Source organism: Dendropsophus ebraccatus, chromosome 4, assembly GCF_027789765.1.
Source record: "Dendropsophus ebraccatus isolate aDenEbr1 chromosome 4, aDenEbr1.pat, whole genome shotgun sequence".
NCBI classification, from domain to species: domain Eukaryota; kingdom Metazoa; phylum Chordata; class Amphibia; order Anura; family Hylidae; genus Dendropsophus; species Dendropsophus ebraccatus.
This window is the reverse complement of record NC_091457.1, coordinates 65,144,618-65,408,859: the sequence shown is the minus strand read 5'-3', so window position 1 is coordinate 65,408,859 and position 264,242 is coordinate 65,144,618. Positions and strand designations below refer to the sequence as shown.

At 45.2% G+C, this 264,242-nt stretch overlaps 6 protein-coding genes across 15 annotated transcripts; 2 read left to right on the top strand and 4 right to left on the bottom strand.

Moving 5' to 3' along the window:
• Window positions 1–13,268: 13,268 nt before the first annotated feature.
• On the bottom strand, window positions 13,269–35,198 carry AMFR (autocrine motility factor receptor). The gene is made up of 14 exons (XM_069965969.1): window positions 34,673–35,198; window positions 28,350–28,442; window positions 27,619–27,783; window positions 27,388–27,540; window positions 26,285–26,325; window positions 24,914–25,046; window positions 24,666–24,799; window positions 19,262–19,372; window positions 18,931–19,121; window positions 17,104–17,207; window positions 16,224–16,358; window positions 16,045–16,116; window positions 15,739–15,923; window positions 13,269–15,194 (listed from the first exon to the last, which is right to left on the bottom strand). Exons 1-14 carry the CDS (start codon window positions 34,913–34,915, stop codon window positions 15,056–15,058), a joined length of 1,899 nt encoding a protein of 632 aa, XP_069822070.1. The 5' UTR covers window positions 34,916–35,198; the 3' UTR covers window positions 13,269–15,055.
• Window positions 35,199–50,478: 15,280 nt separating this feature from the next.
• On the bottom strand, window positions 50,479–62,862 carry NUDT21 (nudix hydrolase 21). Its single transcript, XM_069965967.1, has 7 exons — window positions 62,621–62,862; window positions 59,631–59,831; window positions 57,450–57,513; window positions 55,092–55,181; window positions 54,933–55,008; window positions 53,073–53,187; window positions 50,479–50,739 (listed from the first exon to the last, which is right to left on the bottom strand). The coding sequence occupies exons 1-7, from the start codon at window positions 62,734–62,736 to the stop codon at window positions 50,718–50,720; spliced, it is 684 nt and encodes a 227-aa protein (XP_069822068.1). The 5' UTR covers window positions 62,737–62,862; the 3' UTR covers window positions 50,479–50,717.
• Window positions 62,856–72,069, top strand: OGFOD1 (2-oxoglutarate and iron dependent oxygenase domain containing 1). The gene is made up of 13 exons (XM_069965968.1): window positions 62,856–63,109; window positions 63,866–64,011; window positions 64,545–64,591; window positions 65,436–65,536; window positions 66,010–66,126; window positions 67,123–67,214; window positions 68,078–68,206; window positions 68,281–68,394; window positions 69,134–69,213; window positions 69,288–69,520; window positions 70,393–70,521; window positions 70,725–70,783; window positions 71,678–72,069. The coding sequence occupies exons 1-13, from the start codon at window positions 62,956–62,958 to the stop codon at window positions 71,837–71,839; spliced, it is 1,563 nt and encodes a 520-aa protein (XP_069822069.1). The 5' UTR covers window positions 62,856–62,955; the 3' UTR covers window positions 71,840–72,069.
• A 785-nt stretch (window positions 72,070–72,854) lies between these two features.
• BBS2 (Bardet-Biedl syndrome 2) lies at window positions 72,855–178,074 on the bottom strand. 10 transcript variants are annotated; one of them, XM_069965957.1, is made up of 21 exons: window positions 177,746–178,074; window positions 176,843–177,021; window positions 176,180–176,226; window positions 175,837–175,902; window positions 106,465–106,589; window positions 104,599–104,826; window positions 103,804–103,929; window positions 101,011–101,073; window positions 100,512–100,589; window positions 97,966–98,070; window positions 97,177–97,263; window positions 96,533–96,668; window positions 93,765–93,904; window positions 93,536–93,683; window positions 87,823–87,994; window positions 87,056–87,185; window positions 80,670–80,801; window positions 79,426–79,563; window positions 77,040–77,152; window positions 75,308–75,456; window positions 72,855–74,955 (listed from the first exon to the last, which is right to left on the bottom strand). In XM_069965957.1, exons 3-21 carry the CDS (start codon window positions 176,208–176,210, stop codon window positions 74,849–74,851), a joined length of 2,274 nt encoding a protein of 757 aa, XP_069822058.1. In that variant the 5' UTR covers window positions 176,211–176,226; window positions 176,843–177,021; window positions 177,746–178,074; the 3' UTR covers window positions 72,855–74,848. The 10 variants fall into 10 exon arrangements, with proteins under 10 accessions (XP_069822058.1, XP_069822059.1, XP_069822061.1 ...); XM_069965958.1 differs by lacking the exon at window positions 177,746–178,074 and adding an exon at window positions 177,111–177,132; XM_069965960.1 differs by lacking the exon at window positions 175,837–175,902.
• A 35,079-nt stretch (window positions 178,075–213,153) lies between these two features.
• Window positions 213,154–215,922, top strand: LOC138789696 (metallothionein-like). Its single transcript, XM_069968469.1, has 3 exons — window positions 213,154–213,261; window positions 213,535–213,600; window positions 215,747–215,922. Exons 1-3 carry the CDS (start codon window positions 213,231–213,233, stop codon window positions 215,836–215,838), a joined length of 189 nt encoding a protein of 62 aa, XP_069824570.1. The 5' UTR covers window positions 213,154–213,230; the 3' UTR covers window positions 215,839–215,922.
• Window positions 215,923–227,305: 11,383 nt separating this feature from the next.
• On the bottom strand, window positions 227,306–255,582 carry LOC138789285 (5-hydroxytryptamine receptor 3A-like). The gene is made up of 11 exons (XM_069967889.1): window positions 255,543–255,582; window positions 249,672–249,820; window positions 248,454–248,498; window positions 247,705–247,814; window positions 244,100–244,275; window positions 240,185–240,345; window positions 231,977–232,184; window positions 229,272–229,496; window positions 228,595–228,658; window positions 228,374–228,546; window positions 227,306–227,648 (listed from the first exon to the last, which is right to left on the bottom strand). The coding sequence occupies exons 1-11, from the start codon at window positions 255,580–255,582 to the stop codon at window positions 227,371–227,373; spliced, it is 1,629 nt and encodes a 542-aa protein (XP_069823990.1). The 3' UTR covers window positions 227,306–227,370.
• Window positions 255,583–264,242: the final 8,660 nt, after the last annotated feature.

The window sequence follows — 264,242 nt, the reverse complement described above, 5'->3', positions numbered from 1 at the left end:
TTCCCTTTCCCTCCTTTTTAGTGAATGGTGTTTTCCTCTCATGTGGGATGTTTGTGCTGCGGAAAAAAAAAGAAAAAAAAAGTGGAAAAAAAAAATAAAAACGAAAAAAACAAAAACAAATTTAATCGAATGTAGTGTTTACATTAAATCCACAGTTTTCATGACCAAACCTTTGTCATTTCTACTTTGATTAGAAGTCAGACTTCTTCACCATTTCACTTGCAAACTGAAGAAGAGCGGTCACAAATGTTAAAGAAAAAAACTATGAAAAAAAAAAACTTAAATAATTCAATAAATGAGCGAGAAATGAAGCTGGAGTGTGTTCTTTGTATTGCCGAGCGCTCAGTTTGGTGCTGCCAGCCACTCTCGTAAACTAATGGAAACTCGTATGTAGCTTAATAAAGAGAATGTTTGTCTGTACACATTTGTCTCCAAAATTCTGCTCTTTTACAAACTTGCGCCATTCATGAACTCAATCATTTTGTAGACGTTCACATATGCACATGGCTGGCAGATCTTACTGGGAGTGAGGCACTTGTACATCCTCACAATGTTCTAGCCAGCGCTATAGAGTATTTTATGGAATTCCCAAATGGCCACTGTCATTACAAAAGTGCAGCAGCATGCATCTGCTTGTTCTCCTGATCAGTCACGGTCTAAATGCTTGGACCCCAACCAATAAAAACTTTTGACATGTCATTGACTGAACAGTCATGGGATTGACCGCAGAGGGTGTATTCTGTTTAAAGGTAAACTAACAGATGGCAGTTGCCGCTGCATGGCATTAAAGGTACAAAAGACCAAAAAGGCGTCGGCTTTGGGAGGCAACAGGGCTGGAACCAGCAGTGTCACAGACGTGCCTCTGACACTGTCAAGGAATAAAAAAAAATTTAAATCACAAACTGGACATATTAAACAAATGTAACTCTTTAATGTACCGTGTTTCTCCAAAAATAAAATAGGGTCTTATATTACTTTTTTTTCAGAAAAAAAGGGATAGGGCTTATTTTCAAAGAAACACAGTATGCCCCTACACTGTAGCCCAACACTGTATACATCCCCTCTCTGCAGTAAGGCCCCTCATACTGTATACCTCTCTGCCCCTTCTGTAGGTGTGCCCCCATACTGTATACATCTCCTCTCTGCAGGTAGTCCCCAAACTATAAACCTCCTCCCCCTCACTTCTCTGTAGTTGACCCATGTACCCTCTGTCCTCCCATATCCAGTGTCCCCATCTTCTTACCATTCCTGCCTCCCCTGCAGCTTTTGTTAAGCAGTGGGGCAGAGCACAAGTCTGGCACTCACTGGCTGATGCTTAGCCACCCAGTGTTTAGGTTCTGGTCAGCTGACTGTACCTACGGCTTATTTCTAGAGTAGGGCCTATATTTCAAGTCTTCTCCAAAAAGCCCACAAAATGAAGCTAGGTTTTATTTTTGTGGTATGCCTTATTTTCAAGAAACACAATATGTCACTTGCACTATTGATGCCTGGCAGCCGTTTAGTGGTGATTGGTTGTCAGTCTGCCAAGTTTAGTGGTGATTGGTTGTCAGTCTGCCAAGTACCAAATGTCCCAGCGCTATTAATACCCTTTCTCTGGATAGCCCCTTTATAAGTCTGGTTTCTATGGGGGCTGTCCAGAAAAACAACACAGACCACTGTAAACCTGGGAGTAAAGCGCAATATTGCCTGCTAGTTCTCATGATCATGTTAGTTTAAAGAGCATAGTGTCCGAATTACACACCTTTTTTATGGTTTCTTGATACGCCTTCTATTTCTCGAGATATGTTGATTTGTAGTTTGTCGGACAATTCACCTAACAGTCAGATGGGCATAAGCTTAATTTTAAGAATGTGAGTGAATATCGGGTAATGTTTGTGCTTACACAGTTGGGGGGGGGGGGGAATGAACGTTCTTTGACATTAAGGGGTATGTGTGCCTAATGCATACTCCCCAACTGTATAATCACACCTTTTATCGGATATTCACGCCTATCATTAAAAGTAAGTTTACACTAGACACGAGCGAACATGCTCGTCCGAGCTTGGTACTCGATCGAGTATTAGGGTACTCGTTACTCGGACGAGCATCTCGCGATACTTGAGAAAATCTCATCATCCGTTTCCTGTAAGTTTGGGCGCTATTTCTCAGCTAATAAACATGCAGGAGACTCTTTGGTACATCCTGTGATCATGTGGGACCCATACATGTCGATAGCAGCGATTGGTTGGCCAGATCAGATGACCCTGCCATATAAAAAGCGCAGCTGGTAGTGCCTGCTTCAGACGTATGCTGTGAGAGATTAGGGACAGAGCTGCTGCTTCTCTGGGAGAGCGTCAGTGTAGGATTTAGCATTCCAGTAGGAAGGGAATACTAGCAATACATATAAACAGCCCTTTTAAGGGCTTCAAATAGTTTTTTAATAGTATTACTACAGACTGCTGGCTGGGACTTGAAGTGCAGCAGCCACGATTTCAGCAGCACACTGTGGTGATCGGCTACTGGCAGAAAGGGGACATTAGGTGTTGCATACAAACCCCCTAAGAAGTGCTCAGTGTACTCTTTTTTTATTTTTTTATTTTGGGGCTGGTGGTGCTGCTGTACTACATTGTATTGCTGGGATTTGTAGTACATCTGCATAGAACTTCACTGCTCATTGGAAGGGGGTATCACAGAGTGTGTATAGGTCCAGCCACTACCAGATTGTATCGCACAGCCCCCCAAAACTAATGGGTACTACATTGTATTGCTGGGATTTGTAGTACACCTGCATAGAACTTCACTGCTTATTGTAAGGGGGTATCACAGAGTGTGTATAGGTGCATCCACTACTGGATTGTATCCCACAGACCCCCAAAACTAGTGGGACCCCAAGTATTTTTCCTGATTTCTGTATTTCATACGCAAGGTCTATCTGAGTTCACAACTGCTTGCACAGAGTAAAGGTGGTTTCACAGAGTGTGTATAGGTGCAGCCACTACTGGATTGTATCGCACAGACCCCCAAAACTAGTGGGACCACAATTATTTTTCCTGATTTCTGTATTTCATACGCAAGGTCTATCTAAGTTCCATACTATGGAGTGTCCATAAAATGGTGAACCCCAGGGGTAAGGGACGAGGGCGTGGTGTTCCAAGCGATGAAGTTGGCAGAGGCTGTGGTTCAGGGCAGTGTGACACAGCAGCACATGTTGAGGAGGGAGCAGTGGCACACCACAGACGTGCACTCCCTAGCTTCTTTTCCCAACTCAGGGGGTCTCATGGTAGACCGATTTTGAAACCACAGCAGTGTGAACAGGTGATCACGTGGATAGCGGATAATTTGTCCAGTAACTTATCCACCACCCAGTCTTCCACGCAGTCCACCCACGTTACCCAAGGGAGTGTAAACCTTGCTCCAGTAGTTCAGCCTCCGTTCCCACAGCCGGGCCCCTCCAGGGAAAGAAGGGATTCAGATCCACCACCATGCTCCCAGGAACTCTTTTCTGGACCCTTCCCTGAGTCTGAGCAACTGGAGCAGTCGATCTGTCCCGATGCCCAAACTATGAATCTCATGCAGTCAGTGGGTGATGAGAGTGGGGACTTGCAAGCGGGGTTGAAAGAGGTGTCTTCTGATGATGATGAGACCCGGTTGTCAGACAGTGAGGTTGTTGTCATGGATGTAACTCAAAGTGAGGAGGAGAGTGAGGAATTGGAGGAAGAGCTGGTGGATGAGGATGAGGTGACTGACCCGAGCTGGGTGGATAAGCCTAGTGAAGACCGTGCTTCTGAGGGAGAGGCAAGTTCACCCGCAGGACCGGTTGGAAGAGGAAGAGGGGTGGGCAGAGGGAGAAGCAGGGCCAGAGCGAGTAGATCAGCAACTGTTTCACGGAGTCAAACTCCCGTGGCCAGGGCTAGATGTTCCCAAGTCTGGAGGTTTTTTTTAAAGAAAGTGCGGATGACCGGCGGACTGTAGTGTGCAACGTGTGCCACGTCAGGATCAGCAGGGGAGCCACCACTACCAGCCTAACCACTACCAGCATGCGCAGGCATATGAGTGCTAAACACCCCACTCAGTGGAACCAAGGCCCTTCAGTGACTGAAAGTCTCACCCCTGCTCCTTCCCCTGTGCCACGTGCTGGCTCTGTCAGTCACCCCGCACGAGCACCTCCCGCCATACACGCACCCCTTTACCTCCACAATGTTCCACACCCTCCAGCAGGGTGTCCAAGCTCAGCGTTCAATTGTCCCTGCAGCAGACCTTTGAACGGAAGCGCAAATACACTGCCACTCACCCGCATGCACAAGCCCTAAATGTGCACATAGGCATACTGCTGAGCTTGGAGATGCTGCCCTATCGGCTGGTAGAGACAGAGACCTTTAGGAACCTCATGGCGGTGGCTGTCCCTCAGTACTCTGTCCCCAGCCGCCACTACTTTTCATGCTTTGCCATCCCAGCCCTATACCAGCACGTGTCGGATAACATCATCCGTGCCCTGACCAACGAGGTCAGCGACAAGGTCCACCTAACCACGGACACGTGGACAAGTGCTGGCGGGCAGGGACACTATATCTCCCTGACGGCACATTGGGTCAACTTGGTAGAGGCTAGGACAGAGTCTGACCCTGGTTCCGCTCATGTGCTGCCCACACAGAGGATTGCGGGGCCTACCTCGGTTGCGGTCTCTCATGAGTTGTCCACCTCTTCTTCCTCCTCCTCCTCTCTATTTCCCTCCACGAGCATGTCGCCTCCAATTCGTAGCATCAGCAGTACGGTGGGTAGGCGCCAACAGGCGGTGTTGAAACTGCTGAGCTTAGGCGACAAGAGGCACGCGGCCCAGGAGCTGTTGCAGGGCATTACGGAGCAGGCAGATTTTTGGCTTGCGCCCAAGAGCCTCAAACCAGGCATGGTTGTGTGTGACAACAGGCAGAACCTGGTGGCGGCTCTGCAACTCGGCAGCCTCACACATGTACCATGCCTGGCCCATGTGTTCAACCTAGTGGTGCAGCGGTTCCTTAAGACCTACCCCAATTTGGCTGACTTGCTCACCAAGGTGCGACGCATCTGTGCGCATTTCCGCAAGTCAACCACGGATGCTGCCACCCTAAGGGCAGTGCAAAGGCGCTTGCAACTGCCGGCTCACAGACTGCTGTGCGACGTGCCCACGAGGTGGAATTCCAGATGGTAGCCAGGGTTTACCAGCAACGCAGAGCCATTCTGGAATGCCAGATGTCAACCTCTGGGCGAAGCCGTAGTCAGGTCAGTCAGCTACCTCAAATCTACAATGAGGAGTGGACGTGGATGTCTGCTATCTGTCAGGTACTGGGCCCCTTTGAGGAGTCAACACAGATGGTCAGCGGCGATGCCGACATCATCAGCCTCACCATCCCGCTGCTGTGTCTGCTTAAATCCTCCCTGCTCAGCCTAAAGTCTGACACTTTGCCTTCGTCTCAGGAGACGGGTGAAGAACAGCCACTGCCAGATAGCCAGACCACCGTGTCCCTGATGTCAGTTTCTCACCACGGAGTAGAGGATGAGGAGGAAGAGGGGCAGACTGCTGCTGCCACTGAAGAGGGTACCCATGCTCAATCCTTAGTTGTTGAGCGTGTATGGACGGAAGAGGAGGATTTGGTGGAGGAGGAGGAAATTGGGGCTAGTGAGGAGAGGCAGATCTTGCGTGTTGGGACGCTGGCGCACATGGCTGACACAGGGTCTTTCCCGTGACCCTCGGGTTAAAAATTTTTTTGACAACACATTACTGGGTGTTCACCCTCCTGGACCCTCGGTACAAACAGAACTTTTCCACTCTCATTCCTGCCGAGGAACGCAGTATGAGAGTGAATCAATATCAACAGGCCCTGGTGCAGAAGCTGAAAATGTACTTCCCATCTGACACCACTAGCGCCAGAGGACGTAGTTCTGTGGGCCAAAGAGCGGGGGAGAGGAGCGGGGGAGCAGGCAGCTTGTCAAGGGGCAGGGGAACACTCTCCAAGGCCTTTGACCGTTTCATGGCACCCCAGCAAGACTATGTCAACCGTCCCCAGTCTAGACAGAGTAGGGGGGAAGCCTTCAGGAAGATGGTGAGGGAGTACCTCGCTGACCATACCAACGTCCTTCCCGATTACTCTGCTACCTACAACTACTGGGTTTCAAAGCTTTACGCCTTGGAGGTGCTGGTCTGCCCTGCCGCTAGCGTGTTGTCAGAGCGGGTCTTCAGTGCAGCTGGTGCCATCATGACTGATAAGCGCACCTGCCTGTCAACTGACAGGCTGACGTTTATAAAAATGAACAAAGCCTGGATTTCACCTGAATTCAACTGTGCACCCGGGGAAAGCAGCTCAACATGAAGATTCTTGGCATCTCCTCCTCTTCCTTCAATTCTCAGCCAACAGCCAAGTCTTCTTCCGCTATGCAGGGTCTGGCCTAATTATTGGGAGACTCAATTGCTTCCTCACTCACTTCTAATTGTTCCCTGTGTCCTCACTGCCATGCTCTGACGTCACACTACGTCTGTGGGACTAGTTGCCGGGGGCCCGCCGATCGCACCCCTGCCAACCAGCCAGCGGTTTTATTTTTTTTTGGCCTAGCTGTGGCCGGGGCCTCACCACCCCCGGTCGAGAGGCATCAGGTGTACCCTTGATGGTGACTGACAGCTGGCCTTCCTTGTCTTCTCCATTTCGAACCATATTATCTGTGGATGTCATCTTATCTTAGGGGTGTCCTCTGCCATTCTTTCACCAGTACCTTCTACCTTTTTTGATGTTGTAGCCGTTTTTAAAGCAGGATTGACCAGAGCAGTAATAGACATCCATGTTGACTACTGCTGGGCCTTTACTGGCATCCATGTTGACTGCTGCTGGGCCTTCACTGGCATCCAGGTTGACTACTGCTGGGCCTTAACTGGCATCCATGGTGACTACTGCAGTGCCTGCTCTTGCCTCCATGTTGGCTACTGCTGGGCCTTAACTGGCATCCATGTTGGCTACTGCTGGGCCTTAACTGGCATCCATGTTGACTACTGCTGTGCCTGCCCTTGCCTCCATGTTGGCTACTGCTGGGCCTTCACTGGCATCCATGTTGACTACTGCTGCTTCCGGGAGTTCTGTGTGCTCAATGCCATGCAGTGTCTGGCCTACTTTTGGGGAGGCTCACTTGCTTCCTCACTCACTTTTAATGGTTCTCTGTGCTCAATGCCATGCTGTGTCTGCCCTAATTTATGGGAGGCTCACTTGCTTCCTCACTCAATTTTAATGGTTCTCTGTGTGCTCACTGCCATGCTAGGTCTGGTATAATTTTTGGAAGGCTGACTGGCTACCTGCAAAAATGCTCGAGTCTCCCATCGACTTCAATGGGGTTCGTTACTCGAAACGAGCACTCGAGTATCAGAAGATATTCGTCTCGAGTAACGAGCACCCGAGCATTTTAGTACTCGCTCATCACTAGTTTACACCCCTCTTATTATTAACCGAATTGTCCAGAAAATTATAAACCCACACAGGAGGAATGAGAGAGCTTTTCAGGAAACTGTAAAATGATGTGTAACCAGAGCTATTTAAAGGGAAACTCATCTACAAAAGACATCCCAAACTGCTTAAATAACTACCTGGCTATATAGGCAGTGAGATCTAAACCTTTATTGTTATGGAAATCTTTCCTTTTATGCATTTCAGTGGAACTGATCTGCAGTATGACACAAACTATGGACAAGAGTTGTGCTGTTTCTGGAAGAAAGCGGCTATGTATTTTCCATTTATGGATAACCCCTTTAAACAGTGATAGCCTATCCTTAGGTTATGTTCGATTTGTAGAAGTTGGACTTCCAAAATCCCTGTCGATCAGAGACCACACATGACTGTTATTTTGCTGATTATTGCAAAACTGTAGCAAAATTACTTTGCTGCCTTGAAACCATAACTTTTTTTTTTTTTTTTTTTTATTTCCTTTGACTTGTTGCATGATTCTGCCTCTAGACCTGCCAGTGGCACTGGCCTTCGTAAGCATCATGAACTAAATACTTGGCATTTCATGCTTTTGCTTCTGATACAAACTGTCTGCTCTATTGTCATTATTAGCCTTACTTCCTGCTTATGTACATTATGTAATGGACTTCTTGTTCCAGCTGGACACTCTAGTAAGGAATGCAGCAAACTCTGTCTTCCTTCCACTACACCTCCTTAAATGGGTTATCCAGCACTTAAAAGCATGGCCACTTTTCCCCCTCTCGTCTCCAGTTCAGGTTTGGTTTGCAATTAAGCTCCATTTACTTCAATGGAACGGTTTGAAACCCCACCCAATCTGGAGACAATAGAGGAGGAAAAGTGGCCATGTTTTTGTAGCACTGGATAACCCTTTTAAGTATAACACCATCAACAGGAGCCTCCCACAAATTGTGAGGGAGATAGTTGGCTGCATTTCTGGCTAGAGTGTTCATGAAGAGCAGTCAGTCCATAATTGGATGTACACTATACCATCTCTGATGAAAGCCAACAAAGTATACTAGTCTGTATCCATTCAGTTGAATGCAATGATAGGTGCAATTTCTAAAAACCTATGCAGCATAAATAGAAGTACACAGAACTGTGTGGCGGGAAAAAAATTGTACTAGTGTATTCTTTCTCTGTTTATGCCTCACACTTTTTTTTTTTAAGCATATGTGGTGTGTAGTGGACACCTTTTGCATTTGTGCTGATAACATTCTCTAAACATACACTATAAGCAGCCTACTTGCAAACCTTCTTCATCATTTTGCAAGTTTTTGGTTGTGGCAACCAAAAAATACAGTATGCCCCAGGAGGGCAGGATTTTCACTTGTACTGTGTTTTGTTCATATACAGTTAGTTCTAGCTTTTTCTGTGCCAGCATATGATTTTATTTTTCTTCAAAGACTAGAGATTATAAAGAGTGCAGAAAGCTTTTAAAGGTTTTGCTTTTTTAGACCATCTACATAGAATCTCCATATAAAAGAATTGTCACTTTTCATGGAATGACTGATAAAAAGTTTGCAAATCTAATATCCATGCCATACTTCAGCATATAATAATACATCTGACTTCCAATGAAAAGCTTAAGCGGCAGCCTTTGTGCCTTAGACTCATAGACATAACATATTAAGGTAAGTTAAAGGGATATATCAGAAACAAAAAAAAAGTCTATATGCTGCTGGGGCTTCAAAGAAAAAAAAAAAAAAAAAATCCCATGCTCGCCTAATACGCCTCTGGGGTGCCCCAATGACAGCTTACCTAGCCATGTGCTTATTTACACCCATGTTTGAATGCTTACAGATCTGCTAATAGTCGGACAGGATTACAAAAAACATGGATTTCTTTTTAATGGTGCGTTCACACCTACAGGATCTGCAGCAGATTTCATTTAAATAACTGAACACAGCATCAAATCTGCTGCAGATCCTGTAGGTGTGAACGCACCCTAAAACAGTATTACACCTTCTCCTGCGTTGTCCTGTGTTACATCTCTGTTCCATTGATGTGAATGTTGCTGAGCTGTAATAGAACCTGTGGACAAGTATGATGCTCTTCTTTAGACACATCCCTTAAAGAGGTTATCCAGGATTAGAAAAACATAGCTACTTTTTTTTTCTTTCTAAAAACTGTGCACCTCTTATCCCCAGTTTGTGTATGGCATTGCAGTTCGGTTCCATTGAAGTACATTAACAGTGTTGTACCAGTATTTTGGTGAAAGCATTGATAATTCCCCCCTTGATCTAATAAATATGGACATCTTGAATATTTCACAAGGACTATTTTCATATAAACGGTAAGTGATTTAGCATCCTCCATCCAAGCAGACTGGGCAAGAGAAGTGGCACTAGGCATTCCTCAAAACATATAACTAGAGTAAAAAAAAAAGAAGGTTCCAGTCAATATCAGGCTTCATCTCACTCTGATTGCTCAAAAGAAACCAAAGGCTTTAGGATTTTAAGCCACATTGATTTATCCATTTTATGAGATCATTAGCTAATAGTTGGTGGACTTTGGTTTGTCCCAGCTCCTCCTTCGGTACAACGGCCAAGAGCGATGTCATGACACAATAATGCAAACCAGCTAAGCGTTAGCCTCTGAAGATATTCAATTCTGGCTTTACATATGTTGACACTTTTTTTAATAAGGTCCTTTTATTTACCTTTTCCCAACATATTAGATAAACACACACCTAATAATCAGGGTTCAGATTGTGTTCTCAACCTAAAGCATAGAGAGCTAAAATCATCACAGATGCCTAAGCGGAAAGAGGCTATTCAGGGTAAGTCACTGAAGTTACAGAAATTGGACCAGTAGCAGAAGAAACCTAGTTCTATTATGCTGACGAACAGGAAAAGTCTCCCAGGGGTAAACAATGTAGGATATGTTGAGATGGCAGACCAGGAGCATCAGACCCAAATGTCCACATTGCTTTTCCTCTGGTATAGACTCCCTTTTCTAAGCCAATGAGAGTATTCCATCTCTGCTATGCCAGGTGGTGTTGACTGTATCCAGTATTTAGAAATCCACTTTCAAGCTTGGTATAGAATCCTGACAGTAGCTATGTTATTACTAGTGAGGAAGACCTTCCAAAAAGTAAGACCAAACAAAGAACTTTTAGGATTCACTGGAACAGTGATACTATAAACACACTCAATAGATGCCAGTACATCGGTCCAAAAGTACATTATGTGCAGGATATGAACATCCTTAGCACCACAATGAGTCTGGTCTCAGACCTATTCTTTATAATGAAAAAAAATAAAAAATAGGAGTCATTTAAACATGATAGAGAAAACTAAATTGGAGCAACCTCTACACCTCAGAAACCAGCAACAGCTCTAGTACTTTTGACCACTGTTGGTCATACCACTTACCTTAGTTCACAATTTTGTATTGATAATTTCTAGATATACTTTTTACATAACTATTGAATGGCTATACTTTTAGTTTTTTGTGTATAGCCATGGAGGGGATACCTGTAGCCACCAATAGATGGAGCTTGCTCTATACTGTCTTATTATTGTGTTCGGTGTATAAACTGTAAGCAGTAATTGCCCCTAGGTTTGGAGAAAAACAGCTTCAACAACCATAAACAGTAAAGACACAAAATCTTCATAGACTTATGGTGTGTTTACACAGAGCGATTTATCTGACAGATTTTTGAAACCAAAGCCAGGAACAGCCTATAAACAGGGTACAGGTCATAAAGGAAAGACTGAGATTTCCTGTCTTTGGCTTCCAAAATTGGTCAGATAAATCTGTCTGTGTAAACGCACCATTAGGGGCACATTTATTATTGTTTTAGCACTATTATGTCGTTTTAGCACTATCATTTAGCATTTTGTTTGCGCAAATTTTGAGCATTTTTCACCAGCTGCGCTTTTTTGAAGTATTTTGCACAGAAGGACATGGTTTAAATGGAATCTGTCAGTACCTGGGCTGGTCCCTGATTGCCGCCTGGCCTACTGCTTACTGGTGATGTTGCTGACAGGGGCCACACACCGGCCAGTTTACGCATGTGCCCTGCATCTGTGGTGTCCTGAGCACTCCTGCGTCCGGAATCACACATGCGGGGCACAACTGTGGGCACTGGCTTCAGGCTGTCAGTGTGCCTACATCGCTCCTCTGCGCAAATTGGCAAGTCGCCGAATGGCCCCTGCCAGCAACGTCACCAGGAAGCCGTGCGGCAAACAGGGAGGAGGAAGAGGTGGTGAGGCGTGCCAAAGTGCGGCACAAACGCCTGACCCTTACTCATCTTTGACACGTGGATCCAAAGTTACGGGCAAGAACGTATAAAATCTACTGCACCGATGGCTACAAGAAAGGTACCACACACAATAAGGGAAATACACCTTCACTATACTGTCAGCACCTCGGGATCAGCCCAGGTGCTGACAGCTTCCCTTTAAGTTATTTTTTTTTTTTTTTTTATTAATCTAGACTTATTATGTGCAATTTTTTTTTTTTTGTTGCAAAAAAATAAAATAAAATTTATAATCTCACGCAGCAGTACTCCAGTCAGAACCTGGCAACGTTTTGTTTTGTTTTTTTTAGCCAAGCACCGAGCTCCTAATGATAAATTTTGTGCATGCACCGGAGATTTTTGTACAGCACGTAAAAGTTTACAAGCGAATAGGCCCTTTGATTAACATTAGATTCATAATACAATATGCAAAGTACATATGTAATGTTTATAAAGGCTGCCTTAGGCTATTTTAAAATGTTTCTAGTGTCCTTTGTAGGTATACATCTGGGCAATCCCCTAATGTATAGCTATGTATACCATTTACCACATGGTATAAAAATGTTTATTGTATCCTGCACTATTCCAACAAATAAAAAATTTGAGGAAAACCACACAGAGGCCAAAATGACACTTTTTGTGGCTTTACACAGTCAAATGGGGGTCTATGCATACATTTACCATATACTCCGTGACATTTCCCTGTACATATGGCAAACAGGCATCCTAAGGCAATGTTCACACACAGTATTTTGGCTCAGTATTTTGCTACCAAAACCAGGATTAGATTAGAAAACACAGAAAGGCTATGTTCACCCACTGTTGAAATTGAGTGGATGTCCGCCATTTAATGGCAAATAATTGCAGTTATTTCAAAATAAAGGCAATTATTTGCCATTAACTGGTGGCCATCCACTCAATTTCAACAGTGGGTGAACACAGCCTTTCTGTGTTTTAATCCACTCCTGGTTTTGGTAGCAAAACACTATGCAAAAATACTGTGTGTGAACATAACCCAAATTTGTAGCAAACTACAATGCGGCTATTTTCACTCCAAAGTATCAGGGAAGGTCTAATCTGGATGGGGGATTTGTGTTGCTGATATATCACAGATAGAGATAAGCATAATTCAAGTCCAGCATTTGAATACCGGTGGCAGAAGTAGTTGGAGTCCCAGCAGCCCCAGGGAGTCTGGGAAACATGGATACAGGCCATAGGCTGTATCCATGTTTTCCCACACCCCCTACTTCAACCACCGGTATTAAAATGCAAAACAATCGGACTGAAGCATGCTCGAGTAGTGCTCATCTCTATCACAGATGATTCCCCAAAGTTTAAAGAACTCTTAGCAATAAGTGGTATTAGGGTAGATGTGTTTTTCCCCCCACTAGTTGCAAAAAAGAATACTCCCATTCAAGCAGACAAAGTTCGAGTTCTATAGAACCTAAGACTTTCCACTGTTCGATCATCTCTACTCATAATATGAAGCTTTACAATGTAGAACTGTGAATAATCTTCTACTGAGGGATTCATGAATTGTAATATAAAAAGCACTGCAAACAAACAAGTAACACTGATTAAAAGTTTATTTTTATAAGAATAAAATCCAGAAATTGCAGTAGCCAAATCACAAGGCATCCTGTGATGGCAAAGGCATCTGAAAACAAAATTAAAAAAAAAAAAAAGTTCCTAGCAGCTAGGCACAGTCTCCAATGCACATCCATAAATGTATGTGAGCGATCACTGTTGCTTGCTTCGGCTATGTGCACATGTGCTTACAGAACTACAGTCCAAGGGATTTTGATGAAGAAAGCTGGTTACAATTCGGTCTCTAATCTGATATCATGCTGAAAGTTAAGTATCTGTATGCCATTTAATTATTTTTTGGTATTATTTTCTTGGTACCCACTGGAAAAAAAAAGGACACAAATGAACTGAGAGAATGTGACCATCTTCTCCTCCCTTATGAGCTTCATTAAAGGGGTTATGCAGCACTACAAAAACATGGCCACTTTCTTCAAAACACAGCACCTCTCGTCTCCAGTTCAGGTGTGGTTTGCAAATAAGCCCCATTCACCAGGACCATGTTTTTGTAGCACTGGATAACCCCTTTAAACGTCTAGTCTATTTCTACATTAGGAGTGCAACATGCGCGATTCTTTGAGATGCCAAAAAAAAAAAGAAACAACAAATACACACGTGGGAACAAAGCCTTAGTCACACAGCATGAGTACAGCACATTAAAGGAAAACTCAGGGCAAAATGGATACCCTGCGTTTGTCCAATAAGGAGGTTGTGCACAACTTGGGTACTGTCCTTTGGTGGTATTTCAGGGTAGATCAGTTCAGTCCAGTTTATATGTTTTAAGACAAAATGTATGTCTTGTGTCTTCTGTAACAGATACTACAATGTATAATACATATTAGGGGAAAAAAATACATTGTTTTGAACAGAATCACACAAATGTATGATAATCTGCAGTAGTCCATGCAGAATAAAGACAAACTGAATGAACAGAAAATAAGAAAAGCAGTAATTCTGTTCATATGACAGAGATTCCCATTCATACTAGAAACATAAAACCATGGCTGAAGAAAGTGACCCCACAAGAGTAGAATCACATTTATCAGCTGCCATGCACAAAAACCAACTCCTTATTACTCACCTGCAATCTGAAACACCTTTTCCATCGCTTTCGTGCCCTAACCCAATATGACAGAAACATTGCACTAGATCTCGCCACAGAGCATAGAAACGCCCCAAACACTTGTAAACACAATTGAATGGCAGAACATGATCCATCAAGACTTCACTATAAAAGTGTTACATCTCCATTATTCCTGTATAGAATTTAATGGGTATGCAAGGTTTTCCTTTCTCACCAAAGCGGACATGCCATTTTATTAAACATATGTAATCTGCAAACAATGTAAACAAATGCTATCAGTATGGGACAGCCATAAGTAAAGATGGCATGATGCTCATCTACAAACACTGCCAAAATGTTAGTTGCTGCTGAGGAAATGCATAAGAAGAGGACGGCGTTGCTTTTTCCTTGAATGTCTCTAGAGTTTCCAGAGACGACTTCCTCTGTCTAAAATACTGTCAGGGTCCCCCCGGAAGGGACCAATCATTGGTTTTCTTGGTTAAGAGTGCTAGCAAACATCAGTCTAATATCAGCTCACTCTTGTTTTAAAAACAAGGCCTGCGAGGAAGAAAAACAATACAGATTACAAAAGTTGATTTCTGTCCAATGAGCCGAAACAGCTCTTGCGGAAGGTGCTGGGTCAGAACATGTCTGTATGTGCATTGTGTGCACAAAGAGCAAGGCCAGGTGATGCGAGTGCTCCAGGCATTACTGAGGTGGCTGCTGCAGCTGAATCCTTCGCTCAGCAGCGGCTGCCAGCATACGCCGGCGGAGGGTGACTGAGTCCGAAACCTCATTTTCTGATGATGTAGAAGAACCATCATCTGACGTTCTGTTCAGATAGCGCCTGGTAGAACATCATCAAAAGAAAGAAACAAAAAGTAAGTGTGTGTATGCACATATTGTAAGTAATAGAAATAGACTGGTTCTTTATAGTCCTCCTTGATCTCATGAATTTGAATGTGCAATGTGTCAACAAGACAAACAACATAAAAGCATGAATTTGTCTGTGTGTCACCTCTAACAAACCCATACATAATCTGGCTACTAGTTGGTACCACTTTGTTTATAAACTAATTATGTCAAGCACAGAACAAACAGTTTCAATGGTACTTAATAACTTGGACTTTGGCCAAGCAGAGAGTGTGGCTGCACAACAGTGCAACATAACCAATGATCATATATCTATAGGATATATAAATGAAAAAGTGGCAGGGCCTAGAACACTTCTTATCTTGTATTGCCCCATCAGTCAGCAGCACTCCTAGAGTTGCCACAGCCCTATGACCCAACACACGTCCATACGTAAACAGCAATATGTAATTAGAAATTAGACCTCGACTTAAAAGAGACAAACAAATATGATGTTAATGCATATGAGTATGTTTTACCTTCTTGCCAACTGCACCATGTCTTCCTTCCTTTGGCTTAACATTCGCTGCCTCTCTTCTGCCGACTTGGAGAACCGACTGCCTCTGGCCTCAAAGTCTTCTTCCTCGGTGGGCTGTGCCTCTGCTTCACTAAAATCTCCATATTCCTCCATACTTGGTGTCAAATTTAATGGCACTCTCTCAGTCTGAGAAAAGGCAAAATATACAGAAATATACACAGGGTAACGTGATTATAACTACTGAAAGAGCTGTGTTCATCACCTGAGTCTGGATAAGGCAGACACCTGCTTACAGCTGAGGACTTACCTGGACATCTCCATTAGTTTCTTGTTGCTCATTACCATCGGGAAAACCATCAGGCCTGGGTTCATCAGACACCTGCATGACAAACAAATGCAGCTTACTTTTTCCCAGCTTTACATTACCATATTGTAGTGTATGATACAGTAGTTTACTTTGCATTTGTGGATTTTAAATTCCCTGACCTGTGTGGGAAAAGGCACTTGAATGCGTCCCTCTAAAATATTGTCTGTAGTGATCTCCACAGAGCGAGTGACCTGCAGATCCTGCAAGACTAGGTGATATGGTACTTGAGGAAACATGTCTAAAACCTGACGAGCCTGTAAAAGATAGGACAATGTATTTTATCTTTCACAACACAACAGGGTATCATTTACACCAGTGCTTCTCAAACTGTGAGGCGCCCCCTAGTTGTTGGTGAGGCCCAACTGGGAGGCAGTTTGCACAAAAGTAACTATAATCTACACAGTCCTTTTGCTGTTTGCAACTATCTCCATTTTAGCAACATTATTACTTGCTTTATTGACATATAGAGCTTGGGAGATAGGTGAAAGGTAGCCCTATCATTATTTTCAGCTTTAAATGAACTTTCACCACAGATGGTGAGGCCCCGGCACCCTCTTGGTCAGTCTGGTGAGGCCTGGGCATTGCCTTGGTCTGTTGGGTGAGGCTCCAGTAGAAAAAGTTTGAGAAGCACTAATTTACACAGTGTACCGCGAGTAGAGATATACCTAAATTATTTTTATAATTAATTATAATTTTTATGTTGATTTGCCACTGTTATACCACTTGTTTGAAACTTTGTTTCATCTGTGTATATATGCACCTCCCCCTCACGTTGTTCCAAGCCCGACGAAGCACCGTAGTAGGCGTGAAACATTCGTTGCTCCTCATGTGAACGCACCTGCTGTACATCTAACCTCTCCCCGCTGAACCTGCTCCGATGTGTCTGCAATAAACCCCCTGCATCTTTCAGCCGGTGAGTGCGAAACTCTGTTCCTTATCTACTTCATACCTAAATTATATTGCAACAAACCAACATGGTAAAGCATCCTCTATACATACCATGGCATTTAGCTGAGAGTTACTCGCTTGTGCAATTCCTAGAATATTTGTTGTGTGCATCACTTCCACAGAGAAACTTGGCAGCCAACTTGCAAACCTTGAACCTGTGTTTGTAAGAGAAGTATCCGATCTTCATTAAAAAGCACTACCATACATATTATTTGTTTACAAGAGATGCATATTACTGGCCAAAAAGTCCTGGCTCTTAAAAGAGCATGGGTCGCCAAGAGTTACCATGACACATATTCTACTTCCTCTAGAGGAGTTTCAGGTCTAATTTCCAAATCTCTGCCACTGGAGGTCATAATTCATTTGCATTTAATGCAATTGCTTATGGACCATATCTCCACTAAATTGTCCGCCTTCCCATTAGTTTCCTTTCTTGTTCATTGGCAATTTTATTACAGTCCCCCACCCAGCAGTGGACAGGACAAGTGAGTCTTACCCTCTTCTCACCAAAGCTGAGGACCTGGAGTGCGGCCCTAAACCTCTCCGATGCTTGGCACTGGAAATTTCCTTACAAACTTAGGTACTCATATTATTCGCATGTTCACACCACTTTTTTACTTTTAGCATTGACCTTGCTTTTCTCTTGCCTGAGCTTCTGCCTCTGACAGGTGATGTTTCTTATTTTCTTATACCAGTAGAGGGATCTCAGACCATTTTGCCTTTACCCTTACTCTGCAGTTGCCCCCCCCCCCTTTCTTTCTAAATTCTGGCACAGGCACCTTGGCTGGAGGCTCCTATATCTTACTGGGAACATAATGCTCCTTTTCCAACCCCTTTGTTAGATGGAATGCCTTTAAAGGGACTCTGTACCCACAATCTGACCCCCTCAAACCACTTGTACCTTCAGTTAGCTTGTTTTAATCCAAGATCTGTCTTGGGGTCCGTTCGGTAGCTGATGCAGTAATTGTCCTAACAACTTTTAAGCTTGCAGCCCTGTGTCAAAGTGGCGTGGCCTAGAGTACCCATGCTCTAGGATTGCGACACCCCTCTGTCGCCCTAGGGTAAAACTGATGTGTTGGATTTACCCATTACAGTACACAATGCCTTGCCTTCGTCACATCCTTTTCCTAGACACGCCCTCTGGCTTAATACTTACCTGCTTAACCTACCTAACTTTGTGGGGAAACATGGAGTCAGATATCTTGCCCACCTATTCTCTGGTGAGCAAGAGTTCCACTCATTCGATCACATTTGTGATCTGTATAATATCCCTTGCCTTTTTTCATTATCTTCAACTGCGGCGTGCTGTTAAGAGCCCAATTTGGTAGCCTCCATGTACCCCTGGACTTTTTTTTGGACTGAGAAGATCTTGGACACCGTAGACCTTCCTAAACCGTTAACTAAAGGTTATTTGCTGTTACAAAAGAAATTAAGTCCCCCCTTCCAAAAAGGCTTTTAAACTATTGGGTGGCAGACGTTCTCTCGCTCACTGCTGAACATTGAAAGGAGGTTGAACGTACATATCACGTCGTTATTGATGAACTTCTCTGAGGCTGCACTTATAAGCTTTACTCCTTGATCTGTCCGATGTTGGACTATTTCATTTTGTGTTAGACCTTTTCTGCTGTGAGTATTAATACTTATGTGAGTAGTTATGTTTTGTTAAATTGAATCCGATTATTAAGGGGGTAATCTTATCTTTTAGATGACATCTCATAATCGCACTATAAGCCAGAAAGGAAGTTACTAACCAGCTTCTGCTTTGGTGGACCTGTGCCTTCCACATACTGCATGGGAAGCAATTTATTTGTATAAATACATGTAATACTGAATTTCTTCTGCAACAAAAAATAGCTACAAATAACAATGTTTCCTTACCATCAAAATGGAAGAAGTGATTGTGGTGATTGAGGCGGGGTCGTCCCTCTGTCACAGTTAGTGGAATCATATTTGGATCTATGTTGTCTCTTGGTTGTTCCCCACGAGGTCTGGTGCCATCGGCCATATTCAGAGACATTCTACACGTTGGACAAGAAGTGTCCTGTTCCAGCCAAGAGCGAAGACATGAGCTGTAAAGAGAGAAACAGACTTTATTTAAGAATTCAAAGCTATTAAAAGAAAAAAATGTTAACAGGTCTAAAAGCATTTTCCTCTTACTAAATAAAGAAAAATGTATGATCTGATAAAGTAATACAGAGTATACACATACTTGTGAAACAGGTGTCCACATGGTAGCTTGCGTGCAGCTTGCATTGAATCCCAGCAGATGGCACAGTCATCATTATTGGCCTCTAGTTCTTCAGCGGTGGCTATAGCAAAGCTATAGAAGTAAAAACATTATGAGGCATTGCTAAGGATTTTAGCATACCCAAAATCTATCTGGCCATATTAAGCTTTTGGCAGCCAGCAGGGGCCAGGGAGAAGTTATTACAGAACTGTAACCTACCTTTCCACGTGCCAGCTCCACAAGCTTTCTTACCTACGCTGGAAGGCATTACCCCCAACACGCACCCAAAGTCCTGATGATGTCAAGACAAGGGGAAAAAGTGCCGGCTCAGCCAATCAGTGACTGCAGCGACGGCCCGCCCCAGTCACCGATTGGCAGAGAGGGCAGTCAATTAACCGGGTAATGACGTTGGCTGGGAGAAGATCCCGGAGCAGCGATCCTATGCTGGAGAGGCACGGGGAGAGGTGAGTTAAGCTGTTTTTTATGTGTCCCCACCCAGGCCCCTGCTTTCACAAAAAAGAAAAATCCCCTCACTGTATTCTATATGTAATCGATTTGAAGGAGAAGTCCATTCAAGCCAGGTTCTGACTGCCTGCAGTTGGACTGAATATGAGCAGTCAATAAAGGGCTGTAAATCATTAAAAAAAATTCTGAAAAACATCACAACAATATCAGCCATAACCATAGTAAGCATTCTTTTACTAAAACAGCTCAACTCTTTATGACATGGGCTTCACACGACCTCTGCAGGGCCTGGTATCTGGCACCAGGATGTTAGCAGCAGATCCTTTATGTTCTGTAAATTGTAAGGTGCGGCCTTTATGGCTTAGACTTGTTTTATCAGCACATCTTATAGATCAATTGGACTGAAAGGTATGAAATTTGAAGACCAAGTTAATAACTTGGACTCTTTGTCATGTTCCTCAACAATTTTTCTATTGTGGCCAGGGCATTATCCTGATGAAAGTAACCACTGCCATTAGGTAAATTGGTCTGCAGCAATATACTGACAGATTGATTTCTCAGATGGTAAAACTCTTAAAATGGAAGCCTTTTGTTCCCATGGGGCATAGCAGATGCTGATAATTTTCTTACCTTCATCCTCAGCACAATTTTAATGAAATCCTCTGTTTTACTGATATGTTATATAGGTAATGTGCCGCACTGGGGTGGGTCTAGAGCAGTGATTTTCAACCTTTTTTGAGCCGCGGCACACTTTTTATACTTAAAAAAATCCCGGGGCACACTACCAACCAAAATGTTACAAAATGACACTAAAACAGTACATAATTTACATATAGTTAATATTATAGATTCTAAATGTATTTATACTCACTCAGTGTGAAACCTGGGCCTGTTTTCTTCTCCCCCCTGTGCTTCTCTCCTGTGCTTCTCTCCACCATACTTCTCCCCCCTGCTTCTCTCCTGTGCTTCTCTCCACCATACTTCTCCCTCCTGCTTCTCTCCTGTGCTTCTCTCCACCATACTTCTCCCCCCTGCTTCTCTTCCCCATACTTCTCCTCCCTGCTTCTCTTCCCCATACTTCTCCTCCCTGCTTCTCTCCACCATACTTCTCCCCCCTGCTTCTCTCCCCCATGCTTCTCTCCACCATACTTATCCCCCTGCTTCTCTCCACCATACTTATCCCCCTGCTTCTCTCCTGTGCTTCTCTCCACCATACTTCTCCCCCCCTGCTTCTCTCCACCATACTTCTCCCCCCTGCTTCTCTCCACCATACTTCTCCCCCCCTGCTTCTCTCCACCATACTTCTCCCCCCCTGCTTCTCTCCTGTGCTTCTCTCCACCATACTTATCCCCCTGCTTCTCTCCTGTGCTTCTCTCCCCCATGCTTCTCCCCCCTGCTTCTCTCCACCATACTTCTCCCCCCTGCTTCTCTCCACCATACTTCTCCCCCCCTGCTTCTCTCCTGTGCTTCTCTCCACCATACTTCTCCCCCCCTGCTTCTCTCCTGTGCTTCTCTCCACCATACTTATCCCCCTGCTTCTCTCCTGTGCTTCTCTCCCCCATGCTTCTCTCCTGTGCTTCTCTCCACCATACTTCTCCCCCCTGCTTCTCTCCCCCCATGCTTCTCCCCCATGCTTCTCTCCACCATCCCCAGGTTTCTCTCCCCCCCTTCCTCCTCACCTCCTCCGAGATGGTCGCCGGTGCTGTCCGCCTCACCTACTGGCCGCCCGTAGGGCCCGGACGTGCTCCTCCAATCAGCGGAGACCGGGAGCGTGGTGCACTGAGGCGGGCCGTAGCGCACACGTTGATTGGATGCGTGCATCACGGCCCGCCGCAGCGCACCACGCAACCGCCCACATTATAATCGGCCACTGATCGCTGCGCATTGCTGGGGAACAAAACACAGAGGCACCATAGTTTGGGGAACTTTCCCCGCAGCACACCCACCATGTGTCGCGGCACACTAGTTGAAAATCACTGGTCTAGAGAATCCTCCTGCCCACTCCTCTTCATGAATATTTATATGGTGCTTTGCAGTGATAAACAGCTGGTGTGTCGTCACTGCAGAGCCCCACCTGAATATTCATAAAGAGGGGTGCGCCAAACCACCTAGTTAACATATTAATAAGACCGAAGACCCCTTCCTGAGTGTCTCCAACCCTACAGGAACATAACAGCAGGTTAAAGTCTTCTGCCGCAGGGTAAGCAGCTGGCAAGGGATAAACTTGGTCTGCCACAATGCTTAGATAAATGCTACTCTAAAAATTAAAGAGGAACTCCGGATAAGAAAAACTTGTTTTCTATTAAAAGTACATTAAAAGTTAAATATATGTATGTGTCTATACAATGTATTACCGTATCTGTACGGTTCTGCCACACTGGTAGCTGATAGAAATCCAAGAAGTGAAGAAAAATGGCATCTGTGCAAATCCACATTGTCTCCTGCTCCTTCTACTCTCCCCCCTTAGGAGACAAATCTTCCATGCCTCTGTCTCATATTGTTTGTGTTTGCTGAGATCAGGCTGATGATGCAGACGGGGGCAGGGCGTGATCTCCCAGGAGGCTTGGCTGCATCCCCCAATCCCCTGAGTGATTCACCATCTCTGACCGGCCAGAAGCAGGTGTTGCACTGATTTCTCTAATTGTGCAGAAGTGTGCAGTGAAATTAGGGCTGTGTTCACACATGATGGAGTGTCATTGCAGTACTGCAGCGTATTCACAAAAATGATGCAGTAACACAAGTAAATGATGCTAAAAAGGCAGAGGGGATCAGGGTAGGGATGGTCCGAACCGAGTCCGGTTCAGGTTCGTACGAACCCGAACCCTCGGTAATGATTCCCGCTGTCTGCCCGTTCCGTGGAGCGGGCGGATCCAGCGGGAGGACCGCCTGGAAAACTGGGATACAGCCACAGCCTGTATCCCAGTTTTCCAGGCGTTACTCCCGCTGTATCCGCCCGCTCCACGGAGCGGGCAGACAGCGGGAATCTGCTGCCGAGCGTTCGGGTTCATACGAACCAGAACCTCGGCAGGTTCGGACCATCCCTTGATCAGAGCCTAATTGTGGGGCTCAACTTTAAAGATCACAGATGCTTGATCATAATATGTGCGTGGAAATGAAAATAAAAAATTCTAAAAGTTCTTTACTTTATTCCAATATCAGTATTACAGGTAGAGAATACAGTGTGCTATGTTGTGTTACAGGTAGAGAATACAGCGTGCTGTGTGGTGTTACAGGTAGAGAATACAGCATGCTGTGTGGTGTTACAGGTAGAGAATACAGCATGCTGTGTGGTGTTACAGGTAGAGAATACAGCATGCTGTGTGGTTACAGGTAGAGAATACAGTGTGCTGTGTGGTGTTACAGGTAGAAAATACAGGTAGAAAATACAGCGTGCTGTGTGGTGTTACAGGTAGAGAATACAGCGTGCTGTGTGGTGTTACAGGTAGAGAATACAGCGTGCTGTGTGGTGTTACAGGTAGAGAATACAGCGTGCTCTGTGTTGTTACAGGTAGAGAATACAGCGTGCTGTGTGGTGTTACAGGTAGAGAATACAGCGTGCTGTGTGGTGTTACTGGTAGAAAATACAGTGTGCTGTGTAGGTGGGACCACAATGAAATCATAAATTACTGCAAATAATTCAGTAACACAATAAAACTGCAATGTGTGAACACAGCCTGGATGCTCTGCAACAGCTTTGGGGGGGAATAGGCAGGGTGGAGGACTGTGATGAACAGCTGAGGGAAAGCATTGCATTCTGGAACCTGTAGTACTGTGTACAACTGATAAACCAGGAAGTGCAGTAACACAAAAAAAACCCCGAAACAAATGGATTTTTCGTAGTTTCAAAAATGGAATAGATAGGTAAGCAATGCTATATGCTTCTGCAGAAGTTAAATTTTTTTACCTCTACCTGGAGTTCCCCTTTATCAGCCTGGTCTGTTTGGACACCTGGCATAAAAGGATTTATTTGAAGCGTAACTGTCATTTTTTTTTTTTTATTGCAGAAATCAGTAGTATAAGCGATTTTAAGAAACTCTGTAATAGGTTTTATCAGCCAAAAAAGCCTCCTTCTGTACTCAAGAAGCAATCTCCCAGCCTCCCCCCCTGACTTCTTATCTGTGCATTATCAGGCAAACACGTCTTCATTACAGAGAAGCTAGTGAAGACGGGCTCTGCTCTCTCCATTCTATCCTTTTGGAGGGGGGAGATGAGGGAGCAGGAAGAGGTGACATGAAGGTCAGCTGTTTGTAGACTCTCTGGGCACCTAAAACGCAGGATTCTGGGGTCAGAAAGGTCAGTGCTTATCTATGAACTTACTGAGAGAAGATTGAAGAGTGTTGTGCTGTGCAGGACTGCTCCGTGCTCAGTCACTCCTCTCAGCCCCTCCCCTCTCCATAGCCACATAATGGACACAGAAATCCTGCAGCTTCTGAAGTGAGGGGGAGGCTGGGAGATTGCTTTTTTAGTCCAGAAGAAAACTCTTTTAGTACATAAAACCTATTACAAAGTTTCTTAAAAAAAAAAAAAAAAAAAAAATCGCTTGAACTGTTGATATTTAATGTTTTCAAAAAAATTACCCTGAAATGACAGTTACGCTTTAAGCTTTATGTGCAAAATTCTGGTGGTGCAACAGAAATCTGGATTCCTTTAACCAGGCAATTTTCACTGCTTAGCAATTTGATTTTAGCCAACTTGATTTCTACCAGTTTGCCTTGGACACTGAAAACTTCCTCCCTTGATTTTATGTTGTACTTTGGGGACACATGTCTAATCCCTATATGGGGAAGATCCAATCAGGAAAGGGCCGGAGCCTCTCCCTCAGAGTGTGAATGGATATCTCACACACACACACACACACACACACTACAGAATCCTAAGGGACATATTCACATGAAATTCCGCATCAATAAACTAAACTCACTGAGCTTCCATGTTTCCAACAACTCGCAAATAATTTTTGTGCCGGCGGAGCCTGCGTTGTAGTTCATGAAAAAGGTGACGCAGTTGCATGAAGATGACCAGGCTTGCCATGGAAAGCCAAATGTTGCCAAATAACTAACAGAAAAAAGAAAGAACACAATCAACTTGCAAGAACCATACGTCCTTCTTTACAGATCAGATTGAATTTTTAGTAAACCTTTTTAAATGAGAGGAATATAAGACACTCACCAACATATGAATATGATGCATGAGGTCCATAGAAAGATGACTGAGCTCCATTACAAAATCTGTGTAATATACATAAGTCCCTTTGCCTTCCCATGTTCCTTCGTGGTTAAGGTCCCAAAGGTGAATCACATAACTGCAAGAAAAATGTAATACTTAGAGATAGCATAATAAGAGCATGCAGAATTGTTTTATATTCACTGAAGAAGACACTGTACATGCCGTAAAAGGATGTGGATTCTGTGGGGCACATTTACAATGGAAATTTTTAAGAATTTTTTGTAAAGTTTTTTCTTTCTAATTTCCCTTTTTACTCTATTATAAAATAATCCTGAAATCTTGCAGTTTTGATTTTCAGTACTGGGGATAAAACGAAGCTGAGACTTCCTGTTGTGTCTGTGGTGAAAAAAGGAGGCTGCAGTAAAGTGATCTGTACAGTATTATAGTGTCAGGTGACATCAGAAGATAGAGGACACAAGGTCAGTAATGTTTCATATTCATCTCAAAGTGACAGACATTTGGCCTTCAGCTTTCAGACTGGTGCTTTTGAATTCTGCTCCGGGTGCCTGGAAAAGCTAGATTCACTCCCAAGACTGCATCCAGCTTTTCCAGGCACCCAGAGTAGAGTTCAAAATCAGCAGCCTGAAATCTGACATCCAAGCATAGCGAAGCACTTCGCTTCATTACTACTGTAGATTTGCTCCCAGCATCATACTGGAGATGCTGCCGTGCGGGGTGGGAGGATTCCACTACAGGCCTTCCACATCTGTGTCGTCTGTAAAACACACAACATGGGAATAAGGCCTAAATGCTGTTAAAAACAGCTCGGGCAAGATGATAAAAAAGGAAAAAAAAATACAACAAAATAACAATGTTTAGTGGGAAATATAGGCAATACACACCCTTTAAAGAGTCTTGCCAAAATTGTCGTGTGACAGCAATGTATACCAACCAATAAAAAAAGAAACAGGAGCTGCCTACTTCTCCATTCCTGCCTGAATAATATGCCACAGGAAGAAGAGGATGGCAGTGCAGACCAGGCAGTGTCAGAATGGCAGCAGCAGCAGATGAGTGAGGCAGGTTGGTATAGCTGCTTTTTTTTATTTTCACAGCACCAGGAGACATTAGCTAAAAAATAGCTCCCAGCCTGGAAAACCCCTTTAACAACCCATAAAATCATAGATGGTTTTCAACTGTTAATCAACATAGCAACACAACCACCAATGTCTGGTTATTTACTATTGTCTATTTAAAAATAAATACTTGAAACACCCATAATGATCATAATATTGTGAGGTGAAAAATGCAATAACAGTATAAACCACGAACCTATGTGATATTAACTATGCATGAGTAGAATATTCATCTACTTACCGTAAGACAACATGGGCTGTTCTTGTTGTCACCAGCATACACTACAAGAGGAAAGCAGGCAGGTGTTAGGAGTATCTTACAGTTCACCCTACTGCATCTGTCTGCCTATTAGATGATGAATGAAAATTAATGTAACATAGTAAGAAACCATAACATCATAATGAGTGCACTAGGTCATTTGGCAGCAATGGAGCAACTAAACGATGGTATCACAATAGATATTACTGTAAACTGAGTGATGTAATTGTCATGACTGATAGACCATCATATTGGGATTGCAAGCCTAATTGTTTTATAATGTTATTACACAAAACACAGGACGCGTAGCAATAAAGACACAATAAATGGAATCATTCATCAACACGGCAATGTGTGAGACATCATGGGCACTAGATCCATGCAGACTGGCAGCAGATGGCACTGTGCATTACAAACTGGTAGAGAATGGATGGTATTGGTATGTGGTGGATAAAAATGACAGGAAAACAACATAATACCACAGAAGATATTTCCTGCAGTTTAGTAAACCTAAAATGCTAATAGAAGACAGGACTTTATCCATAGAAGGCATGAGAGAGTAGGGGCCCAGCTGCCCCCACCAGTCATGGGGATAAGAACACTTAGGGCCCTATTCCACCGGACGATAATCGTTCAGATTATCGTTAAATCGTTCGAATCTAAACGATAATCGTTCGGGTGAAATGCAGTTAACGATTAACGGCCAAACGAGAAATCGTTGATCGCTTTATAAGACCTGGACCTATTTTTATCGTTGCTCGTTCGCAAAACGTTCGCATTGAATAAGACGTCGTTCGGTCGTTCGCAATAGATACGAACGCAATAGCGAATAAATAGTGAAGAAAAACGATCGCAATTACGATCATAAGTAACGATTATCGTTCCATAGAAATGAGTGAACTTTTTCAGGTCTTTCACAATAGCCGTCGTTTGAGATCGTTAATCGTTAACGATTATGCAAACGATAATCGTCTGCTGGAATAGGGCCCTAAATATCAGCAACAAGATATCTAGGAGGAAACAGAAGTCAAACTGCTTGGTAGAGCGGCAAACGGAAAACAAGAACAAATAATCACTATACTTACCTCCGCTGCCATGAATGCCAGTGTGTGCATCCCATGTGCATATCCAGCAAAGCCGCACAGCACAGCCAAGCAACAGCACACCCCAAGCATGGCAGACAGAAGAACTAACACACGAACATGGCAGCTCATTGGAGTGGTGGGTGAGAAGGACAGCTGCAGGAAAAATGGAGAGAGTTAATCCAGAAACAAGTATTCAGCACATATAACAAGCCTTATGTTTTCTGTACGTACATATTCAAATCTGTCTCTGCACAGCTGTACCATGAGATGGAGGAAGACCAGGCCTGCAAACCACAAGAACCACAGGACAACCTCCTCCACAGTCTGCACATTCAAGACTCCAAAGATGAAGATGAACTTGTAAAAGATAAAATTCCAGAACTTGTCCTTCAGATGCTGCAAAAGACAGAAGGAGGCAGTGAGGCCACGTAGAAGTCTACCAACATGGGTACTGCTTTCTGGGAGTAAGCAAGACTGAACAGTGTAACCAAAGGAAAGGCTACAGACCTCACTCAAGAGCCATTGCTCCTTTACACAGTTGGACCTGAACTGACTGAACAATGATAACTTACTCCAAGGATAGGCCATTAACTTTCAAATCCCAGATAACCTCTATATTCTTCAGACATACATGATTAGGGCCTGTGTATGGAAGTTGTGCTAGGGGCCGAAATGTGGAACATGCTGTGTCAGTACAGAAGCTCTAAGATATAAACAGTTTTAGGGTGCCTTCACACACACCGGATCCGCAGCAGATTTAAAACTGTGTTCAGTTATTTAGATCAAATCTAAAATCCGCTGCGATACGGTGTGTGTGAAGCTACCCTTAGAACTCCTAGCATCATAATGAATTATGATGCTGGGGGCTCCACATTCCGGTCCCTAGTACATAAGGCACCAACCATAATCATAATCAGGGAAAGTGTGACTGCCCCTGAATACACAATGTACTCTGCACCTACCTGTCTCTCACTGACACGTAGAGGACCAAACACCACATGTTGAATTAATTTAGCAACAAGCATCAGCAAGCAGCACACAGTATTCACCAAGACCTAAGTAGAGAAAAAAAAATCATCAAGTTTTACCTGAGCAATATTGACTACAGATAAACTCTTTTCATTCTTTTTTTTTTTTTTTTTTTTTTTTTAGCTAAAGCCAGAAGTGGATTCAAAGAAAATGAGAGATATAAAGGAAGGACTCATACTTATCCTACCTGCTAAATCCACTCTTGGCTTTGGCTTAAAAACTGCATCAAAAGTTAGTTTAGTTTTTTTTTCACCACAGATGTAAATGTTTGCTTGTCACATATATTTCTGCAACAAGAAAGACAATATCAATGTTTTGGTTTTTTTTTATCCTGCAACAAGCACATGGATTTCTGTAAGCTCAATAAAGATGAAGAAGGCCAAAATTTCTGAAAGATGCTACATGTGAATTCACATATAAATGCATCGTAAATGTCCGAGTTTGTTCAAGCTTTGTGCTTAAATGTAATCCTAGGGTACATTCACACATGGTGGACTTTCTGTAACTCATCAGCAGCAAATCTGCAGCTTGTGAACATACCCTATTGACTTGTACTACTTAAAAAGTGTAAGTAACAACATAACTGGCATTCCACTTTGATACTTCTGTACATAGAAATGCATTCAGTAGCTTGTTATTCTTTTCATAATCAGTCTTTTTTTTGTGGCAACATGTTGTGACATAGCTGAAGGTCCTGAGTGGCGGGATCCCCTCTATGACACCCATATACCCTAATAGGACACAGAGAGTGAACATCTTTGTGGAACAGCCCTTTTGCCAAAGCTCTATAAAATCAAGCGCTCCTGTAAGGGTGTACACGTCATGTTACAGGTTATATAACCACGTGACTTAGACCAGGATTTGCACTGCTCTTAGCATGAGAGTATTTAGTTATGCAACTCTGAACCCCCAAATCACCATTTAGATTGTGAGTAAAGGGAACCGACATAATATCCTCCCTCTCTTACAGCCATGGCCAGCAGCACAGGCCACATCTTGAACAAGGAAAAGAGAGGGTATTTTTAAGGGACATCATCTTAACATAGTTTACTAAGGCTACATTCACACCAGCGTTTGACCATCTGGCACCATTCCGTCTACCTTTTCCGTTTTGGATCCCTTAAAATCCCCATAGATTCCCATGATACTTTAGTGTGCTCCATTTGCCCTAATTGTGCTCCGTTTGCCCTAATTGTGCTCTGTTTAAAAAAACGGATCATGAACGGAAAGTGCACTTCCGTTTTTTTTTTTACATGGTCGTCAATGAGGACGGATCTAAGACGGAAGGTATTTCCGCTCACATCCGTTTGTTTTCATCCGTTTTTGCACTGAGCAAGCAGAAAAATAAACGGATAGAAAACGGATGCTGACTGATGCAAACTGATGTACAAAAGTCATTTTTTTAAGCCAAAATCCAAAGGACCATTAAAAAAAAGATGAATATTTTACAATCAGTTTGCATCAGTTTATGCTCATCCGTTTAATTAATATGGACGGATCCGTTAGAAAAAAAGAAAACCGCTATTGTGGCTGAGCCCTAAGGCTGCAGCTACTCCACTGAGCCACACGTTGCTTCTTCTGACACGGGATCAGGACACATATTACTGGCTTTCCTTCTATGACCAGACCTTACGGCTACCACATCCTGTCTAATATTGGTGAATGGGGATAGTCAGCTCATGACCTTAACGGGGATGTCAGCTTTAGAACACCCATATTATACCTCATAAGTGAATTTTGAGTATTTCTGCAATGTCTCCTTTGGCTAGCCATGAAAGTTAGAGCGGATTGGTCATACCCCTGATGATTAAGGCACTGTGGGTATCCTGTTCATCTTTTACATGGGCACAGCAGAATGTCCGTATGGCCATTAAGGTGGTGTTCAGAGGACTATTAGTACTTATGCTTCTGCTGGGGTAAAATATTAAAGAAATACCTTTAGCAATCCCTCCAGAGCTCCATCGGTGCCCTCTTCCACTGCTCTGCACCTCCTGGTGTCCCACAATGATTTGCCAGGAAGGTGGCTGGATACCAGGAGGTAGCGAATAGCAGACCCAGACCCCAGCAGAATGACAGGGGATTAGGGAAGCATGTACATAATTACTTATTTCAAGTAGCCCCTGGAATACTCCTTTAATATAGGGATATTCTTTATCCATGACCATCATCAGATGGCGGCTGCAGTCAAACAGCAGCTATAAAGAGTCTTTATATATTTCTCTATTAACAGGCATTACAGGGGCAGCTTATCTAATTTACCCTATGGTTCCTATAGATCATGGCCTCTGTTTTCACAGGCTTTACTAGTGAGAATCTGATGACGTCTGAGCCTTAGCAATGGTTGCAGCCCATGCCAAATTTATCTTATAACTTGTCTCCTGACCCCAGTAGAACATAAAATCATCTCTTCATGGCCAGGTACCATCAGCAGTGATTAAGATTTAGTTCACATTGCATTTCTCTTTTGTTACATGAAAAAAACCACAGCATGTTGATGTTAAATATATATATATATATATATATATATATATATATATATAAAGGTTTACGTGGGTACAGCTTTTTGTTAGAAGCAGTCCTTAAAAACAACATTTTTATAATCTTCTGATACAGATTTTTTTACTGACTTCTAGTATGACATGTCAGAAACCCTCCCAAGCACATAAGAGCAGCAATAACTAGGAGAAACTTGTCTGATCTTTGCTCTAGTTCCCCAGATATCATGTGGCCTGACTGTCAGCACTCCAGACTGAGCGTCCAATGAGAGCGCAGGGCTAAGCTAAAAAGCCTATGGAGCGACAGAACACCAGGACGTGATGTGATAATCTCTCAGGGCTCGGGATAACTCAGGTGCCCTGTACATACAAACACAATGTACTCCACCACACACAAATGACACAGCACAAACAGAGGGGGCTGCACAATAATACGCTGTATTTTAGGCCCTATTCACACGTCTGTAATTCTGTCCTCAATTGCGGATCCGCAATTACAGACAGAAAATAGGATCAATGCATTTCAATGGCCCAATTCACACATCCATAGTTGTATACAGGGCTGTGATCCGTACCGCAAAAAAGGACAGGCCCTAGTGCGGACTAAAATTCCTCCACAGACACACCAATAGAACCCTATGGGATCCGTATTTATGCGGATGTGACTGGATTATTAGTAACCACACTTTTTCATTTTTGCAGATCAGCAAAAAAATATGGATGCAATAAGGATTCAATATGATAGAAATTTGCGGCCTGCTAATGAAAAATAGCGGACTGTCATTTGAGTGAAGAATATACTGAGGTGTGAATAGTCCCTAAACTGCACAGTTCCTCAGTTCATGATCATGAAAGATGCGTGTACATATGTGGGCATCACCATAGCTCTACCCCATGCTCAGAGCTTCAGACACGGCCAGGTAGCTGAGATAAACAATAGCCGGCTCCTAGCTGATGGTTCTTCCCAAAGTTATAAAAAAGGGGCTTCCTTTCAAGCTAAAGTAACACAGAGGCTGTTCTGAGCTGCAGCCTGCAGGGATACTGGGCCGTGTGTGGCCAGGTTAGATCCTTGGTGACATGGGAAGCTACTAAACAGCACTGTATCCACAACTGTCCGTCCTCCCTGTATAGTCATACACCCCTGTCCGCCCTCCCTGTATAGTCATACACCCCTGTCCGCCCTCCCTGTATAGTCATACAACCCTGTCCGCCCTCCCTGTATAGTCATACACCCCTGTCCGCCCTCCCTGTATAGTCGTCCCCCCATATGGTCATACACCCCTATCCCCCCCGTATAGTCATACACCCCTGTATAGTAACACACCCCCATCTGCCCCCCGTATAATCATACACCCCTGTCCGCCCCTATCCCTATGTGCCCCCTGTATAGTCATAGACCCCTATCCCTATGTGCCCCCTGTATAGTCATAGACCCCTTTCCCTATGTACTCCCATGTATAGTCCTGTACCCCCCATCCCTATGTACCTCCTATATAGTAATACACCCCAATCCATCCCCCCCCCCATATAGTCATATCCACCTATCCACCTATACACATGTATTCCTATATGACCCCCTGTGTATACACATCCTGTAGAGGCTGTATACCTGTATATACACATCCAGGTCTCTGCTGAGACCCCTAATAATGACAAATAGTAATAATGATAATAGACTAACCATGGGTTGCTGTTCAGTTCTTTTTTACTTTTTCTAATCAAAATATCGGCAGTTTGGCATAGCAAGTGGGTGTGGTTTGCAAAAAGGGGCATGTCATAATTATCGTTGAATTATCGTTACCACGGCTACATGTGCGATAAACCGCGATATTGATTTAGGCCATTATCGCCCAGCCCTACATTAAAATGTCAACAAGGGAAGCAAAAAGGCTGCATATCAGGAGAAGGAGCCGTTACAACGTATAACTACGTGGGTTGAAATGGGATTACCCCTTTAAGAGGAGGATTTTCATGTTGGAATTCACATCTTAAAGTGAATGTAACATCAGGCCTGGGCTGAAGCACTGGAGGCGGGCCACCCCTAGTGGGAGAACCCCCCCGCCACTCTATAATGTGGCTCCATTAGAATCAATGAAGTCGTATCATAGAGGGGCAGGGATTTCCTCCCACTTGGAGTGGGTCGACCCGCCTCCAGTGCTTCAGCCCAAGCCTGGTGTTACATTCACTTTAATCCCAAATAAAATACAGATTTTTCTATGGATCTGTACACTTACACAGACAGTCCATACCCGTACACTTATACAGACAGGCCGGTCACAACCGTACACTTATACAGACAGGCCAGTCACAACCGTACACTTATACAGACAGGCCGGTCACAACCGTACACTTAGGGTACAAACACACACAGCAGATAGGCAGCAGATTTGATACTGTGTTCAGTTATTTAGATCTAATCTGCTGCGTATCTGCTGAATATCGCAGCAGTAAATACGCAGCGTATATGCCGTGTGTTTGTACCCTTATACAGACAGGCCGGTCACACCTGTACACTTATACAGACAGGCCGGTCACACCTGTACACTTATACAGACAGGCCGGTCACACCTGTACACTTATACAGACAGGCCGGTCACACCTGTACACTTATACAGACAGGCCGGTCACACCTGTACACTTATACAGACAGGCCGGTCACACCTGTACACTTATACAGACAGGCCGGTCACACCTGTACACTTATACAGACAGGCCGGTCACACCTGTACACTTATACAGACAGGCCGGTCACACCTGTACACTTATACAGACAGGCCGGTCACACCTGTACACTTATACAGACAGGCCGGTCACACCTGTACACTTATACAGACAGGCCGGTCACACCTGTACACTTATACAGACAGGCCGGTCACACCTGTACACTTATACAGACAGGCCGGTCACACCTGTACCCTTATACAGACAGGCCGGTCACACCTGTACACTTATACAGACAGGCCGGTCACACCTGTACACTTATACAGACAGGCCGGTCACACCTGTACACTTATACAGACAGGCCGGTCACACCTGTACCCTTATACAGACAGGCCGGTCACACCTGTACACTTATACAGACAGGCCGGTCACACCTGTACACTTATACAGACAGGCCGGTCACACCTGTACACTTATACAGACAGGCCGGTCACACCTGTACCCTTATACAGACAGGCCGGTCACACCTGTACACTTATACAGACAGGCCGGTCACACCTGTACCCTTATACAGACAGGCCGGTCACACCTGTACACTTATACAGACAGGCCGGTCACACCTGTACACTTATACAGACAGGCCGGTCACACCTGTACCCTTATACAGACAGGCCGGTCACACCTGTACACTTATACAGACAGGCCGGTCACACCTGTACCCTTATACAGACAGGCCGGTCACACCTGTACACTTATACAGACAGGCCGGTCACACCTGTACACTTATACAGACAGGCCGGTCACACCTGTACACTTATACAGACAGGCCGGTCACACCTGTACACTTATACAGACAGGCCGGTCACACCTGTACACTTATACAGACAGGCCGGTCACACCTGTACACTTATACAGACAGGCCGGTCACACCTGTACACTTATACAGACAGGCCGGTCACACCTGTACACTTATACAGACAGGCCGGTCACACCTGTACACTTATACAGACAGGCCGGTCACACCTGTACACTTATACAGACAGTCCACACCTGTACATACAGACATTCGGGTGACACCGGTACAGACCGGGCGCACTCACCCACACTCCCAGGCTGTCGGTGACCAGGTAATGTCCGACCTCTCCCGCCACCTCCCAGGCGTCTCCTGACAGCTGCTCCCGGCGCTCCCCCGCATCCCCCGGGCCTGCCTCTCCGTCCTCATCCAGCTCCCCGCTCAGGCTCCGGTAAGCGCTCAGCAGACTGAGGCCCAGCAGTAGGCCGCTCAGGCCGGTGTATGTCCGCAGGCTGGGCCACGGAAAGCGCTCCAGGAATAGCAGAGGCATTTCTAGGAGAGCCCGAGGCCCCCCGTGGGCCTGGTATAGTAAACGGAGCGGGAGACGGCGGCTGTATCGCAGGATACGAGGCCAGGCGGGTCACACGGCGAGCGGGCCGCTCTCTATCTCCCGGGCGGCCTGTTCTCCGGTCTCACAGACTTATCTCCAGCGATGTCTTCCGTATATTCCTCGGTGTGACAGCGCCATCTGCCGGTGACGGGGCGCACTGACGCAGAAACGTCTGGGTTAGAAGTGTCAACAAGCACCTCGGCCGCCTCTCTGCTCTATGTACTGTGTATCCACACCGGGAGGAGGCTCTGCAGCATGAGGAGGCCCTCTCAGGCAGACGCCTTCCATACATGTCCAGCTGTTACAAAACTACAACTCCCATCATGCCTGGACAGTCAAAGATTACCCTAACAGTGTCATCCGGCCACATTACCCCCAGTATTGTCTCACAACCACCTTACCCCCCAGTATTGTCTCACAACCACCTTACCCCCAGTATTGTCTCACAACCACCTTACCCCCCAGTATTGTCTCACAACCACCTTACCCCCCAGTATTGTCTCACAACCACCTTACCCCCAGTATTGTCTCACAACCACCTTACCCCCAGTATTGTCTCACAACCACCTTACCCCCAGAATTGTCTCACAACCACCTTACCCCCAGTATTGTCTCACAACCACCTTACCCCCAGTATTGTCTCACAACCACCTTACCCCCAGTATTGTCTCACAACCACCTTACCCCCAGTATTGTCTCACAACCACCTTACCCCCAGTATTGTCTCACAACCACCTTACCCCCAGTATTGTCTCACAACCACCTTACCCCCAGTATTGTCTCACAACCACCTTACCCCTAGTATTGTCTCACAACCACCTTACCCCCAGTATTGTCTCACAACCACCTTACCCCCAGTATTGTCTCACAACCACCTTACCCCCAGTATTGTCTCACAACCACCTTACCCCTAGTATTGTCTCACAACCACCTTACCCCCAGTATTGTCTCACAACCACCTTACCCCCCAGTATTGTCTCACAACCACCTTACCCCCCAGTATTGTCTCACAACCACCTTACCCCCAGTATTGTCTCACAACCACCTTACCCCCAGTATTGTCTCACAACCACCTTACCCCTAGTATTGTCTCACAACCACCTTACCCCCAGTATTGTCTCACAACCACCTTACCCCCAGTATTGTCTCACAACCACCTTACCCCCCAGTATTGTCTCACAACCACCTTACCCCCCAGTATTGTCTCACAACCACCTTACCCCCCAGTATTGTCTCACAACCACCTTACCCCCAATAGTGCCATGCATCTAACCACACAATCCCCTAATAGTGTCATCCAGTCACATTACCCCCTGAGGGAATGTGCACACTGAGTAAAAAGAACGGAAAGTCCGTCGCGTAATCCGACGCTCACGCCCGCTCACGGACAGCGGCGGGCGCGCGCGTCTCCGCCCGTGCTATAGACTCCATTCTATGCACGGGCGGACTCCTTCCTCTGCCAAAGGGTGGGTTCACATTGAGGAATTCTCCGGATAAACTCTGCGGAATTCCGCCGGCCGTACGTGCTCACGGACGCGCCTTTCCGCCGGCTCCATAGACACCATTCTATGGGCCGTCTGATTCCACATTCCGCCGAAAGTATTGACATGTCAGTTCTTTTGGCGGAATGCGGAATCAGCCGGTCTATGGAGCCGGCAGAAATGCGCGCGTCTGTGAGCACATAAGGCCGGCGGAATTCCGCGGAGTTTATCCACGAGAATTTCTCAATGTGAACCCACCCCAAAGAAGTAATCCGCCCGTGCATAGAATGGAGTCTATGGCACAGGCGGAGATGCGCACGCCCGCCACTGTCCACAAGCGGGCGCGAGCGTCGGATTACGCGACAGACTTTACATCCTATTTACTTAGTGTGCACATACCCTAACAGTGTCCTTCAGCAACATTACCCCATAGCAGTGCAATCCAGCCATATTACCCCTAACAGTGCCATTCCTCATATTACTGCTCAACAGCACTATGCAAAACAGACAAATGTACCTCCAATAGCACAATCCAGCCACATTACAGTATGTACCATATACTCACATTACAGCCTTGGGCTGGGTTCACACTACGTATATTTCAGTCAGAATTGTGGTCCTCATATTGCAACCAAAACCAGGAGTGGATTGAAAACACAGAAAGGATCTGTTCACACAATGTTGAAATTGAGTGGATGGCCGCCATATAACTGTAAATAACTGCCATTATTTCAATATAACAGCTGTTGTTTTAAAATAACAGCAAATATTTGCCATTAAGTGGCGGCCATCCACTCAATTTCACCATTGTGTGAACAGATCCTTTCTGTGTTTTTAATCCACTCCTGGTTTTGGTTGCAATATGAGGACCACAATACTGACTGAAATGTACGTAGTGTGAACCCAACCTTACAGCGATGTCCAGCCACATTACAGTAAGTACCATATACTTACATTACAGCCTTACAGCGATGTCCAGCCACATTACAGTAAGTACCATATGCTCACATTACAGTCTAACAGCGATGTCCAGCCACATTACCCAACAGCATCATACAGCCACATTATACCCTAACAAGAAATTGCAGCCATGTTACAGCCAGTGCCAGCTTCCAGGTCTCCCTATGGGCCTGTTCACACTATGGATAACCTCCAGTGGATTCCGTTTGCTCCCACTTGAACATCTGGCCGTCCTATAGGCTCCATTCTATGCTCAGGCAGATTCCACCGTCCACCTAAAGAATTGTCATGTCAATTTGGACGGACAGCGGAATCTGCCTGAATAAAATGAAGCCTATGGGATGGCCAATCTTCAAGCAGGAGCGCACGGAATTCGCAGGAGGTTATCCGGGCGGATTCCGTGGTGTGATATGGCCCTATTAGTGCAAACCAGCCATATTACCCCCAACAGTGCAATTTAGCCACATTCAATTCCCAGTATCTTCTAACAGTGCCACTGCTTACCAAGAACTCTCAAGGAACCGTCTTAGGCCTCTTTCACACTTTCACACATTTTGCTAATTTTTCTTCATGACCGGGGGAAGGAAATCACCCTTATTTGCATCTGTAATTGCATCCCTTTCCGTATCTATAAAATGTGAACAGTTTGCTTAGATTTGATCCGTATTCTATTGGTAATCTGTACTGCAGTAAAAATCAGCACTAGGACGTGTCCTTTATTTTTACGCAAGCTATGACACCAAGCAATTATTGGCCAAAACAGACGATAATCACTTAGTGTAATAGGGCCTTCAGTCTGTTCTGATATGTTTTATGCCTGGCACTCTCCACTATTTTGTAGCCCGTCTTTGGACCCGATCTATTTTATCAATGTCCCTTCTTAGGTGAGGTCTCCAGAACTGGACACAGTATTTCAGATGTGGTCTCACTAGAGCTCTATACAGCAAGATCACAATCTCCCTCTTCCTACTGGTTATACCTCTAGCTACAGTGTCGGACTGGGATACCTGGGGCCCACCAGAGGAAATGATCCTTGGGGCCCACCAAAGAAGAATCAGTAAAAAGCAACATACTGACTCGGCCCTATTCTGGATTCATCTGGATCTGCAACAGCTCCCTTGTCCCCCAATCAGAGCAGGCTATAGAAATAGCATTCCAATGACTGACTGTACAGTATATACTGGTAGTTTGTGCCCTTATGATGCAGCTGCACCCCATATAATCATTTTATTACCTCCTTCATCCTCCTGCCACCCATCATCATACTACTATCCCTCATCCTCCTGCCCCTCTATCATCGTACTACTTTCCCCTTCATCATTATACTACTACCCCTTCATCCTTCTGCCCTTCATCATCCTCCTGCCCTGCCATCATACTACTCCCCCCTTCATCCTCCTGCCCTCCATCATCCTCCTGCCCTGCCATCATACTACTCCCCCCTTCATCCTCCTGCCCCTCCATCATCATAGTACTACCCCTTCATCCTCCTGCCCTGCCATCATACTACTACTCCCTTCATCCTCCTGCCCTCCATCATCATACTACTACCCCTTCATCCTCCTGCCCTGCCATCATACTACTACCCCTTCATCCTCCTGCCCTTCCATCATCATACTACTACCCCTTCATCCTCCTGCCCTTCCATCATCATAGTACTACCTCTTCATCATCCTCCTGCCCCTCCATCATCATACTACACCCCCCTTCATCCTCCTGCCCTTCCATTATCATACTACTCCCCCTTCATTCTCCTGCACCTCCAAGATCATGCTACTACCCTTTCATCATAATACTACAACCCCCTTTATCATCATACTACTACCCCCTTCATCCTCCTGCCCTTCCATCATCATGGTAGTACCCCTCTCATCCTTTTGCCCCTCATTACCATACTACAGCCTCCTTCATCATTCTCCTGCCCCTCCATCTGAGAGATCAGTCACGCCGACAGGGGGCGGGGCTTCCAGCGGCGGGACGGAGCTTCCCAGATGATACCCGGGACATGGTTTTGCTGGGGCTTGAGTCCAGGTATCCTCGTAGGGCTGCTGAAGACCTGACAGCTGCCGCAGCGTCCAACTGCTGGGCGGTCACTGGGAGTGGTGGAGGGGCCCACCGGAGGATCCTCCGGTGGCCTAGTCCGACACTGTCTAGCTATACAAGCATACAATTTGCTTTCCCCACTGCCTGGTTACACTGGTGACTTATTTTAGGGCTGTCAGAAATCACTTCCCCTAAATCCTTTTCCTCTGAAGTCTTTACCAACACAGAACTGCCAATATGATACTTGGATAGAGCATTCCTCCTCCCCAAGTGCAGTATTTTACATTTGGAACTGCAGTTTCCAGTGTTTGGACCACTTATCTAGCACAGCTAAAGGACACCTGTCACCCCCGTGCCGGGGTGACAGGCTTCCGACACCCTGTTAGGTCCCCCTATACTCACGTGATCCCGCTTCCTGAGCCAGTTGGGTCACGGAGATATCAGCGCCCGACGCACGCGCTGACAGCAGTCAGATGCCCATAGAGAATGAATGGGGAGTCCGATGCTCCGTCATCCTCTATGGGCATAGGACTCATCTCTCAGCGCGCGCCGGGCTTCGGGCGCTGAAATCTCCGTGACCCGACCGGCTCAGGAAGCGGGACCCGGCGGGATCACGTGTGTATAGGGGGATCTAACAGGGGTCGGGAGCCTGTCACCCCGGCACGGGGGGGTGACAGGTCCTCTTAAATCATTTTCCATATTACTGACACCCACAGGAATATCAACCCTATTACACACTTTTGTGTCATCAGCAAACAGACCTAAACCTTACCTACCAAACCTTCTCCTATGTCACAAAGATATTAAAAAGAATAGGACTCAGAACAGACCCTTGTGGCCACCACCGGTCTCTGCTCGGAATATACATAAATTAACAACAACCCTCTGATATCTATTCATTAAGGGGTTGTTGTAAATGGTGTATTTTCCGAGCAGAGACTGGTTACAAGGGTTGTGCCACAAGGGTCTGTTCTGGGTCCTATTCATTTTTCTAAGTTGGAAAGTAGGGAATTGAAAAAAATGGTAGTAAAGAATAATCAATTAGAAAGTTACTATATTTTACAAATGCTGACCGTGTAGCCTATGGTAATAAAGGAATGAAGCATCACATGGACACTGCATTGTTGTTCTACATCTAATGATAATCAGTGTGGATGCAATGCAATGTGTGACTATGTCAGTGATAGGGAACCTTCAGCCCTCCAGCTGTTACAAAACTACAATTTCCTATCATGTCTGGACAGCTTGGCACGATCTGCTCACAGGTCACACATGATTCTTCTTCACAGCAAAGGGCCTTATCTACTTCTGCACTAGCAATAATTTATTTCGATGATATTAGTCTGGAAGTGTCACTGGATATATCTAAGTTGTCATATGTCAGTAATATGAAGAGAGGCATGAGCAATGTCTGGATTTAGGTTACAGAAAATATTCGAGGTAGATAAGATCACGTGTTTCAGAAATGAAACCTACCAACATTTCTACCTCAGCTGTGACACCCTATACTTTATGCTAATTAACTGTAAATGAGACAGACTTCTAATTGACTCCAATGTAAATTATACCTCCACCTCAGAGCCATGATAATCCTCAAAATGTGCCTTAAATGCCCCCTCAAAGTATGCTCCTGTCCTGTACACTGAGCAGCTAGACCGGCTACCCAGAGCTAATGTAGTGAATAGAACTCGTGATGCATATAGTTCTCCAGGCAGCTTAGTGTATGAAACAAATACAACATGAATCACAAAAATATTGGATTCTAATAAATCCCATTTTTTTTATTTGTGCTAAATCTATTCATTCATCTCTGGTTATTACTATTTAATATCTTTCAACAGTGTTTTCCACTTAGAGCTCGCTCTGTAGGGGTGATTGACAGACACAGCACATATGGTAGGGAAGCTGTGTAAAAGCTGTATTTAGTGCAGCTGGGAGCTATATCGGCTCAGTCGTGCTGATTGGTTCCCTTTAAACAAATACTGCTGGCTTAAAGGAGTACTCTGACATCTGGGAGAAAAATAAACATGCTGCAGAAAACTGTAGCAATACTTACCTGTCTATTCTGGTTCTGAAACTACCACAAATCCATTTGTTTTGGGAATTTTACTCACAAATTTCCTTATAATGGATAACCCCTTAAAGGGGTTATCCAGGTTTAGAAAAAAGAGGAAGGGAAAAAAAAAAAAAACAGTACCACACCTGTCGACATTCATTTTGATGGAACCGTGTGGCTATTTCTGGCAACTATGTTTTTCTAAGCCTGCATTATCCCTTTAACCCCTTCGTGCTGCAGCTAGTTTGGGCCTTAATGACCAGGCTAATTTTTCAAAATCTGACTCACTTTATGCTCTTATAGCTCAGTGATGCTTTAACGTATGCTAGCGATTCTGAGATAGTTTTTTCGTCACATATGGCACTTTATGTTAGTGGCAAAATTTGGTCACTACTTTGTGTGTTTTTTGTGAAAAACATCAAAATATCATGAAAAATTTAAAAAATTGGCATTTTATGAACTTTGAAATTCTCTGCTTCTAAAAAAAGAACGTCGTAGCACATAAATTAGTTACTAAGTTACATTACCAATATGTCTTCTTTATTCTGGCATAATTTGGTAAACATATTTTACTGTTTTCGGTTGTTATGGGGCTTAGAAATTTATCAGTAAATTATCACATTTTTGTGAAAATTTCCAAAACTAATTTTTTTAGGGACCAGTTCTTTTTTTAAATGGATTTAGAAGTCTGGTATCCTGAAAACCCCCATAAGTGACCCCATTTTGGAAACTACACACCTTAAAGCATTAATCTAGGGGTATAATGAGCATTTTAACCCTACAGGGGCTGGAGGAAAGTATTCACAATTAGGCAGTAAAAAAATGGAAAATTAAAATTTTCCAATAATATATACTTAGATTAAGTTTCTCATTTTCAAAAGGAACATGAGAGAAAAAGCACCCCAAAATTTGTAACGCAGGTTCTCTTGAGTACAACGGTATCCCATATGTGGGCGTAAACCACTGTATGGGCACACAGCAGGGCTCAGAAGGAAGGGAGCGCCAATTAGCTTTTCCAATGCACATTTTGCTGAAGAAGTTTCTGAGCGCCAGGTGCGTTTGCAGTGCCCCTGTAGTGTCAGCAGAGAGAAAACCCCCCATAAGTCACCCCATTTTGGAAAGTGCACCCCTCAAAGAATTCATCTTGGTGTGTGGTGACCATTTTGACCCCACAGGTATTGGAGGAAAGTATTCAAAAGAAGACAGTAAAAATGAAAAACTCGAATTCTTCCAATAATATGTTCGTTTAGTTTGAAATTTCTCAATTTCACGAGGAACAAGAGGAAAAAAGTACCCCAAAATTTGTAACGCAGGTTCTTCTGAGTACAATGGTACCCCATATGTGGGCGTAAACCACTGTATGGGCACACAGCAGGGCTCAGAAGGGAAGGAGCGCCAATTAGCTTTTTCAATGCAGATTTTGCTGCAGAAGTTTCCAAGCGCCAGGTGCGTTTGCAATGCCCCTGTAGTGTCCGCAGAGTAAAATCTCGCCTTAAGTCACCCCATTTTGGAAAGGGCACCCCTCAAAGAATTCATCTTGGTGTGTGGTGACCATTTTGACCCCACAGGTATTAGAGGAAAGTATTCAAAATTAGACAGTAAAAATGAAAAACTCAAATTTTTTCAATATTATGTTCTTTTAGTTTGAAATTTCTCAATTTTATGAGGAACAAGAGAAAAAAAGTACCCCAAAATTTGTAACGCAGGTTCTCCTGAGTGAAAAGGTACCCCATATGTAGTGTCCGCAGAGTAAAATCTTCCAATAAGTCACTCCATTTTGGAAAGTGCACCCCTCAAAGAATTCATTTTGGGGTGTGGTGAGCATTTTGACCCCACAGGTATTAGAGGAAAGTATTCAAAAGTAGACAGTAAAAATGAAAAACTCGAATTTTTCCAATAATATGTTCCTTTAGTTTGAAATTTCTCAATTTCACGAGGAACAGGAGAGAAATGTCACCCCAATATATGTAAGGCAGGTTCTCCTGAGAACGGTACCCCATATGTGGGCATAAACCACTGCATGGGCACACAGCCGGGCTCAGAAGGGAAGGAGCGCTAATTAGCATTTTCAATGCAGATTTTTCTGAAGAAGTTTCTGAGCGCCAGGTGCGTTTGTAGAGCCCCTGTAGTGTCAGCAGAATAGATTCCCCCCAAAAGTCACCCCATTTTGGAAAGTGCATCCCTCAAAGAATTCATCTTGGGGTGTGGTGACCATTTTTACCCCACAGGTATTAGAGGAAAGTATTCAAAATTGGCCAGTAAAAATGAAAAACTCAAAATTTTTCCAATAATATGTTGGTTTAGTTTGAAATTTCTCAATTTGACGAGGAACAGGAGAGAAAACGTACCCAAAAATCTGTAACGCAGGTTCTTATGAGTACAACGGTACCCCATATGTGGGCATAAACCACTGTATGGGCACACAGCAGGGCTCAGAAGGGAAGGAGCGCCAATTTACTGGAGCAAAACCGCAGCTAGTAATGGTTATTAGAATAGCGCAGTTACTAAAATAAAATAAAAAAAATTAGATTACAGGTAATGTGGGGTGGTTACGGACAGCCTGGGGTGGTATGGGCAACCTGAGGTAGTTACAGGTAATCTGGGGTGGTTACGGACAACATGGGGTGGTCACGGGCAACCTGCTGTGGTTACGGCAACCTGGGGTGGTTACAGGCAACGTGTGGTGGTTACGGGCAACGTGTGGTGGTTATGGGCAACGTGTGGTGGTCACGGGCAACCTGCTGTGGTCACAGGCAACCTGCTGTGGTTACAGGCAACGTGGGGTGGTTACAGGCAACGTGGGGTGGTTACAGGCAACGTGGGGTGGTTACGGGCAACGTGGGCTGGTTACGGGCAACCTGCTGTGCTTACAGACAATCTGGGGTGGTTACGGGCAATGTGGGGTGGTTACGGGCAACCTGCAGTGCTTACAGACAATCTGGGGTGGATACGGGCAACGTGGGGTGGTTACGGGCAACCTGCAGTGCTTACAGACAATCTGGGGTGGATACGGGCAATGTGGGGTGGTTACGGGCAACTTGCAGTGCTTACAGACAATCTGGGGTGGTTACGGGCAACGTGGGGTGGTTACGGGCAATGTGGGGTGGTTACGGATAAACTGAAGTTCTTATAGGCAATCTGGGGTGGGTACCTGTAATCTGGCATGGGCACCGCAATCTGGAGGGGGTCATTGGCAATTTGGGGTGGTCAGAGGCGCCGTGGCGTGGTCAGAGGCGACGTGGCGTGGTCAGAGGCAACGTGCGGTGGTCAGAGGCATTGTGGCGTGGTCAGAGGCGACGTGTGGTGGTCAGAGGCAACGTGCGGTGGTTACGTGCAATCTGGGGGGTTACATGTAATCTGGCGTGATTACGGGGAACCTGGGGGGGTTATGTGTAACCTGGAAGGGTTACAGACAATTTGGGATTGTTACTGATAAACTGAAGTGCTTATAGGTAATCTGGGGTGAGTACATGTAATTTGGGGTGGTTACGGGCAATCTGGAGGGGGTCACTGGCAATTTGGGGTGGTTACGGGCAATGTGCGGTGGTTATGGGTAATGTGTGGTGGTTACGGGCAACGTGCGGTGGTTACGGGCAACGTTCAGTGGTTACGGGTAATCTGGGGGGGGGGGGGGGTTAGGGGTAATTTGGGAGTAAACTGCAATTATTACTATAATAAAAAGTGTGTGTTTTATTTTTTTGTATGTTTGTCACTTTTTGTACTTTACACATTCATTTTCACTGTATTTCTATGATTACTGTGATATTTTCTATCACAGTAATCATAGTTCAGTGACAGAGACCAAATTGGTCTCTGTCACTTTAAATTTTCAGAGTTGGCTGGTTGTGGAGCGCATGCGCACTTCATAACCAGCCAGGACGCCGAAGAGGAAGGAGCTCCAGGATCAGGTAACGTATAAGGGGTAGGGGGGGTGACTGGGGGACGGGGGTGACAGGGGGGGTGGGGGGCGGGGGGACATCACTTTTTATCCCCTGTCACCAATCATTCATGGTGACAGGGGATAAAAAGTGCCGGGACGCACGTGGCACAAGCGATCAGTGGTATATAATATATACCGCTAATCACTTGTACCGGGACCCCACAGGGGGGGGCCCGATGACTGCCCCATGCTCACCGCTACCTCCGGTGGCGGAGAGCATGGGGCTTTCATTCATTTTAACTTTTCCATCGCTGTGAACAGACATTAGTCGGTTCACAGCGATGGCAGCGGCCATCTTGGAAATGATGGCCGCCGGGGGAGAGGGTTAGTGATCGCTCTACTAGGGGGGGGGGGGGCTAATCTGAGGTCTGGGGGACACTTATTCACGGCGGGAGGAGATGAAAGGCGGCGGCACCGGTAATCCCCTTTACCGACGGCCGCCGCTATAACGTTAATAGCGGCGATCGTCGGTAAGGGGGGGGGCGGGACGGACCCCACACACTGCCCCAGCCCCGCAGCCTTATTCTCTGCCATCGCCGTAAAAAGCTGATGGCAGCAGAATAAGGACCCTTAGTGACCCCCGTAAAAAGCCGTATCGGCGGTCACTAAGGGGTTAAATACTACCTCCAAACTTTTTAGCGCCATATGGTTAATTATATTAGAGAACCCACTGTTAACTTCTGATAGCAAATACCAGAAGCACCGGCACTCCGGTCTCATCTGTGGTGCGGTGCACGTAGCAATAATATTGCATCAATGAAGAAATCCCGGAACTCGCAGCTGCAATTTCATAAGTGTAAATCTTTATTGCGTGAAAGCTGCACGCGTTCCGACCGCACAGGTCTTTCACGCGTTCCGACCGCACAGGTCTTTATCAACAGCATACAGATCACTGATTATCGGTACAATTTAAACAGAAAAACTCGCGCCAAATGTGACGTCACTATTACTGGTCTCCATAGTGACAACACCAAACAAAAACAACAACAAAAACAATCCAATCACATGGCTGTGGGAGACATAAACAGAGCGCATACAATGAACGTAATGGTATAGTGCTCCGTGGACTGAGCGGAACTAGCGTTTATCCTATTGTTCCATCTTGGATCTGAAAAGGAAACATAGTAAATAAATGTGTCATATAAATGTATCTAACCCAAATTGCTGATCTCGTAATCTCTGTTTAAACCGTGCGGTTCTAGTGTACGGAGGCGATGGATCCAGTACGCTTCCCTTTTCCTCAATAACTGTTTCACATCGCCTCCTCTTCTCGGCTGTCGTGAGATCTGATGTTTATGTTCATGAAAGTGTGCAGGAACAGGTAATAATAAATTCTGACGCCGAATTGAGGATTTATGTTGGACAATCCTCTCCCTGACTCGCTGTATTGTTTCACCGATATATAGGAAACCACAAGGACATTTCAGACAGTATATGACATTTCTACTGTTACAGGTGATGAGATAAATTGGTTCAAGCTGAAATTGGTTCAAGCTGATCTAGGACAGCCGTCTGACACTTCCAGACAGATGACACTCAGACCCTTGAGAAATGGCATTCCCTTGTCTAAATTGCCAACAATGTTCTAACATTATTAAAGGTGACACCTTCTTTCATCCACACACGGGCAAGACATTCCAGATCAGGGGTCATTTCACCTGTAACAGCAGAAATGTCATATACTGTCTGAAATGTCCTTGTGGTTTCCTATATATCGGTGAAACAATACAGCGAGTCAGGGAGAGGATTGTCCAACATAAATCCTCAATTCAGCGTCAGAATTTATTATTACCTGTTCCTGCACACTTTCATGAACATAAACATCAGATCTCACAACTAAGGTATCAGATTATAGAATAGGTTGAACAGCCGAGAAGAGGAGGCGATGTGAAAGTTATTGAGGAAAAGGGAAGCGTACTGGATCCATCGCCTCCGTACACTAGAACTGCACGGTTTAAACAGAGATTATGAGATCAGCAATTTGGGTTAGATACATTTATATGACACATTTATTTACTATGTTTCCTTTTCAGATCCAAGATGGAACAATAGGATAAACGCTAGTTCCGCTCAGTCCACGGAGCACTATACCATTATGTTCATTGTATGCGCTCTGTTTATGTCTCCCACAGCCATGTGATTGGATTGTTTTTGTTGTTGTTTGGTGTTGTCACTATGGAGACCAGTAATAGTGACGTCACATTTGGCGCAAGTTTTTCTGTTTAAATTGTACTGATAATCAGTGATCTGTATGCTGTTGATAAAGACCTGTTGCGGTCGGAACGTGTGCAGCTTTCACGCAATAAAGATTTACACTTATGAAATTGCAGCTGCGAGTGCCGGGATTTCTTCATTGAGTCAACTTCTCATGGGAGGAATTGACATGTCAATTCTTTGGGTGGATGGCGGAATCTGCCTGAGCATAGAATGGAGCCTATGGGATGGGAGGAACTTGTCATCCCGCGGAATACGCTGGAAGTTATTGGCACAGATTCCGTAGTGTGCACATACCCTAAGGGAGTAAGAAATATAATGCAAGGTGTTATACTCTCCTACTGGATGCACTTCTGGCTTTGGTACACTTCCTGTTGCAAAAAAAACTGCAGCAATTCTGCAACATGCGTTTCTAGCCTTGAGGACTTAAATGGAGCAATAATCTGCCGAATGAGGTCAATTTGGCAGATTATCACTCTGTGTAATAAAAACAATGATCAGCCGAAGAAACAATCATCAACTAAATGTTGGCTTCTAAGCTTATGCTTAGAAGAACTTCAGTGTGATCAATGCTTTCCTGTCAGTCTTTGGAATGTTTATATAGTGTGACTGTAAAATGGAATCACTCACTAAATTCTTAGAATGAAAGACATATTACCATTTGCACCTCTGTGTAATGGTGCGTTTACACAGACAGATTTATCTGACAGATCTTTGAAGCCAAAACCAGGAACAGACTATAAACAGGGATCAGGTCATATAAGAAAGACTGGGATCTATCCTCTTTTCAAATCCATTCCTGGCTTTGGCTTCCAAAGTCTGTCAGATAAATCTTTCTGTGTAAACGCACCCTAAGACACTGCACACAGTCTATGAATATGCTAGATTTATCACAATGGCTCAGGTAGTCAGGGACGTGGCACACTTAGTTGGTCTAAAGTGCAACATAATTTTGCGCATTTTTTTTAATGCAGTGTCAAGTGTCTAAAGTACATTTTTGGACCCAGTGGAAGTCCAAAACACTTTATAAAAGTGGCACAAATAATTTTTTTTTTGTGCAAGATTAATAAATCCAGGTTATTGTGTAAAGTCTTGATATGAAGAGTTTCTCTAGAATCTTGTCATCTGTTTGAATTGTGCGATTAATGACCCCCTTCCCCATTTACAAATCCTCTGTTTACAAGCTGGGTCTACTAATGCACTGAAAGTAAAATAATGCAGATTTGGTTTGATGCCAATGTCAAATACAAAGACTTGAATTGGAGATTCTATAGTATGTGCTATGTATACAATTCATTTCGTTAACACTAAACATTACATGCAACTAGAGATGAGCGAACCGGGTTTGGGTTGGAGTCCATCCGAACTCGATCGTTCGGCGTTTGATTAGCGGGGGCTGCTGAACTTGGATAAAGCTCTAAGGTTCTCTGGAAAACATGGATACAGCCAATGACTATATAATTAGCCTTAGGGTACTATTACACCAACAGATCTGACGACAGATTATCTGCCAAAGATTTGAAGCCAAACCCAGGAGTGGATTTGAAAAGAGGAGAAATCCAGTCTTTCCTTTATGACCTGTTCTCTGTTTATAGTCCGTTCCTGGGTTTGGCTTCAAATCTTTGGCAGATAATCTGTCGTCAGATCTGTTGGTGGAATAGTACCCTTAGGGCTTTATCCAACTTCAGCAGCCGCCGCTAATCAAATGCCGAAAGTTCAGGTTCGGATGGACTCGAGCATGCTCCAGGTTCGCTCATCTCTACATGCAACATAATGATTTATTCTTAGGAGAAAATGGTTAACTTTCTTAGCAAGGTCATGTAAGGAAATCAGTGTCAATTATTTACTGGCTTACAATCCTTACCATCCCATTCTAATGTTAAACTTTATAAATACCATAATACCATCTCAGTACTAATTCTTAGCTCCCAACATCCTGGCGTTGGTTTTTAAATGTAGCCGAGAGGCATTAGTGTCAGCCATAGGTGTGAGGTGCAGCAGCTCCTTTCTCTCTCCATGTCCGTATTTTACTTTTCTTCCTTCCCCCCCCGGTGTCTGTAATAGCACAGGAAGCAAGAGGGGAACAAGGAGAAGGAGGAGGACACAATCCCTGACCTGACAGGTCTGGGCTTGCTTCTTCCTCTTAATCGTGCTGTGTAATATGTCATTTAAGGGGTTGTCCAGCTTTTGAAAAACATGGTGACTTTCTTCCAGAGAAAACACAACTCTTGTCTCTAGTTCAGGTTTGGTTTGCAACTAAGCTCCATTCACTTGTAAGGGAGTTTCAAAATCTGCATGCAAACTGGAGACAAGAGTGGTGCTGTCTGTGGAAAAAAGTGGCCATGTTTTTCTACTGCTAGATAACCCCTTTAAACCCACCCCCCCAAGTCAGGAAAACGCAATTAAAAAGGACTTGAAATCTTTTCCATAGTTTGGAAATGCACTGAAGTGGTTACAGGAAGCGTTCTGTTATACAATACACCTCAGTGGCATCCTTGAGAATATAACATATAATACAAAAACTTTAAGGGTAGCTTTACACATGACAGATCACAGAGGAAATCTTGCTGCAAGTTTTGCAGCGAGATCCGCTACGATCCAAGGTCCTGGCAGTTCCTTGTGAATACATAGGAACTGCCATTATATACTCGCAGCAGTCTGAAAGATCCGCTGTGACTATGTATTCACAAGGAACTGCCAGGACCTTGGATCGTAGCGGATCTCGCTGCGGGTCTTGCGTGTATTTCCGCTGCAATCCGCCCTAAAGGAGCAATTGTTTCTTATCTGACAACAAAGCGACAGGCAGAGGAAAAAAAAAACATGATTTATTTGTGTAAGAAAACAAATTGGTACATGAAAACAAAAATAAAAGCAATAATACATCTTGCTGCTGTGTACATCAGTGTAAAGTCTATCTATTGGGACAGCAACAAGTTAGGTAAACTTCAAACTTCAGAGAAATTGTTATGCCACAGTTCCCACATTATAAAGCTGTTCTCACAGAGACTGGCTTTACCAACACATTGTTAAACCGGATTTCACATGTGATCAGTTGTAGATAAAGTTGAACCTGTGAAAAAGAATAGACATTAATATAGGTCATAAAGCTATGAATTTCTTCCAGAACAGATCATTTGCTTCACGCTATGGAATTTGTTTTCTATCTATCTATAAGAGACCAAATGCAGCATACCCATACAGTATCCTGTCCTATGAGGTGTGGACCCACTGCCTATTATTATGTAAGTCCACTCTGGTGCCACTAGATTTTATACCACTTCTACAGATGCTGACACAGAGATCTGGGATAGTTGAAGGCCAAGTCAATACCTTGCACTCTTTGTCATGTCGCTCCAACTATTCCTGAACAATGCAGTGTACCAGAGCACTTTACCCTGCAGAGCACATTATTCCTGCTGAAAAAGGCCACTGTCATATACTTGTTCTGCATCAATGTTTAGGTTAAGTGGTAAGTAATGCTAGGACCCACTGAAATGATACTCAAATACCCATTGCGAGGTCAGCACAGAAACTGCAATCTCCAACTGTGGATATGTATCGATGGACTGACGCCAGTACCTGGTGAACCTGGGCAAGTGGCGGGAGCTCCTGCTCCTTGGGGGGACCCCTCAGCCAATAAGAACTTAGGCTAGGTTCACACTGCGTTTTTTTGCAATCCGTTTTTTCCATCCGTTTCTTTTTTTTTTTTTTTTTGCAAAAAACGGATGCATTTGCATGCATCCTTTTTGATCCATTTTTCCATTGACTTCCATGGGTAAAAAAAAAAAAAAAAAAATCCTTTTTTTTTTACAATGGAAGTAATGGAAAAACGGATCAAGACGAACGAACACAAATGCAGAAAAATACCGCAGTGTGAACCTAGCCTTACAGGGAAATGTGCTGCTAAGATTGACCCAGCAAAAGGCCAAAAGAGGCAACTCCTTTCCCCTGTTCTGCACCACTCAGGGGATGTCACTCGTGCACCTGTAGCGCGCGTGGGGGGGGGGGGGGGATAGAGAATGTACGGTGGACTGTACGGAATCTAGGGGAGTATGGGTGGGTTTTTTTAGATCACAGATGCCGAATGCCTACATGGGAATACTACCTGTACAGAGATGCCTAACTACTATAAGAAGGTACAAAGGGAACCCAACTATTATCAAGGGGGAATAAAGGGGACCTAACACTATATAATGGCACAGAGGGTTCTAATACTGTATGTGCTGGTGCAAGGAACCTAAAATTTTTCTCTGCCAGATTCTGCAGAGTCATGGCCTGGGACGCACGACAAAGAAAAGTGAACGACTCCAATCAATCATGTCACCTGTGAGTCCCTAGATGCAAGTCATTTGTACAGTATGCAGTAGGGATTTTGACTTTGATACCGATACCTAGTTCAGTACTTGATACAAAAATATCACTTTTTAAAAATATATTAAAAAACCAAACACAAAAAGTTTGTCTATTTTCATGTTCCTTCCTGTGTAGATTTTAAGCCCCTGTGGGGCACTGAGTAGGGTCCTCTGCCTCGTTCAAATGAATCTGTTTGCTGAAATTCACATTCCAAACTGCAGAACCTTAGATAACTGAAAAAGATCATATAATGTGCCCACAGACTAAGCGTATAATGGCCACATATAGTCTGAACATACATTGAGGCTCATGCACTCATATGCTTGGTCTATGGGACATATACTAAACTGAGCTGTCCTTTGGAGCCACCTAACTCTTCTAGTTGCAGACAATAAAGCCCCTGTAACATGGGGCGATTTAGAGGAGCAAACGAGTACCGACCTGTCAGGTCAGCACTCGCTTGCTCCTCATTTTCCGCTCGCTGCCGGCCTTATTCCACGGAGCGACAGCAGCATATCGCTGCTATCTTCATTCTTAAGCTTTCACCATTTTGAAAGACAACTATCAGCCGACGTGCATGTCGGCTGATCATTGTCTTGTATTACACCAAACAATTATCATCTGTAGCGGACAATAATCACTTTTTGCAATAAGGCCTTAAGACACAATCTGTATAGATCGCTGCTTACTGTCAACCACCCCCACTTGATTGAGTGCTGTGTGTCCGTTCAAGAGCCTGGTGTCAGTAATTTCTGCTGTTTTACTTCTGCTTGTGCAAGTTGCAAATCAGAGAGGCCCACTAAGGCTACGTACCCTAAGGGTCTACATAAACATGGAGCCGTCCCTGCGCACACACATTTCTACCATAGCAAACATTACCTGCTAAGCAATTTGTGCTGCAGTTGCTCTTCTATGTGATCAGACAAGACTAGACTTAACGCCCCCACACGCACAATAATGATTGTTGCCACTCAAATTCATATACATACCCGTTTTTCCTCCTTCCACATCAACAAGTAGAGTTACAATTTAGATAGAGTGTTATCTTACCTGCTAAGAAGCTGTGGAAGGCTGGAAATGATGGGTCCGTAACCAGGGGCGTTGTCGTACAATTCAAACAAAGGAGCAGCAACAAGTTTGTAATTTTTTGGAACTGCAAACAGTGCTAAAAGTAACAGAGATGTGATTATAAAATTATTTTCTACTCAAAGTCCCCCCCCCCCAAAAAAAAAACAAAAAAACTAAAAAAAACAGGGGTATGTGGGAAAATAATAAATATTACTTACCCATCCCTGTGCCCCTGTAGTTCTGCCTTACTAGTCTCTAACAGCTGCTGACCTCCTGCAGCTTCAACGGCGTGACTTGGCTGATGGATTGCCTGCTCGGCCAATCACTGACTGGGGCAGGACACTGTTGGAGTAACTGACTGGCTAAGCAGGCAATCCATCTGCTATTTCGTGACGTTGCAGCAGCACAAGCCAGGCTGTAACGCACCAGGAACCTGGGAGAAAAGGACATCTGGCAGCTGTCAGAGAGCAGCGCTATGGGGGCACGGAGATGGGCAAGTATACACTCTTTATTATGTTCCCACACAGCCCTGCTCGTAGATGATTTTTTTATTGTCGCATCACCTCTCCTTTCCAGAAGCTTAACTCAGGGATTTAGAAGACTCCCACACAACTTATAAACATCCTCCTTCCATTTCCTAGTCCAAAGGCAGACCAACTCAGAATTCTGCTCTCCACTCCAAGATTCTGATGGTGGATCTCAGGGAGATCAACCAAAACACTGTGGAGGAACCATTAAGTGTTTCTTAACGTCAGTGACTGTTTTTTTTTTTTAACTGGAGAACCTCCTTGGATTGGTTGTTCCTTCCAGGAGAAAGTTCTGGGTAGCTTACTGATGCTGAGAAACATGTGATGGTGTCTCCACAGTATTTTTGCATATTTTATTTCCCAGGGGGCAATGTTCATAGTCTCACTGACATTAAGAAACATGTGATGGTGTCTCTGGTGTTTTTGTTGATTTCCCTAATGTCAACCATCATTCTTTTGAATGCACTTACTAGGCTTTGCTCCCACTAGCCAGAATCCTACTCCATACTGGCTTCATTGTTCCTTCCCAGACAAAGATATGGCTAGCTCACTGACATTGAGGAACATGTAATGGTGTATCCTGAGTATTTCTGCATACAGACAACGGCTGTCCTAATGGGATACCGCCATTTAAGGTTTTTTTTAAGGTTTTAAGGTTGTCCTATCCTTAAGAAAGGTCAGCAATATAAGACAAGCACCCCACCTATCAGCTGTTTGTGAGCTGTGGTACTGGTATACACAGTGAAACAGAGCTGCAGTAACAGATCTTAACCATTAAACACTGAACAGAGCTGCCTATTTTACTGTGTACACCAGCAGCACAGCTTTTACAAACAGCCTTTTGGTGCCAGACCCTTACCAATCTGATACTGATGACTCTAGGATAAGCCAACAATAAATTTTACCTCAAAATCACTTTTAAGCTGTAGACGGTTTAATGGTTTCGACTTAAGAAATTGAACCTTAAAAAGATGCATCTGAACATAATGACTGTGACTCCCTTACCAGCCAGACGGCTCTTATTTTCATCTTAATCCTAATCATAAAAAGTTAACTTGTATCATACAAACCCTAAACCTCTCAGAGGGCTGCCTATTTACTATATAGTGGGACCCAATCACTCCGCAAAACAGTGGGTATCAGTTTATTTGAATTCACACCAGTATGCCAAAGGTAGAAACCCCTTTAAGACTGTAGTAAGCTGTGCTTGTGAACAAGACATAGCTATCTACTGAAATCATCCAAACTGAATATAAAGTATCAATAAAGAAACGTATCTCTGTGTGATTCAAAGATTGTTAAACTGAGCACTTACCTTTTTCCTGAAGTTGCACTAGGAACAACTTCTTATGTTCTTTTGGGTTTGTAATATGTGCAGGAATATATGGATACTATGAAAACAAGCAGATATAAGTAAAAGAACACAATGTATGCTATATAATTTAGCCTAGTGTTATAACTTTTAGGGACAAACCTGTGGTGGTTCAAAGTTTGGCCTCCACCAGTTACCAATGCAGTCATCAATGACCCAGTCCTGCTGCACCCCATCCTGACGGCCAAGGATCTGAAAAACAAATGATGTCTGCTTAACAACTAACAGATAGGGGGCTTTAACAGTAGTAAAAGAAAGAGAAGTTTGATCCTTTGCCCAGTTTATAAGACAATTCTCACATGCACAATAAAATATGTTGCTTAATACAATTATTTTCCCCTTATTTCATTCCATAGTTGTTCACCTCAGTCCAACATGTCACAGAAACAGAAGACTTGGCTGTTGAGATAACCACTAATCATTAAAACAAAAGGTGCTTAAAGTGTCACTGTTGTTATAACTTTCAAAATTTAAATCAACAGCAGAAGTGATATAAAACAAGTTTGCATCTTACATTCATAATTCTTTTTTGTTATACTGTAAAACAAAGCTATACTTACCTGAAATCCAGGTCCAGTCTCCTGAAGGCAGATTTTTAGTCTTGTTCTGGTTGAGACTGAACACATGGAGTCCCAGCCAGTACACAAACACAAAGTGTCACAGTCAATCACATGACTGCAATTTCCGTGAACACGCAGATGACAAGGAAACACTGGACTTCCTGTTTTCTGACTTTTTTTTATTCAAAAAGGCAGAACACAGGTAGTGCCTTTTTTTCAGCATAAGGATAAAAAAAAAAATCAATGCAAAATGCTGCAAACTTGCTTTATTTCACGTCTACTGTTGATTTAGATTTTGAAATTTATAACAGTGACACTTTAAAGGAGTATTCCCATTTCCGCTTGCTCTTCCCTATCCATAGGATTGAGAAAAATAAGTTGATAACTGAGGGTACGACAGCTGGTACCCCCACGATCCCAAAAACAGAGACAATAGTTCCCGAAATGAATAGAGGGCTAACGGTGCCTGCGTTGCTCACACTAGCTTGCGCTCTGTTCATCCTCTATGGGGCTGACAAACGTTTCTGGGTGCTAAAACATTTAAAAACATTCGGCAGAATCATAGACAATGAATGGAGCAAAGGCATGGTGATCATAACACGTGATCAGCTTGTTATCCCTAATCCTAAGGGTCCATTTACACAGAAAGATTATCTGACAGATTATCTGTCAAAGATTTGAAGCCAAAACCAGGAACAGACTATAAACAGGGAACAGGTTATAAAGGAAAGACTGAGATTTCTCCTCTTTTCAAATCCATTCCTGGCTTTGGATTATCTGTCAGATAATCTTTCTGTGTAAATGGACCCTATGGCTAGGAAATAAGCTGAGATGGGAACAATCTTTTAAGCACTTAAAGTGGTAACTGCTGTGCCTCTTTGCCCTTTTATGGCTCTTTAGTAGACATGAGCGAACCTCGAGCATGCTCAAGTCGATCCGAACGTTCGGCATTTGATTAGCGGTGGCTGCTGAAGTTGGATAAATTCCTAAGGCTATGTGGAAAGCATGGATATAGTTATTGGCTGTATTCATGTTTTCTAGACAACCTTAGAGCTTTATCAAACTTCAGCAGCCCCCGCTAATCAAATGCCTCACGCTCGGGTTCGGATGAACTCGGGCATGCTTGAGGTTCGCTCATCTCTACTCTTTAGCTATATAGATATTTTATATAGATGTTACAGAACATATAAATATAAATTTCAGTAAGCAAAAGAATACACCTTGTTGCAATTAGCTTTGGGTATCTCTGCACCTTGGTGTAATTAAGACATGTCTTTGAACTGCTAATGACTAATATCAACGATCCAGCTCATGTCATTTAACCATTTAAATGCCACAATCAATAGTGATCCCAGCACTTAAATGTCCAAATCACAGGTCCCACATCTGTTGTGTCTGACTGGCAATTCCGCAACTTGATTGTCACTTTTGCAGCCAGAAGCCTTTACTTACCCTCTGTGGCTGCTGAAGTGTCTCTGCTTATGGAGACTGGCTCAGCCAGACTCTGCTAGCAGAGCACCGATCTAACTGATCCATGCAATGCCATACTATTGCATAGAACAGCATTAGCAATATAATGATTGATTCCAAAAGTTCCCTTTAGGGACTTTAAAAGTGTACAAATAAAATGTTAAAAAAAAAAAAAAACACTCCCATAATAAAAGTCATCTATGTGAAATTGTCTGAACTAAGTGTATTGCCCCAAAATTTCCACTGTCAAAGTACAATGTGTCATGAAAACACCATGATAAATATATTGTAACATTATTACCATATAAAGTTACTCACGTCAGTAAAATAGGGCTCTGTTATTTAGTAAAAAAAAAGAAATTAAAAAACAAAATAGTCTGTGCTGGCAAAACCACCCATTCTCCCACAACCCACAATAAGAAATACATACTTCTGTCATGAGCCGCTTTAACCCTTCTACTTCATCTTCTCCAGGGTTCAGTTCTCCCCCAGGCCTGGAAAGAAACACTTCAGTTAATGGCTGATAAAGTAAAGATAGTCATTAAAACTGACTGGGTTAAGATTTAATTTAAATGTGTGTGCAAGAATTATGCACTCTGGTTTTAACAACTCCAAATCTTCCACATGTCTAGTAAAATCCAACAGGTGACTGTGTAGATACAGTGGGGGAAAATAAGTATTTGATACACTGCCAATTTAACACGTTTTCCAACCTACATTGAGAGGTTGGTAATTTTTATCATAGGTCAAAGAGTCTATAAAAATATTTTTAAATAATTTGCATTATGTTGCATGAAACTAATCACCTACCAACCAGCAAGAATTCTGGCTCTCACAGAATTGTTTGCTCTACTCTGCACTCATTACCTGTATTAATTGTTGCCTGTATAAAAAAAAAAAAACACCTGTCCACACACAATATCCAACCTCTCCACCCTGGCCAAGACCAAAGAGCTGTCTAAAGACACCATGGGTAAAAAATGTAGACCTGCATAAGTCTGGGATGGGCTACAAGACACAATTATTACAGCCAATTTACAGTTGCTAGTGGCTGTTGATATTGGACTTAGGATCTTTGATTGCATGATAGGAAGAGAAAAAAGAGGGCCTTCCAAAACATTAGTCAGCTGTAGAGGCCTTTGCTTTAAACTACAAGCAAAAACTTGGATAGGGGAAAGGGAGGGTTGAGACGCACGGATCCTGATGACCATAAAAGTGGTAAAACAAATGGCACATTGGCTTGGAAGAATTTTAGGCTAGACGATCAGTTCAGTGGCTGTACTTCTGATGCGGTCCTTAATGTGTGGTGGGAGTAGCCTAATAATGGGTGACCACAGATCAAAAAATGTTTTAATTCATACTTCCTTTTGTAAAAAATGCCTCTACAGCATTCATTATCAAGAAGTAGGGTAGTTTTTCCACAAAGATGTAAAGAGTAGGCATGTTAGGTGCTAGCCAAGTCTGTAATATTGTCTTCCTCGCCGCTGCAGAGATGAGGAAAAGTAAGCGAAATTGTTTGTGAGGGAGATTTGTATCAGTATCTGGACGCTGCCCAAAGAGGGCCCAAGAGGGTTGTAGGGGAAATGTGTGTGTGTGTGTGTGTGTGTGTGTGGGGGGGGGGGGATGTGTGTTGTGGAAAGACATGTACGCCAGAATGATTTAATTTGGGAACAGTCCCATAGGCAATGGAAGTGGTCTGTGGTGGTCTCCCTACACCTGCAACAGTCCGAAAAGTAAGGGGGGTTATGTAGCCCCTGTGTGAGATTTTCAGCGACATTTCCTAAAAGGATGCTGATGGGATAACTTGTGTTCTGGTCAAGATTTTAAGAAGTTGTAAGGGGGAAAATTGGGGATTATGCATGGACCACTACTTGGTTATACCATAGGTCGAGAGTGTATATTCGACCTAGGCGTGGAGGAACAAATAATTACTAGAAATGTAACAGAACAAGTAGCAAACCAGAAAGCTTTGAGCCTCTAGGAAATAAAACATATGCAGGCACAGAAAATTATATTTCAAGCACGACTGAGTAAATGAGAGAACATTTTTGGTGGCAGGGTTCACAATGTCTGCCAAAAGAGGGGATAGTCGTAAAAAGGTTGGTAGAGCGACCACTGGCCAGACTGTTTTGTCTGTGACATATAGCGCACTACATCAATCTAATATAACTATAAATGTATCTGAAGCAAAAACAAAGTGTGCACTGGACACGCCGGTTCTGCTCATGGACAAATAGTGGCAATCTCGATACCCACCATAGACAACCAAGTACAAGTAGTCACATCGTAGCCAGGAGGCCAAGGATAAAAAGGTATCTTTATTCCACCATCTTCAGATACAACGTTTCCGCTGGTATTACTGCCTTTATTAAGTATGATACCGGCTGAAGATGGTGGAATAAAGTTACCTTATTATCAGTGACTACTTGTACTTATAAATGTATCTGCTCTATAACATGCTGCTGGCAGCTGTGTCTCAAAATCTGCCATGATAATCAATTAGGAGACTTATACTAAGCATAAGCCAAATTGATCTAGATCAACCCCAATTCATGGGAATGTGTGTAGTAAAAGCCACAATAAACTGGAAAGTGATACAGGACAAACTTACAGTTTAAAAAAGGTGGTTCCCAGCTGCAATAAGAGCACATGAGGTAATCTGTGTTCATGGACGATCAGGACGCCCTCGACGGTATGCCTCATCCCAATCTTATCAAATTCCTCCCGCATTCGCTGGAACCGGGCAGCCACAGAGCTGTCCTTCTCATACAGGGGCTCCTTGGTACCAAATGTGTAGTTAGTCAGAGGATACCTGGAAGTAATGAACAAATGTGAGCCTGCAGTGTAAGACAGCCAAGTATATAGCGGAGATATGCGATCAGATGGCAGGAATCACCTCCGTAACTAGACACATTATTAACACACGGCTTTAGTCATCTTGTGCCGATCTTCTATTACAGCTTGTATAATACTGGATTTTCCCAGCATTCCTATCGTCTGCAGAGATCTTAGTCTTATGGTTTGGGTATTCCTTATATTAGCCACTGTACAATTACCTGATGAAGGAAAGCCTAGGGGCTACTTTACACTTTTGTATGAAAGCATGGATGCAAAGTAGAGATCTTTTTTGGTCCAATTTGTTCCACATTTTTGTTTTATATTTTTTAATACATTGTCGATTCTTCATCCTTATTTATTCTATTTACTTCTTACGTGAGTAACTTTTTTCCCTGCTATTTTTGTAATGTGGATAAAATATGGATGTAAAAAACGTAACAGATAAATGTCACCGCTAAATCAGAAGGTGGCTCTTTAAATTTAACAGACTGACCTCAAGTGGTTAAAATGGGACCAATAGAGATCTGTTATATATATTATGCCACATATCAAAAAGAAATACAGAAATGTGAGTAAATGTATAAGCTGTATTCTTGCAATGATAAAGAACCGCCCACTTAGCGATTCATAATATATATATATATATATATATATATATACACACACACAAACTGGTAGCCATGCACATACATACACACTGAAAGCCCTGCACATGCACACACATATACACACTGGCAGCCATGCACATACATACATACACACACACTGACAGACATGCACATACACACACACTGGCAGCCATGTACATATACATATACACACACACTGAAAGCTATGCACATACATACACTGGCAGCCATGTACATACATACATACACACACACTGGCAGCCATGTACATACACATACACACACTGAAAGCTATGCACATACATACATACACTGGCAGCCATGTACATACATACATACACACACACACACACACACAGGCAGCCATGTACATACACACACACACTGAAAGCTATGCACATACATACACTGGCAGCCATGTACATCCATACATACACACTGGCAGCCATGTACATACACACACACACACTGAAAGCTATGCACATACATACATACACTGGCAGCCATGTACATACACATACACACACTGAAAGCTATGCACATACATACATATACACACACACGCTGGCAGCCATGTACATACACACACTGAAAGCTATGCACATACATACATAGGCAGCCATGTACATACATACATAGGCAGCCATGTACATACATACATAGGCAGCCATGTACATACATACATACACACACACGCTGGCAGCCATGTACATACACATACACACACTGAAAGCTATGCACATACATACATACATACATAGGCAGCCATGTACATACATACATACATACATACATATACACACACGCTGGCAGCCATGTACATACACATACACACACTGAAAGCTATGCACATACATACATACATATACACACACACACGCTGGCAGCCATGTACATACACACACTGAAAGCTATGCACATACATACATACATAGGCAGCCATGTACATACATACATACATATACACACACGCTGGCAGCCATGTACATACACATACACACACTGAAAGCTATGCACATACATACATACATATACACACACACACGCTGGCAGCCATGTACATACACATACACACACTGAAAGCTATGCACATACATACATACATACATATACACACACACACGCTGGCAGCCATGTACATACACACACTGAAAGCTATGCACATACATACATACATACATAGGCAGCCATGTACATACATACATACATATACACACACGCTGGCAGCCATGTACATACACATACACACACTGAAAGCTATGCACATACATACATACATATACACACACACACGCTGGCAGCCATGTACATACACACACTGAAAGCTATGCACATACATACATACATAGGCAGCCATGTACATACATACATACATATACACACACGCTGGCAGCCATGTACATACACATACACACACTGAAAGCTATGCACATACATACATACATACATATACACACACACACGCTGGCAGCCATGTACATACACACACTGAAAGCTATGCACATACATACATACATAGGCAGCCATGTACATACATACATACATATACACACACGCTGGCAGCCATGTACATACATACATACATACATATACACACACACTGGCAGCCATGTACATACATACATACATACATATACACACACACTGGCAGCCATGTACATACACATACACACACTGAAAGCTATGCACATACATACATACATACATATACACACACACGCTGGCAGCCATGTACATACACACACTGAAAGCTATGCACATACATACATAGGCAGCCATGTACATACATACATACATACATATACACACACGCTGGCAGCCATGTACATACACATACACACACTGAAAGCTATGCACATACATACATACATAGGCAGCCATGTACATACATACATACATATACACACACACACGCTGGCAGCCATGTACATACACACACTGAAAGCTATGCACATACATACATACATACATAGGCAGCCATGTACATACATACATACATACATATACACACACACACTGGCAGCCATGTACATACACACACTGAAAGCTATGCACATACACACACACGCGCTGGCAGCCATGCTGGTCGGTGTGAATATACAGCAGGTGTCCGGCCCCCGCAGCCCCCGCTCACAGGTTTATGGTCCTCTCCAGGGTCAGGGGTTTGGTTTGCGACAGGTACTTGTTCCCAAACTGATTGACTCCTCTCGGCCACCCGGTCTGAGAGCGATTGGGAGGAATCACCGACATGCTGCCGCTATTCCCCGGTATCAGTGCAGCGTCTACGGGATCTCCCCAAACCGATTCCCGAGCGACAAGGAGTAAGACAACAGGATGGCTAAGGGTGATCGCGTCACTTCCGGTTACGACAGGAAGCTGTGATCATAGCGTTGCGACGCTTTCCTGAAGGATTCTGGGAATTGTAGTTCTGGTGTAGGAAATTAAAGGTACACTTCTGTTACTTTTGAAATGAGCGGAAAGCGGCGGCAGTCGACCGAGAAGAGTGCAGGGAGAAAGAAGGGCAGATGGGAGGTGAAGGCAGAGCTGTCGGCTGTTCTGAGGGAGCAGGCTGGACGTGAGGATGCCAGGAGAGCCTGGGAGAAGAGGGAGGCGGCACAGTGTGGTGAGTGGGAACACGTGTGTGCTGTCAGTCTGGCAAGTTCCTGTTTTCCTGGTCTATTCTGTCTATCTACATAACACAACATTGGACCAGTTATTCAGGATGCTGCACATCCTCTATGTTTAAATGGACCCTTAAAGGGATTTTTCATAACAACAGCTTATCATTTATTGATAGAAAAGGTGCTAAGTGTCAGATTGATAGAAAAGGTGCTAAGTGTCAGATTGATGTGGCCCACAATGCTGGCTCCCCCACTGATCACGAGTTCAGGGGTCCCCAATAACCTAGTGGTGGTGGAGGGTGCTGCTCTTCTCAATGGCACTGACAGAGATAGTGACAGAGTACAGGAAATGGACGCTAATATAAGTCAGTAAGGTCTATCGGAGCCAGACATTGCAAATGTTATAAAATAAGGCACCTCTGCAACATATGCCTTATGGTAAGAATCTATGGTTAAAGGGTTCATTCTAGTTTATAACCAAGACCACATCTACATGATGGACTTAAAGGGGCTCCCAGCAACATGAGCCCACATGGCGGTCACTGACTGTTGTGCCATACATAATCTATCGATAATTATGGATTATGTATAGTTTGCTCCAGGTACACCGGTGTCCTCTTACATACATACAGGTGGGAGAATTTACATTATGAACCCTAATGGGGACAGGGAGCAAATATGACAAACCTATGTAAAGTGCTCAGAATCAGTTGGCGCTATACAAATATATACCTTCCAATCATTCTGTTCTCTCTTAGGCTCTGTTGTCTTGGATTCTGTGCCCTTCCAGCATTGCATTATCAGTTCCTTCATTGAAAACACCAAATTCCTTGATGGGTTAAAAGAAGAATTACTGGCTTTGAGGTTCCATGAAAAATCAAATGATCTGTACAAATTCCAACAGGTACAACAAGTAGCATGTACACAATGGCCACGATGTATCAGCCTGTCCGAGAAAGGAATCGGACACATCTCTTTCGGATAGCAACCAAGCATAGCCCATACTGAGGAATGGAAGCTGAGCTGTGATTGGTTACTATTGGTTGAAGACAAAAATATGTTTAAATTATACTGTGATAGGATATATTTTTTTATAACGGGAATACTGCCATCACATGGCCAAATCTGATATTGAAATAGTGTTTTTTTTTACATGTCTATAAGGGAAACTTTTCCTGGAATATTCCTCTTTACTTTAGTAACAGTGAAAGAGGGAGTGCAATTTTGGTCACTATACAGCTGCTAAATGTAGTAAACACACAAAAACACAGAGAAATGCAACAGCTTACTGCAATGGCAAGATACAGACCCAATACAGATATGAATATGGTAGTAAGGGAACTGATTAATAGATTGCCACTTATGCTAATATAACACTGTGATATATATATATTATATATTCTTTTTATTTTTTTTTTATGCTTTTTTATTTTATAGTCTGAGGATCTGAAGAGCAGGAAGGAGCCACACATCAGTGCACTACGGTGAGATGACTCTACTCTATTGTCTTTAAGATAATGGAATTCCAATATATTACAAGTGACTGTACCACCAGGCCCAGGCTGAAGCACTGGAGGCGGGCCGACCCACCCCCAGTGGGAAGAAACTCCAGCCCCTCCATGATGTGACTCCATTAGAATCAATGGAACCCTATCATAGAGGGGCTGGGGTTTCCTCCCACTAAGGGTGAATCGGCCCGCCTCCAGTGCTTCAGCCTGGGCCTGGTGGTACAGTCACTTTAACAGCTGCATTTTTATTATTATTTTTTTTTTTTTGCCTAAAATGGTATTCTGACTACTGACACTAATGGTGTATCTGCACCCTTGCCCCTCCCACCTGGGTACAGCAGGGGGACTCTTGATTCCCATTTGGCAATCAAAAGTATCCAGTGATGGCCTTGTATGTACATCTCTCTGGTATAGTCTATGGGACGTAGGTAAGCATGATTACACTGGATTTGCACCAATGTTGTCTTCTGTACATTCCAGACACAGATACTGTTCAGTAGACCCCCATTAACTTAATGGGGTTTGTCTGGTGTCTGGCATTTTCAAAAAGTAGTCTATTATGCTGCACTATTTTTGTCCCGTATTTTTGAGGGAGAACCTGCAATGCAGATGCCCACCGGAGCTTCCATGTCGGGGTCAACTCAGTCTTTCGATTGGCTACTTTGAATTGGCCTGCTATCTTGCAAATCAGAGCTAGTATATTCCCTGGATTGGGTATAAATGTACATGGTCAGAACACATCTTTGATCTATGTGTCTCAAGTCGCCATTATTTTTGTTAAACTCTTCTTTGCCTCTTGTTTGGTCTCCCTGTTGTCTAGGAACGTCCTCTTTGAAGATTTTCGGCAATGGCTTTCAGAGGTGACAAGTGTGGAGCTTGAGACAACTGTAGACATATCATGTGCCCAGTACAACTACACAGGTAAGTGGTCCGTGACATCTAGCCTGGCCTATAATGCTATCAATGGGTTATCTGCATATATAAAGTGATTGATATATTGCTTGGGGCTGTTATAAAGATTAAACATAAGCCATATACCGAGGTCAGCTGCAGCTGTCATGTCATCTATTCCTCCATCTCTCACTCACTTTTCTGAGCAGTGATGGCCCACCTAGTCAGGTATGGCCACAGCAGTGTCTTACCCGGTCAGTGATTGGCTGAGCGGGCATCTCACAAGCAGGAAGCAGAGTAAGAAGTGGGAGCTGCAGGGTGCCCAGGTGGCTGAGTATGCTTTTATTATTTTCCTAGTGACCCAAGCAAAATATAAAAAAAAGTTTGATCCAAAACATCTTTAAATTACATTTTGACAAAAATTGTCTCTATGAAAAAGAGGTGTAATATGTATGACCCCTAACCTTTAATGACCCAAAGACATTTTTTGTCACATTACACAGATACTCTGCTGTGCCATGATGATGAACTGGAAGGAAGGAGATTTGCTTTCATCTTGTACCTTGTTCCTGAGTGGTCTGTCGCAGACGGGGGAACTCTTGACCTGTACAATACTGACGGTATGTCTACATGTTGTGAATAGGCATTCTCATTAACAAAACATATCCCCTATCTGCAGGATAGGGGATAACTTGTGAATCAGTGGGGGTCTAACTGCTGAGACCCACTGATTCTGAGAATAAAGGACAAAAGTCCTTCAAATGAATGGAACAGCAGCCTGAATGCTTGGCCAGCACTCCTTTTGTTCTCTATAGGGCTCAGACTTCAGTGCTCAGTGATGTTCCCATATAGAACAAATGGAGCGCTGTCTGTGCTGTTTCCTTTGTTCCGTACAGTGATTTCAGAAAAAACTTTGATATATTATAGAGGTATAATATGTTTGAGATGTCGGGGTCTAAGTTTGTAGAACCTGACTAATCAGAAGAGAGAGCCAGGAGAAGTCCACCCTTAGCATAGTCTTCCCTGGCGTTGTGTCATGTGACCTGGACAGACTTGTAATGTAAGTCTATGGGGCTATCCAGGTCTGATATAAATATAGCTGGGAGCATAGAGAAGGAAGTGACACAGCAGCACTCATCCAAAATCAATATTCACTTACCGTGTGATAGTGGGTAGGATTAACCCACCACACCACCTTGTAGCCACAGTAATCTTATAATCCATTTCATTAATATTGGTCAATATATAAGGAGAAATAACAGCAAAAAGGATTGCGCTCAAATAACCATCCCTAGGTTGAACCTGATGGACTCTTGTCTTCTTTCAACCTTATTTACTATGTTACTATGTAACCATGACCAGCGTGATAATGGTACCTTAACTGGGTATTTATGTGTAAACTTACTCCACGGTGGGACTGGTTTGTCTGTACCTGGTGGGGTACTAATATTACGCTACATGGTGTTCTGAGCGCAATGCTTTTTGCTGTTATTTCTCCTTATATAGCTGGGAGCAGACCTGAACACTCAGACCCCACTCAGTGCCCTTAGATTTTTGATGGGTGCCTCATGGCTGACTGGTATGTATTCTACAAATGTGTCGTATTCTTTTCCCAGACAGGACACAACCTGGATCTGTTGTAAAGTCTCTTGTTCCATGTTGGAATACATTGGTTTTCTTTGAGGTCTCGCCTGTCTCTTTCCATCAGGTAGGAAATCTAGGATGTCAGAGCAAGGAGAGCAAACCTCTGCTTTGGCAACGAGTTAAAGAGATTTTATGGTCTGGGTGGTATTTTTAGCTAATTGCTCCAGTTGAAAAATACCACAGTAGCTATACTCACCTGCCCCAGTTCCTTGCCACTGCTGACCATTTAAACATGCTATACACCTCAGTTTTTAGCCAAGCACAGCCAAAAAATCCAACTTGGCAGATCACATGTTTTTTTGGTGGAGAATAGCAATCGCAAACAATAGTCAATGGGCAAATTAGTCTTTGTGCCATATGTACGGGTAGTGTTAGGCTCCTCTTTACCCTCCCAAGGCCTTATTTACCTTAATGCTGCTGTATGAGATGTAATTCTGTACGTTTTTTCGGCTTGTTCTCATTGCTGATTTTCAGTTTAGGTTGGAGCCTAATTTGTTACAAGTATGTGCCAATTTAGGGCTACCACTTCAAAGGTATTTTCTGGACACAAACTAACAATGGTGTATCCACATGAAAGGCCATCATAGTTGATTGTCAGGTTGCCAACACCATACCCCTGCTGATCAACTGTTCTGTATATTATGTGTGTTGTGCAACTGCACATCAGCCCCTGTTCACTTCAATAGCAGTTACTCTGCAGTTACACAGTGCCACTACAACTAACAGTGGATGGAACATGGGCTTCTGACTCCCTTCTTTCTGGCGCCATGTCTGTGCCAATTGGGGGTACCAGGTGTCTTCATCCTGCTGGTCAACTATTGATGGCCTATACTGTGGATTGTCAATCAATAGTTTTTTGCTCAGAAAAACACTTTTTAAGCACCCACTTCTTGTGTTTAGCATGTATAAACTGTAATTGTTTTGGAGGTTTCAGAAGTGTTATCTGAGGAAAAATGTCGCCTGTCAGTCAGTGGATGGTTTCATGGACGCTCCTTGGCGCGGCCCCCACGATGTCTGGACCCTCCACCTATCCGCAATCCCCATATCCCTTGTGATGTAAGACTGAAAAAATCCTGTGATCTAGTTATTGACTTTTAAATTGTTTGCTGACATATCCGTCTTATCCACAGCATGAAATTCTGTATGAGTGGATAAATCCGGCATACCTGTCGTATGAATATCAGTCACAGATTCAGGAGGAATTTGAAGACTCATCAGAAATTCTTTTGAAAGACTTTCTGAAGGTTTGTTTGAAGCTGTTGGGAAATAACATAACTTAAAAAGGGTGGTGTCACAAGGCAAAGAATATAAAATCAGATGTGTACCGCATACATGTATGTAAAGGAGAACACATGTGCTGTTTTTAGTAAAGTAATGCTGCATTTACACGGAACGTTTATCGTTTGAATTTTTGCAATAACGATCGCATTTGAGCGATAATCGTTCTGTGTAAACACAGCCAACGATCAGTTGACGAGCGAGAAATCGTTAATTTTGATCTTTCAACATGTTCTAAAATCGTTGTTCGCTAAAAATTCGCAGATCGCTTCGTGTAAACAGTCTTTCAAAGATTCACCCTATGCAAAAAGATGGGCTTAGGCGATTTTAAAAACTATCGCAATAACGATTTTTCTTACGAATTTTCTAACAATTTTTCTAACGATTTATTCATCTAAACGTTGATTGTTATAAAAATCAAATCGTTGCTTCAAAATTGTTAAACGATAGATTGGGTGAATATCGCTCCGTGTAAACGCAGCATAACTTCTCCACATTATGATGTCCATTGCACACAGCTGTACACACTCATTCTGCAATATACTATGGGATTTAGCAATGCATACAGAGCCCCTTAGAGCGCCAAATAGTGAGGCCACTGTATAATTAAATTTTGGTGGTGGAAGATTTGCATCTCCTTAGTAGTGAAGGGAAATGTATATTTGTATGTGTTAAAATGTACCAATTTTATTGTTACCTATTCAGGAGGAGAAGTTTAGTGGTGTTTGTGCAGCCCTGGAGAGCCACAACATTGACTGGGAGCTGCTAGGCCCACCCAACAAAAGGTGAAGCTATGGATCATTGGAATCGGTCTGTGTTATATTTTTGTACTTCCTTTAACATTATCTCTGTGATTTAGGTGTTATAAGAGGGCAAAAGGAGAATTGCCGGATGCATTATCTGCCTGTATGGACCTCCTGAAATCTGAAGCCTTTTTCTTGTTGCTTTCGAACCTCACTGGTCTCAAGCTGCATTTCTTAGCTCCAGACAATGAAGATTCTGATGAAGGTGAAGGTTCGTCTGGAGACAATGCAGGATCATCAGCACAAAGAGACAGAGTGGTACAGGCTGGTCCTGCCGCCCAGCCAGAAGGTGAGTAGAGGAAATACTATATAACCTCGCAGAGTTAACTCAATCTCTACAGTCTACCCCTTGCAGAGTTTTACCTGAGCTGTGCACTATGAGCAAAAGAAGCTGCGTATCAGTAGTTTAATAGGACAACTTTTGCTAGGCAACACTGAACAGAAGAGCCATGTGGTAGCGTTTGCATTCTCCACTCCCCCCCCCCATCCCCCCCCATACTGCTCATTCCGGAAAGATCCCAGTTTTGCTATCTGTGAATGCTAACTTTTTTTTTTTTCCGCATTATGGATTTTTATGTTTGGAATAAAAGAAAAAATTTGAACTTGTAGAAAAAATAGACAGCATTGATTTCTGCTTCAACACCCTAAATTTTTAACACCCTTTCCTGAGTAATAAGCTCTTTATAAGTAATATGTCACATTTTCCACTGTGAAATACACTCTCAGTATAAACTATGCAGCGCACTTTGGTGTGAGACGTGACCCCAGGGTGTGGAATGAAATTTTGTGGCTAAAAAGGGTTGGCCATGAAGTAAATTACAGCTAAATACAATGCGGGAGCTCCAACTAAAGTGTGCCAGTGCACAGCTTGTTGTGTCCTTCACATGAGTGGCCTATAGCAGCAGATAACTAGTTTGCTAAGCAGATACTTGTAAAATTGCTAAGGAAAATAAGAGTCCAGTGGGCAAAATAGCACATAAATTGGATCTCTGAGCAGTAACCAATCACAGTGCAGGTTTTATTTTTTTTAGAGCTTATAAGATAGACTGTGATTGGTTGCTCTTGGGGCACAAGACCATTTTGCTGTTTTTATTGATTTCCCCATTGAATCTTGAGGGTCCACTGTATATATAAATTTCTCTGGATATTACTTTGTTAAAGGTGACAAAGTTCCCACTTCCACTGGGGAACTAAGACACTGGGAGCATGGACACTACACCATGATACATGACAATGATCCTGAGCGCCAGGAGTTTGCTCTGGACCTTCTATTGTTTTGTGGATGTGAAGGTCAGTATGTCACAGTGTTTCAGTGATTGCAGCATCATGACTGGGGATACATAGTTAACTGAACTGTTTCTTGGGGGGGGTGGGGGGCGCAAGGAAGCAAGCTTTCAACACATGTAGAAAATGGATAGATTACAGGTCTCCAGTGCAGCGAGGAGACATACTGACTAGTTTTAACACCTTTTTACATTTTTTTTTTTCTCCAGACTGGGAAACAGAGTATGGAGGATTCACATCGTACATTGCTAAGGAGGAAGATGAAGAGGTAAATATGGAAGATTTTGGGGGGTTGAAGTCTGAGCTTAGTTCTTTTGTCTGAAAAAAGAGACAAGGTGGATACAAATTGTTAGAATAATGTATATCCATGTATATCCATGTCATGCTGTCTGGTCTCTGTGTAGGTGATTAGTGTGCATGTATATGTCAAAACAAACTTGTTCCTAGTTAAGTCCTGGATACAATGGCCTCCGGCCTACCATAGAAAAGCCTCGGTGTCCGCGTTACCCATAACACCCATATCACATGACAGTGTCCAGATTGGACCATGCTGAGCACTCGTTCTCCTGATCGGTCAGGGTCTGCACACTCAGTCTAGGGAGATGTGGAAAACATGGTTACAGCCATAGGCTATCTTCAAACCTTGTAAGAGACCGTCCGTCCCGTGGCCTGGCCGGGTCACGGAATGGCCGGTCTCAGAAAAGATCATCCCGGTCAGTACTGCAGTTCTGATGCCGAAGCCACACGCTCCATACTGTGCACTGGCAGAGTTTTCTGCCGCATGTCAGTTTCTCGCAGCACCGCTAGGGATTCCGGCCGGAGTGTATACCATGTGTATACACTGCGGCCGGGATTCCCTCAGCCTGCAGCACAACGTAAGTTCCAGACTAATCGCGGGCGTTGCAACAACAGCTGTGATTACCGCAGAACTTATGTTGTGTGAACATAGCAATATGCTGTATCCTTGTTTTCCTAGCAGCCCTGAGGCTACATCCAACTTTTCCAGGCAGCGGGGGTCAAATGCCAAACGTTCGGCAAGTTTGCTCAACACTAGCTTTCATATATAGCACAGTGTGCAGGAGTAGCACCATGTTATTCCCGCTTAAGTATTTCCAGCTTGGCTTCCAGCTAATCCTACTACTAAGCCCTTGTCTATTTACAGCTCCTTACAGTCTATCCAGAGAACAACTGCCTGGCTTTGGTTTACAGAGACAAAGAAACAATGAGATTTGTGAAACACATCAACCATAGGAGTCTAAAGAGAGATGTCAATCATCGCAGCAGCAGAGGGTTCTGGGACTTTGCTCTTGTGTACTATGAATGATGGCTGTTTTTACCTTATAAGCAAGTCATACTTTCAAGTTTAGAACTGTCTCTTCATGGCTTTGTGTTAGTTAACATTGAGTGGTTGTAACCACACCTCAACAATCATATGGTGCAGTGTTTCTGTTTTATATGGACCCTGCTCCATGTAAATATGAAATCAAGGTTTCCTGATTGAAATTGTATATTACTGAATATGTTTATAGAAAGTAAAGAAATTCTAGAAAACAATTATGGTTTATCTATCACATGTTTGTAATCCATGATAAATCAGCCACACCTTATCCCTGCCTTGCCACACACACCTGCCCGTCCCCCATCAAGCTAGCAGGGTGTAGGATGGGAAAAATCTGAGCCCTTTTCCCCCAATGTATGCCAGGTGCAAGTTTGATAAATTCCCTCCTTGATTTAAATAAAGCAGGACCATTTGGGGTGCGTTTACACAGACAGATTTATCTGACAGATTTTGGAAGCCAAAGCCAGGAATGGATTTGAAGAGAGGAGAAATCCCTGTCTTTCCTTTATGACCTGTTCTCTGTTTATAGTCTGTTCCTGGCTTTAGCTTAAAAAAAATCTGTCAGATAAATCTCTCTGTGTAAACGCACCATTAGTCTTTCAATAAATCTTCATTCATAATGGAAGCCACAACACTATAATGGTTCTCAATGGCACCCAAGAGGTTCCTTGTTACTTATAATGCAGCCACTGATCAAAACTTGTCAGTTTTTTATGATGACAGATAATCTTTTTAAGTTTGTACTTTATTATCCATCCATCCAGGAAAGGCTGTTGGAAAATGGCTTTGCAGATCACTGATCCTTCCTTGAAGAAGGTACTGGAGGATGTCTCAAAGATTATAGATGTATGTAATATATATTTTCCACACACCCACCTTCTGCAAAATGTGGCACATATTTTAATGGGAGTTCTAACATTTTAGAGGGATAAAATAAAGACATATTAGAGCTTTGACTATAAAGAAAAGCAAATCCAAACATCTGTAAAGACTAAATTTTAATGAACAATATGACTATAAAAAGCTATAAATATTCCAAAAATAAATATAGGACATATGTATGTAGAGAACCCAGATAAATGATTGTCTATGTCAGAGGTAATAACTTAAAAGAATGCCACAGCTTAAACTAATACATTGGTGGAGGCTTTTAGGTCTTAGGGCCCTTTTAGCCATTAAGATTTATTGGCGGCAGGGGCCACAAACGAGCACCGATCAGCGTCTCGTTTGCAGTGGCACAGCAAAGCGAGGGGCCCAGGCTGCGTTTTATGCAGCCTGTGAAACTGACAGCTCAGTTATGTATATATTTATGCTGTCAGTTTCCAGATCACTAGCAGTCTATACTTACCATATCCCCAGTGTGCCAGCAGTATCTTCAGGCTCCGCCTCCTTCAACTGTCAATCATTCTAGAGGAATAGCCCGAAGTTACAACGGCGACCAGAGAACCAGATGTTGGATAACAAGCAGCGCGGAAGTAAGACCACATTCACACACCCTTAGTGCAGTCCGTGGCCGCGGACCGCACTACCGTATGTGTATCCGTAGTGCTCCGTGCTTCACGGAGCACTACGTTCACACATCATTATCCCAGCGGTCTGTGCCGCAAAAAAAACAGTCTGCATTACAACATGTCCGTTTTTTTTTGTGGCACTGATCGCGGCCCCGTATACACGTACGGACGTGTGAACGGGGCCATAGGATAACATTGGTTTCATGTTCTGTCCGAAATTGCTGACAGAACAATAGACGTGTGAATTAGCCCTAAGTGTGGACTGCCAAACTGATAAAGGGAAACTGACAGCACAGATATGTTTATCAGCTGCACAAACCCTTGTACACAAAGAAATATGTGCGGCCAAATTAGAATACATTTTAAGGGTAGCTTCACACGTACTGGATCCGCAGTGGATTTCACGCTGCGAGTTTGCAGCGAAATCCGCTGCGGATCCTGGTAGTATGAAGGTCTATGGGGTTACATATTCGCAGCAGAATTTTTATTGCACTGCAGATATGTAAGCCGGCCCCTTTAACCCGCCGCAGCCCCCGGCCCAGATCATACATTACCTGCTCGGCTCTGCGGCTTTGTTATGCTCCCCTTGCTCTCCATCATTGGTTGAGCGGGACCAACGGGAGCCTCGAGCCTCACACACAGCCACGGCACCGAGCAGGTAATGTATGCTCTGGGCTGGGGGCTGCAGGGAGTTAAAGGGGCTGGGTCACATACAGGCAGCGGAATGAAAATTCCGCTGCGAGTATGTGACCATTCAACTTCACACTACCAGGATCCGCAGTGGATTTTGCTGCAAACTTCGCAGCGGATACTGTACGTGTGAAGCTACCCTAAGGGTGTGTTTATACGTACATGATCAGTACAGGATTTGATGGCGCAGATTAGATTCAAAGCAAATCTGCAACTTCAAATCTACACCATAAAATCTGCTGCGGATCCTGTATGTGTGAATGCACCCTAAAGTAGGTTCTCCTCAGATTGCTGTCACTTTTACACAGGCAGATTATCAGCTGCAGGAGCATTTCTGGCAACACTTCTGGCCAATAATCGGCCATGTAAAAGGTTCTTAAGGCTATGTTCTTACCACAAAACTGATAAATATTCCCATTACTATTGCACAAAAGCCGGTGCATGACAAAGGATTTTAAAGTCCACTCAAGACATGTTGTGCACCACACCTTTACCTCCTTCCCTAGGGATCCCAGTGTATTAGTGTTACACAGAGTGTTCCTCATTAAAAAAAAATACTACTCTATTAATACAACACAAATAACATGGAGTGTCTCTTTATCAAGGATCCTCTGACTCCCCGCCTTCTAATCTACACACAGTCTATTCATCTTTTCTGATGCATCCAAATCATCCTACAATCCATCGGTAAGACTTCTTAAGTCAGAACAAAGAGCTTGTAAATGAACCACTCATAATCCTTTGGTCTTCATGTCTGGTGGATCACAGTCATCCTGATTCCTCAAGGCCTCAACTATGATGTAGTAGCACCCACACGCATGATTCTGAACAAGGCATTGATGTTGTTGCTCCGTATTGCGTCCCTGCATGCTGTGATCACCTGGGCTTTGGGTTTACCAACTAGGAAAAAAAAGGACAGGAAATGTATAGGAAAATTTGGATACCACTTCTCAATTTCTATTGTGATCTATAAAATAAAATGTCTAAAATGTTAGGAATTCTAAGATGTCAACTGTATGCCCCAGCTGTAATAAGCATATTCTAGGCCTGGAAATTTCAAGTTTGCTGTAGACACTGTACAGCTCTCAGCCCAAAAAACTTGGAGCTGTAATGCACTAAAGAGCTGTCTCCTGGGCCCCATAGACATTACACAATGTAAGTATATCCTTAAAAGATCAGCAGGAGGGCAGGGTCATCCATTAATAATGTCTATGAGCATTTTACTTTTGCAGCTTGGTTACCTCTCACATACCTCTTAAACGTCCTGCTCTCTGAATAGCCTGGTTTACACACTTTAGATTGTTCAGTAGTTCTGTATGATTGTTGCAACGGATCTTGTATTGATTGATCAGGTCTTTGTTGAGGTCATAGAGTTCTGTGTAACGCTTTTTCATGTTCTTCCTAAATGATTCAAATGAAATTCAGTGATCTTTAAATCAGCACAACCACTGAATGAATGGGACTAAGCTGTAATAATACAATACAATGTGTGGAAAGATACAGCACTGTTTGTAGAAAAAAGCAGCCATTTTTTTTACCCTGGATTAGCAGTTAATATTTAATTCCTATTCATAGGACAGTATATAAGTATCCGATTGTTGGAGGTCTACTAACACAGGTGGAATATAGTCCCAAATAGTAGGACATGGGTGTCCCCCTGTGATGAGAAGAGACATATATTCTGTCAATAGATGATAAACGCCGAAAACCCTTTTTTAAAAGAAGCCTTCACAGAAAAATTTCAATATCCCAGGGGCCTATGTAAAACCTTTTCCTTCAAAGCCCAGTTTTAAGCTACTAACTTAAAACATGACTAGGGATTTAGGCCAAGCCAGCCAGACAACTCTCCAGAAGGAGAGATTAAAGGGGTACTCCAGCAGGGGGCTTTTTTCCGACCTGGCTGGGGAGGAGGTGGCTGAGGGCAACGACGTCCACTCACCTCCCCGGTTCCAGTGGCGGGTCCTGTATCGCGGCGCTCCGGTCCCCGCTGCCCCACCGCTTCCTGGTCTGTGACGCGGCCTCGAGACGTGACATTTCAAGTCTGCTTAGCCAGTCAGTGACGGAGGTGGGATCCCGCCTCCGTCACTGACTGGCTGAGCGGACTTGAAACGTCATGTCTCGAGCCCGCGTCAGAAACCAGGAAGCAGCCGGGCAGCGGGGACCAGAGCGCCGCGATACGATAGAAAACACAGGAACTTTTAGCCGTGCAGAACTTTCATGTATATGGTGAGGACGGTAGAGAACTTATTGAAGGTGTATAGTCACTTTTAGGGCCCTATTCCACCGGACGATTATCGTTCAGATTATCGTTAAATCGTTCGAATCTAAACGATAATCGTTTGGTTGAAATGCAGTTAACGATTTACAACCAAACGAGAAATAGTTGATCGCTTTATAAGACCTGGACCTATTTTTATCGTTGCTCGTTCGCAAATAGTTTGCATTGAATAAGACATCGGTCGGTCGTTCGCAATAGATACGAACGCAATAGCGAATAAATAGCAAAGAAAAAACGATCGCAATTACGATCATAAGTAACGATCATCGTTCCATGGAAATGAGTGAACGTTTTCAGGTCTTTCGCAATAGCGGTCGTTTGAGATCGTTAATCGTTAACGATTATGCAAACGATAATCGTCCGGTGGAATAGGGCCCTTAGTCTCTCTTTCTGGAGGTTTGCTATAGATTAAGGAAATAAGGTTTATTTTTTGTAAATGGAACGTGAAGTTTTGCATAAAGATTTTAAAAATATTTAAATAAAGATTAATGGCAAAAAAGTTGTAGTAAGTTAGTGTACTTTTTCCAAACTAGAGATACTGCTGTGCAACTATCTGGCTCACTTCCTAAACAATAATAATACATCAGTCTGGCTGGTTTTCCTCTCTAACCAAAATCCCATTAGACATATATAGCATTGTCTCTTATAACAATATATAAAAAGCCACATATCTATGAATTTACCAGAGGAAGGAAAAAAGACCTACATGTCCCTCATGAGGCGGGAGTCCTCGGCCTGCACTAGCATGCTGCGGATGAGGTTAGACTGATCTGCCATGTCTGCAGTCAGCTTCTGATGTACAGAGTGGGAGTCATCTACCTGTGATGGAAGACAGGATTTCAAAGATAGATTGATTAAACATTGGGAAGTTATAGCTCCTGATTACAAAGAATAGGGACATGTGAGCAGGCCTCTGCCAGTTTCATCTGCAATGTCTCTTCATGGAAGTGCATCACTTTGAACTTACAGATACTGTTACTGGCCACTACTATAACATAGTTGCATAACGTTAAAAAATGAAATGTCAGTCAATGGTGCATATTATAAGACATGGCAATTGTGTACTGTATGTTGAATATATTTATATAAATACATTCAATTCAAGAAAAAGTAGTTGCCGTGTTGTATTGTGCATCTATTTCTTTTAGTAGTTTTTCTAAAATCATATGAATGAGTACAATGTGTGATATATACCATTAGCATTAGGTTAGCCCCATTCTGCAATCTTCTAAAGATCCAACCCCTTGATTGCCGGCCTATCCGTGCAATACGAAAAATTGTAGTGATGGTTCCAGCACTTCAAAAGTAATTAAAAGGTGATAGCCTTATTTCATAGGCAGAAAAACAAAAACAAACTGATGCTGCTACAAAGGACTTACCCATCTCATGCGCATGTGTGGTTAGTCATGGTCTGACCATAGAGACCATGATTAAAGCGACTCTGTACCCACAATCTGACCCCCCCAAACCGCTTGTACCATCAGATAGCTGCTTTTAATCCAAGATCTGTCCTGGGGTTCATTCGGCAGGTAATGCAGTTATTGTCCTAAAAAACAACTTTTAAACTTGCAGCCCAGTGCCAAACGGGAGTATCTGTGCCCTAACTTTGCACCACTCCTCCGTCCCTCCTCCCCACCCTCATCATTAGGAATGCCACTGGAACATTTTCTCCTGTCTGAACATTGCACAGGTGCTTAACGATCCAGCCCATGTGCTGGGTTGACACAGGTGGGGAATAGGAGACAATCTGCCTCGAGCATTCCTAATGATGAAGAGGGCGGGGAGGAGGGACGGAGAGGTTGTGCCAGCCTAATGCATACACAATCTAAGCCACACCTGTTGGGCACAGGGCTGCCAGTTTAAAAGTTGTTTTTTAGGACACTTGCTGCATCACCTGCCGAACGGACCACGGGACAGATCTTGGATTAAAGCTATCTGAAGCAGCTATCCGATGGTACAAGCTGTTTTGGGGGTCAGATTGTGGGTACAAAGTCGCTTTAAGCGTGCATGCCCGTGAAACATTGTTTGTAGCAACATTTTTTATTATTATATTATTTATTATTTTTGACTATGAAATAAAGCCATCACCTTTTAAGTACTTTTGGAGTGCTGGAATCATTACTACAGTTTTTTTGCTCTACATAGACAGATTGCAACCACATATAGAAGTGAGCTGATGATCTCCGTTTTTATACCTGTTACATGCATGCAATGATCCTTTCCATAAGAAATAAGTGCAGGTGCATGGGGGGGCTAAATGATATATGGTCATAGGGACAGGATCACTGAACTGAAGCTTGCGAGGGAGTGAACTTTCAGAATGCTGCAGAAGAAGGCTGAAGTATATGTATATGTCATCTGGCCAACCCCTTTAATGTCTGTTGTGGGAAAAGAGAGCCCCTCTTTTCCAAGTGTGCATGTGAAAGTGGTAAAGGTTGGACTGTTGGTTACAGCCCAATCCTACTGATAGCACAGTATGCAGCAGTACACAAAGCCACCAAAAACATGCACAGGGACCAGTCCTTCAGCTTGATCATTTATTCATTGTTAGCAGGAAGGGGTTAAATATGATTCATTATGGGTATGACACATACCCATAGTTTGTCCCTATTTTTGTTTAAAACAGAAATGCAAGTCGATATTACGTACCATTTCCAACAAATATTAAAAAATTACAGATTGCATTTAAAGGGGTTATCCAGCGCTATAAAAACATGTCCACTTTTTTTTTCAAAAACCTCACCACTCTGGGATACAAGACTTGTGCTGTTTCTGAAAGAAAGTGACCATGTTTTTCTAATCAAGGATAACCCCCTTTAAAGTATATGTTCACCATGAAAGAGATTGTCCTATTTACCAATACCTTATTAGTGGGGTGATACCTGTAAAGCAGACATGGCCCCTCTATCTTCTCATTTATGTCTAATGCAAACAGTTGTTCCAAAAACTTACTAAAATGACAAATTTGCTGCTATTTTCTAATTCTTGATTGTGCATATGTATTTAAATTTACATGCATCATTGTTGGATGTTGGAACATTTTGTCCCAATGCAATTTGTGATGGCAGCTTCACCTTTACAGCGGAACTCACCTGCACAAGCACTTTCCGTAGCTGATCAAAGTATTTGGGGAAACTGGCCTCTACTGGGAGGTCTTCTATAGCCAGAAAAGCTGCCATAGACTGAATTATATCTCCAGAAAGGTCAATGTCATCTGTCCGTAATGTAATCTGCCAGAACAGGACAACATGTTACACAACAGTGAAACGGGACAAATACCTAATTACATAGATGATAAGACATTACCAGCAGATGTGGTTGGTAAATCTACAATAACTGAATTTAAACATGCCTGGAATAAACATATATCTATCCTAAGATAATAAGAAAGGTAATAACATGAGGGCAGAATAGATGGACCAGGGGCTTTTAAATCTTCTGTGTTTCTATTATAGTGAAAAGTGACACCAGTTTATAGACAACAGTGCTACATATAATAGTTGTTCCACACAACTCAGCGTCCTCCTACCTGTAAAATGACCTGTATAAAGTTTACAATGCAATCCCAGAAGCCTTTCTCATCCATCTGAATGGAACAGGCCTCTGTCTATTGTTGCCTATATCTAAATGCTGTTAAAACAGGTTAGGCAACAAGTTTTGGTACCTGCCTCTGATCAGTAAAAAAAAAATAAAAAAAAAATCTCGGTGATACATTACCTTTAAAGAGGACCTGTCACAAAGACAATGCTATCTAATCCATCATGTTATAGAGCAGGAAGAGCTGCCAAGATTGACATATATATCTTTTATATAAATAATAAATTATAAGTTAGACTGAATTATTTACCATAAAGATATCAATCTGCTCTGCTCCTTCTGCTCTATAACATGATGTCGATAGCTAAAGGCCCTATTCCACCAACAGATCTGACGACAGATTATCTGCCAAAGATTTGAAGCCAAACCCAGGAACAGACTATAAACAGAGATCAGGTCATAAAGGAAAGACTGGATTTCTCCTCTTTTCAAATCCATTCCTGGGGTTGGCTTCAAATCTTTGGCAGATAATCTGTCGTCAGATCTGTTGGTGGAATAGGGCCTTTAGACAGCGTTTTCATGGTGATGGGTTCCCTTTAAGGAAGGTTTTTACATAAAAGCAAAACTCCTCCCCCTTTCTTCTTAACAGACTATAATCCTGCAAATTATCGGCCCAATCATAGCTATCATCCAGCCACGTCTTCCTTACCCTCACTATGCCATATTTTTCTTCCAACATTAGTCCTTATTCCTAAGTCTTAGTTCATGGTCTCGATGTAACATAAAGAACAGCACTCACCTCTCCATTGGGCTTCATGTTGAGGAGGAGGGTTCCTGAGTCACGGAGGGAAGTAAAACAAATCTGAAATGGAGCGCTCTGCACCTCTGTGTCTTCTGGTAAAAGGAAGTTCTGGTTCAACCAAAGAACAACCTACCCAAAAGAAAAAAACATTTACTGACAGGTTAACATTAGTATTTAATCTAACATGTGTAATTAAGACAGCGATCAGCCAAGGAGCCGATCATCGGCTGATTGTTGTCTTACATCAAGATTAAAAATCATTGGCTGCTGACATGCAGCAGACTATGTAGTAAATAATAAAGATATACTTTATACTTATACGTTCCATGGCCCCCCTTCCCTGCATGTGCACGCTTTGCGGGGTTGGCGGTCGCTGACCGACACGGTGTGGAGTTAGCGTAGGGACCCGTGTGGACCAGAGGACCTGCGCGGTGGTACACGGGGCAATATGGCTTGATCAATTCATATACAGACACTCTGGTGTTGATTTTTAATATAGGCCTAGCGGCATTAGTATCAGCCATAGATGGGATGTGCAGCCGTTCCTTTCTCTCCAGTTTCCGCGTCCATACTTTATACTTTACTTCTCCACACTTCCTGGTGTCCTTCTGGCTTCTCTGCAGCCGCTGCTGGCACTTCTGACACATTTCTGAAGTGACAGGCCACTCAGCCAATCACTGACCAAGACAGGACAGCACAGTCACCAGTGATTGGCTGAGTGGCCTGTCACTTCAGAGACGTGTCAAAAAGTGCCAGCAGCGGCTGCAGAGAAGCCAGAAGGACACCAGAAAGTGTGGAGAAGTAAAGTGTAGCTTTGCTATTTAATATATATACACAGCAAGGGCTGCACGGACATAGCTAACAATGCAGCACATTCGATGAGCCATGTAATAGACTCTGAAACCAAGGGCCAATGTAGCAGATTGCCACTCGCTTACACTATGCATTGGGCTATGTAATACAGTCCTAACGCTTTAGAGTTTAAAGGGGAGAAGGGAAGGAAAGAACAAGAAGAGAAAGGCAAAGGGGAGAGAATTGAGAGAAGTAGAAGAGAGAAAGAGAGAGAGAGAAAAAAAAAAAGAGAGAGAGGAAAGAGAAGAAGGAAAAACAAAAGAGAAAGTCATTACTAAAAATCTGAGGAGGTATTTTTAGTAGGCCTTGAAGGAAGTCTCGGAGTGATGGAGAAGGAATAGAACTGGGATCAGTTCCTTGGTGAGGTCTGTGACCTGTCGAATAACACGCTTAAAGCGACTCTGTACCCATAATCTGCCCCCTCCTAACTGCTTGTACCTTCTTATAGCTGCTTTTAATCCAAGATCTGTCCTGGGATCGGTTCGGCAGGTGATGCAGTTATTGTTCTAAAAAAAAACAACTTTTAAACATGCAGCCCTGTGTCAAATTGGCGTGGCCTAGAGTGTGTGTGCTCTAGGCTTGCACCGCCTCTCTGTCCCTCCTCCCCACCATCTTCACCATTAGGAATGCCCCTGGGCAGGTTTTTTTCTATTCATTACCTGTCTGAACACTGCACATGTGCCTTAACGATCCAGCACCTGTGCAGTGTTCAGACAGGTGATGAATAGTAAAAATCTTGCCTGGGGCATTCCTAATGGTAAAGAGGGTGGGGAGGAGGCATGGGGGGCAGTGCAAGCCTAGGGCACACACATTCTAGGCCACGCCAATTTGACACAGGGCTGCAAGTTTAAAAGTTGTTTTTTAGGATAATAACTGCATCATGTGCCCAGTGGACCCATAGACAGATCTTGGATTAACAGCAGCTATCCAAAGGTACAAGCCGTTTGTGGGGGACAGATTGTGGGTACAGAGTCGCTTTAAAGGAGTATTCCACTTAACCCCTTCGTGCTGCAGCTAGTTTGGGCCTTAATGACCAGGCTAATTTTTCAAAATCTGACCTGTCTCACTTTATGCTCTTATAGCTCAGTGATGCTTTAACGTATGCTAGCGATTCTGAGATTGTTTTTTCGTGACATATGGCACTTTATGTTAGTAGCAAAATTTGGTCACTATTTTGTGTGTTTTTTGTGAAAAACATCAAAATATCATGAAAAATTGAAAAAAATTGCATTTTATGAACTTTGAAATTCTCTGCTTCTAAAAAAAAGAAAGTCATAGCACATAAATTAGTTACTAAGTCACATTACCAATATGTCTTCTTTATTCTGGCATAATTTGGTAAACATATTTTACTTTTTTAGGGTGTTATGGGGCTTAGAAATTTATCAGCAAATTATCACATTTTCGTGAAACTGATTTTTTTAGGGACCAGTTCTTTTTTTAAATGGATTTAGAAGTCTGGTATCCTGAAAACCCCCATAAGTGACCCCATTTTGGAAACTACACACCTTAAAGAATTAATCTAGGGGTATAATGAGCATTTTAACCCTACAGGGGCTGGAGGAAAGTATTCACAATTAGGCAGTAAAAAAATAGAAAATTTTAATTTTCCAATAATATATACGTTTAGATTAAAGTTTCTCATTTTCAAAAGGGATATGAGACAAAAAGCACCCCAAAATTTGTAATGCAGGTTCTCTTGAGTACAACGGTACCCCATATGTGGGCGTAAACCACTGTATGGGCACACAGCAGGGCTCAGAAGGAAGGGAGCGCCAATTAGCTTTTCCAATGCAGATTTTGCTGAAGAAGTTTCTGAGCGCCAGGTGCGTTTGTAGTGCCCCTGTAGTGTCAGCAGAGAGAAAAACCCCCATAAGTCACCCCATTTTGGAAAGTACACCCCTCAAAGAATTCATCTTGGTGTGTGGTGACCATTTTGACCCCACAGGTATTACAGGAAAGTATTCAAAAGAAGACAGTAAAAATGAAAAACTTGAATTCTTCCAATAATATGTTCGTTTAGTTTGAAATTTCTCAATTTCACGAGGAACAAGAGGAAAAAAGTACCCCAAAATTTGTAACGCAGGTTCTCCTGAGTACAATGGTACCCCATATGTGGGCATAAACCACTGCATGGGCACACAGGAGGGCTCAGAAGGGAAGGAGCGCCAATTAGCTTTTTCAATGCAGATTTTGCTGCAGAAGTTTCCGAGCGCCAGGTGCGTTTGCAGAGCCCCTGTAGTGCCAGCGGAGTAAAATCTCGCCATAAGTCACTCCATTTTGGAAAGTGCACCCCTCAAAGTATTCAACTTGGTGTGTGGTGACCATTTTGACCCCACAGGTATTAGAGGAAAGTATTCAAAAGTAGACAGTAAAAATGAAAAACTCGAATTTTTCCAATAATATGTTCCTTTAGTTTGAAATTTCTCAATTTCACGAGGAACAGGAGAGAAATGTCACCCCAATATATGTAAAGCAGGTTCTCCTGAGTACAACGGTACCCCATATGTGGGCATAAACCACTGCATGGGCACACAGCCGGGCTCAGAAGGGAAGGAGCGCCAATTAGCATTTTCAGTGCAGATTTTTCTGAAGAAGTTTCTGAGCGCCAGGTGCGTTTGCTGAGCCCCTGTAGTGTCAGCAGAATAGATTCCCCCCAAAAGTCACCACATTTTGGAAAGAGCACCCCTCAAAGAATTCATCTTGGTGTGTGGTGACCATTTTTACCCCACAGGTATTAGAGGAAAGTATTCAAAATTGGCCAGTAAAAATGAAAAACTCGAATTTTTCCAATAATATGTTGGTTTAGTTTGAAATTTCTCAATTTGACGAGGAACAGGAGAGAAAACGTACCCCAAAATCTGTAACGCAGGTTCTCCTGAGTTACAGGCAACGTGGGCTGGTTACAGGCAACGTGGGCTGGTTACAGGCAACGTGGGCTGGTTACAGGCAACCTGCTGTGCTTACAGACAATCTGGGATGGTTACGGGAAACGTGGGGTGGTTACGGGCAACCTGCAGTGCTTACAGACAATCTGGGGTGGATACGGGCAACGTGGGGTGGTTACGGGCAACCTGCAATGCTTACAGACAATCTGGGGTGGTTACAGGCAACGTTGGCTGGTTACGGGCAACCTGCAGTGCTTACAGACAATCTGAGGTGGATACGGGCAACGTGGGGTGGTTACGCGCAACCTGCAGTGCTTACTGACAATCTGGGGTGATTACGGGCAACGTGGGGTGGTTACGGGCAATGTGGGGTGGTTACGGATAAACTGAAGTTCTTATAGGCAATCTGGGGTGGGTACCTGTAATCTGACATGGGCACCGCAATCTGGAGGGGGTCATTGGCAATTTGGGGTGGTCAGAGGCGACGTGTGGTGGTCAGAGGCAACGTGCGGTGGTCAGAGGCGACGTGCGGTGGTCAGAGGCGACGTGCGGTGGTCAGAGGCGACGTGCGGTGGTCAGAGGCATTGTGGCGTGGTCAGAGGCATCGTGGCGTGGTCAGAGGCAACGCGCAGTGGTTACGTGCAATCTGGGGGGGTTACATGTAATCTGGCATGATTACGGGGAACCTGGGGGGGTTATGTGCAACCTGAAAGGGTTACAGACAATCTGGGATTGTTACTGATAAACTGAAGTGCTTATAGGTAATCTGGGGTGGGTACATGTAATTTGGGGTGGTTACGGGCAATCTGGAGGGGGTTACGGGCAACGTGCGGTGGTTACGGGCAACGTGCGGTGGTTACGGGCAACGTGCGGTGGTTACGGGCAACGTGCGGTGGTTACGGGTAATCTGGGGAGGGGTTAGGGGTAATTTGGGAGTAAACTGCAATTATTACTATAATAAAAAGTGTGTGTTTTATTTTTTTGTATGTTTGTCACTTTTTGTACTTTACATATTAATTTTCACTGTATTACTATGATTACTGTGATATTTTCTATCACAGTAATCATAGTTCAGTGACAGAGACCAAATTGGTCTCTGTCACTTTAAATTTTCAGAGTTGGCTGGTTGTGAAGCGCATGCGCACTTCATAACCAGCCAGGACGTCGAGGAGGAAGGAGCTCCGTGGATCCGGTGAGTATATGGGGAAGGGGGGGTGACTGGGGGACGGGGGTGACAGGGGGGGTGGGGGGCGACTTGGGGGGTGGGGGGACATCACTTTTTATCCCCTGTCACCAATCATTTATGGTGACAGGGGATAAAAAGTGCCGGGAGCACATGGTACAAGCGATCAGCGGTATATAGTATATACCGCTGATCGCTTGTACCGGGACCCCACAGGGGGGTCCCCGATGACTGCCCCATGCTCTCCGCTACCTCCGGTGGCGGAGAGCATGGGGCTTTCATTCATTTTAACTTTTTAATCGCTGTGAACCGACGTTAGTCGGTTCACAGCGATGGCGGCGGCCATCTTGGAAATGATGGCCGCCGGGGGAGGGGGGTTAGTTATCGGGGCACTAGGGGGGTCTGATCTGGGGTGTGATATACACTTATTTCATCTCCCCCCGCCGTAGATTCACGGCGGGGGGAGATGAAAGGCGGCGGCGGCACCGGTAATCCCCTTTACCGACGGCCGCCGCTATAACGTTAATAGCGGCGATCGTCGGTAAGGGGGGGGGCCGGGACGGACCTCACACACTGCCCCAACCCCTCAGCTACCTCCGGTAGCCGGGGGGATGGGGTGGGGGCCGTCCCGGCCCCGCAGCCTTATTCTCTGCCATCGCCGTAAAAAGCTGATGGCAGCAGAATAAGGACCATTAGTGACCGCCGTAGAAAGCCGTATCGGCGGTCACTAAGGGGTTAAACATAACTTTTAACATGTTGCTGCCCATGGTAAGACTAACAATTCATTCCAGACTTGTTATTATTTATTCAGTCTCCATCCCCCAGTTTTGAGCTGCTGCTTTCTGCTAAAGACACAAAAAACTGTGTCTGAGCTGTTCAGTCCATTTCTGCTCCCAACCCACTGCTCAGCAGAAAGCAGCAGCTCAGAACTGGGGAGAAGAAGACTAAATAGATAATAACAAATATGGAATAAATTGTTAGTCTCACCATGGACACCAACATATGAAAAGTTATGTTTGAGTGGAATACCCCTTTAACCTTGTCCCAGAAGGGTGTGAGCATTGAGCACTTTCCAAAATATATGCAGTAAGTATATATGCAGGAAATACATGCTGAAGCCACATCTCCAGCAGGAAATATGTGCTGTAAGCCACACTGCGTTAAGGCGGTCGAGTACAATAGTGAGCGTAAAACAGTTTATAATATTTTACACTATGCTCAGATATTACACTATGCTCAGATATTACACTATGCTCAGATATTGCATGACAAAGAATTTTAATGCCCTGGCCACAGCTGCTGAAGGGGCACTGGCAAGAGCTGTCCCCAAATTCCCTGTAATTGTAATTGTAAGTGTCCCTGGCATCAACTCACAACTCTGGTGGTTTAAGATTGGTAACATGCTACAGGTAATATAATAATTCCAACTTTACTGAAAATATAAGACCTATATCACCTACCCTCTGAACACGCTCATTAATAGTGAAGGTGACGTGGCTGGAAGGCTCTGGGGTATTGGATGGGTCACTAAGCACATACATAGAAAAGCGAGGAAGCTGCCTTGTTAGTTCGAAGACATGGAACTGTACACTGTTCACAAGAAAAAAAGGCCAATGGTTAGTGTTAAAAACTGACAATTTTAGAAATGTAATATTACCAATACTTAATTAACTGTATTTTAATATCTATTATTTATTACTTTAATTCACACAGAAATCCCAATGTAAGCTAGATTCTCATTAAAGAACCTAAACAAGTTCTCTGGTTCCATGTTGTGGTACAGCTGTTCTCTCTAGAAAAGAATAGGGAGTACATGACTAAGATGTAACTTGATGTTCATGGGTCCTAATGCAAAGTCTCCACCAACCAAGATCTACAAAAATACTGGAGTTTTCAATATGGAGTAGAGTATTTCAGAGGCAGAGAGGTCTTTAGGCTCTGGGCCCAAGTACAACAGCTACATCGACACCCACTATAGCTGTGCTTTGTCTAAAAGGGGGTAGATAGTGCCCAAATAATACATATCATAAAGAACCAGAGAATACAGTGCTGAAATAACAGCAACAGCTCAACATAAATAACAGTGATTATTCAATAAATGAGGAAATGTAGCTGTATCCTGTGCTACTGTCTTTCCATTGGTTTAAGGGTCTAGGCACCAATGTGTCAGCTGTGCTCAATATATTCTACACTATAATCATCTTGATTCTTGATATAATCTTCTTACCTGCTTTTGTACCCCACAAAAGCTTTTATGTGAAGATCCACAGGGACATCTTTAGGAGGGCAGATTGGAACTCGTATACGACCAGTCAGATGTTGGGTACTGGGGTGTACAACATGGCTCTCGCCCTCAAATATTCCTTCAGCAAAAATAAGTACAGCACGTATAATGGTGTCTATGGAAATACAATTTCTTTGTGAGATTTAAAACAGTAAAAAAATATGTATCATATTTATATTAAAAGTACAAAACAATGCATTGCACACTGCACTTAAAAATGCAATAAAGCCTTGACGTTTTTTTTTTACTACTTTGGATGCTGTCAGACTATATATTTTTTACCGCCCATGACAGCACCCCTGGAGAGCACCTCCCACCGCAGGACAGGAAACCTGAGGATATAAACGTTTGACACCTCTCCACAGACCTCAGTTCAGGTTTCCTGTCCTTGCGGATGGGAGGTCTGGGGACGCTCCATCGGGAGTGGAAGATAGAAGTTGATACCTCCGGGGCCGCAGGTCCTCCGTTTGCGTCAGGCAGAGTGGGGCTCCCTGCAGGTGTAAGGCTCTTCTGGTGATCGGCGGGGGATCTCTCCGGACTCTGGCAGGGCTCCGACTGCAGGTGGTGATCCCCGGCTTGGGGGTTGCGGCCTCCAGGGAACGAGGCATCCGAGTGTGCTGACTTGCCCCAGCGTCTGACGTCAGCACGCGCACGCAGCAGTATGGGAAAAACGCCCGGCAACGTGATGACGTTACTGCCGGCGCGTCACTTCCGGCGCGACGCCGGGGGCCTAGCTTTATTAATCTCTCGGTGCGTCAGTCCAGCGTCTGCTGTCTCCTGCGTCCGGAGCACCGAGACCCCCGCCAGCCGGCCTTACCTAGACCTCGCTGGTACACCTCCTGAACCATGTCTGAACCTGCAGGAGGGGATCGAGGACGCCACGACCGTGGTGAAAGGGACGACAAAAGAGCCTCCAGGACCTCTAGTCCGGTACCAGCTGAAGACCATATATGGGTGAGAGGTCCTCTTTTTATACGTTTTAGTAACGGGGTGTTTATTGTGTTTATGTTTAGAGATCATCCCATAGTCCTAAGGAATCTAGATCTTCTGAAAGACACCGTCACAAGAAATGTGGAGAATGTAGAAGGGAATTAAGTGAGGATTACCATAGGTCTGTGTGCCCTACATGTGTAGATCGTATAATAGCCCAGGAATCCAGGTCTCTGGCTGATAGTCTCAAACAGATGGTCAGAGATGAAATCAGAACTTCCCTCTCCCAGATACAGGCCCCTGCTCAGCAGGAAGTCCCGGGTCCCTCGGGTAGCCTAGTCCAGTCCGTGCCATCCCCAATTATGCAATGGCAGGATGTAGAAGAAGGGGAGATACAGACAGTCTCTGATGTAGAGGAAGAACCGGTCTCCAGTAAAACATGGTTCCCGGCAGAGGATACGGATCAGTTAATAAAAGCTATCCGTTCGTCTATGAACATAGAGGATCCGAAGCCTCCACTATCCGCAGAGGATGCTCTATATCAGGACTTAGCCCCCAAGAAAGGCAAACATTCTCTCTGCATTCAAGTATTAAAACCCTAATTAAAAGAGAATGGGATACCCCAGATAGGAAATTCTTTGTGCCACGTTATTACAATAGAAAATACCCGTTTGAAGAGCAAGATTGTAAACCCTGGGAGAAAGCCCCAGCAGTTGATGTGTCCATAGCCAGGTTGGCAAAAAAGGATAGCCTGCCCTTTGAGGATCTAGGCTCCTTGCCAGATCCTATGGACCGGAAAGCGGATCACTTCAATCGGAAGACCTGGGAAGCCACAACTAGTACACTACGAACCAGTGTGGCGGCTACCTGTGTAGCTAGGTCTTTAAGAGTCTGGTTGAATGACCTAAAGACACAACTAACCAATGATAATGCCTCTGCCAGTATCCTTAATGACTTTCCAGTATTGTCCAAAGCAGCAGATTTTTTGGCTGATGCCTCTGTGGACTCTCTGAGAATGTCAGCAAAAGCAGCAGCGCTTTCAAACTCGGCCAGACGAGCCCTCTGGTTGAAAACATGGAAAGGTGATATTGCAGCCAAAGGAAAATTATGTGCCATCCCGTGTGATGACGAGTCTCTTTTTGGTCCAGTCCTTGACTCCTTGCTGGAGAAGGCCTCGGACAGAAAAAAGGGATTCCCGGTCAGCCTAAATCTCAGGAGAGCCAGGCCAAAAAACAGTATAAGAGGCCCTTCCGTCCTAGACAGGACTCAAATAAGAGGTTTAAAGCCCCGGGTAAAGGTAGAGGGTTTCTTTTTTCCGGGAGGGACAAACCCAAAAACCCACAATAATGTTTGTCCGGTGGGGGGACGTCTGTCCCTTTTTGCCCCAGCCTGGGGGGAAATCTCCTCCAGTCCCTGGGTTCTAAACACTGTGTCTCAGGGTCTTCTGCTGGAATTCAGCAGTGTCCCGAGGGACAGATATCTTCCCACCAGACTTGTCCCAAACAAGGAGAAGCAAGCAGCTATGGAATTAGAGGTGCTCTCCTTGATTCACAAAAATGTAATAGTACCAGTTCCCGAAGACCAGTGGGGAACGGGGTACTATTCTCCCCTCTTTTTAGTAAAGAAGCCGAACGGCTCTTTCAGAGTAATTATAAATCTAAGAGGTCTGAATGTTCATCTAAAATACAAAAAGTTCTGCATGGAAACACTGAAATCTGCTCTGCATCTTTTATTTCCAAACTGCCTGATGGCGTCCATAGATTTAGAAGATGCTTATTACCACGTCCCGATTCATCCATCTCATCAAAAGTTCCTGAGGCTAGCTGTGAATATCAAGGGACAATGGTGCCACTATCAGTACAGGGCACTGCCGTTCGGAATTTCACAAGCACCAAGGGTGTTCACAAAGATTGTAGCAGATATGGCGGCATTTATAAGGATGAAAGATATAGTTCTAGTTCCCTACCTGGATGATTTCCTCCTCATCTCGGATTCAGTTCAGTCTCTCCCCTTCTCCATCTGGACCAAGCTTCACAAATTATAAAGTCTTTGGGTTGGAACATCAACACAAAGAAGTCAAACTTGATTCCATCACCCAAATGCATCTTCCTTGGAGTCCTACTGGACTCTACAGTCCAAATGTCATACCTGCCAGAGGTCAAAAAACAAATAATCAAAGAGAAAGTTCAGAACCTTTTCTTAACCTTCAGACCATCCTTGCGAGAGGCAATGTCTGTCTTAGGTCTTTTGACCTCAACAATCCCAGCAGTAAGATGGGCCCAATTCAGAACAAGACCCTTACAACAGAACATCCTGTTCAATTGGAACGGATCACAGGAGACACTAGACCTACCCTCCCCACTTTCATCCGAGGCAAGACTGTCACTTCGGTGGTGGTTAGATCAGATCAATCTATCTATCAGTGGGCATTCATTGGTCTCCACATCCATTACTGAGAATCACAACGGACGCAAGTCCTTGGGGTTGGGGGGCTCACATAGGCTCCCAGATGAGACAAGGTCAGTGGCCCCTTCAAGTCAAGCACTCATCCTCAAATTACAAAGAGCTGCTGGCTATCCAGATGGCCCTTCAAGCCTTCAAAACTCCGATCCGCCACAATCACATACTGATCTACACGGACAACACAACAGCAGTTGCATACGTAAACCGGCAGGGGGGCACAAGATCACAGACTCTTTTGAATCTGTCATCGCAAATTTTTTTCTTTGCAGAGGAGAATTTAATGTCGCTATCAGCAGTACATCTAAAGGGAAAGCAAAACAGGGTAGCGGACTTTCTAAGCAGAGTACAGCTAAATCAAACAGAATGGTCCCTAAGCAACGAGATCTTCCTCCTCATAACAAAAAGGTTCGGCAACCCGTCCATAGACCTCTTCGCCACGAGACAGAACCGAAAGATACACAAGTTCTGCTCCCTAAATCCTCTGGAACATCCGACGGCAGTAGACGCATTCTCCCTAAATTGGGGGAAAGAAAAAAGGTATGCATTCCCTCCATTCAAACTGATCCCAAGAGTCATCAAAAAAATCAGAGAGGACAAAGCGACCATTCTGCTAGTAGCTCCGTTATGGCCAAGAAGGCCATGGTTCATTTGCCTAAGAAAGATGTCAACAAGTCAGCCATGGGTTCTTCCAGAAATAAAAGATCTCCTGTTGCAGGGCCCAGTAGTGCACCCAGAATCCCGGAGTCTCCATTTGACTGCTTGGATGCTGAGCGGGGCATCCTAAGAAGAAGAGGCTTCTCGGATGGTGTAATAAATACCCTACTTGCTAGTAGGAAGGACGTCACCTCGAACATTTACTTTCGGGTATGGAGGGCCTTCCTTAGTTTCTCGAAGGGTAGCCAGGATCCATTAGATCAGCCTAACATCCCCTTAGTCCTTAGCTTCCTCCAAGCGGGACTAGACATGAACTTGAGTGCAAGTACCTTAAAGGTCCAAATCTCTGCATTGAGCTCATTTCTAAACTATAAATTGGCCGACAACTCTCTTGTTAAAAGATTCATTACTGCCGCCTCCCGTCTAAATCCTCCGAAAAGAGTTACAGTACCTCAGTGGGACTTAAACTTAGTTCTGGATGCTCTAACAGCACCCCCCTTTGAACCATTGCAGGATCTGTCGATAAAAATGTTAACAATCAAGATGTCTTTTCTCCTCGCCATAACTACAGCAAGAAGGGTAGGCGAGCTACAGGCGTTATCTGCTCATCCTCCTTACACTCAGATCTTTGAAGACAGGGTGGTCATGAAGACTCTTCCCACTTTTTTGCCCAAAGTAGTCTCAGAATTTCACAAAAACCAGGACATTATTCTTCCTTCTTTTTGCGATTCTCCAAAAAATCAAAAGGAGGCCACTTTTCACACGTTAGAAGGTGTCTGCTTAAATATCTAGAAGTCACTAAAGAATTCAGGTCCTCAGAGAACCTATTACTGCAGTTTTCAGGCCCAAGTAAGGGGAAAGCGGCCTCTAAAGCTTCAGTTAGTAGATGGATCAAGCAGTGTATCTCACTAGCCTACTCTAGTAAAAAGAAAGATCCTCCTGCATTCTTCATGGCCCACTCAACCAGGTCAGTAGCAACATCTTGGGCAGAGAGAGCAGACGCTTTATTAGATCAAATTTGCAAAGCTGCCACCTGGAGTTCTGTCCATACATTTTTCAAACACTATCGTGTTCAGCTTAGGCCAGTTTCTGACCTAGCTTTTGGCCGAAAAGTCCTTTCGGCCGTAGTCCCCCCCTAGTTAGTTCTATTACAAATCTCCAGGGGTGCTGTCATGGGCGGTAGGGTAAAGACATGATTACTTACGGGTAATCTTGTTTCGGTAGCCCATGACAGCACCCCTCAAATATACCCTGCCCGTTTAAATGTACCTAGAGGTGGCTGGAAAATTGTTTCTTTGTATATTCTGTGTTATATGTTTATCTCCGCTGGAGTACTTGTTAATGAACTGAGGTCTGTGGAGAGGTGTCAAACTTTTATAACCTCAGGTTTCTTGTCCTGCGGTGGAAGGTGCTCTCCAGGGGTGCTGTCATGGGCTACCGAAAACAAGATTACCCGTAAGTAATCGTGTCTATTTGTCTTATGGACATGTTAAAAGTTAAGATGGGGGACGGAGCCAGGAGAAAGGCGTGGTAGCACCTTCTGCTCCCTGCCTATATCCGTAACTTTAAGCCATTATTACTCCACCAATGCACAGGATGTTGTCCTCACCATTTGATGTAGAAATGCTGAGCTCAACATGCGCGGAATGAGTCTCTGAGCCCAGGTTGACAGAAAGAGCAGTCTGTAGCTGTGTGTTGGCTGGAATCACCCCCATTTGACCATCAGGATCGCTGACTTGAACCCGTAATTCTGCCTGCTATAAATAAGAATCAGCCATCAATTCCCTCTACTGTAGTCGCATCATGCACTGAATACATATACACATTTTATGATGAACCTTTGAATTCTCCTGATAGTTCTTTAGTTCCAGCAATAGGTTCTGCTTCTTCTGACTGAGCTCTCTGACAAGTTCCTGCTCCACACTTGTATCCATTAGACTCCCAGCAGTTTCCTGACTAGAAGGAAGGTAGCCTCTCACTGCAGGCAAAGAGACAACTGTAAGTTATTCACCAAATGATAAGGATTTCCATACATCAGGCTAAATCTTGTCTAACTGATAGCTATCTATGCTGGCATTTACATACATATGCAGGTTCAGCGCACCCAAGCATGCATATGTTCTGAAGAAAGAAAGGGGAGCCAGGACCCCATTATATAAGGAGATTATGAGCAGCCTACAAACAAGCAAATGTTCATTTGTTGGCTTATTACTTCTCTTTGACAGGTTAAAAAAAGAAAGAAAGAAAAGAAAATTGGTTGGCAGCTGCTCATCTTCCAGTGTAATAGCAGTCAACAAAGCATGGAAGAAAAGGGGGGCATAAATGGTCGACGAGATTGGCGCTTGTTTACTATGCATTGGTATGGAATGTATACTATGCAGGCCATCTAGTAGACCCCTTAGCCACTGTCAGTCTCCTCTGGTGGTAATAATATGGTGGTCTAATATGTATGGGCTGCTTTACTGTAACCCAATTTTTTTTTTATCAAATAACAGGGATTAGTCTTTAATGGTTCCATAATCTGACCCCAAATTTGGACAGACTGAAGTCCGTTGAAATTTTTTATTAAGGTATTGTATTACCCCCCAAAAGTTATACAAATCACCAATATACACTTATTACGGGAAATGCACATAGAGTGCTTTTTTTCCTGCACTTCCTACTGCATGAAGGCTTCACTTCCTGGATAAAATTGTGATGTCACGACCCGACTCCCAGAGCTGTGCGGGCTGTGGCTGCTGGAGAGGATGATGGCAGGGGGATGCTCAGTGTCCCTCCAGTGCCCCGTGTCCCTCAGTTTCCCCCTGCGATCATCCTCTCCAGCAGACACAGCCCGCACAGCTCTGGGAGTCGGGTCGTGACATCACCATTTTATCCAGGAAGTGAAGCCTTGATGCAGTAGTAAGTGCAGGAAAAAAAAGAACTTTATGTGCATTTCCTGTAATAAAAGTGCATATTGGTAATTTGTACAACTTTTGGGGGGCAATACAATACTTTAATAAAAAATTTCGCCAGACGTCTCCTTTAAGACTTCAGATGGTGCTGTGGTAAACTCACAAGTTACTGCAACTGCTGTGTGACTACAGTATTTACAAGAATTGTGACATGATCTAAAGAAAGAATAAATTACAAAACAGTAAGCAACTTTCTTATTTATTACGTGTGTTTTATTATTATTGCTGAGATCTATTCCATCATAGTGAATCTGAACAGCCAATGGCTGTTGTATCCACTTCAGACAATCATATGGATGCTACGCTGTAGCAAAAAGATTGGGATTGTTGCCCTAATGTATTTACTTCACAAGGAATTGTCTAGACTACATACAACTGTGGCAATATGGGCATAACTGGGCTTTTAGCCCCGGCTGTAAATAAGAAACACTTTCACTTATTGTCAGTAAAAAAGATGCTGAAAAGGTTTAGAAAAATTTAAACACAAAGTATATTGAAAACTCAAAGTACTTTTCACTGCACTCTTTTCAAGAGCCCCTCAAATTATAATCTCACCCTGCCAGAAACTAGATTTTAGTGCATGCTAAGCGATACACTAGCCGAGCAAACCATATAGAGGGTATAATGCACAGGTCCTATTAATTAGAATTAATAGGACCTCTGCATGATACTTAAAGGGGTTGGCCACTTTATAGTAAAATAGGTCAGTACAAAGTATTAGTAAGTGTGCTCACTGTATATACGGACAGCAGCTCCCTGTGTACCTCATAGAGCTAAAATCAGACTCTCCTTCACCAGGCTGTGGTGCCCTGTGCTGTGTTGTTTCTGTCCATAAAATGGCTGACATGGAGGAGCATGTGACCATGCCCTGTCCACTGTGTCCTCCCTAGACATATACAGGCTCAGTGGTGGACACTGGGGGGCGGGGCATGGTCACATGCTCCTCCATGTCAGCAATCTTATGGACCAAAACACCACAGAGCAGGGCAGCACAGCCTGGAGGAGGGGAGTCTGATATAAGCTCTATGAGGTACACAAGGAGCCCCTGTGAGGACATACAGTGAGTACAGTTACTAATACACTGTACTCTGAGCAGTTTTACTATAAAGTGGCCAACCCCTTTAAGGTATCATAGGATTGGGTCAACGAGTGCTCTTGGGTCTTCTCAAGTAAACAAGACACTTTCAAATGGCTTAAAATGTAAAAAGAAAAATTTAACTCAGAAGCGCCTAACCATTCCTGATCACTCACTGGCCAAAGTGGTCCCACATTGCTCATTGTGATATCATAGCTGGGGATGGAGCCACATTTTATTATTTTAGTACATTTAATTTTTTTTATTGCTTTGTTTGTTCTAGGACCTTGCCAAGTACTGTAAATAATTTTTCTTAATCATTTTAGTGACCCATTCATCATTGATCCCTTTATAATCTATAAGGATGTTGACATGACATTTATCCTGCCCACGTGACAGCTTGCCAACTATACAAAGAGATAAAATCTAGCTAAACAATAACAGGGTTTCCTGTTCATGTTATATCTTATCTGAGAGGGTGGTGGGTGGCATAAGGATTCAGAAAGAATCTTCATGTCAGGCACCACCACCCTCTTTTTCAATATTTCTGACAATGTAAATGCCATTATATACTAACCTTCTCCATCTATAGAGCAGCAGATAAGTTGCGTTTTTCCATCCATGCGGTAATCTCCTTCTACCACTCCAGCAATAGATGATGAGAAATTATCTTTAAAAATCACCTCTCCTGTGCGGTCACTGCGGGCATCCACCTTTAAAAAATTCCCACACATAAACAAAAGATTACCAGTGTATCAGCAACATGTAGGCACATAAGGACTAGATAAGACAAGTTTATTAAAGACAAACTAAACTCTATGAACACTTTGACCACTTTAAGACCAGTTTCACAGAGAAACACTTTTTCTAGAAGAATGTAGAAAGGAAACTTGAACAGGTAAGACAAGGAGATGTCATTTTCAATTTGGCATCTCTCAAAAAGAACATAGCAATAGTCACTCTGCTCCTAATGGTGCGTTTACACAGGCAGATTTATCTGACAGACTTTGGAAGCCAAAGCCAGGAATGGATTTGAAAAGAGGAGAAATCTCAGTCTTTCCTTTATGACCTGATCTCTGTTTATAGTCTGTGCCTTGCTTTGGCTTCAAAGATCTGTCAGATAAATCTCTCTGTGTAAACGCACCATTAGTGTAATGCAGAAAACACAGAACACAGGTGAAGTGCGTTAGTGTCATTTTAAGCAGGAAATTTAAGACGTACCTTTCCATTGGACCATCCTGTAATCAACTCACAAACCCCGTCAGAATTAAGGTCGAAGGCATGTATGCTCATGGCAAGGTTTTTAGACTGTGGATGGAAATATGTAGCCACAAAAAATCTGAGTTAATTGCAAAGTTCAGAGAACTGTCTTATTGCACAAAGCAATGCAGACAGATTTTACCTATAGAAAGTCTCTTGTGAGCTCATGTTTATAGCTCAACTGAGTGTTAACACCCTGATGGATCACTAGAATGAGTGGGTAGACAGGTGAGCATTAAGCCCATCTCATTCACATGGCACAGGGCTTGAAGTGAAAGTGTCCATTATAAACTTCTTACAGCTTGTTCTGATGAATCTGAATGAGATCTGAACACCCAGAACCTGACCGGTCTAAACTTTTTACATAACCCTTGAAGGAGGGTTGGGGTTTAAACTTTACAGGTATTCTTTAAAAAAGACCTGCCACCACTTCCAACCAAAATGTTTTTCTCAAGCTTGACAAAAACCTGTTGGTTGAAACATTGATTATCTGAATTGACGTCTTTTTAACTTCACCACCCCGTGGGTGCTGTTGCCTTTGTATTTATTCTGGATTCCTTTTGCCTCATTTGGACACTGGCACTGGTAACTTTGCATTCCCCCGATAAAATTATACCCAGTTGTCAATTTATTTATAAATATTTAGGAGAATTAACAGAGGAATGCCACAAGGCAGAGCTCTAAAAAAAGATGCGCAGACAAGTCAGAAGACTTGACAGATCTCAAAGGCCTGCAGATTAATATACATACCTTTATCCTCCAGTACCGCGAAATTCGTTCATACACTCCAACTGTGCCATTAGAAAGTGCATACCCAAACCGGCTGGAATACATAGGGCACATTGCTGTGATCGTCTGAAAGGAGAATTGTTATTAAATGTCTTTAACCTTTACTCTGACATAAACAGCCTGTGTAAGGGTATATTCACACGGACGGGCTCGCAGCGAGATTCTCGCTGCGAGCCCGGCAGGTCCTGGCAGTTCCCATACACTACATACTTGCTGCGGTCTAAACGACCGCAGCGAGTATGTAATTATACCGCCCTTAACCCCTTCTGCTCCCCCGCTGTAAGCATACATTACCTGTCCTTGCTGCACGGGTCCGGCGTCCTGCTCTCCCGTCCAGCCAATCAGTGGCTGCGGCTGGGCAACACACTGATTGGCCGGACAGGAGAGCAGGACGCCGGACCCATGCAGCAAGGACAGGTAAAGTATGCTTACAGCGGGGGAGCAGAAGGGGTTAAGGGCGGTATAATTACATACTCGCTGCGGTCGTTTAGACCGCAGCAAGTATGTAGTGTATGGGAACTGCCAGGACCTGCCGGGCTCGCAGCGAGAATCTCGCTGCGAGCCCGTCCGTGTGAATATACCCTTAGGGTAAAAAAAAGCTGCCATTATTTGCACCAAAACACTAAAGTAGCTTACATGACTTGCACCACATTTTCAATGTATCTCTGCCATGCTCAGCAAAAAGCGTCAGCCTACTGGAAAGTTGGTGTGGCAAAAAAAAAAACAAAAAAAAAACGGCATGGTTTAAACTAGGGATGGTCTGAACCAGTTCGGAACGGGTTCGTACGAACCCGAACCGCTCCGTGCAGGGGGCGGATCCAGCGGGAGGACCGCCTGGAAAAATGGGATACAGACATAGCCATAGGCTGTATCCCATTTTTCCAGGCGGTCTTCCCGCTGGATCGGCCGAACCCGAACCTCAGCGGGTTCGGACCATCCCTAGTTTAAACCATGCCAAAAATACCCAATATTTTGCCACACACCTTAAAGTGACACTGTCACCTCCTTTGTGCATTTTGACATCTCTACACAGGTGTAAAGGATACATTTTGCGGTTTTCATACCTTATTTCATATCATACGTCATGGTGCTTGTTCAAGTAAAAAGTCATCTTTTATCAACTGCAGATTGTGTTAAGTGGGCAGGCCCTCGTGGCATTAGCACCACTTAGCCCCGCCCACAACGGCACCGTTGGCGCCGGCCAGTGGAACAGGCTGGCCTAAAGGTCTAGGCCCCACCCCCTCTAGGTCGGCCCACCAATGGGCCTCAAGGGATGGGGCCAACAGTGTTGCTGTGGGCGGGGCTAAGTGGTGCTAATTCTGCGAGGCCCCGCCCACTCAACACAGTCTGCAGTTGATAAAAGATCATTTTTTACTTGAACAAGCACCATGACGTATGATATAAAATAAGCTATGAAAACCGCTAAATTTACCCTTTACATCTGTGTAGAGATGTCACAATGCACAAAGGGGCTGACAGTGTCACTTTAAAGTGTACAGCTACACATGCTGTCTATACAGCGACCATCGTTGAGATCTTAGGATTGTCAGCAAAGCCAGAAGGTGATATGGCAGGATGGAGAGGTATAAGTTATTCCTTCACTTTGAACTCTATCTTAGCTCGCAAACTGCCACATGTGATGACAGCCTAAGTGTTAATCCCCTTTAAATCCAACCTAAGGCCTCATGCACACTGAGCAAAAGACAAGGAATCGAAGAGGAAAGATTTCTGCTTGAAATTCCTCTTCTATTTTGCTCTGGCAGAATAGGAGCTGAATTTGAGCGGAAATTGAGCGGAATTGAGGTGGAATTCAAGCAGAATGCAAGCGGAATTCAAGCAGAATTTCATTCAGAATTCAAGCCCCATTGACTTCTATAGGATTCCTCTAGCGGAATCTGCCCAAAGAAGTAACATGTTACTTCTTTGGGCGTAAAGCGGATCCGCAACGAAAATTTACGGACGGAAATTCTGCAGTGTGAAAAGCACAGCGCAAAGCCCATTGGAAACAATGGAAAAGTTCATTGCTCAATTTAAACGGGCGAATTTTTGAGCGGAATTTCGTACGGAATCCGCTCAAAAATCAGCCTCTTTTGCTCAGTGTGCATGAGGCCTTAAGGTGGGTTCACACTGAGGAATTCTCGCTGATAAATTCCGCGGAATTCCGTTGGCTGTATGCGCACACAGCCGACGGAATTCCGCAGAATTTATCTGTGAGAATTCCTCAGTGTGAACCCACCCTAACATTGAAAAGCATTTGAAAGCTGAAGTCTAGTCTTCTGACAGGTGTACGCTTGGATAAAAGTGGACAGGACTTACACATATTCCCTTTATGTGTAATATACCTTATAAGATGGGCTTGTTAAACAGCTAGCAAAGTTCTCATACTTCATTATACTAATCCGTTTCTACACTTTCTTTTCATCTAATGCTTTCTATGAGAGATATAAATGGGCTTTCAGCCATTCAGCATGTACGTTCATGCTTATAGGCAACACAACTACACTTACCTCTGTCTCTGTCATTTCAGCAACAATCTCATCTTCTTTGAACACTCTTATATCAAAGTCTTCAGATCCAACAAGAAGCTGTAATAAGTCAAGAATAAACCTGTATATGCTATAATAAAATGGAAGCACATACAAAATCATCAGGTACCTAAGACCAGCGCCACTTCACTGAAATCAGTCTTTCATCCCACCCCACTAGCAGCACAACAAAGAGTAGTTGTTTCTGCACTGCAATGTTTTTGCATTGTTAGTGCAACTTGGTTATGCATTAGTCTATGTAGTGCACTGCATGATGTTCTGTGTGTTTGTATTTTTTGAATTATAAACAAAACTTTCTGTGCCTTGAGTTACTGGTAGCTCACCAGCAAGGAAATAACACAACCTCAGATTCCCCAGTGGCTGAGGTCCAGGTCACATAAGAAGTATTTTTGGATGTGTCTTTTATTTTTCAACTGAGCAAAGTATAACAGTTACTGCCACCATAGCCTCATGTGCTTACCTCTTTTTTGCCATCTCCATCGAAATCACACAAAGCTAGAGAGCGCACATTGTCCCCTGTAACCTAAAACATATTCATCATGTAATGTTAAAGCAGAAGATGCAAAAGACGATTGATACAGACAGAAAAAGTCAGGACTCCTTTCCCACAGTTCACTGAGTATCAATGAACATATACAGTGCTGCTCCATCAGACCAGATAACCTACCAACTGAAAAAAATCTATGTACTTTATAAAACAACAATAGTTCTATATATGGTCTATAGGCCTGCCTGCAATGAGGAGGTAGCAGGGAGAACAAGCACTTAATTAAAGTGACTGTACCACCAGGCCCAGGCTGAAGCACTGGAGGCGGGCCGACCCACCCCCAGTGGGAAGAAACTCCAGCCCCTCCATGACGTGACTTCATTAGAATCAATGGAACCCTATCATAGAGGGGCGGGGGTTTCCTCCCACTAAGAGTGGGTCGGCCTGCCTCCAGTGCTTTAGCCTGGGCCTGGTGGTACAGTCACTTTAAAGAAGAAGCCTCATGGAAGTACAGAAACTGCAGACAGGCTGGTGGGGGGCAGGGAAATAATAAAGACTTGAACTCACCCGTCCTTGAGCCGCCAATGCGCCGCTCCCGGGCCCCATTTGCAGCAGCCAGTTGTCAACCTCAGCTAGGAACAAGATACGTCACATACCCAGCTTCACCATATGAAATGTCACGGCCCGGCTGAGCGATTGCAGTTCACTGGCTAATGTGAACGGGACCCGGGACCAGCGCATTGGAGGCACAGGGATGGACGAGTTCAGTCCTTATTATTTTCTGAAAAAAAGAAAAAATTGGTCAGCTCTCCTAGAACACCGTTCACACTAGGCAGGAGCATGTTGCCATGGCTGAAATTGCTAACACACAAAAACACAGAAAAATGCAACAGCTCACCGCAACAGCAAGATACAGACCCACCACAGACATGAAAATAGTTAAAAGCAGCCCCCCCAACTGCCAAAAAAAATTCCCACTAAAATAATGAGTCTCTTGGTTACTATTTGCAAACAGCGTAAACTGCCTCACCACGATAAGGTGGACTCATATCGAGGCAGACCCTACACTGTACTATGGCCTCTCCATGGCGTGTAATACGCCTATGCTCTGGGCATGCAAGATCCATCTAATACCTGCAAAAATAATTACACCACCTGGGTGGGATGGGTGGAGTGCACGACCAAATAGAGGCAGCCACTCCCCCAACTGGAACACAGAAAAAAAGAAAGAGGCAGTTTACGCTGTTTGCAAATAGTAACCAAGAGACTCATTATTTTTGTGGGAATTTTTTTTGGCAGTTGGGGGGGCTGCTTTTAACTTATTATTTTCTGCTCCCACCAGCCTGTCTGCAGTTTTTGTTCTTCCATGGGACTTCTCCTTTAAGAGCTTCTTCCCACTTGTTTTATCGATCGGTCGATTTCTCGCTATTCAGACTTCAACCAATTAAAATTTTTGACAGGTCTCTATGACATCACAATTTTTTTATGACAGTAACAGTTTAACATGGTTAAAGGGGTATTCCCCCCCAAATTATTTTTGCATTAATACGTTGCCCACTCGTAGCTTTACATCTTTACATCCAATATCAATTTATTATGGATTCTGCATAGTTTTGCTGTTATCTAGGTGCATTCACCCCACAACAAACGCATAGAATCATCATATCTCAGTCCAACCCGACACGCTCCCTGCTCCTGACCCCCACCCTCTGTTTTCGGCATCACGTGACCTCCGTCTCTTCAATGGGCCGGGTTAACCCAGCCCACTGAAGAGAGGGAGGATAGCTACAGTCTCCCTCAGCTTCCTTCGGGTCCTGCTGTGACCCCCTCCCCACACACACACACACACCCAACCATGCCCGCTCCTGTGATCCCCTGGCCCGCTCCTCCCCCCCAAGTTCCAACCATGCCCGCTTATGTGTTTCCCCAGCCCGCTCCCCCCCAGATCGAAAGATGCCCGCTTCTATGATCCCCGGCCCGCTCCCCCTCCCACATTCAACCATGCCCGCTCCTGTGCTGCGCTGTGACACTTCTCCCTCCACACACACAGCCAACTGTGCCTGCTCTAGCTTTTGTGTTAGCCCGATCCTGTGCTTTGCCCCTGCTGCACAATGTCATGGGTATCACAGCACAGGTGCGGGCTGTGCGGCTGACAGGAGTGGGAACCGTCGGCTGTGTGTGTGTGGAGAGAGAAGTGTCGGCCTCACCCTCGCGGCACAACCCCCCCCCCCTTACTTGTCGTCGGCACCCCCCACACACTCCCGCGGCGCCCGGCAAAGGCCGTTCAACAATGCCCCCCCCCTCCCCCCCCCCCCCCCGCGACTCTCCCGCGGCACCGCAACACCCTTCCCTGCTGCGGCACAACCGCCTCTACAGCCCCCCCATCTCACAACTCACATAACTCTGCTATATCTTGTGGATATGAGCTCAGCTACATCATTTACCAATTAGGCATAAGCAATGCAAGATGGGAGATGTAGTTTTCTGTCCGGCGCCATGTTGGATATAAGCAGGCTTTTTTAAAAAACTTGTAACTATGGAACGGAAGCAGCTCGAAAGACGGGAGATGGCACAAAATTCTCAGGGGGGACTTGGTGAGTAAAACCAGCTAGGTTTGGGAGCATTTTATTTTTTTAGCTCTTGGGGGGGAATACCCCTTTAAGGGAATAACTATCTTTTGATAGCAGTCAGTCAGTGTGCCAGAAAATCCAAGCAGACTCTCCACATTCACCATCTCCGATATCACCCAAGAATATATTATCCTACCGTCCAAAACACGTCACTCCCTCTACTGTCAAATCCTTGCAAGGCACAGTTTCCACCAATAATAGCAAGTGGAGAAGTGATATCGCCTAACGATCCAAGGACAACTGCATTGGCTCCATCCGCAATCTAAACAATTTTAAAAGAAATAAAAAATACAAACGTTATAGTCATACAAATTATACAAAATCTATTCGACAGTTGCAGAGCTTTCCAGTATACAATGATAAACAGCTTTATTTACAGAAGACACCCTTTTTGTAACCCAGTTATTGTAGCCACTTTAAATAATACATATGGAGGCATATATAGCAGGACTTTAAGGTGATCTAACTTTGGGCATGAAATGATGCAATTGCATGCTGGGTGGTACAGCTAGCCATATGGCGCCAAGAAAGTATCATGCATGCATTCTAGTCTATTTAATATGACATGTGTGCGATATATGCTAGACATCACTTGGTTGCCTTTCAGCTGACCCATGCTGTGAGCAGTTGAATCTCTTCACAGTGTCAGATTGAGTGGGAAAGTATGTCCAAAGGGACACTTTAATATTGATATCATCAAAGCAATAAAATAAGTGTTCCTCGCTGGATCTCCTCAGACCACAAACAAGCCTCCCACAGATTAACACAAGTATCTGTATCTATGAAACTCAAGGTACGCTAAATTATTGGACCTACAACCTCCCTTGTCCCATGGATTTGTCCGAAGCAATTAACCCTATGTATTCTATAAGAACTTTAACAGTATGACTAAGACAATCAGCTGCAATTGAAATCAATTTCCTACAGTTACCTCTTTAAAAAACAGGTCAGAATTGTTATGGACATCGTAGGCTAAAAGGTTGGTTTGGGTTCCCACTATAAGCGAGTCACAGCCCAGTTGAGGATCCAGCACTCCAGCAGCTAGACAGCTGACACTTTGGTTAATGTTCAGCAGAGAGATATCGGAGTCTTGCGTGCTCTGCACTAAGCGATTTGCAGGTAGCCGTTGGCTGCGAGCATGAGGATTATGTATAAAAACCTAGAAGAAACACATACAGGGCTCTTACATATACAGAGTACAAAAGAAAAAGCATCAATGCCAGCTCCTGAGAAGAGAGCTGAAGCGGATGGTGTTTTGTAGCTAGTACTTTACTCTGTCTCCCCATCCCCCCCAAGCATGGTTGATCCCAAACATGAAGACAACCCTTGTCCCTTTATAATTGCATTAAAGGGGTTATCCAGCGCTACAAAAACATGGCCACTTTCCCCCTACTGTTTTCTCCAGTTTGGGCGGGGTTTTGAAACTCAGTTCCATTGAAGTAAATGGAGCTTAAAGGACAACTCCCATGAAAAACTTTTTCCCAGTAATTGAAGCACATTACAAAGTTATATAACACTGTAATATACTTCAATCACCTGTCTGTCCTCCTTCCCTGTCTTTTCCCCCCTCAACCCCCCACCAGGAAGTGTAAGAAACTCCTTCATACCTAATTACTGTCGTCACCAGTCTCCTCTATCAGCTCCTTCTAGTGACGATGAGTCATCAGCAGGAGGGCTGCTCTAGCTGCTGTCACACCAGCCTCCCCCTCCCCTGCCTGGTCAGATGACTAGACTTGCTCAGCTCCCATTGGCTGAGCAACTGTAAGCCATCTGTCATTCTGCAACTCAATAATGACTCGTGACTGACTCCCGGCACATAACCAGCTACAGGACCCCCTCCCCCATACTCCCTCCTGCTACCGAGTGGACTCAGTGAGTGAGTGATGTCACTTGATTATCTTTCTCCTCACTCCCGGCATGTCAGCTACACAGACGTCTTATCTCTCCCCTGCTGCCCTGACCTAATCCTGCAGAATGTACACTACAGTGAGGTGACAGTAAGTGTGTGCAGCTTCAGTGTGTGTATATAGCAGCCTGACTGAAGAGAGCCAGAGAGGGGGTCATGTTTAGTGTATGATGGGAGTTGTAGTGAATGGAGGGTCAGGCACTTGCTGTGTCACAGCAGGGGGCTGGCTTGTCACAGCAGCCAAAGTGCATCATGGGAAGCTGAAACCAGGAAGCAAGGAAGAAATGAAGAACAAGACTAGAAATCAGAAGGTACAAAGACGGTGGGAAATTCAAACAGTGACAGCTCAGGAGGGATGATAAGTATAAAAGCTAGGTTTCTGATTGGTTTTTGTTTTTTTTCCTTAGCGCAGGAGTTGTCCTTTAATTGCAAACTGCACCTGAACTGGAGACAACAGAAGGGGGAAAAGTGGCCATCTTTTTGTAGCGCTGGATAACCCCTTTAATGAACTCTCTGAATGAGAGTGGAAAACTGTTCACCTGAATCACTGCCATGTAAAGCTACTGCTGCAGAAAAAGCTGTGTGACCAGACAGGGCTACTCAGGTCATAGTGGTTACTCTACCTGATACAGTACAAAATACACTATAAGCATCTGGTCTGCACTGACTGCAGAAGCATTTGTGCATACCGAAAGGACGTATCTATGGAAGAACATAACACTGTCCTTCCTGGATGGTAGACATGGCAGACATACTGTAGACTGATGCATATAAATACAGCATGACCAGCAAAATAAGCCAAGAAGGTGACATAGTGCCTTATGATGTCACTCATGTCCTGTGACAGATTGACTCATGCCTCATGGATATCATACAGATTTATACTTATACCTTTCCAGCCTGGGTGGCTGCAGTCAAGCATGGGTGCGTCCCATCGTACTTCCCCACGGTAACCATGCGAGGGTTGATTTTGTGATTCAGCTTCAGGGTAAATATTGGAACAAGCATGATGGTTCCTAGTCAAAAGATAAAATATCACAAAAAAGTATTTTAGGATTATTGTGAAACCCTACAAACACACTGGCTGACCAGGAGTCTAGTTAAAGCTAATTAACAGTAGTCATGATAAAGGCAGGGAAATTCTAGGTAAGAAATGAATTCCCTATTATACTTATAAAGATATGTATAAGTGTAAAAAAGGTTATTTGGGGAGGGCTGCATCACAATTGTTTATATGTGATGTCTGGTATTGGAGCTCATACAGGAAACAAATCACTGATCTCAGGGAGCCCAGAAAAAGATAACACTGCTAGTTAAAGCGCCCAATAAAGTAAAATCCTAGGTGCATTGCTCCCTGGGAAAAACAAATATGCAAAAAAGAGCCAGTGGAGCCTCATTTAAGAGTCTAAAATTGGCATTGCTCCCACCTAGCCTGAATCCTGCTCCACACTGCTGAGGGGCAACACCCCAAAACAGCTGTATGTGGATGGTTACCTGGCCTTGGTTTTTCCCTTGTCATTACACTGACTTATAGGGCCACTTAATAATAATAATACTAATAATAATTATTTAATAATAATGGTGGTTTTGGTGGTTTCCTTACAGGAGCCACCCCTTGGCTGGGCCCTTCCCGGAGGGATATCTGGCTAGTCCTGTGTTTCGAGACTATTAAATGAGGCTCCACAGGCTTTTCTTTCTGATTTTGCATTTAATCAGCTAAACAATTTTTACCAGCTTCTGTCTATTTAAGTATATAAAGTATATAGTCTGCATAAACTTTCCGCTGATATCTTATTGTTCACTGGAGGATTTCTGATCAATTCATCAATCTCTCTGATGATTCCATTTGCTGCACTGGGATTACTTCTCCATGATTGAACATTAATGGGTTAGAGAAGAGGAACCGTTTTCTGCCACCAACAAATTGCACCCCTCTTATCGAGAGACCATGTCTGCAACTCACCCCTATGACCACTGCGTTTACACAGAGAGATTTATCTGACAGATTTTTTAAGCCAAAGCCAGGAACAGACTATACACAGGGAACAGGTCATAAAGGAAAGACTGAGATTTCCCTCTTTGCAAACGGATTCCTGGCTTTGGCTTCAAGAATCTGTCAGATAAATCTGTCTGTGTAAATGCACCATAACATGGAAGCATTTCTCACATCATGCATAGCCACGACTATCACATTTCTTTTGGTGGTGGGAGCACTATTTCACACTTCAGATAGAAGTTACAGATGGTATTAAAAGAATAAATGCCTAAGAACAATGCAGCCTTTCTGTATATGCCAAAGAATTCCTGATATTATGCCAGGCATAACAGAGATGTGGGGGTACACATATAATAGAAGCTTTCATGTAAAGGGAATAATAAGCAAGGAGAAAACAATAAGATAAAGGGATAAAAAAAGATATTTGAGACATAAAAGGATTGAATAACAGAGCAGAAGTGCCCTGATAATTCTTGCAAACATTTTTATTGCCTAATTTTTGTCTAAAACAGGTTGGGGGCTGGGGTAAGTCTGGGCTCCACATTAGGGGGAAAGGGGCAGGCCTAGGTTGAGAAGGATATCAGGTGAGTCCGCGATAGGGGCTGGGGTGGGCAGAGCGCCGGTAGGTTCCGCGTTAGGGGGCTACAGCAGGCATGGCCTAGGAAGGTGCATTAGAAGGGTCCACGTAAGGGGGCTTGGTGGGCCTAGGGTTCATATTAGTTGCCCAGGGTGGGCCTGGTTGCCTGGTTCCAGTTAGAAGGCTAGGGTAGGCCTAGGAAACGCTCAGGGAGGCTCCGTGTTAGGGAGTTGTGGTGGGCCTGGGTTGGGAAGAGCGCCGGGAGGTTCTGCGTTAGGGGGCTAGGGTGGGACTGAGCTGGGAAGGTGCATTGGGAGGGTCCACGTTAGGGGGCTTGGTGGGCCTTGGCTGGGAAGGGCGCCAGTAGGGACCGTGTTAGTGCCTGTTTCACGTTAGAAGGTTAGGGTGGGCCTGGGAAGCACGAAGGGAGGATCCGGGGTAAGGGGGTTGGGCGGGCTTGGGCTGGGAAGGGTGTCGGGAGGGTCTGTGTTAGGAGGTTGGGTTTGGCCTCGGCTGGGAAGGGTGCAAAGGGGTCCGCGCTAAGGGCAGGGGCGGGCCTGGACTTGGAAGGGAACCGTGTTAGGGTGTGGTGGCAGGCCTGGGAGTTGGGAGGGTCTGTGGTGTTAGGAGGTTGGGGCAAACCTTGGTTAGGAAGAGTGCTGGGAGAGTCCGGGTAAGTGGGCTGGGGTAGGCCTGGTCAGAGAAGGGCACCAAGAGGGTGTGCATTAAGGGGGCTGGGCAGGCTTGGTTTGGGGTGACAGGAGGGACTACATTAGTGGGCTTAGGCAGGCCTCAGCTGGGAAGGGCATGAAAGGGTCCATGCTAGGGGGCTGCGGTGGGCTCTGGTTGGGAGCGGCGTTAGGCTCAACGTTTTAAGGAGTTCTAGGAAGGTTTTAGTAAAGAAAAAGTAAATTAAGGGCTAGGATGAATAATCAGGTTAAGGGGAAGGGGCTCCCTCATGGTGCCATTACCTTGACATAGTGAGGGAGCTTGCTCGACTTGATGATCCACTGAGTTAAGCTGGTGGGAGTACTACTCCCAGGTTATTTAAGATTGGCATGCTCGTACGTCGGCCTTGATAAATGTCCCCCTTAGTTTTGGATATAGGGTTTGCTACATAAGCAGAGTCTGTTTTTTGATTCCCCCAAGTAGTAACCATTCTTACGGTGGATTTTTCTTTTCCATGTAGTGATGATAATGGCGGTGGGGACTCAAAAATACAACTATGATAAATAGAGATGAGACGACTGAACTAAAACATGAGAGAATTGCGCTCATCGTATAGTAATGTGACCGCACCATCCAATGGCTGCCATGTACTTATGACTCTATGGACACAGTGTACTGTAGCTTACAGGGATTGGGCAGCACACAGTCACGTGACAGGCATGTTCCCCAATTAGCATTAGGATATGTGATTTATATAAACTCTAGTGCTATAGCAGCATATAATCCAGTACAGTTATATACATGTATGTGTGATATAACAGCACTGCTACATGTACAGCTTTCTGCTGCAGGCTTGTGGGGAGCAGCTATTCAGATTGCACAAGAACAGGTGAGCAGCTAAAGCTGAGTCCCTCTGTCTCCATGGCAACCCAATCTGCTGCGCTTTACGTCCCCTGCCGCTGTCAGTATAGCCCCCGTGCTCCGCTCCCTCTCCTCTTATATCACGTCTCATCTGCCCCGGATCGCATTGTGATATTACCTGATACCAAGAAGCTCACCGTAGATAGGTGCCTAGATCTTGGTAGGCTAAAGGACCTTTGATGATGTCATGACCACGTGATTAGTCACATATGGGAGGAGTCAGGTTCTGGACTAAGAAGTGCGAATAGTTGAGTGAAACACAAAGAGGGAAGAGGCTTCTATTCAGTCCTGTGTGTGTGCAGCAGTGCTGTGTGCTTACACCTTATAATCCAGTGCATGCAGCCTCCCTGTGTCTGTAATGTGTGCAGATATGTGTGTAATACCTCCCCCAGTATTGTATGTAGCAGAGCTGTGTGCTTACACTTTATAATCCAGTGCATGCAGCCTCCCTGTGTCTGATGTGTGCAGATATGTGTGTAATACCTCCCCCAGTATTGTATGTAGCAGAGCTGTGTGCTTACACCTTATAATCCAGTGCATGCAGCCTCCCTGTGTCTGTAATGTGTGCAGATATGTGTGTAATACCTCCCCCAGTATTGTATGTAGCAGAGCTGTGTGCTTACACCTTATAATCCAGTGCATGCAGCCTCCATGTGTCTGTAATGTGTGCAGATATGTGTGTAATACCTCCCCCAGTATTGTATGTAGCAGAGCTGTGTGCTTACACCTTATAATCCAGTGCATGCAGCCTCCCTGTGTCTGTAATGTGTGCAGATATGTGTGTAATACCTCCCCCAGTATTGTATGTAGCAGAGCTGTGTGCTTACACTTTAAAATCCAGTGCATGCAGCCTCCCCGTGTCTGTAATGTGTGCAGATATGTGTGTAATACCTCCCCCAGTATTGTATGTAGCAGAGCTGTGTGCTTACACCTTATAATCCAGTGCATGCAGCCTCCCTGTGTCTGTAATGTGTGCAGATATGTGTGTAATACCTCCCCCAGTATTGTATGTAGCAGAGCTGTGTGCTTACACCTTATAATCCAGTGCATGCAGCCTCCCTGTGTCTGTAATGTGTGCAGATATGTGTGTAATACCTCCCCCAGTATTGTATGTAGCAGAGCTGTGTGCTTACACTTTATAATCCAGTGCATGCAGCCTCCCCGTGTCTGTAATGTGTGCAGATATGTGTGTAATACCTCCCCCAGTATTGTATGTAGCAGAGCTGTGTGCTTACACCTTATAATCCAGTGCATGCAGCCTCCCTGTGTCTGTAATGTGTGCAGATGTGTGTAATACCTCCCCCAGTATTGTATGTAGCAGAGCTGTGTGCTTACACTTTATAATCCAGTGCATGCAGCCTCCATGTGTCTGTAATGTGTGCAGATATGTGTGTAATACCTCCCCCAGTATTGTATGTAGCAGAGCTGTGTGCTTACACCTTATAATCCAGTGCATGCAGCCTCCCTGTGTCTGTAATGTGTGCAGATATGTGTGTAATACCTCCCCCAGTATTGTATGTAGCAGAGCTGTGTGCTTACACTTTATAATCCAGTGCATGCAGCCTCCCCGTGTCTGTAATGTGTGCAGATATGTGTGTAATTCCTCCCCCAGTATTGTATGTAGCAGAGCTGTGTGCTTACACCTTATAATCCAGTGCATGCAGTCTCCCTGTGTCTGTAATGTGTGCAGATATGTGTGTAATACCTCCCCCAGTATTGTATGTAGCAGAGCTGTGTGCTTACACTTTATAATCCAGTGCATGCAGCCTCCCTGTGTCTGTGATGTGTGCAGATATGTGTGTAATACCTCCCCCAGTATTGTATGTAGCAGAGCTGTGTGCTTACACCTTATAATCCAGTGCATGCAGCCTCCCTGTGTCTGCGATGTGTGCAAATGTGTGTAATACCTCCCCCAGTATTGTATGTAGCAGAGCTGTGTGCTTACACCTTATAATCCAGTGCATGCAGCCTCCCTGTGTCTGTAATGTGTGCAGATATGTGTGTAATACCTCCCCCAGTATTGTATGTAGCAGAGCTGTGTGCTTACACCTTATAATCCAGTGCATGCAGTCTCCCTGTGTCTGTAATGTGTGCAGATATGTGTGTAATACCTCCCCCAGCATTGTATGTAGCAGAGCTGTGTGCTTACACTTTATAATCCAGTGCATGCAGCCTCCCTGTGTCTGTGATGTGTGCAGATATGTGTGTAATACCTCCCCCAGTATTGTATGTAGCAGAGCTGTGTGCTTACACCTTATAATCCAGTGCATGCAACCTCCCTGTGTCTGTAATGTGTGCAGATATGTGTGTAATACCTCCCCCAGTATTGTATGTAGCAGAGCTGTGTGCTTACACCTTATAATCCAGTGCATGCAGCCTCCCTGTGTCTGTAATGTGTGCAGATGTGTGTAATACCTCCCCCAGTATTGTATGTAGCAGAGCTGTGTGCTTACACTTTATAATCCAGTGCATGCAGCCTCCCTGTGTCTGTGATGTGTGCAGATATGTGTGTAATACCTCCCCCAGTATTGTATGTAGCAGAGCTGTGTGCTTACACCTTATAATCCAGTGCATGCAGCCTCCCCGTGTCTGTAATGTGTGCAGATATGTGTGTAATACCTCCCCCAGTATTGTATGTAGCAGAGCTGTGTGCTTACACTTTATAATCCAGTGCATGCAGCCTCCCTGTGTCTGTAATGTGTGCAGATATGTGTGTAATACCTCCCCCAGTATTGTATGTAGCAGAGCTGTGTGCTTACACCTTATAATCCAGTGCATGCAGCCTCCCTGTGTCTGTAATGTGTGCAGATATGTGTGTAATACCTCCCCCAGTATTGTATGTAGCAGAGCTGTGTGCTTACACCTTATAATCCAGTGCATGCAGCCTCCCTGTGTCTGTAATATGTGCAGATGTGTGTAATACTTCCCCCAGTATTGTATGCAGCAGAGCTGTGTGCTTACACTTTATAATCCAGTGCATGCAGCCTCCCTGTGTCTGTGATGTGTGCAGATATGTGTGTAATACCTCCCCCAGTATTGTATGTAGCAGAGCTGCGTGCTTACACCTTATAATCCAGTGCATGCAGCCTCCCTGTGTCTGTAATGTGTGTAATACCTCCCCCAGTATTGTATGTAGCAGAGCTGTGTGCTTACATCTTATAATCCAGTGCATGCAGCCTCCCTGTGTCTGTAATGTGTGCAGATATGTGTGTAATACCTCCCCCAGTATTGTATGCAGCAGAGCTGTGTGCTTACACTTTATAATCCAGTGCATGCAGCCTCCCTGTGTCTGTAATGTGTGCAGATATGTGTGTAATACCTCCCCCAGTATTGTATGCAGCAGAGCTGTGTGCTTACACTTTATAATCCAGTGCATGCAGCCTCCCTGTGTCTGATGTGTGCAGATATGTGTGTAATACCTCCCCCAGTATTGTATGTAGCAGAGCTGTGTGCTTACACCTTATAATCCAGTGCATGCAGCCTCCCTGTGTCTGTAATGTGTGCAGATATGTGTGTAATACCTCCCCCAGTATTGTATGTAGCAGAGCTGTGTGCTTACACTTTATAATCCAGTGCATGCAGCCTCCCTGTGTCTGTAATGTGTGCAGATATGTGTGTAATACCTCCCCCAGTATTGTATGTAGCAGAGCTGTGTGCTTACACCTTATAATCCAGTGCATGCAGCCTCCCTGTGTCTGTAATGTGTGCAGATATGTGTGTAATACCTCCCCCAGTATTGTATGTAGCAGAGCTGTGTGCTTACACCTTATAATCCAGTGCATGCAGCCTCCCTGTGTCTGTAATATGTGCAGATATGTGTGTAATACTTCCCCCAGTATTGTATGCAGCAGAGCTGTGTGCTTACACCTTATAATCCAGTGCATGCAGCCTCCCTGTGTCTGTGATGTGTGCAGATATGTGTGTAATACCTCCCCCAGTATTGTATGTAGCAGAGCTGTGTGCTTACACCTTATAATCCAGTGCATGCAGCCTCCCTGTGTCTGTAATGTGTGTAATACCTCCCCCAGTATTGTATGTAGCAGAGCTGTGTGCTTACACCTTATAATCCAGTGCATGCAGCCTCCCTGTGTCTGTAATGTGTGCAGATATGTGTGTAATACCTCCCCCAGTATTGTATGCAGCAGAGCTGTGTGCTTACACTTTATAATCCAGTGCATGCAGCCTCCCTGTGTCTGTAATGTGTGCAGATATGTGTGTAATACCTCCCCCAGTATTGTATGCAGCAGAGCTGTGTGCTTACACTTTATAATCCAGTGCATGCAGCCTCCCTGTGTCTGATGTGTGCAGATATGTGTGTAATACCTCCCCCAGTATTGTATGTAGCAGAGCTGTGTGCTTACACTTTATAATCCAGTGCATGCAGCCTCCCTGTGTCTGTAATGTGTGCAGATATGTGTGTAATACCTCCCCCAGTATTGTATGTAGCAGAGCTGTGTGCTTACACCTTATAATCCAGTGCATGCAGCCTCCCTGTGTCTGTAATGTGTGCAGATATGTGTGTAATACCTCCCCCAGTATTGTATGTAGCAGAGCTGTGTGCTTACACCTTATAATCCAGTGCATGCAGCCTCCCTGTGTCTGTAATGTGTGCAGATTTGTGTGTAATACCTCCCCCAGTATTGTATGTAGCAGAGCTGTGTGCTTACACCTTATAATCCAGTGCATGCAGCCTCCCTGTGTCTGTAATGTGTGCAGATATGTGTGTAATACCTCCCCCAGTATTGTATGTAGCAGAGCTGTGTGCTTACACTTTATAATCCAGTGCATGCAGCCTCCCTGTGTCTGTAATGTGTGCAGATATGTGTGTAATACCTCCCCCAGTATTGTATGCAGCAGAGCTGTGTGCTTACACCTTATAATCCAGTGCATGCAGCCTCCCTGTGTCTGTAATGTGTGCAGATATGTGTGTAATACCTCCCCCAGTATTGTATGTAGCAGAGCTGTGTGCTTACACCTTATAATCCAGTGCATGCAGTCTCCCTGTGTCTGTAATGTGTGCAGATATGTGTGTAATACCTCCCCCAGTATTGTGTGCAGCAGAGCTGTGTGCTTACACTTTATAATCCAGTGCATGCAGCCTCCCTGTGTCTGTAATGTGTGCAGATATGTGTGTAATACCTCCCCCAGTATTGTATGTAGCAGAGCTGTGTGCTTACACTTTATAATCCAGTGCATGCAGCCTCCCTGTGTCTGTAATGTGTGCAGATATGTGTGTAATACCTCCCCCAGTATTGTATGTAGCAGAGCTGTGTGCTTACACTTTATAATCCAGTGCATGCAGCCTCCCTGTGTCTGTAATGTGTGCAGATATGTGTGTAATACCTCCCCCAGTATTGTATGTAGCAGAGCTGTGTGCTTACACTTTATAATCCAGTGCATGCAGCCTCCCTGTGTCTGTAATGTGTGCAGATATGTGTGTAATACCTCCCCCAGTATTGTATGCAGCAGAGCTGTGTGCTTACACCTTATAATCCAGTGCATGCAGCCTCCCTGTGTCTGTAATGTGTGCAGATATGTGTGTAATACCTCCCCCAGTATTGTATGTAGCAGAGCTGTGTGCTTACACCTTATAATCCAGTTCATGCAGCCTCCCTGTGTCTGTAATGTGTGCAGATATGTGTGTAATACCTCCCCCAGTATTGTATGCAGCAGAGCTGTGTGCTTACACCTTATAATCCAGTGCATGCAGCCTCCCTGTGTCTGTAATGTGTGCAGATATGTGTGTAATACCTCCCCCAGTATTGTATGTAGCAGAGCTGTGTGTTTACACTTTATAATCCAGTGCATGCAGCCTCTCTGTGTCTGTAATGTGTGCAGATATGTGTGTAATACCTCCCCCAGTATTGTATGCAGCAGAGCTGTGTGCTTACACTTTATAATCCAGTGCATGCAGCCTCCCTGTGTCTGTAATGTGTGCAGATATGTGTGTAATACCTCCCCCAGTATTGTATGTAGCAGAGCTGTGTCTGTAATGTGTGTAGCAGAGCCCTATTATGTGCATACAGCAAGTTGTTCCTGTGTAGCAGCACCTTGTCAGTTATGCACATACAGCAGAGCTGTGCCTGTATTTTGTATGTAGCTGCACTGTCAGTTATGCGCATACAGCAGAGCTGTGCCTGTATTTTGTATGTAGCAGCCCCCTGTCTGTTATGCGCATACAGCAGAGCTGTGCCTGTATTTTGTATGTAGCAGCCCCCTGTCTGTTATGCGCATACAGCAGAGCTGTGCCTGTATTTTGTGTGTAATAGCTTGTCTGTTATGCACATACAGCAGAGCTGTGCCTGCATTTTGTGTGTAGCAGTACCCTGTCTGTTATGTGCATGTAGAAGAGCTGGGTCTTCAAAAATACTGCAGCGGGAGTGAGATATCCCAGAGATATCCAGCTGTGGACAGAGGTTGTTTACACAATCAGGATTTTGCAATCATATTATGAGTAACAAAAGATTATATTGACAGAATGAGTTAATGCAGCAAGTCAATATTTGCAGTGTTTACCCTTCTTCTTCAGGACCTCTGCAATTCTCCCTGGCATGCTCTCAATCAACTTCTGGACCAAATCCTGACTGATAGCAGTCCATTCTTGCACAATCAATGCTTGCATTTTGTCAGAATTTGTTGGTTTTTGTTTGTCCACCCGTCTCTTCATGATTGACCACAAGTTCTCATTGGGATTAAGATCTGGGGAGTTTCCAGGCCATGGACCCCAAATCTCTATTTTTTGTTTCCTGAGCCATTTAGTTATCACCTTTACTTTATGGCAAGGTGCTCCATCATGCTGGAAATGGCATTGTTGATCGCCAAACTGCTCTTGGACAGTTGGGAGAAGTTGCTCTTGGAGGACATTCTGGTACCATTCTTTATTCATGGCTGTGTTTTTAGGCAAGACTGTGAGAGAGCTGATTCCTTTGGCTGAGAAGCAACCCCACACATGAATGATTTCAGGATGCTTTACAGTTGGCATGAGACAAGACTGGTGGTAGCGCTCACCTAGTCTTCTGCAAATAAGCTGTTTTCCAGATGTCCCAAACAATCGGGAAGGGGATTCCTCAGAGAAAATTACTTTATCCCAGTCCTCAGCAGTCCACTCCCTGCACCTTTTGCAGAATATCAGTCTGTCCCTTATGTTTTTTCTGGAGAGAAGTGGCTTCTTTGCTGCCCTCCTTTAGACCAGGCCTTGCTCCAAGAGTCTCCACCTCACAGTGCGTGCAGATACACTCACACCTGCCTGCTGCCATTCCTGAGCAAGCTCTGCACTGCTGGTAGCCCGATCCTGCAGCTGAAACACTTTTAAGAGACGGTCCTGGCACTTGCTGGTCTTTCTTGGGTGCCCTGGAGCCTTTTTGGCAACAATGGAATCTCTCTCCTTGAAGTTCTTGATAATGCGATAGATTATTGACTGAGGTGCAATCTTTCTAGCTGCGATACTCTTCCCTGTTACGCCATTTTTTTGCAGTGCAATGATGATGATGACTTCACGTGTTTCTTTAGAGAGAACCATGGTTAACAGAAGAGAAACAATGATGCCAAGCACCAGCCTCCTTTTAAAGTGTCCAGTGGTGTCATTCTTACTTAATCATGAGAGATTGATCTCCAGCCCTGTCCTCATCAACACCTACACCTGTGTTAATGGAGCAATCACTGAAACGGCATTAGCTGGTCCTTTTAACCCCTCCGGGACCAGGCTAATTTTCATTTTTACGTTTTCGTTTTTTCCTCCTTGTGCTTAAAAGGCCATAGCACTTGCATTTTTACACCTACAGACCCACATGAGCCCTTATTTTTTGCGTCACTAATTGTACTTTGCAATAACAGGCTGAACTTTTGCATAAAATATGCTGCAAAACCAGAAAAAAATTATATGCGCAGTGAAATTGAAAAAAAAAACACAATTCTTTTTCTTTGGGGGGATTGTGTTTTTACACCGTGTGTCCTATGGAAAAACTTGTATAACTTTTCTTTTATCTGATGGCCTGTAAAAAATTCAAACCATTGTTAACAAATATACATTCCTTAAAATCGCTCCATTCCCAGGCTTATAGCGCTTTTATCCTTTGGTCTATGGGGCTGAGTGGGGTGTCATTTTTTGCGCCATGATGTGTTCTTTCTATCGGTACCTTGATTGCGCATATGCGACTTTTTGATCACTTTTTATTACATTTTGTCTGGATTTGATGCCACCAAAAATGCGCAATTTTGCACTTTGGGATATTTTTGCGCTGACGCCATTTACCGTGCGAGATCAGGAATGTGATTAATAGTTTGGGCGATTACGCACGCGGCGATAGCAAACATGTTTGTTTATTTATTTATTTACTTTTATTTATAACCTGGGAAAGGGGGGTGATTCAGACTTTTATTAGGGGAGGGGGCTTTTTATTGACAACAACACTTTATTTTTTTTACACATATACTAGAAGCCTCCATGGGGGACTTCTAGTATATACACTTTGATCTCTCATTGAGATCTTTGCTGTATAGTTATACAGCAAAGATCAATGAGATAGGCACTCCTTTGCTTTCGGCTGCTGCAGCCGAAAACAAACGAGTGCCGAGCCGGGGACGGCGCCATCTTGGAGCGGTCCCGGCCGGCTTCAGTAACGGAGATTGCTTCTCCAGGACAACGTCCCGGAGGAGCAATCTCCCCCACTAGACACCAGGGAATGGCTGAATCCGGTAATCGGAGGCAGCTGTCATCTTTGACAGCTGCCTCCGATTATCTAATTAGCGGGCACGGTGATCGGACCGTGCCCGCTAATAGCCGTGATCCCGGGCTACATGAGGCACCCGGGCGGCGGTTCAGAGCGGGGTCGCCGAGTGGCCCCGCTCTGAACGCCCGCAAGAGGACGTACAGTTACGTCCTCGTGCGGGAAAGGGTTAAGGCAGGGCTGCAATGATGTTGAAATGTGTTTTGGGGGGGAGAGTACTTTTTCTAGGCAAATATTGACTTGCTGTAAGGGTTCATTTACACAGAAATATTATCTGACAGATTATCTGCCAAAGATTTGAAGCCAAAGCCTGGAATGGACTATAAACAGAGATCAGGTCATAAAGAAAAGGCTGAGATTTCTCCTCTTTTCAAATCCATTCCTGGCTTTGGCTTCAAATCTTTGTCAGATAATCTGCCAGATAATCTTTCGGTGTAAATGGACCCTTAAACTGATCACTCTTTGTAACATTCTGGAGTATATGCAAATTGCCATTTTAAAAACTGAAGCAGTAGACTTTGTAAAAAAAACTTTTGGCCATGAGAGTGAGGTTCACTTTACCGATTCCCCTAACAGATGCCATATGGTGTATGTATACAGTATTGCATAGTGGATGATTCTCTATGGAATAGCATTCTCTGATTTGTCATTACATACAGCAAATTAATGTAAACCTAAACATATACCCCCAAAACAAAACAGAATGACACTCATTTTGCCTCCGTGAGGTAATAGGAGGCTATGGAGAAGTTTATCAGGTACCATGGGAGGTTACCTGGAGCAGAAAAAGAGCCCAACATGCAGTTCCTACTATGTGCTGGTTATGTATAACTAGTTGTTTTGCTACTAGTGACAGCAGGATTCTCTATATTATTCTACAGTATATTATTACTCCACACATTGCTCTTCCTTCTTTGTCCCCAGCTTTCCATTCAGCTCTAGAGGGTGAGAAAATGTCAGACATGTGCTGGCCTATTTAGCCTTGTGATTCAGTGTACCATGATCTCAGCACTGGGCATTCTTCCTGCTTCCTCCCCGCTGCCTAGTGACACACAATACAGAGTACAATTCATTTTAGCTGGATCCGTGTGCAGAGCCGAGTGCACAAATGGGTTTCTAATACATCCAATGCAGTAATGATGTCATGTTTTGTATGGTGACTTATACCTCACCTATAAAAGCCAATCTGTGTGCAAAGACTTGTTGTGTTTATGTAGCTGGGTGATCTGGTGGCAATATCATAGGCAAGTTCCACTAATTTTGAGATACCGTATTTTTTGCTTTATAGGATGCGCCTTTTGATAAGACGCACCCCTGATTTTAGGGGAGAAAAATAGAAAAAAAATATTTTGAACCCCCTCCGCTTGCCCAGCCTGCCCCCTCCAGCCCCACATAGTATCCAATCCCCCATTATAGTGCCCCACATAGTAGCCAATGCCCCCATATAGTGCCCCACATAGTAGCCAGTGCCCCACATAGTATCCAATCCCCCATATAGTGCCCCACATAGTAGCCAATGCCCCATATAGTGTGGCCCGACCAGAAAAACAACAAAGCAGAAACTCACCTGTCCGCCAGTCCCAGCAGCTCCTCTCCCAGCAGAGCGCGCACTCCTGTCATCCTCCGGCGCAGGCAGCGGGGTACAGAGACACTCACTGTGCCGGAAGTGTCCTGCAGCCTCTATCATGAATTAGAGGCTGCAGAACACATTCAGCACAGTCTGCGTCTCTGTACCCCACTGTCCACGCCGGAGGATGACGGGAGTGCGCGCTCTGCTGGGAGAGGAGCTGCTGGGACTGGCGGAGAAGTGAGTCCGGGACAGTTGGGAGCGGACAGGGAGCTATACATAGTGGGTGGTCCTGAGCGAGCCGCCCAGCCCGCCCCCTCCTTTGCCGCTTTGCTGACAGCCGATCAGGAGCCCAGGAAAGTGCTGCTCATTGCACTTTCCTGGGCTTCTGATCGGCTGTCAGCTGAGCGGCGATAGATGGGGCGAGCTGGGCGGGTGGAGGGGGCCGCTCAGGGCCGCTTACTATGCATATGCATAGTGAGCGGCAATGAAAGGGGCGGGCTGGGCAGGCAGGACAGCTTCCCTGCACAGCATAGTGGGCGGGACGCGGCGGTGCTCGGCACTGCTTGGAGCCGTCTTCACTTTATAGGACGCACTTAGTTTTTCCTCCCACTTTGGGAGGAAAAAAAGTGCGTCTTATTAAGCGAAAAATACGGTATATTGGCAAGGTGAAATGTATAGCATGGTGTGACCTCACTGGATCCATTGCTGCTTAAGCCTGTGTTCACACACAGTATTTTTGCTCAGTATTTAACAACGACTGTTGTTTTAAAATAACAGCAATTATTTGCCATTAAATGACGGCGATCCCCTCAATTTCAACAGTGTGTTAACAGAGCCTTTCTGTGTTTTCAATCCGCTCCTGGTTTTGGTTGCAAAATACTGTGCAAAAATATACTGTTTTTATTTTTGCTTTTACAACCCACGCAGTTTTTAGTGCACCTCTATGCCTATAATGCGTATTTATCGCATGAAACTCTCACGAAAGTAGCTGCGTTTTTTGTGGTGTTAAACTCTCCAGTGAAAATCATGTGAAAATCAAAACTCGCATTTAAAAATCGCACCAAACACGCAGTGAGAATACACATACATTGACTTTATAGCAATCAGTATCACTGTGGATTTATGTGCGAGAAACTCGCAGCAATAAATACGCAGCGATATGTACGTGTGAAGGCACCCTAAAAATGAGTTTACAGCTCTTTGTTCCTACACAGAGACTGTGACCTCTTCACGATGGATTCGACAAACCACCCAGAAGCTATGCCCTTAAATGTCTCTAAATCTTACTCCGTTAAGCCATAGGCTTAAAGGAGAAGTCCTGCCAAAATTTTTATTAAAGTATTGTATTGCTCCCCAAAAGTTATACAAATCACCAATATACACTTATTAAAGGAAATGCTTATAAAGAGCTTATTCCCTGCACTTACTACTGCATCAAGGCTTTGCTACCTGGATAAAATGGTGATGTCACGACCCAAATCCCAGAGCTGTGACGGCTGTGGGAGGTCCATGGTCATTACTCCATGTAATAGGAGGTGCATGGTCAACGGCTGATGAAAGAGTACAGAAAATAATACAGTTAATACTTACCTCTCCAGGCTCCCCTCATGTTCCCCTGTTTTTCGTTCACCATAGCAGCTGCTGACACTTTCTGTCCCCCGCCTGTGCAGTGACAGCCCACTCTCAGCCAGTCACTGTCCCATTTCGGTCAGTGAGTGGCCTGTAACTGCGGAGATAGCTTCAGAAGTGCCCGCAGCAGCTGCAATGAGCATGGAAAAGGCAGGAGGACAACAGGAAGCATAGTGAGGTAAGTAAAAACTTTATTATATATATATATATATATATATATATATATATATATATATATATATATATGAGAGAGAGAGAGACAGAGAGGGGGGGACTGCTTTGTTGCACAATCATTAAGCCACGTAATAGGCTCCATAAGCAAGCTACGATTGCTAACATAGAAAATGAGCCCTTAGACCTGTACATACAGTAATTGGTTGGTCACTGGTTCACCCACCTTCTTAAAAAATGGTGGGACCATTGTAGCAAACAGCCCCACTACTTTTTATCTCCAACCCTCTTCTCGTAGTCTGGAAGCCCTTGCAGGCCACTATTTGAATTGATGGATACATGTGTATGTCTGTAATGTATGATTTTGTCTATACAGTATCTGTACCCCCAGAATTCTACAGTGCTGTGGAATTTGTTGGTGCTATAAAAATAAATATTATTCAGTTACCTAATTGTTCTGCAACCAAAATTAGATCTGAGAAGTGTCTGAGCCGACTTGTATTATTATAATTGTGCAGTGGAGAAGACAAATACCTGAATTATGGTTAAATATCTGACTAACTTATAGACGTAAGAAATTTCCACAAAAAAATAGAAGCCGGTTATTTTTAGCCGCATAGACTTCTGGGATCTGTGCAGTGCTTGTTTACAGCTTGCTAAGCCGTGTGCAGACAAACGTCTGAAGCTTTGGCTCATTCATTCCTGTTGGCTCGTTCTGTGCAGGAGCCGTGTGCAGACCTTCCCCCGCCTCTTCTCCTCTCTCTTGCTACAAGCTACTGGCCTCATTACTGGGTAAACAAGGATGGCCCATGCATTATAAGTTATGCGCCAATAGTCTTTTAGTTTCCTTATATTCAGTAGTGCTGTTGAATGTGAGAAAAAGCTATAACAAGCTGCAGTATAATAATATAAAGCATCATGATTCTATTATATAGCAGAATGTCCTATATGAAATACAGGTAAATAGACTATAAATTACCAAGACACCAGATCCTCATTGATCATATACTCATCACCTGTCCTCTATTTAGGAGATTAATGTTGTTTAAAGGGTTATTCTCCCCGAAAGCAAAAAAAATGTAATGCCCCTAAACCTAGCTATTCTTACTTACCAAGTCCCCCCGAGTATTTTGAGCCGTCTCCTATATTTCTAGCTATTGCCGTTCCTGAGTTACAAGTTTTTCTAAAACATAGTCTATAATCAAGATAGGAAACTACATTTCCCATCATGCAATGCTTCTGCCTGATGATGAAGTAGCAGAACAGAGATGATGATGGCGGCGTAGCAGAGCTGAGATGGTGATGGTGGCGTAGCAGAGCTGAGATGGTGATGGCATAGCAGACTGAGATGGTGAGACGGTGCAGCAGAGCTGAGATGGTGATGGCATAGCAGAGCTGAGATGGTGAGACGTTGTAGCAGAGCTGAGATGGTGAGACGGTGTAGCCGCGGTGACCGGGGGGAAGTGAGCCGCGGGCGTGCGGATCTGAACAATTGATGGACGGCGGGTGGGTGGAGTCCCACCCAGCAGCCGCGAGTGACGGGGGAAAGTGAGCTGACAGTGAGCGCCGCGGCTCGTAGCAATTGATAGACAGGGGGGGGAGGGTGCGGGCGAGCGGCTCGGAGCAATTGATGGACCGGGGGGGGGGTGCAGGCGAGCGGCTCGGAGCAATTAATGGACCGGAGAGGGGGGGTGCGGGCGAGCGGATCGGAGCAATTGATGGCTCGAGGGGGGGGGGGACTTGCGGGCCAGCGCCCAGGAGCCGCAAGTGACGGGGGCAATTGACAGACGGACGGGGGAGGTGGTGTGCTGCCAGGAAGCACCGCGGGCGAACGGCTCGGAGCAATTGACGGACGGGGGAGAGGGAGGGGTGTCGTGGGTCATGTGGGTGACGGGGGTGGTGAGATGGAGTACATGAAGATGGGGGGTGCCGCGAGTGACGGGTCAGGGTCAGGGGGTGAGCTCTGGGGCTGGGGGGGGCACATGGTACCGGTGACTGGGGTGGATGCTGTTAGAGAAGGAGTCAGTGACAGCTGCACTGATTGATCACTATCTCCCTCTCTAACAGCAGCTGTCCCCGGCAGTGTCCTCTTCACTTCAGATTGGCTGGGTTAGAAGCGCTAACCCGGCCCATTGAAGAGAAGGAGGACACGTGATGCCGTCTTGGAGGGTGCGGGCCAGGAGCAGGGAGCGTGTCGGAGTGGACTGAGAGCTGATGATTTTATGCAGTCCATGGGGGTGGGGGCACCTAGATAACAGCAAAACTGTGCAGAATGCTTAATAACTTTATATTGGAAAGATGGAAAGCTACGGGTGGGCAACGTATTAATGCAAAAATTATTTTGGGGGGAATACCCCTTTAAGTACTAGTCCTTTCTTTTATAGTTTTACATAATATTAACAATTTCCGCTTTCGTTTTTTCCTCCTTGTGCTTAAAAGGCCATAGCAGTTGCATTTCACCTAGAAACCCACATGAGCCCTTATTTTTTGCGTCACTAATTGTACTTTGCAATGACAGGCTGAATTTTTGCATAAAGTACACTGCAAAACCAGAAAAAAAATTAAATGTGTGGTGAAATTGAAAATAAAACCCCCGCTTTTTTTTAACTTGGGGAGGTTTTGTGTTTATGCCGTTTGCCCTAGGGTAAAACTGACTTGTTATATATGTTCCTCAAGTTGTTACTCTTACAACGATATGTAACTTATTTTATTTGATGGCTTTTAAAAAGTTAAAACTTTTTTGAAAAATAAATGTTCCTTAAAATCGCTCTATTACATGCTAATAGCGCTTTTATCCTTTGGTCTATGGGGCTCTGTGAGGTGTCATTTTTTGCGCCATGATCTGTACTTTCTATCGGTACCTTGAATGTGCATATGCGACTTTTTGATCACTTGTTATTGCAATTTTTCTGGATTTGATGCGACCAAAAATGCGCAATTTTGCACTTTGGAACTTTTTTGCGCTTACGTCATTTACCGTATGAGATCCTCTCAAAAGAAAAAACGCATATGCACAAAAAATGGTAGCACATCACAAAAATCTTTATTATAACACTGACATAGATACAAAGTACCACATAAACATATGAATGTACAGGAGTAGTAAAATGAGGGAGACAACACCCCAAATACTGCTCTACATTAAAAACACTAAAATGTCACCATAAGTCCTGCTGGTGTTCCAGCCAGGGCTAATCTACCACTCTGACTCTGGACTGTATGTACAATAACAAAAATCCAACATCTCTACCTATACAGAGACCCAGTAAAACAAAATATAACCACAACTAATGGAGCATAGGGAAAAAAAAATTGGAAAAGATCACCATATACAGTCCAACAGAATGAGAGTCAGATGGGGTAAGAAATCATTTACCGTATGAGATCAGGAATGAAATAAATTAATAGTTCTGGCGATAACCCACGTGGCAATACCAAATATGTTTATTTATTTTTAACACATACTAGAAGTCCCCATAGAAAACCTCTCCTGCTCTGGACAGTTCCTGTCTCAGACAGAGGTGGCAGCAGAAACCACTTTGACAGATTAAAAGATTACACCACTTCCTGCAGGACATACAGCAGCTAATAAGTACTGGAAGACATGAGATTTTCCTATAGAAATAAAGTACAAATCTCTGTATAACTTTTTGAAACCAGTTGATTTGAAATAAAAAGGTTTTCACCAGAGTCCCCCAATATGCCACTGAGACATCTTTAAAAATGCTATTGTGGAGGGTACTGGCCATTCAGCCTTTTGGACAGTGTCTGTTTGCTGTGTAGATGAGAGGAGACCCCCTTACCCTAATTATAATTATATAACAATTATTAACCTCCATAGCTCAAGTGCCAAGTATTAAATGAATGTACAGCTCACACTTTTTGTGGTATACAAAGCAGTGCATTAAAATAAATTACATTTAGAATATACAAAGCTATAGATATATTCCATCAAAAAGTGTCATCATTATAGAGGAGGCTGCAGTTGTACCTGGGTTGTGTTACCTATATGCCTCTTTATAAATGATTGGGCTCAGGCTAAGTTCACATCACATTAGCCCAGTACATCTATATCATAAAAATCAAAGTCTGTCTGTCTGTCTGTCCTTCTGTCTGTCTGTCCTCTATAGACTTCCAAACGCCTGAACCGTTTGACCCCAAATTTGGCACACAGATACATTGGGTGCCCGGGAAGGTTATTGCGAAGGTCCCGTCCCCCCCAGATGTACAGGAGGGGAGGGGGAGGGGAAAGAGAGGCGCCCCATAGAGATGAATGGGAAAATCTCCTCACTGCAAACACAGGTGATATAATTAGCTGCAGCAGACACGGCAGTTGGAGCCTTAGCAACCAATAGGATTACTGCTTTCATTTTCACAGGGAGCAATGGTTGCTAGGGCAGCTGCCTCACAACATCCACAGTAATAACTGGTAGACTCCTACTCCATCTATACAGTAAATGTATATACAGGACCCCCTACTCCATCTATACAGGACATGTATATACAGGTCCCCCTACTCCATCCATACAGTACATGTATATACAGGGCACAACAGGTATACCAAACTCTGACTGGGTAACACTGCTACACCAGACCTGACCAATACCGCCATACTGTGCTGGATAACACTGTCATACCAGACCTGACCAATACCGCCATACTGTGACTGGATAACACTGTCATACCACACCTGACCAATACCGCCATGCTGTGACTGGATAACACCACTATACCAGACCTGACCAATACCACCACACTGTAACTGGAGAACACCGCCAGACCTGACCAATACCGCCATACTGTGACTGGATAACACTGCCATACCAGACATGACCAATACCGACACACTGTGACTGAATAACACTGCCATACCAGACCTGACCAATACCGCCATACTGTGACTGGATAACACCGCTATACAAGACCTGACCAAAGATATTCTGGCAAGTTTGAACGGGAGGGTACTGCCCCTCTGCAAAGTGCTACCCTACGCACCAGACCATGGGTGCCTAATGGTAAATACGACCCTGCAGGTATACAGGACACTACAGGTATACAGGACCCCAAAACTATACACTACAGGTGCACGGGACCTCCACCAACTATATACTACAGGTACACAGGAGCCCAAACTTTACACTACAGGTATACAGGACTTCAAAACTATACACTACAGGTATACAGGACCTCCACCAACTATATACTTCAGGTATACAGGACCTCCACCAACTATATACTACAGGTATACAGAACCTCCACCAACTATATACTACAGGTATACAGGACCCCAAACTATACACTACAGGTATACAGGACCCCAAAACTATACACTACAGGTATACAGGAACTCCACCAACTATATACTACAGGTATATAGGACCCCAAACTATACACTACAGGTATACAGGACCTCAAAACTATACACTACAGGTATACAGGACCTACACCAACTCTATGCTACAGGTATACAGCACCTTCACCAACTCTTTACTACAGGTATACAGGACCTCCACCAACTATATACTACAGGTATACAGGACCCCAAACTATACACTACAGGTATACAGGACCCCAAAACTATACACTACAGGTATACAGGAACTCCACCAACTATATACTACAGGTATATAGGACCCCAAACTATACACTACAGGTATACAGGACCTCAAAACTATACACTACAGGTATACAGGACCTACACCAACTCTATGCTACAGGTATACAGCACCTTCACCAACTCTTTACTACAGGTATACAGGACCCCAAAGCTATATACTACAGGTATACAGGAACTCCACCAACTATATACTACAGGTATACAGGACCCCAAACTATACACTACAGGTATACAGGACCCCAAAGCTATATACTACAGGTATACATGAACTCCACCAACTATATACTACAGGTATATAGGACCCCAAACTATACACTACAGGTATACAGGACCTCCACCAACTCTATACTACAGTTATACAGGACCCTCAAACTATGCACTACAGGTATACAGGACCCCCGAACTATATACTACAGGTATACAAGACCTCCACCAATTATACACTACAGGTATCCAGGACCCTTAAACTATAAACTACAGGTATACAAGACCTCCACCAACTATACATTACAGGTATACAGCACCAACTATATACTACAGGTATTCAGGACCCCCGAACTATACAGTAAAGGGATACAGTACCTTCACCAACTGTACACTGCAGGTATACAGGACCTCCCTCAACTATACACTACAGGTATACAGCCCCCCCAACTACACACTACAGGTATACAGCCCCCCCAACTATGCACTACAGATATGCGAGACCCCTAAAAACTATACATTGTGGGTATACAGAACCCCTTCAACTATGCACTACATGTATACACTAATTCCACTGATTAACTTAGATGAAACAATACCTTTAGCTTGGCCTCCTGGGCACCTTAGAACAAATCTAATTAACACACTGACACTTTATACCCGGGCAGCGCCGGGTACATTTTCTAGTCTATGGGTACAAACCCACTTGACGTATTTGCTGCGTGAATCAGTCTTAAAAATAAGCAGGCAAAACGCAGGTTGGCTTTATACAATTGTTCTGCGTTAAAATACGCAATTGCGTATTTTAACAACTGATGCTTTGCTAACAACAAGCTTCACGCTTCAAAAATACGCAATTGCGTATTTTAATGCAGAACAATCGTATAAAGCCAACCTGCGTTTTGCCTGCTTATTTTTAAGACTGATTCACGCAGCAAATACGTCAAGTGGGTTTGTACCCTATATCATAAAAATCAAAGTCTGTCTGTCCTTCTGTCTGTCTGTCTGTCCTCTATAGACTTCCAAACGCCTACAACGTTTGACCCCAAATTTGGCACACAGATACATTGCGAAGGTCCCGTCCCCGCCAGATGTACAGGAGGGGAGGGGGAAGAGCGGCGCCCCATAGAGATGAATGGGAAAATCTCCTCAATGCAAACACAGGTGATATAATTAGCTGCAGCAGACACGGCAGTTGGAGCCTTAGCAACCAATAGGATTACTGCTTTCATTTTCACAGGGAGCAATGGTTACTAGGGAAGCTGCCTCACAACATCCACAGTAATAACTGGTAGACCCCCTACTCCATCTATACAGTACATGTATATACAGGGCCCCCTACTCCATCTATACAGTACATGTATATACAGGACCCCCTACTCCATCTATACAGTACATGTATATACAGGGCCCCCTACTCCATCTATACAGTACATGTATATACAGGACCCCCTACTCCAACTATACAGTACATGTATATACAGGAGCCCCTACTCCATCTATACAGTACATGTATATACAGGAGCCCCTACTCCATCTATACAGTACATGTATATACAGGAGCCCCTACTCCATCTATACAGTACATGTATATACAGGGCACTACAGGTATAGCAAACTGTGACTGGATAACACTGCCACACCAGACCTGACCAATACCGCCATACTGTGCTGGATAACACTGTCATACCAGACCTGACCAATACCACCATACTGTGACTGGATAACACTGCCATACCACACCTGACCAATACCGCTATACTGTGACTGGATAACACTGTCATACCAGACCCTGACCAATACCACCAAACTGTGACTGGGTAACACCGCCACACCAGACATGACCAATACCGACATGACCAATACCAAACTATACACTACAGGTATACAGGAACTCCACCAACTATATACTACAGGTATATAGGACCCCAAACTATACACTACAGGTATACAGGACCTCAAAACTATACACTACAGGTATACAGGACCTACACCAACTCTATACTACAGGTATACAGCACCTTCACCAACTCTTTACTACAGGTATACAGGACCCCAAAGCTATATACTACAGGTATAAAGGAACTCCATCAACTATATACTACAGGTATACAGGACTCCAAACTATACACTACAGGTATACAGGACCCCAAAGCTATATACTACAGGTTTACAGGAACTCCATCAACTATATACTACAGGTATACAGGACCCCAAACTATACACTACAGGTATACAGGACCTCCACCAACTCTATACTACAGTTATACAGGACCCTCAAACTATGCACTACAGGTATACAGGACCCCCGAACTATATACTACAGGTATACAAGACCTCCACCAATTATACACTACAGGTATCCAGGACCCTTAAACTATAAACTACAGGTATACAAGACCTCCACCAACTATACATTACAGGTATACAGCACCAACTATATACTACAAGTATACAGGACCCCCGAACTATACAGTACAGGTATACAGGACCTTCACCAACTGTACACTACAGGTATACAGCCCCCCCAACTACACACTACAGGTATACAGGACCCCCCAACTATACAGTATAGGTATACAGCCCCCCCAACTATGCACTACAGATATGCAAGACCCCTAAAAACTATACATTGTGGGTATACAGAACCCCTCCAACTATGCACTTCAGGTATACACTAATTCCACTGATTAACTCAGATGAAACAATACCTTTAGCTTGGCCTCCTGGGCACCTTAGAACAAATCTAATTAACACACTGACACTTTATACCCGGGCAGCGCTGGGTACATTTTCTAGTTCTACATATATGTCAGCAACCTGTCAAAAATGGATGCTAATGTATACTGCAGCGGACAGACAATGAGCCAATTTAGGTTAACCCTTTTGTGCCAGCAATATGTATATATAAGGGTACTATTACACGGAACGATAATCGGCCCGATTCGGCCGATTATCGCTCCATGTAATAAATACAACGATCAGCCAATGACAACGATCATCGGCTGATCGTTGATAAAGGTTCTGACCTATTTTCGTCGGCCGCTGACCGCGCACCACTATGTGTAAAAGCGGTGCGCAGCCGACGACTGACGATATACATTACCTATCCATGTTCCAGGGCTGCTGCTGTGGTCTTCTTCTCCCTGGGTCCTGCGCGCTCTAGCTTCAGAGTGGCGGTCCCCGCCTGTGATTGTCAGCTGACAGGCCGCTCAGCCAGGCCACGCTGAAGTTAGAGCGCGCTGGACCCAGGGAGAAGAAGACCGCAGCAGCAGCCCTGGAACGTGGATAGGTAATGTATATAGTTAAGCAAGGGCTGCAAGGACATCGGTAACGATATCCCTGCAGCCATTGTTAAACAATTATCGGGCCGTGTAATAGGTCCAGTAAACGAGCAACGATCTAGCAGATCGCTGCTCGTTTACAGGTATTATCGGGCCCCCATCGGCCCGTGTAATACCAACCTAAGTCTGCTGAGACGTAAAGGGGTGAATTGAGTGCTCAGGAGCTGACACCATGTAATGCAAACACCGCATTGAATTGGATGGGAGATGCCATACCTGTCAGGTGTCCAATCAGCTCAGCCAGACTCTATTAGCAGAGCAACGATCTCACTGATCTTCCCAATGCTATAGCATAATAAAACCATAATAAAATACCACCATGTAATGCAAACACCGCATTGAATTGGATGGGAGATGCCATACCTGTCAGGTGTCCAATCAGCTCAGCCAGACTCTATTAACAGAGCAACGATCTCACTGATCTTCCCAATGCTATAGCATAATAAAACCATAATAAAATTTAAAGTCATCCCACTTTTCAGATAAAAAAAAACATAAATCACAATAAAAAATAAACATATTTGTTATCACTGTATGCGGAATTGTTCTATTGCAATACACTATTCCTAATCCTGCATGGTAAATGGTGTAAAGGAAGAAAAAATTAACCCCAAAATTGCTGATTTTTGGTTGCATCATACATCAGAAAAAAGTTCATAAACAGAGATTGAAAAGTCCCATCAAAACCACAATGGTTGGTACTGTTAAAAACTATGAATCATGGTGCAAAGCAGGGGCATTGCTAGGGTCCTAAAACATTCGGGGCATGGGCCCCCTGAGTTGACTTCTGCAGTGACGTTACACACACACACACACATATATATATATATACACTATATACTATATACTATGTGTCCCCCATAGTAAAAATGCCCCCACTGCTGTGCCCCCAATATAGTAATAAAGTTCCCCCTCTGCCTACAATAAACCTGCCCCCCCACACACTACCCCCACCTGACCACCCCATACATACACTACCCCACCTGACCTCCCCCCTACACACACTACCCCCATTTGACCGCCCTACACACACTACCCCCATCTGACCCCTCCTACACAAACAATGCCCCCATCCTCCCCCCCCCCCCCACACACACACACTACCCCCACATGACCCACACATACACACACAGTACTACCTGGTCACCATACCAACACACTGCCAACCCCCCTGCCCCCTAATACTATTTCCCACACACTCCCCCACCTGATATCACACACTATCCCAGCAGACTGCCACCCCCCGCCCCAAACACGCACAGTAACCCCCCGGGGGTTACCATACTCACCCCCGTTCAGCAGCCTGAGGTGGAGGAGCACGGCTGGGGAGAAGCTTAGCGCTGCTACAGCCGGCTGTGGTGCACTTGTGGACTTGTGACGTCCCTGGAGCACAGGAGAGAGGCGGGGCCGAAGCGTGTGGCCGTCCACTGCGGCCCTCCGTCCAATGAAGAGCGGGGTGATGACGTCACAATGGCGTCCAGACATACGACGGCCATAAGTGGTGCCGGCTGATCCCGCTCCCGCGGCCTGTCAGCACTGAAGTAACAGCAGCCTGCGGCCTCTGATAGTGATCTATCACAGGCCCCCGGCTGCTGTTATTTCGCCACTGGCGCGATCAAATAGAGTTTCAGGGCTGGGCTTGGGCCCCAAATGATTATGCCTAGCGACGTCACTGGTGCAAAGAATAAGCTCTTATACAGCCCTATGCATAAAATAACAATGGTTATAGGAGTTAGAACAGGGGAATGTTAAGCATATTGTAGTTTTGCAACAGCTGGAGGGCCAAAGATTCCCCATCCCTGAGTTCTGGGCTCAGCACTGGTCTTGCCAGTTGCAGCGGGTACCCAGCTATCATTGACAGCTGGCCCCTCTTCACGGATGACACGGGCGCAGTTCCTGCGCCTGTGTCATCCCAGTCACATATCGGCATGTCTATCTGCCGTAACAGCATGCAGAATTGGATGTACCCGTAAATGATTTTAGGGGAAGGGGTTAATATTCAAGAAACTGAATTTTTTAACTGAAGTGCAGGTGCTGGCTGGATCCAGTCCTGGGACACTTCTCCCAGTTTCCCAGGACTGGATCCAACTTGTCCCAGCACCCGGGGAGGCGTGGCAAGGAGCTGCAGTCACTTAAAAGGAAGCCAGCTGATGAGTGGATTGCAGAGATAACAAAGCGCTTCTCATCTCTAGTAATTAGCATACATGTTTTCAGAGGTTAGCAGGCAGGGATGTGACCCTAGCTGTGTATTCGCTGCTATACTTGTTACCATTAGAGTCTATAGCCCTGCATTCTCGCTGTGGATTTTTATTTTATTATCATATTTTTATTGGCCCGGCATAGAAGTAATAAAAGAAAAGTTGCAGCTACATTCTTGCAGCAGAATTAACATCCGCTGCAAGAATACAGGAGTATAGACTCCAATGGTAACAAGTATCGTGGCAGATTAGCTACCATATGCACAGCATCAAATCCGCTGTGAACAGTGGGCGCATCACCCACTGTGGATTCCGCAGCGCATGGCCCTGCGCATCTATGTCTGTGCCATAGACTCCCCTCTGTCCGGACGGCAGAATCTGCCTGACCACAGAATGGAGTCTATGGCACGAGTGGAGATGCACTCGTCCACAAGCAGGGGGCAAGCTGTGGAATCTGCGGCAGGTGATCCATTTGGGTTCCGTAGTGTGCACATACCCTGAGTGTGCATGCTCCCTTTAAAGTGAGTGTACCACCAGTATATTGCTTTTTAGTTTTTTTATACAAATAGGTCGGCCTTGGTCCTTTTTTTTTTTTTAACCGTCACCCGATTCCCACGCATGTGATGGTCTATTACCGAGCACCGGCCAGGCATGAAGCACTGGAGGCAGGCCCGCCGCCCCCCAGTGTGATAAAGCCCCTCCCTTCTGTGACGCGGCTCCATTATAACTAATGGAGCCACCTCACAGGGTGGGGAGAGATCATCACAATGGGGGCCGGCAGGCCTGCCTCCAGTGCTTCATGCCCGTCCGCTGATTGGTAATATACCGGAACTGTGAGTTGGCGGTTTAAAAAAAGTACCGCAGCACCTGCATCCCCGCACTGGCCTCGGTCTATTCATGTAAAAAACATCAGAAGTTTGCAGTTTTGTCAGAAGTTTGCATCGGTCGGGGTTCGGGTGCTGAGACCCCCGCTGATCACTACAATAAAGGGGCATATGCACACAGCAGCGTGCGCTCTGCTCCGTCATCTCTGCTGTAACTGCTAATATGAGTAGTCTACAGAGGTATAATGGAAGCCTATGGAACTTCCGGAAATTCTGTGCATATTGCTTATATTACAAATTACTCAGCACCCAGACCCCAACCGATGCAAACTTCTGATGTTGCTATAACATTTCAAAAGTTTTTTTTAAAAGATTACACTTTAAGGATTTAAAAGATTACTGTGCACTGAGATTATTTTCTGTACATTTACAGAATGGTCAGATATGAGAGGCACAGGGTGGGAAACTTGATCATATAAATGATTATTTGTTGCAGATAGTTATTTGATGGAAATGTGACAGGTTCCTTTTAAACTTCTTTGCAGGTTAAAGAAAAAATGATGCCAAACAGGATGGTTTAACAGGATGCCTATTCTTCAGCATCCTGTTGCCATAGACTTTTTCTGTAGAAAAAAAACACATTCATCAGGAAATAAATCAGGATTAACAGGATAGCTAAACACAATGTGAACTGGTCTTAACCATCTGTGATTCAGCTGTCTAGGTATGATGCAATTAGGGTAGCTTCACCATACTAGATCAGCAGCGGATTTCACGCTGCGAGTTTGCAGCGAAATCCGCTGCAGATCCTGTAGTGTGAAGCTGAATGGGTCCCATACACGCTGCCTGTATGGGACCCGGCCCCTTTACCCCCGCCTGCAGCCCCGGCCCGAGCATACATTACCTGTTCGGCTACGCGTTTGTGTGTGACGCTCCCGGCTCCCCTTGCTCCCCATAAGGCAATTAGTGCGGATCCGCTGCGTGTATGGGACCCATTCAGCTTCACACTACAGGATCCGCAGCTGATTTCGCTGCAAACTCGCAGCGTATGTGTGAAGCTACCCTTAGGGCCCTATTCCACCGGACGATTATCGTTCGCATAATCGTTAACGATTAACGATCTCAAACGACCGCTATTGCGAAAGACCTGAAAATGTTCACTCATTTCCATGGAACGATAATCGTTACTTATGATCGTATTTGCGATAGTTTTTCGTTCGCTATTTCTTGAATATTGCGTTCGTATCTACTCCGAACGACGTCTTATTCAATGCAAACGTTTTGCGAACGTTTTGCGAACGAGTAACGGTAAAAATAGGTCCAGGTCTTATAAAGCGATCAACGATTTCTCGCTCGGTCGTTAATCGTTAACTGCATTTCAACCGAACAATTATCGTTTAGATTCAAACGATTTAACGATAATTTGAACGATAATCGTCTGGTGAAATAGGGCCCTTAGGGTGGGTTTACGCATAACGGAATCACAGCGGATTTCATGCTGCGAGTTTGAAGCAAAATCCGCAGCAATTCCTGTACTGTCAGTCTGAATAGGATCCTATTCAGACTGACAGTATGGGAATTGCAGCAGATTTCGCTGCAAACTCGCAGAGTAAAATCTGCTACAATTCCTTTATTTGTGAACCCACCCTTAGGCCATGTTCACACGGGGTATTAACGTTGAACGTTCTTTGAATGAATAATGTCTGACATGTTCACCCGGCAAGATCATTTGATTTTAATTGGACTATGGGCACATTCAGGTGTGCCAGCACTCCAAATTGCCATAGACCACAGTGGAAAGTAAAGCCGGGAGCCTTAGGCTGCATTCCCACGTTCCGTGATCCTGACGGATCACAGACGTGAAATGCATGTACCGGAGTCCCCCCGCGCCCGGACAGCATCTGCAATTAGATGCTGGGAGCGGGGGAGACTGTATTCATAAGCGCCGCGCTGTAAGGAATCAGTTGCGCGGTGCTGTTACTACAGCGCTACGCTTATGAATACAGTCTCCCCCGCTCCCAGCATCTAATTACAGATGCTGTCCGGGCGCAGGGGGACTCCGGTACATGCATTCCACGTCCGTGATCCGTCAGGATCACGGAACGTGGGAATGCAGCCTAAGGGTATAAACCCACACACGTTAAACGAATGATTGGTCGAATTATCGCTCCATGTAAACGCAGCATTAGGGTGCGTTTACACAGATTTATCTGTCAGATTTTTTTAAACCAAAACCAGGAACGGACTATAAACATAGAACAGGTCATAAAGAAAAGACTGAGATTTTTCCTGTTTTCAAATCCATTCCTGGATTTGGCTTCAAAAATCTGTCAGATAAATCTGCCTGTGTAAACGCACCAGAGAACAACGGCCATGGCCATGGACAGCTAATAACCTGCAGAGCAGAAAGCAAGATAAATGAATGGCCAAATATAGTGCTACTCCTCATCAGTGGCGTAACTAGAAATTGCTGGGCCCCATAGCAAACTTTTGAATTGGCCCCCCCTCCAGTCACGCCAATAATATTAATAGTACTACTTATATACTTACATCCAGCCAGGACAGCAGTGTGTGTGTGTGTTATATACAGCCAGGACAGGGGGGGGGGTGATATATACAGCCAGGACAGGGGGGGGGTGATATATACAGCCAGGACAGGGGGATGATATATACAGTCAGAACAGGGGGGGATGATATATACATCCAGGACAGGGGGGGGATGATATATACAGCCAGGACAGGGGGGATGATATATACAGCCTGGACGGGGGGGTGGGGGGGGGGGGGGGGGGGGGTTATATGCAGCCAGGACAGGGGGGGTTATATGCAGCCAGAACAGGGGGTGGTATATACAGCCAGAACAGGAGGTGGTATATACAGCCAGAACAGGGGGGATGATATATACAGCCAGGACAGGGGGGATGATATATACAGCCAGGACAGGGGGGATGATATATACAGCCAGGACAGGGGGGGGGGGTGATATATACAGCCAGGACAGGGGGGATGATATATACAGCCAGGACAGGGGGTTGATATATACAGCCAGGACAGGGGGGGTATATACAGCCAGGACAGGGGGATGATATATACAGCCAGGACAGGGGGGGGGGGGGGGGGGGTATATACAGCCAGGACAGGGGGATGATATATACAGCCAGGACGGGGGTGGGGGGGTGGGGGGGGGGGGGGGGGGGTATATACAGCCAGGACAGGGGGATGACATATACAGCCAGGACCTGTGTGTGTTTCCTTCCCCTCCTGTCTGTCCCGACACAACACTGCAGCTGTAGCCACAGATCTCAGGCAGGAGATTATGCTAACGAGGCTGCACAGAGCTCCGTAGCCGGGATACTCACGTCCCTGCTGGTCTCCCATCCCCCGAGCTGTCCGATGCCTGTGAGGAGGCCGGGTCCGGAGAAGGAGATTCCTCACTGCTGCTGGCTACTGACACACACTGTAAGTGGGGATCAGTGTGTGTCAGCTATTACCTGCAAATGGTAGCAGCAGGGATTCGGGGCAGGGGGCATAGCCCCAGCACTAGGGCCCAGGGAGGGGATGTAGTTGCACTGCAGGGGGGCACCTACCTACGTACACCTGCTGTGGGGGTGAGTGAAGAGACAGCACCAGCGCCGGAGGAAGTCCCCGCTCTGCTCACCCAGCGGTATCATAGGAGCCAGGAGACAGGAAGTTCGGAACAGGTCGGCCCGGCTTCAGAACACACTATTCTGCCAGGTTAGCTGATGTCAGGACAAAGGTCCTGAACAGCTAACTGGGAACATGACAGCCTGGCCGGGCCTCCTGATGTGCCGGGCCCCGTAGCAGCGGCTACGGCTGCTACTGCGGTAGTTCCGCCCCTGCTCCTCATGTACATACACAGGGCAGCCTATCCTAGAACTTGAGATCTTGTCACTTGAAATGACAGGTACACTTTAAATCAGCACAGATTCGGAATGCCTGTCCTGTTAGGGTATGTTCATATGACGTTTTTGTCCACACGTCGGGAATCAGTGAGAAAAGGATGCTGCCGTGGCCGACGGCCACATTGACTTAAATGAGCTGGACGGAGTCATTATGTGACAACGTTCTGCTCATTTACCGGACGTACACGGCTTTTGAGCAGGACTCAAAAGCGTAGTTGACTACGCATCCTTTTCTTACTGATTCCCGACGTGTGGACAAAAACGTCATATGAACATACCCTTAATCTGTTGTTGTTTGTTTTCCCATATTGTACACATTTGTTGTTCTGGTTACATCTATTACTTGTATATGTGATTAGAGCTCAATGCACCTATTCTGCTGGGGATCTATGAGAACTGTATTGTACTGCTCCCCAATGTGCTGGCACTAGTACTGGCACAGCCTGAGCCTCGGTGACTAGGTAACTGCTTCACACGGCTCATCACTGCACTTTGTTATTACACATGAGGACGTAGGTCACATGGCTGGGGGGGTGTTATGCACTTGTCCGTGTTTTGCACTCAGCTCAGGATGTTGTGTGTATATAAGCCAGTGACCAGAACAGCCTGCATCATACCGCACAACCAACCAGTCTGAACAGCAAGCTACTGCATTCCCTCAGCAAGAACATCAGCGATGGACCCTCAAAGCTGCAACTGTGCTGCAGGTAGGAAGGGGCTCTGGAAGCAGGATCAGGCTATGTCTAGTTGTGGAGGGGGTTGGAGAGGGCACTGAATGAATGGAATAGTATAAGCTCATAGACTGTGTGTGCCTGCTTAGTATATGCTGGTGTATTTTGGCAGTCATGATTTGAATACCAAGAACCCTGTACTATGGTGTGTGTATATGTATATATGCAAAATGCTATATCAGACTATATACAATAATGTATACAGATTTCTGCCATAGGTTTTAACATCTAGGTTAATTTTTTTTTTTTGGAGCCTGATAGTTACTAACATTTTACTATCACCCTCCTAGGTGGTACATGCTCCTGTGGGGATTCCTGCAAATGTAAAGACTGCAAATGCAAGTCATGCAAGAAAAGTAAGTACATGTGGCGAGGTTTGTTCAGATGGGGTGGATATGTGGTGCATGAAAACCCTTTATATCTTTAGGGTACAACCCACACACCGTATACACAGCAGATACGCAGCAGATTTGAAGCAGATTTGGTGGTTCAGATTTGATGCTGTGTCCAGTTATTTAGATCTAATCTGCTGCGTGTTTGTTGCGTATTTGCTGCGTATTTGCTGCGTATCGCAGCAGTAAATAAGCTGCGTATACGGTGTGTGGGTTTATACCCGCTGGTGGGGATTTAGAATACATTGCCAGCTTTAAAATCCACACCTGTGACCTATGCTTTGTAGACCTGTACAGATTTCATCCCGTGACACCTGTAACAGGATCTACATGTAGCAAAACATGTGGATCCATTGCCAGCCACTTGTCTGCTAGGCTGTATTTGCGAAAGCCTCATACATGAGCATGTTGCACTTGTATAATAGTTTTAAGTCCTGGACCAACAGCAGGTGTAATGACCTAATCTAACAGCATCATAGATCAGTAGGATTATAACTATCATATGGACACATCTGCATTAAGCTGGCTGCCCATGCATTCTCCTGGGTGTGTATACTTGTTAACCTGCAGGACTATAGTAACCAGCATAGTGCTATGGTTAAAGTATCTGGGTAGGTAATTGTCTGAAACAGTGTTGACATATAAGTTGGCATTGATTTCTACTTTATATGCAATATCGAATGCCCATTAATAAATGTTAGATCACCAACAATCAATTGGAAACCGCATTATACTCTGTGTGTGAACCTAAGAATACATTTAAAGCAAGCTCTTATATCATAAAATATGAATGCAGTAATTCAATTAGGGGTAGAGTACTGCCCTCTGGTGGTACTGGCTTGTTAGTGCAGTGTTTAGGTTTGTTATAATTTTGAAACTTTGATCTGATTGGTGGAGTAAAGAGAAAATAATTACAGAAACCAGTAAAATAAAGAGGTATAATGACTGCCATGAACCCTGCTATTCTCTCTATACATTAACACTGCCCAATCTGTTGCTCCCAGTAATTTCCTTCTTTTCTTTATATACAGGTTGCTGCTCTTGCTGTCCAGCAGATTGCAGTAAATGCAGCCAAGGCTGTGAATGTGCTAAAGGATGTGATTCCTGCAGCTGCTGCAAGTGACCTGTCCTCGTGAAAAGTCCCACCTGTTACTATGTCCAAATCTAAAGTTATAGATTTTGAGTGCAGTATGTGTATAAAATGCTTGGACCATTTCTATTGAACTTTGTATAATTATTTTGGTAATAAAGAATGATAAATTAACTTTGCCTAGTTTTCAGTTGTCATTTGTTTAAATAAGGACTTCTAAATGAAAGGATGTGATGGTGTTTTTAAGTGTACTGGTGTTGAATGTGTTTTAGTACCCATGAGAATTTTTGTGTTTGTTTTGTGACTTTTCACCTCTGACCAGGGGTGTTACTTGGATTCATGGGGCCCCATAGCAAAACTTTGTATGCCCCCCCCCCCCAATAGTAGCCCTGTATATTACCACACACCATGCTGGGAGATGTAGTCCTGTATATTTACCCCACACACCATGCTGGGAGATGTAGTCTTTTTTTTCTTTTTTTTTTTTTTAATTCTTTATTTTCAAATAAGCATCAAACAAAGCACAGCCGTGCCCAGCCACACATGCCGGAGGCAGAGAATAAAAAAGGAGAAAGGAAGAAATGATCGATAACACTGAATCATCATTAACATACATAGGCCTGTAGCAACAACGGGGTGCCAAATAGTTCCTGAGAATTGTACAGCAAGGCTAGCAAAGTCCTGCATATATGGGGGAGGGCACGCGGTCCGTTCGACGCTTGCATTTTCCAATTTCTCGTTGTACAAGACGTAACAGGTAGAGAGTACATAAAATAGAGACAGTGCGTACAGAAAGGAGAACAGAGAAAGAAAGGGCAGAAAACAGGAGGGTGTGGGGACACGAGAGGGGGGGATTGCAAGGGGGCGGGGGGCTGGTGGCTACCGTCTGAGTCGGGAACCTGCCTCGACGTCAAATCACTTGTCTGGACCCTACCTAGGGGGCGCGTAGCAGTTCCCTGTAGGCATCGGTCTCCTGGAAGCTGATCCACGGTAGCCAGGTGGAATGAAATTTTTTGTTAGTAGAATGTAATTCTGCAGTGAGATCCTCCATCCACATCAGGTCATTCACTTTTGTGACCCATAGTGAGAGAGAAGGAGGAGAACGCTGCTTCCAACAAAGTGGAATACACGCCCTGGCCGCCATCACCAGGTAACTTAGCAATGAGTGTTTGTACGCCTCCTGGGTGATCTCGCTGTGATGAATCAGGAATAGGGCCGGGCCCATGAGCATGGAGAGGCCGGTCACCGCTCTAATGGTCGCTATCACTGCGGACCAAAAGTCACGTAGACGTGGGCAGTCCCAGAACACATGTAAGAATGTCCCCTCGGCCTCTTCGCACCTCCAGCATGCCGGGTCAACCTGAGGGATGATGGAGTGCAGAGTGGCTGGTACCCTGTACCACCGTGAGAGAATTTTATAGTTTGCTTAATGAAATTTGGAACTGATGGAGGACTTGTGCGTCAGGTGGAGGATTTTAGATCTCTGTGCGTCCGTTAGGGCAAGACCCAAATCAGTTTCCCACTTAATGAGGAAGGAGGGTGGGGGCTCATCGGGGGCAGTCTGAAGGAGTTGGTAGGTAATGGATAGGGTGTGCCGCAGTGGTTCCCGCTGATTACATAACTGTTCAAAATCAGTGAGTGCTCGGGTAAATTGAGTCGCCGGTGGCAAAGAAGACAGATAATGCCTTAATTGCATCACCCTCCAGTGCCCTAGGGAGCAAGGGTCAGTCAATGCCAGCAAGTCGGCCGCGGACACCCACGCATTATCCTGTATATAGGACTTGGCCCTAAAGGCTCCGTTCGCTATCCATTCCCGGAACACCTTGTCTGTCAGGCTTGGAGTAAACCCCGGATTTCCCAGAATGGGGGTCATACTGGAGGTGCATGGTAGAAACTTTTGTCTTATCACCTTGTCTGCGCACGCCGTCACGACGGGTCCAATGGTAGGGTGGTATTTCACATCAGTAAGATGGTCTCCCGACAGCCACGCCAACCCACCCAGGGGTATGCCCGTGTACGATTGTTCTATCGCCACCCATGGTTTGCTGCTGCTATTTCTACACCAGTCAACAATGTGTGTGAGCTGAGTGGCCAGGTAATATTTTTTCACGTCAGGGAGCCCGATTCCGCCACGTTCTTTCGGGCAGGTGAGGAACGTTTTACGGATGCGTGCCGGTTTGTCCCTCCAGATGAATTTCGTTTGGATAGACGCCATGGAGTGGAAGAATGCTGTCGGAATGCGGATGGGAAGGCATTGAAAAAGGAATAAAATCCTAGGCAAGATATTCATTTTGTATATGGCGCACCGCCCAAACCAAGTATGGAGACCTTTGACCCATCGCGCGCAGTCTGCTTTCACCGCGTTCAGTAATGGCAAGTAGTTGCGCTGGTAAAGTGTGCTGAGATCGGGCGCTAGGTGGACCCCTAGATATTTAATGGCCTCTGAGGCCCATGTGAAACTAAAAGAGGAACGCAGCTGGGTGGCCATTCCCGTGGGTAAGGAGATGTTCAAGGCCTCCGATTTCTTGAAGTTTATTTTGAAATTTGATAGTCTGGCATAGGTAGTGAATTCGGTCATTAAATTGGGTAAAGCGATGCCGGGGTTGGTGAGGAAAAACAGCAGATCGTCGGCGTAAGCCGCAATTTTGTACTGTGTCCGCTGTGTGTTCATCCCCATGATATTGGGGTTTGCCCTGACGCGGCACAAGAACGGTTCCAGTGTTAAAATAAAAATAAGGGGGGACAGGGGGCAGCCTTGCCTGGTGCCATTACGTATAGGGAAATTGTCCGATAGAATGCCATTCGCTTTGACTTGCGCACTGGGCGAGGAATATAAGGACGTAACCCAAGCCAGGAAAGAGGGGCCCATCCCCAGATGTTTCAGTGTTTCCACCATGAAGGACCAATTAACCCGATCGAAGGCTTTCTCCGCGTCCGTTGAAAGCAACATAAGGGGGGATTCCGACAGATTGGCCTTATGGATCAGGTTAATGGCCTTCATGGTATTGTCCTGGGCTTCCCTGCCGGGCATAAAGCCCACTTGATCTGGGTGGATGATTGGGTCCAATTGGGATACCAAACGTGAGGCCAATATCTTAGCGAACAGTTTTAAATCAACATTGAGCAAAGATATTGGTCTGTAATTAGCACAAAGGGAGCTGTCCTTTCCCGGCTTGGGAATGACCGTAACATGTGCGCGTGTGGCATCAAGTGGCAAGGCGGTCCCCTGGGAGATGGCATTATAAGCAGCCAAGAAATGAGGGGTAAGTTCTTCCCGGCACGCCTTGTAATACGCCAGGCCAAACCCATCTGGGCCGGGGGATTTACCGGTCTGCGCATCCTTAATAGCCGCATTTAGTTCTCCGGCTGAAATAGGTGCTTGTAGAGCCTCTACATCCTCGGCGGTGAGGGTGGGCATGCCTGATTGGGAGATGTAGGTTCGGATTTTGTCCGGGAATGTCGCATCTAGTGTCGCAGGGTTGTCCCAATCTACCGCATACAGTTTGGCGTAGAACTGTTTGAAAGCTTCCGCAATTGCCCTAGGTGTGGTGGCTCGGGTGTTCGGGTTTAATTGCACGAAGGGAATGTAAGACTGTTGTTGCTGCGCGCGGAGGGCCCTAGCCAGGGAGCGTCCGCATTTGTTGCCGTGTTCGTAAAAGTGGCGCCGACACTTGGCCAACTTAGACCTTGCGCACCTAGTAAGGTGGGCCCTCAGGATGTCCCGGGCTTGCAATAGAGTCACCCGTGCATCTTCCGTGGGATTCCTTTTGTGCAAGGATTCCAGCTCTGCCACCTTTCCTAAGAGCTGCAAGGTCTTAGAGGCATGGTCTTTTTTAAGTCTCGCGCCATGTTTTATCAGTAAGCCCCGAGCAAAGCATTTATGTGCCTCCCATAAAATCCCGGGGGAAATCTCGTCAGTAGCGTTGTCTGCGAAATAGTCAGTTAGGGATTTCTTGAGGTCTGTCAGGACTACTGTGTCAGTGAGGAGTTTAATTTCCACTGCCACTGACGGGGCATAGGCTGAGGGAGAGTTAGCATCACCGTAACCATGGCGTGGTCAGAGAAGGTGATAGACCCTATTCGGGCGTCTGTAAGCAAGTGTAGGTCCCGATGTTTGAGAAAGCAGTAATCTAGCCTCGAGTACATGTCCCTGACGGGGGAGTAAAACGTAAAGTCCTTGTCACGGGGGTGCAGCGTCCTCCAAGTGTCTATGAGCTGATGGTCTCTCAATAAAGCAGTGACCCGTCTCACCACCGCAGCCGGTAGGTGGGAGTAGCCCTTAGAAGTATCCGTCCTTGGGTCCATAGCTACGTTAAAGTCGCCTCCCATGATAGTCACCCCCTCAGAAAAGTCCTCCATCAGTCCCAGAAAGCGTTGTAAGGGTGCACCCTGACCTGTGTTGGGGAGGTACACTGCGACTAAGGTAAAGAGCGATGAGGCAATTTTACCTTTAACCATGAGGAACCTGCCTTCGTCATCACAGCGAGAATCAACGAATTCCCAGGGTAGGGAGCGAGACACCAAAATACTCACGCCCCGTGCTTTAGAATCATCGGTGTGACTATGGTATGCGTGTGGGTACCACCTGTTAGAGAGATTAAAGAGGGAGTTAGCTTTGATGTGGGTTTCCTGGAGAAAGGCGACTTGGACCTGCTGCGCCTTCAAGGAGCTAAGCAAGATCGACCGTTTACCTGGATCATTGAGACCTTTTACATTCAGGGTCCCTACAAGAAAGTCCGATTGGGACGTGGCTGCCATGACCGGATCCCGCCCTCTGGTCCACCAGTCCCTGTGAAGAGTTGGGGGGAGGACGGGGAGGGGATCGGGGAGAGAGGGGGGGGACAGAGAAAAGAGGAAGGGGGAGGGGGCACAGGCAGGGAACACACAGCACAAGGAGAAACAAATATGGGTAAGCAAAAGCGAGACAAAGGAGTTAGACACTAAGAAACACGATACTCACAAAACGAACAGAAAAAGGGATGGGAGATGGCACCTAGGCGCGTATGGGACAAGGTGGCCCACTTCAGGAAGGGAAGAATAGAAAGCCATGGAGGGGAGGAGCCCCCCACGGCAGCGCAAGTCCATGTCGTCTGAGAAGGTTATGGTCTGACCCCCCCCCCAAAAAAAGGGGGGGGGGGCGTGGGTTGGATGAGGGGGAAGGGGAGGAAGGAAGGGAGAGGGGAAAGGGGAGGTGGGAGGGATGCCCGCGGGGAGAATAAAGGGAAGGTGGGGAAGGAGGGGGGAAGTTGGGATAGGGCTGAGAGGTTGTAAGAGACCCCCAAGCAATCGGTGAAGGAGTGACACCAAAGGCACTAAAGGCGTCCTGGCCATGTTCTGGTGTCACCCGGGGTGTCCCGGGTATGAGGCCGAACGGCACTGTCCTCATAGCAGACCTCTACAAGTCCAACACAGGGGGTATATAACCCCATCAAAATTCTGGTGCAAAACAAAATAACATTGTAAACAAACAGTGGAGCTGCCGCATGTCCTCTCACTCTGGACACTCATTATCATGGCCCCCTCAAGTCTCGCAGACCAGGAGGCCCATGCTTGAACAAAAAGGAAAGTTAGCGTTCCATAGATCTGGGTCATGCACTCAGGGGTGAATGATCAGAATTCTTTAAGAGGCCCGGGAGGGTGATAGTGATTCTGAGGGCCGTTAAGCTTCCATCGGGAAGGGGTGGGACAAATCTGCCCGTGGCGAGTCCGGCTCGGCCCGTGACCTCCCCTCATTCTGGGCTCTGCGAGAGGGCCTCCTTCTGCGCGTTGGAGCTGATGGTAGGTCCTGTCGACCCAGGGCTAGCCAGTCCGGAATGGGGACCATCGGGATGTTCAGGAAGATGAATAATTCAGGCAGATCGTCCGGGTGACGTAGAGTAAACGTGGAGGAGTCCTTCCTAACAATGACATGGAAGGGGTGACCCCACCTGTAGGAAGCGCCGACCTCCCGGATTTTAGAAAGCAGTGGCTGGAGCAGTCTCCGCATGTAAAGGGTCCGTGCCGAGACATCTGGGTGCAGGTGGACCTCTGTCCCCTCAAAGTCGATCTGCGCCGTGTCTCTCACCGCTTGCAGGATCTCTTCTTTGTCTGTATAATAGTGAAGGCGGCACAGCACATCCCGCGGCGTGGCATTTGCATTTTGGAACATTCTAGAGACTCTATGCACTCTGTCTATCTTAAAGGTGGCCTCTGTCGGCCTATTGGTCAGCATGTTGAATAGAGAGGTCACCCTCAGCACAAGGTTATCAGCGGCAGACAGTTCAGGTAGACCTTTTATACGAATATTATTTCTCCTGCCCCTGTTTTCCTGATCGTCAAGCTGTAGGGCTACCATTTGCAGATGGCGGCGATGCGCTATGGCGTCTCGTTCTAGGATTGCCACCCTGGATTCTAAAGCTGCGGTTGCTGATTCAGTAGCCGATGTTCGGGTGGTCAGTTGTTCTATGTCCCCTTTTACAGAGTCTATTGCTTGCTGCTGTGCAGCCTCAATGTGGTGTATAATGTTGCACATGTCCTCCTTGGTGGGTAGTGCCTGAAGGGGTTCTCTGAGGTTTTGCAGCTCCCCCTGTAATGTGTGAGATGGGTCAGGTCCTGGGGCACACGTGGAGGCAGATTGTGCAGCATCGCTGGTGTGGGTCAGGAGGTCTGCCGCGGCCATTCCCCTCTGGCACGATGGTGTGGGGGAGGCCGCATGGTGCTGGGTGCCCAAGATGGCGGTCCCGCCCGAGGACCGGTACTGTGTGGCCGGGGGGGTGGGGGGGCGCTTGTGCCGCGGGGATACCAGAGGCCTCAAACCCGTCATCCCATGGGAGCAGTGGTGGGGAGACAGGGGCTCGGAGTGGGAAGGCTGACAGGCACCGCTCACCTTGCTTCTCCTCCTGTGCTGCGTGTGGGGAGGAAGTGCGCACGCCTTCCGCCTGCTGGGTCGGCGCCATGACAGTGGCCGGGCCGTGCTGCAAGCCGGGACTGGAGGATCTGCGGAAGCGGACCAGGCTGCTCCGGAGGGAGAGAGGGCGCTGGGACCGGCCAGGTGCTTTGCGGGGGAGTCGTTTGCGGGGTCCGGGAATCCCAGGAGAGGGTGAGGGGTCAGTAGGGGTGCCGAACTGCGCTGCTCTGGACTGAGCTCCTCAGAGCTGCTGCTTCACTCCGCCATCGCTAAGCCACGCCTCCCGGGAGATGTAGTCCTGTATATTACCCCACACACCATGCAGGCAGTTGTCCCAGGGGCAGCAACCCCCAAAATATATATATTAGAAACCCACACTCTTCCACAAAGATCACAGACAATTAGAGATGATTGAATTTACAGTAATGGCAAAGTTTTAAGTTATCTCTGCAATCTGCTCATCAGCCTGCTACTTGCTGACTGCCACTCCTCCCTGGGTGCAGGGAAAAGCTGGATCCAGTCCTGGAAAGGAGGAGCGGCAGTTATTTTACAGAAGGCTGATAAGCTAAGCACTTTGCTTCATTATTACTGGGAATTTACTCATCTCTATAGAAAAGTCTGGACACATGAATACACCAAATATAAAATGACATTTTATTAGTAATCACAGAAAATATAAAAACACAGATATGAAGAATAAAAACTGTATACTATGGAGTAGAGCAAAAGACGATGTAGTAGGGGGAAAATGTAACCTGCAGGACAAGTCTATCAGACAATAGAACCCCACTTCCCTGGTATCCAGCTGCCCACATAACATAAAGCCCACAAATGTGATCAATAATGCTTTCAAAAAATGCTCATGTACACAAATATATTGCTGCATCCGCCTCACCTACTCACCCAAGGCACGCTGTGCGTAGCTTTATCAAGCGTCATGCGTCCTCTCACTGAACGGTGTCTTGTGCGGCTTCTTTTTATTTTTTATGTTTTTATATTTGCAGTCATTACTAATAAAGTACATATTATTTAAATGTGGTCCGCACGATTTATCATTTTTTCTGCACAAAGATACGCCGAAAACCTACTCCACCTTTCAGGTGGCGTAGGTTTTCGGCTGTGCGCACCGACGCGCACGGGATTTATGTAGAGGCAGTCCGCCTCTACATAAATCTCCGTAGCGCCGGAGATGCGGGGACATTTATAAGTCCGGCGTAAAAAACGCCGGACTTAATAAATGTCCCCCTATGAGTTAGTTATAAAGCAATGAAAAAACAACCATAAAGTAGGGAGGGCAAAGTGTGCCGCTGATGGGACTAAGGGAAAACACATTATCAATCAAATGCAATCTTCCCTTACGTCCCTCAGCGGCAGAACAATGAGGGATTTAGCACGACAACTAATCCCTAGGGTGGGATCCAAGAAAGGCTTGACTGACCATCAAATCTTCAGAGGCTGTATAACGAAAATGGTTAAAAAAAGGTTCTTGGATAGACCAGGAGGCTGATTGGCAAATCTGCTCCAGAGGGATAAGAGCCCTTTCAGCCCAAGAAGAGGCGACTTCCCTGGTGGAGTTGGCCTTGGTGAACTTTGGTGGATACTTCTCATTAATCTGATACATTTTGAAATCCATCTAGAGATTGAGGGTTTGGATGCCTTCAGACCCTTGTTCTTTCCTGAAAAGGATATAAACAAGTTCTCAGACTGTCTGAAATCTTGGGTTCTTTGTAGGTATAGATTTAACCCCTTAAAGACAGAGCCAATTAGCATTTTTGCACTTCAGTTTTTTTCCTCCTTGTGCCTAAAAGGCCATAGCACTTGCATTTTTCACCTAGAAACCCATATGAGCCCTTATTTTTGTGCTACTAATTGTACTTTACAATGGCAGGCTTAAAAAAAAAAGGGTGGTGAAATTGTAAATAAAAAAAAAAACAAATTTTGTTTATTTGGGATTGTTTTTACGCTGTTCGCCCTGGGGTAAAACTGACTTGTTATACATGTTCCTCAAGTCGTTACAATTACAACGATATATAACATGTATAACTTTTCTTTTATCTGATGGCTTGTAAAAAAATATATGTTCCTTAAAATCGCTCTATTCCCATGCTTATAACGCTTTTATCCTTTGGTCTATGGGGCTGTCTGATGTGTCATTTTTTGCGGCATGATGTGTACTTTTAATCAGTACCTTGATTGCGCATATACGACTTTTTGATCGCTTTTTATTACAATTTTTCTGAACTTGATGCGACCAAAAATGTGCAATTTTGCACCTTGGAATTTTTTGCGCTTGCGCCGTTTATCGTGCGAGATCAGGAATGTGATAAAAAATAATATGATGGGCGATTAACGTACACAGCAATAAAAAACATGTTTATTTATCTATTTTTATTTATAACATGGGGAAAGGGAGGTGATTCAAACTTAGTAACACTTAGTAACCCTTTTTTTTTAATTTTTTTAAACACATGCTAGAAGCCCCCAGGGGCGTAGCTAATGTCTCCTGGGCCCCCCACCTAGAGCCGGACTGGGGCTGAAAAGCAGCCCTGGCACAAAAACCCCACCAGCCCACGTATATATCACCCCGCCCCCCTCCCCCCACACACACACCCATTGCGCCAACTATGTCGAGCAGAAGAATTTTTAGCTCTACTTAGTCACATCATTATCTTACATATGAGAAGCCCAGAATTATCACAGACGAAAAATAAGTGTACACTACCAATATAATCAATAATACCGCCATACACTGACCATATAGCCACCAGATACCAGGTCTACACAGCTGCTGCAGAGTATTACACCCTGCAGACTATAGAATAGAATAGAATACAGCAGTGATATCACATACCAGGTGTACACAGATGCTGCAGAGTATTACACCCTGCAGACTATAGAAGAGTATACAGCAGTGGACAGGTAGAATACAGAACAATTACCGAGGCTCTGTCTGCTCTCCTGTCATTGTGCTGTTCCCCTATCAGACTCCTAAATAAAGTATCCCAGACTCCTGACTAAATGCTCTTACTCTGCCTCTTACTCACACAGTAAACACTTGATGATATTATTTATGTGTCACACACTATTAGTACTACTATATAGTGTGGGAGCAGCAGGACTGTCCTCATAAGTCCATATAAGTGATTACACTGAAGTTACACCCTGAGACTCACAGGTGACGTCTTCTCTGATCGGAGTCGCTCACTTTCTTGACTTTCTTGGACATCATGACGATTCTCCCGAGTACAATTCGTCTCCACAGAATCTGCCAGACAAACATTTTAGGCTCCTGGCATTAGCACCATCCTCACCTCTATACACAGCCCCCACACTGTAATAGTGCCCACTCTGTGCCCATTTAATAGGCCCTCTCTGCGCCCCCATATAGTATACATAGCCCCCTTTGTGACCTCATATAGTGTATATATACCCACTGTGCAACCATATGTTTATATGCCCCCTCTATGCCCCATATAGTTTTTAAATGCCCCCTTTGTGCCCCATAGTGTTCTATGCCCCCTCTTTGCCCCCTACAATGTATAAAGGACTGCTGTGTGCCCCCTTAGTTTTTATATGCCCCATATGATTTAATATAGTTTTTTGCCCCAAATACTTTTCTATGTCCTCTCTGTGCCCTAATTATGCTATGCCCCCTCTGTGCCCTGTATTTTGTATCCCCTCCGTACCCCAATTAGTTCTTCTATGCCCCCCGGAAAACCCACTCTGCCCCCTAGGTACCCCCCCCCCCAGCAGTGCCCCCACCCGCAGCACCCGTGTTAAGCATGGTGCTTGTGATATTGTCGGTCGCCCGCCGCGCATCGCTATTACATGCAATGATTTTAGGTTTCAACCTAAATAAATGATCAGCTAATGACACGATCATCATCTGATCGCTGTCTCTATTCCAAGGAGCGATAAGTGGCCGAATCGGGCCGATTATCGCTCTGTGGAATAGGACCCTTAGAACCTCTGAGCCATCAAAGTAGTTTGACACATGATCATGGAGTATCAATGGATTGCTATGGCAGGCAAGGACCTAACAATGGCTTTTAAGTCTGCCATGCATGGAAGTCTGAAATTTTACAGTAGCAGGCATAATACACAAGAATACATAAGAATTACTGCTGTGTATTATGTTAGCAATTAGAGCAATACATGGGTTATCCCCTCTCCTATCACAGTGCTAAGAGGGCTGCCAGGTTTGATACGTTCGATGTGTTTGAAGTAGCAGCATCATCTCTGCTTGGCAGTGGAGGTGATGGCAATATTCTTTAGCATTTCCTAGCATAACATCTCTTTTGACATTTACTGAGGTGGACACAGTAAAGCTATTGAAATTAAACAGCAGGTGTCGCTATTCTAACAGTATTCCTTCTGCTAGGGAACCTGTCAGGTCTACTTGTTGCTCTGGACCCCGTTGGAAAACTGTTGGGGTATAGTAGCAAGCTGTATCCTTGGTGGTGGTGGTTGCCAAACTTATAAAAAATGTCAAGCTGCTTAAGAGTGCGTTCACACCTACTGGATCCGCAGCTGATTTTCATGCTGCGAGTTTGCAGCGAAATCAGCTGCGGATCCTGTACTGTGTAAGCTCTATGGGTCCCATACAGGCAGCTGCCTGTATGGGACCCAGCCCCTTTAACCTCTGCACCGCCGCAGGCAGTTTACAGCCCCAGCCCCCTTAAACCCCTGCACGCCCCGCTCGCAGCCCCCCCGCACGCCCGATTGCAGCCCTGCTCTGGCCGTGGCTGTGTGATGCATCACACAGCCACGGCCTGAGCAGTTGATGTATGCTCGGGGCCGGGGCTGCGATCGGGCATGCGGGGGAGCCGGGGCGGCGATTGGGCATGCGGGCTGTAAGCTGCGGGTGGCCGGCGGCACAGGGGTTAAAGGAGCCGGGAGCGGATCGGTGCTATGGGGCAGACAGTGCTCCTAAAGGTCTCCACAGACGGTAGAGCAAAAGACTAACTGCACCGGATCAGCGCAGAGGAGAAAGGTAAAAGACATACCTTCCTCCTCTGTGTCATCTGTGCAATAGGGACACATCAGCAGGTTATATTTGTCTAACCTGCTGATAGTTCCCCTTTAAGTGCCACAGCCAGGCACACCTGTCCACTCATCTCCTAGCATTTTCATGACTAACATACTGAGATCTGTATGTCAATGAAAGAGGGTCCTGGAGGTGGAGGCAAGTCCTGAGTTAAGCCAGCCTGTGGCACTCGAGCAGGTCAGCTCCTCCTCCATGACACTAGGCCGAGAAATATAAAGGCAATTTTATAAGTTTGTTGACCACCATCAGCCCCAGGGACGCTACCGATACCCTAGCATCTATCCAAAGGGGGCAGCTCTTAGCAGCAAATAAAAAAAAAAAAAAAAGCATTTCAAGAGAAGATGCCTCCAGACAAAGGAAGATGTTCTCTGGTCAAAACTAAAATCATACAGTCCTGAAGTGTCCATAACATCCATAGTGTGATTCTCCAGAACAGATCTATTCACTTACTTTAGGTCGTACCCCCAAGAAGCCGAGGCAGTTATCGGCCCACAGTGACACTCCGTCCAGCCATTTCCCAAACAGTCAAGGATGTTAACTCCGTTCCTACAGACATTACATAAGAGAGGAATGCAGCTCCTCTCCCGGCAGCAGCGCGCGTTTTCTCGCTCATCTTCCGGCGCAGGCAGCATAGTACAGGAGACTCTGCCTGGGCCGGACGTCCCCGCAGCCTCTATTAGACGTCAGCGTGTGCATGTGTCTTTACGGCTGTGGGGACGTCCGGCCCAGGCAGAGTCTCCTGTACTATGCTGCCTGCGCCGGAAGATGAGCAAAAAAAAGCGCGCTGCTGCTGGGAGAGGAGCTGCATTCCTCTCTTATGTAACGTCTGTAGGAACGGAGTTAACATCCTTGACTGTTTGGGGAAGATGCACACTGCTGCCCGGAGAGGAGCTGCAGGAACAGGTGACAGGTGAGTTGTTGTGCTGTTTATTTATAATAGTCATTTTTTCTTTTGCACTCCGTGCAGCCCACGGACTGGTAATCTGGCCAGCCCACCGGGCATTTGCCCGGCTTTCCAGATTACCAGTCCAGGCCTGTGTAGAAGCTCCGGTCAGCTGTGAAGAGGCAGGAGGACACTTGGGGGCATGGACAGGTAAGTATACATGTTTATTATTTAGTATACAAAGCAAGGGCTGCACGGACAGCTTTAGCGATGTCCGTGCAACCCTTGCCGCACAATAGTCAAGCCATGTAATAGGCTTTGTAAGCAAGCGCCAATCTAGCATATCGGGCAATCTGAAAAACACCCACACAGCATAGGGTTCTCCTTTAAAGGGAACCATTCACCCCGTGGCCCTAGGCAGAATCTGACATACAGTGACATAAAGGTCAATATATTAACCACATCGCTCCCAGTCCTGTCCCGGATCCCGTTGTTGACACGGAGAAATCACTGATTCTTCTTCTCGCGCCCATTATGGTAATGAGCGCCGCCGGGCCCGAAGTCCAGCCTTCTCCCCTCCTCCAACACTTGATTGACGCCGGGTCTTCTTCCTCCTCGTCTTCCTTTTTCTCGCCGGATCCCGCGCAGGCACCGTGACGGTCGTTTTCGGCGCATGCGCAGTTCACAATTGAAGCCGCTCTGCAGCTTCACTGTTTACTGTGCGTGCGCCGATTGTCTCGAGCACGTATCCTGTTTACCGCGCAGGCGCAGAAGAGGTGACGAGACCATCGTAACGGTGCCTGCGCGGGAATTCGTCTGAAGACTGAAGACATCAATCAAGTTCCAGGAGGCGTGGATGGGCTGCGACGAGAAGAGGACCTCATGAATAAGTTGGACTCGTCCGTCGTTTCCTATGGACGTTGAACTCATCTCGGCTCATTACCATAATGGGCGCGAGAAGAAGAATCAGCGATTTCTCCGTGTCAATAATGGGATCCGGGACGGGACCGGGAGCGATGTGGTAAGTATATTGACCTTTATGTCACTGTATGTCCGTTTCTGTCTGTGGCCAGGGGGTGAATGGTTCCCTTTAAAGGAGAACCCTCTATGCCAACAATTAAGGCTATATTACATGGCACGATAATGAGGGAGAAGTCAGAGGTCAGAAGTCAGGTAAGACTTCCGGTTCTGGCGCCATGTGGTGAAGACGCTCGGAGACTCAGCTCCGTGCCTGCCGCTCCGGTTAAGCCGCTTCCTACCCGCACAACAGCTCACAGCTTGGTGAAGATACACCATTACAACCCAGGGAAGCTTTATGGACTGCTTTGTGCAGGCGATGGCTCCCAAGAAACGCGACACCACGCTGGGAAAGCCTGTGAAGGACAAGACGCGGGGCTCCAAGATGGCGGGTAAGCCGCCGGCTGCAGAGATGGCTCCCCAGCCAGATCAGGCAGTGATGGGTCAGATGGTGAGGACCCCCTGAACATAGACTATGACCGCTTGGCCGTTGCGGTGGCTAAACGCCTCTCCCCCACGATCCAGTCCACACTCACAGCTACTGTTAACGCCGCCCTGAAACAGTTACAGACAGAGGTCACACAACATGGCGACCGCCTAGACGAGGCCGAGACCCGTATCCAGCAGCTGGAGGAAGGCATGGACTCCCTGGTTCCTACTTCCAGAGACCTAATAGCAGAGAACCGCAAACTCTGGTATAAGCTGCAAGACATCGAAGATCGCTCGAGGCGAAATAACCTTCGGGATATAGGGGTCCCGGAAACGGTGGCCCAACAGGACATTCGCTTGTTATGCGAGTCCACCTTGCCCTCCCTCCTGGGCATCACACATAATTGTAAAGTGGAACGGGCACATAGACTCGGTCCTGATCGGAGAAACACAGATCAGGGGGTTTCTCACCCGACTCTTCAGCAGCGGTCCCGTCCCTGTCAGGTCATTGTCAAATACCTGGACTACTCAGACAAGGCGGAAATTCTCCAAGCCTTCAGGGTGAGATCATGGTATATGAGAACTCCAGGCTACTCATATTTGCGGATTATTCGGCGGAGACCACCAGGCAGCGCAAACTGTTTTCCCCTGTCTGTTCTGCTCTATACCGGAAAAAAATCAAGTTTGCCCTGCTCTATCCTGCAATACTCCGCGTTTTTCACCAAGATGGTTCTGAGTGGTTTTGTCCTCCTAAAGAACAGCGACATAGGAGATCTTCTTTACCACCGTGATCCCTGAGGCGCCCACTTGGTGGTAGAGCTATATGATATATGTTATGGGGCACTGTCTGCCTGGTTCTCTAGTTTACTGTTGACCCTTATTATTCCTGAGTTGTTATATGGTTAACTACAGTTGTTGCTACATATGCTCCTGTTTTTATGCCAGCTACCGGTAGCGGTGGGTGGCGGTGGCAGGTCTGGTAACGTTAACAAGTCGATGCCTCACGGCATGGAAAAAGGTGAAGTCAGTAGACGCTGCTCTCCGATCGCGGTGCGGGTAGCACAGCCGTTGGAGCAGCTTGTCATGTTACTTTTGTTGGGAGTTGGGGAAGGGAGGGGTGGTTAGGGGTGCTTGCGGATAAGAGGTTTTCATACAGTTCTCGCAGGTTCTATATCCTTAGTAATCAGCAACAATGCTGCGTCTGATATCATGGAATATAGAGGGTCAATATAGGGTCATGATCCTTAGACACCTGAAAAAGCTGAAACCAGACATAGTCCTACTGCAGGAGACCCATTTAGAAGAGGAGGATTTCTTCCGTCTCAAAAAACTTTGGGTGAAGGAGGTGTATGGATCTCCTGCAGTAGAACGCAAGGGAGGGGTAGTGACCTTGATAAGTAGAGCTTTCCAGGGCCAAGTGCTGGGTTCTGAACATGACGATGAGGGTCGGATGTGTTCCCTACATGTGAAATTGCACTCTGAAGATGCAGTGTTGTATAATGTTTACGGCCCTAATGGGAACAATACTGCTTTCTTCAATAGGCTCTCCTCCAAACTTTTGACTGATCCTGTTCCCAATAAGTTGGTGGCGGGAGATTTTAATGAAGTAATGTCGACATTGGAAGACAGGTCCAGCACTCGTTCAGTCCCACCCTCATCGTCTCCTCGACCTACACCATTAGAATTACTGACCCAAAACGTGGGACTGTCTGACACGTGGCGGCATCTACACCCAGACTCACGGGAGTATACTTTTTATTCTGCTCCTCATGATTCTTGGTCTAGAATCGACTATGTACTTTCTTCGCCTACCTTTCTCTCTAAACTGCTAACCCATACTATAGAGGATTTAGTTATTTCAGACCATGCCCCATTATTATGTACCTTCACAACTACTATTCCAAGAGGGCGTGACTTTCTCTGGAGATTTCCTATAGGAATGGCATGGGATGATGAATTCAAAACTCTTTTGAAGGGGTGGTGGCTGGAGTATTCTACCCATCATTCGGCCCACGCTGACCGGCCCCAATTGTTTTGAAATGCTGCCAAATCTGTCTTGCGGGGTCGAATTATGGCATACAAACACTCCCTTCAGAAGAAAGTCGCAGTTAACATAGCTAAAATTTAGCCTCGCTCTTAGGCGAGCGTACACCAGTTTTTTGACAACCCCATCTGACCTGGCTAGGAAAGAATGGCAACAAACACGTAGGGACTATGAGCAATGGATGGAAAGGAAAGAGGCGCTTGACAGATCTTATTTCGATGCCCTGCTTTTTAGACATGGGAACAATGCGGGGCGCATTTTGGCTAGGTTTGCTAAGGGCCCCTTTCCTCCGCAGCAAATTCATACACTACAGGACACTGAGGGAATCCCACATACCCACCCTGAAAAAATTGTGTCTCTCCTGCAAGCATTCTATCAAACTCTGTACGCTAGACCCGCCCCATCTTCCCACAGCAACAGGGCCTCATGGTTGGGAGGTGCTTTGCCCTCTTTGACAGAGGACCAAGTGACCCTTCTTAACTCCCCGGTTACGGTAGAGGAGATATCTGGAGTCATAAAGCACCTTAAGACCCGCAAGGCTCCGGGCCCTGACGGGTTTTCAGGGGAATTTTATAAAATCTTGAACGAAGAGATCTCCCCTACCTTGTTATCTGTTTATAGAACATACGTAGAAGGGACGCCCATTCCAGGCACATCAAATACGGCTTATATTAAAGTACTCTTAAAGCCTGGAAAGGATCCGCAGCAAGCGGGATCCTACCGCCCTATTTCTTTACTTAACCTAGACTTGAAAATTATTTCAAAGATTATGGCGGACAGGTTATCCCGGGTGATGCCAGATCTTATTTCACCAGCCCAGGTGGGGTTTATTAAAGGGCGAGCAGCGGTCATGAATATAAGAAGAGTGCTAGCGGTCTTAGACGAGGTTAGACTCGGACCTCACAGTCATCCATCCCCAGCTCTTTTGTCCATTGACGCTGAAAAAGCTTTCGGCGGTGTGAGCTGGGGATGGATGATGGAGGTGATGAGGGGGATGGGCTTTACGGGATCTTTCCTCGCTTATATACAAAGTCTTTACTCCACTCCTCTAGCGAGGATTCATGTCCCGGGGTTCCTCTCCCCTTCTTTTCCTCTCTTTAGAGGGACACGCCAGGGTTGCCCGCTGTCCCCTCTGCTTTTTAATCTGTCTGTGGAACCGTTATCCCGCAGGCTGCAATCCGCACCTGATGTAGGAGGAATTAGGGTTGGAGCAGGGGAACAGCGGGAAGCGCTTTTCGCGGACGACCTATTGGTATTCCTGAATGATTATAAGAGAGATTTGCCAACTGTTCTACATTAACTGGAACAATTTGGTAGCCACTCGGGCTTTAAGGTCAATGTAGATAAGAGCGAATTGCTAACTTTGTCCCCGAGGACCCCGCGTCACCCCCCTCCAGACATATGTCTTTCAGTAAAATGGGCCCCGACATTGATTACTTATCTGGGAATCAAAGTAGGCAGAGATCCGAGTTCCCTTTACACTATGAATTTTTCCCCCATTATTAGGAAAATCCAGGGAGATCTCCAGAGATGGTCTAACTTACCTCATTCCCTACTAGCACGTGTATCCCTGTTGAAAATGATGGGTTTTGCCAAACTTCTATACCCGTTGCAGACAGACCCTCTACTTCTTAAACATACTGATGTTAAGCTGCTTATGAAATCATTTAGTCCTTTTTTATATGGGCCTCAAAGCGGCCACGTATTTCTCAGAAAAAAACTGTCCCTTCCCAAGGACAAGGGAGGACTTGGCTGCCCAGACGTACGTCTTTATAATCTGGCCTGCTTACTCCGCCATGGGATAGATTGGGTGAGAGGTACCAGTTTATACTCTAACTACGAGCTGGAGTCTCAACTGGTGACCCCCTGGTCGCTTAATTGCTTACTGCATACAAGATTTGCTGCCCTGCCCCCAATAGTCAAGCAAAGCCTACTCCTTCGGGACACAGTTAAAGCTTGGCAGCATAGTCGAAGGCTTCTGGGCCTCCCTATCTTGGTTAGTTCACATATGGAATTGTGGCGACACACGGAATTTACCCAGGGCCGCCACAACCCAATGTTCCGGATTTGGAGATTAAGGGGAGTGAGAACTGCTTATGATCTAATGAAAGTTACGGAACACGGGGGCGTGGCTTGAGCATGGCCGGGTAAGGACGCGTCTGACTGCAGCTCCGGGCCCCGCGCTCCATAACGGGGACTCTATCCTCCACCACGCTGACATAGTTATGCCCACTGGGAGTAGGAAGGCTCCAGCTACCCTTCTGAACACCCCACGGACCTCCTTACCGCGATCTACCCGGACAACTCCGTGTGCCCCGCGGCTCTCCCCGTCTTCACTGCCGCAGGCAAAGATGGCCGCCGCATCAGCTACACGGCGTGCTACACAGAAGTCCGCGTCGGCCTTTCCCGACCTGAGCCAGTCTGTGCCGGGGATCCTGCGGACACCTCCAGATGAGGAACAGTCGCCCTCACCCTCTATGGGGATCGATCCCAAGACCCAGCTGACCTCTGCCTCGATCCTCGCCGAGGTGAAGAACCTGCTTCACGCCCTCCCAACCAGAGATGAGCTGACGGCGCAGCTGGCGAGAATGGAGGAGCGGCATGCCGGGGACATGGCGGATCTGAAATCCTCCATGGCTACAATCACTGCAGCGGTTTCGGGGCTGGAGGCATGCCAAGACGCCGCCGATCAGGTCCTCTCCACTCTACCCCCCCGTGTAGATACCCATGACATGATGCTGCGCGATCTGATCGCCCACGTGGACGACCTCGAAAATCGGGGTCGCCGCAATAATGTCAAGATTCGAGGCCTACCGGAGGACATCGGGCCGGAGCGCCTTACGCGTGCAGCCAGATACATCTTTAACAGGTACCTGGGTGAACCCACCGACACTCACATCGAGCTAGACCGCACACACAGAATAGCGGGCCCACGTCAGCCTGACCGGAACCGCCCCAGGGATGTGCTCTGCCGGGTACATTACTACCAGCAAAAAGAGGCGATCTTACAAAGAGCGTGGGAGAAGGGACCGTTGGACTTTGACGGGGCAGAGATTGTACTTCTCCCTGACTTGTCGAGGCGCACCCTGGCCATGCGCCGAATGCTGCGTCCCCTGCTGGACGTTATTCGGGAATCGGGGGCCTCCTACAGATGGGGGTACCCCTTCCACCTGATTATCCGCCACTCCGGGACGACCTATCTCCTCCGCACGCCAGCAGACCTACCGGGGGCTCTGCAGCTACTGGGTCTCTCCTCGCTGAACCTTCCAGATTGGACGGAGCCGGTGCTGCCACCTCCGCCTTCCGGCCTGGTATCGGGTGGCCGTTCACCGCGTCAGGAGTCCCGCAGATCCCGCTCCCCACGACGGGGTACCCCCTGCTCTCCACGCCACCCAGACCGTCGCTCCCCACCGCATCGCCAGACGGAGTCCCGCTGAGGAGAGACGGCCCGACGTCGACAGGTGATGCCCGACAGCCCATCCCGCACCACCACTCCCTGGGCAGACTTGGAAGGCTACGGCATTGCTGCCCTGATCTGACCGGATCTCTGAGGCCGTTTGGTGACCAGCTTCATAGGCCTTGATGGGCGGAGGTACCTGTGTTGTTCTGCCTTTACACCGCTGCCCCTGGAGAGACATACCCCCCACCCCTGAGCTGGGCCCTTTCTCTCCCTGCCCCCCCCCCCCCCCCCCCCCCCCTGACCTGCTCCATGGTTCCTTGCTTTCCCGCGGGTCCGTCCCTCCCTTCGCTGGTCAGACTGGGACGGCAAAGTCACTGATGCCATGACCTGCGCAGTAATGCCATATGGCGACCGGCCTGACTGTGACCGCTCAGCTCTGGGGGGTCCCTATGGAGATGAAGTACCTGCTACGTAACGCTATGTCTTTGGAGGGGTATGTCCCCCACCCTTGACCTGTGCCTTTTCCCACTTCCCTCTCCCTACCCCTCTGGACCCTTGCCCTCCCAGGAGCCCCCCCGCTCGCCCCCAGGCGGCTTCACATGACACTCGGGACGGTTCACCGGCTCCTCCGGAGCTTACAGAGATGCAGCCCTGGACAATCCTACCAGAGGCCACCACAGGGGACATTGGTGGGCGCCGCTTTCACTCCATTGTTGGGCTCCCCTCAACCTCTGTCTGTCGCCTGTCGCCCCTCCGGATCCCTATCACCCCCACCACCATCACCTGGATACTTCCCCTCCCCCTCCCTCTCCCTCTCCTACACCTCCCCTCCCCCCTCCATTCCTGGTTCCGAGTCCCCCCCCTTCCTCTCCCGCCCCCTACACCTGCCCCCCTTCCCCTCTTCTCCTACCCCCCCCCCCCTTTTTTTTTTTTCCCTTCGGTTCCCCCATCCCAATTACCTGACTGGTTGCCCAGATGTTAGGGTGGCATGTTTGTACGGTTTTAAAACTATAATGGGGTTTTCTGTTTGCCATGTTATGTGACTTTCGTTTATGCCTTGCTCATGTTTTTCTTCTTGGATTATCCTCACCCGCATCTTACCTCACCTTATCCCGATCTCCCCCCCTCTCCCGGACCTGTCCCCCGGACCTCTATCCTCCCCCCAACCCGACCCTCCCCCCCCCCCCCTTTGGAGGCTCCTGAGTAGCGGTCATGGACAATTGGCACAAGGACTTCCGAGATGGGAGGGGCTGGACGTCGCGGCTCCTCTACTGTCAGATCCCTCCCAATGTCCCTCTCCCGGACCTCTCCTTTCCCTTCCCTCCCCGTAAACCCTTCCGCCCCTTGGAGTCCTTTCTTTCCTAAACCCCCCCACCCGTCCTAACCCTCCCCCTGCCCCCTCCACTCCCCCTGTTCCCTTCCCGCTCCTCCCTTCCTCTGCCCCCCCCCCTCTACCATAATCTCCCGAGTGGTCGACCCGGTGACCTGGGGTCCTTATACTACACCGTGTCAAAATGTGTTGGATTTTGTTGGGTCCTACGACATATGTTATTTGTTATGCCTCGCTTGCTCTTTTTCTGGCTCAGTTATCTGGGTCCCTGTCTGTATGTTTGTTTGTTCCTCTACTTACGCTCCCTTACCTTCTGCCTTCTAATCGTTCCGTTTTTCTCTCCTCATCGGCATCACCTGGTGCGGGGTCTTGTAGTTAGCAGGGACCACACGCTGCCCCATGGCAGGTTGAATGGATGTCTAACTCTCATTCTAGTTCTCATTAACCCTTCCTCACCCTGGGCTTCTACATCTATGCTTCAATCCCCTCTCTACTCAATTTCTGGTCTTAGGCCCGGACTGGGTCTTCCGGCTCGCTCTTCCGCGTTCCCCTGCAACCCCTCGCACAGGTCCTTGGGCGGTGGTCTTTGAGGCCCCGACCTCCCTAGTGCTTGGAAGGTTTTTTGTGCCTTCTCCTTCTCTCCCTCTTCTCCCCTCCGCTTCCCCGGGTTTTTGCCCCCCCCCCTTTTTTTCTTTTTTATTTTATTTATTTATTTATTTTTTTTATTTTTTTTTTTTTCTCTCTCTTTCTCTCTTCTTTCTTCATTTCTCCTCCTCCCCTTACCCGCGCTCCCCCGCCCTACTAACCTAGGTTTGCTTCTCACTGAGTCATGTCAGCCGTGCTCTGCCTATCGATCAATGCACAGGGCTTGAATATCCCTGAGAAACGCTCCTCCCTACTGCGCCTTCTATGGGCAAAACGGGCCTCAGTGGTACTCATTCAGGAGACCCACTTCCATAAGGATCAAGTACAGAGATTAACAGACCACCATTTCCCGGAGGTTTACCACAGTTGCTCCCCAGACTCTAAAACGAAGGGGGTATCGATCTTGGTCGCGCGTTCGGCCCCCTGGGAATTTATAGATCAGAGGTCGGACACTGAGGGACGGTTCCTCTTTGTTAAGGGTAAAATGGCGGGTGTCTTGTGCACCTTTGGCACAGCCTACCTTCCCAATGCGGGTCAGGTGGCTTTCCTGGAACGGTGCCTCTCGGAGGTGGAGGAATTCGTGGAGGGCATGACTGTCTTCGGAGGTGACCTCAACATGGCTCTCGACCCTCTTCTTGACTCTTCCTCTGGCCACTCTTCTCTCTCCTTCTCCTCTCTGCGACGGGCAAAAGAGCTCCTTCATTCCCATCAGCTAATGGATGCCTGGCGGATTCTGCATCCCCGGGACAAAGACTATACCTTTTTCTCACATCCCCATAACACATACTCTCGCATTGACTACACGTTCGTCTCTCACGCCCATCTAGACCGGGTAGCTGCGGCTTCCATAGACCCCATCACCTTTTCAGATCACGCAGTGATCTCCCTGTCCTTGGCTTTCTCCCCCTCCCAGCCGCGGTCTTGGCGCTGGCGCCTTAATGACACTCTATTACGGGACGAGGGGGTCCTGGCTGAAGTCCGGGCAGACCTGTCCACCTACTTTACTTCCAACACATCACCCGACTCGCCCCCGTTAGTCGTGTGGGAAGCTCATAAGTGCTATATTAGAGGCACTCTTATTAAATTAGCATCTCGCATGAAGAAGGAAAGAGCGGCACACATCAGGTCCCTGATTTCACGGATTGCGGACCTTGATAAACAGCACAAGCGGTCTCTCGCGCTTGCCACGGGGGCAGAGCTAGCGGCCTTGCGCGGGAAGTTACGAGACCTCACTTTTGCCAATGCCAAGGCCTCCTTAGCACGATGCCGCCGCCATTACTTTGAGTTCGGCAATAAGCCGGGCAAGACCCTAGCTCGGGCCCTACGTCAACAGAGAGCGCGGTCTTTCATCTCCCACATTTCCACCCCTTCGGGCTCCAAGCAGACCCTTTCCTCCCAAATAGCTGATTCTTTCCGGGACTACTATGTATCTCTCTACGGCATTTCTCCGACCTCGACCACTTCGGCATCCCCACCCCCCCACTTGCCTATACTCTCTTATCTAGCAGACTCCGGCCTCCCGGCGTTGTCTGGGGAGGATGCGGCAGCTTTAGAGTCACCCATCACGGCCGAGGAATGGGATTGGGCACTTAAGACATCTCCCACAGGAAAAGCCCCGGGCCCAGACGGGCTTACATTGCCGTATTACAAAACCTTTGGACCCCTTCTAAGGGACCACTTCCTCTCGGCCTTCGGCTCTGTGTCCACCGGCTCCCCCCTCCCCTTGGATACCCTCCGCGCTCACATTTCTGTCATTCCCAAGGAGGGCAAAGATCCTTCCCACTGTCAGAATTATCGTCCTATCTCCCTTCTAAACCTGGACCTCAAATTCTTCTCGAAAATTCTGGCAGCTAGGCTCACGCCCTTGCTGCAAAGCATCATACATCCCGATCAGGTAGGGTTTATGCCCATGCGGGAGGCCCGCGACAATACCACTAGAGCAATAAACATTATTCATAAGGCCCGTTCCTCCGGCCTCCCTGCCATGCTCCTATCAACGGACGCGGAGAAGGCCTTTGACCGTGTAAGCTGGCCCTTCCTCTTTGCCACACTCAGACACATCGGCCTTGGCCCTCACATGCTGGAGTGGATTGGCTCTCTATACTCCCACCCCTCGGCTCAGGTATCGGTCAACGGCCTTCTCTCTGACTCCTTCCCCATCTCAAATGGAACACGGCAGGGCTGCCCCCTCTCCCCCCTTATCTTCATCCTGACCCTGGAACCCTTCCTTAGACATGTGAGACGTAATCCGGACATTGCGGGGGTACGGGTGGGGCCGGTGGAACACAGAGTTGCAGCGTACGCGGACGATCTCCTCTTCTTTCTTACCCAGCCTTCTATCTCCCTCCCCAATCTCCTGAAGGAACTCTCCAGCTACCATTCTCTTTCTAACTACAAGATCAATTTGCAGAAATCAGAGGCACTAAATGTCTCCCTCCCGATGGCGGTGGCCTCTTCCCTTGAGGCATCCTTCCCCTTCCGATGGTCCCGTATCTCCCTAAAGTACTTGGGGGTTCAGCTTACGCCCTCCGTACCCGACCTGTATAAGTTAAATTTCCCACCCATGCTCCAGACGGTGGAAAAGGACCTGACTAGATGGCACAAGGGTACCTTCTCATGGTTTGGCCGCTGCGCTATCTTCAAAATGAACGTCCTGCCCCGCCTCCTGTACCTTTTCCAGGCTCTACCAATAGCGGTGCCTGGGTTGTTTTTCCGACGACTGACGTCTCTCCTCACTAAATTCATATGGGCGCACAAACAGCCGCGTCTAGCAAAGGCAGTCCTGCATCGTCCTAAATCTCTGGGAGGCCTGGGTCTCCCCAACCTCTACCAGTACTACGTGGCAGCCCATCTAACCAGGGTACTGGACTGGCACCGCCACTCTGTCACGAAGTTATGGGTGGCCCTGGAAGAGGCGTTGGCACCTCTGCCTTTGCTGGCCGCGTCCTGGCTCCCGGACTCAGCCCGTCTAGTACGCTCTCATCCCACCATCGCTCCAACACTTCGAGTCTGCCAGAAACACCTGTCTGCCGGCTTTTTGGCCCCACACCCCTCTCCCCTGTTCCCGATTCTAGGCAATCCATCCTTTCCCCCGGGGATGGAGGACGCGGGCTTCCGCTCCTGGTTCCGGGCGGGACGCTTCCGTGCACTATCCTTCCTCAGGGGAACGGCCTGGCCCTCGTTGACGGATCTCAATGCCTTGTCAGACCCCGCTCCCCTGGGCTTCTGGAGGTCCCTTCAGCTCCACCATTTCCTTCGCACTCTCCCCACGCCCTCTCGCTATGCTCGCACCCTCACGCAGTTCGAGTCTCTTTGTATAGGATCGGGCCCGCTCCGTCACTCTCTTTCTCTACTTTACGCCATGTTGAACTCCCCTCCGGACCAGTCACCTCCCCCCTTCCTCGCGGCCTGGGAGGAGGACTTAAACACTTCTTTCTCCCCGGCGCAACTGGACAAATTGTTCACTTGTACACATTCCTCCTCGATATCCTCCCGCATCCAGGAAGCGGGTTATAAACTCCTTTCTAGGTGGTACCGTGTCCCTACCCGTCTCCATCGGATCTTCCCGGAAGTGTCCCCACAGTGCTGGAGGAATTGCGGCGAGGACGGCTCCCTCCTGCATACGTTCTGGAGCTGCCCTAAGCTGGTGCCCTTTTGGCGTGAAGTGTGGCGTATTACCTCCACCTTCACTGACCACTCACTACCTTTCTCTCCTGCCCTCTTCCTCCTGCATGTGTCTGACATTCCCCTCAAGAGCTACCGTTCCTCAGTTCTCCGACACCTGATAAACGCAGCCCGAGCCTGTGTTCCCGCCCTGTGGCGACAACCTGACCCCCCCAGCCTAGCCATGTGGCTCCGGAAAGTAGAGGATATCAAGCGTATGGAGGATCTCACTGCTCAACTTCATGACCGGAATTCCCGGTTCTACCGTACTTGGTTCTACTGGGATCAGTACACTGAGACCCCTGAATATAGCTCTCTGCTGGCTCAGTGAGGAGCCACCTGCCCTTTCGACCCCCCTCTCTCCCCCGGATCTCCCCCACTAAACACCCCCCCCCCTCTTTTCTCCCCCCTTCTTATTTTTTTTCTACACCTTTTGGGCTTCTGTCCGTTAAGCCTCCTACCGGAGCATCTGCTCTTGTCCCAATCCATTTTGTTTGTTACATATTGTTTTCTGGAAGTTTTGGTTCGCTGGGAATGCCCCCACGGAAGTGGATGGGATACGGTTTCTATGGCAATAGATATATGTTAAGTCCACGCTTGCCCTAACGCCCTGCGTGGCGTCATCGGTACCCGTTTTGATGTGTGAGGCTTTTTGCCCTGCTTCGCTTTGTTAAAAAAAAAAAAGAAAAATGTTAATAAAATTTAGAATTTAAAAAAAAAAAAAAAAAAAAAAAAGAAAGTTACGGAACACAGGTACCTGTCGTTTGCAGAAGCACAAGAGGTCTTCTCTCTTCCTCCTAGTCACTTCTTGGCTTATCGACAGATACATGGGTTTCTTTTCTCCAGACTGCGAGACCTCCAGAGTGAGTTGTCATCCAATTCTATATCGGGATATATACGGACTTCGGTGCCGACTCACTTTGTGGCCTATTTACATGTCACATTACGTCAGGTTGCTCTTAGGGGGGTGGAGCCCTCGCTGTTTAAGTATTGGAAGGATAAACTACCCTTACCTGACTTACATGTTTTGACTCTCAAGGGATGGGCCACAGTGCGCAGGGCCATCATTTGTGAGCAATGGAGGGAATCGCAATTCCGTATCCTGCATCATGCCACATATGGGTTTACATTCCCACGCACTCCGGAGCATCCTGACCGTATTATTGCTTGCCCGAATTGTGGGGAAGCTAGAACTGACTTATATCAATTGGAGGCCGAGACCTCTAGGGAAAAGAGAGCTAAACTCTTCTTCAGGAAATGGAAGACATTTATAAACGAATTCCTGGAGGAGGCTGAAAGGCAGAAGGTAGTTAGGCCTTTTCGCAATACAAGGTGGTATCTGATGGCTGATATTGCTGGTACTCTGGGCAGATTACGTCTTCCTGAATAGGTAGCGTTGCCGAACCTGCTGACTGTGGAATGAGAGGACCTTGGGCCGCGAACACTATTGGGAGGAGGGGGGGGGGGGGTGTTGGGGTGTTTTTTTGTGTTGAAAAGTCTGTTACTGTCTTTATATGCCTGGAAGGAACAAGATGTGAGATTTCCTTCGTCAAATGACCTTTTTATTTTGTAAAATTGTGAAAATGAATAAAAATTATGTTTGAAAAAAAAAAAAAAAAAAAGAAGTCAGGTAATCGTCAGAGGATGATGGGAGTGATCAGCAATGTTACCCTCTCACCAGGTTAGATCAGGCCCGTGCTTTGTAAAATGCTGATGAAACAATCTCGGCATAAACAGTAGTGTCAAAACTGTGATCCCATAACCAGTTTTACAGTACTTATCAGCTGCTGTATGTCCTAAAGGAAGTGGTGTATTCTCTCCAGTCTGACACAGTGCTCTCAGCTGCTGGAAGACTGGAGTACTGGAGTACTGGAAGACTGGAGATTTTTAAGTTACAAATCTGTATAGCTTTCTGACACCAGTTGATTAGAAAGCAATTCTTCTCTGGAGTGCCCCTTTAAGTAAAACGTTACCAGTCTTTTTCCTGTTTTGCAGCTGACTGGTGGACCTTTGAACCATAAGGATGAAGCTACCTGGAAAGATCTTTACGGCCACAGTGATAAATCTCGGCCACCAGTATCGGAATGTCTTTTTCACACCTTAATATCTACTTCTCTATTTCCTAGTCTTACATTTAATTTACAATCTACTATACCATGGGGTTTAGTCCATCTTTGTTCCTTCATTTGCATCTTTAATCCTCTGTCTTTTTCCATGACACTATTGTATTTCTCTGCAGCTGATGATTTATAGATCTATGAGAATGTGCTGATGTGTATGAACTTGGAGTCCTCCTTCCTGTCGGCTGAAAACATCTATATAAGTTATCAGCCAGTCAGAAGTTCCTTATTGCTTCCAGAGAACGGTCAATAAAATCATCTGTATAAACACTTGGAATTGTCACTGTCTTATCATTTCCATAAAAACCTTCAGGTCAGGGAGGGGGAACCTAATGCCCTCCAGCTGTTACAAAGCCACAATTCCCATCATGCCTGGAGAGCCAAAGCTTTAGGCTCTCTGCTGCCACCTCTGTCCATGTCAGGAACTGTCCAGGGCAAGAGAGGTTTTCTATGGGGATTTGCTACTGCTCTGGACAGTTCCTGACATGGACAGAGGTGGCGGCAGAGAGCCTGAAGCGTTGGCTGTCCAGGCATGATGGGAATTGAGGGATTGTAACAGCTGGAGCCTTCAAGAACCGATTATGTTCAAGAACTGGGGTACCACTGTACCAATAAAATATGATGATGAATAAAACTATTAATAAGGCCAAGGTGACCAATAAAGCTTCTATACAGCTACACCGTGAGCACAAGTAACACAACCAAATGACTGGATACTATGGCAGCAACCTCCAGTGACTAATAGGTGATGTCTTCTCTGATCAGAGACGTTCACTTTCCTTTTCTTTCCTGTCTAGATCAATAAGAGGGACTTCTTCCTGCCATGACTCATCTGCCAGACAAACATCTAAGGCTCCATATTTTTCCAGCATCAAACACAAATGACCGATCCATAGGGCACCACATTCTAAAAGTGCCCCCTTAATAGTGCCCCCACACAGTAGTTTCCCTTTCTAATAGTCCCCCCACACAGTAGTTTCCCTTTCTAATTGTCCCCCCTGCACAGTAGTTTCCCTTTCTAATAGTGCCCCCACACAGTAGTTTCCCTTTCTAATAGTGCCCCCACACAGTAGTTTCCCTTTCTAATAGTGCCCCCACACAGTAGTTTCCCTTTCTAATAGTGCCCCCACACAGTAGTTTCCCTTTCTAATAGTCCCCCCACACAGTAGTTTCCCTTTCTAATAGTGCCCCCACACAGTAGTTAACACCATAATAATGCCCCACACAGTAGTTGGATCTTCATATAATTACCCTTACTGAAGACTACTTACTGTCCCCAGATAGTGCCCCCATATAGTGCCGTACACAGTGCATGTGCCTCTCTTCCCCTAAACAGTTCCCCTTAAGTTAACAGAATGAAAAAAATTAAATTAAAATTTCTCCCACCCAGCTGTGGCTCCTCTTCCTGCTGGACACACCGAGTGCAGGCAGTGGGGTGACGTCATCATGCTGCATGCGCTGGGATGGGATCACTTACAGGCCATGGGCTTAATGCAGCTACAAGGAAGAGTGGGGAGCTGGCAGCTGTCTACTCTGTCATTGGAAAGCAGCGACAGTTCAGGGTTCTGGGGCTTATAGCCATGAAATCCCAGAGAGGGGGTTAAAGTAGAATATGGGCAGTTTAAGCAGCTGTGCCCCCCCTCTCCCCCAGACCACTGTATATGTGCAAACACCTGCACAGGTAAGGGATTATAGCTGTGCAATCGGGGCAGCCGATCCCTGACGCTACCCCAATACACTATTAATGTCGCTGTCTGTCCAGACAGAACCCCCCCCAACACACACACAAACCCTTAAAGGGCGACTCTGCCACTCGATTAGGGAGTCAGGGATTGGTTGCTCCAAATGCAAAGTTGTAATCTGTTACCTGTGCAGGATTAGCTGGTATATAGTTTTTTTTGCGCACATATTATACACAGATGTATCGAACTACCACAAAAATAGACACACACACAAAGGCACATACACACAGATACACAAATATGTACACACACACACACATTACAGAGATACAAAGACATGCAGATTACATACAGTATATACATCTATAGCACTAACACTCACACAGACACATGACAGGGGTGCACAAACACACACAGATAGGCACAATACACATATATACACACACACACACACAGATAGGCACAATACACATATATACACACACACACATAGATAGGCACAATACACATATATACACTCACACAGACACATGACAGCACTGGCGGAACTACCGCCATAGCAGCCGTAGCGGCTGCTACGGGGCCCCGCCGCATCAGGGGGCCCGTGACGCGGGCCCCTGGAGCTTACATATCCTGCAGCACCCGGCGGCTGAGCATGCCTCCCGGGTGCTGTAGCCGGGGGCCGGTCCCGTGCTCCTCCCGACCTGGAGACTCCTTTCCCCAACCATAGGGAAAAGGAGTCACTGGGCCAGGAGGAGCACGGGACCGGTCCACAGCGCTCCTGTCACCCCCTGTCTGATGCGCGGCTGCCGTCTGATGCCGCGTCCTAGCCCCGGCAGCGCGCGTATCATAGAGTTCTGTGTGGGCTTGTGCTGCGGCCGCGACTTCCGGCACAGAGACGTGTGCCGGAAGTCGCGGCCACAGGCCCACACAGAACTCTATGATACGCTCGCTGCCGGGGTTAGGACGCGGCATCAGACGGCAGCCGCGCATCAGACAGGGGGTGACAGGAAAAAGGCTTGACGGGGGAGCGTGTTGTTAGGTGAGTTTTTTTTCTTTTTTTTAAACTTGCTTTCCTCGGACGGGGGGGGGGGGGGGGAGAAGGGGGCATCTATAAGGAAGGGGGGGGAGAAGATAAGGGGGCATCTATAAGGAAGGGGGGGGAGGAGGGGGCATCTGTAAGGAAGGGGGCATCTGTAAGGAAGGGGGGGGAGAAGAGAAGGGGGCATCTATAAGGAAGGGGGGGGAGAAGGGGGCATCTATAAGGAAGGGGGGGAGGAGAGAAGGGGGCAGCTATAAGGAAGGGGGGGAGGAGAGAAGGGGGCATCTATAAGGAAGGGCAGGGGGTGAGAAGAGGAGGGGGCATCTATAAGGAAGGGATGAGAAGAGAAGGGGGCATCTATAAGGAAGTGGGGGGGGAGAAGGGGGCATCTATAAGGAAGGGGGGGAGAAGAGAAGGGGGCATCTATAAGGAAGGGGGGGAAGAGAAGGGGGCATCTATAAGGAAGGGGGGGGGGGAGAGAAGGGGGCATCTATAAGGAAGGGGGGAGAAGAGAAGGGGGCATCTATAAGGGGGGGGGAGAGAGGGCCATCTATAAGGGGGGGACACCATAGGGGGAGAGCAGGCCATCTATAAGGGGAGAACATAGGGGGAGAGGGGGACAACATAGGGGGAGAGGGGGATATAAACGTACAACATTGGGGGAGAGGGGAACATCTATAAGGGGACAATAAAGGGGGAAAGGGGGCCATCTATAAGGGGACAATATAGGGGAAGAGGGGGCCATCTGTAGGGGGGGCAACATAGGGGACCATCTATAAGGGGACAACATGGGGGGGGCATCTATAAGGGGGACAGCGGGGGGGGGCAACATAAGGAAGCTATCTATAAGGAGGGGCGACAAAGAGGAGGGCCATATACTAAAATGGGATCACATAGAGTCAGCCTACCCACTAAATGTGGGTGTAAAGGGGCAAATACAGATGTGCAGTTGGTAGAGATGAGGATGGTGACTAATGTGTGTGGAGCCTAATATGTCTGTCTGGCAGATTCTGTGGATTCGTGGCCCGGAGAAGTTCTCATAACGGCCCAGGGCAGATGGAAAAGAAAATGAAAAGGGAAGAACTCCGATCAGAGAAGACGTCTCCTGTAAGTCACCTGATGTAACTGTACTGTAATTTATATGGTGTACAGAACCTGTGTAGAGCTGAGTGTGTTGATGGCATAGTGGTCAATCGAGAGGGGGTGGGGCGGGGGGGGGGGGCCCCAATCAAAAGTTTGCTATGGGGCCCAGACATTTCTAGTTACGCCCCTGCATGACAGGGATGCACAAACACACACAGATAGGCACAATACACATATATACACACACACACACACACACACACAATACACTTATATACACTCACACAGACACATGACAGGGATGCACAAACACACACAGATAGGCACAATACACATATATACCCTCACACACACACACACACACACACACACACACACAGATAGGCACAATACACATATATACACACACACACACACACACACACACACACACAGATAAGCACAAAACACATATATACCCTCACACACCTTTTTATGCAGGACAGGAAGCTCCAGGGGGATCCACATGTGATGTTTCCTCTTCTTCTGCTCCAGCCTGTATGGTGCAGCCTCCGACTGCAGAGCTGTACAGGTCTATACACAGCTACACGAGGGAGCAGACCACACTGCAGCGGGGACAGGAGAGAGGAGGGGGCCTGGCTGCTTCTCTCTGCATCTTCCTGCCTGTCACCTGGGAGCTGCTGACCTGAGGCCGGACCAGGGAGAGTGCAGGAGGAGGGGAGGGAACATGATTTCTGTTCAGTAAAAGAACGGGGCCCTCTGGAAGGCAGCAGGGATTATTTTTTTAATAAACTAAAATCTGGCACTTTTCGTGGACAGGCCTCACTCTGCAGCAGCTCCCAGGCTCGGCACAGGCACACACTGTGGACAGCTCTTCTAACCAACTCAAGTGCAGTGTGAGAGGCATCACCGGGCCCCATTATAGGCCGGGCCCCTGACGGCAGTACTGCCAATACACTGCCCTGACTCCATAGGTCAGATGCAGAGCGCCCGGCCCAGAAAGTGTAAAGACTATCAGCAAGGAGCCATTATGAGGGGAATGCCCGCAGAGACAGAGAGGCAGGTGGTTGTTTGAACTTGCCGCACCGTCTTGGTTCTCCCCGCTGCAGAGAATAGCTTCTCCAGCTTGCTCCAGCTCCCTGGGCCCTTCTCCGGGCTGACAGCTCCCATGCTTCAGCATCAGTGGCCTGGAGATGGGTGGCTGCAGCTGGGGCAGGCTGGAAAGGGTGTTCTCTGCAGCAGGAAGAAGCAATGGCAGCGCTGCCCGCCCCTGTCTCTCTACCAGGGTGTTATTGTAAATTGTATTTTACAAGGAAAACATTGATCCTATGATCCTTATATGATTTGTTCTCACTTAAAGAGTAGTGCGATCCTAAACATTTATTCACAAAATAACACACATTACAAAGTTATACAACTTTGTAATGTGTGTTATGTAAGTGAATGGCCCCCTTTCACGTGTCCCCCCCCCCACGCTAGACCCAGAACTGTGGTGCATTATACTTACCGCATCCGTGTCGACCCCCGTCCGCCATCTTGGGACAAAGACATCATCTTCGGGAGGCCGGCTGAACCGCTCCAGCCGTCCCTCATGCCGGCCCCCCTCTGCCGCGTCATCAGCTGCTCAGCTGCGATTCCCTGCCTCAGCCGCTTTCCCTGCCTCCCCACACTGTCCCTAGATGCGATTGGGCTGCAGGAGGAGGCTGTCACACAGCCTCATCCTGCTGCCACTGCCCGGAGAGGAGCAGTGCTCCCCCGGGCAGTTAACCCCATAAACACCACAGTCTATGGGAAGATCTGATGTCTCCTGCTGATTGGGGCGGCGGGAGGAGGCTGCAGCATGTTGCCTCCTCCCGCCGCCACTGCTGTGATCCTCTCCGTGCTCCGCTCCCCCCTCCCCTCCATGATCCGGCCTCCTCCCCAGGCTCCGCTCCCCCCCCTTCCCGATCCGGCCCCCTCCATGGTCCGGCCTCTCCCCGTGCTCCAATCTGGCCCCCTACACATGCTCTGCCCCCTCCTGGATCGGTCCCTGTGCACCGCCCCCCCTCTCCCCGTGCTGTGCCCCCCCATCCCGGAGCCGCGGGAGCAATGACAGCTCATTTACTATATAATGCATTGCAGCACACTTCATGTGCTGTAATGCATTATATATACACCTGAAAAAGTTAAAGTAAAAAACAAACACAAACACACACACACAAATAAATAAATATACTCATAAATAATTAATTAAAACAAATAAATTAAATAAATAATTAAAATAAATAAATACACATTCCCTATCCCCCTTTATAAATGATCCCCTATAAATAAAGTACACATATTTGGTATCGCCGCGTCTGTAATGACCCCATGACCTGTTACATTAAAAAATATAAGAAAACATTTTCAATACGACACATGTACCCAAAAGGTGAACAACTAAAAACGTCAGCTTATGACGAAAAAAAAAATCCCTCCTATAACTCCATTGGCGAAAAAATTTAAATATTACTGCACATACAATATGCAAGACACAAACAGTTTTTATAATATAAATGCCATAAACTATAACAAAGTTATATAAAATGGATATCGCTGTAATCGTACCGACCTGACGAATAATGATAACATGTCATATGTGATGTATAGTAAACGGCATACAAAAAAAATTCTGAAAAACAGCTGCTAAATTGTGTTTTTTATTCGTACCACCTCATAAAAAATTTAATAAATAATGATCAGGGTGTCACATGTCCCTCAGAATGGTACCAATGAAAACTCCAACTTGTCTTACACAAATATTTTTGCACTGCAAGGCCTCTGTCACATGATAGAATGGCTAATGGCTAATGACTGAAATAAATAAGACCCCAAAAATACACCAGGCTTCTGTCATGTCTGCAGCCTGTGGTTGAGTCAGGTGACGCACTGCAGCCACATATGGGGGATTTCTAGAAACATTGAAACATGGGGAATAAATAGTGAGTTGCATTTCTCAGTGAGTATATTCTGTGTTAGAGGAAAAAAATGCATTAAAATAGAATATCTGCCAAAAAAAATGAAAATTTTCAATTTCCCCTCCAACTTGCTTAAATTTCTGCAAAACACCTAAAGGGTTAATACACTTATGAAATGTTACTTTGAATACTTTGAGGAGTGCAGTTTTTACAGTGGAGGGATTTGTGGGGGTAACTAACATACAGGCCCCACAAATCCACTTCAGAACTGAACTGGTCCCTAAAACAATCTGAACTTGAAATTTTCCTGAAAACTGGAAAAATTGCTGCAAAATTTCTAAGCCCTCTAACATCTTAAAAAGTAAAAGGACGTTCACCATATGATATCCTCGGCACTCTAATACGGTGAAAAACTGTAGATTTATTCAAACAAGGCGGGGCTATTGTGATCATGGACAGAAGCAAATATCTGAATGAAGCATACAGGCAGCTGAATGATGGTGAAGTATACCAGGAGCTGACAGGTGATCCTAAATTCACCATACAAAAGAAATCTGATTCCATACTTTCAGAAGCACTTATTCATGACATTATAGATGAAGACACTAGAGATTTCCTGATTGTGAAAAATCCTGTTATGCCGTTGGTGTATTTTCTGCCTAAAATTCATAAAAATTAAAAGGACCCCCCCCCCCGGCAGACCTATAGTATCTGGTAGAGGATCCATTCTTAGTAATATTTCTGTCTTTCTTGATAGATTACTAAGACCATTAGCCGAACAAGCTACATCATACTTAAAAGACACTACAGATTTTCTCACAAAACTCAGGAATACTGCAATACCACCAAACACCATTCTAGTCACTCTCGACATCATAAGCTTATATACATCTATAGAACATACTCGTGGCATGAGAGCTATTGAAACATTATTACCTACCTTACAATTTTCGGGTAAACAATGTGATTTTATTTTGAGACTGCTTGATCTAGTACTGAGTAATAATTATTTTCTATTCAATGAGAAGGTGTATTTACAAAAGAGAGGCGTGGCGATGGGTGCCAATGTGGCACCAACCTATGCCAATGCTGTGGTTTCTGCATTGGAGGAACAGAGCGTCTATGGAACCCACCACTACGGGCATGTCCTAAGGTGGTGGCGTTTCATAGACGATATTTTCCTACTGTGGACGGGGACGGAGCAACAACTGATTGACTTCGGGGAATATTTAAATCATATAGACCCGACAATTAAATTTACCATGACGTATGACCGACGACAAATTCATTACCTTGATGTCCTAGTGACCAATGATGAAGGTACTATACACACAGACATATTTTTCAAACAGACTGACTGTAATAATGCATTACAATTTGACAGCTGTCACCTGAGGAAAACAATAACGTCATTACCATACAGTCAGATGCTTAGAGCAAAAAGGATTATAGATCAAGATGATAATCTCACCAGAGCATTGGACGGCATGAGTGAGGGGTTTGCTGAGCGTGGATACCCCCGACGAATACTGACTGACTGTAGAGAAAAAGTGGCTAATGTGAACAGGTGTGACCTGTTACAACGAACACATAGACAAGATAAGGACAGATTACCCTTTGTTACAACATACACTCATTTTTCATCTAGAGTGAATTCTATCATACAGAAACACTGGCAGATGCTAGGGAGAGCACATAAAGATATACCTGCATTCAACCAACCACCACTGATGTCCTATAGGAGAGGTAGAAATTTGAAGGACAGGCTAGTATATGCAGACATTAACAAACATAGAGATGAGAAACAAACTTACCTTGGACAGAAACAGACGGGATCTTTTCCATGCCTCAGTTGTGTAAACTGTAGATACATGAACAAAGGAACAACATTTACTCACCCTGGTACCGGTAAACAATACAAGATCAAACAGCACCTAACCTGTATATCAGACTGGGTGGTGTACGTATTAAGTTGCCCGTGTGGTAAACTATATGTAGGCGAGACAACATATGATCTCAAAACGAGACTAAATCAACACAGATATTCGATTAGAAAGAAAAAAATGGATCTTCCTGTATCGAAACATTTTGCTGAATGTGGTCATGTAGAAAAGGATCTTAGATTCACTATAATTGATAAAATTCGAATGCCCAAGAGAGGAGGAAACAGACATGCTCTCTTGATGAAAAGGGAGCTATTCTGGATCCATGAACTGGGCATATCCAAAACTGGGTTATATCCAAAAGGTCTTAATGTTGAATACGTTGTTAACAAGTCTATGTTCAGATAGTGATCATGCCATGTCCGTACATTTTTTTCACTTGGTACAGACAAGTATAGGATCTGTGAACGTCACGAAAAAATTCCCTTTACTCACTTCCTTACCAATGTAACGTAATTTGTGGTTTTAAAATATTTGGCACTTATATATATTTCTATTTTTTCAGATCATGTACAATAAAGGGAAAAGACTCACCGAACTAGGAATTACGCCATGTATCGTCCTTTATCTTACATCCTTAAGCCAAGTTACTGTCCTGCAGGAGATCGGTCTGTATCCGGAAACATGGAGGGGAAGTTGGGCCCAGTTCACACGTCCGTGCGGTTCCCGTGCGGTCTGATGAGTCCTGGTCCCTGAGATGCCGCTCTTTTGTCCTTTTGGAGAAGGATCGGTTTTAACCCCTTTGCTCCGGTAAGACCGTGATGCAGGCGTCAAGATAGCACATCTATGAATATTGTGTTACCACGTAATCTCTTGTCCGATCAATTTTACATATATGTCTCAATGGCGTTTCCCAGGACATTCGGTGAGCCAATTCTCCCTTCTTATATTTTCTTTGGATGGAATATTTAACATCTTGTGATTTTCAAGTTATTCTAAAAATATATTTACACTATGCGTTTTTGCACTGCACAATTCATTGCACTGAGACTGCACAAGGAGATCCGAGGATCATCTGGATTCAATTATCACTAATGGACTGCTTCGTCCCCTACTTTGATGGACACAATTTTACACCATCTCCTATCTATCTATCTCCTATCTATCTATCTATCTATCTATCTATCTATCTATCTATCTATCTATCTATCCATCTCTATCTTTCTATCCATCCATCTTTCCATATGCAAATTACACCTAGCAATGATCTGGTATCTGATTGGCTGTCTGCTTTCTTTATGACATCACAGAGTGACATCAGCCACACATGATGACATACATGAATGATAAGGTGCCGCTGATCTCGGAACTCCTCAGAGTTGGGGTAGGAGTTATAGTGTAAGTATCTCCCCCCCCCTCCCCTCCCCCACCCTATGCTCAGCCCTCTGCGCCCCCCAAGCCTGGTGTCCCCCAAATCTCACACAACAGAGAACTTACATTGGGGAGTGATCCGCTAGATCCATAGACACACCAAGACGCTGCACTAAAAATATTTCTTCTCTCTTCCTCAGGTTCTCGTGTCTTGTACAGAGATCACTGCGATGTCTTTGAGGGTAAGAGCCTGTTCACACTGTCACACTCTCTATGTACATCCACTGCAGTCACTAGGACACCATGTGTCAGCCTGTAGGGGGCGCTGCACCCATCACAGCCACAGTTACTTCCTCCAATCTCCACAATTATTCCTATTTCTAACCAAGAAGAGAATTGATGGATTAGAGATTGGGGAGATTTATCCTGCTGTACTATAGTAAGATGCTTCTCACTGCCCCTAGCAACCAGAGTTCCCATAGCAACCAATCACAGCTCAGCTTTCATTTTACAAGAGCAATGTGAGAAATGAAAGCTGAGCTGTGATTGGCTGCTGTGGGCAACAAGGAGCATCTTACTGTAAGATAGAGCCATAAATCTCCAGCAAGGTACCTGCTGTGTGTTTCTGGTGCTGCCCCCTGCTGGTCTCCCCCTGTTACTGCTGTGCTGCAAGTTGTTTGTCATTACAATGATGCTAACTCACTTCTCCCTGTTTTATCATTACAGAAATGGACTACAGTGTGCGACTTGCACTGTAAGTATCACCATCAACCCACCCCCCACCATCCTACACCGCCCTCCGCCATTCCCCGCCATCCACCATCTTACGCCCCCCCCACACACACACACACACCACCACCACCATCCCCCTGCCAGTCTCTCCATGATTCTGATCTCTGTTCTTTTTTACAGCTGAGGATCCAGAACCAGAACCCTGGGAGGAGGACCCTGATGAGCTGTGAGTATCACCCCCCCCCCCACACACACACACACACTTATGGTAACATCACATTGCCCTGCCTCATGGGACCACATATGCCCAATGGCCACTTACCTCCTCATACCCCACGGCCTGTGTATCACTAGTTGTGGAAGACTTATTAATATGTTTCTTATTCTGGTTTCTCCTGCAGATGGCTCTTGGTGCTACCTCCGTACCCTCAGGCTGTCAGGTATGGTGGAGTCTTCCTTGTAGAAGGAAAAAAATTCCAAACATCTGAATATTTTCTATAGCTAACCCTATATAACTGCTGAAAGAAATTACTAATCATCATTCTCTTTTTTCCTCTATAACAGGATTGACAATTTCAAGATAGATCAGGATGAAGGACCTGATGAGGCGTGAGTATCACCCCCCTTTCACTCCCTCCCCCCCCCCACCCCCATGGCCACTTATCTCCTTATATCCCATGGCCATTTATCTCCTTATACCCCATGGCCCCCTATCTCCTTTTACCCCATGGCCACTTATCTCCTTATACCCCATGGCCACTTATGTCCTTATACCTCATGGCCACTTATCTCCTTATACCCCATGGCCCCCTATCTACTTATACCCTATGGCCACTGACCTCCTTATACCCCATGGCCCCCTATCTCCTTATACCCCATGGCCACTTATCTCCTTATATCCCATGGCCATTTATCTCCTTATACCCCATGGCCCCCTATCTCCTTATACCCCATGGCCATTTATCTCCTTATACCCCATGGCCACTTATCTCCTTATATCCCATGGCCATTTATCTCCTTATACCCCATGGACCCCTATCTCCTTATACCCCATGGCCACTTATCACCTTATACCCCATGGCCCCCTTTCTACTTATACCCCATGGCCACTTATCTCCTTATACCCCATGGCCCTCTATCTACTTATACCCCATGGCCACTTATCTCCTTATACCCCATGGCCCCCTATCTCCTTATACCCCATGGCCACTTATCTCCTTATACCCCATGGCCCCCTATCTACTTATACCCCATGGCCACTGACCTCCTTAAACCCCATGCCCACTTATCTCCTTATACCCCATGGCCCCCTATCTACTTATACCCCATGGCCCCCTATCTACTTATACCCCATGGCCACTTATCTCCTTATACCCCATGGCCCCCTATCTACTTATACCCCATGGCCACTTATCTCCTTATACCCCATGGCCACTTATCTCCTTATACCCCATGGCCATTTATCTACTTATACCCCATGGCCACTTATCTCCTTATACCCCATGGCCACTTATGTCCTTATACCTCATGGCCACTTATCTCTTTATACTCCATGGCCCCCTATCTACTTATACCCTATGGCCACTGACCTCCTTATACCCCATGGCCCCCTATCTCCTTATTCCCCATGGCCACTTATCTCCTGGGTATTGTGGGGAGTTCTATGTATCACTAGTTGTGGAAGACTTGTCAATCTGTTTCTTCTTCTGGCTCCTCTTGCAGATGGCTCTCCTTGGTCCGTTCGGCCCCTCCTGCTTTCAGGTATGGTGGAGTCTTCCTTGTAGAAGGAGAAAACCCCAAAACATCTGAATATTTTCTGTAGATTCCATTTATGTTATGTTATCCTAACCAGTTCTGTTCTCTACCAGTGACGGCTTCAAGAAAATGACCTGGCGGCCCACACTGGAGCCTATCAGGTAAAACCCCGTACATTTCTGTCAGTCATCACACTGTTTGATCCTCTTACATTGGTGCTAGAGACTGGGATAATGTTTCCCAGTCTTTAGATACATATAGCATAATACATGTTTACATAATATATGTTTTATGTACAATAGGGAGGAGACCGAAAAGGATTTAGCAAAGGAGCTGAAGAAGGAGCGGAGAGAGGAGAGGAAGTCAAGACGAGCTCTGAAGAGGGCAAGGAGGCTGGCTATGTAAGTAGAGAGATGCAATACACTAACATACAGACACATTATAGCTCACACCACCATATAGACGTCTTACTGCCCCAATAGAAGACACTGATATAAAACCTGTCTGCACACACTATATGGCTGGGTTCACACTATGTATATTTCAGGCAGTATTTGGTCCTCATGTCAGGTCCTCATAGCAACCAAAACCAGGAGTGGATTGAAAACACAGAAAGGATCTGTTCACACAATGTTGAAATTGAGTGGATGGCCGCCATATAACAGTAAATAACGGCCATTATTTCAATACCACAGCCGTTGTTTTAAAATAACAGCAAATATTTGCCATTAAATGATGGCCATCCACTCAATTACAACATTATGTGAACAGAGCCTTTCTGTGTTTTCAATCCACTCCTGGTTTTGGTTGCTATACAGCCTCACAAATACAGCCTCAAATATACATAGTGTGAACCCAGCCTATATCTGCACACACAGGCGCCATCTAGTGGTGCCAATCATGGGGCATATCCTGCTGCACAAAGATGCCCCCGGATGTGAAATGCCTGCTGGAGAGTCGGTCAGTGCGTTCCTCCCCCGGGGGTCTCTAAAGTTTCTTTATGTCAGCTTTCTTCTTGTTATTCCTTAGGATAAGATCTTTCTTCTGCTGCTGCAATCCGGTCACTGTGGTCTAAACCGTGAGTATACAAGATCCTTCTGTAGTCATTCCACACAATGCCGCCCTTACCTACTGCTCAGAAATGTCAAAGATAGCAATAGATTTAACCACCCACACAAGAGATGCGATCAGCCGCTGAGTGGCCGTTTTCCCGCTCCTCGGCGGATTTCTGAAACCTTTACGCCTGCCGATTATTGGCCGTATGTTTTTAGCAACACTCCTTGCTAATAATCGGTCCGTGTAAAAGGGGCTTAAGCCCAGCACATTGTCCTACACTTACACAGTTAGGCTATGTTCACATTACGTATGAGACCGGTCTCTGGCCGGATCATCTCGGCTGGTACTGAAGTACCAGCCGGATGATCTTTTGGCCGCGGAGCTCTGATGCGGGCGCATTAGCGCACGCGCATCAGAGCTTCCCATAGCACACAGTGAAGTGAGCGGCCGGGGCCACTCGCTTCACTGTGTGAACTGACAGGTCTTTTTGCGGCCGGAATTCACTGAATTCCGGCCGCAGAAAACTGACCTGTCAGTTATTTGGGGGACGCACAGATCCCGGCCGGAGCGTAAACGATGTGTGTGCGCTCCGGATGGGATCCCATTGGAGAGCGCAAAACTACGGCTGTAGTTCTGCGGCGAGAACTACAGCCGTAGTTTTACGCATTGTGAACATAGCCTTAGAGTGTTACCTGTTTTGCGTTTTAAGAATGGGTTCACACACAGTATGACCATTCAGTGTCAGTGAAGTACATCCCAGCTGGTACCGCAGTACCGGCCGGATGAACTTAATTTCTGTTGAATTGGGATGCAGGAGCTTTCAGCTGTGCCCGCATCCCAATTCACCACATCATACAATGTAAAGTGCGGCCGAAGCGGCACTTTCCATTGTGTGAACTGTCAGTGTTGTGCTGCCGTTATTCAATGAATGGCGACAGCACAAAACTGACATGTTCCTGCGGCCATTAGGAATCCTGGCCGGAGTGTATACTATGTGTATAAACTCCGGTCAGGATTCCGTTAACTTCCGTGCAATGTAAATTTTCAATTAATTGAATTAATTAATTGAAAATTTACATTGTGTGGATACTGTGTTGCTGGGGCCATTAGAAGCTGCTATACACCATAGACCATATAGAGGCAGGAATTAGTAGTGCGGTGGACACTGTATGGAGTGCCCAGAAATGGACGCTCTATAGTTATGGCTGGTTGCCCCCCACATATCGGTATTATTAGAATTTGTAAAGATTTTTTACAGCTTATTCAGTTCTAGTTCTAGAATATTCTGTAGGAAATTATTTATGTCTTCATCTCTACAAAGAGCCATGAGATGTGAGCTGTAATAGAAGTATAAAGTATCCTTCACCTCTTTGCTTTACATCATTGTTTGGTGTCTGTCTACTCCTACAGATTTATAAAAAAAATTCACCATCTGGCATCACCACCTAGAATTACCATCTGGCATCACCACCTAGAATTACCATCTGGCATCACCATCTGCAATTAACATCTGGCACATTTATCAGCATTACCATCCATCTTTACCATCTGGCATTTTTTAACAACTGGCATTACCATCTACCATCTGGCATTACCATCTACCATCTGGCATTACCACCTATAACATCTGGCATTACCATCTGCCTATAACATCTGGCATTACCATCTTTACCATCTGCCTCCTCTCCGCATCTGGCATTACCATCTGCCTCCTCTCCGCATCTGGAATTACCATCTTCCTCCTCTCCGCATCTGGCAGGCACTGCTTATACTGTGCTGAATATACATCAGCTGCCAAGCACACAGCACCGCCCCACGAGTGATGGCCGACAGTCTGGGTACATACACATGTACTTCATCCTCGCTGGATTTCGTGCTGCGGTTAAACCTTTAACAATTGGTTGTTAATAAATCTTTATCTTCAGCTGTATGTTGTATTACTTGTTTTGTTGCTGCTCATATTAAACTTAGTCGGAAGGGGCAGGGTCGTCTTTCCCATTGGGCAGGAGGGTAGGCAGCTCCCCGGGACCTATCACTCTTAGGGCCATATTACACAGCCTGATATTTAGGAGCAAGCGAGCGGCCACCTGTCAGGTCAGTGCTCGCCTGCTTCTCGTTCCCCGCTCGCTGTCAGTGCTATTACACACACCGACAGCGAGCGGAATAGAGGGGGGAGCTGCCGGAGGTAACCCATAGAAGATAGTCTCACCGCTCTTATTACGCAGGACAGTGGCCATCAGACCATTGCTATCTTTATCAGGATCCTGGTTTGTGCAGAAACCTGCTATTACACAAAACGATTATCAGCTGCAACGGACGGTAATTGGCCGAGTACAGCTGATAATCGCTTTGTTTAATAGAACCCAGTGGGGGCCCCAGAGCCGTCTTAATGGAATTATGGGCCTGTGGGCAGATCTGTGAACTGCCACACCCCCAACTAGAAGTCAAGGCCCCCCCTCCCCCCCGCTGCACTTTGTGAGGAAAAAAACTGAAAATATCCCTCATACATCTTTCTCCTCCAAGAGCTCTGGTACCCAGCAGCAGCGGTGTCCCCTGCGCTATCTCCTGGATCCTCAGCGGCACGTCTGGAAAGTGACATCAGGGAATATAAAATGGTGCAGCCTGTAAGTGTTCTGGGAAGGGGGGGAGGGGGTGACCAATGCGGCTCATCAGTTTGCTGTGGTTCCTGGTGGGAGGTGTAGTGGGTGCACCCTCTCCTGCAGTGACATTCCCATAGCTGCTGTTCTGTCAGTATGGTGGGGTGTAGCCGAGCCGTCCTCCTGGGAAGTGTGTGTGTATGGGGGGGGGGGTGCGCTGACCATGCAATGCAATACAGAGCGGATACAGATGGATTTAATTCAGTAGCTGCTTCTGCATAATGCGCTTATTCTCCAAATTAAAGGGGTTGCCCAGCAAAATTCTTTTTTTTTTTTTTAGATCAACTGGTGTTAGATTTGTAATTTACTTTTATTAAAAAAATCTCGTCTTCCCATACTTATCAGCTGATGTATGTCCTGCAGGAAGTGGTGTATTCCTTCCAGTATGACACAGTGCTCTCTGCTGCCACAACTGTCCAGAGCAGGAGAGGTTTTCTATGGGGATTTGCTATTCCTCTGGACAGTTCCTGACATGGACAGAGGTGGAAGCAGAGAGCACTATGTCAGACGGGAGAGAATACACCACTTCCTGCAGGACATACAGCAGCTGATAAGTACTGAAGACTGGAGATTTTTAAATAGAAGTCAATTACAAATCTGTATAACTTTCTGATACCAGTGGATTTGAAAGACAAAGATTTTCGCCGGAGTACCACTTTAAATCCAAAGGCTACAACAATGTAGAGCCCAATCACGATCCAACATGTTTTGGGTGTTCACAGGATCTTACTCTTAGACCATCTGAAATAAATAGGACACAGAAGATGTAAGCTTTTTATTTTTTCTTTTGGGTGCACACAGAGCCTGACTGGGGCTGAAAAGCAGCCCTGGCACAAAACCCCCACCAGCCCACATATATATCGCCCCCCCCCCCCTACACACACACACCCATTGCGCCAACTATGTTGAGCAGAAGAATTTTTAGCTCTCCTTAGTCACATCATTATCTTACATATGAGAAGCCCAGAATTATCACAGACGAAAAATAAGTGTACACTACCAATATAATCAATAATACCACCATACACTGACCATATAGCCACCAGATGCCAGGTCTACACAGCTGCTGCAGAGTATTACAGCCTGCAGACTATAGAATAGAATAGAATACAGCAGTGATATCACATACCAGGTGTACACAGATGCAGCAGAGTATTACACCCTCAAGACTACAGAATAGAATACAGCAGTGGTATCAGATGCCAGGTCTACACAGATGCAGCAGAGTATTATACCCTCAAGACTACAGAATAGAATACAGCAGTGATATCAGATACCAGGTGTACACAGATGCTACAGAGTATTACACCCTGCAGACTATAGAAGAGTATACAGCAGTGATACCAGATACCAGGTATACACAGATGCTGCAGAGTATTACACCCTGCAGACTTTAGAAGAGTAAACAGCAGTGATACCAGATACCAGGTGTACACAGATGCTGCAGAGTATTACACCCTGAAAACTATAGAAGAGTATGCAGCAGTGGACAGACGCAGTCACAGGTAGAATACAGAACAATTACAGAGGCTCTGTCCGCTCTCCTGTCATTGTGCTGTTCCCCTATCAGACTCCTAAATAAAGTATCCCAGACCCTTGACTAAATGGAATCTGCCTCTTACTTGCACAGTAAACACTTGATGATATTATTTCTGTGTCACACACTACTAGTACTACTATACAGTGTGGGAGCAGCAGGACTGTCCTCACAAGATGCAATATTAGCGGTCATCATTGGCAGACACAGACAGCAGAGGAACCCTGTGCAAGTATGTGCCTGAGCCCCCCCCCCCCCATAATCTATGTGTCCCCCCACTCTCTTCCCCCATATAAGTGATTACACTGTAGTTAACTCACAGACTCACAGGTGACGTCTTCTCTGATCGGAGTCGCTCACTTTCTTTTTTCTTCCCCATCAGACCCGGCCATCATGACGATTCTTCCGAGCACAATTCGTCTCCACAGAATCTGCCAGACAAACATTTTAGGCTCCTGGCATTAGCACCATCCTCACCTCTATACACAGTCCCCATGTATTGCCGCACACTGTAATAGTGCCCACTCTGTGCCCATATAATAGGCCCTCTCTGCGCCCCTATAGTATACATAGCCCCCTTTGTGACCTCATATAGTGTATATACCCACTTTGTGCACCCATATAGTGTATATATATCCCCACTGTGCCCCTATATAGTGTAAATATATCCCCAATGTGCACCCATGTGTTTATATGCCCCCTCTATGCCCCACATAGTTTTTAAATTCCCCCTTTGTGCCCCATAGTGCTCTATGCCCCCTCTTTGCCCGCTACAATGTATAAAGGACTGCTGTGTGCCCCCTTAGTTTTTATATGTCCGTTATGATTTAATATAGTTTTTTCATGCCCCCTCTTTGCCCCAAATACTTTTCTATGTCCTCTCTGTGCCCTCATTATGCTATGGCCCCTCTGTGCCCTGTATTTGTTACCCCCTCTGTACCCCAATTAGTTCTTCTATGCCTCCAGTGAACCCCCTCTGCCCCCTAGGTACCCCAAATAGTTATTCTATCTTGCTCTAATTATTACGCCCCCCCCCCCAGCAGTGCCCCCACCCGCAGCACCCGGGTTAAGCATGGTGCTTGTGATATTGCCGCTCGCCCGCAGCGCATCGCTATTACATGCAGCAATGCGCGGTCGGTGACCGATAATTTTAGGTTTGAACCTAAATAAACGATCAGCTGATGACATGATCATCATCTGATTGCTGTCTCTATTCCAAGGAGCGATAAGTAGCCGAATCGGGAATCCGTGGAATAGGACCCTTCAAACCTCTGAGGCATCAAAGTAGTCTGACACATGATCATGGAGTATCAATGGATTGCTATGGCAGGCAAGGACCTAACAATGGCCTTTAAGTCTGCCATGCATGGAAGTCTGGAAGGTTTACAGTAGCAGGCATAATACACAATTAAGAATTACTGCTGTGTATTATGTTAGCAATTAGAGGAATACATGGGTTATCCCCTCTCCTATTCCAGTGCTAAGAGGGCTGCCAGGTTTGATATGTTAGATGTGTATGAAGTAGCAGCATCATCTCTGCTTGGCAGTGGAGGTGATGGCAATATTCTTTAGCATTTCCTAGCATAACATCTCTTTTGACATTTACTGAGGTGGACACAGTAAAGCTATTGAAATTAAACAGCAGGTGGCGCTATTCTAACAGTATTCCTTCTGCTAGGGAACCTGTCAGGTCTATTTGTTGCTCTGGACCCCGTTGGAAAACTGTTTGGGTATAGTAGCAAGCTGTATCCTTGGTGGTGGTGGTGGTGGTTGCCAAACTTATAAAAAATGTTAAGCTGCTTAAAGGGGAAGTATCAGCAAGTTAAACGAATGTAACCTGCTGATATGTCCCTGCTGCACAGGGGATGCTGAGGAGGAAGGGATATCTCTTACCTTCCTCCTCAGTGCCGCTCCCGTGCAGTTAGTCATGTGCTCCATAGTCTGCTAAGACCGTTAGGAGCAGTGCCCGCCCCTAAAGCAGCCACGGCGGATCGGTGCTATGGGGCAGACAGTGCTCCTAATGGTCTCCACAGACGGTAGAGCAAAAGACTAACTGCACCGGATCGGCGCAGAGGAGAAAGGTAAAAGACATACCTTCCTCCTCTGTGTCATCTGTGCAATAGGGACATATCAGCAGGTTATATTTGTCTAACCTGCTGATAGTTCCCCTTTAAGTGCCACAGCCAGGCACACCTGTCCACTCATCTCCTACCATTTTCATGACTAACATACTGAGATCTGTATGTCAATGAAGGAGGGTCCTGGAGGTGGAGGCAAGTGCTGAGTTAAGCCAGCCTGTGGCACTCGAGCAGGTCAGCTCCTCCTCCATGACACTAGGCCGAGAAATATAAAGGCAATTTTATAAGTTTGTTGACCACCATCAGCCCCAGGGACGCTACAGGTTTATACCCTAGCATCTATCCAAAGGGGGCAGCTCTAAGCAGCAAATAAAAAACAAAAAAAAGCATTCCTTCTAAGAGAAGATGCCTCCAGACGAAGGAAGATGTTCTCTGGTCAAAACTAAAATCATACAGTCCTGAAGTGTCCATAATATCCATCATGTGATTCCCCAGAACAGATCTATTCACGTACTTTAGGTCGTACCCCCAAGAAGCCACGGCAGTTATCGGCCCCACAGTGACATTCCGTCCGGCCATTTCCCAAAGAGTCAAGGATGTTAACTCCATTCCTACAGACTTTACATAGGAGAGGAATGCAGCTCCTCTCCCGGCAGCAGCGTGCGTTTTCTCGCTCATCTTTCGGTGCAGGCAGCATAGTACAGGAGACTCTGCCTGGGCCGGACGTCCCCGCAGCCTCTATTAGACGTCAGCGTGTGCGTGTGTCTTTAAGACGCACACGCTGATGTCTGATAAAGGCTGTGGTGACGTCCGGCCCAGGCAGAGTCTCCTGTACTATGCTGCCTGCGCCGGAAGATGAGCGAGAAGATGCACACTGCTGCCGGGAGAGGAGCTGCAGGATTGGTGACAGGTGAGTTGTTGTTTGTTTTTTCCCCTCCTGGCCCACCACGCAGTCTTCAGCCCGGCAGCGGCCCTCTGCTGCTGATTAAGCAGTACAGCGCAGAGGGCCGCGGCGGTGCTGTTTATTTATAATAGTCTTTTTTTTTTCTTTTGCAGTCCGTGCCAGCCCAGCGGGCATTTGCCCGGCTTGCCAGATTACCAGTCCGGGCCCGCCCCCCCCCTTCACGACCAAGTGATGCTATTGGTATATACACACACACACACACCAAGACAGATATTACCAATAACACCAGCATATACTGTAGGAAGAGAAAATATTATCACCATACATATTACCGCCATACTGTAACTGACCAAATCCTGTACACTGAGACCAATATTACCAGTATATAGGAAGGAAATATTACCGCCACACCACAACCACTACTATCACCACCATATTGTTACTGACCAAATCCTGTATACTAAGACCAATAAAAAACACAGTACCAGATAACAAGTAACAAATAATTCCACCACACACTGGCTAACACCACCGCTACTACTGACTAACACTACCACATACTGACTAACACCGCTACATACTGACTAACACTGCCACATACTGACTAACACCAACGCTGCTACTAATACTACCACCACATACTAACACCACTGCTGCTACTGACTAACACTACCACATACTGACTAATACCACCACCGCTGCTACTGAATAACATCCATTGTACACAGATCACTATCACCTCATCCAGTCATATAGAGGCTGACGCAGCTGTACACAGGTTCTGTACTCCATATACATTACAGAGCAGTTATATCAGGTGACTCACAGGGGACGTCTTCTCTGATCGGAGTTCTTCCCTTTTCATCTTCTTCTCCATCTGCCTAGGGACGTTATGAGAACTTCTCCGAGCCACGAATCCACAGAATCTGCCAGACAGACATATTAGGCTCCTCCCACTGACACCATCGTCATCTCTCTACAAACTGCACATCTGTATTGGCCCTTTTATGCCCTCATTTAGTAGGTAGGCTGACTCTATGTGATCCCCCTTATAGTATACGCCCGCCACTCTGTAGCCTCCTTATAGATGCCACCTCTGTGTATCCCCTCTTATAGATACCCCCCCATGTTGCCCCCCTTATAGATGGCCCCCTCTCCCCTATGTTGCCCCCCCTTATAGATAGCCCCCTCTCCCCCCTCCTATAGATGGCTCCCTCTACCCCCCTTATAGATGGCCCCCTCTTCTCCCCCCTTATAGATGGCCCCCTCTCCCCCGTATAGATGGCCCCCTCTCTCCCACCCCCTATAGATGGCCCTCTCTCCCCCTCCCTATAGATGTCTCTCTCTCCCCCTCCCTCCTATAGATGGCCCCCTTTCTTCCCTCCCTCCTATAGATGGCCCCCTTTCTTCCCTCCTTATAGATGGCCCCTCTATTCCCCCCTCCTTATAGATGGCCCCCTCTCTTCCCCCCCTCCTTATAGATGGCCCCCTCTCTTTCCCCCCTCCTTATAGATGGCCCCCTCTCTTCCCCCCTTCTTATAGATGGGCCCCTCTCCCCTTCCTCCTATAGAGTGCCCCCTCTCCCCTTCCTCCTATAGAGTGCCCCCTCTCCCCTTCCTCCTATAGATGGCCCCCTCTTTCCTCCCTACTGTAGATGGCCCCCCTCTCCCCTTTCTCCTATAGATGTCCCCTTCTCCCTTTCCTCCTATAGATGGCCCCCTCTCCCTTTCCTCCTATAGATGGCCCCCTCTCCCTTTCCTCCTATAGATCCCCCCTCCTCCTATAGATGGCCCCCCTCCTCCTATAGATGGTTCCCCTCCTCCTATAGATGGCTCCCCTCCTCCTATAGATAGCCCTCTCTTCCTTTCCTCCTTTAGATGGCCCTCCTCCTTCTATAGATAGCCCCCTCTTCCCTTCCTCCTTTAGATGGCTCCCATCTCCCCCCCCTCCTATTGATGACAAGAAATAAAAAAAAACACACACACAACTCACCTAACCCGCTCCCCCGTCGATCCTCTATCCTTATTCTGTAGACTCTGTCTGCCCCCGGCTGATGCGCGGCTGATGCGGTCACAAGAGAGATTGATGGGGGGCCCTGTGGGCCCCGTGGGCCCCCCCTTGTGACGGGCTGGGTCGCAGCAGCGACCGCTGCGACCCTGGTAGTTACGCCACTGGAAGCCCCCCTGGGGGACTTCTAGTATAAGTTATACAGCATAGATCAATGAGATAGATGAGATGCAGCCGAAAGCAATCGAGTGCTGAGCCGGGATCAGCGCCATTACAGCGCAGACCCCGGCAGGTACCGGATGTGTGGATCGCTCCTCCGGGACAACGTCCCGGGGGGGCGATCCACCCTACTAGACACCATTTTTTTTTTTTTTAATTCTTTATTTTAGGAACAACGGAGAGGCGGTGCGACAACACACCTATCAATCCTCTCATATACAAATCACATTAACAGAAAGTGTAGGTGCAGAGAGAACATAAAACACACGCTTGACATAACAGATCAGCAGAATAAAAGTGGACAGTCTGGTGATCATGACACAGCTGAAAACTTATGCTCCCCACTTTTATGCGAGGGGTCTCCGGGGTCCTCGACCCCCTCACCGTCATTCGAGATTTTAATATAACAAAAAAGAATGAGGTCGCACCCGAGGTGCCGCCAGCGACCTCAGAGAAACAACTAAAACACGGAACAGGAGAGAAAGGAAAAGTCTAAAGTAAAGGGTCAGAAGCAAAAAGAAGAAAAGGCAAGGGGGGGGGGGAAGGAGGGAGGATCGAGGGGAGTGCAGTGTGTCAGGAAATCCGGACAGGATCAACCGTCCCGCCTCAGGCCTGAGCTGGGTTCCACTATTCCCCAGCACCGAGGATCCCTGTAAGCCAAAGGCAAGAAATCTACTACTGTCTAGTCCCCAGCCTCAGTACACAGCAAAGAGCGGTACTCCGGGGTATCCTGGAAGGACATCCAAGTGAACCAGGTGTTCTTGAAATTGGTATTCTTGTTATGCAGCGAGGAGGTCAAGTCCTCCATCCGCATGATGTCGTTCACCTTTGACACCCACAGGGAAGTCGGCGGGGGAACAGTCTTTTTCCAATATAGTGGAATACAAGCCCGAGCAGCCATAATCAGAAATCGGAGAAGAGACTTCTTATATGCTTTCAGAGTCATTTCACTATGTTGCAGGAGAAGTAGTGCAGGGGTAATGGCCCTATTGGTATTGGTCACTTGTTTAATAGTCCGCTGTACTGCATCCCAGAAGGGGGCAAGTACCGGGCAGGACCAGAATATGTGAAGATGCGTACCCTCCGCCACACCACATCGCCAGCACATCGGGTCCACATCGGGCCACATAACATGTAGCTTAGAGGGAACTCTATACCATCGGGTCAAGATCTTATATCCAGTCTCCTGAAAGGACGAGCATATTGAGGATTTGTGCACCAAGGTAAGTATTTTCTCCCTTTGTTGGGGAGACAATGTAAGACTGAGGTCAGACTCCCTTTTGAGCAAGTATTCCGGCGGTGGTTGGTCAGGCGGCGACTGCAATGCCGCGTATGTCAAGGACAGAGAATGACGCAGTGGGCCCTCATCCAGGCACAAGGCCTCAAAATGTGTGCGCGTAGTGCTGAACAAAGAAGGGGAGGGTAGAGAGTTCAAATAGTGGCGAAGTTGGGCCACTCTCCACATACCCAGCAACGAGGGTTCCGTCAGGGCCCCCAGTGATGTAGATGTCAGCCAGGATGTTCCCACCCGGAACGTGTCTACTCTGAATTTTTTGGCTTCAAGCCAGGCTCTAAATATCGGGTCCTGCAGGCTGGCGGGGAACGCTGGGTTTCCCAGGACAGGATAGCAGGCGGATCTGTGAGGAAGAATGTATGCCCGGCTGGTAGAGTTGGCGCATGCAGTCAATGTGGGGCCTATTGTCGGATGGTTTCGCAAAGTTGGAACATTAGAAGGGTGTAACCATGGCAAACAAGTGAGGGGAACTGAGGACATAGACTGCTCTATCCCTACCCACATTTTGCTCTTCTCATGTCGGCACCAGTCTACCACTCTAGTTAGAAGGGCTGCCATATGGTACAGGCGGATGTCAGGTAAACCCACCCCGCCGCAGCTCTTCGGGCGAGTAAGCAATGTCTTGCGGAGACGGGCAGGTTTGTTATTCCAAATAAACCTTATCTGGAGAGTCGATAGTGCCTTAAAAAACGACGGAGGGATTTTGGTCGGGATGCATTGGAAGGCGTACAGCAATTTGGGAAGGATTGTCATTTTGAAGATAGAGCATCTCCCAAACCAGGAGAAGTAGCCCCTGGACCAGATCCCACACTGTTCTTGAATTTTGGCCAGTAAAGGAGGGAAATTCAGGGTATATAATTTTTTCAGGTCTGCCGGCAGCAAAATGCCAAGGTATTTAATCGCTGTAAGCGCCCATTTAAACCGAAAAGATGTTCGGAGAGCCAACGTCAAGCCATCCGGCAGGCCCACGCCAAGTGCTTCTGATTTACTAAAATTTATTTTAAAATTGGAAAGGCAAGAATACGCCTCCAATTCCTTAATCAAAGAAGGGAGCGATATGCGTGGGTTTGATATGAAGAAAAGCAAATCGTCGGCGTAGGCTGCTACCTTATGGCTGATGTCTCTCACCCGGATCCCCCCAATATGATGTTCGATCTCACTTTACACAACAGGGGTTCCAGAATGAGGATAAAGATCAGAGGGGACAATGGGCAGCCCTGTCTGGTACCGTTTGATATGTGAAATTCATCAGATAAGAGACCATTCACCCTCACTCTCGCAGTGGGTGTGCGGTACAAGGCAGAAACCCAGTTCAGAAAGCTGGGACCCAATCCAATATATCGAAGTGTCTCAGAAAGGAAGGCCCAGTTCACCCTATCGAACGCCTTCTCGGCGTCGGTAGAGAGAAGGAGCAGAGGCACGTCCGATATCCTGGCCTTGTGAAGTAAGTTAACGGCGCGAATAGTATTGTCTCTCGCTTCGCGGCCTTGCATGAACCCAGCTTGATCAGGGTGAATGGTCTTTCCCAGCAACGGTGCCAAACGCGTGGCCAAGATTTTGGTAAAAAGTTTCAGGTCCACATTTAATGAAGGAAATGGGACGGTAGTTGGCGCACTGCCCACTGTCCTTACCCTCCTTTTGAATAACCGTAATATGAGACCGTGTGGAATCTACCGGCAGAGTACCTGAACCCGAAACATAATTGAATGCTGTGAGAAAATGGGGACTCAGCAAAGGTAGGTATGTTTTGTAATAGGCCAGTGAGAAACCGTCTGGTCCAGGGGCCCTGCCCGTCCGGGAGGTTTTTATCGCTGTGGCCAACTCCACATCAGACAGAGGCCGTTCCAAGTCCTCCAGTGCACCTTCCTCCAACTTAGGCATACCCGAACTCTCCAGATATTGTTGGACACGCGACCTGAAGCCAGTGTCCGCTGTATGGGGAGTGGAAGCATCAATGGAATAGAGCCCTGCGTAAAAGTCTTTAAAAGCCTCAGCAATTGCGGCAGGGGTATGAGCAGAACCGCCCTGTAGTGTCTTAACCGTCGGTATATAAGAGCGTAGTTGCTGAGCCCGAAGAGCTCTGGCTAGGGCCCTACCCGGCTTATTGCCGTGCTCATAATAATATCTCCTGCATTTTGTCAGGGTGGCTTTAGCATTATGCAAAAGATGTGTCCTCAGTTCCTCCCGCTTTTGTATTAGGGTACCAGTGGTCTCACCCGTCGGGGACCTTTTGTGCGTCGTTTCTAGTTCTCTAAGTTGTTCTAATAGCCGTGTCGTTTACTAGACACCATTTGAAATGCTGATAATAGCTACATGCCGCACCCGGGACTGCGACTGTTCAGAGCGGGGCTGCCATGCGGCCCCCCTCTGTAGTCCCCGAGGTGACCACAGGGTGTAAATATATGCCCGATGTCGTTAAGGGGTTAAAGGGGAACTCTAGGTAGAGGTTAAAAAAAAATGAAACTTCTGCAGAAGCATAGCATCCTAGTTTTGAAAATACCAAAAATCCATTTTTTTATTTTTTTTTGTTCTGTATTGTGTTTCTGTCCTTACTTGTTAAGCAGTTCCCAGAATGCAATGCTTTACCTCAGCTAGTCATCACAGTCCCCCAACCATCACAATCAGTAAAATTAGTGCTGCACCTGCTTCTGGCTGGTCAGAGATGGTGGATAACTCGGAATTGGGCGATCCAGCCAAGCCTCCTTTGACATCACGCCCTGCCCCCTCTCTGCATCATCAGCAAACACACACAATGTGAGACAAAATCATGGAATATTTGTCTCCTAAGGGGGATAGCAGAAGGAGCAGGAGACAATGTAAATTGGCACAGGGGCCATTTTTTTCACTTCCTGGATTTCTATCAGCCACCAGTGTGGCAGAACCGCACAGATATGGTAATACATTGTATAGACACATCTATATAACTTTTAATAGCAAACAAGTTTTTCTTATCCGGAGTTCCCCTTTAAGCATCTTACTACATCCAAATTGCCTAGTTCCGCATCCTTAGAAGTTAGATCTGATGGAAGCACCGGTATTGTTACCAACTGATTTAAGTTAGAAAACTAGGGACATTTTGGAGTAAAAGTGGGAAGAAACTTTAGCAGAACCTTGTCCTTTAGAAAGGTAGTATATGGTTTGTCCGAGGAAAAGGCCTGGTATTCTCCTACACGCTTGGCAGAAGTTATGGACATTCAGAAGACAGTCTTTAGTGTCAACTGCTTCAAGGAGATCTGTAACAGAGGTTCAAAGGGTTCCTTACTTAATGTTCTCAAAATTAAGGGAAAGGTCCCAGGGACTGACCAGACTACAGATCCTTGGGTGAAGTCTGGAAACCGCCCTGACGAATTATTTTATCACCTGATTTTGAAGAAGCTTCTGATGAAGAGGTGCTGGGTACTGGGGTCTATATGGTGTTGAAAACACCAGGAACTGAAGATCTTTAGGATTCTAGCGTAAGAATGGGAAAGTGTCTCCCGAACCCTAGAAGAAAAGCTTTTGGCTTCTAATAGGGATAGGTTAGATTCCAGGCCGTCAGGTAAAGAGACCCCCGACTGTGACAGAGCTGCGTGCCCTGAAACACCAGGTTCGGCCAAGGTGGCAACCTCCAATATCTCCCTTGGCTCATTGACATGAGCAGAGAAAACCAGGACCTCCTCAGCCAAAATGGAATTATTGCAATCACTAAGGTCTTGTCTTGTCTGATGTTCAGTAGGATCTTGGGGATCACGAGCTTCGCATTTCGATGAGTTGCCATCAAATCTATCTCCGGGAGGCCCTATCTGGCGGTTATCTGACTAAATATATCAGGGTTCAGAGACCATTCCCCTGGAATTGCCAGGTTCCGACAGAATATTCAGAGTCCCCTTGATATGGACAGCTGTAATGCTGGCTAAATTTGAAACTGCCTACTTCAAGATCCTTCCTACCTCTCTGAGGAGGGACCTGGATCAGGTGCCACCTTGTTTTCTTAGGTAATATTCAGTAGCAATGTTTTCTGTTCTTACCTTTACCGCTTGACCCTGAAGAAGATCCAAGAAGGGACCTAGGGCATTGAAGATGGCTCTTAACTCCAGCTCGTTTGAAGAGAGGATTCTTTCTGACAAAGTCGAAACTCCTTGTATTGACCACCATCGTAGAGATTGTCTTACGGATAGAGAAAGTCTGATCTTCTTGTCCAGGCATGAGGTCTTTTTGTTCCAATGTTGGAGAACCTCCGACTGAAAAGGTCTCATATGGAACATCAGGGTCTTCAGAGAGACCAAGCTAGGAACTCTCAGAAAGCAGTATTTGTCCAGAATTCTCTGTAATGAGGAATAATCTCATTTCTTAGGAGTCTATGACAAACAGGTAAGTCTTCCTTGTAGAGGGAGTTAGATCTGATTTCTCCCAGTTGACCAGCCAGCCGAGTTCAGAAAGTAGGTCCAAAGTTGTAGAGACTTCCTGATTGAGAAGGTTCTGGGATCTTACTATTAACAGCCAATTGTCTAGGTAGGGAATGATGGTTATGCCCTGTAACCTTAGAACTACCACCAATAAAGCTACCACTTTTGTGAAAATTAATAGTGCTCCACTAGTGATCCACCTCTCCCAAGCTTGTAAAAAATGCGAGAGGCAGCCTCCTACTGCCGTCAGAAGTTCTTCTTCTTCAGAGAGGACTTACCTCTCCTAGACGCACCCCCTCTTCTGGCACTTCCAGATTCTCTACCACTATATCTCTTTGAGGAGACCTGTCCCGATACCGCCGAAAGGAGTTCCTCGCCACCAGCATTGATTTCCCCTTGCGGTAAGAGAGCTCCTCCATTAAGGAATCCAGTTCTTTCCCGAACAGTTTCCCAGGAGAATATGGGATGTTGCATAAATTAAATTTTGGGGGATTGTCCCCAGACCGTGGACGAAGCCCCAAGGCTCTCCTGGCTGCAGCTGACGAGGCTAAAGACCTAGATACTAGTCTAGCCTGATGGGTAGCTGAATCAGAAATATACTCCATAGCTAGATTAATTTCCTTAAAGGAATCTAGAATATCATCTCTGCTAACACCTGAATCAATGTCTTCATGAACCTTTTTGAGCCACTTTCTAAGTGCCTTGGAGACCTCGTGGTTGGCTATGGCGATGACACTCTGTTCCGCAGCCGTGGTGTAGGCTCTTTTTAGAGAAGCCTCAATACGATGATCCATAGGATCCCTGAGGCTAGAGCCATCATCCCCAGGAACTAAAATATTTTTAGACTTTGATATTGCCACATCCACCTTAGGGGGTTCCACCCAGGAACTAGACTGTTCTTCATTTAAGGGAAAAAGGGCCCTGAATCTCTTGCCTATAGCAGGGGCCCTATCCGGTCTTTTTCATTCAGCTTTGACTAAATCAAAAATAAAGTCATCCATCCTTAATGCTCTAGGAGCACTAGAGGAGGCCTCAGAAGGTTGCTCGGTAGCCGCCAGGACATATTTAATTAGTTTAGAAATTCTGTCAGGGTTAAGTAAAAAATTCACTTTCTTTTTGATCTCTCTGTCAGAATCAGAGGAATACACTTCATCCAGGAATCTAAACCCCTCTTCAGAAATAGAAGGAGAATCTTCATAGTCTCTTCTAGATCTCTTCCTAAAAAGGAAGGAGAAACTGACAAACGATATAGAGGGGGAATGGATAAGTAATGGAAGCGACACTACCTTGAACGAGTAAGGGATTTTCTAAGACCATCCACAGAGGATTTCACTAGGTCACTAACCCATACGACCACATCCTGGATAGAAGGTTCCTGTTTATCCTATAGAAACAGTCTCATAGTATTCTAGTAGACTAAAACCTTAAGAAATAAGGATTAAGTCTCACCTGGATCCTGGGACGGCATGCCAAGCAGGTGGTGAATTCACTATCGTCCGGCAGAGGGACATCTGTGAAGAAACACATGGTTTTATTAATAATAGTGGTAAACAGAAGAGGTTGGTGGGATTTGTCTGGCGCAACCACCCCTATTGGAACACCGGCCACGTTCCCCTGTAACTTCTCTGAATGAGGAGAACTCCTGGCACTGGTGTGAAGTCAAATTCAGGCTTTTATTATTATTTATTTAATAAAAGCCTGAATTTGACTTCACACCAGTGCCAGGAGTTCTCCTCATTCAGAGAAGTTACAGGGGAACGTGGCCGGTGTTCCAATAGGGGTGGTTGCGCCAGACAAATCCCACCAACCTCTTCTGTTTACCACTATTGTGACTGACACCGAGGATCCACTTTGGAGAATCGGAAGGTGGAAGGCAGCATCCCCCGTTGATCCAGAGCGCTTATTAGAGTCGTGCCTAATTGTGTACGACCCACTCAGGTGAGCGTGCATTTGCACACATATGCATGTTTCTCCAAAGTGTGTTTTAACCTGCACATGCAGCGCCGTTTGTGTGTTTTTTTCTTTGCATATACATGGTTTTATTAATGTAACATTTATAGGAAAACCCTATAAAGTCTACCCGCCACACTCTCTGCAGGTTAGGTGATGTCTCTTGCCCACATCCTTGCACCCTGAGGATTCCCTGGACATCTTCTACAGAATGATGGACTAGATACTAGTACTGGAACAGACCTAGGAACTGAGTATCCAGCAATTGGCTCTATAGAGAGACAGCAAGCCTCCGAAATAGTGACCAGGCTTACTGGCGTCAAACACAGAAACGCACCGCCTAGAGGAAGGAGCGCTATCTCTGCAGGACATACCTGGCATCTCTTGTTGTCCACCATCAGCATGGATCCACCGCCTCAGCCGCTGCAAGAGGGCGGAAATGACAGGAAAATAGCCACTTCCGGACTCCAGACAAGGTGGAACGCAGATGTGTCATAACGGCCAATACGTCACTTCCAGGCCAGCCAGTGAAACGCAAACCGCGCTCCACTCACTGACGGCGAAAATCTTGGCATTGGAGCCACCTAAGAAAGAAGGAAGCCCCTGAATATGAGAAATAAACCCCATGGAGAGTGAATAGAGACCTTAAAGGTAAGAAAAGAAGCAGAAAGAATGAATAAAAACAAACACATGGGAGGGAGGAGGGAGTCCTGCCTTTACTCAGGGACAAAAAATAACTCATGGTGTATGGGGGCCGGCCTCCTCTTATACTAGAGGGAGGAAGGGCCTATTCAATAAGATTTAATTAAAGTTTATTTACTATTAAAATTCCTTTGTCCTGCCTTAGCTCACAGGGGCAATAATACCCCATTATTGTGCCACATCAGGAAATAAATCAGGATTAACATGATTGCTAAACACAATGTGAACTGGTCTTAACCATCTCTGATTCAGCTGAAGTCCAGGTATGATGCAACCAAATCCTGCTTTATAGGGTGGGTTCACACAAAGGAATTGCAGCGGATTTTACACTGTGAGTCAGTTTAAATAGAATGCTATTCAAACTGACAGTATGGTAATTGCAGCAGATTTCACTGCAAACTAGCAGTGTAAAATCCGCTATAATTCCCTTATGTGTGAACCCATTCTTAGGCCATGTTCACAAGGGGTATTAACATTGACCGTTGTTTGAACGACTGATGTCTGACATGTTCACCCGGCAAGATCATTTGATTTTAATTGGACTATGGGCACATTTAGGTGTGCCAGCACTCCAATTTGCCATAGACCACAGTGTAAAGTACGGCCAGGAGCCGTACTCTACAATGTGATCCTAGCCTATTTTGTTTGGCCCCTCTTCAACGAACTGCAGCTGTACAGAACAGACCTGCCAATTATTTTGTGTTTCCACAGAGAACAACGTCCGTAGTGTATGCAGCGTGTATACACTACAGCCGTCGTTCCATAGGCTGCAATGTCATTTAGCAGTGCTGTTAAAAAAATGTCCATTGTTACAGTCTGCAGCTTTGCTGCAGAGAGAGATAGAATAAGACAGCTAATAACCTGCAGAGCAGAAATCAAGATAAATGAATGGCCAAATATAGTGCTACTCCTCATGTACATACACAGGGCAGCCTTGAAATGACAAGTACACTTTTAATCAGCACAGATTTGGAATGCCTGTCCTGTTTATCTGTTGCTTGTCTGTTTGTTTTGCTATATTGTACATATTTGTTGTTCTGGTTACATCTATTACTTGTATATGTGATTAGAGCACAATGCACCTATTCTGCTGGGGATCTATGAGAACTGTATTGTACTGCTCCCCAATGTGCTGGCACTAGTACTGGCACTAGTACTGGCACAGCCTGAGCCTCGGTGACTAGGTAACTGCTTCACACGGCTCATTACTGCACTTTGTTATTACACATGAGGACGTAGGTCACATGGCTGGGGGTGTGTTATGCACTTGTCCGTGTTTTGCACTCAGCCCAGGATGTTGTGTGTGTATATAAGCCAGTGACCAGAGCAGCCTGCATCATATCGCACAACCAACCAGTCTGAACAGCAAGCTACTGCATTCCCTCAGCAAGAACATCAGCGATGGACCCTCAAAGCTGCAACTGTGCTGCAGGTAGGAAGGGGCTCTGGAAGCAGGATCAGGCTATGTCTAGTTGTGGAGGGGGATGGAGAGGGCACTGAATGAATGGAATAGTATAAGCTCATAGACTGTGTGTGCCTGCTTAGTATATGCTGGTGTATTTTGGCACGATTTGAATATAGTGTTTATGATGGATTTAAATAACAAATGTAACTGTGAGACCAATAACCCTGTACTATGGTATATATATAATATACAAAATGCTATATAAGACTATAAACAATAATGTATACAGATTTCTGCAATAGGTTTTAACATCTAGGTTCATTTTTATTTTTAGAGCCTGATAGAAAATGTAAGTAACTTATACTATCACCCTCCTAGGTGGTACATGCTCCTGTGGGGATTCCTGCAAATGTAAAGACTGCAAATGCAAGTCATGCAAGAAAAGTAAGTACATGTGGTGATGGGGGGGGGGGGGGGGGATATGTGGTGCATGAAAATCCTGTATATCTTTGTGCCCGCTGGTGGGGATTTAGAATACATTGCCAGCTTTAAAATCCACACCTGTGACCTATGCTTTGTAGATCCATTGCCAGTCACTTGTCTGCTAGGCTGTATTTGAGAAAGCAGCATCACACAGGAGCATTTTGCACTTGTATAATAGTTTTAAGTCCTGGACCAACAGCAGGTCTAATGACCTAATCTAACAGCATCATAGATCAGTAGGATTGTGGGGCTTGAAACTATCATATGGACACATCTGCATTAAGCTGGCTGCCCATGTATTCTCCTGGGTGTGTATACTTGTTAACCTACAGGACTATAGTAACCAGCAGTACTGCTATGGTTAAAGTAGCTGGGTAAGTAATTGTCTGAAACAATGTTGGCATAGATCTCAAACTTTATATGCAATATCGCATGCCCGTAAATAAATGTTAGATCACCTACAATCCATTGGAAAATCTCATTATACGCTGCTGCAGTGTGTGAACCTAAGAATACATTTAAAGCAAGCTCTTATATCATAAAATATGAGTGCAGTAATTCAATTAGGGGTAGAGTACTGCCCTCTGGTGGTACTGGCTTGTTAGTGCAGTGTTTAGGTTTGTTATCATTTTGAAAATTTGATCTGATTGGTGGAGTAAAATAAGAGAGAAATTGGAGAGAAAATAATTACAGGAACCAGTAAAATAAAGGGGTATAATGACTGCCGTTAACCCTGCTATTTTCTCTATACATCAACACTGCCCAATCTGTTGCTCCCAGTAATTTCCTTCTCTTCTTTATATACAGGTTGCTGCTCTTGCTGTCCAGCAGATTGCAGTAAATGCAGCCAAGGCTGTGAATGTGCTAAAGGATGTGATTCCTGCAGCTGCTGCAAGTGACCTGTCCTTGTGAAAAGTCCCACCTGTTACTATGTCCAAATCTAAAGTTATAGATTTTGAGTGCAGTATGTGTATAAAATGCTTGGACCATTTCTATTGAACTTTGTATAATTATTTTGGTAATAAAGAATGATAAATTAACTTTGCCTAGTTTTCAGTTGTCATTTTTTTAAATAAGCAAAATGAGGACTTTTAACCCCTAGACGACCCTGGACGTAGGGTTACGTCATGGAAGTCTGTCCCCAGACGACCCATGACGTAACCTTACGTCCTGGGTGTTTTTCCCGCTATGAAGCGCGCTCCGTAGCGGAGCGCGCTTCATAGCAGGTGGGGGCCGGCTGCAATCAGCAGCCGGGACCTCACCGGTAATGACACGCTGCAGCAATCGCGCTGCCGCGTGTCATCAACCCCTTAAACGCCGCGACCGCAGCGTTTAAGTGTAAGTGACAGGGGGAGTCCCCTGTCACTTACCGATCGGGACCCCCGCAGTGTGACTGCGGGGGTCCCGGTCGTCGTTTAAACGGACTGCCGGAGGTCTCTTACCTGCCTCCGTGCGGTTCGATCGGCGATCTGCTACACTGAGCCTGCACAGGCAGGCTCAATGAGCAGATCGCTGATAACACTGATCAATGCTATGCCTATGGCATAGCATTCATCAGTGTAGAAATCAAAGTACTGTATGTAGAAGTCCCCCAAAGGGACTTCAAAAGTGTAAAAAAAAAAAGTTCAAAACACTAACACACTACCCCAAAACCCCTCCCCCAATAAAAGTCTAATCACCCCCCTTTCCCATTATATAAATAAAACATATAAAAATGAATAAATAGATAAACATATAATATACCGTAGCGTGCGTAATTGTCCGATCTATTAAAATATAACAAGCGTCATTGCGACCGGTAAACGGCGTACACGAAAAGAGGGGAAAAAGTGCGCAGATTACCGATTTTATGTTACATTATATATTTTTAAAAAATCAATAAAAAGTGATCAAAACGTCCGATCTTCACAAATATGGTATTAATAAAAACTAGAGATCATGGCGGAAAAAATGACACCCCATACAGCCCCGTAGGTGAAAAAATAAAACCGTTATAAGCGTCACAATAGGCCCATTTTATTAATATTTAATTGCCAAAAAAAAGGATTTCATAAAAAAAATACATATATAACATTAGAGAATCTGTGTAACCTGCATATGGTTGTGTTCGGACTGACCTATAGAATAATAGTGTCATGTCGCTGTTACCATATAGTGCATTACGTAGACACAGGAACCCCCCAAACGTTACCATATTGCATTCTTATTTACGATTTCACTTATTTATATCTTCATAAATAATATATTTGGGATTCCGTCATACATGTTATGGTAAAATGAATGACGCCATTACACAGTACAACTATTCCTGTAAAAAACAAGCACTTACATGGCTTGTAGATAGAAATCTGAGAGTGCTAGAGCTCTTAGAAGGGGAGGAGGGAAAAACGAAAGCACTAAGATCAAAATTTGCGCGGTCCACTGGGTCATTTTGGGCCTGGTCCTCAAAGGGTTAAATGAAAGGATGTGATGGTGTTTTTAAGTGTACTGGTGTTGAATGTGTTTTAGTACCCATGAGAATTTTTATGAAGGTTCTTTGTTTTGTGACTTTTCACCTCTGACCAGGGGTGTTACTAGGATTCATGGGGCCCCATAGCAAAACTTTGTATGCCCCCCCCCCCCAATAGTAGCCCTGTATATTACCACACACCATGCTGGGAGATGTAGTCCTGTATATTACCCCACACACCATGCTGGGAGATGTAGTCCTGTATATTACCCCACACACCATGCCCCTGGAACGTTACAGCGGTAGCTACAGAGGTAGTTCCGCCACCGCCTCTGACCTTACTTACTGGCTTAGCAGGAGGGTTTGTTGCTTACCACTGCTACCTGAGGGATTATGTAACCCTAGGCTGCTAAGCAAATCAAGAAGCAATTGCTGTGTGTGTGTGTGTGTGTGTGTGTGTGTGTGTGTGTGTGTGTCAGTGGCGGATTAAATGTACCCTGGGCCCCGGGCTGTCCACCCAACCTGGGCCCCCCCCCCGGTCAATCCGCCCACATTATACTCCGCTACTGCCCCCCCCTCACGCTGTCCCCAATAAACACTGCCTGCCTCCCCTCCCTGCTGGCCCCAATAAACATAATGTTTGGTCCCTTGCTGCTCCGAGTAAGTATTGTCCACCCCACCTCCACTGCCCTCAATAAACATACTGCCACCTGGTTTCAGAAGAGGAGGTAGCTGATCTTATAGGGGAGGTCGCAGGGTCACAGCAGCACAGAGGATGTCAGGAGTGGAGGGTGCTGATCTTATAGGGGAGGTCACAGCAGCACAGAGGATGTCAGGAGAGGAGGGTGCTAATCCTATAGGAGAGGTCCCAGCAGCACAGAGGATGTCAGGAGAGGAGGGTGCTGATCTATAGGAGAGGTCCGAGCAGCACAGAGGATGTCAGGAGAGGAGGGCGCTGATCTATAGGAGAGGTCCGAGCAGCACAGAGGATGTCAGGAGAGGAGGGCGCTTATCTAATAGGGGAGGGTCACAGCAACACAGAGGATGTTAGGAGAGGAGGGGGCTGATCTTATAGGGGAGGTCGCAGCGTCCCAGCAGAACAGAGGATGTCAGGAGAGGAGGGCGCTGATCTTATAGGGGAGGTCACAGCAGCACAGAGGATGTCAGGAGAGGAGGGTGCTAATCCTATAGGAGATGGTCCCCCTCTTCCCCCCTTATAGATGGTACCCCTCTTTCCCCCCCTTATAGATGGTACCCCTCTTCCCCCCCTTATAGATGGTACCCCTCTTCCCCCCTTATAGATGGCCCCCCTCTCCCCCCCCTTATAGATGGTCCCCCTCTTATAGATGGTCCCCCTCTTTCCCCCCTCTTTCCCCCCTCTTATAGATGGTCCCCCCTCTTTTTCCCCCCCCCTTATAAATGGTCCCCCCTCTTTCCCCCCCCTTATAGATGGTCCCCCTCTTCCCCCCCCCTCTTATAGATGGTCCCCCTCTTCCCCCCCCCCCCCTTATTGATGGTCCCCCCTCTTTTCCCTCCCTCTCATAGATGGTCCCCCCCCTCAGTGCAGGCAGATTAAAAAAACAAAACAAAACAAAAAAAACTCACCTTACAACCCGTTCCCCCGTCGATCCTCTCCTGTCCTGCAGGCTCTGTCTGTCCCCCGGCTGTTGCGCAGCTGCCGGAGGTGTCCCATCCTATCCCCCGGCAGCGCGCGCATCACAGAGCTCCCCGTGCGCTGGAAGTCACAGCCACAAGCGCACGGGGAGCTCTCTGATGCGCGCGCTGCCGGGGGATAGGACGGGACACCCCCGGCAGCCGCACATCAGCCGGGGGACAGTAAGAGCAGGACTCTTGTGACCGCATGCAAAACAATGCTTGCGGTCACAAGAGCCTGCAGTGGCGAGGGGGGGCCGGGCCGCAGCGGCATTATAATGTGGGCGGCGTGGCATGGGCCCCCCGGAGCCTCGGGCCCCGGGCGGCCGCCCAAACCGCCCACATTATAATCCGCCATTGGTGTGTGTGTGTGTGTATATATATATATAAAATATATAAACTGTATACTGTAGAGCAAAAGACAATGTAGTAGGGGGAAAATGTGACCTGCAGGACAAGTCTGTCAGACAATCGAACCCCCCTTCCCTGGTATGCAGCTGCCCACATAACATAAAGCCCACAAATGCGATCAATAATGCTTTAAAAAAATTCTCATGTACACAAATATATTGCTGCATCCGCCTCACCTACACACCCAAGGCATGCTGTGCGTAGCTTTATCAAGCGTCATGCGTCCTCTTACTGAATGAAGTTTTGTGCTGCTGCTTTTTATTTTTCATGTATGTTTTTATATTTGCAGTCATTACTAATAAAGTACATCTCATTTAAATGTGGTCTATTCATGTGTCCAGCATTTTTTGTGATCTTTGTTAATCAGTGTGGTTTTCTAACCTTATGGTGCCTTTACACAGAGATTTATCTGACAGATTTTTGAAGCCAAAGCCAGGAATGGATTTGAAAAGAGGAAAAAACTCAGTCTTTCCTTTATGACCTGTTCTCTATTTAAAGTCTGTTCCTGGCTTTGGCTTTAAAAATATGTCAGATAAATCTCTGTCTGAATGCACCATAAGGCTATGTTCACACTATGTAAGTTTGGTTATAACTACTACAGAACTTACGTAGTGCTGCCTTCTAAGGAATCCTGGACGGAGTGTATACACATAGTATACACTCCGTCCGGGATTGCTAGCAGCTGTGAAAGAAAATTACAGTTTTCTGCGGCCGCTATTCACTGAAAACCTATAAGTGCACACAATGTCCCCACGCTCCATTGCTGGCAGCAGGGAATTTCGGATGCGGGCGCGCACTGATGTGCCCACATCCGAATTAAGCTGCAGTGAAGATCATTTGGCCGTTACTGCAGTGCCGGCCGAGATGATCTTCTCTGATACCGGCTGATCCGTGATGCTGCCGGGTCACGGAACACACAATGTCTTACTACGTGGGAACATGGCCTAAGGCTACTATGAAGCACATCCAGAAGTGGATCCAGCAGGAAGCTAACATTTAAAGGGAATGTGTCATCGTAAAATGACTTATTGTTATAAAGTGCTTTTTTCCCTGCACTTACTACTGCATCAAGGCTTCACTTCCTGGATAAAATGGTGATGTCACGACCCGACTCCCAGAGCTGTGCAAGCAGTGGCTGCTGGAAAGGATGATGGCAGGGGGATGCTGAGTGTCCCTCCAGTGCCCTGTGTCCCTCAGTGTCCCCCTGGCATTATCCTCTCCAGCAGCCACAGCCCGCACAGCTCTGGGAGTCGAGTTGTGACATTACCATTTTATCCAGGAAGTGAAGCCTTGATGTAGTAATTCAGGGAAAAAGTACTTTATTTGCATTTCCTGTAATAAGTGTATATTGGTGATTGGTATAACTTTTGAGGGGCAATACAATACTTTAATAAAAACTTAGAGTGTGCGCTAAGATTATTTTCTGTACATTTACAGAATGGTCAGATATGAGAGGCACAGGGTGGGAAACTTGACAATATAAATGATTATTTGTTGCAGATAGTTATTTGATGGAAATGTGACAGGTTCCCTTTAAACTCCTTTGTAGGTTTAAGAAAAGATTATGCCAAACAGGATGGTTTAACAAGATGCATATTCTTCAGCATCCTGTTGCCATAGACTTTCACTGTAGAAAAAAATACATTTGATTGATAATGTGCTTTCCCTTAGTCCCATCAGTGGCACAATAATGGGGAATTATTGCCCTGCTTAGGCAGGACAACGGAATTTTAATAGTAAATAAACTTAAATGAAATCATATTAAATAGGCCCATCCTCCCTCTAGTATAAGAGGAGGCTGGCACCCATACACCATGAGTTAATTATAAAGAAATCAAAAAACAACCATAAAGTAGGGAGGGCAAGTTGTGCCGCTGATGGGACTAAGGAATAAACTGCAAAAACATGTGGTATGTGTCAGTCTAAAACATAACGTTTAATACTACTATTAAAATATACGGACTCACAACAAAGAATAAATCAAAGAACTCTGCCACAACAAAATCAATAGCCACAAATATTCTATATTGCAGAGTCGGGACAAAGGACAGTAACACTTACGGTTATGGTGTTATTCAGGGTCAGTCGACCCCAAACTCCGTGATAGTCTGGGAAACAAAAAATCCCACAGTGAGTCACAATGATTACTGTACCTCAAAAATTAAAAGGACCTTGATAGCTGGGAAAATGCCCTAAACAGCCCTCGATAGTCAAGGCTCTCCCTAGTCTGTCCCTGTCCCAAGACACAAGGCCATTGACAAAAATCCTATGGGGTCTCATAAAGACAGAGATCGCAATATAATGTTACACTCTGATGCAATCCTGTTCAGACCCCATTTAAAATACCTCTAAATACCTCTACGCGTTTCCCTCCTAAGCAGTAAAAGTCTCTAGGAGTTCATCAGGAGGTCAATACAAAAGGATATATACGTCCCTGCGGTGATAGATACTGATAGATGAAATCCCACAGCGGAACCTGGCACCATGGATGGAAGGCAGCCTTCCATCCATGGTGCCAGGTTCCGCTGTGGGATTTCATCTATCAGTATCTATCACCGCAGGGACGTATATATCCTTTTGTATTGACCTCCTGATGAACTCCTAGAGACTTTTACTGCTTAGGAGGGAAACGCGTAGAGGTATTTAGAGGTATTTTAAATGGGGTCTGAACAGGATTGCATCAGAGTGTAACATTATATTGCGATCTCTGTCTTTATGAGACCCCATAGGATTTTTGTCAATGGCCTTGTGTCTTGGGACAGGGACAGACTAGGGAGAGCCTTGACTATCGAGGGCTGTTTAGGGCATTTTCCCAGCTATCAAGGTCCTTTTAATTTTTGAGGTACAGTAATCATTGTGACTCACTGTGGGATTTTTTGTTTCCCAGACTATCACGGAGTTTGGGGTCGACTGACCCTGAATAACACCATAACCGTAAGTGTTACTGTCCTTTGTCCCGACTCTGCAATATAGAATATTTGTGGCTATTGATTTTGTTGTGGCAGAGTTCTTTGATTTATTCTTTGTTGTGAGTCCGTATATTTTAATAGTAGTATTAAACGTTATGTTTTAGACTGACACATACCACATGTTTTTGCAGTTTATTTCTTTTGGACTAGTAGGTGGATGATTTAAAATTGTTTCTTTTGCTGTGATTCTGATGGGACTAAGGAAAAACACATTATCAATTAGATGCAATCTTCCCTTACGTCCCTCAGTGGCACAATAATGAGGGATTTAACACAACAACTAATCCCTAGGGTGGGATCCAAGAAAGGCTTGACTGACCACCGAAGAGGCAAAATCTGAAGTGGAAGATTCAGAGGCTGTAATACGAAAATGGTTAAGAAAGGTTCTTGAAGTAGACCAGGAGGCTGATTGGCAAATCTGCTCCAAAGGGATAAGAGCCCTTTCAGCCCAAGAAGAGGCGACTTCCCTGGTCGAGTGGGCCTTGGTGAACTTTGGCGGATCCTTCTCATTAATCTGATACATTCTGAAATCCATCTCGAAATTGAGGGTTTGGATGCCTTTAGACCCTTGTTCTTTCCTGAAAAGGATATAAACAAGTTCTCAGACCGTCTGAAATCTTGGGGTCTTTGTAGGTATAGATTTAACCCCTTAAGGACAGAGCCAATTTGCATTTTTGCACTTCCGTTTTTTTCTTCCTTGTGCTTAAAAGGCCATAGCACTTGCATTTTTTCACCTAGAAACCCACATTAGCCCTTATTTTTTGTGCCACTAATTGTACTTTACAATGGCAAGACAAAAAAAAAAAATTCAAAGTGTGGTGAAATTGTAAAAACAACACATTTTTTTTTTTGGGGGGGGGGGGGGGGTATCTGTTTTTACGCCGTTCAGCCTGGTGTAAAACTGACTTGTTATACATGTTCCTTAAGTCGTTATGATTACAACGATATGTAACATGTATAACTATTTTATCTGATTTTAAGGAACATATATTGTTAACAAATATATGTTCCTTAAAATTGCTCCATTCCCAGGCTTATAACGCTTTTACTCTTTGGTCTATGGGGCTGTCTGATGTGTCATTTTTTGCGGCATGATGTGTTGCGCATATGCAACTTTTTGATTGCTTTTTATTACAGTTTTCCTGGATTTGATGTGACCAAAAATGTGCAATTTTGCACTTTGGCACTTTTTTTGCGCTTGCGCTGTTTACCATGCAAGATCAGGAATACGATAAATTGATATTTTGGGCGATTAGCGTACATGGCAATAAAAAACATGTTTATTTATTTCTTTTTATTTATAACATGGGGAAAGGGGGGTAATTCAAACTTTTATTAGGGAAGGGTTTTTTTTTATTAATAATAACACTTTTTTTTTTTTAAACACATATACTAGAAGCCCCCCTGGGGGACTTCTAGTATAAGTGCACTGATCTCTCATTGGGATCTATGCTGTATAGTTATACAGCAAAGATCAATGAGATAGGAACTGGATTTCTTTCGGCTGCTGCAACCGAATGCAATTGAGTGCCGAGTTGGGATCAGCGCCATTACGGCGCAGACCCCAGCAGGTACCGGATGTGTGGATCGTTGTCCCGGGGGGGGGGGCGATCCATCCCACTAGACACCATTTGAAATGGTGATTAGCGGGCATGGCGATCGGACCGTGCCCGCTAATAGCCGCGGTCCCGGGCTACATGCACCCGGGGCCGCGGCGGCCCCCCTCTGAAGTCCCCGAGGCGACCACAGGGTGTAAATATATGCCCTGTGTCGTTAAGGGGTTAAAGGGGAACTCTAGGTAGAGGTTAAAAAAAAATAAACTTCTGCAGAAGCATATAGCATCACTTACCAGTCTATCCTAGTTTTGAAACTACCAAAAATCCTTTTTTTTTTGGGGGGGGGGGGGGTTGTTCTGTTTTGTGTTTCTGTCCTTCCTTGTTGAGCAGTTCCCAGAATGCAATGCTTTCCCTCAGCTAATCATCACAGTCCCCCAACCATCACAATCAGTAAAATTAGTGCTACACCTGCTTCTGGCCGGTCAGAGATGGTGGATAACTCGGAATTGGGCGATCCAGCCAAGCCTCCTGTGACATCACGCCTTGCCCCCGGTCTGCATCATCAGCCTGTCCTCAGCAAACACACACACACAATGTGAGACAAAAGCATGGAATATTTGTCTGCTAAGGGGGGATAGCAGCAGGAGCAGGAGACAATGTGAATTGGCACAGGGGCCAGGAAGAAACTTTAGCAGAACCTTGTCCTTTAGAAAGTTAGTATATGGTTTGTCTGAGGAAAAGGCCTGGTATTCTCCTACATGCTTGGCAGAAGTTATGGCCATTCGGAAGACCATCTTTAGTGTCAACTGCTTCAAGGAAATCTGTAACAGAGGTTTTAAAGGGTTCCTTACTTACTGATGAAGAGGTGCTGGGTACTGGGTTTATATGGTGTTGAGAACACCAGGAACTGAAGATCCTTAGGATTCTAGCATAAGATTTATTATTGGCCTTACTCCTTGAATGGGAAAGTGTCCCCCGAACCGTAGAAGAAAAGCCTTTGGCTTCTAATAGGGATAGGTTAGATTCTAGGCCGTCAGGTAAAGAGACCCCAGACTGTGACAGAGCTGCGTGCCCTGAGACACCAGGTTCAGCTAAGGTGGCAACCTCCAATATCTCCCTTGGCTCATTGACATGAGCAGAGAAAACTAGGACCACTTCAGCCAAAATGAAATTATTGCAATCACTGAGGTCTTGTCTTGTCTGATGTTCAGTAGGATCTTGGGGATCATGGCCGTTGGTGGAAATTGTAGGCTAGCCTGAAGCAATGTTGTCTGTTATTACCTTTACCCCTTGACCCTGAAGAAGATCCAAGAAGTGACCTAGGGCATTGAAGATGGCTCTTAACTCCAGCTCGTTTGAAAAGAGGATTCTTTCTGAGGAAATCCAAACACCTTGTATTGTCTTCTGAGCTAGATGAGCTCCCCACCCTAGGCCTGATGTGTCTGTGGTAAGGGTGAGCTTGGTTCCTCTATGGCTGCTCCTTGATGTCTGACCACCATCGTAGAGATTGTCTTACGGATAGAGAAAGTCTGATCTTCTTGTCCAGGCCTGAGACCTCCGACTCAAGAGGTTTCATATGAAACAAGGCCCATGGGACCGCTTCTGTGACTGACATTAAAATTCATAGATACTTCATCAGGGTGTTCAGAGAGACCAAACAAGGAACTCTCAGAAAGCAGTATCCATCCAGAATTCTCTGGAGTGAGGAATAATCTCATTTCCTAGGAGTCTATGACAAACCCCAGGTAAGTCTTCCTTGTAGAGGGAGTTAGATCTGATTTCTCCCAGTTGACCAGCCAGCCGAGTTCAGAAAGCAGTTCAAAGCTGTAGAGACTTCCTGATAGAGAAGGTTCTGGGATCTGGCTATTAACAGCCAATCGTCTAGGTAGGGAATGATGGTTATGCCCTGTTACCTCAGAACTGCCACCACTAAAGCTACCACCTTTGTGAAAATGAATGATGCTGAAGATATCCCGAACGGCAGGACTTTGAATTGGAGATGTAAGACGCATTTCCCCACGTGCATGGCTATACGTATAAACTTTCTGTGGCCCTGAAAGACTGGGATGTAGAAATATGCATCCTTCAAATCCAGTGATGCTAAGTAGTCTCCTTCACAGATTTTATTGTTTCCATATGGAAAGCGATTTAGGAAATGCAGATCTATTATTAGTCTGTAAACACCCTTACCTATCTCCTATGTTGGTACAGGCTCTAGGGCAGAGATCTTGACTAGATCCAAAATGGAGTCCTCTAAAATCTTCTGTTTTTCAGGTGAAAACCTAATGAAATTCTGGACCTTTCTGGTGGCAGCTGCTCTAAGGACAGAGCAATATCCCCTCCTGACGATATTTAGGACCCACGAGTCCTTAATCCATCTCTCCCAGGCTGGTAAAAAATGCGAGAGGCGGCCTCCTACTGGGAGTCTGGCGTCAGAAGTCCTTCTTCTTCCCTCTTCTGGCACTTCCAGATCCTCTTCCTCTATATCGGTACTGTCTCTCTCTTTGAGGAGATCTGTCTGATAAAGGACTTCCTCGCCACCGGCAGGGATTTCCCCTTGCAGTCAGAGAGCTGCTCCATTAAGGAATCCAGTTCTTTAACGAACAGTTTCCCAGGAGAATATGGGATGTTGCATAAATTAAACTTTGGGGGATTGTCCCTAGACCATGGACGAAGCCACAGGGCTCTCCTGGCTGCAGTAGACGAGGCTAAAGACCTAGATACTAGTCTAGCCTGATGGGTAGCTGAAATCAGAAATATACTCCATAGCTAGATTAATTTCCAGTGCTGTTAAAGAAATGTCCGTTGTTACAGTATGCAGCTTTGCTGCAGGGAGAGATAGAATAAGACAGCTAATAATCTGCAGAGCAGAAATCAAGATAAATGAATGGCCAAATATAGTGCTACTCCTCATGTACATACACAGGGCAGCCTATCCTAGAACTTGAGATCTTGTCACTTCAAATGACAGGTACACTTTAAATCAGCACAGATTTGGAATGCCTTTCCTGTTTATCTGTTGTTGTTTTTTTTGCTATATTGTACATATTTGTTGTTCTGGTTACATCTATTACTTGTATATGTGATTAGAGCTCAATGCACCTATTCTGCTGGGGATCTATGAGAACTGTATTGTACTGCTCCCCAATGTGCTGGCACTAGTACTGGCACAGCCTGAGCCTCGGTGACTAGGTAACTGCTTCACACGGCTCATCACTGCACTTTGTTATTACACATGAGGACGTAGGTCACATGGCTGGGGGTGTGTTATGCACTTGTCCGTGTTTTGCACTCAGCTCAGGATGTTGTGTGTGTATATAAGCCAGTGACCAGAGCAGCCTGCATCATACCGCACAACCAACCAGTCTGAACAGCAAGCTACTGCATTCCCTCAGCAAGAACATCAGCAATGGACCCTCAAAGCTGCAACTGTGCTGCAGGTAGGAAGGGGCTCTGGAAGCAGGATCAGGCTATGTCTAGTTGTGGAGGGGGATGGAGAGGGCACTGAATGAATGGAATAGTATAAGCTCATAGACTGTGTGTGCCTGCTTAGTATATGCTGGTGTATTTTGGCTGTCATTATTTGAATATGGTGTTTATGATGGATTTAAATAACAAGTGTAACTGTGAGACCAAGGTTAATTTTTCTTTCTTTTCTTAATTTTTGCCTGATAGAAAATGTTAGTAACTTTTAAATACTATCACCCTCCTAGGTGGTACATGCTCCTGTGGGGATTCCTGCAAATGTAAAGACTGCAAATGCAAGTCATGCAAGAAAAGTAAGTACATGTGGTGAGGTTTGTTCAGATGGGGTGGATATGTGGTGCATGAAAATCCTGTATATGTTTGTGCCCGCTGGTGGGGATTTAGAATACATTGCCAGTTTTAAAATCCACACCTGTGACCTATGCTTTGTAGACCCATTGCCAGTCACTTGTCTGCTAGGCTGTATTTGAGAAAGCAGCATCATACAGGAGCGTTTTGCACTTTTGCACTCTAAGGTGATGCCCCTAATGTGGCACGGTGTCCCCTCATGTACTGTACTACTGCCCCCTATTATTAATTGACTGTACTGCGTCATTCTCTAATTGCTTTCTAACCTTTGAATCAACAGCTGTGTCCCCCTGTATATAGCAGACCCGTATCCCTCCCTGTGTCCCCTGTATATAGCAGACCAGTACTCCTCTATGTCCCCCTGTATATAGCAGACCAGTATCCCTCCCTGTGCTGCGGCCAGCACACGACACTGCTTATCGTACGTCTTTTCTGACGTACCCTGGCAGGAGCTGCGGTGTCTCTTCAATCATGCTCTACATAAAGTTGTGCCTAGCACAACTCGACTAGGTGAGTGTTACTCATTTCCCTTTGTGTCAGACACCCTTGCTGTCATTTATTGCACCAGGAGGCGCCCCCGCTCTCTTTCTTTATCTCCTCCCCTGTATATAGCAGACCAGTATCCCTCCCTGTGCCCCCCTGTATACAGCAGATCAGTATCCCTTCCTCTGTCCCCTGTATATAGCAGACCAGTATCCCTGCCTGTGCCCCCTGTATATAGCAGACCAGTATCCCTCCCTGTGCCCCCTGTATATAGCAGACCAGTATCCCTCCCTGTGCCCCCTGTATATAGCAGACCAGTACTCCTCCCTGTGCCCCCTGTATATAGCAGACCAGTATCCCTGCCTGTGCCCCCTGTATATAGCAGACCAGTACTCCTCCCTGTGCCCCCTGTATATAGCAGACCAGTATCCCTCCCTGTGCCCCCTGTATATAGCAGACCAGTATCCCTCCCTGTGCCCCCTGTATATAGCAGACCAATACTCCTCCCTGTGCCCCCTGTATATAGCAGACCAGTATCCCTCCCTGTGCCCCCTGTATATAGCAGACAAGTATTTCTCCATGTCCCCCTGTATACAGCAGACCAGTACTCCTCCATGTGCCCCCTGCTGCACTCCTCTCCTCCATGGTATATGCTGGATCCTGCAGGGCTGGGGCTCTTCCCCCTGGTCGGATCCCAACCCCATACCCCTCAGCCCTGCAGGATCCAGCATACACCACTGAGGAGAGGAGCATGGCAGCGTCCCTGCAGTCAGCAACTCACCTCTGAGGAACTTGAGTGGATGGTGCTGCTGCAATCCTCCTCTCATCTCCTCTCATCTCCTCATCACTGCAGGGTAGAGGCCCCTCCCCCAGACCAGGTCACGACCCCATACTCACTGATTTCTTCCTTTCCTGCTACACAGCATTGTGACCTGGCCTGGGGGAGGGGCCTCCACCCTGCAGGAGCAGCTAACAGTGGTGAGGAGATGAGAGGAGGATTGCAGCAGCGCGATCCTCTTAGTTTCCTCACAGATGAAGCGCCGCCTGCACAGAGGAGGCCCCTGCCATATCTGGAGGAGAGGACACTGGTACCTGCTGTCATCTGACTAGGTAAGAGATCCAGTCAGATAACTGCTGGCACTTGCTGTTATGTCGGTGAAGCTGGGGGCCCACAGGAGGAAGTGGCGAGGGGGGCCGGCGGGCCCCCCTAGCGTAGGGGCCCGGTCGCCATGGTGACCGTTGCGACCCCTATAGTTACGCCACTGTTGTCAGTAAATGTTATATCCCAAACAATCAATTGGAAAACTGCATTCTACTCGGCTGCAGTGTGTGAACCTAAGAATACAGGAAGCCCTTATTTCATAAAATATGAATGTGGTAATCCAACTAGGGGTAGAGTACTGCCCTCTGGTGGTACTGGCTTGTTAATGCAGCATTTGGGTTTGTTACCATTTTGAAGATCTGATTGGTGGAGTAAAAAGCAAATAATTACAAAAAACAGAAAAATAAAGGGGTATAATGACTGCCATGAATCCTGGTATTCTCTCTATACATCAACACTGCCCAATCTGTTGCTCCCAGTAATTTCCTTCTTTTCTTTATATACAGGTTGCTGCTCTTGCTGTCCAGCAGATTGCAGTAAATGCAGCCAAGGCTGTGAATGTGCTAAAGGATGTGATTCCTGCAGCTGCTGCAAGTGACCTGTCCTCGTGAAAAGTCCCACCTGTTACTATGTGCAAATGTAAAGTTATAGCTTTTGAGTGCAGTATGTGTATAAAATGCTTGGGCCATTTCTAATGAACTGTGTATAATTATTTTGGTAATAAAGAATAATAAATTAACTTTGCCTAGTTTTCAGTTGTGTCAAATGAAGGCCGTGAGGGTGTTTCTAAGTGTACTGGTGTTGTATGTGTTATAGTACAAAAGATACAAATTTTTGTGAAGGATTTTTTTTTTTTTTTTTTACTTTTCACCTCTGACTGTACTATATTGGCAGGAAGGTTTATGGCTTACTACTGCTGCCTGAGGGATTATGCTACCTTAAAGTTTCCCAGGACTGGATCCAGCACCTGCGAGGAGCGGTAGTAAAAGGCAGGAGGCTGATAAGTGGATCACTAAGCGCTTCACTTCTGTAAATTTGCTCATCTCTACAGAAAATGCTGGACACATGAATACACCAAATATAAAATGACATACTTTATTAGTAATGACAGAATATGTAAAAACACAGATATGAAGGATAATGTATGAAAACCAAATATGTGAGGGGATACCTTTGCAGTCCCTGATATAAATTGTTTAGCACCTGTTGGGCAAATCCGTATGACCCACAATAGAAAATAAATGTATGTAATGTATACTGTGGAGTAGAGCAAAAGACTATGTAATAGGGGGTAAAAATTTAATCTGCAGGATAAGTCAGTCAGAGAATGGAACACCCCACCCCCACCCCCTTCGTTCCATGTTATCTAGCTGCCCAAATAACATAAAGCCCACAAATACAATAAATAATGCCTTCAAAAATTGCTCATGTACACAAAATATTGCTGCATCCATCTCACCTACTCACACTGAATGGTGCTTTTTATTTTTCATTTGTGTGTCTCTATATATGCTGTCATTACTAATAAAGTAAAGACATGGGATTAGTTTAAGGTAGATTTTGGCCTTCGTGAGTCCCAATGGCTTAGCTTTTTGAAGTTGTCTAACGCTTTAAGGATAGATCTGAGATGCTCGGATTATAAACTTATGGTTAGCTTGACGTTAGATAAACTGCGTGGGTTAGGATCCAGGTTTAGGGGCGTGTCAATGTTGTATAAGTGTTTCCTCCAGGAGAGGGATGTTGCATTCGGGAGCCAGATTGCATGGGAGACAAATATAGGAGATGGAGTTAACTGGCCTGTAGTATATCGTAATATTAGAAAAGCTGCACCCTCTGGAAGTCACCAATTGATCCAGTTCAATATAGTTCACAGATGGTATTACACTCCAGCCTTTTTGTTTAAAACTAAAAAAAATGTAGTGACGACCGAAGCCCTAGATGTCTAGAGGGAGTGGGGGATATGGAACATATGTTCTGGTCTTGCACTAGTCTGAATTTATATTGGTCAGGGGTGATACAAAAAATAAATGCGGCCATGGGGCTATCATTAGATGAAGACATCCGATTGATTATTTTGGGAGATACATCTAGACTAAAGACAAGAGTTTCTGGGAAGCAGTGTAAGAGACTGCTGAGAATGGTTTTTCTGTGCAAAATTGCTCACTATGAGAAAATGGATCTCTGTCCATTCCCCCTGGCCTGGTGGAATGGGAACAGGCGGTGAAACTATATGGTCTGTTTTTTTTTTCTTTTCTTTTCTCCTTTCCTTCCTACTTTCTGCGCGCTGGGGTTGGGGGGTGGGTTTAGGGGTAAGGGAAGAGGCGGGTGGGGGTTGGGTTAGGGTTATCTTTGGGTGTGCTGTCATTTTTGATATTGTAGTAATCTGTTTCTAAAAAAAAATAAAAAAATAAAGTACATCTCATTTAAATGTGGTGTATTCATGTATCCTGCGTTTTCTGTGATCTTTTGTTCATCAGTGTGGTTCTCTAACCCTATGGTGCCTTTACACAGAGAGATTTATCTGATTTTTGAAGCCAAAGCTAGGAATGGATTTGAAAAGAGGAGAAATCTCAGTCTTTTCTTTATGACCTCTTCCCTGTTTATAGTCTATTCCAGGGTTTGGCTTTAAAAATCTGTCTAAACTAAGGGTGGTATTCCACGGGCCAATGGGGCCCGATAAACGAGCGCCGATCTGCTAGATCGGGGCTCGTTTACTGGGCCTATTCCACGGCCCTGATTATCGTTAAACAAGGGCTGCAAGGACATTGTTACTGATGTACTTGCAGCTCTTGCTTAACTAGTATACATACCTATTCATGGTGCAGGGCTCCCTAAGGCTCCTATTACACATGGCCAGAAGTGGAGGAAGCGAACGTTTATTACACATAGCCAGAAGTGGAGGAAGCTAATGTTTAAAGGGAAGGTGTCATCGGAAAATGACTTGTTTAAATGTTTTTTACATCTTAAGTTTTGGTGAAAATTTTGAATTTTTCTATCTATATTATAAAAATGACCTAGTTAGTATGTATAATTAGTAGGCTCTCTAGCAATACCCCTAATGTAATATTTTTGAGACAAATAAAAATCAAGGTATAATAAAATCACAAGTGAATATATGTATATATAGCACTTTATCTAAATCAATTTAAAATTCATAAGAACACATAGACAAATAAACATATAAATAAACATATCACTACACGCTTATATATAAATCTCTGTATATATAACTCATAAGGTTGCAAATCGTATATTGCAGGATATAGACTTGATAACTGTTTATAGATTAAAATTCATATAATTCGATTAAAATTCGTATAATGTGGTTAAATCTGCATGTAGTTATTGCATGTGATGCGGTTAAAACCACATGCGACTAATGCAGGGCCCTTGCAAGTCGCCGTGATTTATTACTACTGTATTTGAACCAAGTCAGTTGTCACTGTTCTGTTTATCAGTTCAATATAAGTTGCAACACTTAGTGGTGCTTATTAGCGTTTTCCCAGAAATGATGTGTAAAAAAAATTTGGTGGAAATCCACCTCTCACTGGTCCGTCGACTCTGAATCTGTGAGGTCTGCAGCCACAGACTGTGGGGAGCAGACAGGAGGTTGTTTATTTGAAAATGTCATCCGGAGCTCTCCTCATGTTCTATGTTCCTCGTATCATGTGTACGGGGTCTTCTTTAGAGTACTGTCCGGTTTGGAGCTGAATGCTCAATGCTCGGTTGTCTCTCCTGACACAGATGGGTGTTTACCCTTGAGCGCTGCTCCAGTGTTCTCCGTCGGCGTAGGAGTATTTGCAACTCTAAAGAGTTGCTACCACTACCGATTGTCCCGCAAAGATATACTGAGATAACCACCTACCACCGGTCCTATTATCTACCAGTCCACGGCGTAGTGGATGCATTGCAAATATCCCTACGCCGACGGAGAACACGGGAGCAGCGCTCAAGGGTAAACACCCATCTGTGTCAGGAGAGACAACCGAGCATTGAGCATTCAGCTCCAAACCGGACAGTACTCTAAACAAGACCCCGTACACATGATACGAGGAACGTAGAACATGAGCAGAGCTCCGGATGACATTTTCAAATAAACAACCTCCTGTCTGCTCCCCACAGTCTGTGGCCGCAGACCTCACAGATTCAGAGTTGCCGGATCGGTGAGAGGTGGATTTCCACCGAATTTTTTTTAAACATATCATTTCTGGGAAAACGCTAATAAGCGCCACTAAGTGTTGCAACTTATATTGAACTGATAAACAGAACAGTGACAACTGACTTGGTTCAAATACAGTAGTAATAAATCACGGTGACTTGCAAGGGCCCTGCATTAGTCGCATGCGGTTTTAACCGCATCGCATGCAATAACTACATGCAGATTTAACAGCATTATATGAATTTTAATCGCATTATATGAATTTTAATCTATAAACAGTTATCAAGTCTATATCCTGCAATATACGATTTGCAACCTTATGAGTTATATATACAGAGATTTATGTGTAAGCGTGTAGTGATATGTTTATTTATATGTTTATTTGTCTATGTGTTCTTATGAATTTTAAATTGATTTAGATAAAGTGCTATATATACATATATTTACTTGTGATTCAATTATACCTTGAGATTTATATTCGTCTAAAAAATATTACATTAGGGGTATTGCTAGAGAGCCTACTAATTATACATACTAACTAGGTCATTTGGTGCCAGCCAAGTAGTGCACTCGCTATACACCCATTCCATAACTGCACTAGAGGTAGAGTTCTTACACCAGAATTTTCCATTTATATTATAAAAACCTAAAATCTTGCAGTTTTCATTGTCACCACTGGGGCTAAAACTGAGCTGAGACTTCCTGTTGTGTCTGTGGTGATAAGAGGAGGCTGCTGTAAAGGCCCTATTACACAGAACAATTATCAGCTGTATTTGGCCGACAATCTTCCTGTGCATTAGAACACAACGATCAGCCGACATGAACAATGTTGGCTGATCGATGCAATTATTTGTCTTTCAACATGTTGAAAGACAAAGGACTCATATTGTAGTGATCTGCTGCCATCGCTCCGTGGAATAGGAGAGCCGGCAGCAGACCGTTGCTATCTGCAATGGGCTGCCCGGACGATCAAGTGATCACCTGGACACCCCCCCCCACACACACACAGAGTATTCTCAGTAATGTTTCACATTCATCTCAGGGAGACAGACTCTGTTTATTGTCGTCTATGGTCACAAGTCTTTCTGTAAAGCATGTCACTAAATGCTGTTAAAGGAAAAATCTGGCCTCAGGGTTTTAGTGTTTTTTTTTAACTGCAGGGCACAGGGAAAAATAACAAACCATACTAACTTTTATGGCTGCCAAAGTCAAAACTTTTATTATCCTTGATAACTCCTTTATATCCAGTGACTTTTTTCCCTTTTTGGCAGCCCAAGTCTCTACTAACTTGCATTTTATGTATTCTAGAAGCCTACGTAAACATATAGCTGTGATCTGTATAACCCCAGTAAACAATGGGGGTGATTTATCAAAGGGTGTAACATTTAGACTGGTGCAAACTGCCCACAGCAACCAATCACAGCTCCTCTACCCTTTCACCAGAGCTGAGCTATGATTGGTTGCTGTGAGCAGTTTGCACCAGTCTAAATGTTATACCCTTTGATAAATCTAGGCCAATGTGCATATGTCAGTTAAACCCTCAGTGCTTGTCTACCAGTACCTGTCAGTACTTTGCTACATTAATAGTACTTGCCAGTTATCTTCATATAAATAATTCCTGCCTTCTTCACTTCACAAATAGCACCACCTAGCAGTCCTATAAAAAGTGCCAGCTGTGCTGCTCTCATAGATGCCACCATGTTGTTTAAGGCCCTGTTCACACTATCGTGTGCTAAATCCTGCCTTCTATCAGTTTGAATGAGAGGGCTCGCTGACACCAATTCTGTAGTGTGAACGGGGCCTTGTAAGATCTAATAACCTTTTGTCACATGATATGGTTTATTGAACATCCTATCATTTGGAAACAATGCTCCTTATAGGTGTGACACTAATTTTACGCTTGTTTTGTAGTTTGATATCATCTGTGATCTGGCATATAATGACATGTAAACCATTTTGTCTGTCTAACCTATTGTTTTAATCCATGATCAAGTGCACCTTTGTGAAAAGCATTGGTTTATTACCCAGCCATGAATTTTAGTTTGCATATGGTCCCCCCCAAAAAATGCTTGACATTTATAGTACTAATGTTTGTTAAAAATGCATCTCTGGGTCCACCTGCACACCAGGGTACGGCTCTAACTGCAACCCCTGCAACCTTCCTGAAACTGTCATGACTCAAAAAAAAAAAAAAAAAAGAAGGACTGGACCTGATAAACACATACTGTGTCACTGCCCAAACAGGTCAGAGCATTGATCCAGGAAAGCCATACACCATCAGCCAACAATCTAGAATCTAGGTCTATAATCATCTTTCCTGGAACACAACCTTCTGTAACATTTTAAATCCTGCTTAACTTGAAATAAACCTGAAATGCCCGGTTCAACTTCAGAAACAATAAAATGTCAGCCAAATCCTTTACTGATGTAAATAAATGCTTCTGCAGTAAAGGGGTTATCCAGCGCTACAAAAATATGGCCACTTTTCCCCCTACTGTTGTCTCCAGTTCAGGTGCAGTTTGCAATTAAGCTCCATTTACTTTAATGGAACTGAGTTTCAAAATCCCACCCAATCTGGAGACAACAGTAGGGGGAAAGTGGCCATGTTTTTGTAGCGCTGGATAACCCCTTTAACAAAAATAATGAAACATCTAGATCTGGTTGTAAAAACTTATTGCACCAGTCATACTAGAGCAGACCATTAACCAATCTGTCCATGGAGCAGTCTAGTCAGAAAAAATACTTAAAGGGGTTGTCCGGCGCTAAAAAATTATTCACAGAATAACACACATTACAAAGTTATACAACTTTGTAATGTATGTTATGTCTGTGAATGGCCTTCTTCCCCGTGTCCCACCACCCCCACCCGTGTACCCGGAAGTGTGGTGCGCTATACATACCTGTCACGTGCCGACCACGGTCTCCGATCCTCAGCAGTGACGTCTTCTTCGGGCGGCCAGCGGATCTTCCCGAGTGCTGGCCGCCCTCTGCAGCGTCATCCGAAGCTCAGCCGCGATTGGCTGAGCATAACTGTGCTCAGCCAATCGCGACTGAGCGGCTGATGACGCGACCACGTCATCAGCCGCGATTGGCTGAGCACAGTTATGCTCAGCCAATCGCGGCTGAGCTTCGGATGACGCTGCAGAGGGCGGCCAGCACTCGGGAAGATCCGCTGGCCGCCCGAAGAAGACGTCACTGCTGAGGATCGGAGACCGTGGTCGGCACGTGACAGGTATGTATAGCGCACCACACTTCCGGGTACACGGGTGGGGGTGGTGGGACACGGGGAAGGGGGCCATTCACAGACATAACATACATTACAAAGTTGTATAGCTTTGTAATGTGTGTTATTCTGTGAATAATTTTTTAGCGCCGGACAACCCCTTTAAGGGTACAAACACACACAGCAGATACGCAGCAGATACGCAGCAGATTTGATACTGTGTTCAGTTATTTAGATCTAATCTGCTGCGTATCTGCTGTGTATCTGCTGCGTATCGCAGCAGTAAATCCGCAGCGTATAAGCCGTGTGTGTTTGTACCGTCAAGGTGTATTCTCATCTCAGCTAAAATAGTTACAACTTCACACTAAGATGGCCTGGGAAACACAGGATTTCCTGTTTCCTGACCAGAAAACAGGAAGTGCCATGTTTTCCATGATAACAAAAAAAAAATAAAAAAAAATAATGAATATAAATTGCAAACTTGCTTTATATTACATCAACTGTTGATTTAGATTTTGACAGTTATAATGACAGTGACACTTTAACCCTTAGGGGGCACAGCCAGTTGTAATTTTTGCAGTTTCGTTTTTTCCTCCTTGTGTATATAAGGCCATAGCGCGTGCATTTTTCCACCTAGAAACCCACATGAGCCCTTATTTTTTGCGCCACTAATTTTACTTTGCAATGGCATGTAATTTTTGCCTAAAATATGCAGTGAAACCAGAAAAAAATTATATGTGTGGTGAAATTAAAAAAAAAAATGCAATTTTTCTTTATTTAGGGGGGTATATTTTCTACGCAGTTCGCCCTAGGGTAAAACTGACTTATTATACATGTTCCTCAAGTTAGTATGATTGCAATGATATGTAACTTGTATAACTTTAATTTTATTTGATGGCTTAAAAAAAATTAAAACCTTTTAAAAAAATTTATTTGTTCCTTAAAATTGCTCTATTACCATGCTTATAGCGCTTTTATCCTTTGGTCTATGGGGCTGTGTGAGATGTCATTTTTTGCGCCATGATCTGTACTTTCTATCGGTACCTTGCGCATATGCGATTTTTTAAGCGCTTTTTATTACAATTTTTCTAGATTTGATGCAATCAAAAATGCACAATTTTGCACTTTGGAATTTGTTTGTGCTTACGCTGTTTACCATGGGAGATCGGGAATGTGATAATTTATTAGTTCAGGCGATTGTGCACGAGGCGACACCAAACATGTTTATTTATTTATTTTTATAACATGGGGAAAGTAGGGTGAATCTGACTTTTATTATGGGAGGGGATTTTTTTTTTTTTTAGTACTAAAATGTTTAACAAATGGGCAACTATACTAGACCACCAGGAAAGGGGGACAGCAAGCATTTAGATGCAGCTGTCAACTTTGACAGTTGCATCTAAATACTTAATTAGCGGGCATGGCGATCGGACTGTGCCCGCTAATAACAGCGGTCCCGGGATGCATATAGCACCCAGGATTGCTGCAGTTCAAAGCAGGGTTGCCGCGTGACCCCCCCTCTGAACTCCCCTAGTGGCACCAGGACGATCAGTAACATCCTGGTGCAGCTAGGTGTTAAGGTCCCTTTTAAAGTCTGACAATAAATGTGCCATTTTTGCTATAAACTGCTTATCATCTGACATAGTAAATAAGGATGGTCCGAACCTGCAGAGGTTCGGGTTCGTATGAACCCGAACGCTCGGCATCAGATTCCCGCTGTCTGGCCGCTCCGTACAGTGGCTGGATACAGCGGGAGGACCGCCTGGAAAACTGGGATACAGCCTATGGCTATGGCTGTATTCCAGTTTTCTAGGCGGTCCTACCGCTGTATCCACTGTGACAATCTGGGGGTTAGTCACTCGCTGGGATCGCCATCTCCTGGGTCAGAGATGGTTGGCACATCACAAATTGCAGTCTAGTCAGTGCTGTATGCTTTATACTGGCCACAGTCAGCTTTATTTATCCGTTCAAAGAAAACACAAGACTTAGGCAACACTGCCAATAAAATAAAACCTAGGCCGTCTGGCCACTGACTGACACCACAGCTTCCCTAGCTGTCACTTATGAGCCTAATGCTCAATATCACCAACTCCACTGGTCTCACCCAGACTTCTTATCTGCAGCTCCCACAGGCCTAGCACTGCCTGTGTTCTCCCACCCTGGGAGTCTTCACCTGGGAATCTCTGGAATCTCTAATAGAGCTCCACCAGGTGGTTTCAGAGCCTCATCAGCTCTAAGGCTGGAGTGGAGTATCTGGACCAGAAGCTCCACCTGAACTCCAACTCCCGCTCCAGAGGCCCAGTACTGCCTCTTACAGTGGTTTGCAATAAATTAGAATATTAACAAAAAGTTTTTTTTTCTTCAAAAAGTGACCTCATATATTCTATAGAGTCAATACATAGAGAGTGAACTTTTTCAAGCGTTTATTTCTGTTAAAGTTAATTATTAAACTGTAAGAAAATGTTTTTATTCCAGAAATGTCGACCAAATGAAAAGTCTGTACAGTAAATGCCCTCAATACTTGGTCAGGGCACCTTTTGCATGAATGACAGCATCAATGCGGCGTGGCCCATGACCACCCAAAAAGACTTAAACTTTTAGTAGTGTTCTGTCTCCTGGCTACACTTCTGCCATGATTTGCAAAAAATCACAGTTTTTTTATGGCAATTTTGCACAAATCAGGACATCATGACATTTTCTATACTGTACTATGAACGCCAGGCTAGTGCAGCCATAGTTACAGTGGGGTGGGGGGGCCCAGGCTTGGTGAACAGCCCGGGGCCTATGGTAAAGTTAATCCGCCCCTGCATGGAGGCGATAAACTGATGACACTGCAGAGATGTTATTGAAGCCCAGATTTCTTTGATAGCGGCCTGCATTGTTGGGTCTGGTGTCTTTCAGCTTCCTCTTGACAATACCCCATAAATTCTCTATGGGGTTAAGGTCTGGCGAGTTTGCTGGCCCATCAAGCACAGTGATGCTGGGGTTAGTGAACCAGGGATTGGTACTTTTGGCAGTGTGGACAGGTGCCAAATCCTGCTGGAAGATGAAAATTCCATCTCCAAAAATCTTTTCAGCACAGGGAAGTAAGAAGTGCTCTTAAATTTCCTGGTAGACGGCAGCAATGACTTTGGTGTTGATGAAACCCAGTGAACCTACACCAGCAGATGACATGGCTCCCCAAACCATCACTGATTGTGGAAACTTCACACTAGAACTCAAGCAGCTTGGATTGTGTGCAGCCTCTCTACTCTTCCTCCAGACTCTGGGACCTTGATTTCCAAATGAAATGCAAAATTTACTTTCATCTGAAATCAGCCCCTTGGACCATTGATCAACAGTCCAGTTCTTCTTTTCCTTGGCCCAGATAAGACGCTTCTGGCGTTTCTTTATTGGTCAGGAGTGGCCTGACACATGGGATGCAACACTTGTAGCCCATGTCCTGTAGACGTCTGTATGTGGTGGCTTTTGAAGCACTGACTTCAGCAGCATTTTCTTTACAATTCTGTTAAGACCTCGGTTCTCCTGGTTGCTTGTGCACCTTTTTCTACTACACTTTTTCCTTCCACTAAACTTTCCATTAATATGCTTTGATACAGCACTCTGAGAACAGCCATCTTCTTTAGCAATAAACTTTTGTGGCTTGCCCTCCTTGTGGAGTGTGTGAATGACTGCCTTTTGGACATCTGTCAAGTCAACAGTCTTTCCCATGATTGTGTTGCATACTGAACCAGACTAAGGGACCTTTAATAACACTTAGGAAGCCACTGCAGGTGTTTTAGGTTAATCATTCAAATTTTATGAAATACTGACTTTTGGGTTTTTCTTGGCTGTAATCTATAATCATCAACTTTTAACAGAAATAAACACTTGAAAAAGTTCACTCTGTATGTAATAACTCTATAGAATATATGAGGTTACTTTTTGAATTGAATTACTGAAAAAAAAAACTTTTTATTGATATTCTAATTTATTGTAAACCACTGTAAATGTCAGCACCAAAACTTTACATATGATGTTAAACCATTTCATACAGTACCTTCTAAATTTTAATTTGTGCATTTGAAACGTTGTTTTTATTTCCATATGAAATATCTAGCATCAGATTGTGGACAACAAAAGTTACATCAAAGTTGTTTTGCTCATGAAAGTATAAGGGTACTATTACACTAAACGATAATCGGCCGAATCGGGCCGATTTGGCCGATTATCGCTCCGTGTAATAAATACAACGTTCAGCCGATGACAATGATCATCGGCTGATCGTTGTTATAGGTTAGAACCTATATTTGTCGGGCGCCGACCGCTCACCCCCACGTGCAGTAGCCGTGCGTGGCCGGCAACTGACGATATACATTACCTATTCACTCCAGGGCTGCTCCTGCGGTCCGTTTCTGACAGGCCACTCTGAAGCTAGTGTGCGCGGGACCTGGGGAGAAGGGGACTGCAGGAGCAGCCCTGGAGCGTGGATAGGTAAAGTATATAGTTTAAGCAAGGGCTGCAAGGACATCCGTAATGGTGTCCTTGCAGCCCTTGTTAAATGATTATCGGGCCGTGTAATAGGCCAAGTAAACGAGCGCCGATCTAGCAGATCGGTGCTCGTTTACAGGTATTATCGGGCCCCCATCGGCCCGAGTAATACCACCCTTAGTAGTGAAAATGTTTAAATTTCAACATGGATGCTATTGGTCCATAACCCTACACTGGATTAACAAGTAGGGAAAAGCTTGCTCTGTGGCAATGTCTTATTATGTAACCCAGGTTTTAATAACAACTCCAAACATTGTTATTATACTAAGTAAGTAAAATATAAGGAAGAGTCGATCCACAACCATTGCAGCAAAGTACCAATCAGACTTGACATCATTTTGATCCTTTGAATACTTAATTTCCTGGCGGATCTTAAAGACTTCTGCCAATAATCTCTTTAACAGCTTCACCTCCACAGATATTCTTACATCCCTTTGTGTGTCAGTTTTCCTCATCTCAATTGTAGTGCATGTCTCGGTATTCTTGTTAACCTTATCTGTAGGAAAGAACAATGTGTAAACTGTAATACTTTAATAAAGGTTTTGTATGAAGGAGATCAAGCCAGGCACAATGCACACAGCTGACTCTGAGCTGTGTGCATGAAGGCAGGTAGACTCCTTACAGCTCAGAAGCAGGTGTGTCACTATATGGTGCTCTCTAGTGAGTACCTCTGTTGGACGACATTGTGTACGTTTTGGCACTAAAATGGCGGCTGGAAAAAAAAAAAAAAAACGTTGCAAAAAGACATTTTGGGAACAAAGGCAAAAAGTGTCAAAAAAAATTGTAAAAAAAAAGTTTTTAAAAATGAAAAAAACTCCTGTTGTTATTACCTGCCTTCTTTCCACAATAAAAAAAAAAGAATTACAACAAATTCTTGGTCAAAATTATGTATTTTTCTAGCAGATTAGCAGTAAAAAAAAATTTGCAATGTGCGTCAATCTTGGAAGAATTGCATATTTTTTTACCACAAATTTATGGTAAAAAATTTGCAACTTTAGAAATATTTGCATTTATCACAGAAAAATTTTGTATTTTTTACTGCAAATTTGCTGTTAATATTTGCACAACTTCAGAAAAATTTAACAATTGCAATAAAATTGCATAATTTTTTACGGTCATTTTTCTGCTGTAAAAAAATTATGAAAATGTTTCCTGCATTTTTGGTGAATTCGTAGCACAATTGCATCAAGGAAACATACCAAACGACATGTTGAATTATACCCCTCTTCTGAAGAGGAGACTCCTTTTCAGTCCCTTTCTCCCAGTTCTGAGCCTGCTGCTTTCTGCTGAAGACACAGAAAACTGTGTGAGCTGTTCCCGACTCTGAACCCCCTTCTCCCTCTCCTTTCTGAGATGGTTCATGAAAACAGCGTCCTTTGCAAGCTGTATCTGCACTGTAATACCAGGAGAGTTAAACACAGTGAGGCCACCAGCAACTTCACCTCATAATAACCCTCCCGTTATTGGAGGCCATGGACACAGTTAACATGTGCTTACATGAGACATCTGAGAAGGGAGAGGGTAAGAAGGAGATCAGAACATAGACGGAGAGAACAGCTTAAAAAATGCAAACTTTTTTTAATGTAGTAAAATAAAAGGTACATAAATTGTGTATCACTGTAATAGGACAGACCTGAAGAATATAGTTAACATGCCAGATTTCCCAGATTTATTACACGGTAAATAGCATAAAAACAATCTGGTAGGCATAATATCCTCAATCTGGGGGGCCTTTTATCCACAGTTTGGGGGCATTGTAGCAGGGGATGATGTCCGGGAGGCGGATTGCAGCTGCCGGCAGCAGGGGATGATGTCAGGGGATGATGTCCGGGGGGGGGGGGGGGGCACAAGTTTGTGAGGTAACATAAAATGTGTATCACGTTTATCAGCAGTGAAGCAATATATATAAAATAAATTAATGCTGGATAACCCCTTTAAATCTGAATACCTGTAAGAGAATCAAATCGATGAGATCTCAGACACTGAGCCCTATTGTCATATTCATGACCAGCCCCCTAACCCATCACCTTCAGCAATCACATTTATGTATTTTAGCTTGTAATTTTCAAACTTGGTTAGCTGGTGGTCCTTCAGATTTGCCATTTCAATAAATACTCACTTTCATCCTTTGACTCTTTTTCTGCAGACTCTACAGAAACTACCTTATCTTGTTTAGGGGATTTTACTTTAAAGAACAAAACACGTGCTAGACGTTTTATGATCCAAACTTTTATCCAAGGTGGCACGTTTGTGTGGTCTTCAGATAACGTGAACATATAGGATGTTACAATAGAGCCAAGTGTATTGACTACCATGACAGCAAGGGACACACAGCAGAAAATACCTGTTGAAAAGCCAATAAGAAAACATTTAAAACTTGAAATATAAAGAGAAACAAGATACATAGTAGTAAATTGATATATATTTATGTAGTCTCCCCAGTAGCCAGGTTCTCTGTGCTGGTGGAAACCCCAGTAGTTAGGTCCCACTGTAGGTGGAATCCCCAGTAGATAGTCCCCCTGTTGGTAGCATCTCCAGTGGCCAGGAGCCCCCCTGATAGTAATATGCCCCTAAATGGCAATAATGCATCCTGCTGGGCACCTTCATGCCCGGTGGGGGAACGAGGATTTTAGGTCTGGCCCTAAATGAACAATCAGCCGATGACACGATCATCGGCTGATCGTTCTCTCTATTCCACCGAGCGATAATCGGCTGAATCGGGCCTGTGGAATAGGGCCCTAAGGTGCCTTTTCCAGACCAACCAACCAACCCTCCCTCCCTCACACACACACACACACACACACACTGTCAGCCAGTCAGAACCATCTGATACTAGAAACATCCTTGCCACTTTGCTTGTCTGACTACTAAACAGCATAGGCTGTAGTATAATGAAAGTCCAAAGGGTTAAAACCGTACTGTATGTGCCACACAAGGTTCTGACAAATGACAGCTTAATTGTGGCGTTTGCTTTGCTGAGGAAGTCTCGCACGTTTCAACTTATTGCAACACTAGGCTGCATACACAACATACACAACTTCTAGTAACACAAGTGCTTCAAAGCATTCAAAGACTGGGGGGGGGGGGGGGGTTAAACAAAACCGGTGTACCCGTATGCTGGTGTAACATTAGTCCCCTTCTCCTGCTCTATATCTGATTTATTAAGGGGAATATGTCAGCACCCATGCCCTACCACTGGTGCTGACAGTGTGCTGTAGCTGGCAGTCCCCTAGTGAGCATGGTACAGTTTGATAATTTGTCCATGCAGTAGATTATTCACAATATCACGTCTCCTACTGTAATGAAGAGTCAAAGAGAAGTTGTGGCGCAGGGTTTGTGCCGCACAACTCACCACTCCTTCCTCCTCCCTCTCCTTCATGAATATTCAGTGCTGCCCGTCCTCCTGCTTGCTCAGCTGTCAGTATCAGCCAAAACAGGATTGATCTGCATTTAGATATAGTTGAATCTCCTAGCCTGTGTTTGAGCTGTGGTCTAGAGGTAAATCACCTGTCTAGAGCTTACCAGCAGTTTTTTTTGTTAGAACCCCCTAATGGAATTTAAACATAGGTTTTTCTTTTTTCTTTTTTTCTCATTATTATATCATTTTTAAAAGTGCAAAGAATTCCCAATCAGGTCCAAATTAGATTAGTTTTTTTATTACAATGTTAAAATATATATATATATATATATATATATATATATATATTTTTTTTTTTTTGCATCATTGTATTAAAAAGAAAATTTTAAAACTAATTTGGACCTGATTGGGAATTCTGTTCACTTTTAAAAATGATACAATAATGGGAAAAAAAGAAAAAATAAAGACATTTTTCATTTCCATCAGGGGATTCGAACCAAAGAAAGACCTGCTGGTGGGCTCTAGGCAGGTGAGTGACACCTATACCACACAGCTCCAACACATTTCGTATCAGAGATTCATCTTCTTTCAGAGATAAACTGCCTACAGAGGACTCATCTGCAATCAGAGACACTTACTGACAACTGAGCCAACAGAAGGCCGGGCATTGATTATTCATGAAGAAGAGGAAGGAGGAAGCAGTGGTGAGGCGTGTCAGAGTGAGGCACAAATGCTGAGAATACAACTCCTCTTTGACTCGTCATTACAGTAGAAGACCTACTCCTAATCCACTCCACAGAAAAATTACCAAAATGTACTATGCTCACTAGGGGACTGCCAGCCACAGCACATTGTGACACATCTTTCAATAAATCTGGTGAATCTGAGGCTGCCATAATTTTCCCATGATTTAAACCAAATTTCAGGCATAAATCTTGATAAACCAGGTGCAACCAGGGCTATGCCTCCTCCTCGTCTTGCCATGCCTGCCCACAAGGGGAGCTGATCATAGGTCAGAAAATAGTCACAGATTTTTGTGCAAACCACTTGGTTTAAGTGAAGACAGGGCTTAGATGGTGCTGTGTGTTGGAGAGAGGGAAAGCCTGTGCTATGTGCCTGCAGTCTGCTTCCTCCAGAGAATCCACCTCTCCCTGAAAGATAAATCAAGGCTTTTGTCTCATATCAGCATTAACAGTGTATTGTTAAGTATTTTCTTGTACACTTCTACTAGCACTATGTCAGGAGTAGGTGCTGCTCTGTGCTGTGATTGACCAGACAACTAGAAAAAGTAGGATCCAATGTGTGTACTATTGTTCCTGTACTCAAACTGTACAGAAAAAGGAAAAGCTGTGCACAATGACGGGGACTTTTATGGCCTCAATAACAGCAGTCAGATCACTTACACCATATTATTTCCACTCTGAAATGTTAATATAAAAAAAAATTTGCAGTTTTTTTTAACATACCGAGTACCGGAGGTTTGTCTGAAGGGGGAAGCATGTCATTCAAAATCAGCAGAAGTACAGAGAACCCCAACACCACTGCTATTTTGAAGCCAAGTCTTTCTCCAGTTCCAATTTGTATAAACATACTAGCAAAGTCTAGTATAACCATGAAGCATACTGGGATGATGAGATTTATTATGTAAATTACAGGGGTTCTTCTGACAGATATCTGTAGAAATAGAAATAATATTGAAAGCTTAAAGTAATCAATACATGTAGAATGGGTCCCAAGCAGGAGCTGGGCCTTACTGTAAAGGAGCTCCAGGCTCAACATTAATTCCCCCAGCACTGCTGCAGACTCCTGTCTCCTGGTCATTTACTGCCTCTATATAGTAAGCTGGGGATTCAGCTCATTATATAGAGGCAGGAAGAGACTGTTTGTGTGACCAGAGAGTGTGTAGCATTTAGTGCAGGGACGTCATCAGGGAAATATTGCTGTTACTGGTGATGGGGGCCCAACTTCTGCCTCACACACTGATACAGTATGTTGCTAAAAGAACGGCCCCTTTCAAGACAGCTGAGCCTGTTCTGTATATTGAACTAAAATCATAGGCCCCTCCCCCTGCACTCTCTGTGGACGGGCTCCCAGGCTGAGCGTGCATCGCTACGTGTAATAATGATGCGCAGCCAACGGCTGTGTAGAAAAAATAATAAAGTTTATACATACCTGTGCATGCTCCCTGGTGTTCCTGATTCTTCCCACTGTCCACAACCGCCGCTGGAACTGAAGTTCCAGTGGCAGCTCCTGACAGAAGCAAGAAGAACACGGGGAGCATGGACAGGTATGTATAAACTGACAGCCGTACATTGCATGGACTGCAATGGTTAATTGAATTGCAGGCACCCCCAAATGTATCTGCAATCCAAATAAAAAAACGTTTCTGCAGCTGATATGACAGTATCGGCGGCAGGAACAGGTCAAACAACGGCCGCTGTTTGACCTGTCCCTGCCACCGATACTACCAAATTTATATATATATAAACTTTATTATTTTTTCTACACAGCCATCGGCTGCGCATTATTATTTCACGTTATAATACAGTGTGTGAACATACCCATAATGAGTTCTGAGCTTGCCGGCTGCAATATGACAGACTGAGTGATGATCCAGGCATTGTTGACCGATCCAACTTTTTACAATGGCTGTCTCATGTTTCAGTTTTTTATTTTTATGTAATGAGAGTAATGCTTTAATAACTACTGATAAGCCTTTCATGGCAGTCATTCAACGGCCTTATTCTATCCAGACACCTTAATGTTGCAAGGCTAGAATAAACGTCACGGTCTCCTCTGCTGTAGACTGAAATGTAAGAGCAGACTAGATGGACCAGGTGGCCATTTTGTCCTATTGTCTATGTCTCTAAGGCTGTGCAGCTGTGCAGTAATTGTGTGTTTTTGCAGCAATTTTGGTGAAATTGCTACATAAATGGTCTTGTTTTACCACAGTTGCGCGAGTCTTAAGAAAATAGCACCATTTTAACAAAAAGGCTCCTGGGTTCAAATCCCACCAAGTGCAACATCATCAAAAAGTTTGTATGTTCTTTCTGTGTTTGCGTAGGTTTCCTCAGGGTACTCCGGTTTCCTCCCACACCCAAAACATACAGATAGGTGGATTTACAAATTATACAAAGTAGTTGTATGCTCAGCTGGAACTTTTAAGTGCATGGAGACAGCTAAACAGGCATGGCCACCTCTCTATTCACAGCAGTTGGTTCAACAGGGAAGATGAGGACAAAGCCTTTTTTTTTAATGCCGTTCACTGTGTGGTAAAACTGACATGTCATCTTAATTTTTTACATCAATATGATAACTAATTTATATAGTTGTTGCTATGTTTTATAACATTAAAAAACTGGTGAGTGGTGTGCAAGGACAACTAAAAGGCTTAAAAAGGATTGATTAAAAAAGAAGAATCTTGCTTGAATAGAAAATTAATGGAATATACAGCCCAAGAGGTAAAAATAAATAGTTGTCAAATTAAGATTAAGAAGATGGCAGGGGGGAGGGACGGAGGGTCGTCGCAATCCTAGGACATGGGTACTGTAGGCCACGCCAATTTGACACAGGGCTGCAAGTTTAAAAGTTGTTTTTTAGGACAATAACTGTATCACCTGCTAACGGACCCCAGGACAGATCATGGATTAAAAGCGGCTATCCGAAGGTACAAGTGGTTTTGGGGGGGGGGGGGATATTGTGGATGCAGAGTGACTTTAAATCCGACACAGAGCTCTCTGCTGCCACCTCTGTCTGAGTCAGGAACTGTCCAGAGGTTTTCTATGGGCCTTTTCTACTGCTCTGGATAGTTCCTGTCTCAGACAGAGATGGCAGCAGAGACTGGAAAGACTGGAAAGAAAACACCATTTCCTGCAGGAAATACAGAAGCTGATAAGTATAGAAAGATGTAAGATTTTTAAGTAGAAATAAATTACAAATCTATATAACTTTCTGAAACCTGTTTTTTGCTGGACAACCCCTTTGATTAGAAAATTTGGAGAAGGAAAATTGGACAAGATTTTTTTTTAGTATTGGGAAAGTATCTGTAAATGGATATCATAGATTGATACAATTTAATATAATTTATCAGTCATAATACACCCCTAAATTTCTTAACAATATATCATGTGGTCATGTAACAGTATTGAGGGCATTTGGAGGGAATTTCTTTGGAATATCTCAGAGAGGGTGGAGTATAATATTGAGATAGCCAAGAAATTTTGAGCTGTCAATGAAAAAAGGAGGTAAATAGGTTATTTCTTTACGCCAAGCTATTGTTTGTAAGAAATTGGTTGTCAGTTGAACCCCCAAAAGTATCTAAGGTAGTAAAGAGACATACCATAAAGAAATCAGTAAGGATATTAACCCCTTCACGTCAGCCATCTGTATATATACGTTCCTATTGCACATGCCCAGTGCAGTAGGAATGTACATGTACGTTCCTGACTTGAGGGGGCTTTGTGATGAGAACGGGATCGCTGCAGGGACAGCGATCCCGCTCTTATCTGTGTACAGCACCGGAGATAATGAGGATCAGCTGCGATTCCGCAGCTGCCCCCCATTAACCCCTTAGTGACCGCCGAAACGGCGGTCACTAATGGGCCGGTGCCGCCGCTGTATTTCATCTCCCCCCACCGTGAATCCACGGTGGGGGGAGATGAAATAAGTAAAAATCAGACCCCAGATCAGCCCCCTAGTGCCCCAGTCACTAACCCCCCTCCCCGCGGCGGCCATCGGATCCAAGATCCAGACTAATGTCTGTTCACAGTGATCAAAAAAGAAAAATGAATGAAAGCCCCATGCTCTCCGCCACCGGAGGTAGCGGAGAGCATGGGGCAGTCATCGGGACCCCCCCTGTGGGGTCCCGGTACAAGCAATCAGCGGTATATACTATATACCGCTGATCGCTTGTGCCATGTGCCGCCGGCAATTTTTATCCCCTGTCACCATGAATGATTGGTGACAGGGGAAAGTGGTGAAAAGTGATGTCCCCCCACCCCCCAAGTCGCCAACCACCCTCCCTGTCACCCCCGTCCCCCAGTCACCCCCCCCCTTCCCTATATACTCACCTGCTCCTGGAGCTCCTTCCTCTCCCGTGTCCTGGCTGGTTATGAAGTGCGCATGCGCTCCACAACCAGCCAAGCTCTGAAAATTTGGTCTCTGTCACTGAACTATGATTACTGTGATAGAAAATATCACAGTAATCATAGTAATACAGTGAAAATGAATGTATAAAGTACAAAAAGTGACAAACATACAAAAAAATAAAACACACACTTTTTATTATAGTAATAATTGCAGTTTACTCCCAAAATACCCCTAACCCCCCCCCCCCCCCAGATTACCCGTAACCACCGCAGGTTGCCCGTAACCACCGCACGTTGCCCGTAACCACCGCACGTTGCCCGTAACCACCCCAGGTCCGTAATCACGTCAGATTGCACGTAACCCCCCAGATTACCCGTAACCATTGCACGTTGCCCATAACCACCGCACGTTGCCCGTAACCACCGCACGTTGCCCGTAACCACCACACGTTGCCAGTGACCCCCTCCAGATTGTCCGTAATCACCCCAGATTTCCTGTAACCACCCCAAATTACATGTAACCACCCCAGATTAGCTATAAGCACTTCACTCTATCCGTAACAATTCTAGATTGTCTGTAACCCCTCCAGGTTGCCCGTAACCACCGCAGGTTGGGCATAACCACCCCAGATTGCCCGTAATCATGCCAGATTACATGTAACCCCCCAGATTGCACGCAACCACCGCAGGTTGCCTCTGACCACCGCACCTTGCCTCTGACCACCGCACGTCGCCTCTGACCACCGCACGTCGCCTCTGACCACCGCACGTCGCCTTTGACCACCGCATGTCGCCTATGACCACCGCACGTCGCCTATGACCACCGCACCTTGCCTCTGACCACCGCACGTCGCCTATGACCACCGCACGTCGCCTATGACCACCGCACCTTGCATCTGACCACCGCACCTTGCCTCTGAACACTGCACCTTGCCTCTAACCACCCCAAATTGCCAGTGACCCCCTCCAGATTGCCCGTAACCACGCCAGATTACAGGTACCCACCTCAGATTACCTATTAGCACTTCAGTTTATCCGTAACCACAGCAGGTTGCCTGTAACCACCCCAGATTGTCCGTAACCACCCCAGATTGTCCGTAACCACCCCAGATTGTTCGTAACCACCCCAGATTGTCCATAACCACTCCAGATTGTCCGTAACCACCCCAGATTGTCCGTAACCACCCCACGTTGCCCGTAACCACCCCACGTTGCCCGTAACCACAGCAGGTTGCCTGTAACCACAGCAGGTTGCCTGTAACCACCCTAGATTGTCTGTAACCACAGCAGGTTGCCCGTAACCACCCCAGGTTGCCCGTAACCACCCCAGGTTGCCCGTAACCACCCCAGATTGTCCGTAACCACCCCAGATTGTCCGCAACCACCCCAGATTGTCCGTAACCACAGCAGGTTGCCTGTAACCATACCAGATTGTCTGTAACCACAGCAGGTTGTCCGTATTCACCCCACGTTGCCCATAACCACCCCAGGTTGCCTCTAACCACCCCAGGTTGCCTCTAACCACACCAGGTTGCCTGTAACCACCCCAGGTTGCCGTAACCACAGCAGGTTGCCTGTGACCACCCCATGTTGACCGTATCCACCCCAGATTATCCGTAACCACCCCACATTACCCGTAACCACCTCAGACTGCCCGTAACCACCCCAGACTGCCCGTAACCACCTCAGACTGCCCGTAACCACCTCTAGATTACCCAGAACCACCCCAGACTGTCCGTAACCACCCCACATTACCTGTAATCTAATTTTTTTAATTGTCTTTTAGTATTATTTTATTTTATTATTTTATTATTCTAATAACTGTTACTAGCTGCGGTTTTGCTCCAGCAAATTGGCGCTCCTTCCCTTCTGAGCCCTGCTGTGTGCCCATACAGTGGTTTATGCCCACATATGGGGTACCGTTGTACTCAGGAGAACCTGCGTTACAGATTTTGGGGTACATTTTTTCTCCTGTTCCTTGTGAAATTTAGAAATTTCAAACTAAACCAACATATTATTGGAAAAATTCAAGTTTTTCATTTTTACTGGCCAATTTTGAATACTTTCCTCTAATACCTGTGGGGCCAAAATGCTCATCCTACCCCAAGATGAATTCTTTGAGGGGTGTACCTTCCGAAATGGGTTGACTTTTGGGGGGATTCTATTCTGTAGACATTACAGGGGCTCTGCAAACGCACCTGGTGCTCAGAAACTTCTTCAGAAAAATCTGCAGAGAAAATGCTAATTGGCGCTCCTTCCCTTCTGAGCCCTGCTGTGTGCCCATACAGTGGTTTATGCCCACATATGGGGTACCGTTCTACTCAGAAGACCCTGCGTTACAGATTTTTGGGTGAATTTTCTCTCCTGTTCCTCGTGAATCTGAGAAATTTCAAACTAAATGAACATATTATTGGAAAAATTCGAGTTTTTCATTTTTATTGTCTACTTTTGAATACTTTCCTCTAATACCTGTGGGGTCAAAATGCTCACCACACACCAAGATGAATTCTTTGAGGGGTGCACTTTCCAAAATGGGGTGACTTATGGCGAGATTTTACTCCGCTGGCACTACAGGGGCACTGCAAACCCACCTGGCGCTCAGAAACTTCTTCAGCAAAATCTGCATTGAAAAAGCTAATTGGCGCTCCTTCCCTTCTGAGCCCTGATGTGTGCCTATACAGTGGTTTATACCGACATATGAGGTACCTTTTTACTCAGGAGAACCTGCGTTACAAATTTTGGGGTACTTTTTTTCTCTTGTTCTTCGTGAAATTGAGAAATTTCAAACTAAACGAACATATTATTGGAAAAATTCGAGTTTTTCATTTTTACTGTCTACTTTTGAATACTTTCCTCTAATACCTGTGGGGTCAAAATGCTCAGCACACCCCAAAATGAATTCTTTGAGGGGTGCACTTTCCAAAATGGGGTGACTTATGGCGAGATTTTACTCCGCTGGCACTACAGGGGCTCTGCAAACACACCTGGCGCTTAGAAACTTCTTCAGCAAAATCTGCATTGAAAAAGCTATTTGGCGCTCCTTCCCTTCTGAGCCCGCTGTGTGCCCATGCAGTGGTTTATGCTCACATATGAGGTACCATTGTACTCATGAGAACCTGCGTTACAAATTTTGGGGTACTTTTTTTCTCTTGTTCCTCGTGAAATTGAAAAATTTCAAACTAAAGGAACATATTATTAGAAAAAATTTGAGTTTTTCATTTTTACTGTCTAATTTTGAATACTTTCCTCTAACACCTGTGGGGTCAAATCGCTCATCCTACCCCAAGATGAATTCTTTGAGGGGTGTACTTTCCAAAATGGGGTGACTTATGGTTTTTTTTCTCTCTGCTGACACTACAGGGGCACTGCAAATGCACCTGGCGCTCGGAAACTTCTTCAGCAAAATCTGCAATGGAAAAGCTAATTGGCGCTCCTTCCCTTCTGAGCCCCGCTGTGTGCCCATGCAGTGGTTTACGCCCACATATGGGGTACCGTAGTACTCAAGAGAACATGTGTTACAAATTTTGGGGTGCTTTTTCTCTCATGTTCCTTTTGAAAATGAGAAACTTTAATCTAAATGTATATATTATTGGAAAATTTTAATTTTTCATTTTTTTACGGCCTAATGGTGAATACTTTCCTCCAGCCCCTGTAGGGTTAAAATGCTCATTATACCCCTAGATTAATTCTTTAAGGTGTCTAGTTTCCAAAATGGGGTCACTTATGGGGGTTTCTAGTATACAAACCTCCTAAATCAACTTAAAATAAGAACTGGTCCCTAAAAAAATCAGTTTTGGAAACTTTCACGAAAATGTGGTAATTTGCTGATACATTTCTAACCCCCGTAACACCCTAAAAAAGTAAAATATGTTTATGAAATGAAGCCAGAATAAAGAGGACATATTGGTAATGTGACTTAGTAACTAATTTATGTAATACAACTTTCTTTTTTTAGAAGCAGAGAATTTCAAAGTTCATAAAATGCTTATTTTATCAATTTTTCATGATATTTTGATGTTTTTCACAAAAAACACACAAAGTAGTGACCAAATTTTGCCACTTATATAAAGTGCCATATGTGACGAAAAAACAATCTCAGAATCGCTAGCATACGTTAAAGCATCACTGAGCTATAAGCGCATAAAGTAAGACAGGTCAGATTTTGAAAAATGAGCCTGGTCTTTTAGGTGCAAATAGGCTTGGTCTTGAAGGGGTTAAATAGTTATTTTTATCCCCTGGCAATCCCAGGGGCGGTGGGGGTGATGGGTGATATTTGGTAAGTTTTTGTTCCGTAAACTACATACAAAAAAATAAAAAAATCCTACTGTCTAAACATAAATACCTATGGCTAGGTTTTGTTTCTGTTTGTTTGGTGCTTTTGGTGCCCAAACTCAGCCGTCTAATGCAAATTATGGCTGTAATTTGCATAAACAATTGTATTTTGGTGCCCAAATGCCGGATATCCAAAAAAAGACAGTCAAATGGGCAAAAAAAGATGTTGTGAGAGTAGAGCCTCACTATGTTTTTTAATACACATGTGTTTCTATAGAATATGGCTATTGCAAGGAATGGCCAGTAATTTCTTACCTGGTATTTAACTTCACTGTAGTACACATCTTTACTTTGAAAAAGTTTATTTTGCACTGTGATGTCCTGCAAAATCCAATCTCCTTTACTGACAGTAATGTTCTTTGTATTTTTATAAACCTCGCTGGAGTTGTATTTGGCCGTCATATTGACTTCATTAACTAAAATAGACACCAGAGGGGTTAATGTAGTTCTTTTGTGCTAGCTCAGTATCATATATAACATAATCTAAACTAGAGCTAGTGTTGGACGGTAGCTTAAAGGAGACCTGTCACCCCCCGTGCCGGGGTGACAGGCTCCCGACCCCCGGATAGATCCCCTTATAGTTACCTCATGTCGCTGAGTCCTCCTGCCGGAGCCTGTCCCGGGACAGAGATATCCCAGTCAGAAGCCGGCGCGCGCGCTGTGGAGATGGGTCCCGCATCCATAGAGAATGAATGGAGCCGTGCGCGCGCAGCAGAGATGAGTCCGGCTCCATTCATTCTCTTTGGACGCTGGACCCATCTCCACAGCGCGCGCGCCGGCTTCTCACCGGGATATCTCCGTCCCGGGACCAGCTCCGGCAGCAGGACTCGGCGACATGAGGTAACTATAAGGGGATCTAGCTGGGGGTCGAGAGCCTGTCACCCCGGCACGGGGGGTGACAGGTCCTCTTTAAACAAGGTTCAGGGCATGTCAAGGAAGCATGTAACTTAACTCAAACTCATAGACTGAATTTGAAAGATTTTATGAATCAGTTATTAAAGCATTCTTAAACAAAAATACCATGTGAGAGTATGCGGTAACCAAAGCCATACAGGCCCACCAGAGTACCAGAAGATCTTCCAGTGAGCCCAGACGCTAACACTGGGATCTCTGCTGGGCCACTGGTTGGGTGTCATCTGGCAGGTGCTTTATTGTGAATTATTGTGTGTATTGTGCCTGTTGTGTTTGTAGTGTTTTCTGCCTATTTGCATTATTGAATCATGTTTTATGATGTTTTTACTGTTGTAACCCTAATGTACTAGGCATGACTGTGAGCATAAAAGTGTTAACACACTGCTAGGAACCTTTCAGCTCTATTGTGTGGAAGAGAAAATGTACTCAATGGTCTACAGAAAAATAAGGTAGAGAACTACAGTACCATCCTTCCTCGTTGTGAGAGTAAAGAGTAGGCCAGGACTAGTTGGGGCAGGAAATCTGCTAGGAAATCAGTCTAGAACACTATCTACATACCTAGTCCAGGCCAGAAAGCAGCTTTTGGAGAACAAGGGCCCATGGCCATACAGTAGTACTAAAGTAAGCTTTCAGACAGCACTGGCAGGACATCAGGATCTGCACCCAACCATTGAAAGACCAGATGTATTCTTCTAAAGTCTTCTTAAGACTTTAGACTTTTGTCACGGCGGATTTGTCCATTAGTATATTATTATTTTTTTTTACACTTATACTAGAAGCCCCCATGGCGGACTTCTAGTATAAGTGCACTGATCTCTTATTGAGATCTATGCTGCGTAGATATGCAGCATAGGTCGATGAGATAGGCACATTGATTGCTTCCGGCTGCTGCAGCCGGAAGCAATCGAGTGCCGAGCCGGGATCCGCGCCTTTATGGCGCTGAGCCCCGGCAGAGAAGGATGTTTGGATCGCTCCTCCGGGACAACGTCCCGGAGGAGCGATCAACCCCACTAGACACCAGGGAAACGGCTGCATCAAGTAATTGGATGCAGCTGTCAACTTTGCATCTGATTACTTTATTAGCGGGCACGGCGATCGGACCATGCCCGCTAATAGCAGCGGTCCCGGGCTACGAGCGGCACCTGGGACCGAGGCGGTTCAGAGCGTGGCCGCTGCGCAGCCTCGCTCTGAACACATGGAGGCTGCCCTGGATGTACAGGTACGTCCAGGGTCGCCTAAGAGTTAAGCCACTAGCAGCGTGCAACCTGCAGTGTGTACAGAGTCATAGATGTGCTGCCAATTTTTTCCTTTTTTTTCTGTTGAATGTGGGGTGTGTGGCTACCTCCTGTTGGCCTGCACTCCACCCATGTCCCAAGGGTGCTATAAAAAGAGATCATTTGGATCCTATCTGCTCAGTTGTAGGCTTATTCAGCCCAGGAGAGGCCATTGCTAGTGTAAAAATGCTCGAGTAGGGACCATGTCTCTGAGGACACCTTAACGTTGGTGACATGGTATACTCTGATCAAATAGTTTGCTAAGATCCTCACTTTTTAATATCTACAGGGCAGGTGTTTATTGTGTGTACACTAGGAGGAGTATATACGGTAAGCCCTTGCACCTGTGGGTTGCTGTTGCACCTTCTGTTTTTTTGTCCATAATGCATGAAGGTTACAAGCACTATCACACTACCCAGCAAACAGAAGGGAGTTTAAGATGTGTGGAAGACCACTTAACAGTTTTGTTGTGTGTTTGATTTTATGGTGTTTTGACCCCAGTGTGGCTAGAAATACTGGGGTCACTATTCATACTTTCTCAGACAGTTTTTTTTTTGCCAGTTATACATGTTTATGGACACAATGGGGGAGATTTATCAAACATGGTGTAAAGTGAAACTGGCTCAGTTGCCCCTAGCAACCAATCAGATTCCACTTTTCATTCCTCACAGACTCTTTGGAAAATGAAAGGTGGAATCTGATTCGTTGCTAGGGGCAACTGAGCCAGTTTCACTTTACACCATGTTTGATAAATCTCCCCCTATGACTATTTTTAGCCTTTTTGTAAAAAGATAAAATATGCTTACCCAGTGAGTGGGTTAGACTCCTAACACAGGGGATTACTATATGTTACTGCTGTTGCAAGTTTTAAGTGTTTTTAAGTTTTAATTGTATGGTATTTAATATACAGTATATGTATTTGTAATGTGATTTATTTACATTTTCACTCTGCTGGTACATTAAAAAGAAAGTTATTGGGTGTGCAGCTCCCTATGACACGCACCTTGTTTCTTCTATATTGTTTTTTGTGTGTTTAGCTGTACCTGTGGCCCCTGTAAGGGTATTTAGGTGGTGCCCACCCAACATTGTTGATTATAATCATTAGGTGGAAAATGTCTCTGGGCTTGCGTGACTTGATGTCTATCTATAAGCAGGAAGCTAGCAGATTGTAGGCTTGTTAGCTATGCTACTAATGTGCAATAGAAAGAATTTGATATTTGATTTTATCTTCTTGAGAGTCACAAGAAAGATCTGGAAAGACATTGTACACTGTTTCCGTAGAAAGTCATTTTAGTAGACGTATTATTTGAGGATGGTGCACCTGTCTATCCCTCAGGGCAATGTGAACCAGATTTTGGAAAAACAATAAATCACATTTTGAAACATAGAGGGAGATTTATCAAACATGGTGTAAATTGAAACTGGCCCAGTTGCCTCTAGCAACCAATCAGATTCCACCTTTCATTCCTCACAGACTCTTTGGAAAATGAAAGGTGGAAGCTGATTGGTTGCTAGGGGCAACTGGGCCAGTTTCACTTTACACCATGTTTGATAAATCTCCCCCATAGTGTTGGAAAACACAAGTTCACACTAAATTGTTAGAAATCATGAGACATGCTTGGCACAACTTTGAGCACTTTCCTACTTTTACCCACAGACTCATATGTATCTGAAAAAAAATGGTGCAGGGGCTATTTAAGGCTATGTTCCCACAATGTGATTTTAGAGCAAAATGACAGCCATCAATTGATAATGACTGATCACAACTTGAGCATGCTCCAGTCTGATTGTTTGACATTTGAATGATATAATAATGACAGTTTCTAATAATGACCAATATAAAGGTAATAATCAATAATGATCATAAAGATTATTTGCAGCCATCATCATGAATAGATGGCATTTTGTGTTAAAATCCTGTAGTGGGTAAGTGTGTTATTTGTGAATTTATTCCAGAAAACTACCGATTAATGTAAAAAGATACCTGTATGAACATAAGGACCAAAGGACACTGTACAGGTCTGTACATCAAAAGGAAAATTATTGAGGTCTAGATTGCAGAAACTGACGGTTCTTAGTGGCTTTGAATATGTTATTGTGCCATCATAGGAAATACTTAAATATTGGCTGATGGCTGTATCATTGTTGTCAGATTCCGTCCTGGAAAAGAAATTATACAATGCATTAAAATGTTACGCAATTGACCAGTGTACCATGAAGCTAGCATGTTTGAGAACATTTTCTAAAATTGTGGCTGCAGTTCACACCATATCTGTACCAAAATATTGTTAATAGTGGTTGGGTTTGACCTACGTTACATGTACCAATACATGAGAATGTAATCTAACTATAGCACACAAATAGTACAAGAGTACTAGAGAGGTTAGAAATCACAGATGCACCACCTCGTATGGGCGTGCAATAACCACGGTCCAAATACGTGTAAATTATATTTAATTTCCCAGAATCACGTATAAAATCTAACTTTTATTAGATATGCATTAAAAGTAAAAAATGTATTAAAACAAGTGTTCTACACATATGAAATAGATCATATCTAGGGTGTTGACCCTCTGATAGACTGGTATACTTAGGGATAGATTAGCCCAAATGTATAAAGATGAAACCAGACTTCAGAAAAAAAAATTGCGATTAAACAAGTATCTCTGTCTCAATCCAAGTCTCTACGCGTTTCACCCAGATATGTCCCTGGGATCATCAGAAGACCTTCACAAAACACAGTGGTTACTGTTTAGAGATTATATAGAATTGTTGTGTTTAAATAAATAGAAGGTATCCTGATGATCCCAGGGACATATCTGGGTGAAACGCGTAGAGACTTGGATTGAGACAGAGATACTTGTTTATCGCAATTTTTTTTTCTGAAGTCTGGTTTCATCTTTGTACATCTGGGCTAATCTATCCCTAATTATACCAGTCTATCAGAGGGTCAACACCCTAGATCTGTTGTGAAGTGCCGATTTCATATGTGTAGAACACTTGTTTTAATACATTTTTTACTTTTAGGGTATAAACCCACACACCGTATATGCAGCAGATATGCAACAAATATGCAGCAGATTTGTTGGTACAGATTTGATGCTGTGTTCAGTTATTTAGATCTAATCTGCTGCGATTTTGCTGCGATTTTGCTGCGAGTTTGCTGCGTATCGCAGCAGTAAATACGCTGCATATACGGTGTGTGGGTTTATACCCTTAATGCATATCTAATAAAAGTTAGATTTTATACGTGTTACTAGAGAGGTTACCATGAGGGACATCTCTCCATCTGTCCTCCCCACCCTCCTTATCATTAGAAACTCCCCAGGTAGGATTTCTCGTAATCACCACTTGTCTGAACACTGCACATGTGCCGTAACGGTCCAGCACATGTGCAGAGTGGGAGGGTGAGTGGGAAAGTCTGCATAGCGTGATCTACAGCACTGTACACTGAACCAGGAAGTCTCCTTCACCTTCCAAATCATAGCAGATCCACTTCAGGCTGGGGCTTACATCAGGGGACAGGACTGTGGAGGTAATCTCTTCATTACTGTAACCCCTCTCTCCCCGGACAGAGAGCGCTGCATTTATGTGCCCAAATCTGCCCTGCTCATTCCTCCATGCTCCCTGCAGTCTCTGTCAGCCCTTGTGTTTCCCATCCTCTCCATTACTGCTATAATGTGCCTGCACTTCCACTCAGCTATACACACTGCTGCTATATTGGGCCTGCATTCACACTCAGCTATAAATACTGCTGCTATAATGTGCCTACACTTACACTCAGCTATACACACTGCTGTATAGAAAAATTCTGTCACTCTCCTCCTGCACAGCTCTGTGACTCTCCCTTCCTGATTGGTCCATGATGAACACATGCCCCTTCCCCATTGCTGTCATGTGACCACACAGACTTCTAAATGCAACCCTGCTTCTCTATTCTAGCCTATTGTACTACGCTACTGCATTATGGGGATCTGCAGTTTCATCCTGTATCTACAAACTGCTGCTGTTTTTCCAGGTTTATGCACTTACTATACATTATACTTCATATGCTGATTGCTATGCTGTACAGTAACTTATAATTTGACATATTCAGCTGTTTCTGAATGTTTGTCTTTACATGTTATTCAGAATAAAAAATGATAGTTTTTGAGGTGTGGGACCAATTGTCTGCATTTCAGTGATTTGGATTACAAGCACAGTCCCGGAATAAATTATTCTCGTAATCCAAGGCACCACTGTATAAGGTTATTTAAACCATATGGTGTACTAAGCTGCGAACCCATGAAACAATGTTTGCTGCACATAACTGTGCAGTTGTTTTACAGTAAATGGCAGAATAAAAGGTGCCAGCTAAAAATATAACTTGTTCTACAAAAAATATGCCCCTACACAATTTTCTCAGTGGAAAAGTATAAAAAGTTATGGCTCTCACATGGTATACCATCACATAACAAAACAAAGTTACTTAAACATGTTTTTTTTTAAATTCCATTTCTATTTTCTGGTGTAAATTTTTCTATACATGATTATAGGGGCTGCCTACATGCTGTTTTTAACAACATTTAGTGACATGCTTTACAGAAAGCCAGAATGGACATAATTGACAAAAGACAGGACCTATCCCTTTGAGATGAATATGAGACATTACTGAGCATTAAAGGGGTAGTGCGGCGCTAAGAAATTATTCACAAAATAACACACATTACAAAGTTATACAACTTTGTAATGTATGTTATGTATGTGAATGGCCCCCTTCCCCGTGTTCCCCGCCTGTGGACACGGAAGTGTAGTGCATTATACATACCTGATTCGCGTCGACCCCCATCCGCCGTCTTCTGACAATGAGGTAATCTTCGGGAGGCCGGCCGACCTGCTCCTGCCGTCCCTCATGCCGGCCCCCCTCTGCCACATCATAACTGTGCTCAGCCGCAATTGGCTGAGTATAACTGTGCTCAGCCAATCACGGCTAAGCAGCTAATGACGTGTGCCGCGTCATCAGCTGCTCAGCCGCGATTGGCTGAGCATAACTGTGCTCAGCCAATCGCGGCTGAGCACAGTTATGACGCGTGGAGGGGGTCCGGCATGAGGGACGGCAGGAGCGGGTCGGTCGGCCTCCCGAAGACATCACTGTCAGAAGAAATGCGGATGGGGGTCGACATGAATCAGGTATGTATAATGCACTACACTTCCGGGTCCACGGGCGGAGGTCAGGGAACACGGGGAAGGGGGCCATTCAAATACATAACATACATTACAAAGTTGTATAACTTTGGAATGTGTGTTATTTTGTGAATACTTTCTTAGCACCGCAATACCCCTTTAATGTGACCTTTGAAAAGGTGATTTTACTAGAAGACTATTGTCTTAAAGTAGAGTCAAGTGCCACATATGGAATGAAACCTGCAACATTTTAATTATTTCAACTATTTTATAAAATAGATAGTAAAATTGAAAATTACAAAATACATCAAACAGCCAAAATTATTAAAAAATATGTGCAACATAAACACTTGATTTAAAAAAATAGATCATTTTCTGAGGACACATTCCCTTTAACAAATGACATGTTTCTTAAATTACACTTACGCTTCATAGATGTAAAGGTCAGGCAGCCAAATATTATTGTTGGGAATAAATATTTTTTCAATGCCACAAAAGTCCTCTGGGTTCCAGTATAAGAACTCATTCTTCCATGCCTGCAATATAACCACGCTATGGTAACTATAGTATGGCTATTATAGAGGTCACCAGGTACCATGGACTCCTGCCATTACCAGTTACAATACCATAAAACCACGAAGACCCAACCATGGACCATTAGAGAATGACTATGTTATTGTAATAATAATTAAAAAAAAGCTAGACTACATGAACACACATAGCGTTTAATTAGCGTTAATTAGCGCCATTTTTCGGTGAATTGCATAGCTGCAGTAAAATATCGCTATTTACTGCAAAATATCGGCTAATAAAATGCTATGTGTGAACATAGCCTCAAAGATGTTGCCTTATTTAACTACTGACTATCTAAGCCATTTGGAGGTCATTGGATTAGCACTACACTTTTCCAACCAACCAGATGCCCAATTACATATCTCTACAGTGATTATCTCAGACTACTATATTGGTGATGTAGTGAAGAAACTCAGACAAATGATCATTTCAGATGAATGGGCAACTATGTGATAGATGGCTTGAGTTAATAATAAGGCAAAAAGGCAAATGCTTTAATGTACAGAGGACTTTTAATTCAGTAAAACTGAATTCCTCATACAGAATAAGATAGATCATATATGTATACCATAGCTTTGGTCCCTATGAATGTCATCTCTTACCATGCTAAACCAGAAATACGAAGTTAGAGTCTCTAAGGCGGTATCCTAAAATACAAAAAAATAAAGATAGATTCATGTGTGACAGAAGATGACTGCATGATCCTCAGTCCTGTACATGTCAGCTGTGAGGGCTCATTTTAGGTTTAAAGGGGTACTCCAGCGTGGGGGCTATTTTTTGATCTGGCCGGGGAGGAGGTGGCTGAGAGAAAAGACGTCCACTCACCTCCCCGATTCCAGCGGCAGGTCCCGTATCGCGGAGCTCCGGTCCCCGGCCGCTTCCTGGTGTCTGACGAGGGCCCGAGACGTGACGTCTCAAGCCCGCTCAGCCTGTCAGTAACAGAGGTGGGATCTGAGCGGACTTGAAACGGATCCCACCTCTATTACTGACAGGCTGAGCGGGCTTGAGACGTCACGTCTCAGGCGGGCGTCAGACACCAGGAAGTGACCGGGGACCAGAGCGCCGCAATACGGGACCCGCCGCTGGAACCGGGGAGGTGAGTGGACATCTTTTCTCTCAGCCACCTCCTCCCTGGCCAGATCAAAAAATAGCCCCCACGCTAGAGTACCCCTTTAAAGAGTTTTTTGAGGACTCTATCAAAGGGCCCAACACCTTCTGCTGATCTGCTGACTAAATGGGGTACAACTTGTGTCCCTCCATTTTTTACCAAGCCTAGTGCCAAACTTTTGCCAGATACTGCAGTAAGAATAATCTGTAGTGAGTTGCTATTCCAGGCCAAGAGTCAGACCCCACTGATCTGATTTATATTGAGTGTCTATTATAAGTATAGGCCATTAATATTGTAGCGCTTGTTCACCAAGGTTTTAATGCACCTGACTCCTTATTATATTCTATAGAAGTTCTGAAACGGGACTAGTACACACTCCCAACAGAGTATTTTGGAGAGGTAAAATACCTAGGAGACCACTGTTCTCCCAATATGTTCATGTCCATGTGCCATATCTTTTCAACATTCTGCAATTCTTATTTGAAACTACAAGATATGTTTACTGTTACTATTGTTATGGGGTTATATAGTTTCATAGAATCAATGGTTCACTTACTTATTCAAGTTTTGTTTTCAAGTCAATGAGTTCTCTTATATTGTGCTAATGAATGATGGGACACTTATCAGCTATATGTTAGATCACCAAAATGGTCTATGCAGTAACTGGTTTGCATGTCCTCACCAAACTATACAATAAGAAAACCATTCTCACCAAGCTTATGATTGTATACAGTCTCAGATCTATAAGGACAGTTGTAGGAGTCCTCCAGTTCTTTACTGGTCGCACATTAGCATCTGGGAGATTTTTCATAATCTGTAGTACATCATTGTAGCTGCATGTGTTTTCACAGTGACATGTACCTGGAAAAGAATTAAATTCCTAATATCAACAATATAATAATAATAATCATATTTATATGTATAGCACCAACAGATTCCACAGCGCTTATTTAAATATATAAATACATTACAGGTTATATATTAAATTATACAATGACTAAATAAAAATACAGAATTAGAGACCTGCTCTCAAGAGCATACAGACTAGGATGACTGGGAGTAACACGAGAGGCAACAAGTGCTTAATTTGTCAATGTTCCAACAATTAAGAAATCATAAAAAGACTATGTTCACACAACATCTATTTATGCCAAATAACGGACGTTATTTTACAATCATTATTTACAGCCATCATTATCAAACAACAGCTGTTATTTTGCCTACGTTGTGTAAACATAACCTAAAGTGGTTTTCTGTGACTTAGACACTGAGAGTATGATTAATCAAAAAAACTGAATCCCCTAAATGATATATATGAGCCCCACACATGAATAACATTAATACAAAGGAAACAAAAGAAAGCATATTTACAGGGATAAAGATTTATATTTTATTAACTATTATCAATAAAAACTTTTCTCAAAACAGAGGAATGTGAGTGATACATATGAGAACAGAGTAATAAAATACATAAATATGCAGGGTTCCAGGCCAAGCTGCAGTGAAAAGTACATTGGGTTGGGTGCTCTAGTTTTGCCTCTATGTTATGTACTACTCCTTCAACAGATCTTTGTCTTGCCATCAGTATCTATATTCTCTTTTGATTTAGACTTACTGTAAGTTGCCTCTCTTTTCCTTCTCCTCTTTTACATTGTATTATTGTTCTCCTGGGCATGAATTATACTTTACCTCTGTGTTCTGGTCAGTAGCCCATGATGTATTGTTAGGTCTCTGCCAGATAACCATATAGGGAACTGACTGTGATTACCTCTTTTTGGCAATTTATATTACTATTTTATTATTAAATGTCACTACAGGTATGTGAATTGCCTGTTCCTTTCCTTGATTTCCAGGCACAGTTTCAGTACTTTAAGGCTATGTTCATACGGCATAAAAAAAGTTAAAATATAGCAATCATTTTAAGATAAAATACTTACATAATAATGTGTTCCATTAAGGTCAATAAGAAATTTAATGGCAGCACACAGATAGTATATAATAAAATAATTGATTACTACCATCCAAATAATTAAACATGCTCATTATAACATGCTTTTGCAAAAAACAGCCATTTTTTAAGCAACATACAGTTATATTTAGCTTTTATTTTAGTGGGTAAGAACCTAGCCTTATAGTAATTGTATCTGATAATATTGCAGCACAATCAGTAATAGAATGGGATTAAGAGAGCTGCAGTCTCAGTTCCAGCCGCCACCATTCGACACTAAAAGGCTATGTTCACACAACATTTTTTTCAGCTCCATTTAAAATGATGTCCGGCCTTTTGAGTCTAAAATAACGAACGTCATTAAGCAGCCTGACCTCCCCTTAGTGCAATGATGGCTGTTGGTACATTATTCTAGTTTGAGGTTACTAATTGGACTTTGGGTGTGGCTTAATTGAAAAGTCCATTGAATTTAATAGTAAAAACGGAGAAAGAACGGTGACAAAAGAAAACCTATGTGTGAACAACTAATAAAATGTTAATTTTTTTGATGTCCGCAGTAAAAATGTCTGTTATTCAATATATTGTGTGCATTGGATGTCCATCTCTCCATTGACTGCATTGCAAAAGGGGCCGCTTTTTCTCTGTTTTTTACATTGTGTGAACATAGCGACAGATGGATATGGGTGCTGCTAACAGTCAGCTTATATGCCGGCTTCCTTTGATCTCTGTGCCACTACTTGCCATTCCTCCACGGGTGCCTGAAGAAGCTAGATCCAGTCCTGGGAAAATTGGAGAAGTTTCCCAGGACTGGATCCAGCTTTTCCAGGCACCCAGAGTGGAACAGCAGGGAGCGGCACTGAGATCGAAGGCAGCCAGCATAAAAGCCGACTCCAAGCAAACAAAGCCATTCACTTTATGTGTGTGCATATTTTGCACCAAATTGGTCAAAATTGCGCAAATCGCTTCATAAATAGTCCACTGTTCCACTAAGCTAACAGACATAGCCATTTAAGTGTGGTCTGGACTGAACTGGCTTTGCACCAGCACATGCGACATTTGAACAAGTTGCTATTAATAAATGTGCTGTGAGGACCAAAGACTAGTGCAACAAGACATATCAATCATGCTTCCCTGAGAACAGACGTGAGGAATGCTAATCGGCACAATTACACAAAAAATTTTTAACAAATTTGCTGGGTTCCACAGACAAAGGGAGATGATAAATCTCCCCTTTGTATTTGTTACAAACAGCAGCCTGTAGAGTACTGATGATCTTGTAGGACAACTGGTAGCACTGGCAGAGGTGAACTTAAAAATGTTAGTTTTATACCCAAGGATGGAGATACACCAACAATATTATTAAATGTTAGCCAATATAAAATGCAAAAATAGAAAAAAAGAAGCGGCTGCACCTCACACCTATGGCTGACACTAATGTCTCTTTGCTACATATAAAAACCAATGCTAGAATGTTGGTATATAATTTGATCAAGCCATATTGCCTCATGTACCACGTGCAGGTCATCTGACACACATGATTCCCTATACTAAAAACAGTTTAAGGACTCATGTGGGCCAGGAGACCTGCACACGGTACACAAGGCAATATGGTTTGATCAAATTATATACCAACATTCTGTCGTTGGTTTCTAAATGTAGCCGAGAGACATTGGTATCAGCCATAGGTGTGAGGTGCAGCCATTTATTTTTCTCTAGGTTTGCCTAGCCAATATAAAATATCTTTTGTATAAAAGACTTACCCAGCAGAATAACTATAAGGAGCAGTACAATTCTGTTAAGAGACATCCTTATGACTTAGACTGTTGCTCCTCAGGTCATTGATTGTGTTCAAGATATTTTCTTCTCTTTGTAGTAGGAGGGATAAAAACTGACTCGCCTATTTCAGCCTCTAAAGTGGAGAAACCTGTTTGAAAGGAATAACTCTTGTGACAGTGACAATCAAGTCAAAACCATTTTCTTCTTTAGTAAATACCATTTATTATATGTTCTCACATTTTATTTATTCTCAATAATACAGGAGTTGGACAAAATAATTACAAGGACACTATTTTCCTTATAGTCATGTTAAACTCTTTCTTACACAACTGTCATCACTGGCCACAGCCCCTTGTTTAAGTTTATAACCTCTATTACTTGTGTTGTTCTAAACATCTGTTTATTTGTTTTGTCACGCTCTACCCTTTTCTTGATCATATCTTAAAAGACAAAGTTCTGCTACGATTTCACAAAAAAACAAAACAAAAAAACCCCAAAACCAATGCATACTATGATTGGTGTGACCAAGTTTGTCAAAACCTTTTGACAAACCCTGCAGATGTAGGTATAAACCTTGCGATGCATGTTTTTTCTTCAAGATTTGAGTGTCCTACTTGCGCTCATTGTGCAGGTGATAGATCTGTATAGCAGGCAGATGTCCAGCTTTATGGCTCTGCAATATGTGATGGATCCCCAACTCCCAAGCATAATGATTTAAACCAAAGAACGAAAAATAAAGACGCAACACATTGTAATCAGGTGTCAAAGGGTCCCAATTTTATTTATAATTACATGACACTGAAAATGGCAGACCCCCGACTCACGAAGAGTCACCCTCCAACACTCAGGCAAGGAAAAAACCCCTGTGGGGGAAACCTCGAGGGAGCCATGGCTGGAGAGCTGCCCCTCCCCTGGGCTTAGAGGGTAACACCACACTATAAATTTCATAAACTGGATATGAGAGAGATCTGGCTACAGCATCTGTCACCTTATTGATGGCTAGGCGGATGTATCTCTTCTCCCTCACAGTTCCAGGTCCAATTCTCAGGAAGGCGGAGACTCGAAGAAGGGGTAGTCTAAAGCAGACCACCCCTTTTCCCCTGCTAGAACCTCCAAATTAAATCAAGGCTAGGGGGCAGTAAAGTAGTCAAGCTCAAGGTCCTCTGGCGCATCCAAGATGGCACTGATCAGGGTGCAGTGCATTGCTTTATAGAACCTTCTTTATGACATAAGCACTTGTCATGACAGTGCACGGTTGCCATGGTTACTGCAGGTAAACAGACATGAAGCATTAACCCATTAATGACTGGCGAGGCGCTTTACTGCAGAGGTCACTAAACACACTTGTGACCAAGCAAACAGCTTGATAATATGGTTTGATGTGGCCCATAGCAACCAATCACAGCTCAGCTTTCGTTTCTCATATTACTCTGGTAAAATAAAAGTTGAATTGTGACTGGTTGCCATGGGCAACTTAGGCAGTCTAACTGTCAGTCTGACAGCCCACAGCCACCAATCATTGCTTCGCTTTAATTTTATAAGAGTTGTTAAGATATGAAAGGTGAGCTGTTATTGGTTGCTATGGGCAATCTCTGGCTCAGGTTGATTAAGCTGCTGCATTGCTGTAAAGCTTATGATGAGGATAATAATGATGATGATGATGATGACTGAAAACACATGACACCAAGCTTTTCTATAATGATGATGACAACTGAAAACACATGACACCAAGCATGGCCGTTTCTATAGGCGGGCGGGCCAGGTGACCGCACGGGGCACCAACAGCCTGGGGGCGCTGGTGGCATCCCCCGGACCTCACTTTGCAGCGTGCGCCCCGCGGCCCCCCAGTCGCCCGCCCCATCACCTGCCCAGACCGGCCTCCCGACTGGCCGAACGCCCGCAGCCCCACCCCCCTGGACCGCGCGCCTGGCAGCCTCCTCACCTGTCCTGACGACCGGCCGCCCAACCAGCCGAACGCCCGCAGCTCCCCCGGACCGCACTCCAACTGAGCGCCGATCACCTGTCAGGTCGCCGCTGCCACCCCCTCACACATCTTCTCCCTCTAGCAGGCGCAGTGGCATCATATCACTGTGCCTGCTGGAGGGAGGAGATGTGTACGGCGGCGGCCTGCTCCTCACAGGCTGGAAGAGGAGAGAGGGACTCTCTGGATGTTTTAAAGTAAGTATAATGTTTTTTTTTGTGTGTGTGTGTGTGTTAGCCAATGGGGGGGCAGAGCACTGTGGGGGATTGTTATCATGGGGGCAGCACAGGGGGTGATTATTACTATGGGGCAGAGCATGGGGGGTTGGAATTTTTACTATGGGGACAGCATAGGGGGGTTTATTACAATGGGGCATGTTTTTTTTTTATATGGGCCAGAGCACAGGGGGGATCATTACTATGTGGGTAGCACAGTGGTACAGCTGGAGGCAGTATTACTATATGGGGGCACAGCAGTGCCCCCATATAGTAATAGGGGCAACCCACATACCTACTGACTTTAATGCACATGACACAAAAAAGTGGAAGTTGTAAAAGTGCGGAGCCTAAGATGTTTGTCTGGCAGGTTCAGAAGAGACGAATTGTAGCTGCAAGAAATCATCATGGTGGTCTGGGCCAGAAGGAGAGGAAAAGGAAAGTGACGCCTCAGAACACAACGTCACCTGTGAGTCACTGAATGACTTTTTTTTTACCCCAGCCGAAAAGGGTTGAATAACACTTCTACATGCCATAATACCCACACTGCTTCTTCCTAGTAACCCCCCCCCCCCAAGGTTCGCCCTGTAGTTCAAATTAGCTAGAAACGGCCCTGACACCAAGCTTCCCCATAATGCTTTGCAGTCAGCCCTTCCTCCATACCTCCCACCTTTTGGGAGGGACACTTGTGGTTGACAGGCATTTCTATACACTACAATTTCCTGTCGCTCAGTTTAGAATCCAGTGGCATACGGTTATATACGGCGGATTTGTTAACATGAAGGAGACGGCTGACAATTTGATGTAACTGTATGTGGAAAGCGCTGCCATAGTGTCAGGATAGTATCTCTGCAGAGCATTATGCGTCCCTCTGCTCGTGCTGTTCGGCCGAGAAGGCACTGATTTTCTTGTATCCTGTTTCTGTGTTTTGTTTTGCTGTGTGTGAACTCTGGTTTATTTCTCACCTGGGTTGGGAGACACACCCGACTTCACCTGCTGAGTTCTGTCTGGCCATGTCATGGTTATCTGTGTTCTGGTTCTGCTGTGACTGACAGGTCATCCTGCCAGTGGATCTGTCTTGTTCTCAGGTGTCTGTGCTTGGAGTTCAGGGGGATGGTCCAATGATGTTCTGGATCAGAGCCCTGGCCTCCTATATAACTACCTCAGTCTTGGATATCATTGCCAGTTATTGACTTAGTCTCTGCCTGCTTGTGGATTCTGTTTCTTTGCATCTCCTGACTACTGCTTTGTGTTCTGACTATCCTTGCTAGCTGCCTGCCCCTGACCATATCGCTTGTTTGTTGACTCTGATTATAGGATTGTGATTTTGTACTGTGCTGCCTGATTGTTGTGACCCGGACTGTCGACTATTCTTTATTGTGTTTTGTCTGTCTGTCTTGTCTTTGTGTCCCACCTAGCCAGTGCAGGGACTGCCGCCCAGTTGCTCGCCGCCATCTTAGGGCGGATTGTGGCAAGTAGGTAGAGGACAGTGGGCGGGGCTGAGCTTAGGGCTCACTGTCTTGTCTTGTCCTGCTGTCCGGTTCCTAACAGAATAACCAGCCATACTTTTTTTTTTTTTTTTTTCTCCACCTTGCTATGGACCCCATGAAAGCTCTGGTTGAGCAAATGCAAAGTCTCAACCAGCTTGTTCTGGACCTTACGCAACGGGTGCAGCGGGTAGAGTCTTTCCTGGGCCAAAATGCCATGCTATCTGCTGCTGTTCCCCCAGAACCTCCAGTGCAGCTTCCTGATAGGTTCAAAGGCGAAAGAAAGGCCTTTCAAATCTTCAGAGAGGGATGTAAGTTGTTTTTCAGACTTTGTCCCCGGTCCTCTGGGGATGAGAGCCAGAGAGTGGGCATTGTTATGTCACTCTTACAAGGACCTCCGCAGGAGTGGGCCTTTTCTTTGCCTCCAGATGCCACTGAATTGTCTTCTGTGGATCAGTTTTTCTCTGCATTGGAGTTACTCTATGATGACCCTCACAGGGCAGCAGCAGCTGAGAGGCAGTTGACAGTTTTGAGACAGGGCAAGCGACCGGTGGAGGAGTATTGTGCAGAGTTCCGCCAGTGGTGCGTTCCATCCGGATGCAATGATCCAGCGCTTAGATGCAAATTTAAGCAGGGGTTGTCTGATGACATTAAAGATGCCTGGACAGGACACCCAGATCCTTCCACCCTAAAGCAGGCCATGAATTTGGCTATTCGCATAGACCGTAGACTCCGTGACAGACATAGGGAAAAAGTAGGCTCTGACCCTTCTAAGACCTCTGTCCCCTGCTCTGTCAAACACTCTGTTGTTATCCCTGATATTCATGAGGACGAGCCCATGCAGCTGGGACTATTGGACGCCAGGACCAGGCGAGAACACCGGAGAGACAACGGTCTGTGCTATTACTGTGGTGACAGTAGCCACTTCATCAGTTTCTGCCACAAGCGTCCCAAGCAGCAAGAAAACCTGCACCCAGATCATCAGCGTCCAGGTGACTCCCAGGAAGGTCACTTGGGCGCACAGGTACCCTCCGGCGAAATAAACATTGCTAGTTCTACTGTAACTGATTTGCCTGTATCTGATGCCAATTTATCATGTTCTTCTGCTCGTCCTGTCAGTAAGCCTGTTCTCCATGCCATGGACTCTTCTTCTGATGAATGGGAGTCTGATGGCAATCTTCTAAGTGAAGTTGAGTCCTGTGAGGGTCCTGAGGCCCCTCGTAAAAGGGGGGGTACTGTCAGGATGGTATCTTTGCGGAGCGTTATGCGTCCCTCTGCTCGTGCTGTTCGGCCGAGAAGGCACTGATTTTCTTGTATCCTGTTTCTGTGTTTTGTTTTGCTGTGTGTGAACTCTGGTTTATTGCTCACCTGGGTTGGGAGACACATCCGACTTCACCTGCTGAGTTCTGTCTGGCCATGTCATGGTTATCTGTGTTCTGGTTCTGCTGTGACTGACAGGTCATCCTGCCAGTGGATCTGTCTTGTTCTCAGGTGTCTGTGCTTGGAGATCAGGGGGATGGTCCAATGATGTTCTGGATCAGAGCCCTGGCCTCCTATATAACTACCTCAGTCTTGGATATCATTGCTGGTTATTGACTTAGTCTCTGCCTGCTTGTGGATTCTGTTTCTTTGCATCTCCTGACTACTGCTTTGTGTTCTGACTATCCTTGCTAGCTGCCTGCCCCTGACCATATCGCTTGTTTGTTGACTCTGATTATAGGATTGTGATTTTGTACTGTGCTGCCTGATTGTTGTGACCCGGACTGTCGACTATTCTTTATTGTGTTTTGTCTGTCTGTCTTGGCTTTGTGTCCCACCAAGCCAGTGCAGGGACTGCCGCCCAGTTGCTCGCCGCCATCTTAGGGCGGATTGTGGCAAGTAGGTAGAGGACAGTGGGTGGGGCTGAGCTTAGGGCTCACTGTCTTGTCTTGTCCTGCTGTCCGGTTCCTAACACATAGAGTATGATAAATAAAGCTGCTGAAAATAATAGAGAAGAAGGGGATCCCTACCTGGAAATCCTCTAGAGTAAAGACAAGCAGTATGGGTGGCATGTAACACTACATTTCCCAGGCTTTTATAGGAAATAGGTGATCACACGATTAGTTGATCTCTGGAGAAACTGCATTGACTGTACAAAAGAGGTTGTTTAGTTGTTTAAAAGTAAAATAGTCCACAGTATTAAAGGGGTACTCCAGCAAAAAAAATCCTTCAAATCAACTGGTGCCAGAAATTGGTAATTTACTTCTCTTAAAAATCCCTTATTAATACTTATCAGCGGCTGTATGTCCTGCAGGAAGTGGTGTATTCTTTCCAGTGTGACACAGTGATCTCTGCTGCCACCTCTGTCCATGTCAGGAACTGTCCAGAGCAAGTTTAAGACATGGACAAAGGTGGCAGCATAAAGCACTGTGTCAGAATGGAAAGAATACACCACTTCCTGCAGAACATACAGCAGCTGATAAGTACTGGAAGGATGGAGGGTTTTTTATAGAACTAAATTACAAATCTGTATAACTTTCTGACACCAGTTGATTTGAATTTTTTTCCCTGGAGTACCCCTTTAAGCTTTAGGGTAGCTTCACACACACTGTATCACAGCGGATTTTATGCTGCGGATCCGCAGCAGATTTGATCTAAATAACTGAACACAGCATCAAATCTGCACCATTAAATCTGCTGCAGATCTGTTGCGGATATGCTGCAGATCCTGTATGTGTGAATTCACCCTTAAAGGGGTTATCCAGCGCTACAAAAACATGGCCACTTTCCCCCTACTGTTGTCTCCAGTTTGGGTGGGGTTTTGAAACTCCGTTCCATTGAAGTAAATGGAGCTTAATTGCAAACCACACCTGAACTGGAGACAACAGTAGGGGGAAAAGTGGCCATGTTTTTGTAGCGCTGGATAACCCCTTTAAAGGAGTTCTCTACAAATAAAAAACTGTAAAGAGCAGCAAATGTTATAACATATATATTGTAAAAAACAAACACTTTTTAACTATTACACACCAAAATATGCGCCGAATAATGTATGTGATGTGTACAATACACCCCACAGTTCACACTGTATATTATTATATACATTATATAATAAGTAAGCTCAAATGTCACATATTATAAGCATATTGCTAAGCAGATGTGTTGAGAGAATCTGTCAAAATGTTTGGGATCAGCAATGTTATGCGAACCCAGACACAGAGCGCTTGACTCCCTGTGGCTACATAATTAAACTTGGCAGCTTTCGGCTGGGTTCACACTGTGCGTTTATGATGCAGTTTGGTTGGTGAACTCCCAAGTCTCTCAATAAGTTCACCAATCAAAATGCATGTTTAGAATGCAACAGATATATGCATTGTGTGATCACAGCCTTCTCCCAGAAACAGCTGCACTCCTGTCTATAGGGTTGTATTTGCTACTGCAGCCGGCTCCATTGACATGAATAGCACTCCACCTGCAGCTTGTGGACAGGTGTGATGCTGTTTGCAAGAAGGAGGCCTGGTTGTTCTGCACCTAGACCTTCTTCCCGCCTTCCTATATACATACATGTCAGTATTGCCGTAGGGTCCTATTGAGCAGGCTCATTATGGTCATGCTGGAGGCTGTAGTGCTTTATGTATAGCCAATAAAAGAATTGTATTATGGTCTTGTCCAGTTGTCAGGTTATGTTGGGGGCTGTGGTGATCTATGCAGAGGGTATAATAGAAATAGATTGTGGTCATATTGGGGGTTGTAGTGTTGTAGGTATAGAGTATTATAGAATTTGTATTATGCTCTCGTCCAGTGGTCAGGCCAGGTTCATTCTTTGGACGGATGGCGGAATCTGCCTGTGCATAGTATGGAGTTTTTGGCACAGGCAGAGATGCGCACTGCCATGAGCGCAGGCGAGCTGTGGAATCTGCAGTGCGCACATGCCCTCACTCCAGCTGAAAGGTTTTTTTTTGTCTAAAATCAACTAGTGTCAGAAATTTATATAGATTTGTAATTACTTCTGTTTTAGAAAGTCAAGTCTTCCAGTACTTATGAGCTGCTGTATGTCCTGCAGGAAGTGGTGTATTCTTTACAGTCTGACACAGTGCTCTCTGCTGCCACCTCTGTCCATGACAGGAACTGGCCAGAGAAGTAGCAAATCACCGCAAAAAAACTCTACTAATCTGGGCAGTTCCTGTCGTCCTGGAGCTGCTGGACAGGAAGGCCCACAGCCTGCTCAGGGGCCCACCTTTTTTTATTGGTATCATATTGGTGTAAGAGAAAAATTCTGATAGTTTTTTTTAAATGTTTTTCTGAATATCATTTTTTTAAAAATCAGCAATTCTGTAGTATTTATTTGTAAAATGGGAAAGGGGGTAATAAATCTTGGAACATTTTTATCAGTGTTTTTTTAAAATATGTTTTAAAGCGGGGGTCCCGATCAGTCAGTGACAGGTCCTTGTCCTGTCATTGACTACCTTAAACGCCACAGTGTTTAAGGGGTTTAATGACAGGCAGCTGCAGGACCACGGCTGCCTGTTATTCTCGGGTCTGAGGACAGTGAGGTGTTCGGGGTTGATCGCATTGAAGCCCTGCACACATTAAAACCCTGTTTATATATATTCCTGCTGCAAGGGGTATGTGCAGCAGGAACGTACAAAGCCATATGGCTGACGTGAAGGGGTTAATGAACTGTTTTTGTGCAAACATCCAACAATCATATAGTCTCTTATGGCACAAGGAAAATATAGCTTTTATGTTTAAAAAAAGAATAGTTAGTCAAGGTCCCCAGTTAGGGATACTGCTAATAGCAGATTAACTGGAGAACAGAGCTCTATGGCACTTTAGTAGATATATAGCTTGGTTGCTATAGATTACAGGTCTTCTTGAAGGAAACTCAGTCTTATTAGACTAGACTCTCCTTACATATATCTTTACAGCTTGGTTGACTGTGGTTAAAAGAAAATATCTGTAACCATGTGGGCTATGTAATGTATAAATGTCAAGGCATAACATAAGAGGAAAAACAACGGAAACAAATATACTAAATTAAGAATATGAGCAATTCACAAATGTCAGAACAAAGTATGAATGGAAAAAAAGAAGGAAACGAATATACAAATTAGCAATATGTTCTATGCAATGTATAAGTGTCAAAATGTCGTTTAAAATGTTGTGAAGATAATGTAGTGTACAACCCAGAGGAAAGTGCAGTGTACTGTGTGCAGGGACCGTCAGTGGTACAGAATGGTCAGCAGTCTGGGTATGGATAAGCCAAAAGTGTTAACTGGGGCAAGTTCAATAAAGAGCCAGGTCATAATCAAGAGAGCAAATCCAGAGACAAAATCAGTATTAGAAACAATACCAGTAAACATGGCCAACACAGATGGTAGCATTTGGCTTTCCAACAATTCAACAATTGGGACATTGCAATAAGAAGATGTTTTATTTTCAGAACTACAAGCCAGTGAGACATGATACCCATGGCATAGGCATTGGCAGAGGGATATGCATTGCTATTGGCCTGTGTATTAAGGAGTAAGCTTGGATTTAAAGCGACTCTGTACTCACAATCTGACCCCCCAAACCACTTGTGCCTTCAGATAGCTGCTTTTAATCCAAGATCTGTCCTGCGGTCCTTTCGGCAGGTGATGCAGTTATTGTCCTAGAAAAATACTTTTAAACTTGAAGCCCATGCCAAACGGGGGGTACCTGTGCCCTAACTTTGCACCACCTCTCCATCCCTCCTCCCCACCCTCTTCATCATTAGGAATGCTCCAGGCAGATGGCCTCCTATTCCCCACCTGTGGGATCCTGGCACATGGGCTGGATCGTTGAGGACTTGTGCAATGTTCAGCATGGAGAAAATGTTTCAGTGGCATTCCTAATGATGAAGAGGGTGGGGAGGAGGGACGGATGGGTGGTGCAAAGTTAGGGCACAGATACTCCCGTTGGGCACAGGGCTTCGCGTTAAAAAAGTATTTTTTTAGGACAAGTGGTTGGGGGGGGGGGGGTCAGATTGTGGGTACAGAGTCGCTTTAACCATCAGAGCGATGGCTTGCCATAGTCTTTAAAAGGGATAGAGTTGTACTGCTTTGGCAAAATGGGCCTGGATGTCATGGAGCAGATAATGAGTCAGTAAAGTGACTGCTACTACTATCCTGGGGCTACAGAAATTCTGGCTGTGGCAAGTTAGTGGCTTACAGTGTTCTGTGTGGGCCACAACTGTAGCCATGTATAAGTTGCCATCTCTGGGGAGTCTGCTGGGGTTTTTGGGCTAACATTAGCCTAGTATGGGTATCCTGTAGTGGGAAAATGCTCAAACATGAGGTAGGTTTTACCAATAGAGCGCTGAGATAATAGATCAGTGCAGGACATATGTACTAAATTGATCTCTATGAGCAATTGAGTTATTGCTTAAAGGGGGGGGGGGGTCCCTAGGGGGATAACAAAAATGTTTTAAAATTTTTTTTATATATATATATATATATATATATATATATATAAATAAAGCCGTCCATCACAAATATTTAATCATCCTCTTTTTTCATTTTTTAAATATAAAGGGTGAAAAACAACCAACCATAAACATGTTTGGTATCACAACGTACTGTAATGTCCAATCTACCAAAATATAATGTTATAAAAAGCACATGGTGAATGTTTTGCCCCTGATAAAATCCTAAATAGTATTACATTATAGGGGCCAATTGTTTTGTTTTCCTTAAAGGGGTTGTTCAGGATTTTTCAACATACCAATACTGCATTGACTTTTGTGGGTTTTGTATGTTCTATACACACTTTCATTTTTTATTTTGAGTGTTTTAAAGGGGTATTCCCCCCCCCAAAAAAAAAAAAAATAAATAAATAAAAAAATCTTTTTTACACCATGTAATAACCCACTCATAGTATTACATATTGGTGAAAGCAAGTGCATTGAGCGGCATTGGTGCTTTTTCTGCAGACTCAACCCCTCTGGATGCAAAAGAGGAGCTAAACAGAGTCCACTCCGACAAGTTCCTTCCTCCTGGCCCCCAGGGTTAGCCACTATAACCTTGCCCACTGAAGTGACCGAGGACATCTGACTGCCACTGCAAATGATTACTGTGCACAGGGCCATTCCCAGGCTTTTTGCCACCTAAGGCAAACCTGGGCTACACCTGACTGATGCTGATCACTGTGCAGCACTCTCTGTCCCCCTAACTCCCTCTATTGATCCCCCCTCCTCTCCCCTTCCACCTCCTCCTCTCCTAGATCACAGCTCCAGGCTCCGGCTCTTGTTGCGACCCCTCAGCCCCTGCCTTCCTTTTGGTCATAGATGACAGCTCCAGTCTACATCTGTAGCTCTCTTTGTACTGTGTAATAGTAATGACAGCAGTGGGCAGGAAAGAAGACTAAGGGGGCAAGTACGCAAACAGTCCAATCAGAGAGAGGGACTGCATGATGGAAGATGTAGTTTTCCCGGCTGCCACCATGGTGGATATAGACGCCTTTTAGAAAAACTTGTAACTCAGGAATGGTGGCAGCTAAAAACACGGGAGATGGCTCAAAATACTCAGGGGAATTTGGTGAGTAAGACCAGCTAGGTTTTGGAGCATTTTACTTTTTAACTCTTTGGGGTGAATACCCCTTTAATGTGTTCTCAGGCTCAGTCAGATGACGGCTCTGCCTGTTTTCTTTTCTTCCTGTAATGTCACATTCCCTGTCTGTTTCCTGTTCCTGCCAGTGAGGAAACAGTGAGTCATCATGTGGATGGGGCATGCATCCACATTGATTTTAGCCCCACCCGTGTAAGAGGAGCTTACATCTGAGCCCAGTAGAAACTGCAGCAGTAAGGGCAGCATGTCATGGAGGAGACCAGGAACTCATAGCTATGTTGTGGTTGGCAGTGCCGTAGCTACCATGGAGGCAG

What these genes read in the sequence shown, in the direction of transcription:
- OGFOD1 (XM_069965968.1), top strand. Translation starts at nt 62,956, where the DNA reads ATGAGCGGAAAGCGGCGGCAGTCGACCGAGAAGAGTGCAGGGAGAAAG. An exon ending in CTAGGCCCACCCAACAAAAG is followed by an intron (nt 69,214 to 69,287) that starts GTGAAGCTATGG and finishes TCTGTGATTTAG; the next exon opens with GTGTTATAAGAGGGCAAAAG. An exon ending in ATTGTTTTGTGGATGTGAAG is followed by an intron (nt 70,522 to 70,724) that starts GTCAGTATGTCA and finishes TTTTTTCTCCAG; the next exon opens with ACTGGGAAACAGAGTATGGA.
- BBS2 (XM_069965957.1), bottom strand. Translation starts at nt 176,210, where the DNA reads ATGGAAAAGATCCCGTCTGTTTCTGTCCAAG. An exon ending in CTGAAATGACAGAGACAGAG is followed by an intron (nt 98,071 to 100,511) that starts GTAAGTGTAGTT and finishes TTCTCCTTTCAG; the next exon opens with ACGATCACAGCAATGTGCCC. An exon ending in TACGGAAAGTGCTTGTGCAG is followed by an intron (nt 77,153 to 79,425) that starts GTGAGTTCCGCT and finishes CTTCCATCACAG; the next exon opens with GTAGATGACTCCCACTCTGT.
- LOC138789285 (XM_069967889.1), bottom strand. Translation starts at nt 255,582, where the DNA reads ATGCCTGTCAACCACAAGTGTCCCTCCCAAAAGGTGGGAG. An exon ending in TGGTCCTTATGTTCATACAG is followed by an intron (nt 240,346 to 244,099) that starts GTATCTTTTTAC and finishes TGTCTATTTTAG; the next exon opens with TTAATGAAGTCAATATGACG. An exon ending in GTCTCCTCTTCAGAAGAGGG is followed by an intron (nt 227,649 to 228,373) that starts GTATAATTCAAC and finishes TCTTTCCTACAG; the next exon opens with ATAAGGTTAACAAGAATACC.
- AMFR (XM_069965969.1), bottom strand. Translation starts at nt 34,915, where the DNA reads ATGCCTCTGCTATTCCTGGAGCGCTTTCCGTGGCCCAGCCTGCGGACA. An exon ending in CCGACAGCCTGGGAGTGTGG is followed by an intron (nt 28,443 to 34,672) that starts GTGAGTGCGCCC and finishes TTCTCTACTTAG; the next exon opens with GTCTTGGTGAATACTGTGTG. An exon ending in TGTGGACACCTGTTTCACAA is followed by an intron (nt 19,122 to 19,261) that starts GTATGTGTATAC and finishes CTCTCTTTACAG; the next exon opens with CTCATGTCTTCGCTCTTGGC.
- LOC138789696 (XM_069968469.1), top strand. Translation starts at nt 213,231, where the DNA reads ATGGACCCTCAAAGCTGCAACTGTGCTGCAG. An exon ending in AAGCTGCAACTGTGCTGCAG is followed by an intron (nt 213,262 to 213,534) that starts GTAGGAAGGGGC and finishes TCACCCTCCTAG; the next exon opens with GTGGTACATGCTCCTGTGGG. An exon ending in ATGCAAGTCATGCAAGAAAA is followed by an intron (nt 213,601 to 215,746) that starts GTAAGTACATGT and finishes CTTTATATACAG; the next exon opens with GTTGCTGCTCTTGCTGTCCA.
- NUDT21 (XM_069965967.1), bottom strand. Translation starts at nt 62,736, where the DNA reads ATGTCGGTGATTCCTCCCAATCGCTCTCAGACCGGGTGGCCGAGAGGA. An exon ending in GGAACCACCTTTTTTAAACT is followed by an intron (nt 57,514 to 59,630) that starts GTAAGTTTGTCC and finishes GTTTCTTTCCAG; the next exon opens with GCCTGGGGGAGAACTGAACC. An exon ending in CTTCCACAGCTTCTTAGCAG is followed by an intron (nt 50,740 to 53,072) that starts GTAAGATAACAC and finishes TCTTTTTCACAG; the next exon opens with GTTCAACTTTATCTACAACT.